General features: G+C 38.6%; 5 protein-coding genes across 8 annotated transcripts; 2 read left to right on the forward strand and 3 right to left on the reverse strand.

The window, feature by feature from the left end:
• The first annotated feature begins 37,185 nt into the window (after positions 1–37,185).
• On the forward strand, positions 37,186–152,100 carry LOC146325411 (TOX high mobility group box family member 2-like). Of its 3 annotated transcripts, none has more exons than XM_084721427.1 (9): positions 37,186–37,793; positions 82,538–82,630; positions 94,917–94,976; positions 115,412–115,672; positions 140,133–140,363; positions 143,531–143,611; positions 147,057–147,455; positions 148,217–148,356; positions 150,739–152,100. In XM_084721427.1, exons 1-9 carry the CDS (start codon positions 37,689–37,691, stop codon positions 150,776–150,778), a joined length of 1,410 nt encoding a protein of 469 aa, XP_084577553.1. In that variant the 5' UTR covers positions 37,186–37,688; the 3' UTR covers positions 150,779–152,100. The 3 variants fall into 3 exon arrangements, with proteins under 3 accessions (XP_084577553.1, XP_084577552.1, XP_084577554.1); XM_084721426.1 differs by having other exon boundaries at positions 37,187–37,793; positions 150,736–152,100; XM_084721428.1 differs by lacking the exon at positions 82,538–82,630 and having other exon boundaries at positions 37,187–37,793; positions 150,736–152,100.
• Positions 152,101–156,946: 4,846 nt separating this feature from the next.
• Positions 156,947–171,992, reverse strand: LOC146325412 (large neutral amino acids transporter small subunit 1-like). Of its 2 annotated transcripts, none has more exons than XM_084721430.1 (11): positions 171,240–171,992; positions 169,758–170,288; positions 169,530–169,655; positions 165,930–166,035; positions 165,729–165,773; positions 164,274–164,397; positions 164,025–164,128; positions 163,629–163,725; positions 162,443–162,592; positions 160,743–160,917; positions 156,947–160,491 (listed from the first exon to the last, which is right to left on the reverse strand). In XM_084721430.1, exons 1-11 carry the CDS (start codon positions 171,313–171,315, stop codon positions 160,415–160,417), a joined length of 1,611 nt encoding a protein of 536 aa, XP_084577556.1. In that variant the 5' UTR covers positions 171,316–171,992; the 3' UTR covers positions 156,947–160,414. The 2 variants fall into 2 exon arrangements, with proteins under 2 accessions (XP_084577556.1, XP_084577555.1); XM_084721429.1 differs by having other exon boundaries at positions 169,758–170,291; positions 171,240–171,988.
• Positions 171,993–183,702: 11,710 nt separating this feature from the next.
• LOC146325413 (N-terminal EF-hand calcium-binding protein 1-like) lies at positions 183,703–213,551 on the reverse strand. Its single transcript, XM_084721431.1, has 12 exons — positions 213,286–213,551; positions 205,394–205,418; positions 196,937–197,045; positions 195,320–195,345; positions 194,949–195,046; positions 190,325–190,583; positions 190,087–190,166; positions 188,151–188,204; positions 187,324–187,436; positions 187,092–187,169; positions 186,824–186,915; positions 183,703–184,959 (listed from the first exon to the last, which is right to left on the reverse strand). Exons 1-12 carry the CDS (start codon positions 213,400–213,402, stop codon positions 184,931–184,933), a joined length of 1,080 nt encoding a protein of 359 aa, XP_084577557.1. The 5' UTR covers positions 213,403–213,551; the 3' UTR covers positions 183,703–184,930.
• Positions 213,552–214,821: 1,270 nt separating this feature from the next.
• Positions 214,822–225,861, forward strand: alas2 (aminolevulinate, delta-, synthase 2). The gene is made up of 10 exons (XM_084721432.1): positions 214,822–214,982; positions 217,447–217,795; positions 217,924–218,019; positions 218,147–218,369; positions 220,285–220,469; positions 220,612–220,791; positions 221,822–221,986; positions 223,681–223,949; positions 224,969–225,131; positions 225,489–225,861. The coding sequence occupies exons 2-10, from the start codon at positions 217,468–217,470 to the stop codon at positions 225,650–225,652; spliced, it is 1,773 nt and encodes a 590-aa protein (XP_084577558.1). The 5' UTR covers positions 214,822–214,982; positions 217,447–217,467; the 3' UTR covers positions 225,653–225,861.
• A 679-nt stretch (positions 225,862–226,540) lies between these two features.
• ttc34 (tetratricopeptide repeat domain 34) lies at positions 226,541–235,274 on the reverse strand. The gene is made up of 7 exons (XM_084721434.1): positions 233,278–235,274; positions 231,685–231,907; positions 230,907–231,099; positions 230,327–230,493; positions 229,294–229,567; positions 228,894–229,108; positions 226,541–227,640 (listed from the first exon to the last, which is right to left on the reverse strand). Exons 1-7 carry the CDS (start codon positions 234,984–234,986, stop codon positions 227,095–227,097), a joined length of 3,327 nt encoding a protein of 1,108 aa, XP_084577560.1. The 5' UTR covers positions 234,987–235,274; the 3' UTR covers positions 226,541–227,094.
• Between the last annotated feature and the right edge of the window lie 1,947 nt (positions 235,275–237,221).

Raw genomic sequence — 237,221 nt, forward strand, 5'->3', positions numbered from 1 at the left:
CTGAGCTCAAACCTCTTTTAGCAGGCTTCCTTTTGTTCTACTGTACGATTGGATTGTGACGAACAATGGAAAAAGCTTAGCCTGCAATAACCGGTAAACAGAAAATTAGTGCATCATCCTTTTCCCCACAATGCACTGCCCAAATTACACTGAAAACACAAGAAAAAGCTTTATTTGAATGGCTGTTAAATAAACTTAAAAGATTTTCTGAGCTAGAATCTGCTAAAATAATGTTATATAACCAGTTTCTTGGCCAATACAAGTTTGATGCTCTCCCTTTTCTTTCTTGTAAAACATGGGCAGTTTTCACATTAAATATATAGGCTGTTTAATCGCAGCTAAATGCATTAGTCACCGTGTTGGCCCGAGGCAAGGACTGTGTTCACAGCGCATCATTTGCTGTGATATCTAAAGCTACCATATCCCTTTAAGCTAGTTTCACCAAGTGTATTTCTTGTTGCAGTTAAGTGCATATTTAACAGGCTCTCTAGTTTCTCATACATAGTTATTCATATTGAGCTCTTCAGAGATAAGCCCGTCTCAGAGCACAGTTTAAGAACTTCCACCTTCCTCCCCCTCCAAAAAGAAAAAAGAGTTAAAAAGTGGAACAAAAAGAGGAAGCTCCAACGTTGTCAACACTGTACCCGTCCTGTATCAGCATGACAATCAGGGTATATTGAGAACCTCAGTGTGACTTCAACGCACCACATGAGTCATCTGGGATTATGAGTCATATTCTACCTCAGTACAACAAGAGCCCCAGCTTTACCACACACCTACAGACAGGAAAACTTTTCACAGACTGAAGTTACCACCTCAGCATGCCTGCGACTGTCGACTATGCTAAAACTGGGACAATCGTTTCTTTTTTGTAGCACGGCCCAAATGTTCAACAGATGTGATTGGATCAAGTTTAAACTGACTTTAGAGGAGTAAACAGTCTCCACAGTGGTGAGGAAATGGTGACTGATATGAAGCCTTTGGCCTTTGAATGTTTGCATTGCTGTTAAAATGTCATGCCAAATGTTTTGTGTTTTTTCTACTGCATAGATAGATAGATAGATAGATAGATAGATAGATAGATAGATAGATAGATAGATAGATAGATAGATAGATACTTTTACACTTAGGTTTTTGTATATATTGAATAAACTTCAATGTGTTAAAGCTACAATATGTGGCATTTCTGCATTAAAATGTCTAAAAATACTAGACATATGTTACATATTTACAGATTTGTTTATTTACATTATCCTAAATGCTGTCAAATGCAGAGAAATGTATAATTTATTCAAGGTAATGGTCTGTTTACCGCTAGCTGTTGCTAGCTAGTTGCAACCCCTAGTAGCAACCAGCAACTAGAAACCCCTAGTGGCAGAATTTAAATGCATTCATGCTTTAGCAGCTTTTGTTACCTTTGGGAGGAGTCAGGCTAGCTGTTTCCCCCATTTCCAGTCTTTATGTTAACTTAGCTAATTGTTTCCTAGTGGTAGCTTCATATTTAGTGAAGACAATCTTCTCAATATTTTCTTAGACAGACAGACAGATAGATAGATAGATAGATAGATAGATAGATACATACATACATACATACATACATACATACATACATACATACATAGAGAATTAATAGCTCGGCGTTGTTCTGTTTTACTGCATACAGATTAATTAAATCTAAATTGTTGCATGCTGAATCACAAATGCACAAACACTCCAATGTAAACATACAGGAACAAAGACCCTCATCTCAGACTTAATTAAGTAAACTTCATGTGAAGTTGCAAACTCTCTTTGAAATGGATGCATCTGTGCCATTATAGGGAAATAATTGTGGCCACTTTCATCCCCCGCGCAATTAGTCTCTCTTCTGTGAAGTCGTCAGTCAGATAAAGGACGAGAGCAGACAGAACCTTTGTCACTTTAATCATTCCTCTGTTTTTTTTCTCCACACTGGAATGGAACGAGTTCCCTACAGTTGAATGTCAACAACTCAATGTGTCCTTCAGGCCTATATTTCACATCATTAGTGCTCTTCTTTGAGTTGATACTGTGACACTACCAACCTGCGCTGTATGTCTCAGGGCATTAGCAGTACTGTGTATATGTTTATGTTGCTTCCAACACAGATCTTGAGACAGCAGTTACTTTGCAACACAGAATGCATTACGACCATTGTGTAGTTTGAAAAAGTAACAGGATTAAAATCCATAGAGTTTCCTTCTGGAGTAAAACATCTGCTTACAGTCAGTAGAATCATAATTTGTGATATTATCATAGTTGTGTACAAAATGTCATTATAGTTAGTCACATAGAAAATCATACAGCTGCTCAGAAACAGTTAATACTCTACGAAGTACTTTGAAGTAATATGTTCATTCATTGATACTGTGGCTGGATACAGATACAGGCTGAATGACAAATCTAGCTGAAATGTGGTAAATTGCATAATATGCTGTGTTTAATGTCCCATGTTTTTGTTGTTTCACACACACACACACACACACGCACGCACACACACATGCACGCACACACACACACACACACACACTTGGGATTTGGTCTCATAAGTTTTCTTTTTCTTTCTTTTTTTGTAATAAGTGTGACTGACGGTCTTTCATGCATCTGTTCCACAGAGGCTTTTCTAATCTAACCTCCATATTCTCTGATGTAATATTAGTGATACAATAATAAAATATATGTTAAATAATCTCTGACAGGGGCTTTGCAGCTTTGCATAATAAGTAACTTTGCTTTTAATACTTCAAAATATTTTGCTAATACCTGTGTAACACACGCACTTCTACTTGTAAAGGAGTATCTATACATTGTCATATTCATGGTCGTAGGTTTTGTTTCAAAATTGGGGGCGACACATATTAAAAACACAGTTCGCCCTGAAATCAAAAATACATATTATTCTTTTGGCCTGTAGTGCTATTTATCCATCTAGATTTTTTTGGAGTGAGTTGCAGAGTTTTGGAGATATCAGCCGTAGAAATGTCTGCATCCTCTCGAATATAATGGAACCAGATGGCCCGCGCCTTGTACTGCTCAAATTGCCAAAAACCAGACCATGTTGTGAGCAGTCTTATGTAGGAACTACTTTTTACTGCAGTAAACCGGGTCATGATTTCTGGAAAGAGACATTGCTGTTGAGTTTTTTCAAATTTATTTTTGGGCTCTTTGAGCACCACAAACCAAATGCCATCTACAGATTGTAATTCCATTATATTTGAGAGAAGGCAGAGATCTTCATGGCTGATATGTCTAAAACTTGGCTACTCACAATAAAATTATCTAGTTTGGCAAATAGCTCTACAGACCAGAGGAATATGTATAAGTAATATGTATTTTTGATTTGGGGATGAGATTCCCTTCAAACTGGGGTTGTCCCACAGGAAATTTTTGAGTATCAAACACTTAATTTCCTGCCTTCTTGTGATTTTGTATGCACCCATATCTGCCTTTTCTGCATCAATATATAGTGGGGATGTCTATGTACATGTAAGGAAAAGAAACTTCAGATGCCAGGTGGCGATTCAAAATTAACAAAATATCATGCAGTAAGCTCCTCTGCTACTTTCATGTTTCTATTGGAGGGGACAAATGCATGTATCCTCAATATTGAGCAGGACCTGTCCCCTGCATCCACCCTGAAATCTATATCTATGGTCACAATGCTGCCTTCCCTTATTGTAAGTAAAATATCTGAATATTTCTCCAATCACTTGCTGACTTTTCGCTCTCTGTTCTGTCACCAATCGCAGATAAAAGTGACTTATTGTCTTGTTGTGGAGCAGTTAATCTGTGGTGTGCATAGTCACTCTCTCATGGCACCGCGGCGAAACCCAGTGAACCAAAGCTATAGTTTGCACACACCCCACCTCACCCCTACCCCCACCTCACAGCACCTCCCAATAAAACTGATTTGCTCTGGCATGTATTGTTTTGGAAAATAAATCAGTCGACTCTTTCCACTTCATGCACTCATGACATCATTTGTTTCCCCTCTTAACTCAATTATTGTCACTTAGTTCATCTGTACGGCAACAATGACCTGTAGCTACAGTATACAGGGCCCTTCCCTCTCTCTGAAGCATGACAGAAAGGACTAGGAAACGGTTACGCCTTGAGCCTGTAAGTTTGTCAAAGTTAAATACAAGAGAGCACATTATCCGCCTTATTTTTCTGTCACCCAATCCTCTTTTTCCCGCCTCAAAAATAAGCTTCAAGGTAATTGTGTCATTGTGTCATAAAGCACAAGAAAAAATGGTAATCCATTAAATTGTATTCCGTGTTCTCTGTTGCTTTTGTAGTGCAGAGCGACACCACAGGATTTTGGAAAGGTGAATTATGAATAATTGCCTTTGATCCAAAAAGCCTGACGAGTAATAACATTTAATGCTATAGCTGATCAATGAAACTGAGGCTCCATGTTTTTCATGTTCGATGAGACAGTTTGTCAGAAGGTGCCAGCTTGTTTATTATCATATTCACAAAGAGAAATTGTGATTTACACCAGTGATAGTGTCACAAAGTTTATCTTACAACCTCAATTCTAAAAAAGTTTGGACATTGTACAAGATCTAAATAAACGCAGAATTCAATAATGTGCAAATGGTTTTTGACCTACATTCAGTTGACTATAGTCTAAAGTCAAGATAGTTAATGTTCAAATCAATAAACTTTATTGTTGTTTTTGTTAATATACAATCATTCTGAATTTGAAGCCTGTGACATGTCCCAAAAAAGTAAGGACAGGAGCAACAAAGGACTGGGAAAGTTGTGGAATTCTCAAAAAATACCCGTTTTGAACACTGAAAAGGATGGATGGGGTGAGCTTCATCACTTTGTGAAAAACTGTGGACAAATAGTCCCAACAGTTTAAGAACAACATTTCTCAACACAAGAGTGCAAGAAATGTATAGATTTTATCATCCACAATCCATGATATCATTAAAAGATCCTGAATATTCAGAGAAATCTCCGTATGTAAGGGGCAAGGCCGAAAATCAACATGAATGCCTGTGACCTTTGACCGTTCAGGGGGCACTGCATTAAAAACTGTATTAAAAAACTTTGTACAACGGATATAAAGGATTGGAGGTCAGTAAACACAGTTTCTCGCTACATCTACAAATACAAATCTCTACCATGTAAAGAAAAAGCTATCCTGAAACGCCGCGGACTTCTCTGGGCCTGAGCTCGGGGCTAAAGAGGAAAAGGGCAATACACATTGTAACCAGCACTAACTTCAAAAGCCAGCATCTGTAATGGTATGGGAGTGTGTTAGTGCACATGGCATCATGGGTAACTGTCACATCTTTGAAGGTATCATTAATGCTGAAAGGTACATACAGGTTTTGGAGCAACATATGATGTCATCCAGACAACATCTTTTTCAGAGACGTCCCAGCTTTTTTCAGCAAGACAATGCCAGAACACATTCTGCACATGTTACAACAGTGTGGCTTCATAGTAGAAGAGTTCAGGTACTAGACTGTCCTTCCTGCAGTCCAGTCCTGAAACATGTGGGGACCATCAGATTCATTAAGTGAGTATATCTACAAAAAAAAGCAATAAAATCTATTAGTTTGAACACTGAATGTCTTGTCTTATTCAATTGAATATAAGCTGAAAATGATTTGCAAATCATTGTATTCTATCCTTATTTACATTTTACACAGCATTTTTGGAATTAGGGTTGCACTTCTCTTTAGTCTGACCTTTAACCTTTGCCGCCTGACATGTTGATCAGTGGCTAAAACAAGTTACAGCTAGTTTGGATGCAAAAAAGTCATCCTGATGAATAATTTAGCATTAAACATGAGAGGAAGCAGATGTTATTGAACACACATTCGAAAAGGTCTTTGTTGTGTCAATTAGTTGATTAAGTATCATCTACTCCCCTGTTGCTGTCGGAAACCTGATCTGTTTTTAAACGGATTCATATTACAGGGGCAGTAGTGGAGAGCAACAGAAAGGGGACATTTTCAATTACATGTCAGCATATTTGACTGACCGTCGGCCACCATTTGATCAGGCTTTTACTTTAATTGCTTGCATTTCATTAGGTACAATCATTTATGGTGGAATTTAATCAGTAGGGATTCAGCGACACAGTGTGTAGACTGCGTGCAGGCAAACAGCAGAATATGTTCAATGAAAGTAGGAGACAGTCTCATCATCAAGGTTAATTTAAACCTAAAATTAACAATATGTTTGTGTTTAATTAGGTTCATAGCACTCAATTCCAGATTTTGTACAGGCAGGTCAAAGCCATCAGCTCAGTAAGTGGACAGACAACTGTGTAATAAACACTTGTCAGCAGCAAATTACTGAATTGAAAAACAATGAAAAGTTGATCACTGGAAAAGAGCGACATGCCTCTCACCTCTAACATTTTAAAGGGTTTAAAAGACACTTGAAATCTGAGAACTGAAACCCTTTGTTTTTAAAACTATTTCCTCCCACACAAAATACTTTCTTCCTACACAAAATCTCTAGGACGCCTGCTGTAGACGTTATCATTTGCAGAAAAGAGGAAAACAACAGCGAAACACAAGACGCAAAGAAGACAGAGAGTTAGTATGTATGAGGGAAGAGAAAAAGAGTGAGATACAGAAAGATACTGAAAAAGGGATAAGACACAAGTAGTGGAAGACATATCAAGGTCTGTTACTTAGGTATCACATTGGTGAAATACTTCATTACAAGTACAAATTGTCTTTTCAAAATGTAAAGTAAAATGTACAAAAAATATCAAAAATAATGTTATCCAAAATGTCACAAGTCAGAGTGTTTCTTGTCACAGACCATCACTCTGATGAACACCAAAACACCCATTTACTTCCATTATAGATTATATTTTTACAGATTATATATTTATGGTTTAAAGGCACCGTCCTGTTTTAACATATACATATAATGATGCACTGTCATGATAACTGCAAATAATCATTCCCTCCATGTATATCCATTCAATATCTAGGTCTTTTGCATTATTTGTGATGTTTACAATTCATAAAAACTTCACTTGTATATAGAGTTTTTCCTTATGTTGTTGGTTATTGTACATATATATATATATATTATAAGGTGATGTGGAAATGGCAGAAAAATAATTTTTCCCAAGATTTATTGGTAAGGCCTATTGTGACTTGTTTTGCAATAACTTGTCATTTTTAAAAAGTGGATCCCCAGACAAAACAGTTTGGGAAACGATGCTACCACCACGCTGCTATAGCTACCTATTGTATCGAAACTACCTATTGTATACTAAAAGACAGTACCCACCCCAGTCAAGCGCTTGTTCAACCTGCTGCTGTCTTGCAAGGCATATAGAAGTATCAGCTTTCACACCACCAGACTATAGAGCAGCTTCTGACCATATCACTGTTGTGATGTAATGACAGCAAAGCTTACTTTCAAGTATAATATTGGAATCATACAACAGGTTACCGACAAAATAAAAGAAAAACCTCATAATATCATGACTAATAATAATAACTCATAATGTGGGGCAAATATGTATATATATATTTTTTTTTTGCCAGTGTTATCTCTGTTTCCCTGGTGACACATTGGGTCTGACAAATAATTGAAAACAGCCAGTCACATCAGTAGAACTCCTAATGAAACTCCCAATTTACTACTCTAGCATGCAGGTCGACCCTTAGTAACAACCTAGCAACAGAAACGATTTTTCGATTAGTCCCTGTTGAGTCAGCCAGCCAGCTTGAGCTAACGTCAATGCTTTCTAAAGATTGTGGGATTTCCCATATTGAATAAATACCACACATACTGTATAAACACAAAACTGCTTTGGTCGCTCAGTCTTGCTGTAACCAAGATGTCTACAAAAACAAATAATTTTCCACGGACAAATTTAGCTATTTACTAGCTAATTTTGTGTACACAAACTTCACCTTTATTTTAAAGCGCCTGTCCGAGCCTCACCAGGGCACAATTGACAGAGAATGCTGAACAGAGTTTCTGCGTGATTCATGCATTTCTAGTTACCAACCAAAATATTCACTTACTTCCATTATAGATTATATTTTTCCCAGATCCTAAATTTTCAGTTTAATTGCACCGTCCTGTTTAAACATATACATTTACTGTCATACATATTAATCCCACACAATGTATATATTGTATATAAACATGTACATGCATAAACTGTACATACTCATCCATTCCATGTACGGCCGTTCAATATCATCATTATCATTGTATATAATATAGATGAATATTATATATAATATATAGATGGATAGACAGAAATATATAGATACAGATAGATATAGATATGCACAGCCTTTTCACCCTGCTGCCATCTTGCAAGAGATACAGAAGTATCCCCTGCCGTACCACCAGACTACAGAGTAGCTTCTGACTGCATCACTGTCATGCTGATAATGACGGCAAGGCTCACACTCAAATGTAATATTACAATTATACAACCGGTTACCAACAAAATAAAAGAAAAAAACATATTCATATTGTGGGCAACTCACTCTGAAAAATTTTTTTTGAAAAAACTTTTTGTCAGTGTTGTCTCTGTTTCCCAGGAAACACGCGGGGTCTGACTCATAGCAAGAAACAATCAGTTACGTCAGTAACTAATGAAACCTTGTTTACTACTCCAGCACACAGGTTGGCCCTCAGTAAAAACCTTGCAACAGAGACGATTTCTATCCTCGCTGGTTCAACCATCCAACTTGAGATCATGTCAGTGCTTTCAAGAGATAAAATATAAATTGAATAAATACTGCAGATTAAAACATCAAACTGCTTCGGAAGCTCAGTTTTGCTGTAACTCACATATCTGTTGAAAACAAAAGAACTTTCATGGACAGATTTAGCTACTACCCCTGCAAACTTCACATTTATTTTTAAGCTAGCAAGTAGCGCCTGCCACAGGATGCTGAAAAGAGTTTATGTGTGATCCAAACATTGCCAATAACTCCAGGGTGTAGGTTGTTTTAAAGTCCAAAAGTTAAAATATATTGAAAAAGATTTTTAAGTTTCCCATATACAATATTAAGTGGGTATTTACCCTTTCAAAAACAACAACAACAAGCTGTGATTGCAAAACAGTTCCCTGGCTTGTCGCACACAAGGGAGGCCACACCCGTATTAAAGGAGTGGTGTAACAGCAATCTAACAAACCCATATTATACAGATTAAAGAAAATTGGTTTAATTATTCTATAAATGTTGCTTTAACTGCTGCAAGAAATAGCCTAACAGGAGGTCCTAGTCTATGTAGGTCCACTGTGGTTCCTGATTTATTTTCATGAATAAAAACATTTCAACAACATCCCCTCTCTGACCTGAGTAATATTTTTAGTGATGAGCACAGTGCACTGTCATGCTGATTTGAGCATGTTCTAAATGTCTGGCTGACCAATCAGATTGCTTGATGAGAACTTCGTGTTGTATAATTAAAAGACAATACTCACCCTGGCCACAGCCTGTTCACCATTCTCAGCATTAATTCTATGATTTATAATTTATTCACCCAATCTAGTGTATACATTTTGTATATTTGTTTTGTATATTTGTACATTTGTTTTTTTGAGTAGCAAAAGGAGAATTACAACTTCATTGCGTGATACAACTGTGTGTAAATAAATCTACCTTGTACCTTGTAAAGTGCAAGAACATCAAAATTAAACATAGAGTATGTACTCTGATACATTCCACTACTGTAAGACAGACAAGAAGCCCTGAGCCAAGCCTTATGATGAGTGCCTCGGCCCAGCGGGTCTTCATCCTCCTAAATATTTAGCGAGCACCTGATTCTCAGCTGATAGTCCAGACCTGGCCATATTAGGTCAGGAACATCACAAGACCTGATCCTCCACCACCTGCCAGAGAGGACACACATCAACAGCTCGTCTCTTTCTCGGACAGATTCTCTGGTTCACCTGCGAGGAGGAAATCATTTTGCAGTGAGACAGATTATCCCTGCAGCTGATGGAAGATATGTCACCTGTGGATTTGTAAAAATCTTTGGTTTGCTGATCAAACAAATTTTTAATCCAAAATATGAGCACAGATAATAACTGTTGAGGAGAATTTCTGTCTATCAGCAAAGCAGGAAAAAGCACTCCGACTTAATTGCTTGCACACAACAATTAATAAAGCTTGTTTTGTTTTGGAAATAACAGATAGGAAAGGCAGTGATATGACAAATGATAATTGAATTTTAAAGAGTTGGGTCACCCAAATTACATTAAACCTATTTCCTCACTTATTCCTATCTAGCCCAGCAGATATTTTTGGTTTTATTTTCCCAGGTTTTGAGATATCCCTATATAACAGTGTGCTCTGTGGATTATATGAAAGTAACTAGGACACTGTTTCTGAAAAGGCACACTGCTGTTGAATTTTTAACATGTAAAGTTTTCAGTGCCTTAGAAGTCCAGTGTGTAAGATTTATGTGGGTTTATTGGCAGAATATTGCAGAAATAGAATATAATAGTCAATAAATATGTTCATTAGTGCATAATCACCTGAAAATAAGAATTGTTGTGTATTTTGTTACCTTAAAATGAACCATTTGTATCTACAGTTTGATCTTACTATAAGTGGATCAAATACTGATCAAACATCAGTTTGATTTTAAGTGGTCTTGACCAGAAAAACCATTGCATGAAAACAAATGAATTTCAACACCTCCAAATCTCCCCTTTTTTAGTGTAAAGAAGCAAAGCCTTCTGAAAAAGCCCGTATGTCTTAAGAAAAGTAAGTACAATTTCAACAACATGATTCAGGAATAGCAGCTTATTTTACTGAAATTTGCAAAGTCATCCAGTGGGCCAGATTGGGCCCACAGGCTGTATGTTTGACACCACTGCACTAAATCCTACACACTGGACCTTTAATGCGTCGGTATTGTCCTTATGAGTATGTTGGCATGCTGATTAGCACTTAGCTCAAAAACATTACTCTTGTTTAAATATTTTGTGTTGATCTGCATAAAATCCACAACCATATTTTAGCTTCTTCATCCCAACCAGGCTGTATTTGGCTTGTTATGAGGCTTTCTCACTCTGAGACCGTACTGTGCTATTCTCACCCCATGTCATCTCAGTGCTAATCCATTCAGTTTGGGCCGAAACGCCACAAATAAACAGAAATAGAAGACAAAACTGCAGGAGACAGGCATAAACAAAACCAATTCTCTTTGACTGCCTCCTCTGACATTGTTTCTCAGTGAGAAATGGGGAAAACCATGAGGCAGTTTCATTCATCCTATATGCACAACGCCATGCGTGGGTGTTCACCTAACAGATGGACATCCTGATCTAAATTATAATCAGGTTATCCAGTGAGAAGAGGGACAGCTCATCACTGATGGGCATGTAATTTGCATAAAAGTACACACTGCTGTGAAAACCCCCATTGCCTGTGACATATGCCTTCAGTTCACTTTATCTAGAAATGCACAGGGCCCAAATCACAGGGTGACAAGACAACAGGCGTTAAAAAAACAGAGAGAAAATGATTCACGAGCATTGTCGAGAGGCAGTTCACTCTCTTGTGCCATTTGTTTTTTCATAAATACCTCAGCTCTGAGCGCTGTTAATACTTTGTGTATCAGTTTGTTCTTGTTTGCCAGACAGTGTTCAGTAGCAGCCTCTGGGGCTTGTCTACAGTCAAACAGGCTTTCTCCTCTCGTTCTCTGTTTTCTGTCAGTTTTAAGTGATAGAAGACAAGGGTGAGGGATGTCGGCAACAAGCAGCTGTACAGGAGTGTGTTGTCTGTTGATGCTGGTCTCTCCTGGCACATGCCGGAGCTGTCACTTTTCCTCTCGATCCCAAAATCTGCATCTATGTGTGAAAACACAGTGGCAGAAATGATTTTAACAATCTTTGACCACAATCTTAATACATTTAAATTTGTGAATATTATTAAGAATATGAAAGAACTGACTAAAATGATGCCAGAACTTATTAGTAACATGCATTTAATTGAAAACACAGATCAGAATTAAACTGCTAAATTAGAAAAAAGAAAAGAAAAAAAATCTTGCTGTGTTTATTTCCTCAGTTTCCTGTGCTTACTCTTTTGTATCGTAATGGCAATATTTTCACAATGTTCTCCACCATCTGTGGGAATGTGATACCTTTCTATAGCTGAGTGAAAGAGGGGTGGGGGGAGGAAGTGGTGTTCTCTAATCCCAGAATCCCTCACATCGAATCATGCAAATTTGGTGCACTTTGAAGCGAATCCAGCTCCTACCATATGCAGAGTGAAAACAACAATCTATTATGCATGCATTGCACCAAGCTTATGGTAATGTTATTTCACTGCTATTCCTATAAAGTCAAATTTGCAGATGCAGAACATATCTAAAGTTTCTTTTAAAATAATATTTGTCTCATTGTGGAGTGCGTTTGTGAATAACAAGCAAAGTGTTTGGAGGTAGCTGCTGAGATCTGTTTGTGTCTCACTATGCAAGTGATGCTTGAAAATTGGATGGGTGATATTTTCTTCTTCCAATCTGTGTTTGAGAGCTTGTATTTTTCCCATATTCACTCTGAGTATGTTCTCATGATTCAAGTTCTGCTCTTCAAAGACAACAACACAATTGAAAACTTCCTGCAATACAGTGCTGTTTGTTTTTCATGGTGTTCGTCACTCCCCAGCAGCGTGAAGGAGCTAAGCGTTCATGATGTCTTTGTCATGTTAGTCATCAGTAACAGACCATGTTATCCTGTCAGAACAACATGATGAAGTTAGAGATCTGCACGCAAGCCACAAATAAACTTTTAATGACCAGGTATGTGTTTAAGCTCTCAGGCTGCTCATCACAACAAACTGCTGGGCACTCTCACATTATATTCCACAAGCCAGAAATCTGTCAGCGTGCTTTGTTTCTCTCCGTCTACGGCTGGATTAAGAACACAACATCAATGATATTTCCATTTGTTCAATGGATAATTAGGGCCCACGACATGCCAAGAATCATTTTCCATCTTGGCTCATCCTAATTTGGGGGAGGAATCATGCAAAGTGTAATTGGCAAGACAAGATGTGACTGGTGTCTCCCAAGCGGATCCATGCTTTGTTACAACACGCAGTTCTTAATGAAGAAGCCGGCGGCTCGCTTGATTATGTTGTGTTGTTATATAAAATCATATGCATGAGCCTTCCAACACTGTGCAAGTAAACTAAATCAAAACTTAAGTTATTACCTACTATCTATCTATCTATCTATCTATCTATCTATCTATCTATCTATCTATCTATCTATCTATCTATCTATCTATCTATCTACTTATTTGCTTACTTTGCATAATCTTGAGGAATGCAGTTCTTTCGTCTTTTTCTCTCCCTCTGAGCAGCTTTGAAAGAAGAAACTTTATTGAAAGCAACATCAGCAGGTTTGAGGCTGTCTGGGTCAGTGTGGGTGGTGTTGAAGAAGGATGGCATCCCATTGAAAGGACACACACACATATGCAGACGAGCACACTTTGCGGTGTACCTGTGACAGTACTGTTATGATAGATGACAGTGTGTCAACCAGTTTCTTGTTGATTATGAAACCTATTTCACACACTGAAGCACTGTTTTCCTGCAGTGTTGCATGTGCCCAAACCTTGTACATACACAGGCTTACTTGCTAACTTTCTTTTAATCCTTGATTGTAGATTCTGAGGTGGTTACAAATGTGTGTTTGTGTTGTTGTTGTTGTTGTTGTTGTTGTTGTTGTTGTTGTTGTTGTTGTTGTTTTTAAAACACCTTATATTTCCCAAACACCCAGTTTACCCTTTTATTTTCCCTTAGAATTATTTAAGATCAAAAATATATCCTTCTTGAGGTCTGGCTGGTAGTACTGGCTTGTTCCAGCTCTTCTTTCAAGATATATGACGTCTGTGAAAAATATTCAAACCCCAGCCAAATATTTTTGTGGCTGTACCTTTCCATCAAACGGAGTTATTCTAAATATTTTGTGCAACTTTTTTTTTTTTTTTTTTTTTTTTATATATACATATTTCCTCAAAATTCAGCCTGACCTATTTTCATATATTTGGAAACTTTTATCAACGTTTGGCTGCATATCATGACTTTGTACACTGACTGAACTACCGACAGATCAGAGTGATTTCATGTTAGAGGTTTTAAGTGACTGATTATGCAGCCCTGTGGTGTATCTACATGCAGTGGCCACTTTATTAGGAACACCTGTAAAACCTAAAACTCTACCATGAGTTCTACTTTTATGAAGGTAACATTCTGCTTTTGCAACAGTCGGAAATTTCTAAATTCAACTAATTGAGCCTTCCTTTGCTCTGTGCTCCAATAACAGTTAGCAAGTTTGGTACCAGGCAGAAACTCAGTGAACTGTGTGAGAATTCATAAAAATGTGCTAGCCTCTACTCTGCTGAAAAGAAAAACAAATTTTGATTAAAAGACTTTGCAGGGGGACCTGTAAAAGTGTTATCAAAATGGTAGATAACTAGCTATCTAAACTGCATCTGCATTTAAGATTGTTTAAACCTCTTTTAGTCCATTGTGGATGTAAGATCTATGGCAAAAGGATATGAAGAAAAATCCCAGAACATCCAGTTGTTAGTGCAGAGTGGGACTGACTCCTGATTGTGAATTAATGTGCAGCAAATGTGAATTGTTTGCTGGTGGCTTTCTACAGCAGCTTTATATGTTGCTGACTTCCCACCTGACTCTAATGCCTTTAAACGTTAACAAAAACTGTTTTTGGAATTTTTTTAGACATAAGTAGTTTTTTGACAAGAGGATTGAGACATTGTGTTAGCCCACACACCGCATCACAACATGCTAGCTGGTCTGATGAACTCTGACTTTGTATTTGTGTTTAGTGGTTCAGTGTTGGTTTTGTCTTGTAGTGTGAGCAATAAAAAACACATCTAAAAATGAGACTGAAGTTATTGCAACTTTATAAAAGTAATATTAACTTCATAATTCACTTACATTTTAGACATTAAAGCCTAAAATTAAAATACTGCATTTTAGGCCTTTCTTAGACTTTTCTGATAGCTAATTTATAAAAACATTGGCTAACTGGTCAGCTAACTTGCTAGCTATTCTACATCCATTTTTAGGTAGCAAGTTAGCTAATCTAAGATGTGATTTTATGTTGTTTTTAAAGGTTGCCAAGCAGCATTTTAAAAACTATCTTCAAAATTGCGACTAAGGAAAGATCAGTTGTTGTATATATGGTCATAGTTAAAGGTGGTGTTGTACTGTGCTGCATTATATTGAGAGGTTGTTGTTTTTTGTCCTCCCTATTTACATACATTAGGGGATATTGGAAACACCTCTGAATGTGACTAAATTAATACTTCTATGACAGCGTACAAAACCCTTAACATTATAGGCAACATGAAAGACTTAATAGCTGAACTGTTGCATTGGATTGCATTAGATTGTACCTAATAAAATGGCCACACATATACAACACTGGAATATACACAAACATGCAAACAGCAGACACAGTGATACTCACAAGGCCATTATGCACACAAAGCCTCATAGCTTGAGCGTACACCTTATAAATCCACAGGATTTGGGGAATAAAACTGTTAACCCACTGTTGAGAGTGAGTGTGGCTCGGCAGGGGTGGCTGCATATCATGCAGGATGAGAGACGGGACGTGGGGTGGCTTTATCACTCAAACTGGCCTCATGGAGCCTGGTGCTCTCTGCCAGCCAGACTCCAAGTTATTCTATGCCAGTGGAGCATTGATTTTCCACACTGTTAGCTCACATGATTCCCCCTTTCCTCAGAGGAAAATTGCCGGGATGAAAAAAAAGGACTCCCTGTGATCGATTGGTCCACTGCGTTACTGAATTCAGGTTACAAGCTGAGGGAGATGAGGAGCGAGGGAGAGGGGGGGGGGGGGGGGGGGGGGGGGGGTGAGGATGAAGACAGTGCACAGCAGGGTGTTTGCATGTTAGTCTCACTGAGGTAAATATGGACCTGTAAAACTAGGGCTGAGGAGCAATAGATTGAAGCAGCAGAAGCAGCAAGACTGCAATGCACAGGTAGTTGTTTTAAACCCATTTAACATTAGACCATTCGAGAAAAAAATCCCAGTTTTGCACTTTTGTATGTAATAATCAACTTGTTGCTGAGCGTTTCGTGGTTATGTGCATCACTCAGGACCTATCGACCTCGAAAAGTCTGTTGATTGCTTGCTTTTAAATGTCACCGAGATAACACGTAATGTTCCCATAACATTCTCAGAACGTTCCCTACAAGTTCATATTTGGTAACCCTCCCACAACATTCTAAGAACACTGCTGTCAGATGTTTTTATTCAGTATAACTTTCCCAAAACCTTCTATTAGCCACATGAGGTAACGTTCTTTGGGGTAATTTAAATATCATTCCCCTGAGGCTCCTTTTAGATAACCTACCTACAACATTCTAAGAACGTAGTGCAAATGTTTCTGGCCAATGTAACATTATCAAAATTTCGAATAACCTGTTGGTGGCCTTTTAGCTAACCCTCCCACAAAAAGCTCAGAGTTGTGCACATGTTTTTGGTGGAACGTAACATCCCCCAAACATTTTAGTAACTACATGAAATAACGTTTTCGGGGGTAATTTTAACAACGTTTCTCAACATCCTGGAAAAACTCTGATTTTAAAATCTCATGAACAATAAGTATAGAATAGAATGTTCAGTCCTTTTCTGAACATTCAACTAACCTTCACAGAACTTTCTAGAGACATATCAATACGTTGTTTTCAACTAACCTTGCCAGAACATACTGCGATCATATCAATAGCGTCGTATGTCAGAAAAATGTGCCATTTTAATATTCAGTGAATTTATGCAGGAACATTCAATCACTTTCCCAGAACCAAAAACAAATGTTCCCAGAATGTTTTGGGAACCAAATTTTGCCAGTTAGGTATTAATTTTGCCAAAATGTCCTACTCTTGACTTTGTCTCATAGATTCCTGTTGGTGGGTACTCACATATAAGATGTTAAAATATCTGTGAAATATATCTGTGAATCTGTTATCAGAGCTTCTTATTATTTTTGTCCATACACTTTTCTTTATGTAACAGCATTCTATAGTCAATTTTTCACACATTAAACCCCATCAGAATGAACCAGTGATCATCCAAAAATACTGGATACGAAGCCAACAACGCCAATAAGCAGCAGAACACAATAATGTAGTTTCCTTCCTTGACGAAAAACTTGGCAGGAAGGAAAGAACACCAAGTGTACAGAGACGGTATGAAAATAGCCCATGCCATCAACAGCCAGTCACTTAGCCATTTACTATTAATAAATAATGCTCTGTCTTCCTCTCAGCCATTGCTTCTACTAGTTTTAAATGGTATACATTTTCATTAATGTCAGTGGGTTCTTCTTTATTGTGCCATCCTGCATGTTAGGTGAGCCTCTCTCTCAGCCTCTTAAGACCATTATGTTAGCAGTGATGCATATGAACTCATTTTCACATGATGGATGTGAAGGGTGGGGGAGAGGCACAATGGCCTCATACAATAGCTCATCTAAGGGTGTGAAAACAGTAGCTTCCTGTGTGTTTTACCATGAAACATTACATCATGCATATGTATATAATGTACTGCAGGTCTACATACTGTTTAGCCATGTTAGCAGTGTGGCAATGTCAGTTTGATGGTCAGCGGTCCTCCACTTTGGTCCAGACTGAAATATCTCAACAACTACTTGATGGATGGCACCGCAAATTTGTTCTTACATTCGGGATCCCCAGAGGATGAATCCAAATACCTTTGGTCGGGGATCGGTCGGGTGTATGGGCGGTTCCCTTGCAAGAAGGACAAAGCTGTCATTCATGATGTGAAACTAGAGATGAAACAGTATGATTTCACACCACCATTATAGTGACCAGAATTATTATGGTATCAGTATTATTGTGTTTTTGTTTAACTGTGATGAAAATGTTCATAAAGTAGTGATATAAACAGTCACACTATTTAAACAAGTTTTATATTGAAAATCTCTCAGTGATTTGAAATGTCCTTTGCGATGCCAGTGTTTTCACTGATTCAAAACAAGCCCACGTTGCATACTGAGCCTAGGAGACTGTTGCTAACTTTAGTTGATGTTAGACAGTACTTATTATGTGCTTTTCAAATCATGGTGATCAAACATGGGTTTAATGATACTAAAATTTGAAAATATAATCCTAATCAGCTGGAATTTTACTGTGGTTTATTGTGAAACTGGTAATTGTTTCATCCCTGTGTGAAACCCCTTTTATGTTAATTTTCAGAAAAATAAACATACATCAGTGTGAACAGGACTTCCAATAATGAGAGAAACCATATTTGGGGAAAAAAAAAGTTGACATGTACTTTGATTTTTAGTTTGAACAATGTCCCATCTGCTGAGATGGAAGGGGCCTGACTATGACCTTCACTGCCTATAATGTGTTTGGCTTCACTTTTAGGGAGCTGTCATGTTGTCCATCTTTATATACGTCAATGAAACTGTGATACAGACATTCATGTTCCTCTCTGGATGAATTGTAAAAACTTGATCCCTTTATTTAACATTTATAAGACATATCACATATTTTCATTTATTGTCACCATCAGGTTAAAATTTTAATTTTTAACTAATTTTTTTCCAGTACTTTGGTTTATGACTAAATACCTGCAAAAACAATGACATTGTCATTTGTCTCACCTGATATTTGTGTTTTGTGCTAATTAGCAAATTTTAGCATGCTAACATGCTAAACTATGGTGACTCTGATAATCATTATATCTCCTAAACATCATGCATGTTATTGTTAATGTTTTTATGTGTATTTATATTTTGTTTTTTAAAAGACAGGAGTGCAGATATCACCAACCACATCATGTGACCACTACAACACCTTCACCATGATGTAAAGGGTCTGTTACACCAGTTAATAAAAAAGAAATTCTCACTTACCTCCAGTGGGATGCAGCCATGTTCATAGTTTAGTTTGGAGGTGTTCAGCTTTCTCATAATTCTGCCCCCACATTAATACAACAGAGGTGAATGAATTTAGTTTGTGGTGCTCTCAGCTCGAAAAAACTTTCCAATACCAATGTCCCTGTTACCTCGCAGTGAACAGTTTTTCCTCTCATAAATAGTCCTTTTTGAAATTGTTGAAGTTGAGGAAAGTGATGTTTGCAAAAACAGGGACACTGAGTCAATTTTTGAAAGCTGTGAGCAACACAAGCAAAATTTCATTCACCTTCATTGTACTGAGATGGTGGAGAAAAAAAAATCTAAAAAGTGTAAAACAGAGATTTCTCACAAACTATCTTCATAGCAGGAACGGGCCTTTTTTTACTTTGTAAGTTGGGTGAACCAACTCTTTCAATGGCAACCCGATTTCAGCTCTGCAACAGTTATTTGCAACAATTATGAATGAATAGGGGCCCTGGAGGACTTTTTTCATACACTGGAGTCTTGAGTAGCCCAGCAGGTAGACATTAGCCCTGCTTCCACCAGTGAAACCCATACATAAAGTCTATGCTTTCATACAACAGAACAGAACTTAAACGTGAATGAAAGGACGGAAATGTTTCCACCACATTTTACTATAATACCATGAAACTGCTCGCTACATTTGTATTTGCCGAGATGAACCGGCTATAGTGCTGTGGTTTGGGTCAGAAGACTTCCATAAACCTTTGATGCTGTTTGATTGAATTTTCCTGTTGCCATGAATAAATCAAATCACACTATTTCTGTAAATGACGGGGTCGCCCTTCATATTTGTCTGAACAGGAAGTCAGGATGATTACAGTTGTAATATTAAATAATGCTTTTATTTAATTTATGACAGAAAATATACAATGTTGCATGGAAATCATAGGTAAAAGGCTCATTCTGTACTGTCTTACCCTTATAGACTCCAGTTATATTTATATATATTATCAAAAAAAAGAAAAAGATTTTATTTTACTATACTTAACAAGTAGCATCAATTCCATGAGCAGCAATTGTGAGAAGGATTACTGGAAGTAAACAGGAAAAAATAGTAATAAGAGGAGTGCATAGATATCGTTAGATGCTAGTGGTCTGCAGTAGTAGAGGTGATAATCCAAGTATGACTGAGATAGTTACAGATAAGGTACAAATAAACAAAAATAGTAATTAAATGGCCCATTAATAAAGCAAAATATGTAAATGACTAAATATGTAAATTAGTAAGATGATGTATACATATGAGAAAAGAGAGAGAAAAACAAAACAAAAAATAAACAAAACCAACAAAAAATGTATTTAATAAATAAATACATTTAAAAACACTGTAGGGTTGATAAGTTATCATAGCACTGTGTGTAAAATGAAATGTGGGTTTAATTAAATTTTTAGAAGTATAACTAAACCTTGATTGTTTTGATTATTTTAGTGTATGTCTTAAAAGACCTGTCAATCAACTGGAAGTGATCCCACTGGTTATTTATAGGACTATATTGTAAGTTTGTGTGTGGCCCTTTAGTTTAGATTTAGATAGCATATTGTATCTTTAAAGAAGAAAGATGTTTTTGTTTCACAGACACAGACAAACTTTAAACACAGCTTCTTAATCATGTTATTTGTAATTTGATGATGACTTCACAAGGTTAGAAAGTAAAAAATACTTAATTATTCAAGTCAAGTTGTATTATTTGTATTCAGCAACAGTAAACCAGGTTAAGAGGTTTGCTTCGTAAAAAGCTTGCTTGCATTATCTGCTATAAGTAACCTTGTTAGGAACCACAGTGTGTCTGTGTGCAAATAACCATACAAGCTCAAAATCAGCACTTATCATAACACTACTCCAATTATCCCCAGACACAACAAATGCAACATTTACATCTCATCTTGATCTAAAAGCAGTGTTTTCATATTTATCTAAACAGGGCAATTCCTGCTGTTTTTGGGGTGCCAGAATGGGTGATAAGCTTTGTCACTTTAATTACATCAGTGTAAATATTTCATATTGGCCAAATCAGATCTTGTGGCTGCAACATTCTTGTAAATGGAATTTTATCTGTAGCTCGGGACCATTAGTGGCACTGAGTTCTGAGGCAGCCTAGAGGACGGTAATTAAGTCCACTCAGCCGTGACTAAACATTTTTGACATTTTTCCTAGTCCGGAATGAACTGTCAGTGTGCAGAGAGAGTAACCATCTTGTCACTTTGTGTTTGTATAAGAATAGCAGAAAGCTGGGTGCTACGCTGCAAGTCCAGAGTTTCATATCATAAAAAAAAAGGGAATGAAATGCAGAAAAAGAGAAAATGGTGGTGGCTTAAACATGGGTTTGTCTGTCTGTCTCTGCAGAATATATGTGTGTGTGTGTGTGTGAGAGAGAGAGAGAGAAACTGAGATAGAGTGAGAGGAAGAAAGACAGACTGTAACCCATTTCTAATTCGACCTAAAATACAGTATGTGTAAAATTTTAGAAAATGTTTCAAGCTCAGTTAATGCAAAGAAAAGTAGGACACGTTTAACTTTGCTTTGCATGGTGGTTTGCTGATGGATCAAAGCTGTCAGAACAGCCCAGTTTCTCATGGGTGCTTTTGTTAGATTCTCTCTATATTTATTTGGACCTTCAACCAAAGTGTGTGTGTGTTTGTGTCTGTGTGTAAGCAGCACCTTCATTAGCACAAACTAAGGTCGATTTCAACAAAGTTACTGCATATTGTGATACATTTTGCATCTCATTCCAGCGAGGTACCAGGGTACTAATATGTTTCTCCTCTTGTGCGTGCAGATATAATGAGTTACAGTGGTATCGAAGACAAAAATTCAGAGATAACAAGGTGACTTTGAACTTGCCTCCGAAGATATTCCACTGGCATCCTTAAGAAGAAGAAAACAACCAATGCCTTAATAGCCAATACAAGCATTCCATCAACTTTGGTATGCTTGAGTAAATTGAATACCCCTGCTTTGCCTTTTGTTCTAGAAAATGCATCAAATTGATTGAAAGAAGCAATTACGGTACCAGGGAGCGGTATTGATTTTATGAAAGTGTGCAATTACTTTAATTGGGATAACCGTGTCTCGATTAGATGTTCGTAGTAGGCTATGTTAAGAAAAAAATGTCTGCATTTTACAGTTGTTTTGATTTTGAGCAAATTCCATTTCCAGTGCAGCCCAACCTTTGTACCTGATTAGCCTGTTCATTTTCCTCTGTAACCATCTTCTCTGTGGAGTCAGAAGACATCCAATCAACATGGGTTCAATGGTAATGAAAAAAAGTCAATGGCAACATTAGCAAAAATTCTTTTCAATGTCACATGTCTGAACAATTCTTCTGCACAACACTGGATTTGGTTTGTGCATCATGTACACAGTGCTGCAAAAGCCCTGTTATAAGCAAATAAGAACTGTGTTTTGTCAGTCGCACTTTATTTTACAATACACTAAGAGATAACAAAAAACTATGTTTTTATCAGACACAACTATACCTTAATTAGCAGTAAACTAATAAGAAGCGACAAGGTATACTTTGTATGAAATAGACAAACATATATGTAATATATGTTATATATTACACAGGAGTTATACTCTAAATTAGACACTACATATATAACAATACACTAATAAGACATACCAAGATGTACTTTGTATCCAATTAGAAAAAATCTACAAATATTTAATATTATATATAGTAAGCAAATTTTGGAACACATTAAAACTGAACTAAAGTGTATCACTGTGTAATATTAAAGTGTATTATCACTGTTAGACCCTCATTAGACTTTCTTAGAGGGTGACATATTACAACAGAACTGTAAAGTAAAGCGCATTATTTTGCACTGTGATACAATTTTTAGACTTTCTTAAAAGGTAATCTGGGACACTGCAAACCAAAGCGAAATCACATGTCTGCAAGAGTTTGAGGAATATTTTGTCTAGTGGTGACAGTAGGAAATAATACACTTTTGTTTACAGTACAGTTCTGTTGTAATGTGTCCCTTATTTCTCCCTAATAAAGTCCAATAAGGATCTAATACTACTGATAATTAACATCTCATATCTCTAGTTCTCCTCTAATAAGATACAAAGTAGGTCTTGTTACGTCTTATTAGTGAATCATTAGGTGTCTGATAGAAACAATCATGTTATTTCTAGTTTTTGTCTAATTTAATACAAACACAGCTTGTTAGGTCATATTAAGTACTGTAAAATAAAATGCAACCATTTTATCCCTGAATGTATTGTTTGGCAGGTACATTTGAAATGCATCTTCTGTTCCAGCAATTCTGACTTAGAACGAGTAAAAAAAAAAAAAAAAGAGGGTAAAAATGAACAGTGAAGTCAAGCCTTAAATCTGGCTGCGTACCATGTGACTTGACATGGAGCAAGCGAATGAAAAAGAGAGAAAGAGAGACAGGAGAGAGAGAGAGAGAGCAATACCCCCATAAAACCATCTCTGCTTTCAGTTCAAATAGGTCCTATCATCTCCATGACAACAGTCGTAATGGTAACATGGAAATATATTAATGTAAAACCATGGCAACGTTCTCCAATTGAATTAAGCAGCACCTGTGCACATTACAGAAGAAGATAAAAGACAAAAGGAGCCAGCTTCTGCTTGCCAAGCAGCTGTGGCTTTCAGACCTTAAAAACCCATCTACATTTCCTGAACACATTTGTTTTCCAATGTTTCTGTGCGGCAAATTACCGTAGCATTGCACGTTTTTTGAGGGCTTTTCTGTCGTATTTGTGCAAACAGATGAGAAACTGGATAATTATGTTCTTTTTTCTCCCCCGTTCTGTCGACTATAAACCCATGCAGCTCCTCTGCCAGAGTGGTGTAGCCGGATTAAGAGTATGTGTGTTTTACCATTAAATCACATAATGGTGGGGCAATCATTCTGATAGGTAAAAGGGCACAGTGTTTGTGCACAAAGAGACATGTTAGACACACAAACTCGGTACATTGTGCTCCCTTTCATTCAAAACAGAGGGTGTGTGAGAGAGTGAAAGTGGTTGTGTTCTGCCTTCTTTTCTCTGAGCTGAGCTGAAAAGAGAAAACATTATCTACATCACCATGCCATCAAATCTGATGGATTTTATCCCATCCCTCCCCCTCCTCCCGCTTTCTTCTCTCTACCCCCACACCCTGACAAATAAAGGTGCAAACCAGAACCACAAAGGGTTCTTTGGCTTGTTCTCATAGGAAAACCCTTTCTGGTTCCTGGTAGAACTAACCTTTTATAAAGGTTGTACTTGGAACCCTTCCAGAGTTATACTGAGAACCTAAAACAAATACCGAGAACTATCTGTGAAGGGCTGTACAGAGAATCTTTCCAGGATGTGATGGTTTCACTCAGAATCCTGTCTGAGGGTTCCTTCAGCACCCTCTGGGTGTTAATGAAAGTCTTCATAGAAAGGGTTTCTATGAAGAACTTTTTTATATTTCAAAGGTTTTATCTAGAATCCTCCAAGGGATTCTGCTGAGAACAGTTTTATATTCCAAGGGTTTTATCTAGGACCCACCCAGGTGGTTCTACTGTGAATCCTTTTCAATGCCAAAATTTTATCTAGAACCCATTAAGTAGAATCTACTGCGAACCATTTTTCATTCCAAAAGTTTTGTCTAGAACCCACCTAGGGATTTCTATTGTAAATCCTTTTTTATTCCAAAGGTTGTATCTAGAAGAGGGCTCTAATGAGAAGTATTTCTTATTTCAAAGTTTATTATATATTTCTGTTTATATATTTATTTTTCAAAGAACCATTTTATATGTCATAGTTTTATCTAGAACCCATCCCAGGGGGTTGGATGGAGAACCCTTTTATATGCCAAAGGTTTTATCTAGAACCCACCCAGAGAGTTCAACCCTGAACCCTTTTATCTTCCAAAGTTTTATCCAGAACCCACTTAGGGGGTTCTATCATGAACCCTTTTATATTATGGTACAAAAAATCCTGGACAAACCCCTGTCAAAAAAAAAAAAAAAAAAAAAAATTCTTTCAAAACATTTTTTTTTTTCAGATGAAAGGTTCATAATGGAACCTAAGCCCTTGAGGAGGAACCCCTTTTGGAACCCTTATTTCCAAGAGCGTAGCCTCTGTGTTCTCTGGTAATGGCAATGTAGCATTCTATCACCCTTGGAAATGTGAGTCTGTGTGTGTTTGTTTGTGCCTGTGAAAGAGGAAGAAAAGAAGGGGTGAGGGTGCTGAGGACACACAGCCTAAGTGAAATTACTCTTAAAAGGATATTGTTGTTCCCAAGGAGTGTTGAACAGCATTTTCAACCACCATATTTTATTCATGCGGGCAGTCATGTCCAACACAGAGACTCATACAGTACATCGACTTCAGCTCAACTCTGTCTGTCTGTCTCTGGGAGAAAATCCTCATCCTGTTGCAAGGTGGCATAGATAAAACTCTAATCTCCAATCTCTCAAGGGATCCGATGAGAAACTATTTTCTCCATCCTGTTTTCCATTGTGCAACAACGCCACTCCTCCCAGGTCCAAGACGTCAGCGCTAAGTGTGCTTATACATTATAGGGCACTCAGGCCTCCCAACAGGCAGCTTCTCTGCAATAGGTCAAAATTGCATAACCATCTCTTGCAAATCTTCCAGCTGTTTAATGCCAGGAACGGGTAAAGGTGGAGATTAACAAGAACTCAACACTGGGGGAAAAATATACAGGCTAGATCGGCTGTCTCTCGACATACAGCGTGCTGCACAAGAGGAGTTCAGAGCACCAAACCTTGGATTGTTCCGTACCAGTCGTTGTACAATGTCGGTGTAAAATTGCAATGTTTGTTTGTTGTATTACAAGCATGAGAATGAGCAGTTGGGTTTTCACAGGAATTTGACCATGAAACACATTTTTCCACATATCATGTAATCACCGACATTTCCCACCACATGAATCCACTTGTAGAGTGAGATTATAATACGAGTTGTCCTTTTAGAAAGCCAAGGTGAGAAGGTATTAGGAACAGAGCCTTGAATTGTGAGAACACTAAATCCATTCTGTACTCAACTGACAAAAGATTCATTTCCGTTTCTTTTACTCAAATTTCAGTGAAAAGACTGATATATTTACAGAATCCTTTTAGCTTTTCACTTCTACTGGGAGTTTGACAGATAACATACTTTTTCCCTGAGTGAGTGCTCCGAATGGCTAATCTTTCAGACTAAAGGAACACTTCACCCAAAAATTACGGATTTTCTATCAGATACTCAACATCTATACCAATAATTTAGTGGTCAGATTGTTTCTTGGAGTGGTATCTTCTCATACAATTAAGTTAGCCATTAAAAAAAACATAAATTATCCTAAAACATATGTTTCAAAAAAGCTTCTCAACCAATGTGGTAACCATAGTCTTTATCTTAACATTGCTGTCACACAGTTTTCTTTGTCTGAGAAGTTTTCACGCACATGTTGGAATAGTTTTGCTGACAGTGAAGCGGCTCTTAAATGGCTGCCATATTTAGAAGCAAAATAAAGTGCCAAGAAATACAAGAACACATTTTTTCAAATGGGATTTAAGGCTTCAAATGGCAAAAAAATGTATGTAAATTGGGGATATTTGGGTAAAACATTCTTTTTGATCCATTAATTAAGACAATTTTTGGGTGACATATAATTTTAACATACTTGATAGTGACATACTATTACTTTAATAGCCAGAAATAATATTTCTTAAGTTTTTAGGTGAATTTGCCGTGACAGTCAGAATGTTTGATTATGGATTGCTCCCTAATCCCCGCCTGTCTTAGTCACTGTTGCTATGACTGTCAGCTCTCATTTTACAGTGATGAAGGTCACATATTTACCACTCATTTTTTCAAATTTGTAGCATTTTTTTGGATGAAGGACGATGGGTCCTTGATTTTCAACGATGATTTTGCCTGCTGACATTTGTTGCCAGCAGATTTTTTTTTTATTTTTTTGTCTTTATCTAGTTAGTTTATTCACCTATTGTTAGCTCCAGTAGTTGGTTTAAAGTGAGTCTGCAGCTTTTTTAAGTTTCCAACTGGCTCATTTTAAAATGAGAACCATGGAAAATGTGTTTTAAATATACTTGTATCACTACATACATGATATCGCGCTAAAAGACAGATATCATGGGCAACGTCATCATTCTCACCAGCTAATGATCCAGGAGACATGGAAGCAAAACAACAGCATGTTCTTGCACTGCAGTGCTCGTTAACTCTAGTATTAGCAGAATGATAAGAGTCTGATGTAAACTTCCCCAAATCCCATAAAGTACAGGACATAGTCAGCTGTCATGCTTAGTTACAGTTGCTAAGCTATGATTGGACAATTGCAGTAGGCGGGGTTTAGCAAATGATCAACATTCAGCACATTTGGTAACATTTGAGTGATATACTCCTTTATCTCCCAATCAATTCTATATATTTCTATGGTTGGATTAAATAAGATTTTCAGAGTTCATCCACAGGTTTGAGGCCATATCATTTCAATGTTTCTAATAAATTTCTCATGTTTGTCTTCTTATTTCACCGCCTACAGGAGCTGGATAGAGGCCAGTGCAGGCATCATCCTTCAACCCAGATAAAGATCAAGTATGCCTCATTTAATCAGTGGATGGAACATGAGAAGCAAAAGCATTGTTTCACCACCATGCATGATAGAGATTACATAGGATCTGCATGTCCTGACATCAACAGAGAGTGAAAATGGAGAGGATTTTTACAGAAAATGATGCTCGGATCATATCTAAAGACCTGCATAAATAGAGGATTTTAGCATCAGTTTACTGCAAGGCTGTGAAGGTTAACAGCTCCTGAAAAAAGGATTATAAAAAAATAAAATGGTGACTTCTGACCAAATAAATTCCAAAATGTGCAGTCACTGGAAAATAAAATGTATTTAATGGTTGTTATCGCTGTTAGGTCACATTAAAAAGATGCCTGAATTCAAATTAGCCTCATTTTTTCTTTCCTCTTCTCTTTTTTTCCCCCACTCGGTAAAAACATCTATAATTTGAGCTACTCAAAAAGAATCCTAATTGCTCATCTGAAAGAGACCATGATTGGATGCTTGAATTTCTTTATATAGGAATGACTCACAATTCCTCCGCTTGAATGACAAACAATTTTCTCTTGCAAATGATGCCATGTGTCTCGTTGAGTGGAAATAAGAATAGGTCCTGTTTTCCGACATGTGCACAAAACATGCGCTCAGTCATATGCATGAGATAAATTGTGTCCAAAATGCAAAAAAAAGGAGAGCAAATGTCACCGAGTTGTTTTGATCATGCATACCAAACACAGGCAATCAAAACAACTCTCTGTTTTTTAGACAATGTTCAAAAGTATGAAACTTTAACTCGCTTGACATTATCACCATGTGCAAATGTTGGCCTTTTTAATGATATGAAAACACTGAGCTAAGCTCCTGCAGACTGCAATACATTCTTCCACCAAATGAGAGCTGAAATGCTATAGGCAATTAGAAGAGTCTCTAGAATTTCCTTGAAATGAAGTGCTAAATGAAACGTGGTCAGACTGACAAGTCTGCTCTCTTTCTCACTGAGCTGCTCTGTCTTGCTGCAGCTCTCCGTGCAGAGGGGAAAGGTATACACGTCTCTTTTTACCAAATCAAGAGTCAATGCATGTAAGCCCTGTGGTGATTTTCCTTAATTATGCCTCAGGGTGATTTGCAAGGTGGATGACACAATGAGGACATGATGTCAGTCAAATAATATCCCAGCGTTTTTTTTTTTTGTTTTTTTTTTTTTCTTCACTGCAAGCTCAGACTTACAGGCGTACTGTACTGTTACTGAGTTCTGTCAGGGAGTCAGCATTTTCCATGTATGGAATAAATCAAGAAAAACCGCACATGGACATAATCTTTTAGTGGTTCACATGTCAAAGGCTTAACGTCCTACAGCAGAGTATGGGAGCTGACCCCTGGGAAAACTGGGTCATGACCTCCTTGTCTGCAGAGCTGCGTTGAGGACATTATAGGATCACTACATCTATTCCAATCTGGAATCTGGAAGGAAGAAGAGACTGGTTTAAAAAAAATCATGCAGGAATTTAGTGGAATCAGTTAATCTTTTCTCATCACCTTGAAGCTACTACAAGGAACTTTTATATTTTGTTGATCCTGGAGGTGCCTGTGGACAAAATCGATTGTTTCCACCATAAAAATCCGTCCCTCCAGGAAGATGCAAAGTTTCAACAGCAGCAATTTACGTAAATTCAACCAATCCCCATGAATTCTGCACGTCCTTACAATTTTGTCTATTCACCACAAATTTGACCAATCAGCACAGCAGTCCCCCACACAAATGTCACACGTCTTAATGAAACATGTCAATGTTTTATTATATACTTAAAAAAAAAAAAACAAAGTCACGTGTATTGAAAAGAACACAAGGTTTGTCATTGTTTGATATTTATCGGTGCTCTGTGGACTTTTATATTTTATAATTTTGTGCTTGCTTTTTTTGATTGACTTTGAGCTCAAAAAAGATTTTGCTTCTTTGTGGACTTTACAAACCAAGCCTATTTTATTAGAAGTCTTTTAGGTAAGGCTACTTAACACTGCAATACTGAGTGCAGTATTATTCTCACTGAAACGAGTTGCCTTCTGCAGTTCCACTGCAAAAAAAAACAAAAAAAAAAACACCTAAAACATACATCAGCTTCATTTTAACTGTCTAACATATGACTCACTGTGACGTTGCCAGGGAAAATATAAACACAGGCTTGTTTCATCTGATATCATCTGACCTGGTGGCAGACATTAAGAACAATTAGACAACAACAGTCTACTACTAGTCTACTCCTTGTAGTAGCTTTAATGTAAATATACAAGGTTATTTGTTCAAGTTCATTAAACTCAAAACTTCTGGTATTTACTTTCATAGCTTATCAACATGGGTTCTTTAACTTGAAATAATGAGTTTAATTAATGTAATGTTTAATGAGTTCAATCAACTCATTAAATTATGTTTCTAAACAAACATGATCAGCCTATAGCAAACTTGGCAGCATGCATTGTTTGAGAGTTAAAACCTTTTTATAGTCTGAAGAAAAACAATGGTGAATATCTGCTGTGTCTTTAACACACTTTAAGATAAGTCATGGTTGCTTGTCTTCACAAAAATGAAAACACTGCTGTCATGCATACTGAGTACAACTGAATTAATATCAAGTCTATTTGACAATTTTGAATCATGACAAGTGCTGTTTTTACACCAAAATAAGTGTGTATATTCAGGTTTTTTAAACACAACCAAGCCTGCTAAAAATAAATGAGTGACCCTTTTCCCATAGCTAATATACTCGTTTGCGTTTCTGTTCTTTCTGACGTGCGCTTGAAAGCTGAGACATAACTTCTGCATGTGCTGGACAGCACACATTTCCTTCTTTTCATTTTTCAGTACTTTTGTAGCTTCTAACTGAATCTCTGTAGTTTGAAGTTTAGTTTTCCTCCTACGTCACCGTTTGCACCCCACACTTCTTGATTTTACAGCTTCATAATAAAAGCTTTTAGATAATAAAATAATGGGCAGTTGGAGACAAGTGGTGCTTTTTTGTCAAGTGCAAAAGGGGTTAAAATTACCTGAACTTGTCTTTTTAAATTCAGGCACCTTTAACTTTCTATCAACTATCTTTGACTAACTTTTTTAAGTTAGGGAAAGCAGTTACAGGTTATGTTTCACTCTGTATTACCACAATTACAAAAACACAAGCACAATAGATGGAAAATTACAGCTATCTATTCTTTTGTCCTCGAGTCAATGAATGATTCCAGGATCATTATCTTAACTGCTGTTTGTGCTCTTGGACCAGATTGTTGACACACACTGGACACACTGCTGGTTCCCATGCCCTGCTGAAACAAGCAGGGTCAGAGTGATCTGGCACAGGGGTTAAAGGTCAGCAAGCTAAATGCTCCTAAATTTCCCTCAGGTGACTGTGAAATTTAAAATTGTTGTTTTTGTCCTGAGGTGTCTCTGTGTACATGCTTGCATCCCAAAAGTACAATTTTTACTTGCTGCACCAGACACAATCATATTCATATTCTTATTTCTTAACTACATTCAAAGGGGAGCAGTGAGACAGATGCACTGATTCTCAATGAATTAAGGTTGATTCTCAGTAAATGAACAATATTTAACATTTATCTCCAGGCCCTGAGATGAATTTAGCTCCAAATGCCCTGCAGGCTTATACTGTACAGCAGCTCATTACTGCAGACAGCTGCAGGTACAACAGACAGGTATGTGTGTGTTTGGTAATAAACACAACTCACTGGGACACAGTGTTCACTGTATTTTTTTATACAACTCAACACCATGAAGTGGTGACATAAAACTAAAAAAATAAAAATCATGTTCTTTGCTCTTTGTATGCTTCTGACCAGAACAACAACCAAATATACAGTAAAATCATAGTATTTATATTTTCACATACAGTGTAACACATATTGTAACATTTTTATTAATTTAATAAATGAATGACAAACTAATCATCCTTGGTTTGTATGTTTAATTTTTGTTATTTACTGAGGGAGAGCAATGACAAACTAATGGTATCATTTGCATGTACCTCACCATGGCTGCCCTTAGGCACTGCAGTTTGCATGAGCAGATCAGACTGTGCTAAATGCTAGATAGTACAAGTACAACATGTGCTGCACTTCTATGGGTATGTCACCTCGCACATCAGGAACAAAAACTGGTTTGGAGATTTCCTGTGTGTGCAAATGGTGAGTGAGGATAAAGTAAGTAATCTGTTGTTAATTAGAGCTACTGTAAACATGTACAACTACAATTCATAGTCTAAATTATTTCTTTTAAACGTCCTCTTAATCTTGAAAAAATCTAAAATGATATATTCAGCTACCTGAAACTGGATACTATCCGACTCCTAAACACAAGTTTTCATCAGCAGTCGCTTTGCCAGTTAATGTTAGGCATCATAAAATAATATAAAATATAAAATAAAATAATATATGTACAATATTTAAGACATCCTATAATGTGGTAAAAAAGGCATATATATATGTATATATATACAGATTACATAATAAAAATAAGCATATCTGTTAATATAGGTACACAAAATGCTACTGATCAAAATTCCAGTAAAAACAGTATTATATTTTAAATAAGGTGTATGGGTGTTTACAGTTTATAGCAACCAAACTCAAACAGCAGGCCAGAAACTCATAATCTGAACACATAAATAAAGTTGTCATAACTACATCACAAGTTTGTCATCGGAAAAAAAAAACAAAAAAAAAAAACACTTTCCTTTTGAATATCTGTAACACATTTTCACCCACAAGACTTTTTGCCAAACTGAAATATTATGCAATTTCCTTCTTTTATGTCATGCCATAAAAGCGCTATGAAGCGCTATGAAGACAAACAACTGCACAGAAGCTTACAGGGCATGGACACATGTAACTTCAAGCTATGTTATACTGTAATTACTTAATGTTTTAAAACTGATTTAATGATGCATAAATCAGGTTTAATGATGTATAAAAAAAAAGGTCATCATACTTTCACAGCTGTGAAAAGTTTTGTTGCATGCATTCATCTTAAAGTGATAGGACTGTGCTTAATTGCTTAAAGTAATTAATGAAACAGATTTTAATTTGCATTTAACCTCAGATCATGGTTATCATAGTTGGTTAGAAATTACAGTGACACTTTATAATAAGGGTACATTAATTAACATTAGTTATTGCAGTAATAAACATTAACCTAATTAACAGCTAAACAATGTCTCTACTGACAAATACATGGGTAACACTTAATATTAAGGTGATTTTAATAAGTGTTAGTTAATAAGTAATAAGGCCCTCATAAGATGCTTATTAATATTAATATGTGTTAACATGGCTGTATAATTGTTAATAATAGCATAATAAACATCAGAAACTTGTTAACAGTTTATAGACTGCTCGAGAATGTTAATAAAAGCCTTATAAGTTTCTTTTAGCATTACAAACATTTATTGAGGTCGACCAGTTTACCTATTATGTCATAAAACTTTCATTAAGCTTGTGTTGTTGCTTTATTAAGATTTCTACACAATTCATTATGCATTTGTCAGCAGTTAGCTATGTACATACCGACAGTTAAACATACATTCTGGGGGCATTGGATCAAAAGTGTGACCAGTGCTTATTAAGGTAAATTAATCCTTTCTTATTCACTAATTATTACTATTTCCAGGCCCTTTTCCTTGGCTATAAATGACTAATAAATGCATTATGAAGTATTTAGAAATATTAATAGAGCAACAACAAACGTTTAGTAAATGCTTGACAATGACATAATAGGTAAGTTAGTTAAACCCAGTAAATGTGATTGTAATGCCATTATAAACTATTATACTATACTTACTATAACTCATAAGGCTTTTATTAACATTCTTAAGCAGTCTATAAACTGTCAACAATTTTCTTATAAGTGCTTAGAAACATGTTATGATCTAGCAATAAATATGTTTATTATGCTATTATTAACTTTTTATAGTCTTATTAACACATACCTAATATATGCTACATATTTCCTTAAAAATACAATAAATTAAAATTGAATGAAATGAAATTACATGAAGGCCATGGAACAACATTTGCCAAAATAAGTCATATGATGGAGGATGGACAACTAAGTTGACAATCAAAAAACAGTTTTTTCTTAATGAAATGGCTTCATCAGTCATACACTAACAATTGATAGAGTCTTAATTACCATGTAAATCCATAATAAATGTTAATAAAAGACATTTGTTACTGGTAATATTCATGTAAATACAGCCAGTTATCTTTGTGAAACATTCAGTGTAATAAAACATAAACTGTTGTATTGTAAACAATATAAAGAGCCACTATGGAAGCTTCACAGTAGTTGTCACAAGCTCAGCGCAGTTTGCTCCACGGTATGAATTAAACCTCATGTGAGTGTAAAACAAGTTTTTTATTGTAATAGCAGCTTTGCAAGTCATCATTTAATGACATCACAAACTGTTTCTGCTGTGACTTTGAGAAAGAATTGTTCAGCATTCACTTTTTTTTTTGTAAATTTAGCTATCCAAGGTCACAGAAATATCACATGCTGATTCTGTTTTGAGATGATTTGGGGTTTAAACTAGCACAAGGCTCAGCACTTCTTTTGTTCTCCCACGCTTTTACTCGAATCAGCCATCATTTCTGCGGGACGAACCGACAGCCAAATTATCTTATCTACCTTTCATCTTCCAAATTTTTTCATCTGCATCACATTTTTTATTTGAGATTAAAGTAGGGCTGTGTCTTTGTGCAGCACTAATTGCCATAGAGCTTCAGTAATTAAAGGACAATAAAGCCTTAGTAGTAATTAGTTTCTCTTGTTTGGTTGCTAGCCCATCAATTGTGCTTCAATAATACTGATCATTAGCATGCGCCTGGGCAGTGAGGGATGCTGGGAAAGGAGCCCTGCACACACAGCACTCCACATTCCATTCCCATGAAGCCATGGCACCGAGCCATGCAGTTAACCCTCTGCGTACCGGGCCGGGGGAGAGTGGCAGGGCTGTGCCTACCAGCGAAGGCCCGCACTGTAAAATAAAGGGGCTGCACTGTAACATAATAGACCTGCTGAAATAATGACCAGCTTTTTACATTTTCTGAAGGTTGGAACATGAGAGCTGCAGCAGTGGGCAGATGCTACTGTCATGGTTTGTGTGAAAACAATTGTAGCCTTCTCAACGTTACACGGTCCTTTATTCACATCCAGGTTCACCTAATGAAAGCCTGTCTGCAACACTGTAAAGGAATGATAAAGAGGATACTGTATTATCACCGTTTTAATGCTGATGCATCCTAAAAACAGATCAAAATTAGGTATCTTTAAACAGAGCAGCATTGGTGGAGGACAGAGAACATTTCTGTGCAGGCAGGCAGGGTGTATGGATTGTGCTGTAAACTGTGGCATAGTAATAACGCCAGGCAGCAGAAAATGTGCTCTGTTCTGTACTTTGCCTTGACATGATTGAAAGACAATGGTCCCATGGATAGGCCATTTCAACATCAAATGTGCATGCACATCACAGGGCAAGGGTGTGCTATCCATCACATTCAGTGAGCTGTCAGAGGCAGCTCTCACAGCCGCCGCTTCTCTCCACACACATTTGCAACTGCATGGCAATACAAGATTAAACCTCCTTGTACATATTCCACCCTGAGCAGTGAGCATGCTATATTTTTACACACTTTTGAAAGTGCTCACAGTGAGAGGTGTGCTCCTCTACATTGTTGTGTGTGAAGTTTCAATTTTTAAATGTTCTTTTAATATTCACTAATTATTATTTCCTGCATGTAAAGCATTCTACAATGCTGTGCAGCAGAGTGCAGCATACTTAATACTCTTAACTTAGGCTGTAATTTATTATTCCTACTTTTATTCTTATTTTTTTCTATTGTATATAATTCATGTATGTACTTTATGTAACTTTATTCATCCCACTACACTGTATCACCAAATCAAATTTCTCTGTGTGTTGTACATTTGGTGAAGCAATTCTGACTAAAATAAATAATAATTATTATAATAATAAAATAACAAGAAAATGTAAAGGTACACTATACAGGATTTTCTTAAAAAACTATGTATAGACTTGTTAGAGACAAACAAAAATAATCCCTGTCAATGATCACTTATGGCGCACTAGAAATGCGTGGTGGTGTCTGTATCCGCAGAGACCTTGACCTTATTCTCTTGTTATCTTGCTGTGCTTGGGACGCTTCACTAACCCAAAGACTTGTTATTTGATGACCTGGGAAATGAGACTGAACAGTCAGATATCTTTCTAGTGTGTTTACAAACAACAACTAACAAATCCTGCATATCCTACCTTCAAAATACAAGGACAACTGGAGACAAAAGCCCCTTTATTGTTGCTGAAATTACTTCAAGTTAAATTTCTAACCTAACACAGATTAAAATTTATCAAAAACTTGACTTTATAAGAATGAAGTGAGTTGTGTTCTATACTTTAACCTAAGTGTGCTTCTCTGCATTGTTGTGACTAGTTATTGTCAGAGGTTTAATTTTTACATTCTCACTGTCAGGCAAGTGTATGTCCAAACTGTTTTTCTTTTTAGAAAATGTTTAAAAAGCTGTGCTTTCAAAATAATCTAAGAATTGGTAGCTCTTTTTTTAGTTTAAATATTTGTAAAACTCACAGACAGATGTAAAGTGACCAATAGCACCGATTTAAATTATATATATATGTATATATATATATATATACATAAACCTCTAAATCATCCATTATGAGAAGTGCAGAAGTGTATCTGCAGTATCATCTGTCTGTATTTTCAGCATCAGTATTTGATGAACTGGAAAAAAAGACTCAGTAGTTAACTATCTCTCTTCAGAATCGCTTCCTGCACCTTTAAAACATTTGAAGAGTGGAAACTTTCACCAATGCCAACTAATTCTCAAACTTGTTCTTACTCAGTCCTGTTACAGTTTATTTTATGTATCTTTTGTCTTACAAAAGATAATAATCAAGCTTAAAGGTCCAGAACGGTTTTGGTTATTTCACCTGAGATGTGTTTTTATCTGCTTACACATAGCAAATGACAAATCCTGCATATTCTACCTTTAAAATGCAAGCACAGTTGGAGAAAAACAACTTTGGTGTAATAGAAATCACTTCTAATAAATATATATATATATATATATATATCTTACAAAAATACAGAATAAATTCTTTTAAAAACTTGACTTTATAAGATTCAAAGATATCAGAGTTCCTATACTTCAACCTGTTCATAGGCATTAAAGTGTGAGTACAGAGGCCTATCCAAGTGAATTTTTCTCACTGCTTCAGGCTACAGACTGTGATATGCTTTGCGTAATCAGATGATGACATTAAACACACCAGGTTCAGGTTGTATTCATGAAAATGGTAAATAAAAACACATAAAAACATGGTCGGAACTACAGAGAAGAGACTCTGTGCAACAACCTCCTCCCATCCATCCGCCTTGGCACAATAACCCAAATGGAAGCCTTTATGAAGCACTGATGGAAGCAGAGTGCGCTTTATAATGCACAGCCGTGCACACTACTACATTTCCAGCTAATCAGAAGCGCGCAGTTGCAGAAAGGAGAGCGGTTGCCAAGGCAGCCACCAATCTCCCCTCCCCCTTCTCTTCTCCCTCCGTTTCTCTTTCCCGTTTATTATCGGCAGAGGTCGCATGGCAGAGGGAAGTCCAACCACTTCTGTACTGGAACCAATGCAAGAATATGCACCTCCATAACAAAGCCTGTGTGGAGTCCTGACTGAGCGCAGAGGGAAAACAAGAGGCTGCACATTTATAAAGACGGGTTTTATTTAAAAAAAAAAATAAAAAAATAAGACAGAAGGGATCTAAGTTGGAGGTTTTGCTTTTATTTGCTCTGGAGCGGCGGGATAGTTTTGCCAACACGTGTGTATCCATGAAATTTGTACTCTGAGTGTTTCCTTTGCATCCTGGTGAGGAGGACTGCGCATCACCAGAGTTGGTGCCGAAGTTCGGCCGCGAACGGATGTGAGGAGGGAAGAGTGTACCGAGTAAAACTCCCCCACTTCTTCTTCTTGTGCGCGTCTCCCCTGCTTCGGCGTTGTGTGTTTGCTGAGACAATAGTGAGTCAAAGACGCTGAAAGTGATTTCATGCCTTCAGTCTCGCACAACCTGAGATGGACGTGAGATTTTATCCTGCGCCCCCGGCAAATGTGGGTTCATGCTCTCTACCGACTGATCCAAGTTGTCTGAGCTCGTTGGACTATTACCACTCGAACAAGGTAAATAAACTGAAATGTCTCTTGTCTCACCTGTCTCTGTACATGAGTGCAGCCTGCAACATTCACGCAATGCACAAACGCATGCTTTGGACACGGGCGCTCCAAAGATACACACTCTCCAAAAAATGTCAAGTGTCAGCAAGTAAAAAGACCTGAGCTGAGCTTTAGGAAGGACTGCTTTTAATTTAATTTACTGTTACTTTAAACCCGCAATCATTCTATTTTACAGTTAAAAGAAAGGCTGTAGTCCAACTTTTCTTTTTCCTCTCTAACCAACGCTGTTATTATGTTATTTCCCCGGTGAGATTGTGCAGTTGTGTTTTTGCACAAAGCTGGCATTAAGTGTCCCACCCGATGTGGAATACCAGGGGCTGTATAGAATCCATACTGCCCCACTCTGCTTGCTGCTCCCTGCTCCAACATTATCTTCCCTCTCAATGATTTCTTATAGCTTACACGCTTTTTTCCGCTGGGACTTCAACGATTAAATGGATGTGTGCCAGTAATGTACTGTTAATTACTTTGTAAGGAGAAACCACAGAGAGTCTGGCTGCTGCTGGTACAAGTGTCACTCTTCTTTTCTGTCTCTCTCAGCTTTGACACCCCGCGGCTTCTGGCTTGTGACCTGCACTGACTCCATTGCAAGTGCGCAGGTGGCATTTAAAACAACATTATTATGATTTTTTTTTTGTAGTTTGACATTTCCAAGAAAAAAAAAAGAAATAAAATAAACACCACCTACCCCTCCCCCATTTATAAAGAAGCGAAAGTATGGGGCAACAACAGAAATCTTTAGTGTTGGTTTGCAACAACATTTTTTCATTTTGAAAAACAATTAAATCGTGGCTTAACTTTAAATTATGTTGCACCAAACTTTTAAACTATCTTAAAATGATGAAAGATTAATTCTAAACCTCAGTTTACTTTTTCCTCTAAACATAGATTAAATTATTTATGTTACACCAAAAAAAAACAAAACAAACAAACTCTGATTTATGATCCAGTAGTAACTTTAACTTACACTTCAGCAAGTTAAATTAGAAATCGCTTGCTACCAAGCCTAACTAACTTTTTAGCTAGCTAGCAAACAATTTAGGCTAGCTAATATTTTGTTAACTTTTTTTTAGCTAGCTAGCAAACAATATAGTGTTTTGTTGTGAAAGTAGGTCCCGTCAGCACTCACATTATTTTTTTATATTCAGTTGTTTCAATTTAGGTAAGCGAGCTTCTCCATATTGATTAAACTCTGCTGTATTTTAAATTTGGATTTACTCCTAAACTTAGTTTATCTAAACTCTGAAATAGAGTACAGAAATAATCTTATAGAATAAAACAATCATTACTGGTGCAACCCAGTTTAGACGTATTAAACTGAAAGGCTGCCATAGACCGGATATAAAAATATAGTACAAATACAAAGTAAGAAAAGTACTAATGAGCACAAACACAAGATATGCCCAGTGGAAACAAGAAAAAAACTATTTTAAAGTGATTAATTAACAGCTTTCACTATAGTGCTACCAGCATCTCAGCCATCTGCAGTCACAGAATTAGACTTTGTTGTTGTCACTTACCGTGGTGGGAATGTTGCAAATCAACAGGCTCGCTCAGTGTTGACCTGCTGCTGCAGATGAAGTTTTGTAGGGCATTAAGATGAGTTTTTTTTTGCTTGCTCTCTCAGATAAAACATGGCTTTCAGGTACATGACAATGAGGGGAATGAGGGGAATGAGACACAGTTGGGGATGTTTGTCTTTCACTGTGTGGGCAATGGAAAATCTCTGTAACTGAACGGAAAATTTCAGTAATCAACTGAAAAAACATCATCTCCTGGTTAAAAAATGCTGCTATAATAATCTTTGCTCAGGTTGGTGACTTGTTTGAGTGTGAAAGACAGAAGAAAAACAATCAGGAGGTAGTTTTATTTCGCCTGATACGATCACAGCTGAAATAAGGTCTACACCTACAACTGTGGAGGGCTGCAAGTACTGATTATTTTCATTGTCGATTAATCTGTTGATCATTTTGTCAGAAATGTCCGAAAATGGTAAAAATAAAATGTTGATCACTGTTTCCCAAAGCCTAAGCCTAAGGTAACTAGGGCCTGAGTGATATGGGATTTTTGAGGCCGATACTGTTTTTAGAAGGGAAGATGTATGATATAAAGACTTTTTGAGCTGACATGAAAAAAGACATTTTCCATGTGGATTATGCACTAATTTCGAAATGATATAACTATGCAAAGGTGTTTAAAAGGCTGCTTTCTTAAACAAATAACTTTAATAAAGGATATTTAAGTTAAATATTGCTGACCATTTAAAACAAAGATAACTAAAAAATAAATGAAGAGCTAAATAAACATTAGTACTCTTCAGTATCAGTTAGTTACTGATTATCTTAAAACTGCGGGTCAGTAAGGGCAGGCTGTAAAACAAGTATAGCTTTTCTGCATTTGCACCTGCTAGGGAGACCAGAGGATTTAAGAAACCAGAAATTGCTCACACGTGAGAAGTTTGAATCAGAGGATTTAAAAAAACCCAAAAAAACAGAGTCAAAACAGTTAATCAATAATCAAAATAGTTTGGCGATTTATTTAATTGATGACAACTAATCAATTACTCGACTAATCGTTGCAGCTCTACACCTGTGACACACAAATGGGCTCATGTAACTGTCTTCTCCGCACAGGCTATCTTTTTTGTAGGTCAAACGAATTAGGATCATCCTCCATGCGGATAATCCCAAGAATATGCTGAGATCCACACACTGCATGAATCCTGGAAACAAAGCCACCAGATATTAAGTGATATAAAGTGCTTTCACAAGAGAGGAAGTGACACGGCGCAACTGCTGGTACAGAAAGTGTGGCACCCCTCAAAATTACAAATGTTTGTTTGAATTATTGAAATGTCTCTTTGCTTGAGGGAGGTTGGGATGGAGGGGTTCTTTCCACAAGGGGAGGAGGAGGAGGTATAATTTGCTATCATCACATGTGTAACACTAACTACCTTCACTAGTAATGCAAATGAGGGCCGGGAGCAGCAGGGATCGTTTGGTGTCCTGTTAACACAGCGCGCGAGGTCAAGTTCCTCTCCTCAAACGCTTGTCAAGCCGGCTGTGGCATTAAAGAGACATCTGATTTGTTATGTAGGTACTGTATCTTCGGATCAGATCTGCCTGCTGCTAATCATCTCCGACAGCCCTGGTTGGCTAATTTCAAATTCTGCCCAGGTCACTTTCCGAAGCAGCGTGGAGGCAAAAAGGCTAATCATAGCATTGAGGTCAATTGTTTTTATGGGCTTACTTTGCATATTTATGTGGGTTTTTTGGTTTGGAGCTGAATTTGTTGGTGGATTTGTTGGCTTCTACACATGAGAATACTCTTTTGGGATAATATTATTGGAAAAGAGTCAAAATAATTTGAATAAAAAGGAGCTTTTGGTAAGACGTTTGCAATTTGGCAACCATATTGAGATTTAGCACAATTATGCCTTCCTGGCTTCTCCAGCATGCCCGTTTTTTCTTTTTTTAGAAAAAAAAAAGCAATTTACAGCCTGAGAAAACATTTCTCCTTTTATCGCTGTGAAATTTACAGTGTTAATCTGAGTCACACACAAGCTTAATTGGATAAAATGAGCATGTGCTGGTATTTTCACTTTATAGTCTGTTTATTTGCAAACCTGTTTTGTGTGCTACCGGCTCACTCTGGATGCTGTGCGCACGGACACAAGCCTAGTTTGAGTAATTAGCAAGTTTATGTGACTTCCAGGGAACACGTGTGGTGCTTTCATGCTTTTTCAGCCGTTGTCACGCTGCTCATTTGGAGCTGCAGCTTGTTCTGCTGTGCATGCTTCTGGATGTATTCTTTCTTTAACCTTATTCAATGTACTGATAATTACTGTGATTGCCAACTGCTGCGTGAATCACTTCCGTTACTTAGGCAGTGGTGTCCACGATCAACAAAAATATCTTAAAAAAAATGTCAACTATTTCCCAGATTTGGCAGCTAACATCTATCATTGACCTGCGGTTAAAGGGATAATTCCATTTTTTTGAAGTGAGGTTGTATAAAATACTTCTATGTAGTCAGTGTATTATCTACAGTAGATGAGAGTCGACACGCCCCCAGTTTACAAAAGCAGAAGAAGTACCAGCATAAGAAGCTAAGCAATATACTGCTGTGGATCGGGTCAGCAACAAAGCGTATTTCAGGGGCCTTAAAAACATCAATATCAGTTAAAGCGTACTCTATATTTTCCAATCCAACCAAACTTCACTGCTGAAATCAGTAATTTTACCTTGCAGAACACAAAAGTTGCTGGTCTACTGCTGCCTTGAACTGTTAGTTACTTTGTGTTATTGTGTGACTTTGGTGATTTAAAAGGGTTACTTCAGATGTGAGATAAAATTGCTTTTTTTCACCAGTGGAGTCTGGAGGTGATATTTGGGTTATATCATGAGGTTTCCTGTTTGAAAAGGTTGTCTGATGGCAAGGTAAAGCAGTGAAAATGCAGTTGATTGTTTCCTACACCGGTACTCCTTTGAAAAACACCTCATACAACTCCACTTCAAAAAGTCAGAACTATCCCTTTAAATAACGTGAATCATTCTGCTTAGCCAAGCCAGTTTTTGCTCAGAGTATTCACTGAGAAGTTCAGTACTGTAAAGCTGAAAAGGGTGAAGAATGCAAAGAAAGAGATGCATGAAATGAGCAGAGCAGGTACTTCAAGTGCAGATTGAGATGATTCAGAGAGATCCATAAATAACCCTGAAGATGTCTACTTCAATACTTTCAATACTCACTTTATTTCACTGTGAGTGTGCGTGTCTTTTATTACTGTGGCGCTCTCCCACAGCCGAGGAGAAATTACACAGAACAATACCATTATAACAGCTTTGTGCTCTGATGGTAATATTAAACCGTGGCATGCTGCCTTGCAGGCTGCATGCTACATATTACTCACATATACTGTGCAAATACTGCACTAAATTGTATGTATCACATTTAAAGTATAAAAGATGCATTTTGTCCTTGTGCAACATGTACAACTGTAATTGCACTGTGGTGACTTGTTTGTCAGGCACTTTTAGTTTGCTCTGTGAAATGGGAACACAGTGTCTGCTCCTTTATTTGAATACCTTAATCAAACAGAGACGACTGCTGCTGCTGCTGAGGTGAGGTGAGGTGCAGCCTACAGTATGGCAATAGCATGGAGTGCAGAGCGAGTAGGTCCTGTGTTTATACATCCAGGCCCCACCCAGCTCATATATCCTCCCAACAACTGATATCTGCTCAGATAGGGCATGACTGAAGAGCTGGCTTTGTTAGTTGGTGGTCTCCTCTGCCTCAGATAAGCCTGGGGAATGATGCACTCCATTTGAATGCCTTATCTTAGTTTTATTTTTTTTTTATTACAGGCCTGCCTTGTGTATGCTGTGCAAAGGTTTGATTACTTTGCATTAACATATTCAGTCAGTTCCCATCAACTGATCGTCCTCAACCGAAACAAGCTCTTGAATAAACATGTTTATTGCTGGATTTGGCTAAATGAATTAATTAATTTTTCAGGTATTTGATATTCGCACCTGGGTGGAATCAATGTGGCTATTTAAACACAGGTGTATATAGCCTAGCACAGCAAAGGTAAGCACCCAGTTGTATGTAGCAAACATTGCTAAATAGCCAGTGTAGCTATTTACACCCGCTAGTCAGAGACAAATCATGATTTTTTCCTAAACCTAAGGCAGTTGCTATTTGTAGCTGGATTGAAATAGCCAATGTCGTCTTTTTCCCCTGGGAATGAATAACCAATGTGGCTATTTACACTCGGGTGTATATAGCTTAGCATGGCAGAGACGAGGACCCTGGTGGACATAGTCAACAATGATATTTGCACTCAGGGTGTAAATAGCTGTGTGTTGCTATTTACACTTGCAGAACATGACCTTTAGCTAAACCTAACTCAGTAGTTTTGTTGCCTAAACCTAACCGAACTGCAACTGGAAACTGAAAATAATAATAAAATTTGCAAAAAAAAAAAAATGTACATAACAAGTACCACTGATGTGTAACTGTACACACTATTGTCAAATACTAATCTCTGGGTGCAGGACTTGAACACTGTCCCTCAGGAACGCCTTGTGCTTAACCCATTCATCCACAGCAGTCTCTTATCAACAGTGAGTTGCTCTTTATGACAGAAATAAGGCGGTTGGGTATAAATAGCTAAATAGCTGCTGTGTGCCTATTTGTATCTGGGTACAAATAGACAGGCTGTATCTTTAATACCTTGAGTACTTAAACATGGTGGTCAAATTAACCAGTCCCTGTAATGCAGGCTGTAGTATTATGTTCATGTTGAGTGGTGTTGTCGCTATTAGCTAATGACAAACTCTGTGGTATGTGACAGAGAGGCAGAAAGGGAGAATCAAAGGATGAGCGAGAGTCAAATGGGTTGAAGTAATCAGTGGCCCAGTAAGGGGACAGTGTGCATGTGTGTGTGTGTGTGTGTATGTGTGTGTCTGTGTGTGCTTGTGCATGCTAACTCGGGGCCATTCAAGCGTTTTGCTGACTACGGAATCACAATCACAATTGCTTTCATAGCCCCGTGCAGAGGAAGGCCATGCATACCACAGTAAGGGCCGGTGACACACACAGCGAGCAGGGGCAAAAACAGCCACTAAATCATATTCTCCCTGCCCCAACACACGGAGGAGATTTTTAATAGGGATTCCAACCATTTGAAATCATTTCAATAAAACTGGAATTGGCTCTGACATTGGCTGAGTCACACAGGCAGCATATGGCACAGAGATTTCTTGCCTTAATTTTATATTTTTTACCTAGGTCACTCTGTGTGAAAAGTCTTTTTTTTCCAACCAGCCACAAGGTGTCTCATGTGTTATTTTATCTCTTGGTTTGGGGGATTTTTTTTAGCTTAGTTCTCATAAACGTAGACAAAAATATTGCTGAAAGGAAATGAGACACATGATGCTTTAATACGACACTGTAAATTTGTTTTAACCTGAAATAGTTTGTGTCTGGGCTGCCTTAAAATTTTAAGTTGGCTGAATTTGAAAAGACAAGTTGAGGTAATTTTGTAGAGGTTCAAAACAAATAAACTTTTCTACTTAAATAACCTCAATATTAATTCAGTTGCACTTTAGAAAACATCAGTCAATAACTACCAACTAACAACACCAGTGAGCTTAAAATATTAGGTTGAACCAACAAATTTTTAGTCACACTGATGAACACTACAGAAACACTACAATGTATTTCCTTTTACTAACTTTTAAAAAAGAAGAGGTTTAACTCTCAAACATGTTTGTTTAGAAACTTAGTTTAATAAGTTGATTATACAGTAAATTTATTTAATGCATAATTTCAAGTCAAGTTAGAAGAATTCGTGTTTATAAGTTCTGAAATGGTTTGAAAGTAAATACTAGAAACAGTATGATGAATCAACTTGAACAACTAAAAGCCGAGAAAAGATAAGTTGATTCAACTTAATTCCATTATGATTTTTTTTACAGTGCACATGTAAGATCATGAATGGCTTTTTCAGCATTTAAATACCCAATGTCTCTTTGTTTGGCCTTTAAATGTTTGTGTTTGATGTGGGTTATGAGAGTGGCAGTATGAATGTGTGTGTGTGTGGTAGTGGTGTTGGTGGGGGGCTACCCATGTGCTAATTATTGGCCCTGGCAGTGCTAAGCTACTTGGTCGTTGGTGGGTAGCAGTGCGTCCCCCTCAGCGTCTGTTACCGTAATTAAGACCAGTCGCCCCGCTGTAGTGTGCTTACATTAGTCAGCCTGGGCCTTCCCATGGGGCAGTGCGATGGCATTCTCATTCTTACTGCAGAAGAAGAAAGAAAAAGAAACAGAGCCAGCACCTGCTGCAGAGTAGACCCCTGGGTGTTTAGTTAAATGTTGATTATGTTTGTTAATGGCTGAAGACACTCAGAAGGAATGAGGCATGACAGTGTAATGAAACTGATAACGCAGTGTCTCTATCTATCTATCTATCTATCTATCTATCTATCTATCTACCTATCTATCTATCTATCTATCTATCTATCTATCTATCTATCTATCTATCTATCATATTTAAACATGCATTTGTCGTGGCTCTATTATTGTTTTTCTAGTGGTTTAAGCTCAGTTGCAATGACAGGATTACTGGAGCTTTGAGCTCCCGTCAGAGATTTTAACATGAGATCACCGAGTGACTCCAATTTTATTTTGTTTAGCAATAGAGGACAACAGGGAAACTATAATATACAATATATACTACAGATATTGTACATCTGAGCTCATACTGAGCCCAGCCAATATTTCTATGCTGAAGGTAAACAAATGTAGACAAATAGGAAGGCGAGTAAGAGTGTCAACAGTGTCTCTTTCTACAGGCCATGTATATATACACTAGAGTTGTCATGATACCAGAATTTTAAACTTAAAAAGTGAAAAAAAACATACTCTTCCTAAAGCACACAAAATAGGACTTTTTTTGTTACTTTCTTTGTAAAATAACAACCTGCATACAGTAACTGGACACTGTCTGATTTTGCTGCAAGCCAGGCAGGAAAATAAAGACTGATCTGAAATGAGGTCTTGAACAAGCACTTAGCTATTTTTTTAATAGCTTCTGTACTTTTGATACTATTTTTAAATGGACATTGTATCGAGTTAAACGTGGTATCAAAAGAGCATCTATACTTTTGACAACCTTAATATACACTTTATGTGTGTGCTGAACTGGTCAAGTCGATTAATTGATTTGTCAGTCGACAGAAACTGTTTTAGGTCATTGAAAAAGGAGAATCTTTGAGTTTTGTCTGTTGGGGAAAAAAGACATTTAAAGTCTTCTCTTTAGGCTCTGGGATATAATGTATTGCTAAAACAATTAAAAGATTAATCAGTTACCAAAATAATCAATAGTAACAACCCGTATAGATGCCTACTGCAGGCATGACATGCAGTATATATTTATGTACAGTTTACAGCAGGGCATTTCGATGTCTGGTCCTCAGTCTGCATCTGGACTGCACAGCAAGTCAATCTGGACCCAAGTATAACATTTTCTCTATTATTCAATAAATTGACGTGAAATATATGCCAAGTTCATGTGCTGACGTTGCAGCAGAGAGTTTAGCATCGGCTCCTAAATCACAGATACAGAATGTGTCTTGTGTTCTCGTCTCATTTCTCTACACATTGTGTAAATGTAGTTGTAAGAATTTGGCAGAAATATGAATTAACTGTCTGGCTGTTTCCTGCTGTTCCAATCTCAAGAGATGTGACATTAATTAATTACGACAAGAAGGAGTCTATTGCTAGGCAGAGTAGCGCAGGTCTTCGTAGAGAATAACTCACTAGGATGAAGCAAGTGTTTGCAGGCAAGCAGTCCTATTTCTCCCACAAGGATCAATGTATTTTCACGATCTTGTCTGTCTTAAAGGGACAGTTGACCCCAAAATCACTTACCTGTGGCGTTATTTATCTTTTTATGTTGTTTTGGTGTGAGTTGCTGAATTTTGGAGATATCAGCCAAAGAGATGTCTTTCCTTCTCTCCAAAGGAACTACTTAAATGTTCCTTTCTTTATCTTTGTTACTTTCTTTCTACTAGAAGAAAGTAGTTTCAGCTGATTCTACCATAGAAAGAAAGAAGTTCCTACATGAAATTACTGTCTGTGGATTAGTTTGGGTAACCAGGTCATGATATCTGGAGAGAGACACTGGTGTTGAATTATTCAGATCTATTTTTCAGTGATTTGACACAACAAGCCAAGTGCCATCTAGTTTTATTATAATCCAGGGAAGACAGATTTCTCTTCGCTGTTATCTCCAAAACTCCACTAAAACAATCTAGATAGATAAATAGCACCACAGGCCAGAGGAACACATGTATTTTTGATGTTGAGGTGAACTGTCCCTTTAAACTTGAATGTATTTTGCTGAAAAGCTGCAAGTCAGTTGATTCAATTTTATTTTCTTATCACCAATCCTTCTGGACCTCTGACCTTGAATAAAAATCACATGATAATTTTGAGAAACTCTGGTTTACAGTATATGTATCAATCCATGTGTGTATGAATACTGTATGTATGTATGCACTGTCCTCTATATGTACTGTATGTATGTATGTATGCATGGAGGAGACTGGAAGCTGGACAAACATTCCCAGTTGTCTCAGCTTCCTGAGGTATGTCCTGTGCAAACACCATGGGCCATGGTATAAGCTCCTTGCCAGGGATTTAAGGCTCTTTCCCTCCCTTGTTTTCACTGAATATCCTTTACAAATATTATCGGCCTGGTGTCAGTGCCTTATTTGTGCTGCGGCCTGAAGGGACAGTATCCATATGAAAGTTCAAGGAATGATCCAAGCCCAGAGTAAGACAGAAACAATAAGAATACAATGTGTGAGTATTTTTCATCGGACTGAGTTTAGATCGATCTCATTCTTTTGGGAGATAAATTATCAATCAGACAACTTTTTTAGGCTGCCGTTCACTCACAGATCTTTTGACTCCCAACCTGAGCGCTGGTGTCTTTCATTAGTTCACTGACATGCATTGATTTGGCCCGCGAGAGGCTTCCACTTAAGGAAGACAGGCCCTGATAAATCCATATGATCCTGAATTTGCTCTCTTTTCCTCTTTCCCCAGCTGTGACTGTCTCGCCTTGTCCCTCGTCTGTCAGGAGCATGTGTTTATTATGTGTGACATATTTAGCAGGCAGATATAATTGCCTGTGCAAGGCTGTAATCGTCTGCGTCCAATTCAGTCAGCAGAGACTGCGGGAGCCCACAGAGCCACCGAGGTAATCAAACTGTGGCTCATTCTTCCTCTTTGAGAGCTAATGATGAGCTCCATGATCGTTTACAATGGGCAGACAGAGAAGTGTGACAGAAAGTACAGTGGTAATACCATGGTTTTAGTTCTTGCAAAGCTATTATCTGTGGTTTAAGACATGGGAATCGCCAAAAACAGGCAGAAATGAAAAAGTTGCTCTAGAGTAAAGAATAGAGATAGATGCTGTTAAAGAAAAAAGAGAGGTTGAGAGGTTAGAGGAGACTTGTGGGTTGAGAAATGGGAGGGAAAGCGAAAGAAAGAGGCCCTCTCTTTGTGTTGTCGACCTATTTAGTCTCAAGCTGGCCATGAGCCACGCTGATGAGTGATGTCGCTAAGAAAAACAAACAGAGGAAAAGTTGGATTTTGGAAATTATGATATACGGTCAGTGGGTGTTATGCTATCGAGGACTCCGTCTTTCTGTTAACTAGGCCCCGACAACCTCGCAGCAGCTCACTAGGGTTGTTAACACACAGGAAAGGGAAACTTGAGCAGATCTTTTTATAGAATTGTTAATAACACAGTAGACAGTAGTGAAAAACCATAGCCTAAAGCAGCACTTACTGGCACAACCCACGTGAACCAAGAGTAAGTATATGTGTATGTGTGTGCATATGTGCGTGTGTATGCATGCTTTTGTGTGTGTTGCTGGTACCTCAGCAATGGTGGAAGATGTATTCAGATCTTTTACTTGAGTAAAAGTAACACATGGCAGAAATACTCTGTTACATTAAACATTTTAGCAAAAAGTACAGCAGTATTAGCAATAAAGTGTACTTAAAGGCATAGTGTGGATTTTGTGAGGTACTATGATAATAATATGAGGTATCAATAGTGAGTGTTTTACCTACAGTAGATGGCGGTTGACACTCCACCAGTTTGGAGAAGCAACAGGAGCTAAGCACTGTGGACAGGGTCAGCAGCAAAACCTATTTTATCCACCTAAAAAAATCAGTATCAGTCTACATGCATGCTGTATTTGGAATATTTTCACCTCTTTTTCTTGCCATCAGACAGCCTTTTCTGACAGGAAACCACTGTTTTACATGACAAGTATCACTCCTTACAAACAAACCAAACCTCTTTTAAAAAATAAGTAACCTTATCTTGCAGAACATTACTGTTTTTGCCAAAACAGTATGGTTTCTTTGGAGAGAGAGAAAATGACCCAGAATGAAAAGTTGTTTTGTCACTGTGTGAGCCATACTGATCAAAATGTTTAGATGTTTTGTCACTGTGAGGGTAAACCCTGCTAATATTTATGTTTTCTATTTTTTATCTCTGTTCTTTTTTGTTCATACTAGCTGCTAACCGTACTATTCAACAATTTAGGTTTTATCTAGCTGAATGCTGTTGTGTATCACAATGAATGTTTTAGATTCAAATTTCCATTTGTAGTACGCAGAAAAAAGATACACACATTTCAGCCTATCCTCAAACACATTTGTACAGTAAATTTATTTGTGTAAAAATGTGGTACATGCAGTGGTGAATACAGCAGTGGGTTAACTGTAGTTCACCCACCGTTTTCCTCCTCATTGATTGATACAGCTGATATGAAAATAAATGAGTAAACTCTCAGCCTCATTTCAAATAGGTGATAAGTTGAGTTTACTTGACTACTTCCTCCACTGCACCCCTGCTTACATGTACTATAAACAGAAAATTCACCTTTGATCTTCCATGTAAAAAATTGAACACAAAAACCAATCAGCGGACATCACAAACAGCTCATGCCAGATTGACAGATTTTGATAATTGAATGGACCATTATGTATGTGAGTGCTCAAACACTGATAGAATATTTAAAACTTGTGAAGATTTTCACAGAGAATCATCAGTTTATTAAATATAATGCATTTTTACATAAGAAACCAGTGGTTTCAAATCTCTGGCTTCTGAATTCCACCAAAGAGTGATTTCCCCTTTGATAGGCTCTAATATAAACTCTCAAATATAAAACAACTAGAAAAAAAAATTTGTCTATTAAAGCGTTTTTGCCTCTTGCTCCATTGATCCCATTAACCATCTTAGGTCAGATTCTGAGGTTCAAAGCAGCAACAGGTACAGTCAGTCCAGCGAGTCAGCAAAGGCATCAGGAATGTCATAACCTCGAACAAATGTTTGCGGCAGCAGGGCAGGGAAAGGGAGCGAAACTGAGAGATGGTCATGTTTTATTAAGCCTGATAATGCAGCCTAATCTGTGGCTCGGGTTACACAGTGCTTTGTGGGTAATTAGAGATCATGTCGTATGCCTGGCCTGCTGAAAAATTGCACTCCGCCCTAATCCCCTCCTATCCGCCTTTCACCCGCCACCTCCCTTCTTCTCTCTCTTCATTCTCTCTCTCTCTCTCACAAAAAAAAATGCTTCATGCTTCCAAATGAGCTGGCTTCCTGACAGGAAAATGCACAAATAAACAAACATGGCAACCATACTTCAGGTAGCAAGCCATCAAAATGTCCATACCTTGCTGTAAGACACTTGGAACTGTGCTTATGTGCTCAGAATTCAATAAGAGGAAGCCAACAGTGGAGCACTTTGTGGTTTGTTTTGTGGAACTTGTTAGATGAATGACTAATGCCTCCTGGCAAGTGCCCCAGGTTTACTATTACCAAAACAATGGCACTTGATACAGAGCACCGTAGCCTTGGTTTTCACACAGACGGGAGCTCAGGCTGCTGTTTTCTTTTGAACCCTAAATGCTGACTGCCCATTCATGCAACATCCCCCGAACACACAGACGCACACAAAGGAAATTCTCAACTGACACGGTGACTTGTTGAAAAAAAAAACAACGGCTTCTTTCATCGCTCATTGTCCGCAATTTTTCCATTGTTAAAAAATGAGAAATGTTTCCCTCCTTCTCCGTATCTTGATTGGGCTATCACCACGTGTAAAACATGTTTACATACAGGCAGTTATATAATTACTGGCTTTACTGGGATTATGACAGCAACTCCATTAAACTGCCTGCATATCAGGTGGAAAATAAATGATGCAATCTGTTACAGTTTTAGAGCAAAAAGCATCAGCTGCCTCCCACCACAAGCCCAAGAAACTGTATTGGTGCAAAGCCTGGATGAAAAGCAGGTTTAAACTGTAACTCACACAGCTGAATGCATGCAGTGTTTCCCCTAAATTTTTTGTCACGCTTGGTGGTTTGAGCTAAAAATCCCCTTTACATGAAGGAAGCCATGAAAGCAATAATAAAACCAACCATATAGAAACAGTTTATCTTCTCTGCATCTCAGTGCCAACTCATAAACACCCTACAGTATGCTCTATATGAATCATTGAAGGAAAATTATCAGTAAAATGTTTTGAATTTTATCTCTGTGAGTGTAGTATAGTCAGATACCAGCCACAAATAATAAACTGTTTGTGTGATGTGTGGTTATCCACTCTCACTCTGAACTCATTAACCTCCAGAGGCCTTGTGAATGATTATTTATTCAGACACAGAGGAGACAAAGGCACAGCATTTCATACCTATATCAGTTCATATTGCTGCCATGTAGGAAACCAGCTTTCAAACAGCTCATATACCGTCAGGCATCGCATTTGCATAAAAATGTATCAAAATGCAAAAGTGAGCTATATGCAAAGCATTCAAGTAGCATGGTGATTATTGGCAGAACTAGAAGGCTTTTAAGAGTTGAGGTAGCTAATAGCTGCCAGTGGCTCTTTATCTCAATCTGCATGTAGGTGTGTCTTTTTTTTTTTTGTGGGTATGAGTAGCTTAGAGACCAGAAACACAAAATAAAGCAGGAAAACAACAGTGGAGATGTTAAACAGAAGATAAATTGGACTCCAGACTCGTGAGGCCAGACGTTACCTCATACCAGTTTGAAATTTTGTCATCTTTTTCCTGTTTCTGACAGTTTGATTGGCTCCACTGGTTGTCAATCATTACAACACACACAAAATACTCATTTTTTTATTTGTCATCAAATTTAACAGAGTTTTAAACCCCATGCAACAGAGTCAGCTGTTACAAGTTGAATTCGTTCTCACACTGGCTGTAGAATGCACACACATTTCTGGTGTTGTTCCTGCTGCTGTTGCAATGATCCACATATCACTGACAGTAACCCAAGAAAATTAAGTTTAATAATGAAGTTTTCAGGTTGTCCGTCCACACGTCCATCCAATTCTGGTGAACATGATATTTCAAGAACGCCCTGACAGAATGTTTTTATATTTGGCACAGATGTTCGCTTGTACTCAAAGATGAATTGATCAGATTTTGGTGGTCAAACGTAAAAGTCACTGTGATTTCAAGTGTGTCCCTTTCTTTTGAACACGATATCTTTGGAATGCATGAAGGGAATATGAAATTATTATATGAAATGATTAGGTTTTAGTGGTCAAAGGTCAAGGTAAAGTGACTTCACACAGTGCATTTTTGGTCATAACTTGAGAATTCATGCATTAATTATGCTAAAATTTGACACAAATATTTAATAGGATAAAAAGATGAGGTGGTGATATTTTATATCCAACAGATCAACTTTGACATCATAATTTTCAGCAACTGTACACCTCTGTAAAAAAAAAAAAAAGTGAAAACTGCATGTTTCTCTCTGGAAAATATTCACTGGAATCATTCATGTCAATATAGTGATAATGTCCATTATGCCTAAAAATATACTTAATACCTTTAATTAAATTCCTTCAAAATCATACATTATATGAGTCTGGACCGACATAGATGTAAACTGCAACTTGGTAGAGGTAAACAATTGTGAGGCGTAGTATGATGATTGATGTTGAAGCCTAGACATTGTTTTAGACCAATAGGTGTGATGATTGAATGGAGATAAAAAAAAGGCCAAGTTGGGCAACTTGGCCTTTTTCACTATTATCTCACAATTGAACAAGTTTCAAACTAATTTTGAACCCTGCAGGAACATTTACACACACACGCTGGGTCATATATGCTCACTTTTACACCTCTGAATCCCCCATCATCCAGCCACACACGCACACACACACGTACACACAAACACACACACACTTGCCATACAGCTTCAGGGCATTTCATTTCCTCTCCTCCTATGACAACATCACAATATAATGGGACATGGTGTCACGTGACACGAGCAAGTACATGGAGCGATCAAATCGCTCTGTGTCTCTCTCTAGCTTGAAGGGCAGAACGGTCAGTCGTTACATAAACTAGAGTTGGTTCAATTACTGAAAAATGTGCTTTGTGTCCTTGTCATAAGTGGAGTGATGAAGTAGATAAAAAAGAAGTTAGTTATCCATGTTCCTTCAGGATTTTGATGAAATACCTTTATTCCTGTGCTCACTCTGTCCATGGAGCCAAACTGTAGAGAGGCTAAGATAATTCGTTCAGGTCTGACTGCTAAATCAAAATTGCACTACTTAAAAAGTTTACATTATTTAATGTGTAGTTGTACGTGGTATTTATCAGTAATCAGTGCGTTACCTTCAGTAGATGCTGGTCAGCATGCGCCTTGTTAACAGAAGTAGAGAGGGGCACCAGCATGGAAGCTAATCAGTAACGTGCTGTGGATAGAGTCATTAGCAAAAGGTATTTTAGCCATCAGTTTAAGTGTACTTTATATTTATAATATTTTCACTGTTTTACTTTGCTGTCAGACCGCCTTTTCCGGTGGGAAACTGTGGCTCTCCAAACCAACAAAACTCTGTGGGTGAAATCATTAATTTTACCTCACAGATCACCGCAGTTGCTGGTCTACTTCTGCCTCAGTCTGTTAGTTGATATGTGTTACTGTGTGACTTTATTGTTTTAAAAGGGTTCAGGTTCAGTGTCACAGAAAGAAAGAAATAGATCGAGGCAGCTCCAGACCTGCAACTGATGTGTTCTGCAAGGTAAATTGCTGATTTCACCTATAGAGTTTGGTTGGTTTGGAGAGAGCGATATATGGCTTATATAATGGCAATTTCCCATTGGAAAAAGCTTTCTGACAGCAAAGTAGAGCACTGAAAATATTATAAATATGGCATACACCCTAACAGGTATTGATTTCTTTAGGTTAACCTTTTTTAAGTGACTAAAAGATGTTTTGTTGCTGACCCTTAGTTAGCTTTCTTGCTGATACCTGTCTCACCGAACTGGGGATGTGTCAACTGACATCTACCACAGCAAATACAACGACTATCAATAAGTACTTCATACAACCCCAGATTAAATAATCGTAAGTATCCCTTTAATATTTTATATAAAAAAAATACCCCTATGTTATTGTAAATGACAACATGGGGCTGCACTACAGAAGAGCGTCCCATCCTGACCAGTAGAGATGCCATAAATTTGGAGCATTTGAACAGATGAAATTCTTATCAGCTGTGTGCACCACTCCATTGGTAGGAAGTCACAAACTAGAACTTAAGAATGTGGTTCCAAACAGTCTCCCAATCAAGGAAACGAGTGCACTTTCCAAAGAAACCTGAACTCACCACCATCTGACCTTTAACCTCTCTCATCCCGTTTGGTATCCTTTGGTGGGAATGACCAGCAGGGTTGCACAAATATTTTGTGCAAGTTTATGATTTCTCACGAATGACGTTAACATTTATCACAGCCACTTATTAAATACAAGACAAAACAAGCGACGGTTCCATTACCACATACACCTCTTTTCAGCTGACACTTTATTAAACCATTTCTGCCTTTGTGACAACTTTTTTCCTGGTGTACGTTGCTTCTATTTTCAGCAGTTAAATCTTCATCTGTTGAACTTTGTTGTGACCGACCCTTACTCCAGGTATTCACTGTCTGCTCCTGCACAGCACCATCGCACAGATTTTAGATGAGCCTGTAATTAAGTCATCTCGGGGCCTTGAGCTGAGACCAATTTGCCACTAATTGTCCCGAGTTTTAATTTCTAATGGAATAAGGGCCAGAGGGAATGCCGCCTAATGAGATGCAGTTACTAGTTAGTGTGTGTGTGTGTGTGTGTGCGTGAGTGTGTGTGTGTGTGCTTGCACACTCTTTTATCTGTTTACTGTAACTGCTATTGCCCTGGTGAATAGAGAAACAAGAGTGAGTAAAGCAAGATGTTCCATTTTGATTCCGTTACCTTGTTTCTGTTTATTCTACAAAGCACTCAGGATGTCTCTGTCTTTTCCAAACTGTAAATTTACACATAATAAATGGTAAATGTACCTTGAAACAAGTAACGTAATTGATTGTACATTGACGGCAGAGTTAGAGAACGCCTTTTAGCCATACCTACTCCCTTTTATACAAACCGAGGAGCGCCCACTCTTAATAACTGTGTGACAGTGGAGACCCTTCCAAAAGTGAGAGGTGCTTTTGCCCTTGGCACTCGCGTTATTGCTCAGAAAGCGTGGCTGTAGACTGGAACTGGAAAGGTTGTTTACATAGCCTTGGGAGTGTTTGTGTCATGATTTAGATTCCAGGCATTTCAACATCCAAATAAATCAGTTTAGACTTCTGAGGACAAATAAACCTCCAAAAGAAGAAATGGGCCAGCTGTGTTTAAAGTCTGTAAGGTAGTCTTATCTCTGAAGCTTGAGCAATTTTGCTTTCAATTACTACAGACAAAGGAAGTGGGAGTCAAAGTTCACAGAGCATATGTGGTTTAGTGTATTGGCAGGAGGGATGTTTACCTTTACAGTAAAAAGTTGCTTTTGTCATGGTTGTATTTATTGCATTTCAAGTATTATTTCAATCTATTAGGTCTCGGGTTGTCACAATACCAGAATTTTTAACTTTGATACAATACTAGTAACACATACAAAATAAAAATTATGCTTGATACCTCTTTTGGTACGACAGCAAAATAAAAAAAAGTCCAAGGCACCCAAAAAAGTTTTTTTTTTCTTTTAAATAACTGTCTGATTTAGTCACGCTTCAAGCAGGAAAATAAAGACTAAACTGTCTAAAAGTCTTGTCTTTTTTATAGCTTGGTGCTTTCAATAATATCACATTTTAGTACTGCATTGTTTGTACATGTGGTATTAGAACAGTATTGAAGTAGGGGAGACTGGGCATATTAGTAACACTTTTTTTCAAACTTACAGGGATATAGGGCGCCCATAATTGTCAACTACAAAGACCAAAGATTCACTAGGATGTCCACTACACAATTACAGATTTCATGAGTTAATGTCATACACAAATAATTCTGTTGTTACAAACAATCCCACTACTGGGAGGAAATGTAACACTAGCTGGGGATAAAGGTAACAATGAGAGACAATTTGAAATAAGATCCACTCTACAACGGTTCAGTCATCCTCCAAATTATGGCAAACGTAGATAGCTGTGCCTAGGGGTGCAGACAGTCTTTGTGGGCACAGAACTGACAAGGCACACACTTGACCCACACTTCTCATTGTTTTGAGTTCGCAAAGTGTGAAATTCTCATGATTTTAATTAACTGTTTAATTAACTGTCTTAACATGTGGGTTTGAATATAGCATGAATGCAAAACATCAAATTACCAGATATTACTAGAGAAACTGATACTTTATGAAGAACAATACAATGAACACTAGGCAAAAAATAATCTTGATTAAAAAATGATGTGCTTTCTTATCTGAACATAATTTTTTTAGTTCGGACTGTTGCTCACAGAGACATGCTACTTCTGCTCAAAAAGAAAGTTGGGAGTGTTACAGTATCGATGGCATCACTTCAGTACAGCTACAACTAACCCAGTGATACAACACTCCCAGGTCTCCCCTATCGATACTTATGATAACCTTAATTTGTTCTGACACACACATTCACACGCACAGCAGTCAGCTTGAGATGTTACACAAGCACCAAAAAGATAAAATAAAAAAAAATAAAACTACATGAGCACCCCAGAAGACACATGACCACATGAATCTTTCAAACACTTCGGTGACTTCATTGTAATTTTTCTACCTTATCGCTTTCGAGTGGAGTTTGCTTTTGCAACTGACTCAAGGCCCTTCCTCTTATTGTTTCAATATGTCAGAGCATTGTTTGAATGAGGTCACCCATTACCGATATGGCCCGCGGCCAGCTTGACTTCAGCTGATTTAATTGAATCTACGACATGAGTCAAATTCAAACAAGCAGAGACTGCTTTGCCATGACAGCCTCATTACTCCACATTAAGAACTCATTTCAAAATGCATTGTGACTTTGGGCTTGACAAATGGTGAAAAGGGATGAAATCAAATAAGTGAGTATATTTTGGAAGACGACTCTTGAAATGCTCTGGCTCTGAAAATGCTCCAGCACTGTACATATATTACATAGGAAAGCCAAAAAATAGTGTTTCTGCTGTTTTGTATAAGTTAATGTGAATGCCTTCTGGGTTAAAGTGTTCCCATGTTTGCCATCTGCAGTAATGGAATGACATTCAATGCCATTTTCCCTCTTAAATGGAATTTTTGTCAAAGTGTTATGAATTCAACCTGCCCTGTCACTCAAGCTGCAGACAGTGCTGAGAGAGGAGAAAATATGCGAATGAAACCTTTCACTGCAGATTTTACTGTTAGCTGTGAGCAGACCAAATAATGACGCCTTTATCGCGTCGATGGCACAACAAACAAAGAAGGCTTTCTTGTGACATACCACAAGATGTGATATCGGCCAGTATAATGACATACATTACGAATATAACACATGCACAATATTCACAGCATCTCAGCAGTGTGTGCAAGCTGCATTTCAGCATTTCATCAGCTCGAACCTCGACTAAATTTCTCAATTAAGCACGCATTCTTTGAGAGCCATTGGCAGCTCGGCCAGAGCTTGCAGGAAAAAAAAAAAAAGCGTAGAGCAGGCTCGACGTGCCAGGGCCTCCCCCCACAATAGGGAAGGAAATGTTGAGACTGCAAGGGCTGTGGAGTGGAGATATGGCAGTGTTTGCTTAGGGCTAGGTATCGGGCACAAAAACAAACATGGCTGCCCTTAATGAGCCTGTTTGCCTGCCAAAGGTAAAGACAGCTGTTGTCTCTCGCCACAATGGAACAGGCCTCTGTGCCACGGAGCACAGAGGAGCGCTCTGCGTCCCCATAGTAACGCTCACCTTATGTGTACTCAAGAGGGAACTTATTAAGTCCTCTTTACAGATAAATAGTGAGTAAAATGTAAATTGTGAAGCCATACAGCACTTTCATAAGGTCCGCCTGTGAAATGAAAAGGTTTATTAAATCTTGTCTTTAGAGTGCTAAAACTGAAATTGGCTTGTGGGAGTGTGAAACGGCTGCACACTGAGGATAGACATCTGACTTACTCATAACATTAGCGAGTGAGAGTTGAGAAACTGCGGCTTTCTCTCTTTGATAAAGCAGAACACATGTTATTGAACTGTTTGAGGGGCTGTACTTACATTGCTTTCTCTGCATCTGTCTTTTGTGGCTGCTGAAAATCTCTCTAAAATCTCTTCTGGTAAAAAAAAAAAAAAAGTGGCTTCTCAAAAGGACACTAATGCACGGAGATATAGGCAAAGTAGGGGGTACTGAAACCTGGAAAAGCACTTTTCTCCTGTATGAGAAAATTAATACATTCTAGCTGTAGCTGTCCAACTGAATCAACACTGACAGCTTGCTGCACTCCATGGCTAATTTTAGAGTTAAGAATATGACTGAGATGTGTTGTGGCAATTTTGTAATCCTGCTTTGACAAAAATCCCTGAGAGTAATGTCACACTTTAAATGCTCAGAGTGTGGTATATAAGACAAAGGTTAGTCTGTTATATGCACAATGATGGGAAGCTGTTCTTGGCTCGGTCCTCCCCCCTCTAGTCGAGGTTGTGTCTGTCAGTTAGCGTCTTGCAAGACACAGCTCTCATAAGCCAAAGGTCAGGATCTTTTGATGACATCCAAGTGGGCAACAAAGCCCTAGTTTAGGAAATCAGGGCCTCATTACAGAAACTAGTTAAGTCTGAAATCCTATCTTGCGTCAGTTTAGGATGACATTTAGGATTTTTTGCATTTTTACAGGAATTGTTACCTAACTGCACATAGGAAAAAAAATAATATCTTAGAGGAGAGGAATTAACTTTATTATAATTATTGTTATGATTTTACTAAGGAATATAGCCATTACAGAATCGTCCTAACTCCTACTGCAACTTTCCCAAGGGACTAGGAACCTTTGAATGAACTAAATTCAGTTCCAGGGACATTATTTCACCTCCCACTAGGTCCCTGCTCAGGGACAGTACCTTTCAAAGGTATGGGAACTTTGGGGGTGAAGCTTGCAGCACTGAATATTTTTAATTTTGCCAATATATGACATCATTGTTGTGTTAGTTGTGCACAAAAATATGGTGTAAAAACAGCTATCGGACTAATTTCCCCAGTGTTTGTGGGCCTTTAGACAGCAGTGGAAACAGAGACAACAAGCTGAAGGAAGCTTTTTATTCCTTGAAAACTAGTTCCTGGGACTAAAAGTTCACATTGACACATGGTCAAGACAATTAATTTTTAATTTGATTGACGGGCTGTGTTCATTCAAACCTTTTTCCTGTGCACTTCCCTTTTAGGAACTTCCCAAAAATGTGGGTTTTCCCCGCCTCCACTAACACAATCAATGCATCTGACTGATAGCTAAAATCGAAGCTAAAATTGAAGCTAAAACTGAAGCTTAAAACTGAATGGATGCCTTTTCTTGTCCATTTTAGCAAGCTAGCTAGCCAGTGACATGTGAAAGGAAACTGCTGTTGTTAAGGATACAGGCCTGACAGGACGAATGGCGATTGAAGAATCAAGCTTACAGATCTAGGAAGTATTTCTCAAGTTAAGATAAGATACATATAGATATTTCCTATCTTAGGAATTTAAGTTAAGGACGGACAGGCAGGATTTTTTTCTGTAATGAGGCCTCAGGTCAAGACTCATCCAGTCAAAGGTTACATTGCACAGGATTCAGCATGATCAAACAGAAGGGAAATAATCATGATCACATGTGCATGATCCAATGTACAGATGACTGCACAAGCATTTTGTTGAAGAGGAGAGCAGCCAGTAAGAAACTGTAAACATTAAAGGTCCAACCGTCAATTGCATCAGGCTGGCTTTTGTTGAAACAAAGCCCTCCCAGCCCCCACTGCTTTCCTGGCATTGTTTACAGAACATTTTGAGCTATTGAATGGGTGACATTTTTTTCCATTATTATACTGGCTTCTGACAAAAGGACTGACAATGTCACAGATAAACAGAAATGTTTTATATTGTATGGATGGATGAGTATGCTGTGTAACTTCTTTTTTTAGTCAGACAAGCCAATTTTAATTGCGTATAAAATAGAGCACAGAGCAGAGACAATAACAGAAATATTTCTTGGATATGAAAAGAAAAATTAATATAAACTAGTACTGTTTACAGTTACAGTTATTGATAGGAAGAATTGTGATATTCAAAAAACAAAGCAAACATGAACAAAGGCAAATAATAGTAAAGAATGATAATGAAACATAAAGAGTCTTTGTGTGATTATGTTTAAGAACATTTTTACTCCATGAAAGAAAAGATGTCTATTATTTTTGAAATTTGTCACCCAATTCTGAGTATTAAAAGCATGATTAAACAATTTAAGATTATACTAAGATTGCTTTGACTTTATTGCTTCAGTGTTTGATTGGTCTTGGCTTAACTACTTAAGGTTGAGTTAACCTTCATATTGCAACACAGAAAGACTTGAAATATTCTTAAATTAGATGTTTAATGTTCCACAGAAGTAATGCAAGTCTTAGATTATGTTTGAACAAGATTATGGGAATCTTATTCATGCAAAAAATTTTCAAAGCAAGTGGTTTTTTATCTTTTTCCCACACTTCTTCACAAGTGCATTTTCTGTTTGACTGTTTCAAAGAAGTCCTACATAACTGCACCACTGCCGTGTTGTTACTGACTTGAAAATGTCCCTGACCACACGTTTGACACCTCAGTTCTTGCATGGTGACTAGTGATGTGACTTGTTGGCATTTTCTGTCCTACATCTTTGCATTAACACACACACATTGCATGTGACTGCTCTTCTTTGGTATAGTAATGCTGCTGAGGCAACACAATTGGGGGCTCAGTTGGTGTTTGCTGCTGTGTGAAGAAGCATTACGATGTAGAGAATGTTTTTACTGTCTTTTGCAAAGTATGACCCACATGGTAATAGAACTAATTATATCATGAGAGTAGATACATGGTCCAGGAATAGATATGCAAAGTGGATTTTTATTGGCAGCGACATTTCTCGCAGGCGGAAATGATGTTTGGTTGATTTACACCTCATTGGGTGGAGCTACAGAACCACTCACATCTGTAGTGACGAATGACTAAGTTGATTAACAGACAATGTGCAATCAGCCTTTATTACAGTAAACTTTCCAGATTAGCTGTTAGCTTAGCTTACCGCCCAAATATAGTTACGTTGAACCAGCAAACACCATAAGATAGTTTGTAAACCAGCCTGCTGAGCTTCTAAAACCATAAATGTAATATTGATTACAGTAAGTCTTTTTTTTAATGGTAAAGTTAATAAATATAACTGCAGCACTTTTGTTTTCAATTTTTCATGAGTTGAAGTTGAATATCTGAGACACTGTGCATTCTGTGCACACAAAATGTTTATTTCACTCACAATTTGTTCATGACTTACAATCCATATTTTTGAGCACTTCTCCTATGCCAAGATAATCCATCCAGCTGACAGGTGTGGCTGATTATGCAGCATGATTATTGCACAGGTGTGCTTTGGACTGATCACAATAAAAGGCCAAACCAAGCCACGGATACAATTTTTTTACCATGAGAGAAAAGTCATGACTTTGCCTCTGTTTGGCGGTTTGTTAGATGGAACCACCATTGAAACTGTTAGGAAAAGGGTGGGTGCTTTCAAATGACACTTGGCAGGTGATTGGATGACCTGTCTGTTGCATCTAAAACAGGCTAACTTCAGCCAATCAGATCAGTTCACTGAACTGAAGCCAAAGCCACCTGGAAGGAGAACAAAAACATCTTTACTGTTGATAGAAGCCTTGAGTGCCATTCTTCGCTCTTCTTTCAATGACGAAGTACTCTCCAGTTCTGATATAAATGATGCAATCAAAGTATCTACGCTAACATCTTCAAGAGCTGCCTTTGTTTGTTCAAAAAGGGTTTTGCCATTGATGTTTCTCCCTGTTAGCACACCTAAAACCATGCCCCTAGCTGCCAGTAGTCCCTCCAAAGATGCTGCTTGGCTCGCACCACCTCTGGTGCGGATACAAATGTATACAAATACAACTTGGAGCCTGGCAAGATGGATTCTTGCGTGATCTCATGGTCTCACAAATCCGCCTGCCCCTCAAGGTTAATTCTTACCCTAATCCTAACCAATCACTCCTCATGCCTAAACCTAACCAACCCAACCAATAAAGGGCCTGAGATAAAACTGAGTGTCCTTTTACTGTGACCAGTCCGAGTCACACCTGGGCAATAATCCTGCTGTTTAATCAGCATCTCTATATGCAACACCTGTCAGGTGGGTGGATTATCCTGGCAAAGGAGAAGTGCTCACTAATTAACAAATTTGTGAACAGAATTTGAGAGAAATATGTGTACAGAAAAGGTCTTAGATCATTTACTTAAGCTCAAGAATTGGTATCACATCAAAGTATGTAATAGAGCCCTCGGTCCACTGTGAAAGTGTTACATTTTGCCTCGCTTAGATGTGAAAAGTACGCACATTATCATTCAAGTTAGCAATGATTCATATCCAAGGTCCAGTTACATTTCTGGGTTCAAGTAACCCTGGTCTCCCTTATGAAAGTCCTGTGTTTTACCCCCAGCCTCCCCCCTCCACAAACTTTTTCAGTCTTTTTACTAATGTACTGACGTACGTACATGTACTTTTTACACCAAGCTTGGCAAAACGTGACGATGGCGAGGTATCTTCCAGTGGATCGGTGGGTCTGTTACACACTTTGCCGTGAGATTGGACCAACTATGCTGTTGAGTTTTGTGAGTTACATACAGTGGCTTAAAAAGTTGCTTGATTGCATCCATTCATTGAGGTTTCATTAGGTAGGATACTACTGTCATGCTCTGGCTCAATGAAATGTCATACAACAATAGCTAATGTGTGATCCATTGTGACAAATGGCCTCTTTTTTTTGCAGTTTTAGTTATTTTTGTAGCTCTGTTGTTGGTTAAAATGATATTATTTTCACTTTCAATATCACCATCTCTCTGCCAGAGACACTTGACTTGCTCTGTGTCTCCCCGGCTCTAATCTGTTAGCACTTCCCCTATTTATTTGCTGCAGTGTCTTTCAATTAAACAGCAGGGCCAGTTTCTTCAGAGATTTCGTTTTCGAGTGACTCCCCAGAGAGGGAGCAGAGGAAATGGCTGAACACATCAGACACATTTGTCTTCTCTGCTTAGTTACCTTGCAGGGGGAAGATGGTGATACCCACTTCCTCCGTCTAATGTGTTTGCTTTTACACCCTATGCCAAGTGTCAACATGCGGCTTCTTGACAGTCATTTTTCATTTGGAGCAAATAACCGGGTTGAATAAACCAGCGAATGGCACTGCTTTTGCATTTTCCCCCTCTTTTATCAGTCGATTGTTGTTTTTAAGGTGGCAAACTTGTAACACGTTTAAGGTTAAAAGTGCACTAGTCAGAGATTATTACTTAATAGCCTTGGCTGGTTGTTGATTGAGAATAAAAAGCCAATTATCATAATAGGATATGGGACATAATGACAGAATTAAATGAGTGTGACAGACACACAATAGGCCTGCTCTGTCATCGCCTTAGCCCAGCTCGCTTATTAGAATTAATCTGGCCTGATTAAAAATGCAAATGGCTCAAAGTCATTGACGGAGTTTACATGTTTTTATAACATTTAACTGATTTAATTACATGGAAAATGAAATGGTGGGATGTGCGATTGAATTTTTTTTTCCCATCGTCACCCTCCCGCCGGTTGCCACAGAGAGATGAATATTCTCTCGTGCCAGGAAGAGAAGGTAATGAGATTAGTGTTCTTCCTCTCACTGTTTCTCTCTCCATCTCTGCCTTTCAGAAGCTGATGGTTTGGTTCATCGAACCAAGAAGAGCTGTTTTATTGTTATCACTGAAAACATTTTATCTTGCTCTCTGAAGCACCTACTGTATTGTGTGGGCTGAGAGCTTCACAAAATTTAAAGAGTTTCCTCCTACAATGTATCATTTTAGAGGACCACTATATGATTTATTATAGCTGAGGGGAAAAAACAGATTCTGAGTCTTCCTGGTGTTGTTTTTCACACTCAAACAGCCGCGTAGAGGAAGGATCAGAGGTTTTAACACAGACGAGTTTAATTGTTTATGTGTACATGTTAACATGCTTTGACATTTTTCACTTTATCCGCATCAATGTGTTACTGCCTTAGCAGATTTTTTTCACATTAAGATGAAAAGAAAGCATTTTTTACAATCATCATCACAATTGTTTGCAGAAACAAAACAGAAAATGTTGCTGTGCGTTTCATGTGTGCAATATACCAATATCATATTATGTCGATATTGTGATATGAGACTAGATATCATATTCAGTTTTGGATATGTGTTGTCTTTTCCTGGTTTTAAATGCTGCATAACAGTAAAGTGATGTTATTGTTTGAACTTACCAGACCGTTTTATTTGCCTCTACCCACATATCCATTACTCATGATTATTTATCAAAGATTTTGGTAACACTGTATTTAAACTGTCATAACCATGTCACGGCATCTGTATTGAACATGGAGGAGTCTGACTGTTGCTATTGAGAATCATTAGTTCAGTTATGTCATCTTAATGCAAAGTTGACATTGTTTGAGATGTCTTTGTTACAACTTAACATTAAACAAGACAAAAATGTTATTAATGTTGTTATGACAACTTGACATTAACCAGGCTTTGTTAGGATGAGACATTAACCAAGACACCATAACCTGTCATTGTCCTTGTTGTTACAACTTGACATTAAGTTAAACCATCGTATGTTGTCAGTTTTGACACTAGTCATGAGACCATTATATATGTGTCATGAATATTTTCCTTGACCTTAAGATGTCATTAAGTTTTATTACGCTGTCAAATGCTTTTGTCACAGTATCATGACTAATTGCCTCGAACTAAAGGAAAGTGGTGCCATTTGGACTTGTCATAAAGATGTCACTAAATGTTATAAGGAGGCGACACAGCTTACAGAGTTACCTGTGGTTAGCTACTTTGCTTGTTATGAAAGTAGGCTAACCGCTGTTTGCTGTTATCTGTTATCTGTAGCTGGTGTTAGCTAATTAGCAAAGTTAATAAATTAGCTAACTCACCTAAGAACAAACTGCATCCACAAGACAGACGTTAATATTAATTAATCTTAGTCTTAATTAATGTTAAGTTGTCATGACAGACATTTTTGTTTTGGTCAATTTCAATTTGTCATAACAAAGACATCTAAAATCATATCAACTTTGCACTAAAGATGACATAATTGCCTGAATGACACTATGGTCATAAACATTTCAAGAATTATTCATGTTCATGACAGGTGTTATGAAATGTTTATAACAGTGTAATGACAGTCACACCCTTGCACACCCTTCAAATAAAGTGTTACTGAAATTTCATTGTGTCAGCATTCTGAGAAAGCAACAGTAGTCATGCCTACAATATTTTCACCATGTCGATGTAAAGATCTATGGTCAAAAATACCGTGTTGTTTAATTTTGTCTGTATCACCCAGCCCGACTATGCATAAAGTTTAAGATTAAACTTACAAATGTCCTTAGATCAGTCATCTCTAGACAGTACGTAGCACACAGTGACCTGTTTGAGTGAGACCAGCCAGTTCCTGTTTTCAGCCTTCATGCCAGTAAAGGTTTCAGCCTATATTCAAACTGTGTGCACCTTGTACTGTGAGCTTGTTAAAAGTGCAGATTGATAGTTTTGCTTACTTGAAACATGCTTGGTGTTTTCGCACCTTTCAGCCATGGTCGTAAAAACCTGCTTGCATGCGGTGGACATCCTGTGGGAGGAAATTGATTTTGCTGTTTTTTTTGTTCTAGACCGACAAGCGACATACATTGTTTTTATTTATACATATATATATTTCTTTACATTTCAGCCTTATTATTTTATTGGTGTATTAATAGCTTTTACGGCTGTTATGACTTTTCCGTTTTATTTGAGACAGCGTGATGTTTTTTCCCCCAATCATTAAAAGTCTGCAGTGTGCATTTGGAAGTGACAGAAAGTTTTCAGATTTGATTCATGGGAATGGGCTAGATGTTCTGTTTTGATCTTGATGTGTTGTGTCTGTGTCTCCCGCCCACCTCGCCCTACATCATCAGCAGCAATGCAGTTATTCAACATGTAATACAGAGATGTCAAACTACAAAGAGGTTCGAGACTGTGAACATGCTGTAGGAAAAAAAAAAAAGCTTTTTATTTAAACACCATTTATTTTGCAGCAGGAGAAAGACATACAGAGCTAAAACTTTGTGTTGACAGGACAGGATCAATTCCAACTGCGTGTCCGTACATCAGCTCAATGTGTTGAAATGGAAAGTATGCTATCGATCTGTGTGCATTAGTGCTCTACAGTAACATAGGCAATGAGTGGCAGAACAAAAGAGGCACTGTGCGTCACGCTAGAGGAGAGGTGCAGCACAAAGAGGACAGTTAACTTCATGCAGTCTATTGGCATTTCATTGTTTATCATTTCAAGTCCAAACGTATATTTGTCTTTCATAAAAGAATTTTAGCCTCTCACATACATCTGGAACTGATTTTGGATTGCTTGAAATACATATGCTGTTCTGCCCTGCAGAGATAAAGGTTATTAAAGTATATTGTAGTAAAGTGCTGCAAAAAAATGATACGGCTTGACATTAAAAAGCTGAGAAAGCCACCAAAGCCTGCTGTAATAGAGGTCAGGCAACACAGTTACATCCTAGAAATCAAGTTTCTTATTTATATTATTATATATTTATTATATATTTATATCTTCACGAGCCGCCCTCACTCACAACTGCATCGTCTTATGAGGCTGGAAAAGCATACATCCTGCGCTGATATTTCTCCTCTTCTCATACTTTTCCCTCTAGGGACAAAACACAATTACTCTATTGTGCCACACAGTACAGTATATCACATTCTGCACATTTCAGCCGGAGAAAAGACGCAGTGTTGTGTCAGGGGCATATGGCATCATGATAAATATGCTTTAGAGGAGGAGGGTAAGGGTTGGAGGAGGGAGGGTCACTGTCAGGGCACAAATTGAATGAACTTTAGCGTGGTGATTGGATTAGCCTATTGTAAACAAAGGGTTATTTCTGTAAATATCCTAATCCCAGGGGCTGGGATTAAAGGCAAACAAACAGTAGACAGCAAACCAAGAAATGTTTCCAATATTTAGGCTTAATATTTCCACTATAGTGTGTTAAAGGGATAGTCCAGATTATATGAAGTAGGGCTATATGAGGTACTTATCCATAGTCAGTTTGTTATCTACAGTAGATGGCAGACAGCATGCCCCCAGTTTGCGGGCAGAGAGAAGTACCTGCATGGAAGCGAAGCAATGAGCTGCTGTGGGCAGGGTCAGCAGCATAACATATTTTAGGCACATAAAACTAGCAGAGATGGGACTGATCTGATTCAATATTGGTATCTGATATTGCTGTAAGTCATTCATCACAACGTCACTATTCCGTGTTCCAGTGAAAGTTCCACAATGCCATGTGTTATTTATTTCTACATACTAGGAGCATGGATCAAGAGCATTGTTCTTATCAAATTTACTCTACAACTGTGTAATATAGAAGAGAAACACCTTCTGAGTTGCAGAGTGGATATACAGCTGGAGTGAAGAAATGTGCTTGACACCTCACTCATGGTGTAACAATAAACCAGCTCCAACAACAAATACACATAACACGCTAAACACTAACAAAAAGTAACATTTGCATTTTGGAACATAAAATCACAAACCTAAACTCTCAGCAATGCATCGGGGACAATTATGCAAATGAGGTATCTCAGCACTATTTCAGCACATCTTCCACCCACAATTGTACAGCGCCTCACAATGGCTGAAGGACGCCATTACTCAAGTTACATTACACAACTATAAAAGCTTTCCAGATCATGAAACCTATGACTGAATGTACATTAGCATCAACTGACACAGAAAATCCTCATTAGTTTTAAGGAATGCTCCAGTGGCGGCTGGTCAATAGAGGACGCTAGGGCGCCGCCCCACCTCTCCCCACATCTTAAAACGTCAGTAAAGAAGACTTAATTACTTTAAAATGTATATTGTATATTTCTTTAAATGAGCAGCAACAATAATGTGTAGTTAGTGAGTAAAATGTATAATCTGCACTAAAATGTGCTGTTAAAAAGGTTTTCCGATGTCCAAAGTTACGGATAGGTCACATGTTTCCGGCTTGGGGCGTAATTTTTTCACCCATTTACTTTCGCTATATGTTGTACATGTGTAGTTTGATCCTCTCAATAGAAGAGATAGGAGCTTGGTAGGGCGCACAGAACCTGTGACCTCAGAATTCATCTGAATGCAGCTGGTTTACACATCGTCAACCTCTGGGTGGCAGCAGAGAGCGAGAGGCTCGAAAACACCACAGAGTGAGATGTGTTGATAGTTGGAGGAGTTTAGTGCGTCAGCTGCTAGAATGGAGTCATAAAATCTGCGAAGTCACCATAAACAATGTGTTTTGAGAGAAGAACGTTTGAAGAGAGGCTTAGAATTAAAGAACCTGGACCTGATCAACCGACACCATAAAGTAACAACAATCAGAGGAAGATGATAAGGAGAACATAGTGACAGTGGAACTCAGCCTCACTCTGGGACCAGGTGATCTTCATAGAGGTGAGCTGAACTATTCATATCATTTAGTTCAGTAAAAACACTAATACCACACTGTGAAAATACTCCACCACAAGTAAAAGCCCTGCAGTCAAAACCCTACTTGAGTGAAAGTATGTAAACATTATCAGCTGTTATCAGTATGAAAAGTAAAATTAACCACTGTGCAGTAAAATGCTACCTGTCAGTGACCAGTAACTGTACCTGTCAGGTAAATGTAGTGGAGTAAAAAAGTTAAGTAGAACTTTAAATTAATATAATGTGGATGTAATTTGAAAGTACCTGAGTAAATGTACTTAGTTATAATTATTAACTTATTAATTATTATAAAGGATTTCCACAAATTGAAGTACCTTAACTTACCTTAACTAAGTAAGTTCCATTAAGTCTTAAAATATGTTAATTTAGTTCTGCAAATACAAATAAAGGCTCTTTTTCGTACATTAAAATACACTGGTGCAATATGCCTTTTCCGATATAATATTATATATTTCTCTCTCTCTTTCTGTCGCTTAACTAGACTCCTTTTGCAAAAACAGAACATGGGAGTTGCTGCTCTACTGTTGCCTTGATATGTTTATTTTTATTCATGTTATTGTGTGACTTCGGTGATCCAAATTGACCTTTTAAAACACAGAAGTCAAACAGTAAGACAAACAAACTTCCCAGTCGAGGCAGGAATAGACCAGCAAGTCCTATGCTGTGCAAGGTAGAATTACTGCTTTCGCCAATGAAGTCTGGTTGGTTTGGAGCGGCCGATGTTAGTCTTATATAACAGCAGTTTCCCATTGGAAAACTATAACATACAGTTAAACTGATATTAATTATTTTAGATGGACAGTTTTTTTTAGGTGGTGGAATATGTTTTGCAGCGGACACTGTCCACAGCACAACTGTCCACATTGCTTAGCGTCCTCCACCGTGTATCTAACATTCTAGATAGAAGAAATTATGTTTTAATTCATGAACTGTAAAATGCTCCCTTACCCTGGATATGAAGACAAAGATCTGTGACCACATCTAAGAGAGAGACAGTTAGACAGACAGTGTCAGGGCCTTTTCAGTAACTGCACCGTTCAACCGTACCTTCACATTATGACAGGAAACGTGGTGGTGACAAGGAAAACCCTGAGATGCCACACGGAGGGGTAAAAATAGGCCTCTTGGCACGAGAGTCAGCAAAAGAGGGGGAGGTGAAGAATCAGAAAGAGGGGAAAATTGGTATACAGTGACTTCTTATAGGGACTTTTTTTTCTTCTGCAGGCCCGAGATGAGAAACTTCAGCCTTTAATGTTGGCAGCTTGTTAGATGTCTCATTTTCAGTTATTCGTTTTTTCTTGGTGAGAGAGACAACAGAGGAACACTGAACACCTCTGAGTTTACAGTCTGCACCTCCTACACCTTCACAGTTAGAAAAGCTGCCCACTTTAACCCATTACCGCCTCACGTGTGTTACAAATCTCACTTCTTTACAGTGTCAGTAAAATTTCTTGTAAATACTGATCCAGAAAAAAAACACATTTGTTGTTGGTGTCAAGGGGCATCACAGCTTCTCTGACTCAGGTCCAGTACGGGTTATTCAACACTGTAGGCAGGGTGGATACCAGATGTTATTTGATGTTACTTGGTCATGTTTTTTGAATGTAAAGATGCTTTAAAGGACCAGTGTGTAGGATTTAGTGGCACCTAGTGGTGAACTTGCAGATTACAAACACCTTACATCTCCCTCACCTTCCAAGTGTGTAGAAGAATTCTGCTAATAAAAAAATAGATCAATGGTATAAGAACAGAAAAACAAATCTACAGTTACAGAAATAAGGACTGTTCTTTTATGACTTTCTTCTATTTTTTGTTTGTTTCAATCATAAAATAAGGGATTCACATTTGTTATAAGTTTGTCTTAAAACAATAGCCACGTGCATATACTAATGTTAAAACTGGTTGTCTTCATTGTAATTAGAGCTGCAACTAACAATTATTTTCATTATCAGTTAATTTATTAATTTTCATGATGAATCAATTAATTGGTTAGTCCATAAAATGTCAAAAGAATAGAAAAATGCTCATCACCTTTTCCCAGAGCCCAAAGTGACATCTTCAGATTGCTTCTTTTGTCTAACCAACAGTCCAAAACCAAAAACTCTTCATTCACTATCAGAAATGACAAAGAAAAGCAGCAAATCCTCACATTTAAGAATCAGAAACCAGCAAATCCTTGACATTTTTGCTACAAAAATGACTCAAGCAATTAATGGATAACCAAATAGCTTTTAAGGTAATTTTAAGGTAACAAAAACACAACAGTTCTTATGTTTAGATGATTATACATTAATGAAAACATATGATTATATTTGATTCCAGGCATAATGTGCCCATAGATCCCAGTAAATGTTAAACACTGGACCTTTTAAGAATAGGCTCACAGTCTTTCAGTCTGTGCTAAAACAAGAGCCATGTCCCAATATGATCATTAAAATTGGTTGTGTTTTCTATCATTACTCCCCCTTTTCATGGTGATCCATTCCTAATCTGCTTCCAGTGTAACTGATGGGGGACAGACTCCTCAGTCCTCGTTCTGTGCAAAAATGTTGATCTGAAGTGACTATGAGTGTCTTTTTGTTATTGTCCTTCCACTGCAGCTCAACGGGGAAACACGGTCCAACGAAACACAAAGAAGGAATTTTGTACTAAAAAGGCTGTACCTGGAAGATAACCACTTGATTTGACTAACTCAGACTGCTGGAGCCTTGTGTTAGCTTCAGATAAACTTTGTGAGGGGAGTTTTTAATGGCTGGAATTCATAGACAAATGAAGCTTGTGACAGGCAGACACAACTTTATATTAAGGGCTTACCAACCAAAAAGTTTGACCCTGTTTTTGTGTGGAAAGAGACAACCCAGTATGTACCTGTCTAGTTCAAATATTCAGATAACCCATTTTCAGACAGTTTTGTTTCATATAGGCAAAAGTTCAGAGACAAAGTATTTGAAAAGTAGGACAAAAGAAGTTCATAGCGTGTACTGGCAGGCAGTCATGAAATAAGCAACAAAAATCTTTGCGGACCCTCAACATCCCCTTTTTTTCTGTGAATACAAACCTCTACCATCAGGAAGAAAACTCTGTGTGCCAAAGTGCAAATCAAACAGCTTGAAGCTATCGTCTGTTCGAGCCTCCATCAAGCTGCTGAACTCTAATGCTAAATCTTAGTGCAATAGAGCAATGTTCAATAAACACACAAGCACTTTAGCACTTAGCACTTTGGCACTTAAAATCTTGCAGTTTCTTTTTTAAGCCACAGTGTTGTAAATGTCAAATGTATAGTCAAATGCCTCTTTTATCTTTTAAGATGTTTTCTTGTTTAGCAACTGTCTAGCATTGTATCAAATGCTGGTCATGTTTTTGTGATATTTTCATGCCTCTGCATTGGTGACAGCTGTGGCCAGGGGCTTTATGTTTTTGGGTTTTCTATCCAGCCGTCTGTGCGTCCGTCTGTCTGTGTGTCTGTCTGTCCCATCCTTGTGAACACGATATCTCAAGAGCACCTTAAAATAATTTCTTAAAACCTGGCACAAATGTCCACTTGGACTCAAGGATTTTGGTGGTCAAAGGTCAAAGTCACTGTGACCTCACATCTTCCATCACCGTGAAGGTAATATCTCGGGAATGCCTTTAGGGAATTTCCTCAGGTTTGGTACAAAGGTCCACTTGGACTCAAGGATGGATTTGGGGGGTAGAAGGTCAAAGTTACTATGACTTCACAAACACATTTTTGTCCATAACTAAAGAATGCACATGCCATTTATGACAAAATTTCATACAAATATCTAATAGGATAAAATGAAGTGGTGATGACAAAAGTCACAGATCATCTTCACTATAGTCTCAAACTGAAAGCAGCATGTTTCTTACTGGAAATTATTTGCTAGAATCATACATGTCAATATATTGAAATATAACTTACATTCGTCAGAAATACAGTTAACACCTTTTATTAAATTCCCCCCAAAGTCACAGGTCAGTATGGTGATACCTTCCATATTGAATAACTTAAAAGTCTACATACATTATATGAGTCCAGACAGACATGGATGTAAACTTAGCTGGTTGACAGACGCGTGCAATTGGGAGGCAGTATTTTTTGCCAAATACATATTTTCCCTTGGGGACAGTACAGTTCACTCTGCTCTACTCTGTTCTATCATACACCACGTTTATGTCTGAAAGGTGTGTAAGTGATGGTCAAGCATTTTCTTACCAGACCACCATGTCTCAGCTAACGGTCGAGCTGCACCACCCAGCCAGAGTCCGTTCTTGGCCCTTGAGGAATTGAAAAACGACGTGTCCTCAGGCCTGCCCCTCCTCTGCATATCTGCTCATTCATCTGGGCCGCTCATTAAAGGGTAATTACCTGTAATTAGTGAATCATGTCGCTTTAATGAAGATGTTGAAAGCTGCTGGAGCCAGAAGGGCTGGCCTTAATTCTGACTGATGTTCAAGATTAGTGGCAGACAGGAATTCAATAAAGGCGGACATATTAATGAAATATTAACATTTTTCTCTCCGGTGCTATAGACAGCTTGTATTGTGTTTATATTTCACATTCATTTACAATTCCAGCGGCATCAACACCTGGCTCTGGAGGCCAAGTACATGTTACTGTATCAGAACGGGCTAATAGGCACGATGATGATGAAGCTGTATGTGTCTGAATACGGCTGTGTGTGTGCAGTGCTTGTGCTAGCGAGTGTAATGCTCGCTGTAATGTGTGCTGTGCTGAGTGTGTGTGTGTGTGAGTGTGTGTGTGTGTTCCCTGGCGGCGTGGTGAGTGTTTAATCTGGCCCGGTGGCGTGCCGTTGGCCCGGCTAATCACAGTGTGTCTGTAGGAGTGCGCTGAGCCAGGGGAGCACGCCGTCGCTAACAGCGCCTGACAGACTCATTAGAGAGACCTGGCACTGAGCTAGCAAGGCACACACACACACACACACACACACAGACAAAGATACACACTCAAACACTTTCAAACACACGCAGTGGGAAAGGCACTCAGGCTCAACTGCACAGACATTTGGATAAATTCACACACTTAAACACTTCTTTTTTTGACATTTTTACACAGACACACACACATGCACAGAGACACACACTCATTCATATAATCATCCATAGACAAGCGTGTGCTGTGTGTCTCTCTCTTGCACACACACATACACAGACACACACAGGCTCAGTGCTCCACGTGTGAGAACAAGGCAGGCGGTGACCCCTCACAGTCGCAGCCCAAACACAGACAAGAGCCGAGAGAGCATCTGCGAAAAGAGGATGGAGAGAGGGGGGGGAGGAATGGAGGGTGGGAAAAAATGAGAGGACGAAGAGGAGGAGGAGGAGGAGTGGAGTGGAGAGAAGGGAAGCATCTGATGCAGCGATGCTTTCTCCCATTCAAATGGTGTGTTTAGACAGGCAAATGGCATTTTCAAAGGCTAATTATCTGCAGTCAGGAGATCACCTGCACCCTGTCGAGAGCCTTAAGAGTATGAAAAATGGTATGTTAGCGATTGAATGTAGGCTGTATTTACAGGTACTTTAAATGTAAGGAGGGTTAGAAGTCCTTCTTTGGGCAAAACTTTCTTCTTTCATTCTTAAAGTGGTGAATTTAAGTAAAAAACTATTAATTTTACAGGATTAGGTGGAATGACATTTAGCAAAGTTCGACAAACTACTTTGACAAATTACTTAAGTCTTGCTTGCCTTGCTCTCACAGCGAGGTTAATTGCAGCTCAGCTGCAGCAGAGCCAAGTGGAAACATTAGGTTCGGCTGAATAACAGGTGAATGCAAAGCAGGTCAATACGTAGTCAAGTGTGGGCCTGCCAGCTGTTCATTCCCTCTGCTCTGTGCCACCACAGCACAATGGTGACACACACACACACACACACACACACACACACACACACACACACACACACACACACACAAACACAGACACACGTGTTCATGCTTTGCACAGAAGAAACAACGGGGACACAGTTAAACATGTTAACAAAGCAAGCAGAAATATGTCATTTTTTATGCACTTCTCTCATTTAAATTCAGTTCAACAAAGCATATACACAAACAGAGCAAAGTAAACAATTCAATGATGTATTAGTGATCTAGAGTACATTAACACTTGGAGGATAAGACTTGAGTTGTTCTTTGTATTTCTTATTTTCAACAAACCCCATGGAAAGATCAAAACCAACAATTTATTTCTCTGACTAACAAGTATTGTCTGCAGCCAAATCCTGATATAGGTTAATCATGTGTGGCTCAGCCCTCCACTGACATCTAAAATACTAAAAACACATGATTAATATACACTTAATGCTGTAATTATGCATTCAAATATGTATTCATCTGCAGCTCAAAATAACTCCCCACAATGCATTTCGCTCCTAAGAAATGGTAAACCTGACTAAATTGATTTTTTGGCCACTTTGGGTAGTGCAACAGCTTGTAAACCCAACATTGGCAAACTTTCTAGCAAATAGTTGCCTGTTTGCAATTCCAGCAGATATGGAGCTGCATTAACATTCATTTGGAGTCATGATTCTATCCACTTGGCAAATCCAAGAATCACTCTCCTTCTAGTTCTGTGTTGCTTTTCACCAACTCCTGAAGGAAACATGTTTTTTTTTTTACCTGTGAAATGTTCCGCTATGTTCAGTAGGTAGTCTTTCTGTTTGGCCCTGGTCTGGGTTTATCAGAGAATTTTCTTGGTGACAGCAGCTGCATGCTTTGGCTGAAAATGATGCCGATGATAGCAGAGAGTGAACAAAAACAGTAAAGCTGCAGATTGTAAAATCAAACCAATGAGCTGAAAGATGGCAAGGATGTATAGATGACTGTGAGTTTGTCCAATGAGCGACCGTTTTCAAAGTACACTAATTCTGTTGATCCATTGTTCATTTAAAATATTAGAGCTTTTTTTTTCTTTTAAAACTTTTCCCCCAACTTATACTGATACTGAACCCCAATTTGCCCGGAATGGCGGTCCCATTGGTGCGTGAATATGTGTGTGTGAAAGGGTGAATGTGACATGTAGTTGTAAAAACATCTGAACAATTAGGAAAAACATGTAATTGTGATTATTTTGATATCACAATTGTGGTATGATTTGCAGTATTAGAGAGAGCAAAAATGTGTTCATTATCATTATTCTGATTTTCACTGAAAGTGATTATGGTCTGAGGATCTGCACCAAATGAAGATGTTTTCTTAAGTGTGTAGAATGATATGTAGGCCAGGACATCTCTGTAGCTCGACAATATTTAACGTGCCTCCTACAATTTTGAAAATTGCAGTAGGTCATATTGCAATTTTGCCATAGTTAGTTGTAAAATGCTTTATGTTGGCGATAGACTGGAAAGGCAATATATAAAGTGTAGCCCACCTACCAAATGTATATTTGTGACCAGTTTTTAACAATTGGCATTTTCCATTGGGACAAAAGGTGCTGCTGAGTGCCTCAGACAAGTGAGGGAATTTGGAAAATATTGAGAGACAGACAAACACGTTGTTAGTTTTGGACTTTTCATTGGATTGTTGTCTGTAACTAAAATATCAAGTAACACCTGCGTTATACTTTTAACACTTGAAAATGCTAAAAACACTTACAGAAATGAAGAAGAAACAAAAAGACCTCACACAAAAAATATGCCTTGACAAGAAGTTAAATTGTGTATTCTCCTGCCAGTTATGCCAGGTGTCTCTCATGCTCTCTGTACTTCTTCTTCTCACTTTCTCAGCTGCTCTTATCCTTCACTTTCAAACACTCACCTCCTTGTCTGGATTTTTAATCTATCCCGGTAGCTGTAACTGGAACAAGTTTCGCTGACAACCTTGTTTCACCTAAAAGCCAAATCAAACTGCCTTTAATTTTCTCTCCCACTGTACCATGTAACAGGCCAAATCCCCTCTCTCTTTCGTTTCTCTCTTTCTCTCTCTTCAGAGTACAATAGCTGTTTTGCTTTCTGCTCTCCCCCATTCTCCCTCTCTCACTCCTCTCCAGCACAAGGCTATGACATTGAGGGAATGTGATGTGATGTATTGTAGTGAATAATGTATTCTGCGAGGATTGTACAGAGCGCGTAGAGCAGATGGCAGCAGGTTGATCTCGGTGTGTGTGTGTGTGTGTGTGTGTGTGTTTAATGATGACAGTGTGTATATGTGTGACGTGTGTATGTGTATGAGCGTGTGTCTCTGTGTGTGTGTGTGTGTGCTCACCCAGAATGGGGGAGGGGACGGAGGAGAAGAAGGGAGGAGGGAGGGAGAGTGGGGGTTGGTTGGTGTGTATGTGTGTGTATGTGAGCCTCCTTTGTGAGATAAAACATGCAAATGGTGGATTATTTTAATGCATTTTTTTTTCTAGAGCCCCGAGCCTTAATCCCTAAAGCAGTTGAAATGAAAATAGTATATGTTTTCTTTCAAACTCTCCCTCCCTCTCTGTTTTTTTATTCCCTGATAGGAATTTACAACTACCAGCTGTCTAGGAACGGGATCCTTTGCACTTAAATTTCTCTCTGGTGTAGTTACAGCCAAAGACTGATGATTATATCCGGATAGCATGGAATTGACTAAAGCTTGTCAGGCCCTGAACTGCTCTGTTACACAGTGGAGGGATCATGGTTGTGAAATCGTCCTGATTGAATGGTGATAACAATGTCGATCATAAAAATAGAGCTGAACGCTCGGTTTGTTACTTTGAGTGGACTGCAGATATAAAATATGCGCATTTATAAACACTTGCACATGCTCAAGCACACTGGATATAAAAAACAAAAAGAGGCACAGTATTGCAGGACCACAGTTCTTCTAAAGCTTTGGGAAACACTTATATGTAGCTTATTTATAGTTTATAATATGTCCAACGGGGTGTAAGAATGAGACTTCATGGCAGTGCTGTAATCTATTTTCAGACATTTGATTCTTCCACTCAAATGTAATGATGTAAACTGAGACATGAAGAAGTAAGCATATCTTTCCTTTGCTCAGATGGCACAAAAAGTAGTGCTATGATGTTGTATGCTACAGGGATGATAAAAATAAATGCAGATCCCAGTGCTTATGTTTTTTTACTCAGATTTTGTACATGGTATGTTCTTTACACTATGGCAGTTTTCCTAAACTTATATTTAAAAAAAAAATGTAATATATTGCATTGCTTACAGTATCACAATATATTGAATCGTAACTCATGTATCCACAGCCCAGTCAATCTCATGTTGAGACCAGTGCATGGATCGATTAATACATCTATAGATCAGTGTTGTCACACTTGACAAGTCATGGACATAGCCTCTGACTGGTCGACAAGTTAGGAACACAGCCTCTGATTGGTTGACAGACTCAAACCTAATTATTTTGCCAGTCCAAGTAAACCACCATCCCATGGGAATATGTTGCTTTTTCACCACGGCTACTAATGTCTGAACAGTACTGTAGGTGAATCATCATCATCTCATCATCATGAATATGATATATTCCATAGGAAATGTCCAAAAAAAAAAAAAAGAAAAACACATGTTGATTTGTGAAAGTGTTGTTGCAGGTGATATTTCTCATCTGAAATATCTGAAACGTGCATGTACCTTTATGTCTGTCTGGGTTTTTGGTTTCACTTTCAGTAGTGATAAATATGAGCATAATAAGGCAATATGGCTAAGGCACAGTTAGTAGAGTAAAGCACACAGGCACATGGTGTAGATACACAGTATGAAGTTGCCCCCTATAGACGAAGCCAACAGATGGTAGAATCTATTTACATTCACTTAGGTGATGAGTTTATATGCTTAAGGTTATTCTACACAGTTTCCTGCAAGCAGTTGAGACTTTGTTTTGAAGGAGACTGTGGGGCTGCAACAAATGATTATTTCCATTTTCATTTAGTTGTTCGGTCCATAAAACCGCAGAAAATGGTGAAAAATGTTGATCACTGTACTAAGGTGATGTCCTCAAATGTCCAATCCAAACAGGTTCAGGATACTTTCATAAAGGAGTAAAGAAAGAAACCAGCGAACATTTACATTTGAGAAGCAGAAATCTGACAATTTTGACATTTTTTTCTAAACAACAAAGACTCAAAACAGTTCATTTATAATCAAAACAGTTGGCTATCGATTACTATAATAATTGACAACTAATTCCTTAATTGACTAACTGTTGCAGCTCTAGTTTGATGATTTCAAACTTCAAAGATAAGACAACGTAGCTCCCCGGCTGTTCAACTGAGACAAATTTTGAAAGAATAGTGACGCCTCTACTACTTTCATTACTTTTTGACTTGGTACCATGCTCTTTCTGCTCATTTCCATCCTGTTCCTACCTGTTGGTTGCCTGTCTTGGGAGCTGCTGGTATGATGCTCTCAGGCTCCCTCAGGCTCTCGAAGGCTCATCAGCCATGTGTGGCAACGGCAAGATATTTCTATGTGGCATGTTTGGCTGCAAAGTGCAAAGTCTGGTGGATGCCTGGCAACTGGCCTGCAGTGCTGTTATGTTACAGAGGCTAGACAACACAACAACAACAAACATCCTTTTATTGTGTCCTCCCACACCACAGATGCAAAAATAGAGGAAAAGTTAAGGTCCTTGTCATTGTTTTTCTATGAAAATATTTGTATTAATTAATCATTACAGGAGTTGTTGTGCTTGTGAGGTTTTTCTTGAAAGATGACGGCTGAATCAGAGCATATGAAACAGCAGGGAGTTAAGGCTTGCACATCCTTGTCTCTTTCATATTAGGGACAGGGAGCATAATTGAGTAAATGTATTTAAGTATTTGAGCGAGCTGATTCAGCCTCTCTGGGATGGTTGATATTGTACTTAGGAAGAATATTGCCCGAGGCAATTCATTAGTGGTAAATAATTGAGAAGCCCAGATAGTGCTAAGGTGAAATGCCTGTTATTATTTTATGGAGTTTGTGTTCTTAGGGCTCTTCAGTTTAAGAATATTAAAAATGCACAAGCCTTTCCACAAATTACTCACTGGAAAGATTCACAATGGGCACTAATGACTAACCATCCATCTCCCATTGTTTCCAAGCTCTGTAAAAGTGTTTCGCGGCACCATTGTTGATTCTATTTCTGCTTTTGGTAATGTTCTTTTATTCTATGATGGATGTTATTTTACACTCATGCTTTTTACATTTTTTACTCGTTTTATTTGAAGTGATTAGGGCAGATCAGCTATTACAGTAGGATGCCTTGACATTTTATTTAAAAAAAAAAGAAATGTCTCGAACGCCACTGTTGAAAGCTTGTAGCTCAAATGGTAGCGTCCAGCCTCTTAAGATGGGGTGTGGAGGGTGTAATGGAGCTGTCAACCAGGCATGCAGCAGGCCAGTATGGACCTATATGAATAGCAGAGGCTTATGTTATACATAGATCAAACACCAACAGTCTTGTAATGTCTCATTGGCAAACTAATAAATCTGCCTCATGTCAGCGTCGAGCGCACCTGCATCTGTTTATTTAACCTCAGGCAGGCTCATGCAAATTTCTTTTTTTTTGTTTTTTACATTAATTTGCATTCAACTAAATTTTTATCTGCTGAAAGGTTTTCTAAAACCTCCCTTTGAACCCCACTGTTTTCTCTGTCTTTTATTTGTGTCTGTGCATGCTTCAAGTCTTATCTATTAAAAACTGTCACTTTTACATGTTGGTTTTCCGGTGATGCAAGTTAAAGCCCTCTGAGGTTTTACTTAAGATCTATGCAATACATCTTCACCTCTACGCCCACTCACCGCCATGTGACAACCAAGAAATGGGGGCTCATCTGAAGGTCTGATCAGTTATTCACAGCACTGCATGCACTACAATAGTATGGCAGAGCTGAGCCCGTGGTCTGTGGTCTGGAACTGTTTGTCCTTAACAAGTTAACCGTTGTGTTTGTGTTTGTGAAGTGTTTGTCAGATGTTGACACTTGTGGTTGGACTGTCTTTTTAGCCTTTAGTTGTAACAGCTTGACTAACAGTGAAAGGTGACAATGTTAGCTGGTCCATATGACTGTCCATATGAGTCCATTTGCCTTTTAGAAAAAAACGGTTTAGTTTAGAGTGAAATGTTGAGGCAAAACCTCGTGAAAAATAAAACACTTGAACATAAAGGTTGTAGAGGTTGCTTGCCTTGTCAGAAGCATGGTATTAAGCATGGTGCATCAGTCATCAGTGCCACCAGCAAGTCAAATGTTCCACTTCTCCGAAACTTGATGACAAGATACTGCTAAACCCAGTGAGGGCGTGTAAAATATCCTAAAACTTATAGTCTGCAGGGGATGAGCCCTTTTCATTTAGGTAACAACGTGATGCCACCCTCAAATTATACTGCATGTTGAAACATTTTTCAACCATTCAAAATGTTTTCCACTGTGTAATGAGCATTTCAGCGCTGTTGGTCCACTAGTGCGGCTGAAGCTCACTCTGTTATGTGGTTTTGATTACACGAGCTGATGTTTGCAGGTCTTATTTATAATGTAGGTTATATTAGATTACTCTCACAGTTGTTCATAACCCAGCGGTTGCTGTAAGCTGTGTTTAATGTACATGGAGACGGTGTAAATCCACTCGTTGCTCCATGATACTCCTTCAGTCTCCATATCCTTGGCTCAGAGCCAGTGTTCAGCCCCACTGTCTTGCAGGGGGTTTGTGTATATGCTTGTCAGTGTGTATAAGAGAGCAGGGAGGTGGGCATAGGGAGGAGGCGTGTTCGGGGTGGAGGGGATGTCAGCTCATTAACCTCCATTCTTCCCCTAGCATGGTGCTGCGTAGAGTCACTGTGTAAGTCTCATGTCATTACTCCTCCCCCTGCACGCGTGTGCTGGTCATAAGGGGAAGAGCAGAGCAACCAGAGAAAGGGAGGAGGAGGGAAAGGTTCAGGAGGGAGGAGGGGAGGCCCTTGACATGTTCCTTTACAAATGCCCTGCTTGTATCGCGCAAAAAACTAAAGCCCCGCCATCTCGTTTCCTTCCCCACTTTTGTCTTCTCTGTCTCTTCTCTTTCTCTCCCTGCTGTCTCTCTCTCTAACCACAGGCCCGGTACAGTGTGGGTGAACGAGGGGTTAGGCTCCACACTGCCCCCCCTCCAGGCATCAATCCAGCTAGGAAAAGACTGCCCACTGCTGTGGTGAGATACAGTAGCCAAGCCTCCAATTTCTGAAAACTCATCTGTTTGTAGCCGGATTATTTAGAAAGGTGTACCACAAGGTACTAACCTGGGCCCAATGGTATTTTGGAGGCTCCAAACTGAGAATACCTAGACTTGCAATTAGAGATGCAATGATTAATCGATTAATTAATTAGTTGTCAATTATTAAATTAGTTGACAACAATTTTGATAATTGATTAAATGTCTTAAATTATTTTATAAGACAAAATTTCCAAATTCTCTGACTTAAAGCTTCTGAAATGTGATTTTTTTCTGTGTCTTAGTCATCTGTGACAGTAAAATAAATATCTTTAAATATATAAATTAATAAGACGTTTGAGGACATCACTTTGAGATTTGGAGAACAGTGGTCATAATTTTTCACTATTTTCATAGTATGGACAAAACAACCAATCGATTAATCGAGAAAATGATCAACAGATTAATCCATAATGAAAATAACTGTGACGTGCAGTCCCAGTTGTATTGAAATTGCTCTTCAAGGAGAGACATATTTGCTTAAACTCATGAAAATCCTCACAAGACCACACACATGCACATGCTGCCCATGCTTTAAACGTACATATGTGAATGCATACAAGGAACTCATTATTTTATATTCTCAACCACACGCCACAAATATTGCATGTATTTGCATTTAAAAACAGGCATCTTCACTGGAATTCACAGATGATGTCAGGAGTTGTGTTGCTTAATTGCTACAACATATGTGTGAAAACATGCAAAGGTGCAAAATACGCCTCTGTAGCTGTTATGGTTGGGTCACACTATGTGGGCATCCGTAGAAACAAATTAAGTGTGCACTTTTGACACCTTCACATTTAATCTTTAACCACTTTTTCTTGTATTTAATATTGAATAAATGACTATAATACAGAATTATGCTACAGATAGTATAGTGCCCAAAACAACACATAGATACTTCTTCAGGCAGCCCGCTATCAGAATAAGATGTTGCAATGTTACTTCCTGTGACATTCATATCTTTTGTTATAACTGCCCTGATCTATTGGGCTGTCTGATATTATTGGTGATAATGTAGCATTAATGTAGCTGTTTAGTAAAACTGTAAAGCAGTTTTCTGTAAATATCTGTGTGTGTATTACTAATCCTATAATTACTTGCTGTTTGAAAATGAACGCAGCACAATATGATAAGCACGCTGTTAAAATAAACTTTTTAAATTTGTTTTAACTGAGAAGTAAAAAAAAATGAATGTGAAAATGAATGTGAAAAGCAAACATGACTTATCTTAAAATGACTCACAGCAAGTTTTCATCATATATGTTGCTTAACTAGGAGAGTTTTAACTTTCAAACAGTGCATGCTGGGCCTCTGCTAATATGCTATTTATATATCTTTAGAAATTTCATTTAATGTGTTGGTTGAAATCAGTACATTCAGTCAACTCATCAAATAAATACTAAAAATTTCAAGTTTAATGAACTCGGATAAATAAAACTTGTATATGTACATTATTTAATGAGAAAAGATTAGTTGATTCCACTAAATTCTGGTGTGATTTTTTTTTTACAGTGCATTCACAGTAATTCAACAATTACAACACTTCTCTTCCACCTTTTATAACTGTATGTTCTGTCTTGCATGTTTAAGTCCACGCAGTACTGAAGCACATAGGAGACTGAATTTAACACACAACCAGAAGCTTTTGTGTGTCTCCCAACAAAGATGACTGCACCTATAGAAATAGGTTGATGTATTTCCTCTGTTCGTAATGATTTATTTTAGTCCCTGCCAGAACAGTCAGACTTCAGACTTGCTCTTTCATACTTTACTCTGTGCAGAGGCAAGAGAGCAGTAGATTGCAATAAGATAACCAATTATATGCTAGAGGAAACCAGAGTTTTTTTTCCTGCAGCAGTTATCTGATGCTGCGGTGCACAGAGGCAAAGGGCTTGGGTAATGTGACATTCACTCTGCCCTTTATCTTCTCTCATTGCTGTTTACCCCAGTCAGTTAAAAGTGGCTAGTGCTCTGCATCCTCTCCTGCTGCCAGAGAAACCTCACTGACTCACACAGACGTGCTCTTACTGTACGGACACACACATATCGTACACACAAACGTGCATACACTGACACACACACACACACACACGTGTTCTCACCCCAGACCAAACAGTATGAGTGTCAGGTAGACTAGTGGGATAACCACTTTCCTCCATGTTGTTAAGTATAGCACGACTGCACCTGCTGGGCCTAGCTGCTAATTGCATGCATACTGTGCTCGATGCTTAGAAGGTGTTTCCCAGCACTGGTTAGCAAGCAGGCTGTAGAAGGCCACCGCGGCAGGATGAGGGAGGCCATGTGGGTGGCACTTTGGTCTGACATAATTTTTTTTTCTGTTATGCTGTTGTACATTCACTCTCACGTGGCGCACTCCATGTTTGTGACCTCTTTTGCACTCTGCTTTAGAAACTGCACAGACAGAGATTGTACCGATGATATGTTGACATACTGTACCTGTTTGAAAGACAGAGCAGCTTTGTTTCATCCAGCGAGTCAAATAGGAGGAGTTTTTTTGCTCTAAAGCTGCACGTGGATAGAGTTTATACAAAAGTACATTTGACTAAAAAAACAACAAAACCACTGACATTATCACCTTTTAAGTTCATTTGGCAGACTTGGTGCAATCAGTGGTGCTGATGTGATTGGTTGATCTCACACAATAAACAAGATTTCACTGTGGATTCATTGAAATGGCAAAATTGTCATACATTCGTCCTTTTTTGGAATGGCTGATTGTATATTGTACATTTATCAAGGTTATGGTATTAACACCATAATTGACTTACATCTTGCAACACTGGCAAACACTTGCAAATTTAAATCCAGCAAAGACCAACATTAGCGTTCATTTGGAGTTTTGGCCGTCTGATAAATGTTAAATCTCATAGTCACTCTCCTTTTAGTTCTGTTTTGGTCTCAAACACCTGCTGAGGGAAATATCTGAGTCCTTAGCAGCTAAATGCTCAACAGTGTCCACCAGCTATAGTCCCTAACTTTTTCTGTCAGCTTTTGTGCTGAGAGTAGTAGTTACAGGCCAAAAATCCAAACAATGAGCCGAAAGACACTGAAACACTCCTGAAAAGTGAGGGAACTGCAGAGCAAGGCAGTTCAACACTGAAAGCAATCCCTTTTACATACAAGAAGTCATGTGACTGATAAAAAAATATTGATCACAGCCACTGTCCTATTTTATATATTTATTATATTGCATCCTTCTGGCTCTCACCCATAAAAGTTAAATGATATCTTTTCTTTGGTATGATATCTTTTGCTATGGTACAATCAGATGTGGAAGGTTGATTAAATGAAGCAGCTGTGTTGTCTTTACTGACACCATGTTACATGACTCTGTGTAGCTCCTGAGTTGTAATTTTGTTACTTCTATATGCTATCACCAATATAAACACAATATCAGAATTTGAAGACTATTATTACTGTTTTGTTTTTCGGTTTGCCTTGAGTGCCTGCATTTGGAACAGAAATCATAGTATTATTAGAAAAGATTGCTTTATGGAGTTGTTTTGGTGATAAATAAGTTAGAAAAGAGAAAGAGGCAGGAAAATAAAAACAGAAAATCTGATTTCCTAAAACATTCTTGAAGCTATAGACCTGTGATTGCTGTTAAAACAGTATGAGTTATCATGCATCACAATCACAGTTTAGATTTCTATCCTGTTGTGAACTCACCAACTCACAGTGAACTCAGAGTTCACAGTGGAAACAAAACCTTATTTAGCACCACCCCACCTGGCCTCCCTCCACACACACACACACACACACACACACTGCATTTCTCCTCAATCTCCCCTCCCATCTCTGCTGTTGACTGTTGCTGGTTCTGTTTTGTGGTTGCTCCACTGCAACAGAAAGTGGATGAATGAGAGCGTCAGTCTGCCTTTTTATTTTTACACATCACAAAGTATAGGTGGAGCCGGAAGCGGTTGGAACCTGTATTATGTTTTTTTTTTTTTTTTTCCAAGCCGTTTGTGATGGGAAGGGCACTGTGTGTGCGTGTATTGTTTCACTGTGGAATGCTTTAGACCTAATCATAACAAACAGAGCTGATGCTCATTAGATGTGAGCTGATGGATCACACCATCACAGCTGACAATAAAACAAAATATTTCTTTAACAGAATCAGCTGTAGAGGTAATGCAGGTAGTGTTTTAGACACTTTCTCCTTTGAGGAACCGATTCATGCTCACAATTCCTGTGACAAAATACTTTCTAGGATGGCAGGAGACCAACAAATTCCACACAGAATTCCATCAAAATCCCTCTGAGAGATACTGCGCATTTCTCATCGATATCTGATCATGCCGTCTATGTGCTCCACTGACCAGAGCACAGTGTGTCCAGATAAACATAGCCTGTGTTTTGCATATGAAAATGAACCATGCAACCGATAAAGGTGAGGATACAGAAGATGCTGGGCGTTGGTGGATGTGACCCCAGTGCTGCAGCTGTAGTGTGTGTGTGTGTGTGTATGTGTGTGTGTGTGTGTGTGTGTGTGTGTGTGTGTGTGTGTGTTTATAGTGTGTGTGCAGGATCAAACTCTCACACCCAGGAAGAGGCCCTGTTTCCCTTATCTAACGACAACAGAGCATGTGTCGCCATGGCCACAGGCTGCGCTTTTTATGGGCTTTGTGTGAGTGTGTGCGTGTGTGTGTGTGTGTTTGTGTATATGTGTGCATGTGAGTGTGTGTGTGTGTGTGTGTGTGTGCCATGTTCATTGTTTGCCCATGTTCATTGTTTGCTTGGGGCGTGGTGCAACACCAGAATTGTTACTATAGTCTCTTCTCTTCTCTCTCCTCCTCCCATGCAACTCTGAAATCTGCCTACTGCAATGTTTCTTTCTTTCTTTTTCTTTCTTTCTCTCTTTCTTTCCTTTCTTTCTGTCAGACTTTTTGACCCAGTAGTGGGTCACTGTTACACTCAGAATAGCATTAATTTACCATTTGTCACATCTACTTTGATTACTAACTTTACACTACACAGCAGTATTTTAAACATTTAGAAAATAGTTAGTAGCAACATGTGAAAGGCTGAGAAATATGTAGAAGTGAATTGTGGAGTTAGACTGTTAAATTGTTGTTCAATATTTCTGTGATCAGAATTGTTTATGTAGACCTGTAATGTGGCTTGGTGACACAACAAAGCCGCAGACCCCTAACACTATATAAGCCCTAGTCGATAGTCCAGACAATAGTCCTACCAAGCACAAGACAAGAGTTGCACCATACAATATAAAGTTTGCATACTTTATTGTTAAAAGAACAAATCTGTAATATACTGTAGTGAATCATAAAATAACCATGATATGTTTTCAGAGATAAAGGAAACTTCTCTGACAGCAGTGCTACAGCTGCAGTGTACTCCTTTGAAATTTCTTTTTCATATATTTGTGTTATTTTTTCATGCTAAGTAGAGTTAAAATTAGTGCCAAATAAGTTAGTGTTGTAAGAAATCGTTAATAATCTTTTGGAAGGACTAGATGTTTGGTTAAATTGAGCGATATGTCAATGGAGTATGGCAGGCAGTCGCCGAACTCTAGAGTGTGTATTTCCAGAACAGTGGGCTTTTGTTTTCAGGCTTAGCCTTACTCAACAGACAGTTGACAGTAAAAAAAACAGCTGATTGTTTGCAATTGTCGGATTACAATGTTGCGCTGGTCTTCAGCTTCTGCAGCCAGCCAGAGCTTCCTTGAGTATGGGGAGGAGGGGGGTGGGGGAAAACATCTTGCTTTAATCACAGATATATTAAATAGGATTTTAACCTAATTAATATATTGTTTATGGCTCCAACTCGCTATTTGGACTGCAGTACTCAGTACACAATTGTTACATATTGCTCCTTTAAGTCCTCAAAATGAAATTGTACCTCAATTGCACCTCTATCGTCAGGCAGACTCTTTAATTCATCCTCAGCATTTCACCATGATATATAGTTTTGTATTTATGATTTTATAATTTTAATTGATTATGCATTCACCCGTTTTCCGCATATTTTTGTATGTTTTTGTAAAAACAAAAAAGAAAACAAAAGAAGTAGGCTACATACTAAAGGAACCATTGCACATGCAAAAAATTAAATTTAAAGTCCTGCCTCCCTCTCAGATAGCCCATCATACTTGAGGATAATGTGGTGACACTTGCAATAGCCAATCAGATTTCAGCAGTACCGAGCCCCCCCCCCCCCCCCCCCCCCCCAGGCCCCCCTTCTATATGTTCCTGCTTTCTTTCTTTTTTCTTTCTTTCTTCCCTTCTCTCTCTCTCTTTCTGTTGCTCTCTGTCTCTTAACCTCTTTGTCTTTCACTCTTTCAGTCTTCTTCTGTTTGTTATGTGTGTGTGTGTGTGTGTGTGTGTTTGCCTGTCTGTCTGTCTGTCTGTCTCCTCGTCTCGCCTGGCTTTGAACCAGCAGTGACAAGTTGGGCAACATCAGAATTCAGTGGCACATTGTCTCCTGCAGGTTGAGGTTTGTTAGGTCTCTCCTACAGCTTAATTGAACAGAGGACGGGAGAGAGAGAGATGTAAAAAGAGAAATAAAGAGAAGAGGGGGAAGATGAGGAAGAAGGGTGCTCAAACAGGCATACATATTGCATGAGTCCCCCCCCACCACCACCACCACCTCCACCACCACACCCCTTTCTTCACAGAATGGCTGTGTACTGTTCTGGGCTTATTAATTCCGCTCGGTGAGAGAATTATTTTTAGAGACTTGGTGTACTGGCAAAGGCTTTTAAAGTCACAAGTATTACACACTCTGCTTATAGATTCCCTTTTATAAATTGAAAAGTTCTGAAAGTTTGTTGTGGTTCTTCAGTGTGATACTGTATGTATTTTTTTTGTGTTACACTTGTACAGATGTTGCAGTAGTCTGCTTGAATGTTGATTTGGTTGGCTTTTACTCTCGCCTAAATCTTGTCATTGCACCATACACCAGGAATCTTCAGTGTTTTTCAGGCCATGGTTACTGCTTTCACAAATATTTTCGGGTCTTCTCTCATTTACTGTTGCCCAGAGCTGCCACGTCAGCAGCAGTTGTAGCATGTTTAATGTAAGGTAGCCTCACCCTCTGGACTTTTGCCAGGTTTTTTTTTTTTTTTTTTTGAAGTGAAGGGTATTTCAGAGCCTCCAGCTTGTGAAGTTACAAAACGATCCAAAATGGACCCCCAAATTCCACCATATTGACCCGCAATGTTTCTGTAGTAGACACAAACCAAACAGTGGCTCTAGATAGGGCCTTTTGTGTTTTTTTTGCGTATTATCACATACACACCGATCTTTTAAGTAAAAGTCGTACATCACAATGTGAAAATACTCTAAAAAACTGTCTTGAGAATGGCTCCTCTCAGGATGTCTATAATTTATATTAATGCATGAACACATAAGCGGCATTTAATTTTAATGATTTAGTTGCAACTTATTTTAAATGACAGCACTTTAAAAACTATTGAGTGGTTTAATCTATAACAATGCATCATATTTATATAAGCTGAGCCTATGTTTTGTATGTAAAATCTTCATCTGCAGTAAAGCGATCAGTAACTATGAGAAGAAGATGGAAATACTCCCAAAGTGTGTCAAACTTTTTCATAAGCACAGTACTTGAGTGTAGTTTACTTTCTACCACTCGTAAAACCCTTGGAGACAATCTTGTGATAACGTGTCATAAATAATAATTCATAAATAAATCATGTTATATAAATAAACCTGACTGTAATTTAGTTACTGATGTTTGTATATACATAAGTATGTACTGTCATAATATGTATATACAGCTTACGTTGCTATTTGTGTACTTCAAGTCATTAGATCCAGCTGTGTAATTGAAGGAAATATATTTTCATTTTGCCTCCTGGATAATTGGTTTCCTAGCTTTCAGAATTTTTCAAAAGTTTTTTTTTTCATCATCACGATGTCATTTTTCACTCTAATGATTGGACAGTGGTGGCATTACACAGGCACATAAGCAGTTCATCTCCGCCCCACTCCCCACCCCCCCTAAACAGATGTTGCCTAGAAGGCTTTATGAGGAGCTTATATGAATTGTCCATCAATCAAAAACAATCTTCAGCAGAGTCTGTAATTTTGCCTCCAATCCCGCCATCAAATGTCTCACCGGTGCACTCTAAGATGAAAAGATCCAGGCATTGTATTGCACCATTAGCACTGTGTAAATATTACATGTTTTCCCTGGATATGCTAGTTAGCATTACTTCCACCTTGTGGCTTCATTATTTTTGAAACGCTCAGCTTTGTCGATGATTGCGAGGCATGACCTAGTTCTGGGACTCACTCTGCGTGTGTCTCTCTCTGTCTCACTGTCTTTACTTTCTCACTTTTCTTCCTCATTTACTCATTCTCTATGTCTTTTTCATCCTATCTCTACCTCTCCACCTCATTTTCTCTTCTCACACTGAATCTGTACCTCTTTCTTTGTCATTTATTCATTGTCTTTCTCCATTTACTGCCTCAGCATCGCCTTCATCCTTTTTAGCCTGTCTCTTTTTCTGCCTCTCTGTTACTCTCATCCTCCTTCTCTCTCATGTATGCATTCTTTATTTCTCAATTTGTCTCCCTTCCACAACCTATTATTATTTTTCTCTCCTCTCCACCCCTCCCTGCCTCTCTATCCCTCTTCTCCATGTTTTTATTCCTCTCTCTCAGCACCACGTGTGTCACGGAGGGAAACATCGCGAGCAGTGGTCCCTGCTGAACAATTACCATGCAAAGCAATCCAAATAGAGATGTTTGCCGAAAACAACATGTGTGTAATTACTGCTTAATGAGGCCCTTGTCTCAGGCAGAATGCCCAATTAGACTGCCGATGAGAAAGCGATGCCAAGGCCCACTGAAGGAAGAGAGGGAAGAGAAGGGGGGAAGGAGGGAGATGGAGAAGTGGAGGGAGGTTGTAACACGGAGAGAGGTGGGGACGATGAGAACATGGGAGAGGGAACAGAGGAGAGAGAAAGCAGCAAGGAGGGAAAATAGAAAAGAGGAAGAGGCTGTGGAACATAAAGAGAAGGATGGAGAGAGTGAGAGGAAAGAGTAAGAGGGAACAACAGAAAGAGAGGACGATTTCTGCAGTAAATGTGGAGTAATGGCAGAGCTGATAGCATTGAGCCGAGGATAAATTGGCATTTTAAGTGGGAGAGCGAGGCAGTGCAAAGGAGAGCTATGGAGAGAAGAGCAGAGGAAACAGCTTTACATTGCAATATATGGGCAGCCATGTTGAAGCACAAAATGGCTGACCTTTCTGAGCTGTATTTGGCCTTTTTGGTGAATATTATAATGCAAATGTAATTGGTGGAAATGAGCACTATCTGACTGGTATCTCTTTATTCGAAGAGGTGTGCATAAGATTGTCGTTACACTAGGGGTGAGAATTTCTTGGTTCCCCACAATTCAATTCTGATTCGGAGAGCTACAGTGCGAACATAAAGCAATTACTGATGCATCTTGATACATCAAAATTTTAAGCTTTTGAGGCCAAGAGGTCCCAATCAGATCGTATGCATTTGCAGTCTCTCACGTTCAGCCGTCCTCACCGAAACTCAAGAAGAAGCCAAGTTTAGAATGTAAACATGACGCACATGTTTATGTCCATTATGACTGACCGGTGAGAATTACGTTTTAAATTTCAGATTAACGTTTCTGCATCAATTAAAATTCTTTAACGAGAGAATTATGAAGCATCTAAGAATCCATTGTTTACCCCACCCCTGCATTAGACTGTCATATCCATGTCATGGCACCTTACATGCTGTCTTTCAGGAAACAGCAGACAGTGGTTAGCCCATTTTAGCAACAGGTGAACAAGCTAACCACTGTCTGTCCATCAGCTAACCCTGTAAGTTAAATCACCTTGGCGCTGTACTCTGTCGTCAAACTGACCTTATAACATTTAATGACATCTTTATGACAAGTACAAATGGTACCACTTTAGTTGAAGTCCAGGGAAATATTCATGATGCTGTTACAAAAGCATTTGACCGTGTACTAAAAATTAATAACATCTTTATGACAAGTCCAAAATGTGCCACTTTGCTTGAGGTCAAGGAAAATATTTGTGACACACTTATAATACTCTAATGACAGCCAACGTCAAAGCCAACCACATTTGATGTTTAATGTCATGTTAAAACATAAGCTAATCCGTTTCTTTAAGTCTGATAATGTCAAGGTGTCATAACAAAAACATCTCAAACAATGTCAACTTACTACATTAAAATGACATAATTGACCCTACGACAACAGTCATAAACATTCATAAAGACATTCACATGTTCATGGCTTACCTCTGACATTATTACTTCATTCAGAGGTTAAATAAACAGTTAAAAGTCAAATAATTTAGCTAAAATACAAGATCAGACTGTTTTTGTGGTTAAAGATGGTGGTATTCAGTGACTGTGTTCTCTTTTCACCCCAGAGAATCTTATCCCAAAGAAGCTCTCCAAATGGCTTTACGTCACCAGTGATATCAAAGTGGATTTCAATGGAATGAAATTGCTCAGTTAGGCGAGGACAAGAGGCTTTCATGTGAGGAGCAAAGAGTTTATTGCAGATATGTCATCAAGGTCAACATCACTTTGGCCTTCTCAGCAAGCAACAGTCACTTCTCGCTGTCAGGTGATCGACGCCGTCATGCTTCATTAAGCCAATTATTATCAGTGTTGAACAATTAGTCAGCAGCATTCAGTTTCGCTTGGAACAAACGTGCAGTTTTTACAGCGGGTGTGGGGTTTTCGGATTAATCATGTGAGGTGTGAATGAGGCTTATATGCAAGTGCTTGTCTCGGTTTCGTTTGTGCGTCTGTGGTTGAATGTAAATGTAATCATTAGAATAACCGAGTGAATCCTCACAAGGGCTTCCATGATATGCATCGTTAACCAACCATTGCCCTGAGGCAGCCGCTCATTCCCCGGGCCTTTCTCCTGCAATAATGTACAGTAATTTCTCTTTCTCACCACTCACACGCTTGTTTAGCTGCTTCGACTTTTTCTCCGTCTACCAGTGTAGATATTAGATTTCACCCCGAGGAATTCTGCCCATTTCCGTCCATTAGTCCACCTAGTTGGGCGTTGTTTTTGAGCAGGTATATCTTATGATCCATTTGTGTTCGCTCATATCCAGCGCGTGTTTATCTGTGGTTGCTTTCTCCGTAGGCACAAAGCAGACCACCCCAAATGAAAAGGGCCCCCTGTATCTTCACATCTCAGGAATTTGACATGGAATGCTGTCTAGTTTGATCATGTTGTCTCTGCTGTCTGTTCGCGAGTCGTCTGTGCATTGATTTCACAAAGGATGACCTCCATCAGCAAACAAAAAAGGAGGCTCTATTTGACACACTGGGTTTCTGTGTGTTATTATCCAGTCCAGTCAAGGTTTTTCTTCCATTTGCTGCAAGTGTGCTATGACAAAGCTTTCTGCCTTTGGAATCCAAGGGCGTTTCACAATACAGCTCTTCTTAACATGGTAGCAGTTTCTCAGTCACCTTGACACTGCACAGGTTCAGTTACTGAGCCGTTTGTGGGGCAGAATCTCATTTTCTCTGCAGCTAAAAACAGAATCTGTGTTGTTTTCTTCTTCATTTGTAGCCCACTCAAAGCTGATCTCAGTGGGGAATTCTTCAGGGATTTAGCTTACCAACACACTACACATCAGAGCAAGCATGTTGCATGTAGCGCTCATGGTGACCTGGTGTTTTCTTCCAGCACCCTCATGGGTCAAGGGGTCACTGGTTGAGTCCTAACCCCCCATGTCAAACGGTGTTTTGGCACCTGCAGCAAGTGATCTTTCCGTGCCTGATTAACTCAATCCTGAAGACACGGCATGCCCTTACACATACACACACACACACTGGATCCTCAAAGACAGGCACACACACACCCTTTACTACTGTATCCACTCACAGATTCATTCACACTCATTCTCTTTTCTCTCATACGCACAGCAGAGCCCACAGGGAAAAGCCCATCTCTCGTCACTGTGCTCATGTAGCCTAATTACTGGCCCGCTGACGAACAGTAATTACCCACGCTGCCATGCCACCACGAGGTTTAACCAAAGTGACAAAGTCATTAGTCTCACACTTCAGGCCACCCGTAAAGAGCTTTTCCTCTTCGCACCTCCTCCCCGGCCCCCAATTTTTTTTTCACAGCTCCTCTTGCACACTATGTTTATTATTTCTCCTCTCTGTTTCTGTCCACAGTTTGATGGTGACAACATGTACATGAATGACAATAACCAAGAGTTTCGGTCTCCAAACCAGGTAAGACAGCCCAGGTCTTTTCCTATGAGCCCCACAGTCTTGTGTAAATAAATATCTGGGAAGCCGGGGTGTTATTAGCTTCAGTAGCTTCAGGTGTCAGGGTTTAACGAGAAGAATTTATAGGATTATATGTTTTGGTAAATGTAGAAATGTGCTCATTAAATAAAGGTGTGGTTGGTTGTAAATAAGACTGCACCAGATACAACTGGAAAATAGTTACATTTTACAGGTTAATGTGAGTGGAAATCACAAGTCACAGTGGTGTGTGGTCAGCCTGTCAGTATTAACTGCTGTGGGTAACACATATCAGATTGCATCTTCACATTGGCCACTGTGGTAAACTGAAATCAGTGCAAAAAAACATAGCTAGCTTCATGCTAAAAGACAAGACTAGTATTAATAAAATGTTTTATCATTGGAAAAGTTAAGTTGTTTTCCCCTATGTTGGGAAATGTGAGGAGCTACAAGAGAAACTATCCTACTGTATAACCACTGGGTGATTGTGATGAACTAATCTCTCCTTTCTGCATACCTTTATTTATTTATTTATTTTATTGATCTTATAATCACTACAAATGACTCAGTCAGAGGTCTTTAAAATCTCAGAACTGAGAGGAAAAAATCCCATAATTCAAAATGTGTTCTCATTACATTATCTATCACGACTCACACTGCTAAGGCCGTTTTTGTTTCTGTCTAGCCCTACATGGGTTAGACATGCTGGACTGACAGAAAAATATTTTTAGCCACTGTCAGTCTAATCAGGCCACAACTTTTGTCCAGACTGAAATATCTCAACACCTACCAGATGCAGATTAATAAAAAACTGTGCAGACAGTAATGTCCCCCAGAGGAAGAAGCCTACAGACTTTTGTGGTCCCCTTACTTTTCTTGAAGTGCCACTAGCAGGTTGACTTTTTTGGTTTTAGTGTCATCATCATCAAAATTTCAGTTCACCCAATACATTGATTTATGCTCAGATACCTGCCAAATTAAAAGCATACCCATCAGCCTCAGGTATAACTTGTTTTCAGTCATTAGCAAATGTTACCATGCCAACATGTCTAATGTAAAGGTTTTCCACATTGCACTTAGCCCAAAGGGCAAATGAAGCTGTTAGCCCCAGGCTAAGAAACCTCTCACACTGGCATACCCCAGAGTGGGCTATGTCCATCTTTAGCTGAGGACTTGCAGGTCTTGCTCCAGAGCAGGGTTAAAAGAGGGTTTAAAGGTGCTAGTGGGAAACGGGGCTAAAAGCTGTTAAAGAGTAGTCATGCATCATTTTGGACTGTAAACACTGTCACATGTTCAACAGACATTTAACCCAAAGCTAGTAGAAGTGCGGTACGAATTGTATATTCCTGGGCTTAAGTTAACCCTGGGTTAACAATGTGTGTGTGAAAAGGTGCTAAGTTATCCCAACGTCAACTCCACGGATACCCCTAGAAAGACCAATGTGAAAAGGTGTATTACACCTGCTAAACACCAGTCTGATTACATTGTCATTGAGAGCATGTTAGCATGCTGATGTTACCATTTAACTATGTCCGTGTGCTACAGCCTCACAGTGTGGTCACAGTCGTGTCTTTTAATCTACAGTATCTCTTTCACAAATCCACAGATTTGGTATGTTACAGTTCGTTTTTTGAGCTACCTTTTGCCCAATAGAATCTAATCTGTGACCAGAGTGGATCTCGGCTGCATTACAGTTTTGTAGTCAGACTCACTCAGTGACAGCAGCAACTGTAATGTGGTCTTCTGGTCGGCAGTTTTATAAGTTATCTGAAAAGTAGACCTGTGTAAAAAATGGAAAGTTTGTCAGATAATTTGATCTCTCGAGTTTTCAAGTCAAAGTCTGGAAAATAAAGCAGGTTGTAGAGATGATGCAGAAGTGTTGTCCTTTGGACAATCTCATGCTCTTTATAACAGCAATTGATAATTTGCCGTGTCACACCAGCTGATTTAAATATTAGATCAGTGATCACGTTGTGTAGCCTCAAAACCATAATCAGAGCATCACTCTGAAAAAGGCACTCATGACTTTGAGCCTCTCTTGCTAAGTAGTAAAAAACATTTAATACCTCATAAGCTTAAGTATCCCTGTAACATGTGCCGTTTGGTAGATGATTTTATCCAAAGCACATTAACCTAACATGTATCCTTAACATCAGCGGGATTAAAGCGTCACCCTGATGGTGTTAGTACAATGTCAACACACTGAGCTAAACAGGTCACTCACAGATAAACCAGCACTTATGTGTCACCACTCCAGCCTCATAGAAGCACTGGTCCCAGTCTGGAATGGCACAGTCCCAGTCACACTGTCAGTGAGTTAGACAGGCGCAGCGCTGAGTGCGCCCAGCTGGTGGATGGGAACACATGGCCGGACATATGGCAGAATTTGGATCTCCAGGATTTGTTGATCCAGCGGCGATGCCTTCATGTTCTGACAAAACACGACGAGGTGGAGGCTCCTCGTCAATTAGCGCCTCGCCAAATACTGTCAGAGAGTCACGAGACAAGGCCATAAGGCTGAGTACGCCAGGACACACACACACACACACACACACACACACACACACATACTGTAATAGGAAGTGACACATTCTCTGACACAAAGTTATTCATAAGTCATAAGCACATGTGCAAGTAGACGTCTTCAATTTCAGTTTGTTTCACTCACTAACACACACACACACACACACACACACACACACACACTTCATACTTATATACTTGTGAGGACCCACAGTAATATAATGCATTTCTTTGTCCGTACTCCTAAAGGCTCATTTATGCTGCACATTAGATATTTATGTGGATGGAGCCCTCAGTCCATATTCATTTTGTTTGCATGACCACCTGAATGGTCTCTGCACTCTCACAGGTGCTAGCTAGAGCTGTAAAGAGTTGTTCAGACTTTCCTCACAGGAGAACCCTTTTTGGTTCCTGCTAGAACCTTTTATAAAGGCTCCACTCGGAACCCTTTCAGAGAATTCTACCTTGAACCCAACATGTTATGTTCCAAGGGTTTTATCTAGAATCCATCGAGGGGCTTCTACCAAGAACCCCTTTATATTATGGTATAAAGAACCCTTGATGTGCGCTTGACAAAAGAGCCCTTCAAGGATTTCAACAATTCTTGAAGAATTCTTTTTTCCAAAAAGGGTTCTGTGCACAAAAATACTTACTAATAGAACCCTTAGTCTTACACAGAACCGCTAACCCAAAAAAAGGGTTATTCAGAAGCAAATGGCTCTGGGTAGAACCTCAGCCCTTTTGGAACCCTTGTTTCTAAGAGTGTGGCCATGCGTTTTGTTTTGGTTTTATTTATTGAGACTTTCAGTCAGCTGTCTTTGAAATGTTTGCCACCACTTCAATACGATGAGGATGGATGAAATTTAATATGTGGTCCCCCAAACAAAAAAAAAAATGTGTGCCAGCCACTTCCTTTTAAACAACTGTCTGGTGAGTCATGATAATCTGCAGACTTGTTTTTACTGGAGCAACCTTCCACCAAAGAGGTTTTTTAGCAATTTGTGTGAACTGAACCTTTAAACTAAACCTAATTATAACATAACACTAAAACCACGTCTTAACGCTCACACAACCCTTTGATGGACCGGAGACAAAGCCAAAAATGTCCTCACTTGGCAAAAATGTGCTTACTCTCAGAGTGTAAAACTTATATTGGTCCTTGAAAACACTGACAAACAAGAACATATGTACACGCACATAAACACACACATGTATGCTTATAAACCCACACACACACACACACACACACATATACTCTCGTAAAGCTTCACACGCATATATATACATACCGTCATCCTATATCCATAAGGTTGTCTTCCCTTTGATGTTGGGATTGAGTGACTATAATGAGGGGTCGAGGGGAGCTTTAGCAGCTTATTGTCTACTTATAACACACACATCAAAACGATGAGGTCCATCGTTGTTAGCCACGTTTCCTGATCTGCCCTAATTATGTCACTTTGCTCGCATACACGGGTGTGAGCTAATTGGGATAAATGTCCAGCTTTGTAGTTTCTCTGCCGCAGCGGTCATGTGTCAATCATCGACAGCTACTCCAGGTTTGCAGTGTTGTGTCAACAAATACCTTCTTAGTGGATAAGGCAATTTGGGCTTTTCAAAACATGTCAGCTGCAGCAGATGATCTGTCAGTGCCGTCAAATAGAAGCTTACACACCAGTTTTGAATAGCCCACCGAAGACAGAGTTCACGGTTTGGCTTCTGATTTTTTTAATACAGCAGATTTAATGTGAAATTTAGAAGAGGGATGATGTGTGCCTTTGCTCTTATAGTTAGTGTATTATCTCCAGTAGATGCTGGGTGGCACCAGAAACAGAGAGCAGTGCCAGTATGGAAGCTAGTCAAGCTGAGCCATTTACTGCTGAGGACAACATCTGCAACAAAACATATTTTAGCCACAGAAAAAAGCCCCACCTAAAAAAAAATCAATATCAGTTTAAAATATTTTTGAAATATACAAACACAGGCGAAATCATCAATTTTACCACAGAGAACGCTGGTGAATCTGAACTGTCCTTTTTAAGTCACACAATAACACATAAAAACTAACCTATCGAGGCAGCGGTTCAGAGGGAGCAATATTTAGATTACAGCAGTTTCCCCTTAGAAAAGGCTGTCTGACAGAGAGGTAAAATGGTGAAAATATTCGAAACATAGCGTCAAACTTAAACTGATGTTGAGTTTTTTTAGGTGGATAAAGTAGGTTTTGCTGCTGATCTTGTCCACAGCAATACATTGCTTAGTTTCTGTGCTGGTACTCCTCTCTGCTTCTCCAAACAGTAGTTAATGCATTGACTATCAATAAGCCCTTCATAAAACTTTTTTTTTAATGAAAATAATCATTATTATTGCCCTGGTGTTCAAAGAAAAATTTTCCCATAAATTATCAGAGCATGACAATTAATTATGTTCTGGTGATCTTGTGCAGAAGTTTACATGGACTTCCTTGTAATTTAGTATGTCTTCTAGAGTTGTGATTTTTACCAGAAATAATATTTTTTACCAGATTTGAACAGCTCTTAGGTATAGGCCATGTATTTGCAGCAGTTATCCTGCTAAAGGGTCTGATGAGGTTATCCCATAAATCTTCAAAGCCACCAAATCCGAGGAATATATGCGTTTTCTTTATACGTCATACAGAATTCATCACTCTGGCTGCTTGCTGTGCATGTGAGCCAAACATCTCTTAATTTATGCTTAATTGTATGCATTAGCGGTGCAATGCTTTGTTACATGCAGCTCGCTTTTGAAGTTAAATCAGACAAATTAGAGGTTCAAATACGCAATCATTTTCTGCATCAATTTGAAATGGTGATTACTGTCTAATGAATATGCTGAACACATGTCTACATTTTGGTGTAGATATATGTCATTTTTGAATGTGTTCCTCATTTTTAAGATTTAAGTATTCCCCCATCTGTGTTTGTAAAAAGAACAAGATGGAAAAGAGTAGTACTTTACTGTTTCTCTTCTGTTTATTCCATGTGAGCAGCGCTGCAGTAAGACTTTTATTCTTTGGTTCTTTGAGGAAAATGCTCAGAGCTCACTGTACTTTCAAATAAATTGTGAAAGAAGGATCCTGTATGCTTTAATGCAAGTTTGAACACCGCGTTGAGATGCCCACCCGAGCCTTTACATGATGTGTGCCTGTGAAAAAGGTGCATGTAGCCAGAACAGAGCCTCCTTTGTTTGCATGTCTCGGGGTCTTCCACAGCGTACGCACTGAGGTAGCAGTTTGACACAGCCAGGAGATTGCATTACACATAACATCTCTGAGCTTTTTAAAAGAGAAAACCGCTAATCAGAAACAGCTTTAAAGGGGCCGTTTACTGTATGCTTGGACACAATCTGTCCATTCAAACAAGATGTTTTCAAGGCTTTGAATGCTGTATGGTTTCTGTAGCAGATATGCATACGAGCTGCACATATGGAGCTCCCAGACGTTTTGATGATATTGATGTTTTCCAGTCGGTTCTGGATCTGTTGAGGTTTCAGCCTATATGTGCAGGAGTGTGGGTGTGTTATTTTGTTGATCAGCATTGTTTATATCAGCCCACACACACACACACACACACACACACACACACACACACACACACACACACACACACACACACACAGACACTGTGGGGATAGTTTGTTAAATGAAATATTATTAAACATCTCAATTACGATCTAAGAAATAGATTTGCTATCTATAGAACGATAAAGGATTTTTCAGCTTGTCCTCATACGAGAACACTTTTTAGTCCCAGGTAGAACCTTTTATAAAGATTCCACTGAGAACACTTTTAGAGAGTTCTAGTTGGAACCCTGCATAAAGCGTTATAGCTAGAACCACCGGTGAAAGGTTTCACCCAGAACCCAGAAATCTTTATGTTGTAATGGTTCAACCCAGAACCCTAGGGGTTTTATCCAGAACCTTCCACCCAAAAGGATATATCTAGAACAAATTCTGTGTGTTCAACTGAGAACCTTTTATATTCCAAGCGTTTTATCTAGAACCCAAGCAGGTGGTTCTACAGAGAACCTTATATGTACTCCATCTCTATCTAGAACACACTTTGGGGGTTCTACTGAGAACCTTTTATCTTTCAAGATTTTTACCATAAACCCACTCATGAGGTTCTACCAAGAACCTTTTAGTACAAAGAACTGTGGTACAAAGAACCCTGGACAAAAGAGATTTTCAAGAATCTCAACAATCCTTGACAAATCCTTTCTTCAAAAGTGGGTTCTCCACAAACAAATGGTTCTGAGTAGAACCCCAGATTTTCAGGGAGAACCCTTTTGGAATCGTTGCTTTTTGAGAGTCTGTCCTGATTGACTGAAGATGTTCTTGTGAGCCACACAGTTTTTAATCAGTCATAGAGCCCCATTCCAGAGGCCTGAAACACTGCCCACATCTCGTATTTTGTCAGTGATTCAGATACATGTAGGTCTCGTGTGTGCTCATTGACTGCTGATTAAATCAGAATATTTCTTCCAAAAATGGGGGTGGGGAACGACTCTAGCAACTGCAGCATCTTTGTCAACTGAAAATGACATAGACAGGCTCACTTGAGCACGATTTCAGACTGAATAATGCAGAGAAAATGGCAATTCAGTGTGATTATCAGGCTATCATGCACATGCATGCCAAATTTGCTGACTGCAGTGTATATTTTTGCAGCACTACAATAGCTGCATGAGAATGATCACAGCCAAACCAAAATGGTTGCCTCCAACCACACCCACACATATTCTAATTTTGTATAAAGGACAATTAGTGTTCTTCATTTGGATTCCTATCAGGCCTGATCTGTGTGAGTGATTGTGCAGACGTGTACCTCCATGTGTATTTTTGTGTGTTTTGGCTGACTTCTCCTCACCCTATAATCAGCATCATGTGCCTGCATGTTCATGCGTATATATGTATATGTGCATGCTATAGATTAGGGAAAATTAGAGACCAAAAAGAAATAGCTGGTTAGGGAGGAAGCTTGAAAGAGAAAACAAGCCGGTAGCAGGAAGAGTGTGTCTCTTCCTCTCTTGTGTCGTACTTGTTGCATTGTGTTCCTGTGCAGCAGAGGAAGCTCAGGGGCCACTGGTCTTTGGAGAAGCAGCAAGTTTCAGCCTGTTTGTGCCTCTGTGTTTTCTGTTTCCAGGTGTCTTGCTGAGCTATGTGTCTCTATCGATTTGGCCGGCTGCAAGAGAACAGTGGCTGATGGTGGAGATTAGAATAGAAACCTCACTTGTTGGATACAGGCTCTTTCTGTCTCTTTCTCCTCGTCTTTCTATGTCTGTCTGTTTATTTTGGTGTTTTTCTTAACCCTCACACTCTCTCATTCTCTGTCTTTCTCCTTCTTGCTCTGGTTGTTCACCCACGTTCACCCACCCAGCTCCTTTCTCCTGAAAATGTATGGTTCTCTCATACCTCAGCTAAACTTCATACACACATACATCCCTTCACACTCTCAATTCACTTCAGCTCAGCTCAGTGAAGCCTTACCAGAGACCGTGTATTTAATTAGAGCTTTACTGGCATTATGTTTTCATCAAAAAAGATGTTGGCAAAGCATGTGCACATACATACAAAGTGATTAGACACAGCTCATCAATTTGTTCATTAGTTGTTCTAATGCAACTTACACCTAGTAAACTGTGTTGTTTTTATTTTTCAGTAAAGCTCATTTTTGTTCTAGTTAAGCAGTTTCAAGTCTGAGCCCTGTTATACAATGTTGTCTATTCATTGCAGCTGTTGTACTGCTAGTAGCCACATTCACACCAGGATTGATGCTGATCAATAAATGTAACATTTGTTTTTGAAACCTAAAAACATGTGGTTGAAGTTTATATTTTCATTTTGATCCTAGAAAAGACCATGTGACTTATCGGACTTGTGTATAAAAACACAAGTAGCCAGATAGTCATCTTAGTGTGTATTTACATACATACATTTAATTTGAACTCATGTTTATACGATTTGAAATGGCAATTTAGGTTGATCTTGCTTGAAACTGACTTATCTAAATACACTGATTAAATTACAAAAGACGAATAATATGAAATTAATTTATGCTTATCAATGAGGTGAGTAATACTGAAAGGTATAATTTGAGATTTGGGAAGAGTGAGATGAAAATATTAATCCTACTGTGTATATGTTAAATGTGAATCTGGGACCAACAGTCTAGTAGCTTAGATTAGCATACAGACTGGAAACACAGGGGAACAAGTAGCTCTGGCCTAAGATTAAAAAATAAATCAACAATTCTTAAGTTCACTAATGAATCTTGTTTGTTAAAGCTAATCAGTGTTCAACTCCACACCAGCACAATTCTTTTATTACTTTATTGCGATGACTAAGAGTCCATTATCACAGACAATTTTTTCTTACGAGTATATTGCAAAGTTTTAGCTTTTTTTGTATAAATGAAATTGATAGATAAAAAGAAAGAACACCACAAAGATTGATACCACTCTTGTGTCTGACAGCTGGAGCCAGCAGCTGGTTATCAGCTTAGCATAAAGACGGGGGACGCAGCCTAGATCCTAAGGTTAAAAAATCTTTTTACCAAGAACTCTAAAGCTCACTAATTAACACTTTATATTAATGACAGTTAACCAGTTGCTGGCTGTAGCTTCATATTTAGAATACATAAATGAAATTGGTATTTTCTCTTTGAATATGATTGTTCCAAAGATTTGTCTGTTTAAAATGAGAAAAAGAAAGAGTAACTATGTTACAAGCAGTTGAAATGATAATGTTTTGTTAATTATGCATTAATAGAAATCCAGATGTTGTTTGGCCTGATGTGACACCTCACTCCGTCTTTCCCTCTCTCCCCCTCCCTCCCTCTCTGAGGCAGAGACACCTCAGTACACCCTGGCACCGCACACCCAATGTGGGCGATGCTGATGTGAAAAGGCACCGTTACTTAACAGTGACTCACAGTGCACCATTATACCCCCACCACCACCACAACTGCAACACTCTCCTCACTTCACAACACTCCCCCTCCCCACCAGACACACACACACACACACACACACACCCCTTCACTTCAGTGATGGTGTTTCTCTTTCTATTCTCTCCTTGCATCCTTTCCCTGCAAGAAAAAGTTAGGGGGACATTTGAGACAAAAGGATGAAAAAATTGAAAATTGAGGGTCTGACGCCAACACACATCTCACTTCCTCTTTGAGGCTGCGCGGAGCCGCTGGCAAGGTCGCGAGAATGAAGTAGAGATACATATTGTACGGTATTTAAATTTCAAGAGAGCGTACGATTTCAGGATTCAGACTGAAAACAGTTTTTTAGCTCTAAACCAGCACTGGGGCATCAATATCTGAAAACAATGCTGGAGGAACATCAGAGGAGCATCAGCACAACATCCACACCCATGCTGGGGGGGGGGGGATTGTAAGTTACAGTTGTAACCAGGAATCAGTCGTTCTTTATGTAGGTCAGTCCATGTCAGCCAATAAGTCCAATTACCATCAGCCTCTGAAAGAGAACAAGCTATGACCTCTGCTCTGCTTTCATGGGTCTGAAATGGATGGAGTGGATGTAGTCTTTGGCAGAGTGCAGATTTTATTTATTGAGAATAGGGAGATATTAGTGAGTCTAGAGTAAACAGCAGGTTGAAAAAGAGGGAAACGTCAAAGACAGGAATCCATGGTGATTCGAGAAGTCGACGTTTCCCTTGTTCGAAGAATATCAAAAGTCTCAAAATCAAAATCTTTTCATGACGTCTGTTGATATCGGAGGCTTTAAAGAACATCAAAACGACCCACTGTCCCACTCTTTTTTGGCATACTCCCTCGGTCCCTCCTCAAAATACATAGCCCGCAGAAAAAGCAGAAACGCAGCACTCCCCCCCCACCAAAAAAAAAACAGCAACTTATCAGCAGCCAGAGTGCACTCAATGATTCATACACTCTTTTAAGAGAACTTGAAACCTTGGCTCTATTTCGGTCCCGGCCTCTCTCTCTGTATATGCTGCACGACGGAGCAGAGGGATTTAGTGGGACTAAGTAGTTTGATATTTCTATTGGTTTTCTGCGTGTATTTTCACCCTCTCTTTTCCCTCTCTCTCAGTGATCTTTCTCATCATATGGAGACCAAGGTCATGGCTGATTGAAATATAATAGAAGTGTAGACATCTGGCCTAATACTGTGGGAAGTTAAATCTATTTTAATGGCCCCTGCCGCAGTGGATTCTCTCTGATGCACTCTTGCGCTTCACTGACAGTAAATCACAATGTTCTCTTATTACCCTGACTGGAATGAGGGCATAGAGAAAGAACAATGAGGGATCCACATCATTTGTTTTCACCCCTCCCTTGCTTTTTCCTCTCCTCTCCGCTCCTCCTCTCCTCCCCTCTCCACTCCGTTTGCGACTCATAAAGCAAGGGGCTTAAAGAGAGTGACATCATGAAAATAAAAATAAAGGGGATTATGGGCGAGCTATTGTGCCATATGTGATTACTGGGGCTTCCATGTTCCCTTGGGGGGGATGAGTGACTACGAGACAACATATTTTATTTATTTATACGATTCTCTCTAATGAATAAGAATAGGAAATGTGGCTGAGACCACAGTATTGCCCCCCTGACACAAAAAAACGCAAAAGAAAACACAGCCCTTGGTCCAAACATTGGAGGAAAAATATGTAAGGCCCTAGTGTTCAAAGATGAGTACTGCAGTCCAAATAGTGAATTGGAGCCATAAACAGTATATTAAATTGGTTGAATCCCTGTTTAATATACGATCCATGGCTGAAGCAAATCATTTTCCCCTGCCTCCTCCTCTCTACACTCGAAGCTAAGGCAGGTTGCCTGAAGGCTACAGGGGAAAAGCACAGCGCAAGACGAGCACAACATTATATTTTGACACTGACAAGTGATGATGAGTCCTACATTGTAAATTAATCAGCTGTTTTTAACTGCCAGTTGTCTGTCAATGTAAAGCTAAGCCTGTTATGCTGAAAACAAAACCCCACTGCTCAGAAAATATACACTCTGGAGTTGGTGTTCAGTGACTACCTGCCTTTCTGCCAACCAGACCCCATTAACATTTTGTTTAATGTAACGTTATACACCTACTCCTTTTTAAAAGATTGTTTGTGATTTTTTATGAGTCTTAAACAGATATCTTCTCATTCAGTGAACATTCAGCATTAGTTTTAACTCTTAGTAAGTGTGACTGGGGCAAACAAAAATGGTTACTCCTGCCCAGAATGGAAATGGAAAGAATTTTCTATTACTGCAAAGATCAGACATGTGATTTGGTTTTTTTTTTTGTTTGTTTGTTTTTTGTTTGTTTGTTTTGTTTTGTTTTGAATGAACTGACATAAATGTGTGGCCCCTTTTCACACCTTTTCAAAATGCTTCCTTTTGCAGCTATGTTTTTTAGAGTTCAGGTACAATCCAGCACAGGTCCAGCCACATCTGCAATGGAGAGTCAGGTCCTTTTTACCCACCTAAATGAGATCCATTTTGATGTGACATTTGAGAGAATTACCAGTGCATGGGGGAGCAGGGAAGAGGTTAGCTCCCTCCTTTGCCATTGGTTGAAGCGTACCACAGCCCACCTTTAGTGACGGACGGTACGAATGACCCTGAGCTACTATCGGTCATGGTGAAAACCCTCCTACCCAGCCCCTCCTTGCACACTTCACTTATCCCAGTTCTGTCTTGCTGTCAGTCAGCCCAGTGGGTCTGCTATTCCATTCTCCTTCTATTGTACCGCTGCTCCTCTTGATACATCACCCAAATGGAGTTCCTCGTCGTCTCAGAGTCAGGTCAGATAGCCTTTGTGGACCCGGCAGACCACTGCAGTAATGGTCACCTGGCGCAGTACACACCTCAGCAGCATTCAACACCGGCTGATGATGAGTTTGATTTCTGCCCTTTCTCTTCGCTCTGCAAGGTTGATCTTTGAAGGTGAATTTTGAAATTCCCCATAAGATGTTTTAAAGATTTACTGTTGCCATCCGTCTATCTGGAATACACAGAGTGGACGTGAAGACCTTTATGTATGCATGGCCAGCTGTTGTTTGTCGCCCAAACCATGCTGCTCTGTCATTTTTTTCACAAAGTAGCATATGGCTGGATGACTTTCCATAGGACACTGTACACTCATTCAAAGTTATGTGGTTTTATGACGCAAAAGAGTTCACTGTAAAAATGAACAATTTGTTTTAACAGAAATCTGTAACATATTTACTGTAATAAATCATAAAATGACCGTGATGTGTCATTGGAGATCAAGAAAACATGTTATGCTGAAATACTCATTCCTCTGACCACGATGATACAGCTGCAGTGTGCATCTTTGAAATTTCTATTCCAGGCTAGAATAACTTTAATGCCGAACGTTCACCAAATTAGTCAGTGTCTGCTTATGAGTTGTTAAAAAATCTTTTAAAAAATTATCTTGTAGAAGGAGTAGATAAAATAGATTAAATAGGATTTCAGCCTATTTAATAAACCATCTATTGCTCCAACTCGCTGTTTTGACTGCAGTACTCATTTTTGCGCACGCAAGTGGACTAAAATTTGAAAAGACAAGCTGAGGAAAAAATTTGAAGAAACATACTTACATACATAAATAAACGTGATATTCTCATTTTTAAGAGTCAGTTCTGTATTGCATATGACAATTTTAAATTTATAAAATGCTAAGAGTAAGGCGAGAGTTTTCATTATATATGTTTTCTTCAAACTATAAAAAAAGAACTGTGATTTTAACTTTAAAGGAAAATGCTGGGAAGTTTGCTAATATGGTGATCATGTTTCTTTAGAAACTCAATTTAATGAGTGGATTGAACTGTGTAGAATTCATTCATTCAACTCATTATTTCAAGAAGAATTTGTGTTTATGAGTTCTGAAATTAATGAATAAAACTTCACTAAATTCCTCACTGATTTCTTACATTGTTGAGTGTTTTTGTTTTCTCTTTTAGTTATTTCCAAAACCTGTTTCATATCAGAGGAAGCATATTGAGTGTGTCAGTCACTGAAGCTGCAATAACAAAGTCCATCAAAGACAGACAGCTCTTGTCTTTGGACAATTTGCCCCCCATCAGCCATGACAGGCTCTCTGTTGTAACTGTGCACCGTTTTCATTCTCCTCCCTTTGACGAACACATCATTGTTCCCAGATGAGCTGTCTTCCACTAAACACCTCATAGGCCACGAATGACTCCATCACCAAGCTAATGACTTTGTCTCATCTTCCCAGCCATTTGTGTCAAGAAAAATTTTAGCTCCGCTGATTAATTTGTTTCCACTTAAGATAACTTAATAAAAGATAACTTGACAAGGTGGAGATATGTTCGGTTGCAGAGAATTTTCAACCTGCAAGTTTACATGTAAAAGGAGAAGGTTCAGCCGTTTCTGTAGCTTTGCCTGCCAAACTACTGCTGCAGCGTGCAGACCTATCCTAGACTTACAAGTCAGTCTATAAACACTTTGCTCTGTAGAGAATGAGGACAGTCGCACAGCTTTTGTTGCTAAAATTGGGTGGAAACAATTAAAGAGTTAAAAAAAATAACTGCATTGCAGAACCAATTCAAAGTCTTCAGGGCCTACCACGCAGAAGTTGTGTGTCTACTACTGAAGAGAAATGGGGAGAGTGTAGTTCCTGGGTAAGGCATGTGCTTGAAAAAATGTAAGGGCCCAAGGTTTGTTAGCAGCTAAACTTTCACTAAAATTGTGAATTTACCATCCTCTGAGCATTTAAATATGTCTATGCTGAGTCCACAGACGAAGCAGAGGACAGTTTTTAAACCAGGAAAAGGTTTACATGCAAGGGAGAGGACTAGAAACAACATCTTTGTGTACCTGACTTTCTTAACAATACATTCATAACATATTTTGCACAATAAAGCATGAATGATCATGTAGTTGCCAATAGTGTTTTTACACCAAAATTAGCATGTATATGCAAGTAAACTGGCTAAAACTAAACAACTGACTCCTTTGTCACTGCCAGTATACGAGTTTGTCTTTCTGTATTTGTCATGTTCAACATCACAAACATCAAAAACTAAGACTCAACTCATGTCTGTGCAGGAGACTAAAGTTTTGTGATCAGTACTTTTGTAGCTTCTACCTGAATCTATTTACTTTTCATATTCCAGCTTCAGCTCCGTAAGAGTCAAGTGACTGCTAATGAAAACTCAACATTTCCTGATTTTGCTGCTTCATAATAAAAGCTTTTAAATAACAAAATAATGGATTTATTGAATGTTTATTCAGCGTTTTACAGCCGCTTGACTCAAAGTGCATCATGAGTTACATACACCTTCACGAGAGTAGAATGTTTGTAATTGAGATGGAAATCCCTGCCACACTGGGCTGATGTGCAGAGTCAAAAAGAGTCAACCCACACCAGCACGTGTATGGAAAAGAGGGAAAAGAGTCAAAGAAGTTAATGACAGAGGCAACAAGCCTTCACTGCCAACATTTATGACTGACTGGAAGTGTGTGGTGGTGGCTGCCTCTGCAGAGACCCCGCCCTCTTCCTGTATTTCCTCATTTTTCTCATGATTTTGTTGTGCTAAGTACACTTTACCAACCCAAAACGTTGATATTTTATGTTCTGGCAAATCATATGGATTCTGCTTTTAATAAACGGGCATTGATCAAGTAATTTCAGATCAGAAAAGGTGTAAAACAAGTCTATGAATGTGACAAAGAATTGGTGACAACAGATTTTGATAACTACAAAAAAAGAATACAAACACAATGTAGTACTGCTTTCTTTTTAACCTTTAAACATGGTTTGCATTGAGTAGTTCGCATTTATCCTGTGAAATATTAGAACAACAGTTACTTTCCAGTTATTTCCAGTGCTATCTACCTTTCAGAGCAAGAAGAAACCTTTATTTCCCTCTCATCTCTATGTAGCATTAATTAAGCTTTGCAGTTAATTATGTAGGACTCAGTGTCATTAGTTCCACTGAGCCTGTCACACCTCAATGGTTTATTCATTCAAAAGTGCAAATGTAAATAATTGTATCTTAGGTTCAAAGCAAACAAGAAGTATAGTTAAAAGCATGCTTCAAATTCTCATTGAAAACCAGTTTTTAATGTATGTTTTTGTTTTAAGTGATCTTGCAGTCGAACATCAGAAGTCATACACACTCTTCCATAGATAAAAAATCAACACTGTTCCCACAGGGAGAATCATCTTCCTGTTTTTCTTTCAAGGAAGCAGGGTCTGCTTTATGTATGATAATAGTCAATATGCCTTGCAGCAATATCTCACATCTATAAACTATGTTAAAGCAATATGGTGTTTTGATGTCAAATCACAACTGATATACAAAAGAAGCTTGGTGCTATCGAATACAGAACTGATGTGTAGATTCTTCAAAGATCCAAAGTAGCGTCCTTGTCTAGAAAAATGACAGATTTGCTTAAATTTCACCTCTGGAGGGAGGCAGGATGGGTGAAGGTTAGTGAGAGAAGGCTGAATCAACATTTGGCGTTTCTTTCTGACCCCTCTCTCTTTTATCCACTCTCCTCCATGTCCTGAAAGACAGTATATTTATGAATTATTTATCTATGTTTGAAAATATTAAACTTGTGATGTCCTTGTCCCGTGTCTTATCTTCAAGGGCATCATAAGAAGCTGTAAAGAAAAAAAATCACCAAAGGGATGGAAGGCACGGTCGTAAAGTAGCCTCTGACAGCATTTAAATCTTGGTATTGAACATACCTCAACATGTTAAATTACTCATTCTTACTGAACAAGCCTCTCTTTCTCTTTTATTCCCTCTTAACATTGATCAGAAAAGGTTGTACCCCAGCACAAACTATGGCTTATGACCCTTTATAACCACCGGTGCCTATCCTGCTGCGTACATGTATATCTCTGTGTATTCTCTGTCTATTGCTGAATTTTAAGAGTTTTGCAAAGTTCTGCAAAGATAAACCTTGCAAAAGATATATCTTCTCAAAAACAATTTCATCATTATTTTTTGTTCTAATGTTTAAAGTCAACATATGTTAAAGTTTTCCTGACAAGGACCCGTAGTTTTTGTGTGAATTACAGCATTGATTTCCTCATTCTTTGCCCATGATGGTCTCCTAACCATAACATAGCATTTTCTTGGCCTACAACTAACCAAACTTTAACCATAGCGCTCGAAGATGAGAAAACAGTCATTTAATCATTTTTGTGGTGTGTTGGGTCAGAGAATGCTCATGTGTTGTTTTGAAAGGCAACGGCAAACCGGCATTTTTTCATTTTTATCTGAACTTCACAAGAAAATAAACATAATTTTGTGTAGTTGAAATGTTTTTCTTGTCGGCTGTCATATTTTTATGTCATCTTGCAAACCCTCAATTTCTTTTTTACACAGGGCCACAACTTACAATACTTTTCATTATCAATTAATATGCTGATTATTTTTCTCATGAATTGATTAATGTCATTGTTAAAGTCATTATCCCAGTTTTCCAGTGTGCAAGGTGACATCTTCAATTATTTTTTGTTCACAAACATAGAGACACTTTATTATTATGCACTAGTATCACACACATTCAAAGCTAGCCTGTGTGGAACAGACCAATTGCCCAGGCCTTAGCCTGTATTGCTTCTTGCAGATTCCTGAGAACTGCTCATCCAAACTCAACGCTGCGCCTGCCTGGAACCTGAGCAGAACACCTGCCATGATATAGTTGCACTCACTAGCAAAATATATGTGTCATTTGGATGCAAAAGCTCATGAAAAACAAAGCAAACTTATTGGATGGTGATGACCAGAACACAATTAGAAATTCAACTTAATAGCAAACATATAATAAGAGATGATCATCTGGCTGCTGTCACTGCTAAGAACGTGATCTTTGGGACCAGGCTATTTCTGGAAACAAAAGCATTCGTCATAAAAGGAACATCTCTGATTCTTGAAGCTTTTCTCTTAGCCAAACATAATGGCAAACTTTTGCAGACCTTGATACAATATCACATCTCCTGTCTTTCCAGTCTCTCTTTCTTAATCTGTTCTTGAATGTACTGTATTTAGTGACAGAGAGCGATCTGTAACCAGCATGCCATTCAGCAGTGTAGTAGTTAAAAGGGATCCCCTCTTAATATACTATTGTAAGGCACTACTAATGAACTTATAAGAACTTGCACCTGCAGTCACCTCCTGGTTTGTCTGTGGTTTGTTTAATGTATGAATACTTAGACAGATGCCATGTTTCATAAAGCCAGGAATAGATGCACAAACCAGTCAGATTTGTTTTTATGTTTTATTGAATTAAACCTAGTGCTTACAGTATGCTTGTTAACAATAATAACAAATGACAACAATAATAAACGTCAGACAAACGAAGAGACAGACATTTGTAAAACCTTTATCGTGGGAAAAGGAATTGTCAGTGATAATATTTCTGAGCAAGCACCGAGCAAGGAGACTGAGTGTTATGGGAAGAGAAAATAGCACATCACCCCCTGATAGTAAACATACTCCCTTTTATTATTATTATTTTCTCCCTAATGATAGTGCACATTATGAGACTTTTATCCTATCTTCAAGCACCAGTTCTGTTAGTCGGGACATTGTAGCGGCTCCTCGTCGTTTCTTGCCATTTGTTTGCTAAAATTATTTGTTTGCAAGATGAATTGCTGCACTGGCAGGCGAGATGACAGCCTACACGAAGATGATATTGAATTGATTTCTGAAATGTTGCAGAACGGACTAGTTGATGTGTACCACGAGACATGAATAATAAAAATTCTATTAAAAAGCTCTTGAATGGCTGACACTGGAATATTATTTGTGATGATTAATTTTCTTCAGTCATTATAAAGGGGAGTTGGCATCAGATTGCCTCTGACAAAATTGCTTTTCATTCCCTTGTGAATACCCCCAGTATGCTTTTTGAGAGCACAAAACCATATTTCTCAGCGCAATATTATGTCAAGATAGGCCCTGGAAAAGACAACCACAGGCTCTGCTCATGTATCACCTTATTAGTGCCATAAAATCTGTGCTGCTTTACCTGCTGCGGGTCATTTGGACACAGTGGATACATTTCATGATGAGGAATGTGAGGTTTGTTTAGTCCAGTTTCTTATTTATTTCTAAAACACATGATTGGCATTATAATTATAAGATTATAAAATGCCCATTAAGTGAGTGTCAGTGGTGTTTTTCCACTTAATGAATTTGATTAACTGTATTTTAAAGGCGCGCAGGCTGACAGTATGTCTTTTAAGCTGTCAAGATTTCTGAAGCAAATTACTCTGTACAGCAGCTGTTGTTGTTGTCTATCTCTAATTAATTTGCTGTGTATGTTTGTGTTGAATTAATTCTTTACACTTTTGTGAGCGCAACAATTTGCATTTCTAATTATTTTTGTTTTCAGCAAAAAGCAGCCTGAATTAACTGCTGTCTGCTGCAAACACAAATCTGAACAACAAAAAAAAAAAATCAACAGGTGCATTTAAAAGCCAATTATGAAGCTTTTTAATTACTCAGGATCAACATTTGTTAGCTGTTTCTCTCAGCGACTTGTATTGAACTTCAGTTTGTCATTTAAGTGTTGTGTAGCAGCAAGACTGTGTGATGGGCACATCTTTCTCAGAGATTCATGTGTGAAAACCAGCTCCTTATTTTCACTTTATTCACTTTATAACTAAATGTGATACTGTTTTGAGACACAAGTGCAATGTTTTTATATTGTTGTGTTGTGTTCTGATTCTAAGTTACATATTTAAGTGTCTCCCTTTGACCTTTAACCCCTTTGACCCCTGGCATTTTGATATACATTGAGGACATAGTATCCACGTGCAGCCCTGAAATTGTATCAAAACTTAGTAATGATAATAATTGTGAACTTAATTTTTATGCAGAAAGTTTACAAAACCCTGTACATTAATTCATACATGATAAAAACAGTGCTGGACAGAAGTATGTGTCAAAAAAGGAAAAATAGTCTGCACACTAGATAATGCTCCCGTGAACATTTATTCCTATACCAGCATGTAGTATAGGAATATCATCAGCTGACATGAAGAATAAGAGCTTGTGCACAAAATGTCACATTGTGGTGTAGGAATTAATGTTCATGGTAGCATTATCTGGTGTGCAGACCCCGTTTTTCCTTTTTTTTTAAAACTTGATTTGTATAGCACCTTGAATGCAGCCCAAAGAGTTTTACAACAAAGAAATCACATTTACTAAAGTGCTTTATACAAAAAGGACATAGAATGAACATGAAAACTGGGAAATAATGCCATAATTAATGGAAAATAAGATGGGAAATAAAACTCACTTGATAATAACAGTAAGAAATAAGATAAAAATGAGAATAGCATTGCATCAAAACAGACATAGACTTAACATAAAAACAGGGCTAGAATTAATGTAAAATAGGATGTATTATAAAACCCAGCTGATAATACTGGTAAAAAGAAAAATAAACATAAGAATTAAAAAAAACAATAGATAGAATTCATAATAATAAAATAGTTAAAATAGGTTATATAGAATGCATTAAATCAAGAAAAAAGCATTTTAATAGAAGTGCAGCAGTGTGTAATTGTGAAGCAAACTGTAAAAAAGAGTTTCAGGGCTGGACAAAGACTGTCACTGCTAGTTGAAGATCCAGCATGTAAGATTTAGAGGGATTTGTTGGCAGAATATAGCAGAAAGGTTCTCCAACATGCTTGAAAGAGATGTGTGAGAGGGAGGAGTTTGCAGATTTGTGCTTTCTTTAAAAATATTTAGCAAATTGGCCTCCTTGATATCTAAAGGTATTGAGGCATAATTCAGGGTTGCATTCCCAATTTTCTTTTGGCTGTTTCTGGTAAATGAGTAAAGGTTGCACCCTTTCTAAAAAACGTTTTCTTTCTTTTTTCTGCATTTCCAGAGCTATTCCAGTCAGGGCAGAGGCAGCAGCGGAGGAGGAGGAGGAGCAGGGGATGAGGACTACGAGATCCCCCCCATCACACCCCCGAACCACGCCGACCCTTCCCTGCTGCACCTCATGGAGCATGAGTCAGGTTACCCCTTCCACTCCCTGCCTCACAACGGCCTGCTCAACACCTACTCCTACCCCGAGCTGCCTGCCCTCATGATGTCCAACATGCTGGGTCAGGACACCCACCTCCTCTCGGGGCCTATGCACTCAGTGAGTACTACCTTTTTTTTTTTTTATCAGTCCCTTTTTAGCTGCGGCCCTCTGTGATAGTGCAAGTCAAGCGCTGTGGTAGGCTATTAGTCTTTGCGGTTGGAAGGCTGGAAGTCAGCGCAGAGAACAATTTCTCTGAAGGTTTCACATGTTAGTGTCACAGAGAGTTCAGTCTTTTGGAAATGTTTCCAAAAATTGATCTTATGATACTCTGTCGAAGCCATAAACTCATATGAAAAGCAATGAAACAGCAAAATGACTAATTCTTCAACGTGCCACACTCAATAGTCTCAGATCTTTTTTTTATTGTAGCAAAGTGTTCGTCTATTAGAGTGATAATTAGCCCGGTTAGAGGCCAAGGAAGCTGAGACAGTGAAGTCTGAGCGAGGCCAGGGTCTATACATGCAACATTTATAGATACAGAGAGCTGCCGCCTCCTTAACACCCAGACCTTTGCAGCAGAGCTCCTTTAATATCTATTCAGCTGCACAACTCAAAGATTTCATTGCCTCAAAGTGAGCTAAGAAAGGGAGCAAGAAACTCGGCGCTGCACATTTTCATTCGTTATGATCGGCAAAAAAAGGAACAGGGAGGGATTGGAAGGGGGGTTCGAAGAGAAAATCTTGACGAGGAGGGGTGGGGGTATTCCTTGTCAGCTACTTTTTATTTTCAAAAGGATGTTGAGGACCCCTGCCCCCCCCTCCCCAACCTACAGTAAAGGGACTTTTTCTTGTGTTAAACATGCTTCACACTGAACATGTAAACACCCCTGGCGAACACATTCAAATGCTTTAATCATAGGATCGAACCAGATGAATTATAGATGGCCTGCGCGGTGAATTATTCAACGTTATATACTTTCATCTGACATAAATATTACTTTTTTCTCTCTCTGCCCTCCATCATGAATATTTATGCTTTAATGTGAGCATCCGTGGCATTTATCCTCCGTTAATCAGGTCTTATGTGATTTTCAGAATCAAACTGCATAAGTTGCAGGCTCCTTTTTTTTTTTTTTTTTTCCGTGGGTGGTAGCTAAGGCCTCCATTAAAGCCAGTCTTCAGGATTAGGTCACAATCTATTGGCTACTGTGCTGAATGTGCTTGGTGTAGGAGAAAGATGCTGTTGACTGGAGCATTTACAGTCAATCTGCTTTTCAGTCCAGATAGCTGGAAACCTGTACAATAATTTGGATGGGTTGATTTTAGTAGAAGACTAGGTCACACTTTATTCTACAGTGGACTAATAAGACATAGTAAACCATAACCATACAGATAGTGTTAAACCATTTATTAAACCCTATCATGGTGATCTAAACAGACAGATCCATTTTACTCCTCATGCTTAATATAAAATGAAACATGAGCTCAGTGCTCTCAGACGTATATATCCTCTGCTTTGTGGAAACTAATTGTTGCTGGTTTCATATTGCTAACCCATTCTTCAACACTTAAACACTGACCAGCCAACAGCAACCTCAAAGGGTTAAATCTCTGACTGACTCAAAGTTCAATTTCATATTTGAATGATGGCAATTTAAAGGGTCACATTTGTGCTGTATGCAGTTTTCCGGGGCTATTCAATAAATATGTTTTATTTATTATTTTCTCATGGCCCTAGCTTGATGAGCAGGAACAGCTACATGTAGCAGTTTATTTACTGTATTTCATTTACTACTTTTATAAGCAGTGTATATATATATATATATATATATATATATATATATATATATATATAAACATATATACAATACTGCCAAAATAAAACTTGTGATGTGCATTGTTCTTGGAAATAGGACTCATGATATAGAATCTCAAGAAGGGTATGATTCAGTCAACTTTTTCTTGCGGTCTAGTGTTACAAAAGTGTTATAAAAGTGTTAAAAAGTCTCAATAAATGGTAATATTGAATCACAATACAGTATATATCGAATCAGCACCCAAGTATCGTAATAGTATCCAATCGGGAGTGTGTCGTCCCAGCCATAATATCTGCAACCTCCCCATTTAAGAACAATACATGAACTAGATCTACCAAGTAAAGGCCAAAATTATAGAGGTAGAGGAGCACTTTGTCTATGGGTTGAGAGTGTGAAATAATACTCTTAAGTTAAACATAGTGCGACTGAAGACTACATATAAATTGTGTCTCTGGATGCATGTATGCAGTATTAAGTTTACACTCATGTGATCTCTGTGCAGGAGTATACAGTATGCAACAAAGAAGCCCCTTTTGGCCAATAGTACTTCAGAAGGAAACAGAGAGGGAGTGCCTGCTTCTTACACAGCTTTTGTTTCACCTTTGCAATTATTTATTCTCAAATAGCCCTTCAGGGTAATGTTCCATTTTCTTATTTCACACCCCCTTTTCTCATAAATGAACCGTCATTGCAATAAATCACCGCACAAACAGAGACTTGCACACACTGTGAAAGGTCCAGAGATTTATGTAACACATTCATGTTTCCCACTTCCACATTTTAGTACTACTCTAGCAGAGCCTGGCTAATAATAGCCGCTATTAATATTTCTTGTTGCCTAGCAACCCCAGCAAGTAATAGCTTACTCTGGAAAAATAGATGACCGATAAGGAAGAAGAAGGAGGAGGGGGGGTTGGGTGGTGGGGTTGGAGTGGGGGGGGGGGGGGGATTCAATTCATTTATTATCTCCTGGGACAAGAGGAGCTTATTTCTGAGGCTGCGGAATAGGAAAGTAGGCTGTATATTGAGAAATATTTTAAAGCAATTGGAGATGACGTTATTTTCATTTTGGTTCCATTAGGGGTGTTTCATTTGATGCTTCCCCAACAAAGTCAATTAACCTTAATTTCATACTGATAAAGGTATAATAAGCAAGATTGGATTTACAGTATGTCTGCTGAATGCTTAAAGAATAATAAGGCTGGATGGAAATAGGCTCTCGGTGTAAGCGGGGTCGGAAATGAAGAGACAAGCCTTTACCTTTGTTGTGTTGTATTAACAAAAAGCCTCACAGACAAAAATTGGAGGAGATGGCCGGAAAAGCAAAACGCTAATCATTCGACAGTCTTTTCTTTCACCACCGCTGAAGAAGCAAATAAAAAGTCAACAGCGTTACCTTAAGGATACACTTCTCTTCAATAAAAAGCTATCCTTCAGTGCACACATAAACCTCCTACAAGTACAAGCTCAGCTGGAGCAACAGATACGCTTCATCTCGAGGGATGTTGTTGCTGGTTTTTGTACAACATTTAGCCTAAGGCTAAAGCTCTGTAAACTTCTCCCTGCTTTGGGATTCTCTTTTTCAGCGCACATCGATCCTACAGCAAACACAGTTAAATCATTACAGGATTGAGAGCAGTGGATTGGCCGTCATCATCATCATGCTGCATATAGGCACAATTTTGCATCGGTTCTTCCTGGAAGCTTTAAAGACTGTAATTTCTGTTCATTTAGAGTTGACTATATAATAATCTTAATATTTTTGGCCCACAGAACAGCATATGTCTCTGCAAGAGCCCTGTTTTTTTTTCAAGATAAATTTATTCTGTCTGACAGCCTCCTCTTTTCCATCTAATTATGACTCCACAAGCAGCAGATAAAAGTGTAGTAGATGGATAAAACAGGTGTCAAACAAATGTATTGAGTCTTAGGCAAATTTCAGAGCTTTAATGTATACTGAGGTTTGGCTTTTCTATTTATTTTCAGCTGGTAGATTTTAGCACTTTGTTCAGATGTAGGGCTTGATCCTGTCTGCTGCAGTCGCATGTTGTTCATAATAGTCTTAACTGCCAGTTTTGAACCATTTTTCACTTGAAATTGCACCATTTACAAGGACTCCAGCAAGCAGAAGGATCAACATCGGTGTTATAAAAGACAGAGCTGTCAATCAGAGATGCTCTTACATTCTGTTAACTCCTCCCTGCGACACTGACCTCCTCTGTCAGCTCCTTTAAATCGAGGTAGAAAGGGCCGAGTCTTGGATGACTGGATACTGCGAAATGTAACATGCCTTCGTGTGAACGCTCGTTGCTGAGGGAGAATCCCTGTCTCACCCTTAGCTGTCAGCATTTCTGCCACCCAGGCGCTCAGGGGAAGAGGTGGCACCCAGGGGTCTCGTGTTCAACAAGCCCCCTGATCGTTCAGGTCTGGCTGAGGCTGCAGCGGCGGGGGGAAGATACAAGCGAGATGTAACCCTTTGAAAAAATAACGGCGGGGAGACACTCACCAGCAGACGGTAATGAGGGGTCGTGGAGGAGTTTGCAGAACGGCCCCAACACGGAGCCTTGAGGGGCGCCAGCACGTTTAAATATTGAAACAGAGCACCAGCCCCTGTCTCATTACCGGTGTAATGAGGCTGGTTAGGGAGGAGGGAAGCCCCTGCTGCCAAAAAAGCAGCTGCCAGTTTTGCAAGTTTATGTCACACATTCAGTCAGATGACTCCTGATGGGAACTTTGTTCAGTTTTGTTAAACACGCAGTGCCACATTCATATTTTTGGCAGCATGTGTGATGTGTGACAGGCCACCAGCAGTCGATTTTTTTCAACGTTTTGCTGTGTTGAGACAGTGACAAGTTATTTTGACAAGTTATTGTTGATATCATGGATAATTTGTCAGTTGAAGATACTGCTGTGGTTATTTATTTTTAAGGCTGCCTTAAGAGATTTTTTGATTGAATGACTGTTGTTGCGGTTTTAGGGGGGTCTTTTCAGCCACTTGAGGGCAGAAGAATGCCCTGCCCTGATATAATACCACCTTATAAAGTCATTATCACCTGCTGATCAGCAAACAGTTACCAGGGTACACATCAGGCAATATTGAACCAACTTAAGCATTAATTTGGTCATGTTAGCGGCCACCTGATGGTTAATATGTTTAAGATTCAGTAGTGCACAATGTGGTAAAAAAAAATCAGATTGTGAATATTTTGACGGATATTGTAATTGTGGTATGATTCAATATTAGTGGGAATTATAGTTTTTGCATCAAAGGTTTCATTTTAATTGAAAGGAAAATGTTTTCTGACATCTGGAGAACAAGAGCTGAAGGTCAGGGCCTCTCTGCGGCACTTCATTATAATGCTGTTTTGCCACACATTTTAAATTGCAGCTTCCACGATTTGGCTATTGCATTTGGCCATATTTGATCATATTTTTTGATTAATTGAAAAGTCTGATAAGACTGTATATAAGCCTATGAGAAAATTACCCTACTTCTCAGTTGATTTAGTACCACAGAAAACCTTTTCCTAATGAGTTTACAGTTTCAAGTCTAGGTGTTTGCTCTAATATGCTTTAAGGTGTGGCTACATTCCACGATGTGATCTTGGGTTCTCTGTCAAATCCAGTCAGGAAATCATGATGGCAACGACCACAGTGCCAAACTCAAAGCTTCAATATAACAAACAGTAGTCCACAAACCAGTGGGTGGGTTTACACTTGCATAAACCCAAAACAATCAGCTGAAAAAGACAGAAAAGCTGCAGAGTTAGGGATAATTCACTGTGAGCAACGCCTCGTACATTATAATGACAGAGAGATGAGCACATTGGTACATACATAAGTATGCAAAAGTACAGTGTACTGTGTATCATGCTCAGGTATGGTACAGTACACGTGTTTACTGTGTGTATGTGTGTTCCTTTATTTCTGGGATCAGTCTCTGTCAGAGTCACTGATTGCTACAAGGTTATGTGAGCTTGACTTAATTTGAGTTCATTTAATCAGTGAAAGGAAATTTATTTTGCATCACTTGGCATTTAGGACACAGACAGCACAAAGGGGGGAAAGGCCATAACTATTTCAATGCAGCGACATACAGTAAAAACTATACTGACAGTGGCGGTTATTGACAGCACATGGATAGATAAATAAAGGCACGATCAAACCATTAACCGAACGTGTCGTGAAACATCTTCCGACAAATATGACAATAGACAGAAAGCAAAAGGGTGAATGTAAAGAAAGTGTTGTATACAGAACACCATGTATGTTTGAAACTAGAAGATCACCTTTTTCATTTTCCAGGCCCCGTCCACTGCCAACAATCTAACAAGAAGAACTGCCTTAAAATAAACTTTAATCTAAAAAAAAAAAAAAAAAAACAGTGTAACTTGACTTCACATGCTCAGTTCAGCTGGATTACTTGTGTTTTTTTTAAATTGAAACAGCAATCTTTTTTTTTTACACTGTAGGCTTTAGACATATCTCATATGACCTGCTTGCTCTGCTGCCTTTCACTGGGATAGATATGACATCTCGGTGACGTTCCCAGATAAATCACTTTTTGTAACAGTAGAAATGTTTTCTGTTGTGGCTTTTCATTTCAAAAAAAGACAGATGCCCTTCAGTGCTGCACTCCACAACAGGGGTGAACAATGTGTCTTGTAGTTGTCAAGAGAAATGACAGCGAGATAATTGGGAGGGCACTCCCGTTTCGTTTAAACCGAGACAAATAGGCTTCCAAAGACATTGTGCTTTTTAAAAAGTAAAGCTTTGTTTTGTGCAGGTTATCATGCCGGGTTCGGCGTGAAGTAATGAAGAGGAGTATTAACGGATTGAGCATTAAAAACAAATGCTCATTCATTGCAGGTCATGAATATTCATGGAGCTAATTCAAATAACCTTAGGCGACTGTTACGACTAATGAATATTTAAAACAGCTTGGTCACAGAGATTTGAACACTTCATTACAGCTGACTTTCTGGGATCATCATGAACAAGGGTAAACAATTAGGAATGGCAAAAACAGATTTCAGTGGTGATCAAAACACATCTGGAAAACAATATCTCATGTTGTCACATTAGTTACGGGCCATTGGCACTGCAGAGGAGAACGTGATGACAAGCGAGAGGACAGCAAGGTGAAGGCAATGATCATAACTATTAGTTGATTAATCAATTAGTCAATGAACAGAAAATATTCTCTGGTTCCAGTTTCAGAATTGAAAGGCTTTGGTGCTTTTCTCTGTTTTAGATTATTGTAGAATGAATACCTTTTAGAGCTGCTGTCAGGACAAAAGAAGCAATTTAAAGGGATAGTTTGTATGATTTCAAGTGGGGTTGTATGAGGTGCACATTCATAGTCAGTGTATTACCTACAGCAGGTCGGCACGCCCTCCGTTTGGAAAAGCGGCAGGAGTCCCAATGGTCAAAGCTAAGCAATGTACTCCTGTAGACAATGTCAGCAGTCAAATGTATTTTAGCCACTTAAAAAGGTCCATATAAAAAAATCTGTATCAGTTTAAGCATACACTACATTTAGAATATATTTTGACTTTTCCAATCTAAATGTTGCTTTCTGCAAACCAACCAAACTTCATAGGCAAAAACAGTAATTTAACCTTGCAGAACACAGGATGGAAGATGGATACTTTTGGATAAGAACCTCATGCAACCTGACTTTAAATAACCTATGTCTAAATAAAATATATATAATCTATAAACTATCCCTTTGAAGATGTAACTTTACAACAAAGTGATGGCCATTTGTTACTATTTTCTGACTTTTTGTAGAGCAGAGTATTATTTGATTAGTTGAAAAAATAATCCATGGTTTCACCAATAAAGAAAATGATCTTAAATTGCAGCCCTAAACAAATTTCTCAAAAAGAAAAAAAAAGCCATTTGTCTGATTCTTGTGACCAGAAGTTGTATGAGCTCCCTCATGCAGGGATAGTTGTAGAACAAGAAATGAAAAGCAGCCTCAGCACAGCCGCTAAAAGAGTGGGACTCACCCTCAGAGGCACCCGGGGGTGACTAGACATGTTTACATTTAACACGCTGGTTTTTGAAAAAGCCCCGGCACCCTCACTCGAGCAGGAGAATCCCGTACTGCCCACTTAAAAGGGGGGCCTCGGCTGCTTCCTTTGAGGGATCAGCATGGTGACTCGTCCTCCTCGCCACCACCGCAACGCTAATTAGGCCCACCACAAAGCCAGCCTGTGGGGATAATGTCCCATTATTAGAGTCATTTGTTTCAATTAACCGCTCTGTGATTCTACAATAGCACAGCGCAGCCCAGTGCAAAGAAGCCATTACTCTCGCCCAAGGAACCACTGAGGTTTGGGACGAGAGTGTTTGTAAGAGGGTTTATGGATACCTGGTCCTGCCAGCGGTGGTGCTGCCAGGCTCCACGCACTGCCCCGTCACTGAGGAGCTGTTTCAGTGCTGAAGGAGAGTGAAAAACCATGTATTTTCTAGCAGCTTTTAAAGACTGGCTTTTTTGTTTTTGAAATTCTGGCTTTTTTTTTTTTTGAACTGATTAAAGATTAGTACAAGGCAACTTGAGACCCAAAAGAGAATTTAGGTGTCCCCCTGGGTCCCAAACTTCCAAAAGTATGTTTACTTCCCCCATAACATCTACCACTGTACATTTATAAACTGATAAAGAACACAACAAACCATGAATTTTAAACAAATATGAAATATATTATTAACTAAATAATTTCTAAGTGTATATTAACTTAGACAAATGATTCAATATTCATTTAAAACTAGCTTGATCATAATTTCTTTTTGTGCTTTTAATGGGCTAACTTAGACATTATTAAGGATACATCAACAAATTATATACTAACAATATCCTCATCATTTGTCATCATCTGATTAACTAATGTGGCATAAAAAGATACTGATGCAATATACTTACAACAGATTTGTGAGATATACAATCTTCAAGTGATCAGTAATATATTAACTTATTACTTATTAATCATTTAATCAATACTCTATTTATTTATTATTTAGTTTGTTTATGATCATTTCATGATTTACCAAAAGTTCATAGATTAGTTATAACTCAGTTTTGTAAGTGATTAATTTATTGTAAACATAAGGCTTATAAATGACTGAACATTTTTGTGAAGTGGTATTGTTTGTGTGAATGCAGTATTAATATACTTGTACTAATATATTATGGTCCATATTCTCCATCATGCCTGGACTGATCTGGACTGGTCTGTTAAGTTTGCTGTTTTATTTTCCAAAAGACAAATGTTGTTTTTTGTTAGCATTTGTAAGATGCTCTGTTCAGAACACTGTGATTTATTTTGTCAAATTGTCATTAGTGTGCTGACTCCTGCATTTCTTGACCCCAGCTGTATGACATTACTTAGAGCAACTCTCTGTGTGTCAATACATTTGACTCTGCCAACTCCGCGACCCGTTGTGAGTCTAAGTTTTGGAAACAGTGGTGCAACTGATTGTTGACTTTAACGTGGATCACTGAGAACTAAAGGCTGTTTTTGTTCCCTCTTACATGAGAGAATTGTGGTTGACTGAATTACTGTTCTGCTGCTGTATATTTATGGTGCTCTTGTCTTTTTTAGAATACCATCAGGTTACTCTCTGAGTTTTGTGTACGGCTCCTTTTGTTCTCTTCAGCCCATGCATTACATTCGTACCTCTAAAATTATTGTCCTAAATTTGGGTCATTTTATACCCATCTGCTTTCATCACATTAGTGCCCTGGTTCCCAACATGGGGTTCCCAACTCCCACTAGGGGTTGCTAAAGATTCACTGGGAGGGTCGCTTGACTTTCAGGGGTGGAAGAAAGCTTTGTAAAAAAAAAAAAAAAAAAATTATATAGTAAGCTTATAGCTCAACATTTTGTTCATTCTTGTATAGAAAACTAAATGAAAATGTGATTTTAAATTTGACATTATTATTATTAAGATATAAACTTTAAAAAAATAAAAGGATTAGGGCACAATGTAGACATGAATTGAAATTGGCAAAGTGCCAGGAAGAAGAAAACACTGAATCTGCCAAAAAAAAAAAAGAGAAATCTATTAAATATATAGTATTCAATATCTCCACATTAAAAAGTTTGCTTATGTTATATATTTTTTAAGTGGTGTACTTTGATTATCCCAAATGTTTCCAACAATGCTCAAACACATAGAAATACACAATTAATTCACAGTAATGGTGCATTTCCTATTAGCCATTGTAGTAAGCAGCTAGTTGATATAACTACCAGGAAAACACGGGATATGTTCGATACATCAGAAAGTGAGGAAGGAAGTCAACGAACATGACTAAATATAACATGAATAAAAGTTTATTACCTCTATTACCTCATCCATCATCATAATTTCTGCCTGAATCACAATGAAGAAACAACTTCCATGATCCATGATACTTTGCACCGTCATCAAACTGTGTCTTTTGTTATTATTTTAATGTGACGTTAGAGAAGTTATATATTGTACATTTCAGTGTGTGTAATTGTTTTGTTGTTGTTGTTTTTGGAAAAATACAAAACACAGATGGATCATTGTAGAAAAAGGTCCTAAAAATATAATGAAAACTCATCTCCAATTCAAATAATCCACTCAAAATTCATCCAAATCGCTTATTGCGTTCACTATTTGGGTTAATCATAGAGTTTATCAGTTGCTCTTTACTGTTATTGTTATACAGCAGATATAATACAGAATATCCTTCAAATTCGTGACGTACTCAGGGGTTTACTCAATGATAGGAAGGCGTTCCTAAAGGAAAAATGTTGGGATCTACCACATTTGCAGAAAAAGAAACCAGATTTGCTTTGACAGCACTTCACCCCCCTCCCCTCTGTGGAACTTGGGAAATGACAATTAGTCTTGTGCCTTTATGGCCACCAACAAGCGACCCTTCATAATAGCTGTTTGTACTGTTTGTGTACACTTGCATAGTGCCTTCTGTTGGTCACAGCTGGAGGCTGAAAGAGCCTACTGGTTGCAGGTTGCATAAGGCCTGATTATGAGAGATTATGACTGTGATTTGTTGCCTGATGTAAGAGGAATAATGTCAAAAAATGTGTTTGTGTGAACGTCTTTGATGTCACTTTTTCCTGATCATTTGCAAGTTGTTTTCAGCAGCTACGAGCGTCACTGTAAACCACCTCAATGTTTTTGGACACATAACAGCAGTGGTACAAAGATGCTTATCAACTTCAAATGCTCCAGAATACAATATTTCAGAGCACTTTTAGGTCCTTTCAACACCAGATAATGGAAACTTCGATTGTTACCAAGAGGTTGCTGCCCTGTGATGCCTCTGTTGCCAGGCTCTCTCATTGGCTTTCTCCCCCCGCTGCGCAGATGTTTACAAAGAGACATCACCAGCTCACATTAAAGGGTTCAAGTTGTCCCCTCGGGCTGTTGCTATGGAAATAACCCTGCTATGGTCGCTCATTCATGTTTGATTAATTGTTTTTTCCTTTCTATGCTGTTGCCTCTACAAAGACCTCATCATGGGAACATTTCATCTTGAAAACAAACAATAGGAAAAAGATGAATATGTCCAAATCTGTTTTATTCTCTCCTTCTGCTTTGTGGACATTCTGTGGATGTTCTGTGCTGATAAAAGTCTTAGAAATTGTATTAGTGGAGTATTAATGTTGATAAAAAAAACCCTGCCTGTGAAGCCTTACAATCATAAAGACTGTTTTTTATTTCGTTTTCCCAGACTCACCTGGACTGAAGATAAGCATTTTGCCTGTTTCCCCCCTCCTAAATTGCACTGTGCTGTGCTGAGCTACAGCAACCCACTGGGGCCAATTAGGATGCCAGCAGAGCCAGGAAGTGCATAGCAGATGCTTTTGCCACTATTTATTAAAATCCAATCTGCGGGGGCCCCTCCAACAGCTCGTTAAACTACCGTTAATCTAATTAGCTCTCACTTGCCACTGTTTTCACCACATTACCAAATACAAGGGCCTCGACTTTGCAATTTAGGCTGATTAAGTAGGTCCAGCGCTGTTAGGCAGAGCTTGTAGGGAGGAGCTCCTCAGAGCTGTCAGTCATTTTCCACAGTCAGATAAATCATGCAGCAGCTTAGCTCAGCAATGGCTTTGGGCTCCAGTTTGAATTAAAATATCTGCAATGGGAATATTGGTTGAAATCAAATCCACATTGCCTGCTCAGTAGTGCAGGCCGGCATGTCTGAAAACACTAATGAAATACTCCACATCATAAAGACCTTGTATATTTGTAATGGCATGGTATCAGAACTGGATACAAATTCCATAATGGGCTCTTTATGGATCAAGTTCATGTGATTCCCACTGATGTCCTTTCATGTATTTCAGATCACTGCCATGATTCTGCACTTCCGGTTGGTTTATTGTTTTGGCTGGGCTGTATTTTTTTTTTTTTTTATTTGATGAGTGCTGCTGCTCTCTGGACAAGTGCCTGGTTCTACTCAGAGCTCTGTGCGGCGGCTTTGACATGCAGTCCTGCTCATTGCTTACAGATGGGCAGTCTGACATGGAGCTGTAATCGCTTCCAGATGAAGGGGGGCACAGTATATATTTTAAGACATATTTTAATCCATCAAGCTTTCATGCCTTCATGGTGAAGTAGATGATGTGAATTCATAAAGACAAGACTGACACAGGAGTGACTGCAGAATAATTGACAGGTCATATCAGATATAAAGAGTTTATAGACCCTTTTGGTGCAGACGTCATGATTACATCACATTGTTAGCTGGAGGCAAAACAAAGGAAAAACTGGAGGCAAACGCAGAATAGTAGGACGCATAACCAAGAGAAAATGTCATCTTGCTGTGTTGTTGGGTGCCAGAATCAAAGGAGTAATGGCTCAAAATTGAAGTTTTTATCTCATACCAGCTGCCACTGCCAGAAAATTAATACAACTGTGGTTAAACACGATAAGATGATGTGTGGGAGCTATGACAACGAAAAAACAAAATGTCAAGAAAGGAAATATTCTCACACTTACTTTCCTCATTAAGCAGAAAAATACAACTGATCATTCAAGTTTCTCTCTTTTACCAAACTAAGACAAGCTTTAATTAGCTTGTTAACTCTGTAAAACACAACATTTAAATTTGACAGACAGAAACAAAATAAAACTCACCAAAATCACCTTGGATAGTCTTTACACTTTTATAACAATCACCAGCTCTGGTTTGATGGAAATAAATTAATTAATTCAAATAAAAAAAATAATTCACTGTGTTAGACTGCAGGCTGTCTTCCTCTCACTCGTCCTCCAGCTCAGTGGGTGTGTACTGTGCCACTGAGTGTGTCATGGAGCAGCGCCTCTCTCTCACACATCAGATTGTTGTCTTGTCAGGAAACAAGACAACAAAACTCGCTCGCTAGTGTTAAGTAATTTGTTTAGGTTTAATTGTTTTTTCTCCACCGAAGCTCCATCCTCAAAAAACATCATAATTGTAATTATGATCATATTTATTCACAATTTTTCATCACACAATTCTTTATTGTTGAACAACAGAGTTATAATCTTATATAAATTCCATAATCAAAATGATTGGTATGATAGTAGGTTAATGTTTGTCTATGATTATTTGAAACTGGGTGTATAATAAGTATAAGTATAATATTACTATTTCAAGAAAAGGACAAAAACTGCAAAGAAATTCCTACAATTTTTTTTTATTGCAACTGATACAAAGTAGTATGCAGTTTTCATTGTTTATACCTTTTCTTCCCTCTCTAACAGTTGGAGATTATAAAATGTGATGATAGATACCTTTTTTTTTTCTCCGGAGGGTAAAGTCAAGTTCTGCCCTATTCTGCCTCTGATTGGCTTACCCTAATATTCTTATTCTCATCCTAACCCTAACCAATCACTCATAATGGCTAAACCTAACCAACCCAAACCACAAAGGCAATGAGTACTAGCCAATCAGAGGCAGAGTAAGCCAGGTCATGACTTTGCCCTCCTGGAAAAAATTATATCTGTAGCCCTATGTGACAGCCATACTTCAGTGCCTAGTAACTGCTTTTTCCAGTATAAAATCAGAGGAGTTGTGCTCTGTAACACAGATCCTTACAACTCTGTGAACAAAATTTGAGAGAAATAAGCCTTTTGTGTGCACAGAAGAAATCTTAGATGTTTTACTTCGACTCGTGAAAAATGGGAGCGGGAACAAAACTTTGTTTTTGTTGAGTGTATTTTAACAAGCATCTTGTATTTTGGGTTCCATTCATGGCATCAGGCAGTCTCAGTTTAGAGGAGGTTGAATCATTCAGATCTCAAACAGCTTTGTTTACATTCTCATCTTGCCTGCCAGCATTTTTTAAGGCCACAATCTTGACAGCATTACACACAGAGGCACTTTGAAATGTTAGGTGAAACTGATATCTAAATAACAACTAAATGCGTGTAATAAAAACCAAAATGTAAGCCCACATGATCCCCCTACTCCTAATTATATAAACTTAGCAAAGACTTACTTGCTGTCTCTAAAATCCCACTCCGGTATTTATTTATTCTCCTCTGTTCCAAAATCATCTGATCATACAGTCAGGTAGAGATGACTGACATTATACCCATAATTCATTTTAAAAACATGATACTGTGAGGAAAAACATTAGATAGTGTTTATCATTTATCATATGTTTCTGTGTTTCTGGATGGATGATTCAGTTGACAAACATGCTGTTACATTTTTAAACCAGCTGACTTTGTAGCCACTCATGAAGGACGTGAGCCACAATAACTTTTTGTTATGATTATTTTTGTTGCACCACACAACTATCAGGAACCCGCTTTCTCCTCAAGGCTGCGAGTTACAGCTGGTGGTGAAAATTGCAGAAAAATTATACATGGCATGTTGGAATTACATTATTCTCACCGCTGCTTCTCTAACCATGGCCATTTATCTATCTATAAACCCACAAAGGCTTAGAGTCTGTAACAGCTGCACTAAGCTGCGCTCCTCTCCAGCATGCTGGTGTGGAGAGGTCCGTGCTTGTACTGTTGAAGACGTCTACTCCATTGTGCCACACTGTCTTTAAAATATACTAAAATAAAAAATATCTTAGAATATAGTCGTTTGAGGTCTTGATTTTTTCACGACAAGTTGTTCAACGAGATCCATTTATATTCAGACTAATGTTGATGCGATGTTAAAGTAGCTATAATCAATATTTATATATTAACAATGGATCACATGAGCAAGACGTGAGTTCGAATCCCCCAGCTGGTTGGGGCAGGGCCTTTCTATGCGGAGTTTGCATGTTCTCCCTGTGTCTGCGTGGGTTCTCTCTGGGTTCTCCGGCTTCCTCCCATGGTCCAAAGACATGCATGCTAGGTTAATTGATGACTCTAAATTGCCCGTAGGTATGAATGTGAGTGTGAGTGGTTGTTTGTCTCTATGTGTCAGCCCTGCGATGAACTGGCGACTTGTCCAGGGTGAACCCCGCCTCTCAATGTCAGCTGGGATAGGCTCCGGCAGCCCACGACCCTTTGGGAATAAGCGGTTAAAGAAAATGGATGGATGGATCACATGACTGCTTGTATGTGCAGGTGGTGGCTCAAAGTGACAAACTCAGTCAAGTGTTATCATCAGACTGTAGTTCCCGTTGGCGCTAAGGTGCTTGATACCATCTTTCAGTCATTATTTTGACTTTCTGGTCTGTGACTTTCCTGTTTTGGGTCACGCTCACCACTTTGACTAAAAGTTTCTAAAACCCCGCTGCACACTACCTGCTCAGCAACAAACAGCTACATAGACAGAGTTAGCAGTTAGCTGGTGGAGACCAAAGCAGAGCTAAAAAGAGCATGAATATTTGTCAGAGACAGGTAAAATAAAATCAGTTTTCACAGGTTTAAGTAGTAAACAATGAAATTCATGCTTGCTCAATTTAGTACACTTAAAGGGACATTTCACCCCAAAATAATTCTTTTTCCTCTAGTCTGAAGTGTTATTTATTCATTTAGATTGTTTTGGTGTGAGTTGCTGAGTTTTGGAGTTATCAGTATTGTGTGTTACTTTAGGTGCTCAAAGCACCAAATACATAATACATTTGAAAAACTCAACAGCAATGTCTCTTTCTAGAAATCGTGACCCAGTTACTCAAGATAATTCACAGACCAGTTTGGTGTAGAAACTGTTTTCTTTGTACCGTCCTTTTTAATTTGAACCAAAACAATCTGATGGATAAACTGCACTACAGGTTGGAAAAACATGTATTATTGATTTTGGGGTGAACTTGCCCATTAAAGGTTTTGCTGATACAGCTCTATTTGGTTTGGCCTGATCTTGTAGATTATGAAGGTTAATGTTATTTAATATTGCAAACTTTAGCAATTCTTTAAAATATGAGCGGGTTGGCGCAGATAGTTAGGATTGGCTCAGGACATCTGTCAGTTACACAACATCTATCTAAAATGAGGAAGATTCTTCCTTACTGTACTCTACTGTGTTTAATAGCCTCAGCCTGCTATTGTTGCCTTAATGACCGCTGCTCTACAGTCCAACCATTTTTATTTAAAATACACTGCATGCCATAAGTGGTCATCTCCACACTTTGTTTTAGCGATGTGTCACTACTGGAGAACAGTCTGGCTGAACTTATTATCATACTGTAATAAAGTTAAAAAAACACTCTGGCTTATTTGTATTTCATAAACCAGTCTCAATAGCCTTGGACAGCACAAAGCCCAGGATAGAGTAATGGCGCCCCTGGAAAATAGCGAAGGGGGTTAGCTTGTTTTGGTGAAATATTTGCACAGGCGGAGTCAATAAAATAAATAAATCCCCCCAAAAAGGATAACATTGTATCGCTTGGTTACATTGTATCGTAATTTGCCATTTAGCTAGCTTGGAGGTTGTTTTTCATTTGAAAATGGTTACACGCAGATAGCAAAAGGACAGGAGAATGCTAACTCTTGTCTCATAAAAGCATAACGTTACTTGAATAAGTCCATTCTTAAGACAACATTCAGGTCAGGCAGTTCAGTACTGAGAATAACAATGTTAAATGTGGTCTTGTTATTGAAAGATTGTCTAGCCAGAACTACTTACACTGGCTTTTTTCCAAGTCGGTCCTTGATCAAACAGTATTTCACTAAGAATCTTTGATTGCTGTTCTTGAACCGCTATTCAAAGAGGCTCTTCTCTATCACCGTCAGCTGCTGAGTAGCACTTGTATGTGTCTCATTCTTTAGGTCAGTGCACATTCACACAGTATTTCCCTGCAAAAACTAGCACATAAAAATGTTATTTTTTTATCGCGTATTCTATGTTGATTCTTGCACACAGACTCTGTATAACACACTGCAAGCCACTGCTGTGTGTCTTTTCACTTTTTTTTTTACAGTTATTTGGCTTGAAATCCATGAAAGTGAGGATTTGATTTAGTTCTCTGCTCAGTATCTGCATCATGTTTTGGTGTAATGACCATCACTGTAAAGAGAAAGTGTATCTGTGCATCACGTCTTGAGTACTTCCTGTTTGTTTTTATGGCCTTTTGAAATCGATACACCATGCAGCACTCTGCACTCTGCTGCTCAGTGCATATGATGATGATGGTGATGATGATGATGCATATATTCGGAGGAGGCTGTGATTGGACAAACATGGTTATACTATCCCATACTATTACCTGGTTTTATTGTCTAATTTCCATGTCTCTTAAACTCTGTCAGTCTGTGTGTCTGCGCCTGTCCTTCTTTTTGTTATCAAACCTCTTCTCTCTACATCTCTCCTCCACCTCCCCTCCTCCTCCTCGTCCTTTTATCTGCTTTCTCTACATCAACTCTTTTCCTTTGCATCTCTCCACTCTTCTCTCACTTCCTCATTCTCTCTCCTTCTTCTCTATCTCTCTCTCCGTCTCTGCTGTTTTGATAGTGACGCAGTTATCAGGCTGTCAATTCTAATCTTGTCTTGCCAGTGCAGTGCTGTCCATTCAGAATTACAGCTACCCCCTCCTCCCCATCTCCCTCTCCCCAACCCCACCCCCCACCCCCCCACCCCCTCTCAGACAACAGAAATGCTGATGGGATGAGCAAACTGAGGCTGACACTGTAGTTCAATCTTTTGCTTGTTAACTATAAAACTGAGTACAAAATATATTTAGACTTTACTGGTCTGTACAAGACATGGTGGTCTCACCTAGCAACAGCCATGTGCTGTTTTTGGCCATCTCTACATTGTGGTCTTTAAAACATAGCTGAAGTGAAAGTGCTTTTCTTTTATCGTCAGTGTTGATTTGCCCTGTAAGTCCCCTTCGTGGAGAAAAAGCTCTATCCAAAAACTAATATTATTTATATATATTTTATATCATCTGGTCTCATGGCTAAGTCAGAGTGTTGGACCTCGGTATTTTCTCTGTACAGACCAAAATGTGAACGTAGCATTTATCAAAAACTGTCATGTGCTGGCATCAAATATTTGCTCAGATTTACAATCTTATTTAGTTTATCTGTGACTAGATTAGGAAGTTGCCAGTTTAAATCAAAATGTTGCCTGTTTTAGAAAATATTTTATGTAGGCAAAGTTCTTCTAAGTCTGCCTGTGTTTAGACAACATGTAACACTTGGATGCTTTGCTATGTTTGTTAAAGGATATATATGTTCCAAAGTAATGTTCTGAAAAACTAAAAGAGAGCATTCAGTAGAATGCAGATCCCTGCCAAGCAACAGATGGTGAAGCACCTACTGCAATGTCACCAGAACTGCCAGATGCAACCAGCAGAGAGTTCCATCAGCACCAGCATGACCTTCACATGCTGTCCCGAGCTGAAACAAGACTTCAAACAGAAGCAGTCGTTGATCATTTGAGGCCCCTAGCGGCCGGTTAAGAAAAGTGAGAAGTCAGCAGTCAGTGGTTGTGTAAAACAGAAAAAATAGAATTACTGCCTCACAGTTGTGTGAGTTTACATCCATGTCTGTCCAGACTCATAATGTATGCAGTGAAGACTTTGATGGTATTTAATATGGAACATTTTATTGACCTGCAACTTTAAACAAATTTAATAGAAGATATTAGGTATGTTTTGGCAAAATGGAAATTCTTACTACACATTTCTTATTCGTGTGAATAATTTTCAGTGAGCAGCATGCTGTCTTCACTTAGAGACTATTGTTTACAGAGGAAGACAGAGGACTGATAGAGAGCTGAACATTATGATGTCACAGTGAAGTAGACCTTTGACCTTTTGGATATAAAATGTCATCACTTTTAGTTATGGCCAAAAATGTTTTCAAAAATGTGTCTTTGACCACCAAAATCTAAGCAGTTTATCTTTGGTCATTTGTATAAAGTTTGAAGAAATTCCCTCAAGGTATCCTTGAGATATAACACCTCTGGCTACAGCTGTTGCCATTGGTGATGAAAGTAAAACATTGTACTGACACTAGTTATGGTATCGCTACAGTATTTATATTGGTAGAAGTACATGCTCTCTAAATAGTCTTCACTGAAAAAAATCACTTTTTTTTGTCTGTTTTGTTTGCTCATTGTGTCACTCTCTACACGTGGAATATTTTTATTTAATAATATTTTAGTTTTTCATCTGAGAAGACCCCCTCTGTTTTTGTCAGTGTGCAGGCAATTTTGGATGGGAATGTTAGGATTAGCCTGTTCTTGCATCTTCATTGCCAGTTTTAGCCAAGTGGTTTGACTTGTAAGCTAAAGTTAAAGTAAAGCGGGAGCAGAAAAAAACGTTAAATGACCTAAAGCAGACCTCATGTATGAACATGTATGCTGCAGTTATCTTACTGTTGTGACCATACAACATCTGCCTCACCCTGCCAACAAACCTGACACTCAGTATTGAAATAGTGAATATTTATTAGGAAATGGAGCCTGTTCCATAGAAAGCTGGAAGCTAAAGAGATATTTAATATTCTTCATACTTCATACTGTGAACTTATGCACATTTCCTGGTCAATATTTTGCACATTCCTGGGCGGATTGTACATATTTACTGCTTTTAGAAAATGTTCTTCATGTGTATTTCATTTTCAGTTTTCTATTTATGCTTTTTCTTGTGCACCAATATGCCGAATTCCTTGTATGTGGAAGAAATAAATGCAGATTATGGGAGAGACAAATTTATGATTTTGGGCTAACTAATTGCTCTCCGTATTGTGATCCAGTCTGTTGTTCAGAAGGTTTACATGTATGTTTCCTATTACTGTGATATCTGGCTAAACATGGACAAAATTGCATCGTGTCACTTCACAATATCTCTAGCAGAGCTACAGTGTTGTAGGACAGGAGATAAATGTCCAACAGTCTAAAGTACAAATGGTAAACGTCAGGATCGGGTGTCAGCGCATGAGAATCAAAGAGCTACTTTACAGACTCACCATTTTTGCATCAACAGTCACACGGGGGAGAAATCCATCGTAGAAGAGGAGCAGATACCAATCTCTCCACTGACAGTATCAGAAAATAGACCAGAATGCAGTGCAGCCACAAGATGTGGCGTTATGAATAAGGGATGTGATTCACTCTTTTTCTCAACTGACAACAACAGCTGTCATAATTATTACTGTTCTCTGCACCTGAGCGAGGAAAATAAGCTTGATATTGTGCAGTGGATACATGGTGGATATTTGTTTGTCCGCCATCAATAATTTGTAAAGCCAACAAGTAAAAACGCTCAGATAAATGTGTTAATGAGTAAGAGAAAAAGTAAGAAACAAAAGTGACATCTGGTTCCAATATTTGAGTCATTTTATCCACATGAAATTACTCAAATATAATAACGGATATCAGGTATCTGATTTGAATTTCATCCTGGTCATGTAAACTCCCTGGAGGCATTGCAAAAATCCCCTCCTGCAAACGAACAAAATGTCAATCTTGAGAAATTTGGAATCATCAAGATTTATAAGCCTTATTTCAACAATCTTAAAAATCAGGCAGCTGTAAATCACAATATGACCTGATAGCTACTAAAAAAGACTTGATATAACCAATAGAATGTCAGAAAGCATCTCAAAATAAGATTATTTGTCTTTTTGGTGCGACGAATGTTAAAATTGTTTGACTTTCTTCCTGCAGACATATAAATTTGCAGTGAAGACTGTGCTTGTCTGCTTCTTGAAACCACACGGTGGTGGTTTCCTCTAAATAGATGTTCGGGATATGAGTGTTGCACCCAGGAAATTCACTTTTCACTCTTGCTTTTTGTCAGCTGTAACCCAAAAATAGATTGAATGTGCCTAAAACAAGTTTAATATTCTAATACAAATGTTTCTTGGTAAGATGTAGTCATCCTAAAATACATAATTACTGCTTTTTTTAAATTGGCCTTTTTGCAGTGAAGTTCATACTCACTCTGGGACTTTTTGTGGTGATGTTCTAGGAAATGTAGGAGGATGTTGATTAGACAGGTTGAGGGAAAATAAAAGTAAATTAAAGGTCCAGTACCTAAGATTCATGGGAATCTATTGGCAGAAAGTGACAAAATGAAGTATAATCAATTAATTTAATCAATTCCAATCAATTAATCAGAGTGTGCTTGGAATATTCCTAATCATGTTTTCATTATAATCAGTGAAAAATAAATGTCTTTTAGTTAGCTGACAATGCGCTTTTTTGCGAGTTTTTGCAGCCACCTCCTACACACTTGGAAGGGGAGGGTGAGACAAGGTGTTTCCAATCTGGAATCTCACCGCTAGATGGCACTAAATCCTTTAAAGTAGATTTAATATCAGGCAGCTATTAAACATGATTTGACCTGAAACTACTTAAAAAACTTAAGAAATTCAAGAGAAAGGATCTCTAAATAGGGTTATTTGTTATTTTAGTGTGGTAAATGTTACTATTTGTTTGTTCCCTTATATTTGCAGTGCTTGTCTGCTTGACGCATTTGAGTAGTTTTCTGTAAATAGTGCTACAGCCAGACAATTAATTTCTCAGTCTTGTTTTCTCTCAGCTCTAGCCCAAAAATAAATTAGACTTCTATATAATCTATATACATTATTTTAATTGCCCTTTTAGCAGTGAAGTTCACACCCACTCTTGGGGGTTTTTTTCTGAAGGTATTCTGGGAAATGTAGGAAGATGCTGATCAGACAGCTTGAGGGAAAATGAAAGCAAATGAAAAAATCCCAGATTGATTATTTATCTAACATTTACTAAAGGATATAAAGGGATATACTCACACTGTCACACTGTAGCGAGTGGGTTTTGGTTTATTGTACTCTTTTCAGAGGCATGTTGATCTATCTTCTTTCATTTTTCATCTGTATTCTTTCACTGATGTTTCATCTTCCTCTGTCAGGCTCCTATAAGTTCACAAACATGAGTCTCGTACAATAAAAGGAGGAAAATAAATAGAGAAATGAAAGAATATGCCCCTTGTTCTCCTGGTTGATTGCATGTAGCTGCAAGCTGTTGAGTGTCATCACTCTCTCCTCTCTGTGAATACATGTGAATTTTCCTGGAGATTATTTAGCCTTCTCTTTTTTTCTATTTTGTCATTCCATTAGCTCTACCTTCAGTTTATTCTATTTTCACTTCAAAGGCTCGGGTGGAACAGATGTCGTTTCAAATGCCTGTCTTCTGCCTCATTGCCTAAAAGTGAGGGATGATTATTTTTTAATGAAACCAGGCGTACTCGCACAAAAAAAATTACCTGTAAGCTGTGAAATAGACAAGCAATACTTTCACATCAGCCTGAATGAGAACATCCATTCATTTCCGCACACCACAAAAGCCATTTTGAAGTTTTTCTTTAGCTGCCAAATGTGCTCCTGGACCTTGAATTTTGATTAGTTAATTTCATGCTGGGTGGAATACAGTGTGCTGTTTGGCTGCGAATGCTTTGCTGAAACAATGCGATTTTCAAAGGCAGTCATTTCCTGTTTTCCAATTGACAGTTAAAGGGGAAAACACGGCTGTTGCTTAATCCCGTGATAAGTATGCATTAGATGGATGTGAACGTCTTTAAATGTCCTCAAGTTGCTGTTTGATACTCGTGCGGGGACAAATCTTTTTCATGGTTTGTTCTCCTCACACCCCTGCTGAGTTTTAACACTGAAACCCAGGATCAGTGGATCATGAAAGAGAACATTCAAAGCTGTTTAAAAATTCTAAAATGCAACCTGATGAAATAGGAACTTGGCCTTGGAGATGGGCTCTCTTTGCCAAAAACTTCACTCAAAGCCCCTAACAACATTTGAGTAACTCTCCATAACCCCTCAACCATAAACAGTGCACATAAATATCTTTCATTTGACATAATACCAATGTATATCATTATATATTCAGGATGTCATTATATCTTCTATTATATGGATGGAAATTGGATTGTTTTTTTCCCGCTTTTATAGCAACCAAGAAATCAGGTTAACTGATGTTCCACCGATACTAATGGCAACATCAAGCCATCACTTCTTCCTCAGCTGCACCTCTTCTCTCTCTTTCTCCTTATCTCTCCCTTTCCTCTCCCTCTTTCCTCCCCGTGCTTGATGTGTTCTCTCCTCAGCAAAGAAGGCAATTTCCATATAGAATCACAACCAGGATCAGGTGACCTGGATTTGACTCCCCGTCAAAGCCCTGCATGGAAAATGAAAATGTATTCATGTGTATTGGATCGAGTGCATCTCACAGATGTGAGCAAGGTTTTTTTTGCCTGCTGAAAATGTAGTGAGATTGCAGTGTATTATTGTTGACAAACCAGCTGGGTACATGGTATGAAAAATATAGATTTAATCCGTTTTTTTATGGTTGCCTCAGAAAGTGGAATTGAATTCTTTGTGATTTACATGAAAGGGATAAAATAAATATTGAAAGAAAACCAGAAAATGTGGGGGCCAACAGTATTTAAGACAAATATCGCTCTCTTCAACCAACCAAACTCCACTGATGAAATCAGTCATTTTATTTATTTGTTGTTTTTGTTATTGTGTGACTTCTGTGTTTTAAAGGGTTTGCTCTGGTTCATACAATAACAAAACCTAACTAATAGATTGAGGCAGTGGTATTTTTGTCAAAGGAGTCTGGTTGCTTTGGAAGAGTGATATTTGGCTTTAATAACAGCAGTTTCCCTTTGAAATGGAAAAATGGAAATGGAAATGAAAATATTCTAAATAGTACTTTAAATACTCCTTTTTATGGTCTCCTCAGACAGCGGAATTGAATTCTTTGTGATCTGCATGAAAGGGACAAAATCAAGATTGAAAGAAAACCAGAAAATATCCGTGAATCCAGTGATTTAACACAAATAAAATCATGCCAATGTGAAACCAAGTGGAACTGCTACCGGTGAGATTTTAATCAGCCCAGGACTCTCTCCCATGTTTGGCCAATTTCTCCAGAACCACACCTCCCACAGACCCCCTTCCTACACCCCAGAGGCTAACCTGTCTCACTGACGTCCTGTTAGTCTTCATTCAGCCATGTCCTTAAATTGATCTGTTTTCTGTTCTCAGAATGAGCTGCTGCTCCACTTCGCAGAACTCTCCTGTTTTCACCCACTATCCAGCGTTTATTTAATGTTCTATTTGGCTATTTTATTTATGCTGAGTGCCATGTGTTCAGTGGTTAATGTTGATGATTTAACCTTGAAAAAAATATCTAGAGTGTCTTATCCAGCTGATGCATCATGCCCATAAATACATTGCATACTGAAAGACTCCTCATGCTTCTTTCTATAGTAGCTGCAGCTACAAGTTTTATTTTCATCAACTGATTTATGACCAGCAATGTCTTTGTCTCATTTCTTCTTGTGTCTCCATCCCTCTTTCTGCCTCCAGATAAACAGTGAGAAGCGGGCCTCAGCAGAAATGATGAAGCCCAAACCCAAACCTCAAAAGAAGAAGAAGAAGAAGGACCCCAACGAGCCACAGAAACCCGTGTCGGCCTATGCGCTCTTCTTCAGAGACACCCAGGCGGCCATTAAGGGCCAGAACCCCAACGCCACCTTTGGGGACGTGTCTAAGATTGTGGCCTCCATGTGGGACAGCCTAGGAGAGGAACAGAAGCAGGTACAGAGTACAAGGGTCTGGGATATCTAAAGCAATAATGTGTGAATAGATAGGTAAAGATTACAAAATTGATGATAAGAAGTAACTGTTTTTAAGGAAGCCAAGCAATGCACTGTTGTGGCTTATATAATGCTGGTTTCCTATCAGAAAAGGCTGTCTGATGGCCAAGTTAAGCAGTAAAAATATTCTAAACAGTGTATACTTAGATTTTTTTCAGTTGGACCTTTTTAAGTGACTAATTTTTTTTTATAAAAAGTGTTACTGCTGACCCCGTCCAGAGCAGCATATTGACTAGCCTCTTTGCTGTTATTCCTGTCTGCTTCTTAAAACTAGGGGCGTGCCAACCGCCGTCTACTATAGATAATACACTGACTATGGATAAGTATCTCATACAACCACACTTCAAAAACTCCAAACTATCCCTTTATTGCACTATGAACACACGTTTTTGACCAAAAATAGAGCAAATGTGCACAAATACAGTTCTATATGTCATTTTTTAGATATATTTCATGTTCTGTTGACACAAAAAGGAACAGGTGTGTACGTGCACATACACAGGCACAAACACACAGTATGTGTTCACGTTCTGGTCCAGCCAGTAGATGGCATATATGCTGCAGCAGCCCGGCGAGCAGCCTCTCCCTGGCATTATGTGCTGTGTAATTACCAGAACATTGCTGTGAGATACAGCTCACCTTAATGAGCTACTTCTTCTCTTTCTAAAGATAATCCATCCGTTTATCCCCACTCCCCTGACTCTCATAAAAATGATTTTCTTTCTAAATTTAATTCGAGCAAAGGGAAGGAGGGGAGGGTTGGCGGAGTATTCTGTGCAACAGCAGCCCGTAAAACACTCTGAGACTAACAAAGTTGGACACTTTACAGGCAAGAAATGGTCAATATGGGAAAAATATAAACGCACCTGTAGAGATGTCAGGAGTCGAGGACTGATATGTTATGCAGTGTAAATGCTTTCATGCCGGTGTGCTAGTGCAGCTCTGCAAAAGCAAACAATCAGATATGAATACACAAAAGAACACACAAAACCTCAACTGTCACAATGCAAACGGTGTCTTCTGAGTTTTTCTTGGCAGTGCTGTGTCCGTCAAAACCAAAAAGGGTTTACCAAAAATACAGTTGAAAAAGTGAAAATCATCTTTTTTGCCAAAACATAACTCCTACAAAGCTCCAGGCTCAGGTATGGTGCACACTTCCTGTGTCCCTCCAGCCTCCATAGCTGATGCCTCCACACCATGCATCTTCATTGGCCCTCTGACAAGCTGGGATGTGTGAAGTTCTCATTTCCACTCTCTTTATTTATATCTCTCGCCTGCTATTTTGATCCTGCCTAGAATACAGAATTAGTGCCCCCCCCCCCCCCCCCCCCCCCAACTATCGTCTCGTCCTTGGATTTAGCTGAAGGGCATCTCAGCTATCCAGGAAGAGTAGCCTCTATTGTTTTTGTTGCTGTTTAACGTCATCTCCAGCTCAGCAGTAATAGGTAGGAAATGCTAATGATAACAGAGTTATAGGAGGTCATGATGTTTTGCCTCGTGGGTATTCAACTCCAGGAAAAACCACAGTTGTTAGTTTCTTTTGCTATTTGCAATTCTCATGGGATGAGGATGGTTTGCTTTTAGGAAAGGATACTGTGGGAACACAATGTTATATTGTATAGTGTGTATTTGAAAGCAGTATATTTTATAAAACATTTACCTGATTCACCTCGAAAGACCATCAAGGCGTCCTCATTACAGTGGTGTCGAGATGTGAAATAGTATGTGCAAACAAAAAAGCTGGCAATAAAAACAACTATATACAGGATAATAAAGTAAATACAGTGAAGTGTAAATTAGAATAAATTAAATAAATAAAACAGATAAAATTAAATTGTAATCAAAAGCACTTACAGTCAGTTAAAACATAATCTGAGAAAAGGCCTTTGAACAGCCACAGTGGTAGAGGGTTCAAGTTTAAGGCCTTTTTCCAGATTATTCCAAGTATAACATGCGCTGTAAGAGAGAGGTTCAGTTCTGACTAATGGAATGTGGAGGAACAACGTAATCTGTCCAGAGTTAAAAGGGAATTTTCCAAACTGATCAGGAGTATCAATTCGGTGGTAATTTACAATTTGGTATGATATTTTCTGATTTAAATTTTTAATTTGCCAGTTTTACATGATCTCATTCAGGAAAATTTCTTGCATGTTTTCAAATGTATTTTTTGTCTCCAAAACTCTGCAACTCACACCAAAACTATCTAGACAGATAAATAGCACATGTAAGAGGGAAAATATGTATTTTTGATTTTGAACTGTCCCTTTAAGTTTCACAGATAGGCTGCAGAAGCAGGCCGTTCTGCATTACATCAGTACAGTACTTCTCTCTCCTTTTTGTTTTGCATAATAGACATGATTTTGTCTATAGCTCTTATAGCTGATAGCCCTATTTTCAGACACTCAGCATCCTACACAGACAGAACCTGCATGTGAAAACACATGTATACGCGCTCATAAACCCACATTCTTTATGCAAACACATATGAGTTCAATCAAACGAGGCAGCAGCAGTTAGTTGTATGACAACAGAGGTTTGTACATCGCTGTAACAATATGGAAGACAGTCTCAGACACAACTCATACGCAGGCAGAGATCGTCTCCTAATGTGCCAAATGACAACAACCATTCTGGTGTATCACTAATGTCACTATGCTGATAGGAGTGTTATTGTGGAGCTAAAAGCAGAGAGAAAGAGAGGAGTTCCAGTTCATTTCTCTAGGTGGATTGGAATGGAAATGATGTGTTGCTACAATAGAGGGAGACACATTGAGATGAGGGAGTTTTAGTGCTGTGATGAGGAAATAGAAGTGTTCTGTACCATTGGCTCTGATGGAAAGGGAAACATTAAGGGTGTGTGTGTGTGTGTGTGTGTGTGTGTGTGTGTGTGTGTGTGTGTGTGTGTGTGTGTGTGTGTGTGTGTGTGTGTGTGTCTGGGTGTGCATGATGTGTTTAAGAAAGTGTTAGATAAAAAGCATGTGTGCTGAGAGACAGACGTGTGTGTGTGTGTGTGTCTGTGTCTGTGTGTATGTGCACATTTATGAGCATGTCAACCTCTCCTTTCACCCGAAGCCTCTTGTTTTGATTTTTTTTTTCTTTCCTTCACAGGGGTACAAGAGGAAAACCGAGGCAGCTAAGAAAGAGTACCTGAAAGCCTTGGCCGCGTACCGAGCCAGTCTGGTTTCCAAGGTAACGCTTATGACACACAGGGCCCTGGCTAAGACTGATGATGGATTGGATAGAAAACCCTTGCTAATGGGCTGGGCGGGGCTTCCTCAGGATGAGGTGGTGGTAGTGGTGGTGGTGGTGGTGATAGTGGGTGGGGGCATCTGATGCAAAAAGAGCAGGCCATATTTGGAACAATACCTGATTTCCATTGGGTGCAGATGTTGGGGGTTGGGGAATGTAGTTGGTATGGTGATATAGTTGGGGGGAGGGGTCAGCCAATCGGAGCGCACAAGCATATGGCCATAACATCTATTAGAGATGGAGGATAGAAGATGATTGCTCTCTCATGTGCTGTGCATGATCTCAGGTTGGAGTCTGTTTTGTATGTGTCCAGAGATGGATACAAATATATCAAAACTATCTTCTTACAAATTATGAATACCAGCTCATCATTTCAATAAAATGCATAATACTGTTATGGACAATGTATATAATTAAAATAAAGAAAGTAAATTGTAATCCTACACTCTAAGTTTATTGGCTGGTTATAACTGTCAGTTGTCTGTCAATGAAAAGCTAAACTTGTTATCCTGAAAACAAAAGCTACCTGCTCTGAAAATACACACTCTGGAGTTGGAATTCAATCACTGCCTGCCTTACTCTGTTAACATATTTGACAAGTGCTGTACAAACTCCTTGATTTTTGATGATTTCTTATGACTCATACACAGACACTAACTTACGGTTCAGTTAATTAACTTTAACTCTAATTTACATGAAAAAACAAAAAGCTATTCCAGCCCAGAATGGAAATTTCAAAGGAGTTATTTGATAAATGTATTACACATTTCTCCTTTAATTGAAATACTGCCCATCTCTGTATGTATTTTGAAAAACACAAACCCCATTTTTATCCTACAGCAGCAGACACCTGTGTCACACATTAGATCATCGATTTACTCCATCTCATCATCTACAACAGGAAGTACATCCAAATCAACGTGATTTCCTGTTGTGTCCACCCCTGACACCTTTCTGCTAATTCAGATCCATGACACCCCTCCTGCCCAGTGAATGATGGCGTCTTGTACACACCAGTATAGTAGCACGTCTGGGAATAAAGAAAGGCAAGGAGGAGGGCTGTGGATTGCATTGTTTAGTGCCGTCTTGTATTAACAACACACAATGTAGTGTGGGGAAGATTCCTTTTGTCATTCCATTTGTTCTGCAGGCAAACAGCCTCATTTCTCTGCCTGGGCTCCTGCATATATGTGTGCGCATGACTGTGAATGTGTGTGTGTGTCTGTGTGTGTGTGTGTGTGTGTGTGTGTGCGCGCGAGTGTGTGTCCCTCTCCTTTTCCCATCTATCTGTCAAGGTGTCTATTGATCATTACCTCGGCCCCAGCTCTATTCATACAAATGGGCTCCATTACCTTCTAATCAACACTGATGGCTGGAGATGAGCAATCTGACAGCTCATCATACGGGCCTGCAGAGGGTGGGGCGGGAGGAGAGGTGGAGGTGGGGTGTTTTGTGGGTGCTGCACACCTGCGCAGAGTGATACTGTCCAAAATGAGAAAAGGTGAAGTTTGGGTGATTTCTGGTGGAGTTAGTTTGGTGTTTTCCTTTTAAAACACTACAGCCATTTTCAACCCCGACCCTGTTTTCCCATCTGTCAGCCTGTCTACATGTGTGTGAAGTGGTGCAAAAATAAATAGTGAAAGCTGTCAGGCCAAGGATGGACTGAAAATTAAATGTATACAGTCTCATTTCACAGTGACCATCAATGCACTGAAAAAGATTTGCTGTTCAGAGCTTTGAGTGTCAACTGTCCTGTTAAAACTGTATTGGACAGCTGCACCAGGCAAGCAAGAAACAAAACAGCTCAGGAGTGAAACAGCTGACAAGAATCTGGACAGAATCGACAAGTACTGAGGAGGCAGAGGGAAAATGATTAAAGGGAGACTCAAATATTTGCTAATTATGACCATTCGTCATGATAACAGTTTACTCATCATCATCAGTTGCAGAGATTTGGCCAGTAGCAGTGCAAGCTTTCTAAAAAAAATAATCTTAGAGGAATAGTTAAATATTTTGTGCATTTAATTTGAAGCTGAAGCCAAGAGACAGTTAGCTTAGCTTAACATAAAAATTGCGTTAAATGCATGCAAGCTTGTGTGTGCCGTGGTTAGTTTTGTTTCCATTGTCAATTCCGCACTTAGCCTCAGGGAGGATTATGTCAGCGCCAGTTTGCAGGTGTGGTTGGCCCACAGATTGACCATGGACCATGCAGGGCTAACCAGTGCTAACCGTAGCCTGAGGTGCAGACAAGGGTCAGCTTACCTGACTTTGGGCAGGGAGACAGGTGCAGGTAATTTAAGTAGAGATGTCACTACCAGCAGCTCATTTCTCATCCACCTGGTTTTATCATTGTCTGGGCAGAAAATAATATCCAACAACAAATCCACAGCATCTGCCGAAATGGGAACATGATGAAATATATTGTAGGAGAACTGGAAGTGTTGTGGATCCAACACACAACGGTCTGGCTCTGGGAAAGACTGGAAGAATGTCAGCAAAAAAGGGTGCAGTTTGCTTTCAATCACCCAGTTTCTGCAGTAGGTCTTTGGTGACTGGCTGGCATGCAGCCTTTATATCACATGATAGCTCAACTTTAGCTTCGTCTTGCCTCCTTCATGAACCAAGATGAGTGAGAAGAAGAACAGAAAAATCTAATTGATCCCCAGGGGTAAAGTCAGTTACATTACAGTTGCAGTAATTCAACAGAAATATATATAAGCATAGAGAAATTACAAGAAAATATAAAATATAAATGACAAGCATCTAACTTTAGCTTCCACTTCCCTCCTCCCATTCTCATGATAGGTGACATTTACACCAAGATGTTATGGGCATGTTCTTAGGACAAAACTGTGGGGCTGTCCGCGCAACAGTGGAAACACAACTGGTTTTTGTTGTTGCAGCTTGTAGCCCAAGGCCATTCACACCCATTACCTTCAGGATAGCCCTAGCTTTCAGTGGTGCTATAGTGGAAAAGCAGTTAATAAGGGAATAAGTATATTTCCCAACCTATTTCTTTAAAACCTTGTCTTTAAGTCCAACAAAAAGTAACAGGAGAAAATAGTACCCTGAAAATCACTGCTTCTGCATAACACTCCGCATCCTTTTTTAAACTTGGCCGACTTACGTGCTGTATGGGAAGACCCAGGTTGTCAAATTACGGAGTTTCCGTTTAAGTTACAGGTCAGAGCTGAGGTTTTAACTGTAATGGATACTGCTATTAAAAAACGAGAAAGGAGCTGTGCTGTGATCAGGGTTTGATGAATGATGATTGATGTGTGATGTGCTGACGTTTTCAGGTTACAGGTTACATGTCATTAACTGAAAGTTATTAAAATCTTAATGTATCTTTTCTTATTAAAATACTGTTTTTATTCTCCCACAGACTTACAATGACCCTGAACCAAAAAGTGCCCAGCAGACCAGCCAGCCCTCCCACCTGCTGCCCCCAAAGCAGCCCTTGTACAGCGTGCCCCCACAGCCCTCCTCACCCTACCTGGGCCCACCGGGCTCCTTCCCCCTGTCGGACCTCCAGAGCTATGCCGGGCCGCCCCGTCACACCCTGGCCCCGACCCTCAGCCAATCCCAGATGCTGCCGCCCAGCATGAGTGCCTCTCCCCCAGCTCCTTTCCAGATCAGCCCACCTCTGCACCCCCACGCCCAGCTCTCCCTGCATCAGAGCTCCCTGCTCAACCAGCCAATCCGCATGCAGCAGTCGCAGCCAATCATCTCACACCAAATGGGGCTCCAGGCGCCTCTGCACTCCCCTCCTCTCAGCCAACAGGTTGGTCTGGCCATTATTAAAAATCTGTGGCACATGAATATGATGACATACATCTGAAAGCTCCTCATATAATCACCTGAATGCAATGATGATTTATTTACAGGTCAGTACTGACGCATATTCATTATATTTATTACACTTAAAAGCATTGTTGTTTAAAATTAATCACCATAATGTTGAAAGATGAAGTCTATAAAATTAGTGTATTAAGATGGAAGAATATTGTAGAGAGTAAGAACAAAGGTTGGTTGAAATGTGCAGTATAAATAAATGTCATATTGATACCAGAGTAAACCAATATATCGCACTGTTGAATTATCATTGCACAAAACTACTGTACCGTTAGGTCAGCATTATATAGTTGAAGCTATAAATTATAAATAAATAATAGTTAGCTGCTGAAAGGAGTGAAATAAGTCTATGAACAAAGCACATTCTGCAAAAATTTCTTCAAAATCTTATTTTTTCATCCGTTTAGTAGCAAACTTGCCCTTTTCCTCTGAGTCCATATCTTCTCCAGTCCAGCAGGAGGTCATGTCAGTAAAATAACTGTGATTTGAGACTCTCTTTTAACCAAGCAATGAGAGTAAATTGAGACGGAGAAAGTGCTGCTCTAGTTTCCCACGTATGAAGCTCAAGAGCGACTAATAAAGACCACTGACAACAACTGGCCTCATACAGTATTATGGCTCAGCAAACCCTAATGGCCGGCCATCTCAAAGCTTTTCCTCTCTCCTGTCCTCTCTTCTTCCAATCTGCAGGGATTCTCCCACATCCAGGCTGATTACCAGAACAGTGTTGGGGGCTCACAGTCTCCAGGGGCCCCGAACCCAGTGCACGGCCAGAACCCTGACTGGGACAGCGAGTACTGCAACAGGGACTGCGGACCCAACCACTGCGGGTGAGCTCATCACATCACTATCCATATTATGTTATCATTAGTGGTGGGCATAGGTACCAAAATAACCCAGAACCATCTGGATCTGGGGTTCAAATAGCCAATGTGGCTAATTAAACCTCCAAGGCAAAGAAAAATCATGCTCTTTTCCGAAACATAACCAAGTAGTTTTGTTGCCTAAACCAAACCAAATCTGCCAGTGAAAACTGAAAATAATAATAAGAAAAAAATAAAAATAATAAGTCAACTTAGACTAAAACTACACTTTACACTGCCTTCTAGGTTTACAGTGGTCTTGACTGTTCTGACCCAGGTTTAAAGAGACACTCCATAAAAAGAAATGCATAAAATCTGGACAGATTATTTCAGGAATTCTTCCACTGACAAGATGAGTATTGGATGAAGTGAAAAATGTATCCAGTGAAGTACTCTATTGATCTGTTGATATAGTCCTAGTATTGTAATTTAGTGTATTTTTTACTACGATACCCAGGTCTAGATATGGTCATGGTGAAAGTTGTGTCAAGGACATTACAAACAAGAAGAGATCACATTGAGTTAGCCACAAAAAAACAGTCCAAAATAAAAATGCCTCTGTAAATCCAATCTGGGACACACGATTGTTAAGAATAGCAAGTAGTCGTCTGACAGTTACTCATTTTCCAAATGAGTTGCGCTGAACCACTTCACTTTCACACTCTGAGACTCAGACAGTATTAATCATAAACTGCGATTTCCCTGCTAAAGCAAAGCATCTCCTTGAAATTGAAATGAGTAATGCAGCAGTAGAACAATGCTATTACCCAGCTCGGAAAAAGTGTGACATCCAATTAAGTTTCCCTGTGTTTTGCTCGGCACACATTGCCTTATTGAATCAAGCTATTCAAGCAGGTACAAGAGGAATGTTGTTTTGTCTCACACCTGAAACTTGGTGTTGCTATTCCGAGAGGCGGCAGAGCTGGAAGTCAGTATCTCCTGTATTTAGAGCTGATTCATCTGTATGTCAAATGGGATCACGCCTGGGTCAAATCATGTTTGATGCTCTTTGAAGCATATTGAGTCTATGCTTAAAACCCTCTCCCTCAGTGTCAGATCATTGTAGTTTCCAGTTTTGGAGGGTACTGAATTATTTTCAGTATGTCAGTAAAGATAACTGCAGAACAGACTTTGTATTTGACATTTCAAGTAGCAAGTGATCTGCAAATTCTGACTTTTTATTTCTTCTTTATACTGACAACAGACATCAGTCTGTTGTTTGCTGATGTTTGTCTTGGAGCTGCTTTCTTTGCTAGGTTTTCCATCAAAAAGATTTTTTTAAAAGACCAGTGTGTTGGATTTTGTAGCATCTAGTGTAGCGCCTAGAGATTGCAGATGCTTCGTCTCACTCTCCCCTTCCAAGCCTGCAGGAGAATTTATTATGGCTGCAAAGGCCACATCAAGAACCAACAAGTGTTTGGTTTGTCCTTTCTGGGCTATTGTAGAGACATGGCAGCCTCCATGGAAGCAACGAAAACACAATGACTGGGTGGCAAGAACAGAGATTAATTTTTAAACCCAATTAAAGGGGTTTAAAACTTTAAAGCTCAAGATTAAGAAAGCTCAAATTTAAACCTGAGTTTAGTTTTACATTTAACCTAGATTATTTTTCCACCTTATTTTGCTGTTGCCTATTTTTAAGTCCTCTATTATTTGGCCATATCATTCCAATAATTTGGTCAACAAGAAATTAGAGCTTCTCTGCTGAGTCATCATGAGTATGCTAGCTAGGCTAACTAACTGTGTAGCTAGCAGTAACAGTAACATTTAATTCACTTTTGGTTAGCTAGTGAACCATGTAGGCTGACATTTTGTTGAGTTTTTGGCTAGCTAGTAAACAATGTAGGCTAATGTTTTGTCGACTTTTTAGCTAGCTAGTAAACAATATAGCCTAATGTTTTGCTAACTTTTTAGCCAGGTAGGAAAGCGTTTGTTAAGGAATATGGTCAAAAGTTAGTTGCTTTTGTACTTCTTTTATAGGCTACTTGCTAGGTCCAGACAGCAACACATTTATTTTTTATATATGGGTTTATTTTAATTTAGGTAAGCAAGCGCTTCCATAACTCTATTTAATTTGGGTTTACATTAGTAAACCTGGATTTACTGAAAAGAGATTAGTTTCTAATTGTGCAACAGAGCTCTGCTTAATTTTGAATCCAGATTAACTCATTTTAAATCTAGTTTTGCCAGACTCTGATTTTATTCTATTCTGCCAATAGATCCCCTTAATCTTACTCGCTGGACCTTTAATCTTTTTCAAAATACATAGGATTAGCAAAAATACATGTAGTCAGAGCATCATTGTGTGTGTCCAGATATACATTAATACATTTTCTTTTTCCTCAGCAGTGGCATGGGAGCTCGGGACAAGCCTCTCTACCTCACTTGAAGTTGAAAGACCTCCAAATGTCAGACTCCAGGGAGCTTTCCAACATAACGTCATCGATGTATCAGCTTCTACACCATTTTGTTTTTCTTTTTTTGTGACGGATTTCGAAAATCCCAAAGACTGCTACAGTAACTTCACCTATTTGCCAAGCACTTAGATCGGCCAGAAGCCTGAGGCACTTCTCTTGCTTTTTTTTTTCTCCTTATGAGCGAACTTTCCTTTTTTTTAGTGGGGGCAGTGAGCTTTAAGCTCATGCCAAGATACTGGAAATGAAGACCAAAAAAAATGTCTTCTTATTTTGTTTTGAATTTTTTAAAGATGCTTTCTCTCCTCTTCACTCCATTACTCTGTGTTTGCCATGGACTGCCCTCATCGGGGAGATGAAATGCTCTAAGCATACTCAAAGCATAGGGGTCTTGAGTAGAAAAGCTAATGCAGGAAACTAGAATATAGTCACCTCAGCAGGGGTGGATGTACTTCAGGACCAACTGAAACACCCCAGCTGAGTGAAAGCAAAGCGAAATTTTAATGACAATAGTCACAAACACATAAGACATTTGTAAATCATCCTTGCCCCATAGTAAAGGACTCCCTCATTTCCTTTCTTTCTCACAGAGTGATTGTAAATATCACCAAAATGGATCCCTCTTATGTGTGTATTTAGCTGCAGTCCCTTGCTTTCTTTTTATTTTTTTAAACATTTTTCTGTTTGGTTATGTGATTTTCGTGCAGGCGGATTCAGTGAGGGAATACACACACTAAAAAGTTGTGTTGAAACTGTGTTCACAGGTCTTGTTTCTCTCCAAACCTGACAGAGAAAAAAGACTGAAAAAGTGCTCCATTTCCTCCTTAAACTGGCGGAGCTCTGATAGAGAGTGTCGCTCTCTTCACTTCATGGCCTCAGGACGTTACAGAACTGTTAGAGGTCAAAGGTTGATACCTCTCCTTTTAGCCCCTCCTCCTCTGGGTCAATAAGGACCGCCCCCTGCACCTGTAACCCCACCCACCTCCCCTCCTTTAGTCCTGACACCACTTGTACAGGTGAATTAAAAAAAAGTTGCTAAATGTGAAATGTTACTAAAGAAAAAAAAACATAACAGTGGGTTTTAAAGTTTTTGACTAGTTTTATTAGGTGTTTTAGAATTGTGTTGAACTCATCTTTATCATTTTTTGTGAAGAAAAAAATTCTGAAGATATTTTTGTTGTTTTTTTTTTTCACTGTAGCAGGATTTGCGTTTCGGAGGAAAAGTCATGGGGGTAGATATTTTAATTTTGTGTATAAAACCTGCCAAATGTACTTCTTTAATTTGTAAAGCCAGTGATGAGAGAACCCATTTTGTTTTGTTGAATATCATATGTTTTACAATATGGTCATTCTATTTAATTTGGTTGCAGGTTTCACATCTATTTATGAATGATATGAAGTAACATTTTGGCTTATTTTCATCAGGGTGCATTATTATTATTATTATTATTATTATTATTATTATTATTAATATTATTATTATTAATATTATTATTGATCAAACACCATGATTATTAGAATAATAAATATTTTTTCAGAAATTGTTGTTGGTGCGACACCAGCATTAGATTCATTTTGTGTCACAAATACTTCTTTTGTTTTCTTTTGTCTGTAATAAAATGTTTAAAGTGGAGAAATGGACGTGCATGTCTCGACTTATTTAGATCATTTTGGTTTGGTGTGATTTATATCAGTGATGCTCAACCTTTTAGCCTGGGAGAGGCTCCAATCTAAAATATGTCCCTCGTTTCCTATCATGTTGTGTGTTCATTTTGCTACTTTATGTTCCAAAATGCAAATATTAGTTTTTGTTAGTGTTTGTGTTTGTTCAGAACTGTTGGTTTATGTTGAAAATTGAAATTTTTGTGCTGCTTTATAGTTTTAACTACTATTGAGGTGGCTGTTATATCTGTATTTTGGTCCCTCTGTTGACTGAATATAAGGGGCTGATGTCACTGAGAGCTGCTTCCCGGCACTCATTTTGTGTTGCTTGCCATTATTCTTACCTTTTTAATTCTCCAATCTGGCAACCCCCAGAAATGATCTTGCAACCCCCTTAGAGGTTCCGGCCCTCAGGTTGAGAACCCCTGCTTTATAGGTTTGCACCTAAATCTAAAAACATTATTCAGGAAAGCACATATAATGCAATGTAAACAGATATTTCTTCTATCTGAACATGCTTATTATCATTCAGGACAAAAAATATTTCCAACATGTAAAGCAACAACATTCAGAGCACTACTTTTTACTTATGTCTAAGTGCATGTATCATTATAATATATTTGATAGTATAATATGTAATAATATTCTAGTACTGTTAACTGGAGTAAGCTTAATATATTAATAATAATAAATGCAGAATCATTGCAATCTAAGGTCATTACTCTCAACTGAATGATGATTTATCTCTTTACTGCAAAGACTTTTTATTTCTAATTTAAAACAGAATTTTTATATATATAAAAAACATTAAAACATGACCCCAGTTAAAGGATGGTGGGGTTCAATTCATAAAACTCAGTTTAGTTCAAATTAAAATTAGAAAAAGAGATGCAATAAGAGGCTGCTTCATAATTAATTATGTCAATTTTAAATCTACTTGATGCTTTGAGAGCAAAACAATTGTATTGCAGTGGTTAGAAAATAAAACATTTGCCTGATTTTGGATGAATTCCAGTATAAACCACACCCACCTCTGGTCTTCTGTCTGAGTACAGATACAGAGAAAGATTATGTTGTTGGCTGAACAGATACTGATAATGACATTTCTGTGCACCTCTAGTTTGCTGTGCTTTACATTACCGAGTCTCAACACATTCATCAGTAATTAGATGAGTAGCAGCAGATAAACATAACTTTGCACTCCTGTGCATGTGTCTGAGGTTAATTAGATGAATTATCTTTGATGCTGCAGAGAAGTTAATGTGGCTGCTGTCACATGCCTCATTAGGTGAGGAGTTTAGGCTTTCCAGCATACCTTCATTTGATGAACTTTAACCTTTTCACAATTTTTTTCTTTCTTTTTTCCAGACGTGATCAATATAACATGTCAAGCATCACATTTCTGCCCACTGGTCATGTTTTTTGGTAAAGGTGTGATGATGAAACTCAGAGTTGATGCAGCAGTACGCGGTTTTTCAGAGAACTACCTGAGAGGGGGAAAAAAAGAAGACTGCCTTTTACTTATGAATTTCACAGTTGGATTAAAGGTAGAATAGAAATGGAATCTATCATCCCTCCCCTCCTCCCTGTCTCCCCCTCCTCTCCCTCTCTCTCTCCGTGATGATGATGATGACGCAGTGCCCCCTACAGCTGATTCATAAAACTAACCACATTGTGTTTCAGTTTCTGTTCCAGTTCATTACAATTACATTCAATGACTTAAATTAGACTGATGGTGAAGTTTAACACTGATGTGTTTTAATGACAGCAAAGGACATCAAAGGCCCCTGCCTCGCCATAATTACCTTCATGGAGGTGCCCTTGAACAAAGCTGTTGTTATCCCACATTTGTGGTTTTATTGGGCAGTTTTCAGATGTGAATTTATAAGCTACTAACAATTATTGTCATCATCAACCAATCTGCTGATCGTTTTCACAATTAATCGTTTAATGCTCTTCACAATTTCACAGAACCCAAAGTGACGTCTTTAAACTGCTTCTTTTGTCCACTCAACAATGCAAAACCCAAATACTGTTCATTTACCATCACGAACGACTAAGAAAGGCTGCAGATCAAATGTTGGCTATTTTGCTTGAAACATGATTAAAACAATTAATTGATTGTAAACATAGTTGGCAACCAATTTTGTTTCAATCAACTAATTGATTAATCAACCAGTCTCTGCAGCTCTAGTGTGAATGTGAACAGGAGTTACAAAGGTCATCGCTCTAACCAGGAGTACCCTTGAAAATTAATTAAAAAGTTTAATAAAATGAACACTCGAGATGTTACATTTTTGAGCAGGTAAGAGCGGAATTTCTATTAAATGCCAGCAAATGAGGAGATGACTTTAAATACAGATAAATTCTGTCACTGCTGATCACTGAAAGCAATAATGTGTTAGATGGAACCTTGCTTCTGGTTTACCTTCTCCTATTGATGTTCCTCTATCGCCATCTGCTGGTGACATCTAGTGCTGCTAAATCTAGAACAGTTTAACCTCACTCAAACATTGTTTATGATTCAGAAATACTAAATAATAGATACACAAAGAGCAAAGAACACCCTGATCTGTAGGAACTAACTATGTTTATTCTAATCATAAGGCTGCTCAACACATTTTTGGACTGTCCAAAACTATTAGAATACTGGACAAATATACAAAAGATTTTTTTTTTAAATGTTTAGATATAGAACTGCCCTAAAAATCATCTGATTACATATTGTGGATGTTATCAGAAGATATTAATGTGAAGTCTGTGACAGTGTAACAACTTCTGTTTTTTTCCCTCCTAATGTAAATGCAAAGAATGCGTGTTATTTTTTCATCTTGTGAATTTATCCATCCAGGTTCATCCCTACTTAAGAGGACTGCATATGGACACTGAGAGGATGCTGAAAGTCATGGACCGCCCCTAAAGACATGCCCGTGTTGTGTCTTTGAGCATGTGACTGTACAGTATGACTGCACAGCTTAAAAGGAAATAAGAAGATCCAAAATAAAAAAAGGCTGCTCAACAATGAAAAAAATTAATTTAGTCTAACCAAAGCCACCAAACAAAAAAATCTCCCCATGAGGTAAGATTTTAAAATGTTGTTTATATACATTTTAGTCAGTTTGTTTTGGCTTTATTCTTTTATTTTCAGAATGTTGTTGACAGAAGTCAATGCTCAGGGGACAGGTGGATTAATTTCCCTCCACAGGCAGAATTGTTCTTGTTTTATGAAAAATAGGTCTCAAAAGACTCAACGCAAACAACTGAATCATGTGTAAAGATTGATGTTGATGATGATTTTTGTTGCAAAGTTAAATCAGTCTCACCTCAGTAAGTTATATAACTGTGTGCACATATAGGAGTTTTGCTTGGGGGTAATTTCACAATGCAGAAGGTTTGACAGAAAACTGTGAAAATGATGAATGATAATTATTTAAATCTCAAAAAAGGCATGTTGCATGGTAAGGATTGCTAATAATAAACAAAACGTCCACATGTTTTAATGTTCTCTAACTAACTCATAAAATGGTAATTCACATTTTTTTTTAGCAGTATTCTTCTATGATTCTTTATGCTGACACGATGTACTATGCATTGATTTTTTACAATGTGTTTTTATGGACAATCAAGTTTTATGATTCATTCACAAAGCAGGAGTCAGATGGTTCAGTTAAAACTAAAAAATATTGAGGTTTTGTTTATTAGCAATCCTGAACATGTTTCACAGTTTTCTGTCAAGCTTTTGGTTTCGTGAAATAACTCTCAGCAAAACTATATCTGCATGGAGTTTCAATTATATATAACTTTACCTTTTTAGATCTGTTTTTTTGTGTATACTTTCTTCAATAATAATAGAAGTCCTTCAGTCCTTATAATATTAGATTAAACTCCACAGGAGCTGGCCTTCACTGAGCTGTATGTGAGTACAAATTAAATGAACCAGTCAGGTCCCTGTCTGATGCCCTCTGTTTTTTTGCAGAAATACTCTGTACGTCACTTGTGCAATATTGCCTCCTTTGCTGTCAAATCTCCCATCACTAATATTGTCTCCAGCAGCAGCTGTGATACTGGTTTCATCAGTAGCCATCAGACCTTCTAATTTCCTCCTCTGACGGATATGAACCCTCCTGACAGCACGGGCATCGGCAGCATCATTGTCTGACAGCCAACAAACAAGACAAGGCAAACAAGGAGGGACAGAGCATTTCATACAGACCACTAACCAAACACTTGATGGCTGAGACGATAACGCCGTCGGACGACATTTTGAGAAAAAAAAAAAACGTGCCCGTGAAACATCCTCATTTGGATAGAAGCTATCTTGTGTTTTGGGATTTGTTGTTGTATTTGGTTCTGTTATCTGCAGAGAGGCTGAGGCTGCCTTTTGTTAACTGATGTTAGTATATTAGGATGCTGCACTGAGGAATCTGATTTTGACCCCACTTCTTTTGTTGCCTTTGCATGACACAAACAACCAGGCAAACTTTGAACAAAAATATTTTATTGTTACATGTACCTGCCATGGTCACTGACATACAACAGTTACAAGAACTGACAGAGGTACTCTCCATTTTTAAGATCAAAAATATGCTATAAGAGGTTCTTTTTTTTCTCCATAACACTCCATGAGGCGAATGCCATGAAAGGTATTGTCAGTTCACACATATACAGTAAGACTTTCCACACAGCATGTTGTGTGAAACAGAAAATATATGACGGGTCTGCAGAAACCATTTCTATTCATAGTCACAATCTGATATGCTGTGTGTTTTGTGCCCCCTGTATTGAATTAGTTTTATTAAATGCATGTACAGAATTCTTTCTTCAGGCTTTGTGCATGTTACTGACCAATCCTAACCCTTTCTGGTCAGTGCTCCATAAACAGTTGAGCAAACTTGGTACCTTGATTAAATTTCCAATTTTCCTGTAAAAGTGACATATAGGGTCACATCTTAAGTTAGCAAGAGGTACCAAGCTAGCTCAACTGTCATTGGAGCACAGAGCAAAAAGGGGCGGGACTTAGGAAGGACTTAGAGGGCGATGTCACCATTGGGTGTTCATTAAGGTTGTGCTTCTCTCTCCTTTTATATATAAATTGATTTCTATGGTGATATTTCTACACTTTGATTGATCATTGTCCAGTGTGTTGTGATGTATTGGTCCAGTTTTCATTAAAAATAAGATGCTGTTTTAAGAGCGCTTGTACATTTCATCTCGAATTTCTTTGTTGTATAGCACTTTGAGTTTCATTTCTTGTATGAAAGGTGCTGTACAAATAAGGGTTATTATTATTATTAAAAAGATTTTCAAATAAATAAACAAGTTGGAAATCTTTTTCTTCAGTCTTTTGCTCACTTTGCTGTCTGCCATTGTAAGAAATTCTGCTTTAGCTCCATTTTATGTCAGAGAAGTGGCACTCATCTTTTTGTTTTGTGTCTTCAACCAATATATATTATTATTATCCAATTTCAATATATGGGTTTTGAATTTCAGTGACCTGCAGAACCTGGACTGTCAGTGCAATGAATACAGGCTGACAATCCAATATCCAGTGATTGATGTTTACGAGGATTCTCTCTCTGTTCTGTGAGACATCCAGAAACCTTTTCCAACCCACACAACCTCCACCTTTCTTCATCTTCCTTGGAGACTTTTACCCTCCGGGGTCTGGAGTAGACTGTGAAAGTGCTTGCAGTAACTTTGGGGAAAACCTTAGATATTTCATTTTAACCTAAGATTTTAAAGGTACATTTCCTATGAAAAAGAAATAAAAGCAAAGCTGATGTCACTAAACTTGTAACATTCATTCTGGTCTTATAGTGACAATAAAACAAAACAGCACTGACATGTCTGGCACAGATCATAGATACACGCAATACAAAACACTAACACTACAGTGGAGTTTACTAAATACAACCAGGATGACATCAATACAGGTCTTCAGCCTCTTGTAATAATGCCTCACAAACAGGTGCTGGTATCCACTGTCATTACATCATCGTCACATATGAAGCGCCGACTCCAACATGATGTGAGAATAAAATGATACAAGAAACGGACCTGATTCACAGCGACACATCTTGAGGAAACATCACATTATACACTGTTTTTTTCTCACTTCAGTTTGTGCTTTAAGATAGTGCTGCAGACTTGTTTTACAAATGAATACAAAAAAAAAAAAAATACAAAAATTGAAATCAACTGTCACTAAACATAAATATTAGTAGCGTATGAGTGTAATGTATTCAGTGTTATACTAGTTAACCTTTTCCTCTTCCAACCCTGACTTTATTTATACACTGTACACTGTCAGTGACTGTTTCCTATGTGAGGTATTTATTTTTTTACCTCTTGTTAGTCCATACATCTCTAAGTGTAGCTTTCAAGGTTTATAAAACTGTAAACTAATAATAAACTAATAAACTATGCCTACTGTAGTTTAGTTGTTAGAGTTTATTAAAATGTTAAGAAAGTAAAAAATATTTTTCTTGTCTCGCTAAGCCACTCACTTGTACACTTGAGGCGAGCAATAAACTCTTGTGTTTCAGGCCACTAGAGTCCATCATATGCAGCTTCTGATGGTGTGTTTGCAGTATACAATTAACACTTTCTATGAAGACCGCACACATATATATAGTATGTTATAGGGGCATTCATAGTAAAATGCAACACATTCATAAGGCTTTATGACTACCCTCATAGACACATATTATTATTTCTGATACACTATATCAACAATCATAAAACACTGTAGCTGTGACTTATAATGAATTATAACTTCAAGCGTTGTATGAATGCTCTTGACTACTGATGGGGTTTATAATAAATTATGACTACCTGTGCTCACCTGTACACATGTCAACATTAAGGTGTAGTAAGGACTCATAGTATGCTATAATAGTCCATGCAGGATCAAAAATTATCATTGTATGTATGAAGTAAAGTGAAGTACACACTGATGCATTGATGATAATGCATGCTTCATTATAACATTTCATTGTTCTTGTTTTTTTATTTTTCTTTATTTAATTTAACAGATTGAATGTAAACATGAACATTTGAACAAAAAACGTGTTAATATTAAAATAAATAAACAAAATAAAATATAGATATAAATAAAAAAATAATAGTAAGCATTTCACTGTTGCTGATAAGTGAAACGTAAAGCACTTTTATGCATTTAAAAGAATATATGTTGGATCCTACGTAATTAGGATATGTAAGATCTCAAAATTAAGAGAAAAAACAGCTCATCCCAAACTGTAAATAAAGTTTGAAAAAATATATTTTTTCTTACTGTGAGTAATATAATAGGTTTTATACCTTAAGGTTCCATTTCTAACGCAGAAAAAATTTAATTGTAATTCTCTGTATTTTGGCTAGAATCCTTACTAGAACTGACTGTGTATAGTTTGGTATAGGTAGTCATAATGTATTATAAGCTCTATTAATCAACCTCTAGTTTGAAAGAAGTTAAGAACATCCATAAGACACCTGAACTTAAAATGTTATGTCCATGAGTGTAGTCATAAATATATTATAGATGCATTACCTTTACAGTTACACTGCATGTCTCTCCATTAACTAAAAAAACATGCAACATATCAGCATGTTCTTGCATTAAAGGAGATATATTTGCCAAACAGATCTAGAATTAAAGTCGTGGAAAATGTTTGAATGTTATAACCAAGATAAGACTTTTTCAAATTTGAAACATCTTGTAGAGTTAATAAAATATGCCCTTATATTTTTCCCATGTAAACCCTCCTTTACCGAGATTGCCAGGCCGCCCTTGTCCAGTAAACACCGTTTCACAGTTACCTGCCTGGTTTTAAATAAAAAAAAAAAAAAAACTACTGTAGCCAAATCACAGGTGAATGAATGTAAACATGTCGAGAATGTTTAGACGATAATATTGACTCAGTTTCTCATGTTGTTCAGTGTTTCCAGCATTATTCAGCCGCCTCATGTTGCTCCCTCTCCTCAGGAACAGACATGAAGATCTTCTGACAGAACATGGTGAAGATTTCTGAGGAGAAACAACTCGTCATGTTAGCCGTGTTTGTTTTCTTTTACTGGGTCACTACAGGTCAAATGTTGTCAGATTTTTATTAAACATGGGATCGACACCTTGGCTCGATTCCTTCACACTGACTACATAAACACACTCCAGCAGATATTCTCACATGAATCTCATAACAAACTGTAATGAAAGCTATTCCGGCCTCGCTTGAGAAAACAGAAAAAGACGCTTTAAAAAAACAAAAGTGTTTCACTCACCCAGCATCTTCTTGACCACATGGGGTTTCTTCCACTTGTAGCCCAGTAGGTACGCCGGGATGCCTGTGAGAATAATGCTGCTGCCTACCAGGCACTCAAACGGAGCAGCCCAGAATGACACGATGATCATGAAGACGCAACCCAAAACAAAAGTCACAGGGATGAGCAGAGGAATCTGCAGACAGAAAATACAACAGATGAAGGTGTTTGTTCCTAGAAAAGATGAGAGTAGATAAAATAATACTGGCCAAAATGACTGTAATTTTTCAGGACTGAAATATCTTGATAGTAGTTGGAAAATGTAAAAAAAAAAAAAAACATCACATTTTGACATCATGAACCCATAATAATGCAGCTTCAACTAATGGTGTGATATTAATGTTGATAATGATACAATAAGCTGTTGAAATTATTTGCTTTATTGAGTTATTTGTGTATCACCTCAGAAGGTAAAACCATTGATTGAAAGCAACTAAGTATATTTACTCAAGTCCTGTACCTAAGTATCATTTTGAGGTGTTTACATTGACTTCTACCACTTTTAATTCATTTTTATTTTATTTTTACGTGAAGTATATTTACAGCTTATATAATGAAAAAATGAAACACGTACAATTAGTGATGGGAATCAAGAACTGGTACTAAACTGGTACTGGCCCCTCACTGGCTAGTACCAAAATATCAATAAGCACCTGGACAAAGATCAAACCTGTGGGCTCACTTCTTATTTTATTTCTTTGATTCTGATTTTATCATGTTAGTTGTCTTGTTCTATAGTTGATCTTGTCTTCCATTACTGTATTTTTTATTTTATTTTATTTATTTATTTATTTTTTTTTTTTTTTTTGCCTTTTTGTATTATTGCCTTTTTTGCATTACACCTTGTATCATGTATACCTGTGTTGATGCAGATCCTAGTCCATGTGCTTTGACTGGAGAGCACTTTGGCTCAGCTCCTGCTCTTATTAAATGTGCTATATAAATGAACTGACTTGACTTTTCCTTTGTAATATTGCTACTTTTACTTCAGTCAAATATCTGAATACATCTTCCACTTCTAGTTAAAACAGTTACGTTCTCGATGAAGTAAAAGACACATTATTGTGAAACCTTCTGTGAGATATTTACATTATTGATTATTACAAGTACATGGCTGTGTTTTCGAAATTTAGTATCTCAGCCAGTGGAGCGTCACAAGCTGATAAAACAAAACACACTGATGCCCTGTCACAGGCTCTGAATTTAGATCTAAGAAACAGCCGAGCTGTCTTGTTTCATGAATGGTTTACTTGTTAGAGGTTCATTTCATGAAACAAATGGGCTGAGTGCACTTGGGCTCAAAGGAAAGATGAAAGACTCTGGTCAACCAGCGTAATATTCCCATGATGAAACAGAGACAGAACAGAACAGCCACTCCCTCCTGTCCTGAAAACACAGTGTGCTTCCATTTCCATCTAATAACAAGAGCAGTGATACAATGGAGCCTTCATAAAGAAAATAAATGATAAAACAGAAAGTGGTGGATGCTCTATGAAACCAGAAGACATGTTGATGTTTTGGCCAGACAGAGAGACTGGCCGAGGTTAAGGTAGAACAAAGGTCTTGCATCACTTGTATACCTTTCATTGAGACTCAGATCCTCTCCAGAGTAACAAGCATTTACCAGCAGTAATACAAGCTTTGAGACATGGGGACTCTACCTTAATGGGTCGTCTGAGGTCGGGCTTGGTAAAGCGCAGCCAGAGCATACCAGCAATGGCCATACCAACACAAAGCCAGGTGAAGAAGCTAAAGAGATTGATGACAGAGAAGATGTCCTGAGAGATGGCGTACATCATGGACAGCAGACACTGATATAAGGGAAAAACAAGACATAATTGTGATAATCTTGTATACATTGCATATAAACACACATACATTGTACCCTCCAAATTCTTTTAAACATGATTTAATGCACCAGTGTGTAGGATTCAGTGGCATCTAACAGTGACTTTGCACTGTGCCAACACCCTGCCTCACCCTCCCATTCAAGGCAAGTAGGAGAACCTACAGTGGCTGCAAAACTCATGAGCACCCTCTGTAGGTAAAAGTGGCTCATTCTAAGGTAACAAAAACACATCAAGTCTTATTTTCAGGTGATTGTACACAAATACTTTTGAAAATTATAGTCCAGTTCTGCCATATTCTGCCAATAGATCCCCATAAATCTTACACACCAGACCCTTAAAAGTGATTTTTGTGCCATACTCAGTGCTAATATGAAAATTCAGAGAGTTGTAACTAGTTTTAGAGACCTTACCTTCAAATAAACATTACATCTATAATAAATAATTCATTATGTCCTATAGTACAAAAGCACAAAATCCTGTCTCATAAAAATAACTCTACAAATACTTGCAACTTGCTTCCATTTTCAGCTCTCAGAACAGATTTATGGCCTGTACTCTTTCAGCTAATAACCATAGGAAAAACAAAATCAGCACGTCATCAGTACTGACTGATACAAGCTTTAAAAACTAAATATCGTATTAAACATTTCTGAAACATTAGTAGTTCTGCTGTGTCCATTTTTTAAAGAGTCTGAAGCAGATACTAACAAATTTGCTATTGCATTTAGTGCATATATCAGCATCAGCAAAATGAGTTCAGCTCAAACCATATTCAACCAGTCAAACCTGTTGACGCTGTGGCAACTCTTAAGTTGCAGACTGATGTCAATAAAGATCATAAACGACTTATTACAGCTTTATGTACTCTGGCTTTATTTGATGTCACCTTACTGGTCGTTGGCTTAATATCTGACACCAAGAATTTCTGACGGTGATCATTTATAAAAGCAGGAAAGTAAGTGTCAGATCATAGCTGATAGTAGCTGTGGAGTCTTACTGTGAAAATGAGGGATGGCACCGGTGTGAAGAGGTCTGTGTGGACCAACCCCAGAGCAGCAGGGAGCTGACCCTCTCGAGCTCCAGCATAGAACAACCTGAAAGACAGAAAGCCCTGTAGTCAGTATTTTGTGATTAACTACTTGTCCATTTGTGAGTGCTGACCTTGTAAAATCCAGTATCTGACTGAAATTTAATCTTCAAAGGAATATTACGCTCAAAATTGGTCTGAACAGTCCTACATTTTGGAAATCTTTTAAACATCCACCAAGTAAGCAAGGCTCAGCTTATTTCACACCCCAAACTTATTGTATAAACTTTAAAACACAAATAAATGGTTGTATTTTAGAAGAAAAACCATGTCAATATTACATTATATTCTCTATATGACACACACCGTGCTGAGGTGAAGAGGGATCCGTTGACAGCCCCAAAGCAGGACAGTCCAACAAAGACAGGAATCAGCCAGGACATCACACCGAGATGATACTCCCCAAAACTCTGCCAAACAGCATCATATACATATGTGAAGGAAGCTTTAGTGAAAACTCATCCTGCCACCACACCCAAGTTAAAGATGCAACCGATGGCTGTGAGTATGTAAGTCGAAGCTGTGATAAGTTTATGACAGACGCGTGATGCTCACCACGGCAACTGCCTCAGACTCAACCATGACTTGAGGCGAGATGGTGGTGAAGTAGGCCAGGTTGGTCAGGACGTACACCACCGTCACTATAGGCATGGATATGATGATGGACAACGGCAGGTTCCTGTGATGGGGGAGAGATCAAAGGTCATTTGGAAAAGAACACCCAACATACTTTCGAGTAATATCTGATTGTTTCCATTGCTTCCATTAAAGATATCTATTGAAGCCAAGAACAGCTGTGCTTTCAATTTTTTTTAATGCTGCTGTCTCAACAAAACAAGTTTTCTTACCACGAAATAATCAGATAATCCACATGTTACCGTGACAAAATAAAATGTTGTTTCCTCTTGCTTAAAATGTCCAGGATCAGGAGTAACATGCCTGCAGGCATAGATATCGTCTTAACAACTGTAACACCTAATTGAGTCTGAAATGTCAGATCATGGAGTGCCCGTTATTGATCGATGCATCAGACTGCACTTCAGAAATTGCATCCTTCTGTTCAAGATACCATTCAGATCAGTCAGTTCAGTTATGAATCCTCCCTGACAGTCGTGACAGTGAACTTCAAATCAAGTGTGATTAAAAGGACCAGACACTCATTTCTGAGTTCTCCATAATTATCCCCAGAAAACTAAGTCTTTTCTCATAATAAAGAGATAAATTAATCCCTTATCACAAGAAAACACGCTTTTTTATATCAAGATAATAATTATTATAGTTAATAATTTAACTCATGATCTAATAATGGAGAGCACAGCCGTTCTCGACTTCCTTAGACATCAGTGATTAAATCTGTGTTCAGTTTCACACAATCCGATCCCAATCCAATTTGTTAACTGACAAATTAGACTTTAACATTTCATATCTGATTAGTTGCATTCAATGAGTCATGCAAGATTATATAGTATAATATTTAAAGGCATAGGCATCACATGCTTCTCTGAGCATCCTAATATTTCAGGTGTCATACAAAGGGTGGACAAAACAACTGCAACAGCTGAATATTTAATCCAATCCAATCCAAAGCAATACATACATATTTCAAAATTATGAGTTAGTATCTTCAAATAATGACTTGGTATCTCAAAACAATGGCAAGCCTTTTCAAAATAAGACTTAGTATCTCAAAATGACTTAATATCTCAAAATAATGACTTAGTATCTCAAAGTAATTCTTATTATTTTGAGAAATTTTCTAATTAAAATGACTTAAATTACCTTTTTTTCCCCATCACATTGACAGAAATGTGAAAAGCTGATTCAACTCTACAGCAGTTTTTGAACCTGCTATTTTATTGGACTGCATTAAATTATTAGGGTTTCATGTCACTGTGTACACTGAATTTCCATGTATGAACTGATAATAAACAACCTCAGTCATGGATGACGGTAGTCATGCTGTCTGTCTGTGTACAATCCTAAACACAACCTTTGCCACATTTAAGTCACCTCTCTGGATTGATCATCTCCTCCGTCACATAATTCAGGTAATTCCTAGAAGAAAATATAGAATACAGCACAATTTTAGGGATTTGATAAAGACTGGAATTACTGTATATTGTAATGCAAAAGAAAAGAAATAGCAGATACGAATTAATCATTTCTATTTCTGGTCTGTAATTACATTAAAATAGGTCATGAATGCCTCACCAGCCTCCAAACGCAAAGAGACCACTGTACAGAGCCAAGACAATGTTGTCCACTCCCAATTTGCTGCCTTCAAATGACTTTTCTGGTGTCAGGTATGGTACATCACCTGCACACACACAGAAAGAAGTTAAAAGTAAATGACAAAATATTCGTCTCCAAACGCTTACAGCTTTAATTCATGAAATAATTGTGTGGTTTCAGATATTTAATGTATTCTCATCCGGTGCTGCTGCCACTTTTTATTTCTTGCATGAAGTTCAGTCTGTTGCTGTCTGCCCTTTGACAGGCTTGACATTTTCTAGCTGGTTGTGAAACCATCTGAGCACTTTGCCTCCAGGTTTGAGCATCTGCTTTGATGTACTGAAATATAATCGGGTTCTGCCCAGCTGACATTTAAAAACAAGCAGAAAGATCTCTTGATAAGTAAACCTCAATCCACTCATTTATCCACTCAGATAGCAAATCCAGTGTATCATCAGCAGGAGCAACCGTCAACTTGGCTGAGTGTGTGTACACTCTTAGACATAAGGGTTCCGAAGGGTTACTCCTGAAGGGCTGAGGTTCTACCTAGAACAATTTGCTTCTGAAGAAGCCTTGTTTGAAGAAAGGGTTTGTCATGGGTTCTTTGCTGGACTAAGGGTTCCAAGAACTCACAGAACCACTGAACAACGTGAACTTGAACTTAAAAATCTTTCATCAAGGGTTCTTTGTACAATAATATTAAAAGGTTCTTGCTAGAGTCCTCTGAATGGGTTCTAGTTGAATCCCATGAATTATAAAATGGTTCTTGGTGGAACACCCTGGGTGGGGGAAGACTTTCCACAGATGTTCTAGGTATGACCATTTATGTTAGGTTCTTGGTAGGTCTCCCTGGCTGCATTCTATGAAACCCTTGGTATACAAAAAGGTTCTTGGTAGAATCCTCTGGGTGATTTCTGTTTGAAAACCACAGAATATAAAATGGTTCTTGGTAGAACCCCGTGAGTGGGTTGTAGATAAGACCCTTGGAATTTAAAAAGTTTATCGGTTGAACCCCCTGGGTGGGAGGGAGACCTTTCACAGATGTTCTAGGTATGACTGTTTATGTTGGGTTCTAGTTAGAACTCTCTGAAATTATTACAAGCGGAACCTTTATAAAAGCTGCTCTTCAGAAAAACATTTTTTTTATTATTATCTTTTTCCTTGGGTTTTACCAGGAACCAAAAAGAGTTTTCCAAAGGAGACAAGCCAAATAATGCTTTATGGTTCTAGTTAGCACATTTATTTCTATGAGTGTGTGTGTGTGTGTGTGTGTGTGTGTGTGTGTGTGTGTGTGTGTGTGTGTGTGCATATGTGTGCTTGGTTCAAAAGTGTGTGCCTGAAATCTTGGTTCCTCTACCTGTCTCTTTCAGATGGTAATGACTCTGAGTCCTATTACACACACATTATTTTCTCACTCTGTCCTTCTCTCTCCACGCTCTCAGTGACAACAGCCGGCAAGCTTCGCTGCCTAGTTTCCATGGTAACGCAGTGTAGAGCACAATGGTGGTGGGTGTGGCGTTGTGAAAAAAAAGGGGGGGGGGGGGGGGGGAGCAGATGCAGCATGGAGCAAAGGATGGCCACTTCCCGCGCTGTTTAATTTTGAATGGTGGAGTTGATTCAGTGGTGAAAAGCATATATATGTCTTGTTATTCAGATCATGTTTAGTTTATCCTTTAGACCTCCATCTCACTAAGCAAAATCTATTTTTTATATTAAATTATTTTTCTTTTTGTTATTTTTATTTATTACTGTCTTATTGATTTTTATTCTATTTTTCTTGTATAGGTATTTTTGTTGGTGCATAACGAAAATATGCTATGAAATATGCTGCTTTTATCTAAGTTCATATCTTTAAAAAATGTAGTTGGTGCAGTACATGTGAATCAATTTTCCTAAAAATGTCCTCTTATAGGACTATTATGACTGTTACTATATCAGTTCTATGATGATGTGTTAGATACATGCTGTGCAGATGAGTAATGTATGTATAAACTAATTATGCTCAGCAGTGTTCAGCTTCATACACCCACACGGACACACATGCACATGGCTGCACACTTGCTCTGACTCAATCACATGGCCACAGACAGACAAGCCTTGTGTTCAGACTCAGCAACTGTGCTAACAAACTGAAAGGAGGGCAGTCTGCTTGGTTGGGCTCATTAGTGTTGGTCAACAATTTGTTGATCATTAGAGACAAAACAAATGAACCTCAGTCAGAAGTACTGACACATAAAAACCGAACAATAAAGGAGAAAACTGTGCTATGATGAAACCTATAAACAGTGATAGCGTTTGTTTTAGTGAACGCAGCATTAGTGCAATAAACAACATTGAAAACAAGCTGTGCTGGTTTAACACACTGTACACAGCTGCATGCTGGGAAATGCAAACTTATCATAGGCAGAAAAAAGGCAGCAACACAAAACACTCCACATCGCATTCTAAAGTAGTAGTAACAGTGGTTTAAGTAGATTTTTAATACTGTTAAAGGATTATATTTAAATAATTAACAGGATTGGTAGTAGGAGTAATGTGGTTGAAGATAATCCTACTATGTTTGTTCATAATGGCACTTCCCTCATTAAACACACACACACACACACACACAAACATGCACACACAAACACACAAAACAAGAACCAGTCTTTCACACAAAAGTGGTGACGGAGCACCTTGTTTAACATATGTATTGTTTTCCCTGTCCATATTTTGGTATGTGTATTTTATTGTATTTCCTAATCTGTAGTCTATTGATATTGAAAGCAATGTATTGTAATTATCTAAATAAGTAAATAATTAAAAGCCCTTTGGACAAGAGTTGAAAATTAGCAATAGCTATTGACTCTGTACAGAACATCAGTTTCATGCTCTGTATTGGAACTATGTTAAATTGCATCATCCTTACCAAATAAAAGTCACGTAAAAAATTGAAAACATGTTTCAACCATAACCCGTCCGCATCAGCTTCTCTAATTCCAAGTTTGTCCACACAATTTATCACCAAGTTCATGATCAATATGTTAGTAGAAAATAATACCAGATAGAGAAATAGACTGAACTGCACAACCCAGCTGGTAGTCGTGCAACTGAGTCATAACGTTAGTGTTGTTATCACTGCTTTTGGCCTCCCTGTGTTTTGTAGAGCTGTGGCCACACAACGCTACACTGCACAGTTTTATGTCGGCTGCATTTACACATGCACGAGTATCCTGTTTTCGAGTCTTATCCTGTTTCTGATCATCTGGTTAGTCATGTCCCTGTATACATGAGTTTAACGTTATCCAGGTTTCTGATCATCTGCCTGCAGGTGTGTCACTCTGTTCTGTACCAACAAAGAGAGTTCAGAAACCAGGATAAGGTCTGTACATGCAACAGTATCCTGGTTTCTATCGGAGTACTAAAGGTAGCATATCCAGGTTCCTGAAACTAGGATATGATGTTTACACACACGACAAATAAATCAATCATAACCAGGATAATAGTGCACATGTAAATACAAGCACAGATCCTTGAAAGAGCAACTCTGAACTTTTTAGTGACTTTTTGTCTGTCTGTCTATGAGTTTGCAGGACTAACCTGTGCCAATCTGGATGAATCCAAAGAGGATGATGATGAACAGGGCCAGCAATTTGGAGGCTGTGAACAAGTCCTGCACCTTGGTGGCCGCTCTCACACTGATACAGTTTACAAATGTCAGGGAGGCTGCAGGAGACACAAAAAAGAGTCAAATAGGGATTTTTAATTATATGTCATCTGTAAATAAAGTGAATATATTGATAACTCCAGCCAGAAACCCCCACTCACTCAGACACAGGCAGGCGATGAGCTTGGCAGCACTGTCAGGCACAGTACAGTTGGGGTAGAGAGGTTTCAGCAGGTAGGTAGCAAACACCAGCGACACCACATACTGCGATGACGGTCGGATGATGAGCATCTCCACCCACAGCTTTAGAAAGGCTGCCAGTTCTCCGTACACCTCGAGGATGTAGGTGTAGTCTCCCCCTGACTTAGTGATGGTTGTTCCCAGCTCAGCATAGCACAGGGCACCCATGGTGGAGACCACTCCGCAGACAGACCAGATGACCAGGGAGAGCCCAGCCGAACCGGTCTCTTTGACCACACCCGTCGGAGTGACGAAGATTCCCGAGCCGATGATGGTGCCTATGATCATCCCCACGCCGTTGAAGAGGGTGATGCTGCGTTTGAGGACTATCTTCTCACCTTTGGTGGGGGAACCAGCTGTAGGGGTCGTGGCAGTGGGAGCAGGGACCATGGGGGAGGATGGAGATGATGGCTGTTCTACAGTCAGACCATCTTGGTTTGGGTCAGCTTCTGCTGCTGGAACAGAGAGGACAGCAGACAACCATTAGTGTTCACAAAAAAAATAAAAAATCATTAAAGCACTTTGTTTAAGGGGACAGTCCACCCCAAAAATTAAAAATATATGTTTCTCCTCTGATGTGTAGTGCTGTTTTTCAATCTAAAAAGTTTTGGTGTAAGTTGTTGAGTTTTTGAGATATCAGCCATAGAGATGTCTGCCAGTATGATGGAACTGCACTCTGAGAAACAAGGTTCCAAAAGGGTTCTTCTTGAGGGTCTGAGTTTCTACCCAGACACATTTACCTCTGAGAACCCTTTTGGGAGAGAGACACTGCTGTTGAGTTTTGCAAATGTATTTTTTGGCACTTTGAGCACCACAAACTGCCTTGTAGTTCCATTATACAGGAGAGTAGACAGACATCTCTACAACTGACATCTCCAAAACTCAGTAACTCACACCAAAACAAAAATCCAGATGGATAAATAGCACTACAGGTAAAAGGGAAAATATGTACTTTTGATTTTGGAGTGACTTGTCCCTTTATCAGAATGTTATACCAAATCCATATGACTACACACATGTGAAACCAAGAACAAAATAAACACTTGTAATGTCAGTCCACGTGTCAGCATAGGTAGTGACATGAACTAACAGGTTAAACAGGCTCATCAGGATCATTTTGAAGGCTCTTTCTGAAAAATGATACCTTATCTCCTGGATTTACTACCTCAGGTGATTGTGTTTATACCTCAGTAGAGGTCTCTTGAGATCTATTTTGTGTCACATTTTCTCACCTGTCACCTTGGTCACCTGTCACACACCCAAAACACCATGCTGCACTTCCGCCGGCACATCTATCTGAATATACCTTTACATGAGGCAATGTTGCATCAGAACGCATGGCGGCATAATGCAGCCCTGTACCATGTGGTATCTACATGAGTGTGAGCATGCACTGTACCTACCCTCCATCTTCTCCTGGCTCGCCGCCTTGGCAACGCTCTCCCTGCTGCTCCGTGATTTCAGCTCCGGCTCAGCCATCTTCCCTCTTAATCTGGGTCCCCTTGTCTTGTCTTTTTCCTCCTCTTGCCCCCCTTTTCCTTCCTCCCTTTATGTCCCCTTCTTCCTCCTCCTTGCCTGTATTTCCTCTCACACACACACAACCCACCCCCCCTCGGCACACTGTCTCTCCCTGATTCGTCCTCTCTCACACACATGCACACACACTCTCCTGCCTTCGTCACTCAGGCTGGAATTCATCTGACCCTGATCCTCTCTCTGTCTCTCCCTCCCTCCCTCCTCCCTCCCTCCGTCTCTCCAGGATACAGCAGGGAGGAGCTGAACCTTTGTGATGCTGCTGCTACTGCTGCTGCCTGAGCCTACGCCCACTCCAAATGAATGATGGGATAGCTCAGGAGTGGGGGATGTAGGTTACTGGCAGGCACCATTTGGAGGGGGCCACCATGTGACGCTGTAATCTTTCTGTGTGCTAATCCAGTAGTATACAGTATGTCCATGTGTGTCTGTGTGTGTCCTCTCATGTCAGTGTATTAACAGGGATGTTGTGAATCTAGTGCTCCCTCTAGTGGTGTCATCATGGAGAAACAAGTGTCTTTGTTCTCCCTCTGTCATGCAGAAAGGTGACACCACACAGAAAATGGAGACCCAGTGGCCTTATTCAGAGCAGGCAATGCAGAATAATAATGAGGGGGGAGATAATATTTCAATTGCACTTTATTTTACAGTAGACTTAAAAGTCATAACAAGACATTCTTTGCATCAAATTAGACTAGAAATAATGTTTTTTATTAGACAGTATTAGATCCTTTATTAGACCCTTATTAGGCTTTAATAAATGGACACATTACAACAGAACTTCGTTGTAAACTAAAGTGAAATCACATGTCTGCTACTTGAAACAAACCTTCTTTGGCTGTTTCCATACAATTGGCAGAATAGCCAAGACTAATGCTGAGTTCTTTGATTAAATCACTTAATCTGTCTGCCATATTACAATAAATCACCCATAGGCAAAATATCTAACAAAGTAAAATGAGGGTACAATAAAGGTTATAATGCTGTATAGTAAATAACATATTATTTCTGATATTAAGTACAGCTTGTTATGTCTTATTAATGTACCATAGGTGTATAGTGTCTAATCAGGGTGTAACTACTGTCTAATAAAGAACAGATTTTAAGGTTTCATCTAATTTTATAGCATCTCACATGTTTGACTTATGGGAATATCAAACAATATAGCCTGATGTTTTAATTTTTCCTTTATTGCCTTACTTTCATATTTCCTCCTTATGTCACTATTGTTGTGTTGTTCTTAACTTTATTCTCTTTACATATTTTAGTTGTGCGTGTGTGTTAGTATCATTGGTTTAGTATTTTTATGTGCACTTACATATATCTTACATTTCAATCTATTTTGAATTCAAGAGTTTGCTCTTATATTGGCATGTAATTCACCTTCACAATCATCTCTTATATTTGGAGTTTTACTGTGTGCGGGTTTGTCCTTTACTTAAACATCACCTGCTTTATATGATCTTATTTCTTTATCCACTTTTTACTGATTTATATATGAACTTAACTTCTTTTACTCTGCACTTGCACATCCATCTATTTAAGGGTTCAGTGCAATGTGCTCCAATGTTCCTAAACTCTGTATGTTATACAGTGGGGGTGTATATGTATCTCTAATTTAAATTTTTGTTCTGTAAATCCTTAATCCGGAAAACATTTTGTGCTTAAGCTTGAAAAGTACTTAATCATTATTATCATTGTTGTTGTTGTTTCCCTAAATTTTATATAACAATCAAACTACGTCATATGGAAAACACAAAAGAGATTGTGATATTAATTATGAAAACTTTTCAGGTTTTATGTGCAAATTATGTCCTATAGGCTGTTGTCAAGTTGATTTGCTTAAACCTATGTCAGTCACTTGGCTTGGTTGCACATCAAATTTAAACACCACTAGATGGCAACCTAAATATGTTTCAAGCTGCCTCACAGTTTCAGGGACTTGAGGTCAACTCATGTGATAGAAGAGATGCAATGCACAAGAGGGAGGTGACATGCATAAAAAAAAACATTCTCACATCAAGCTCCAATAAAATAAGTTTGTTTTCTAGCCTGAAAATAACAACCAAATGGACATCAGCAAACTCAAGTCCTACCCTTTTAGTCTGACTTGTAACTGAACTTCATTTAATTATTTATGGTTGGTTACTGGTTGGTATATCATTTTATGTATTTATTAATAGTATTATATAAATAGTATTTATCAGTATGTATCCGCTTTTTTAGTATTTTATTATTTTATCTTTCTGCTAAGAGCAGATTCACTTTTTATATCCTGTTTGGGGTTTTTATTGATTGATTTATTTCTTTTACTTCATTAAACTTTTATTTCTAGTTTGAGTTTTTATCCTGTAAGGTGTTCCCTCTCTCATGATAACGTTTCCTCAGTTCCTGTTTCTGATGATTGCTGTTCTTATTTTACTGTTTTCTTAATTACAGCGTCTGGTGCTTTGGTTGTTTACGGGTGGTATCGGGGTATTATATGAAGAACTTTGTGTTACATTTTGTTTGTGTAAAAAGTGCCATAATAAAATCTGACTGTCTGATTAATAATCATGTATTCTGGAGTCCCCCAGTGAACCGGCACTGTAGGCACAGTAACCACTGTTTCGAGCTTTCACGGTCGTGATAACAAGGGAAACCCAGAACCGCGAAAGATCTCGCGAGATTGACCACCATGATTTTTCCCCATCTCTAATCAAGTGTTTTCTGTTCATACAACTAACCAGATTTTCATGACAGCGCTGTCAAATTATAAAGCATAATTAGTTTGTTGGGTCGGGTGCACACATAAGACACAATGCGTACAAATATCGCGAGAATTTCACAAATAAAGTGTCCCCTTCTAGGCTAGTATAGCCTCAACTCTAAACGAAGAGCTAGCGAGCTAGCTTAGCAAAATAGTAGCAATTCTATGCAATCAAAGAATAGTATGTTCTGTGTAATGTAAAATGTGCATTCCGAGAATGAGCCCCGTTCTGTTTGGCGCTGGTAACTGCGTACTTGCATTACTATCAACGCTGACAAAGTCGACATGCAATCACCAAGCTCTGTTCAACGAACGTCTCAGCTTCACAGCGGTGCGGTGCAAGTCGACGCTGGATTTACCCAGGGCACTTTCTGCCTCGTGTCCGGGGACTTTCCCCTGGGCGGGGGAGAGAGAAACTGAGTCCTCAGCATGTAGCCCAGAGTGCAAGCCTTCCGAATGCCCGGATGTTTCAAGGAGGAAACGGAATATATATAGGAGAAGGTACAGCAATCGTTTTCAATCATGGTGTTCTTTTAAAAAACACTTGGAAATTGGAACTCATTCTACAGTATAGCATTAATGTGTAATGTGCCAGCGACAGTTTGGTGTTACAGAGATCACTATTGTTTGCTAAGTTGGTAGTTCTTAACCTAAAGCGTCCACAGCCGCGAAGGATTATGGGAATTTTCAAGCAGCCAACAAGTCCAATAACAGACTTCTGTCCTGCTCCGTACAATAATGATACGGCGCTGACTATATCTATCCAGATATCTCCTAGAGATTAGATTGGAACCTGCCCATCATACTACTAAATGTGTCTGAATGCATAGTTTACATTAACGTTTGTAATACAGAAGTAAGGGAAACTATAACTGGCAAATCAAGCACTTTCATGTCAAATTCTCCAGTTATTGTTGTCAGGTACGCTATATATCATATTAAAACCTCTCACTGGGATTTCTCTTGCAAATGATTGTATATGATTTAAAACTCCAGTGAAAGGAAACGTGTAGTGCCCCCATACAATCTTTCTCAATTCAGGAATTAATTTACATTTGCAATTTTTTATTGGGAGGAAATAACTGTTGCATTTTCTCTTCTCCAAGATCATCTTTTGCCAGTAGCTGAATTATATCTTAATGTGATGCATGGTGTCTCCATACAAACCAAGGTGTTTTTTTAAAAGATTGCACAAACAAGTTGTCATTAAAAGCAAAAATACTTTTGTTTCATCTTTTAGCGCTGTGATATTTGGCTCATCTGAAAGACATCAGTGAAAACAGCTCTCTTTCCCAGCATGCTGCGCTTCCCAGTATGTCATCACAGTGTCCATTCCACTGTTTATGAACGATGATTTAAACTGAAAAAGAAAAGCAAGAAATTCTATCAGAAATTCTCACAGTGAAGTCACGCTCTCTGCCATACAATAAACGCAATAAATGTTTTGCAAGGGGAAGGTCTGAGTCACTATACAGATTTTTTTTTGCAGGATATAGCAGCTGATGCTGGTGGTGAGAGAGAGAACATAAATAATGAGCTGATATGAACAGTTCTCTCAGAGGCAGGCAGGTGGTGCAAAATCTCACTGCTTCTGATTAATGTCATGTTTACTGACTTTAGTGTCATTTGTGGCTGGTAAATGAGTGTAATGTATGAGGTAGCGGACACCTGCAGGACCCAACTGAACCTACTCTCCTCCTCACTTTTATCCCTGTTATTACTCTGGGACATAATCATTTATATCTTATGATATTCTACATTTAATGTCACTCACAATAAATAATACACACAGCAAACTGTGAGAGTGAAATCAACAACACTATATGGGCCTACAGAAATCCACACCTGTTATTGTCAACAGTGGCACAAAGTTGAAATATAAGCAATGATTCCTAAATAAAATAAAACTTTTCACATACAGCTTGTATATTTATCTTTTAATTTGAATTCACCTGTACACAAACTATTTGTGGAACTGGTATTCAAATATATTACTCATGTGAAAGTATATCAGTGTGAAAAATACTGTATTACAATTAAAGGTAATTGGTTCAGAGTAAAATTACAGAAGTATCAACAAAATGCACTTAGCAGTCCAAAATAAAAGTATTTATCATGCACAATAATCCCTTTATGTGTGTTATCATATATACCGTATGTCTTACTATAGTTAATACCAATCATTTTTAGAACCAGCATGCAACCAGCTTATTACTGCTGTAGTTGGGTCAATTGGAGTCAATTTGAACTACTTTATATACTGTGAACAGTTCTGTCTATAACAATACATTAAATTTGATCATTTATTTTGTATACAATCTCTTAATCTGCACAAACAGGTACACAAACTGCAGCTAAATATAATCAAGTAAAAAGAGCAATATTTCCCTTTCTAATCTTGTAGAGTAGGAAATGGAAATGCTACAGGCATCAAGAAAAGCTCTTTACAATTAAAATGTATTAGCTTTTATTATTATTAGTAGTAGTAGCACTTCATAATTGTAGGGTAAATGTATAGTAACGTTCCACTGCCAGAAACCTTATATTTGCATATCACAACACATTGAGAACCCTGCTGGTTAATATTTTTGTTTCATTTTTTATTTTTTAATAATAATATATTTCTCTCGTTAATTGTGATGATTCTTTACCCAAAGAGAGGCTTTTCTTAATTCGTCATATAGCTACGTCTGTGCGGTGACAGAAAAATAAAGGTGAAGTAATTTGTGGTATTGCTGAAGTTATCAGGCAATCATTGCTAATAATAAATTGCTTGCATGATTGGACTGATAAGAAAATTATGTTGCATCAGTATGAGGGAACATTAATTGCTGCTTGTGCCGACAGTGACAACAGAGGATGATGGAGAGACAGGTCATGCTGCAGCCCACACAGAAGTGAGGAGAGTGAGCAGTTCAGGCAGCACTGTAACAGTCAGCATCTTACAGCAAGGCTTATAGGATCGACCTGCAGGATTTTACATGTCTTCTGCATTTAAGGTGAGGCAGTTTGTGCTAATCTCCTGCAGGAGATGAGGATGTGTTAAAAGCAGACAGGTATTACTAAAGCATTTTAGACACAGAGTTAAAAAAAATAGATGTAAAAACACTGGTGGTTACTAGAGGTGAAGGAAGAATTCAAATCTTGGTTCAAGTTGAAGTTGCAATTCCACAAAACAGTGAGAAAAACAGGAAAAAGTACTTAATTTCTGTTCATTACTGAATTCAAGTTATCCGCGGTAAATATACCCAAGTATTTTCATGTTAAAAGACAACAACAAGTGTTTATTATTATTTATTATTATGTTTATAATTATTTGTGAGCGAACAGTATTTAAATGTTGTAACTGGGCCTGGTGAAGCTGACCATGATTACCCTGATCATTCATATGTAATTATACTGGTGGGCTTTTTAACTCTAAACTACAACAGTCTGTCATAATCATTAATGTATTAGTATATCACCATATTTTATTCTAATTTTGTGAATTTTGTGCTTTCAGATCAGATGAGATAAAATAAGATTATTTGCTCTTTACACAATGTAAAATGCATTGTCACAGAGCTAAAACAACACTTCTTTAATATTGTGGGTGCTAAAAACCTCATTTGTTTTCCTCACAACAGCAAGTTAGAAGGTTGCTGTTTGGCTGAGATGACCCTTGAGTTTTCAAAGACCTGCAAAAACAAGGCTATCAGAGTGCCACTACAAAATGCATGACATAAATTTGACATTTTTGACCATTTTCCCCCGATTAGAATATGTCAGACACCCTAAAGTGAATCTCATCCCATCATCTATCCTCAGTTATAATCTATCACATCTTCCATTTCTCATATACTTTGTTATTACCTGTCTCCCTGTGTATCTGAATTTCTCATTTATGTTGTTCTCCATTTTTTTTCTTGGTTTGCTTTCATTTATTTTTGGCCTTTCTATTTTTACTGCTCTTCATTGTTCTCTTGCTGCTTTTTTCCCTTGCGGCTTTCTTCTCACTTACAGTCAGTTCATATCTGTAATCTTATTTCACAGGCTGCTTCAATCTCCTCTGTTTTCACCTCTTAATCCTATCATCTTCTTTTCTTAATCTGTTTTTTTACTTGGGAAATTCTCTCACACTCCATTCTCTCCACCCATTTTTCTCTCTGTTTCTTGTTTTCTGATCCGTCTGCCTCCACTCTTCCAGCCCACACTCTTCCACTGTAGATATCTTGTTCTATTGCTGTTATCTGTTTATAAATGAGGAGAGGCAGTGATAAATTCATGATGAATGTTTTGTCACTGAGAAAACCTGAAATGAAGCAGAATGACAAAGCAAAAAAAAAAAAAAAAAAAAAAAAAAAAAAAAAAAAATATATATATATATATATATATATATATATATATATATATATATATACATATATATATATATATTTCAGCAGAATATGGAAACTGACAAACAGAAACTGTGAGGCATGAACTTCAAAGGAAATGGGTCGATGGATGCTGCTCAAATCAAAGACGGATAGAACCAAAGAAGGACTCTCAAAACTAATGGCTAAAGAAAAATCTAAGGCTGCAAAACAAAATCCTCACTAATTTACCTAATAGGGCAAAAACAGAAAGACAATGGAGGCAGCTTCATACCGTCGTGCAAGAAAAGACAGAATCAGTTATTTGATTTATTCGATTGCTCACGCCAAGGTGGAGTGTCCATGTACTTTTGGCCGCATAATATGGATAGATAAATACTGCAGTTTTTCCCCACTGATTTGAGCCTTTTAAATAAATTCTAAAAATCTCATTTTGTGCTGCCATCTTACCCCACAGTCTGTTTACTCTCTTAATACTCTGTATGTGGAAATTACAATAAACAACTTGAACTTGAACTGTGCAGTATTCTTACATTTCATGGGTTTCCATCTCCTCATTTTCCTGTTTTTTTCCTCTCCCCAAGTCTTTTTGTCTTGTATTTCATGGTGCCAATTTACTGTCTCTCCACTCTTCAAAGAATATCCTCCCCCGGCGTTTTCATCACCCACTGACATTCCTCTCCCTTTCATATTTCTTTTCATCAGGCCTCCTTCACCAGGACCTCCTGCATTTGTCCCTGATAACTGCTCTGCCTGTACAAGATGATGATGTTGCAAATTGGGTTCATTTTACCTCCCTCATGCCCTTTTCTTCTCCATTGCTTCCATATCTCTGTCTACTGATTTCTACCTCTGCTTTTCATGGAATTGTCTTGTCTGTGTGTCTCTCTGTCTGTGATCCTCCTGTGGGACCGTCACTGTTGTGCTTTTACCTGTTCATCCTCTTGAACCTCTCCATCGCTCTGTGGTTGGTAAAGTGTTTTTTTTTTTGTTTTTTTTTGTCTTGCCAGACTATTCAGATAGTAACACGTAATTACCAAACTGTGATCTGCTCTTCCTTGTCAGTAACATAAAGGGACAATTCACCACTTTTTAAAATCAGTGTTGATGTAAACAGTCACTTGAAGCAATAAATTCCTCAATTCATGCTATACTGACAGCTTAGTTCTCCTTCTTGTGCTTGCAGTGCCTACATGCACCAGTATGCATTGTGTACAGCCTTATGATACTCCCACACACATTACTGTGTATCATCACCCTAGCCTATAGCTGTTATTTTATTGACCAAAACATAGTATTAGATGACAAAAATACTCATCTGGCACACTCCTCGCTACCCAGAGGTAAAAGCCTAGAAATCCAAGCTAAAACAGCCTGTAGTTCTTCCTTAACACCAACTAGATCACTGACAGCACTGGAGACAGAAAAGCAACAGATTTTGTAGCATTAAAAGTCAGTTTTCTCTGTCAATATAACAATGACTGCAGAATTTATGCTTCAGTTGACTCTTCCTAAGTCCTGCCCATTTTTTCTCTTTGCTCCAGTAACAGTTTAACCAGCTAAGTAAGCTACATCACTTGTTAAGGAAAGGAAAAGAAAAATCCCAGAAGAGTGAAGTCATATCCTGCCCTACTCTAAATCAAGTGGGAGTTAAGTTTAGGCATGAGGAGTTAGATTGAATATGGTTAGGGTAAGAATATCAGGGTAAATCAATCAGAGATGAAGTAGCTGCTGTTACCATCCTGGGGAAAAAATATTGTATACAGAAAAGAGGGCAGGAGAAAGCTGGCTGAGTTTCTGCTGGGTACCAAGCTTGCTCAACTGTTATTGGAGCACAGAGCAAAAAGGGGTGGGACTTACGAAGGGTCAGTTGACTACAACACTAATTAGACATTCGCATTAAAAAGTGGTGAATTTTCCAAGGTTGTGGCAGGACTTCTTTAATTTAGGGGGCCCAAGTGGGGCACTGACTTATGCAGGTGTGGCATGAGATATGCACACACTTAATTTAATGTAGAATGTAGAATGCACTTCAACTTAATTTTCTTCTCTGCACTGAAACCACTGAAATGCTGAATGTCATAACTTGTGTCTAACTCAGATCTCGAGAAGCTCCACACTTATTCTGTGTGTGAGCTGTTGCACTCCTCCACTTATGTTTGTATCATCTGCCGTTGATGCAGCAGCAGCGTATGTGTGGCCAATGAATGAAAGTAGGCAGCAGAGCCCATCTGATAAGACAGATCAAACGCCTTCTAATTCCAGAAATATATTTTGTGCCTTGGGCTGTCAGTAATCCCTTCTTGATCAACTGTCACTAAGCTGGCCTGGAAAATGCTAGAAGACATGTAACTGTACCCGTCGCTGCATTTTCTGAATCCTCTACTCCCACATCCTCCTCCTCCTCCTCCTCTGTCCATCCTCCTGTTACCGTATAGCTCACAAATCTGGCTACTGGTGTGTGTCTGTGTTTGTGTGTTGCATTCAGGGAAATCAGAGCTCAGACTTTCTGCTTGAGTTTGCTTCTCTTCAGCATCAATGTGCCCTGACAGTTGACCCTGTTTTTCCTCTGCCAATGTCTCCCTGTCTCTTCACACACCATTTCTTCTTCTCTCGCTTCCTTTTCTCATTTTTTGTTCTACATCACCCTGCTCTCTAGACCAATTAATTCCCCCTCAATGAGTCTCCAACTACTGTAACCATTTATTCTTAATTATACACAAGAAAAAACACATGCACATAAGCTCGTAATTGATCAAATAGCTGTGTAGTGACATTCAAGTGTATTAAGTTTCAGTCATGGACAGAAACAGTCTGCTGATGGGTGCTAAACATCAAATGGCATCCGTTGACTGACAATTAATCCACACCACATATAGCCAGTCTGGGAAGTTGCACAAAAAGACATAATGGCATCAATTTATTGTATATGATCCTTGGAGGATTTAAAGTTCACGTAAAGCAATAAAAAAATATGTGTTCTGAGTTTGTCATACCAAAGAAACATTTTATTAACTACCTAGCCAAATTTGAATGATTAAAAAAATAAAATTAGGTCTCATAATAATGAAAAAATGAGCTGTTTCCTCTGCTCTGGAACACTGAGGGCACGTCCGCTCTGCTGTCTCTGTGTCAAACACCACTACAACCTGAAAACGACCTGAAACGTGGACGCTCTGTCTGGCAGCTTTATTGGACACGTCCAGACATGTTTGAGCCACCAGAGCCAGAAGACGGTGACAGGATGTGAGCTGAAGTGAACTGCTGGAACGATTTGGACCGAGAGTCACTTAAGTTACGTTTGTAGCTGACCTTCAGGGAGGGTGAGTGGAGGGGCAGGCAGTGTCATCTGTGAGCTGGTTTGTGGGGCTTATATAGTGTTTGGGGACCATGGTCCTGGCATGTCGCTGAGCCATATTATAGGTCCATTTAAAAAATCCTAATCCTAACCTCACAATTCAGAACCACACAGTTCTCAGTCTTTTCAGCAACTATTTTCTAACATGTATAATGTGTTTAGAAGAAAACCTGGATTCCCTTTACACAGATATGTAAATAAACCATGACTTGATGCTTGTACATACACATGGAACATATATATAAGATGTTTTTCAGCCCACATATAGCTGGCAGTGGTTTTGGCCCAGACATCCCTGCAGAAGCCCCGTTGTTACTGAGGAGAAAATAGCAGCAGGGAAGGATTAGGATGTGAGATCTGAAGCAGCAGAAGAATTTCTCTCCATGAGAAGCTGCAGCTGTGAAAGGCCTCCTGCATTCACCGTCTTCACTTCCATCAGAGAAAAACATTTCCGTTTACTGCTTTTATACGAAGTTCTTCTTAGTAATGCTTTCACCTGCTGTAAAGTGTGGTGACAAGTTACACTGGCCCATTTTCACTGTCTGAATATCCATTTCTAACAAGTGTAAGCACACAACAATACAGTGTTAAATCCTCCTATGCGAGATATATTGTACATAGATTATGTATTCGGAGGCACAAAGTACTAAAATTCCACAACTTAAACTGCTTATTTTTAACAGTTAATGCACTCTGGGATAAAGACGCTGTGAAGTCAAATATAACCTGATTTGTATGTATTATTAAGACTGAAAATATAGAGTGAATGTGAGCTGTCAGCTGCACAGGTAGGAACTTTGGACTAAAACTCTTTGGGTTTGAGCTGTTTCAGGTTGTGTTTGAGGAGAAAAAATTGACTAAAAGAGCACGCTGGCTTTGAAGAGTGAAAACCAGCCAACTGCTGCAGATTCAACACAAGGTGGGCTTGAAATTGCTCCACTGTTTTTTGAGACGTTCCTCAAAGGTTCCAGCTGCTGATATTATGGGTTTATTTTCATGAAGGATTTTAGTCTTATTCAGTCAAGGAGAAGGAAAGGCCAGTAAACACACGGCGGCTTCTGATTACAGTGGTCTATTTCATCCTTAACAATAGGGATACGAGTATTTCAGTTTAAATAAAAACTCCATCTAAATGAGATTCCAGTAATCAAAATCATTTTTTTTTCCTCCACCTCAGCCTACTTGCAGAGTCTGGAATGTGTCCAAGAAAGAAAAAAACCCCAAAATTTCATTACTTACCACACAGACTATCCTTTTAAAGAAGAATTTGAAAATGCAAATTGTCGAGGCGTAAAGGCAAAGATCTGTTGAGCTTTACAAATCAAGACTTGATAGTCTGACAATGGAAGAGCTGTCAGTGTTTAACAAAAATGTTTAAATCGATAAATCAAATCGAATTGTGACATTAGAATCAAAAGTCAGTCAAAGAACCATGACAACCCTACTACCTAAGGGTGGTTATCAAGAACCAGAACTAAACTGGTACCAGTTCCTGACTGGTCTGTACTGAAATATTGATACCTTCTGGACAAAAGATACTCCCATAAGTATTTATGTTTATGTCAGTTGACAGGGCAAAATGTTCAAAAGTGTCTAACTTTACTAAATTTGATGAGAGAGGAAACTCAGGAAACAGTTTTACTTGCTATTTCTGCAAAAAAGTTATATTAAAATAACTGCTGAATCTTTTCACATCTTTTCATGTCTATATTTTTTTTTGCACCATAGTCTGGTGAGTAGTGTTAATAAAATCCTAATGATACCCTATCCCTAAACTTACCATAAATTTAGTAATGATTATGTATGATTTTCCTGTCAGATAATTCACAAACATTGTACTTATCTTAAGCAGGGGGACAATTAATGCATCATTTCATGTCATCAACAAGTCATGAACTTTATTTCATGCCAGAAAACAAACATAGCATCCACATAACAACTGTATATTCTTCATAAAAGTAATGATAAACACTCCAAAGAAAGACTGAACACATTCATTCCTCCTCAGAGCAACCAGAGCTCAATATACTATCATACTGTACATTTACCAATGATCTACAACAATTACTTACACCTTACAGCTCTCATTAACTACTGTACACAATCTTAATAGACTTCCTTTCTAATGGCATTTATTACACTGAACAGTTTGTTTAATTTCTGTACTCAAAATATAAACTTCTATTTGTGTGTGCTGTACTGTCAAACTCCTCTGATTACACACCATAAATGTAAAAGAATGGCTTTTGAGTTTTATTTCTAGTGTAACAGTACAGGCAATCTGCAGAATTATTTGGTTAATTGTTATTGTCCGCTAGTGTCTCGCTACACACGCCAGCGCAGCTCTTAGCTTGTTATGACGTCAGTTAATTCTACATGTTCAATAGACAGTCTACAATAAATATCCATTCTTTACAATTAGGTCCATGTTTCATATTTTTTCTAAAGTGCAGGAGTGACACACGGATGATAAAAGTTTAGAGTCGGACTATAACCTTTCGTTAACTATGTTCTAGCTAATGGCTGTCTAACCCATCAACGAAAAAATGCTTGGCCGCAAAGCTTTGAAGGAGACAACAAAGCACAATACCACAGAGAGGACACGGGGAAATGCAGGTTAACCCTACCACTACTTCTGTTTTCGTCTGTACTGAAGAATGAGTGGCGGGTAGTGATGGATGGATAGACCAGTTGTCATTCATGTGTTTCTATTTTTGTGGCATCACTGACATTAAATCTAGTCTAAGATGTAGTTTTGACTGAAATAAACTAGCACTGAGAAATAAGAAACCATGCAAATCTGTTTTCTAGTAAATCCAAAGCAAGAAATGTGCTGCTGTTGGCACAGATCCTGATCACACAATAAAATATTGCATTACCTCGAGTCTTCCTCTCCAAGGTTTTAATTTGTGTCGCTGTTGACTGATTATTCCAAGCAGTCTTCTTTTTTATTACCTCAGAGAAAAGCTTTGCAAAAACAATCCTGGTCATGCCATGAGGAAAAGGTGGATATCAAAGAACAAAAAAGGTCAAACGATTATACAATCGCCTCTTCCTCCTGCTTGTATTGTGTTGAAAAGCAGCAGCAGCTTTGCTCTGTCAGTTGTTGTTCATAATCCACCAAGAAGCTGTCGAATGAAACAATAATTAAGAAAAAATGTTGAAGCTCTTTGTTTCGACCAAACAAATGAGCAATGACAACAGGAAGAGAAGCTAAATATAAACATGTATTTCTCTTTTTTTTCTTGGCAACATAAAGATAAAAATTCATTATCTAATACAGCATTTCTTACATATCAAGCATTAACTGAGTTTTTGGTCACAGTGGAAACAAGCTGTAAACAAAACAATGACATATCATCATCGTAAGCACTGATTTGTATTCATGTTTCTGAGCACCTGATAAAGGTTCATTATTCATTGTATTATGAGCTCTAGTTTGGTCTCCACCAACCTCTTGAGGAAAATATCTCATTCTTTATCAGCTAAATGCTGCACCATGTTCACCAGCTAGTCACTAACTTTGTCACACAGAGGATATATCAGAGCTTTTTAGCTGCTTCTGTAAGCACAGAGGAACGTGGCGTGAGTGAACTAAAACAGTAAACTTGTGTTCCAGCACGGTTGCATAAAACCACTTTGGCTAAGATTTCCCTTAAATTTTCATCGGCCTTAGACAAATATTATTTGCATAAACTCACCATAATGATTTCATAAGGATTTTGTAAGGGAAAACCTTTTGATTTTGAAGTTTTTGACCCCGGCTACTTAAGCAGTTCCTTGTACGTAAAAGATCCTTACTAACCATTTTCATCAGAAAATGACCCATACCAGCCTCCTTAAAGTGAAATAGTTTGTGGAACATAAGACAATTGCTGAATTTCATGAAGACTGAAAAGGAGGAGGAGATACCAAGATGCATTTTTTCAGGATAGAGAAAACCAATAGACACTATGAGTGATGTGGAACTTGTTAGAGAGTATAGATTTGACCATCAGTTCACATGAGCAACTTTGAAGCTAGCTAGCCAAGCATCTCGAAAACTGTCTCATATATTAACATTAGCGATATCATTTTTTTGTTGACTCCTGTCGATGTTGATGGCTGATTTCTTGCTGTCACGGTAATATTTTCAGATTTCTTCTTTACTTCATCTTGTAAGATTTCTCACATTGGTTTGATCAGTTAGTTTACTTATTGTCACGTCTTCTCCTTGTCTGTCCAGTTTGTCTTACTTTGTCTTTTTGTGTTTTCTTTGTTGTCCATTTTGGAGAAGCTAGCTAACACTGACAGGATGATGATGTGAGTGAAGTGTAACCATAGTAACTGAAATGCACATGTGCAAATAACATGAAAGCCTTAATTTAACCACTTAGGCAAGGAGACAACCTAAGAGCCTTTATGTAATGCTGCTAAATGAACTCATGGGCTTAGGGAAATATTTTTCTTAAGGGACAAACTTAAGTTCAAAAGTTAAGGTGGTTTATGCAACCAGGCACATAAAACCACAGCAATGAGCTGAGAGAATCTAAAAAACTCCATTAGAGCTGATGCCAACTGCTGAGTAAAATGATTATTATCTGTGGGTTTGTTGATATGAGCAACTCCTTTCATACACACATATGAACTTGGTACATTGTTTATGTAAAAATGTAGCTTATTGCAGCTTTAATATTAAAGGGTACTGGTAAAGCACCTGAAATCTACTGTTTCCCACAAGTCATTCTCCCAGAAAGACTAAGCTCTTAGGTTCAGTTCATCTATAATCCTTAGTATCTTGAACTGCTGAAAATTTGTGAGGTAGATACAATAATATCTTCCCACAAGGCCATGCTATTTTTGATTTCATTCTCACAGTTCTACTAAGAATAGTTAGCATTAATTTCTTAAAACTTTCTACTAAAAATCAAAATGGATTCATGTGAGATTTGGTGCACGAGAACAGCAGCTTTCAGTAAGCCATAGATGAATGTTTAAAGGTCTGGGTCCTACCTGGGAGAAGCATGGTGGAGACCATCTCTGGCTCTTCCAGTGAGTCGATAATGCAGCGCTGGAAGGTCTTACTGATGGACGACTGCAGGTAGCTGAGAGAGAAGAGGGATGAAAAGGATGATGAGGCTGCCATTTGCTTCTCAGCAAGGCAATAACGCTTCAAAGAGAGGCTGTGAGCCTGTGGTGTGCTGTGCAAATTTCACTGCGGCAGTTGAAATTCTCAACATGTTTTCTTGCCTAATAAGCCGCGAAGCCCTTCTGAGCCTACCTCATCCAGGAGAGACGGTCCTGCCAAAATTCGTACATGATGAAGCATGATCTGTCTGGCAGGTTCTGGACTGACACGCTAAAAAAAGAGAGAGAGAGACGGAGTGAGAAAAAGGGGGCAGCGGGGGTTACATCATATGTTTGGGAAAATGAAAGCACTGGGAAGTGGCTGCATCAAATCACAGAGAGATCCAGAGGTAAACAAAGGCACAGAGGCAGATAAACGAGCGTACTGCAGGTTGTTTAGCTGGCTGCAGGTGGCATCTGTGTAGATTTTAAGAGCTTGCTGAAACTGCTCCACATCCCTCTCCTTCACTGACATTTGTCTTTGGACCAGAAGTATGTTCTGGAAAGGGAAAAAAGAATATAATCCAGTGTCATAATCACATCTTCAAATAACGTCAACAAACAAGGCTCATTTTGGATTTTTAGTGCATTTGATTTTCAGGGGCCATATTACAAAAGCCTCTTATTTCATCCTGTCTTATCTCAGGTTAGGAAACCATAAATAGTCAATCCAACATTGCTTATGATCTTTTATGTCTGTTTCCAACCAACACTACTTCTCTCATCTTGGCAAGTTAAACAACTTCGCAAACATTTATTTTTTTAAATGTACTGAAACATACATTCAAACATACAGAAAATGGAGCAGAAATCACGACGAGCTCTTAACTTAAAAGTAAAAGTTAGCTTTAATGGTTATCCTTAAGTTCAGAGATTAATAAGAATTTAAGATCTTGGGAAGTTAGGATGCTATCTTCAGCTACGGTATGAAGACTGACTTAGGTACTGTTTATCTGTGACAGCTTTTCCCTAAGTCAGTTCCTAACCATAATTACCATGGTTACTACACAGTTAAGGTAGGACATCTGTATAATCGACTTAGTTATTTTGTTTCTGTAGTATGGCCCCCAATATTCAAAAATGGCAATCAAGCAATCAAATACATCAAAAAACATATGGAAAACCTCAACAATTGAAAGATAAATTTTATCTAATATAATCTAACACAATTTTACACACTACTGTGGCTAAATTTAGCACACGCTGGACTCACCGATTTATATGTCCCTGCCAATGTGTCCTCTTTGAGAGGTTCAAGGTGTGGACTCTGGAAATGGAGGACATAAATATTTCACTCAGCCACGAGCAGAACAAGAACTAGCGGCAGAACTGGTTCAACCGAATCCAGCAATAGTGTGGCCTCCAGTTGCAGTCTGTCACAAAGCATTGGCTTTCACAAGTCATAGATTGCCATATATTCATATTCACCCACCAACAACCTCACTGCAGCCCCGAGAATGGTTGTTGTACTACATTCTGGTCTGCAATGCCAAGATAAAAATTGTAATTATTAGTGTATTAGCAGGCTGGCTTATTATCCTTGCAGCGCTGATATCTAACCTTGGGAAAGGCCTCATCTATAATTATAATAACTGCAAAATTAAAAATTTAAAAAATCCCACAGCGGCACTGAGAAGCTATTTGTTATCTTCTTCACACCTTCAGGCAAAACATTAGTGGCTTTTTGTAAATTGGAAAAAAATCAAAGCATCTGTTATCCCAGAGCACCAATATCAGCCTTGTATCTGTACTGTATCTGCACCAGTGCCTCCATATCTGTGTGAAGTTTTCTAACAACCTCTGTGTGTCATCATCTCAAAAAGCTTTTTCTCAGAGTCCAGTCTGAGTGAAGCAGATGATTCCTTATGCATGATATTCAGTGTGTGTATGTGTGGTTCAATGCATCTTGTACCACTGGCCGCTACACCCACATGCACCCTGTATAAATCATCCTCTGTGACAACATGTTGGATCTCAAACCGCAGGGCAAACTCTGTACATATCTGCAAACGCACAACAGGGCTCATACGGTCCACTTGACATTTCTGTCTGTAACAGCTGAGCCTCTGTAGTTAAACCTGATCCTCACAAAGAAGAGAGTGATTCTCCCTTATGAGACAAACCTTGAGGCAGCAAATGTTACTGTACCATGGTTGGTAAGGTTGCAAGTGTGACTATAGCCTTGGGGTGTGCAGCAGAAATGACTAAGAGCATGACCATTAACTGTGCAAATGAAACTGAAACTGTAAAGTGTTTGTGTAAACCTCAGCAGTATAGGGTTGACATGGTCCTGTAGAAACATGAAACCCATTCCCATCCCAGGTTAAATACTAATGTCTTTGTCAGTCTGAGTATCTGTGTCATCTCATTTACACCCGGCATTAAAATGGGATCTGTATCTGAATACGACATTTGGATAATAAAGAATCCGATCGTGCCTTTGTGTTTACACATGGTATTTTTAATGTTCTCATGACCCTCACTGAGATCAGATCTCAATGATTGTAACTTACTTGAAAGTTACAGCTGAGCTACCAAACCACCATTATCTATAAGGCTGCAGTGAAGATCTTTGGAAATAAAAATAGTATCTATTATGTCATGTCATTCGGTCAATTAAATAATTTTTAAAAGTTGACATTGTTTGAGATGTCTTTGTTATCACAATTTGACATTAATCAAGAGAAAATAGCCTTAAATAAAAGTTTAAGGACCAGCGTGTAGGATTTAGTGGTGTCTAGCAGTGAGCATGCAGATTGCAAACAACGTGATTTCACCCTCCCCTTCCAAGCATGTGTGAGAATCTACAGTGGCCGCAAAACTCCTGCAAAACATGAGAGACCCTAAAGCCAGTGACTGGTTTGTCTATTCTGGGCTACCACAGAAACATGGTGGAAGAGTACATGTGGCCTCTGTAGATTCTAAGGTAAAGAAAAACCCAACAATTCTTCTTTTAAGGTGATTCATTAAACACTAATGAAATGACCATAAATCTTACACACTGGACCTTTAAACAAACTATTTAATATTATGTGTTAACATTACATCAAACTGTCGTATGTTGTTGGTTTGGACATTGCTCTCATGAGAACTATAACTGTGTCACCAGAGAGTCATGAAAAATGATCAAAAACTGATTTCATACAAACCTCACACTCCAGTTTGTCTATGAGCTGCTCCAGTTGGTTTATCTGGGAGCCCCAGTGGTTGTCTGGTTCCACACTGACCCCTGACCCCAGAAATACAACATCAGCACAACACAGCACGGGACATCTGACCAAATATTTAAGTGATGCATGTTTTGTTTTGTCAATATTCACTTTTACATTTCCAGCATTTTGTCAAATGTTTGCTCTGGTTAGATTTGCCTCCAGTATCACAGCATACCTGTGGTGAGCATGCCAGAGTAGGGGTCGGTGGGGGAGAGACACATGTTCTTCTGGATGCGTCTGCCGGGGCGTTTGGCCACCCTCTGGATGGGCAGGTCCTCGGGCTTCTTCACTATCCTCCTCCCTGTGCAGCCCTGGTCATGAACAGCCTCCATCGCGCAGTCCAGTGAGGACTGAAGGGACTGCAGCTGGGTGGACGTCTCCCTCAGCAGGAAGCGCGTCACAAACTGACCCAGCACTGATGAGCCCTGATACTCCTGAGTGGAAGATAAGGGGTCAAAATGAAGGGAAAGAATCAGCCATGATTTGGGGAAAACATACGAAACTAGAACAGTGTGCTCAGTAGAAGGCGGATCTTCACCAGACAACAGATGGTGAAGCACCTACTGCAATTTCACCACAACTGCCAGATGCAACCAGCAGAGATTTGCAAAGTTCTGAGTAAAGTTTTTTGTACAGAATAGTGCAAGTTTTCACATCTAGATGTATGCAAAGTTTTGTTTTTATTTAGTATAGTCTCAGCTTTCTTTAAGATGCATAGAATAGTATAATGGTGTTGTAAATGAGTATCCTGGGTTCACCTAACTATAAATTTAACAAGGAAACAATTAAGTCCAACATTTTTCAATTTAAACCTTGTTATTTATTTATTACATTTCATTACTTATTTAGAACATTACAAGCAACCAGGAGGCTTTACATACAGAAAAGATAAGGATAGAATACTACATTTAGATGGAAATAGAAATAGAGATAGAAATTCACAAAAGCTGAAAATGGAAATAATTTACACTTTGTCAGAACCAGCAAAGAGTCATAAATGTTAGGCTGATGGGTCTGGTGGTATTTGAGTGAATGTAAAGCAGACAAGGTGATAATGGTCTGTTCCATGAACTGTATAGTGATCTTATGATAATGTGTGGATGTCTAGAGCAGAGACCTCTCTGAGAAGTTTAAGTGCAGTGGCTGCAGTTTTTTTGTGCCAGCTAAGTTTTCGTGGAGAATGAACCCCGTCACCCTGCACCAGCACCCTGTGGTGCAACGAAATAGAGTTCAGAAAGAAATGACAGGAAGACATTTGAAAAATGACCACCAAGCTTGTTTTCTATGTGCTCTGTTTTCTCAGCAGCAGAGATGCTGCACTACATGAGTAATGAACCTCTGTGCTTCTCTCAATTTCTTCTCCCTTTCTGTTTTTTCAACATAAGAGAACTGAACCACCATGGAGAACGCTTTCTTTTTATCTCGGGGTACCACAACAACACAGAGAGAATACATTTCAGTCTGTTGATCAGTCTGTTGTATCTGACATATAAAACTACCTTACTGATGTTTCAGACATCCGTCACTTTTTATATCATTAAGACACTTTATTTTGCTGTTTTGGTTTTGTAGGAAAAACTCCACTTAAAAAGCAGGTGTTTTATGGTACGGCCATATTTTTTTTACAGTAAAGACTGTAGTGTTACACAGACACATGTACTGACTGGTCACTTTCACAGTGCTGTGCTTGTTTTCACCCAAAGGTGGCTGCTCTTATCCATATATATTTCTATTTTAATCAGTACTCTTCCGTCTTTTATTACTTAATGGACTGTTATTCTGTAAGTGTTTTTACAAGATTGTACTTGTATAACTTGGGAATCTTACCATAGTTTCTTTGTTGTTGTTTTTTTGTTTGTTTGTTTTTTTAAATCATAAATAAGGCTCAGGAAGGCTAAAAAAGCACGTGCTCCTCAGGGCAAAGAAAGCTTTTCTTACTGACTAATAGGAACATGAAAAATGCATGAGCTGTAGGAAGGCATGGGTGATATAGAGCCGGGTAAAGTACAAGAGAAAGAGAGAGAAAAAAAAAAAAGCCAGACGGGGAGACAATGTCAAGGAAGATGGATGTACATCGAAAGGAGATAAAACAGAGAGAATGAGAAGAGTGCGCCTGAGCAAATAATAGACTCGGATTAAAAAGAGGGAAAGAAAGTGAAAGAGAAGGAGATTAGAGCAGCTGATAAATGACTGTGTGTTTGTGGTGCAGTTATGTGGAGGACATGTGACGTCAGACGAGTTGGACAGCTGGAGGGGGTTTGTCAGCCTTCGTTACTGTCATCTACGCTCTACTATCACCCTCTGCTCTCTCCGTTAATATCATCAGGGACACCCACTTCCTGCACTGCAGCGCAGCTACGTCACTGTACCACACAAAAACAAAAAAGAGCTCATTTTTAACTCTGCATCTACATCCGATTATCTGTCTATTCAACTGATTCCGTCCCCCAGCTGAACAGAAATAAATATTCACCAGTTGGCTGGAGGGTTGGGGAAGATCAATGAAGAGTGAGCTGAGATATTGATTATGTCTTCATGAAAGTTCTCTGATCTTGATCGGTTTTAAGCTTGAGCCCAAAACAACGTGATTACAGCCCTGCGTGTCAAGGGCGGACGCTTTAATCTCCTCTACAGCTCAGGGAAGCTACAGTACATGGTTCTGCTCGACCGGGCTTCATTACAGGATTTCATAACGCTCTAATTAGCATGTTTCACAATCCAAAGCTGATGATTTGATGAAATACTGTGTCTCATTATCTGGAAATACATGTAAGAGAAAGTTTCACGCTTTTGAACTGAACAGCATTGATCTCTTTTTAAGCTTTAAAGCCTATTTTAGTTTAGTTTTTTAATTAAGATGGAATATATGCATGGAGGACCAAAAGTTTCACAGAAATAGTAACTTGGCATTTAATTAATTAATAACCAATTACACTATAAAATAGGCACTAATCTTTTTTTTTTTCAAATTAATCTATAAATAAATAATCTGTTACAAAATAATTCATGATTTCACATTTGAATTGACAACAAAAAGAGGAATTATAAAAGAATTTACAGATGAAATATTAATTACATATGAGTTATAGCACAGAAGGGTATCCAAACTTAGTGAAGACATGTTTTAACACTGGTTACTGGATTTTTGGTTTTAAATAAAAAATCTTGCTCACATGTGTTTACATGTCTGGTTGTTTGTGGACAGATTTTCTCAATGTGATACTGTAGAGTCACACCCATGCAGGATGGAGTCACAAAACTTTACAGGTGTGTAGTTGAGATCAAAATGAAGGCGGGTTCTAAGATGGGTCTGGCTCGACCTATGACTACTGAGTGCTCATGGGTCAAAGCGTCAAGATGTTGATGGTCATCATGGCTGGTGGGATTCCCTCGCAAGATGGCCTCTGGTTTTTATCCCACTGTCTTTTGTGATTCCTCAACTTTTCTTCTATCGCTACCATGAAATTTAGACTTGTGTGTTGAGCAAAACATCCATGACATTTGGTTCAGAGGCTGCTCTCAGGAGTCATAACTTGGGTGATCCATTGCCTTTTCCTCTAATCACCAAGTCAAAATATTTGTCAGTCCAATTCTTTGGTTTTGAGCAAATAGCATCAAAACTAACAATGTTACTGCACTTTGTTTATTTGTCGTAATTGTCAAACCTAACATGCTAAACCCAGATGATGACCATGGTACGCATGTTATCTACTAAACATTAGCATGTTAGCATTATCATTGTGAGCATGTCAGCATGCTAACGTTAGCATTAAGCTCAAATCAGGATAGCCTGACAGAGCTACTAGCATGTCCGTAGACTCTATCTAGTTTTGATGGTGGGTCAGAGAAATCAGGTAATATAAAGATATCACCTTAAGCTCTAAGAAAATGTACAAATGTACATACAGTACGTCAAGAAGATGACGGACCAACAGATTACCTCCATAGCACGTCTCTGTAAGGCCTGCACCATATTGTGAAATAAGTCCAAATATATTGTGATTCAGTGTGGGGTGGCTGTGGCTCAGGAGGTAAAGTGGGTCATCTCATGGTTGGCAATTTGATTCCCACCTCCCCCTGTCCACATGTGGAGGTGACACTGTACAAGACACTGAACCCTGGGTTTCTCCCCGGGGACATACCTAATTGCTGGCCCAGACCTGGATAAATGGGGAGAGTTGCACCAGGTAGAGCATCTAATATAAAAAGCCAGTGCCAATGTGGATCATAAGTAAATGAGCGTCCAGTGCTGTGGGGGGGGTTTAACAGATTATCCACTGTGGTGAAACCCAATTAGGCAGCAGCTGAAACAAAAAGACTGTAGTTCATATGTTTCTCATTTACAGTTACATAAATTGCTTTACTTCCTCTTTACTTGCTGTCCAGCTGATTCACAAACACCAACACATGCCATGTTTCTCACACAAACAAGCTGACAACTGTCTTGTTAAAGGAGGCCATTTTTAAAAGCAAGGCTCGTTTTGTAAGGTTCTATGGGCTCGTGTTTGAAAATGTATTGTCAGTGAGGAGAAGCAGAGCAGCTATAGCAGGCAGAGTCAGTCATGCTGGGTAGTTTTCTTTTCTTCCGTACCGCTGCCACAGCACGGTGATCTCAAAGACCTCAGAAAGGGTTTCAAACTGACAGCTGAGGCACAAACAAAAAAGCCTGTCTGAATGCTTGGAGGCACGAATGATGCCTACAGATGTCCTGAAAGACGTCGAGATGGATAAAAGACTGCTGGTGTCATGTTACATTTAAAGTTTAACACGGTGCAAAGACGAAAGCCTTCGTCGCTCACCTCTTTAGTTTTATCCATGGCCTTCAGAATGGCCACGTTCAGCTTCTCCAGAGCAGACAGCACGTTGACGTATTCTCCCAGATGTGGAGTGAAGTATGCTGGAGGAAAAGAGGATTTGTTAAGCACTTTCTACACGCTTTGATCACTGATCAATGGTGTTTTCCACAAGATGAACATAAATCAATAATGACACTGATGGCATTAATTACAGTTTAGGCAATTTGACCACTGATTGCTGAGTTACTGTGACTGAGGCATGCTTGTGTTTGAACTATGGTCAACAACAAACTAAAACAACTGGATGATATTATGTACTGTATATAAACTTCTGAGAATGATTTTATAAGCCGGCAAAATAAAGCAAGAATTACCTGAGAGTTTGTCTATGTCCAGGTTGCTGAGAGGCAATGGGAAGAAAACAAAAAGAGACGTGTTTATTAAAGAGATGTAATTGGGAAGCATGAAATATTTTTGTCAATGCACTATAAACAGTGATGTCTTTTTAAATAACAATTAAATGATTAACATTTCCATCAGCCTCATCTGTACTTTCTGTTCAGTGCTAATTAGTCAATATTTTCATGCAAACATAATAAACTAAGATGGTAAACACTGCACCTGGAAACATTATACCTGCTTAACAGCACCATGTTCGTGTGGTTAACTTGTGATAGAAGAAGTGTGTTAGCAGTATTTAACCTTGGTTGGTGTTGGAATCTAAGTCGCTTTTGAATGTTATGCAGCAACCTCTACTGTTTGTGTCGGCCTGTTTGGTCAAAGCTAAAGGACAAACACATCCTCCGTTGGCCTCGGTCTCTCTGGGAGACAGCTTTATCAGGACAGCGGCACAGTCGGCCCAGGAACAGAGAGGATGCAGAGATAATTGAAATATGCTTTTAGGATTTGTAACTGACCCCAAACATGATCCGGTCATATTATTTAGCCTAAAGGAGGTAAATTTCTTCACAGTTAGTGCTGTTGTTGTGAGCATGTTAGTATTTAGATCAAAGCACAGCCTCAACCACTGGCAGAGCTGTGGACACAAGGAAAGCATTTAGCTTTTTTCTTGGTGAAAAATGCGAAGGTCGTATCTGGACTACTGTAGAAACATGGCAGTGCAACATGGTGACTACAGTGCAAGAGGACCCTCTGCAGATATATATGCAAACAAAACACAACAATTCTTATTTTCAGGTGATTATATACTAATGAAAACATACTTATTAATAGTATGTTCAATATAGATCCCTGTTGATCTCACTCACTGGACCTTAGAAGATGGAGAATAGGATTTGATATTGTTACCTTTAACATTTAGTTTTAATTTTAATCCATTTGATAAATCAGTGCACAGCTAGAGTATGAAATTATTTATGTATTGTAAGCTTTGCTTGTTCTCTCCCTTTTTTTTTTTACATGTATTTACATATATATTTGAAGTTGACTCAAATTAAGTTGAGCTGCATATTTAAGGCTGCAGCTAAAGCTGTATCACCTGAGAGGTCGCCTTTCACTGGGATTGGTTGGTACTTCAATGATGCCAACTGCACTCACAATAACTTTTGTTTCATCAGTGATGTACCCACAGCACAGATACACCAAAGAATCCCTCTTGAGTATTTTTCTTGCTATATTACTGCCCAAAGTTTTTTATTCCAATGAGTGTTTTTCAAGTTTCAGAATTAGAATCAGAATCTGCTTTTTGTGTGTAAGTATGTGCACACATACAACGCATCTGACTCAGTCTAATTGTAAGCCGTTCGCACAATCAAATGTTTGCATACTTCACAATCTCATTTGTGCTCATCACTGTGCAAACAGAGCGCTGCAAACTCTGTCACAGCAGGATTAAGGCTCTCTATGGAATATTGACATCATCTTCACTGAAGTGAGGTGTTGACATCTCACTGCCAGGCAGCAGCAGGAGAGCAGGAGGAGCTACAGATGGCAGCGGACTTGGAGGACGTCCAAAAGGAAGATGAGCTTACTCTGTCTTCTGCCTGTCGATGGAGTAATACAGCTCCTGCATCTGCTCATCAGTGAGGATACCATCAGTGAAGTACGACTGGAACTCCTCCAAGGAAAGCTTCCCATCGTCTGAAAGGAGACAAACCCATGAAAAATGAAATCTCACTGAGGCCTGAGAGGTTTTATCACCTTAATGAAGAGGTGGTCCATTATTCATTATAATGAAATGAGGCTACTTTGGCTTCACTAAATTAATTCCAGTGATAAGCTCAGAGGTGCTGCTGCAAATGAAAATACTTAACATCAATCGGCCCCAAAATCTCATCATTATTAAGCTTTAAAACTCCTGTCAAGGACAAAACATTAGGCAAAAACTACACTTAGAGGACTTTCCCATAAAGCTGATTTCAACTTTGTAGTAATTTCTCCATTACCCCAGCAGATATTTATTTATCAGTGATGTGATACAGCTCATCCCATCTCTGCTCTTAGAAGTAATAATGATCTAAATGAGTGACACATTTCTTGTATCACTGCTTTTATTTCCTCACAGCTGAAACCTGTTACTGCAAAATAATTTAGCCACTGTTTCAATTTCTGCGACAAATCTTTCCTCGATTTTGTCACAGTCACATAAACACAGTATTCACATCAACAAATCTCATAGCAGTGTGTAGTTAACAGCAGCTCAGAGGATAAAAACAAGGACACAAGCCTCAGCTGAACGTAAGCATGGTCTGCAGGGTGCTGAGGAAAGGGTTAGTTTGAGTAGTCAGAGCAGAGCTCAATAGCGGACAAACTTCAGACAGTAATGAGATATCACCTCCATCTCGCCAGCTTTGCTCTGTAAGCACTGAAGCCTTTTGAGACCCGTCTCTGAGAACCCCGCCAGGCAGCAGAGCCCAGACTGACAGGCCCGAGCCAACAGTAAATCACATCATCTGTTAGTTTCTAAGAACTATTTTGACTTCTCGCCAGTTTACAAGGCGGATGGCTCTGGACATCATGTGTTTGTAGCAAAGGCTTGTTAGCAAAATGACAAATTTCCAAAAGAAGATGCTGTTTCTTTATCACTAATCATGACATCATACAAGTAAAGGGATAGTTTGGGTATTTTGGACAGTAGATTGTGGTTGGCACACCCCGTTTGGACAAGCAGCAGGAATACGAGTGTAGGACGCTAAGCAATGTACTACTACGGACGAGGTCGGAAGCAAAATGTATTTTAGCCACCTAAAAAATCTATATCAGTTTAAGCGCATGCTATATTTAGAATATTTTTATCATTTTACCTTGCTGTCATAAAGCCTTTTCTGACCTCGTGAACAGCAGAAGGCTCAGAAACAGCTGCATTTCTTGAGGAAATTTAAGACGGCAATATGCCCGTGCTATGTTCTTGTCAACTTCTACAGAAGAGCAACTACAAGCATCCTGACTGGAAACATCACTGGCATGGGATGTGCCTAGGACATAAAAACCTTGTAGAACACGGGAGTTGCTGATACACTGCTCAGTGTGTTAGTTTGTTATTGTGTCACTTCAGTGAACTAACCCTTTCAAACACAACAACACAAACAAATTAACAGATTGAGACAGAAGTAGGCCAGCATCTCAAGGAAAAATGATTAATGCCTAAAAAGAAAAATCACAGGTTCAAATCACAGATTTTTCCAACAGAGTCTGGTGGCTTTGGAGAGAGTGATATTTGTCTTATGTAACAGTGGTTTCCCATCAGAAACGGCTGTCTGACAGTAAGGTAAAGGGGTGAAATATTCTAAATATAGCATACACTTAATTTGACATTGACTTTTTTTAGGTGGGCCTTTTTTAGGTAGCTAAAATACATTTTGCTGCTGACCCTGTCCACAGCAGTACAGACTTAGCTTCTCACACCAGCGCTCCTGCTGCTTCTCCAAAGCGGAGGCGTGCCGACTGCCATGTACTGCGGGTAATACACTGACTATGGATAAGTGCCCACAGCCCCACTTCAAATAATCTGAACTAGCCCTTTAATCTGTGTGTTTACTGAACAATTGTTGTGCTCTGGCGATGTTAAACCTCAGCTGAGAGATAAAGCTATGTGAGAAGGCAGAATAATAACAATTTTCTCAAATTTCCCTGTAAAAATCTTCTCTCCACATGATGTAGGAGTAAACACAGTCTGTTGCACCTCTAAGTCACACTCCAGCCTTCTTCATCAGAGCTGCTTTGGTGTAGATTCACACCCAATTAGACATCTGAGTACAAGTTACTGTGCAGCTCAGACGGCATAAATATGCAAGTGTTAACTGTTTCTCAGGGAGCCACAGTAGAATAGTTGAATTTCTGAGCTTCAGGCTACAGACAGTTTGACATTTGTTTCTGTACTCTGACTCTTGTGGCCTTAAAAATAGACTGTTGTCTCCTCAAAGCAAAGACTGAAGTAGACCTTAACCATAACTAAACCACAGGGAAAACAGATTAGAAAATGCTGATGTGGGTCCTTTTACAATTGTTTTGTCTTTTATGATAAAGGATTTGTTGGATAAGTCCAATATTACAATAATTCTGATTTTGATTTTGATCAGTTACATTTATCAAGCATATCTCAAGCATATTTGTTGCTTCCAGGTTCTCAAAATGTGATGCTTTGCAGCCTTTTTCTATTTTAATTTGATTAAAAAACAGCTGCAAACAGGTTTCACCTATATGTGAATATGGAGATTTAGCAGCAGCTGATCCAGAGGCTTCATGACTAACAAGTGCCAATACGACACCTCTGCAGGGAAATTAAAGTGTTGTTCAGGTGGATGATAAATCAGTACGTCACCACAGAAGCGAGGCAGCTTTACTGGCTTTAATTGTCTCGCTTCACACTGAACAAAACTGCAACTGCAAAATTTCTCCCTGCACTGAAGCTCATATCTTTCCAGGAATGCTTTTTTCTGGAGGGAATCCTAAAGCTAAAAGTCTGCTAACATCGAAGCAGCACCAATAATTCATGGAGCCCACCAGTGCAATTCAGGATAATATGAGAGGTAAGAATAGACTGAAGAGCAGACACTAACAATAAATAACTCTACTTAAAGAGGAACATGATGAACCATGTCGTACAGAAGAGCATCTGTATATAGCCCACATGTTTCAGGTGTCAGAACTTTGTTTTAACTAATTAGTGGAGGAACTTTGTTGCTGAAACAGGCAATGGGTAAATGACAGCTGAATATCTGGTTATACTCTCCTTCATCCAGAGCTGCAGCACTTCATCCTGTGGGGATTCTGCTGTCGTCTACAGTCTTCCCTGCTACAGCACTGAATACAGCATTCATTAAAAACCGCAAGTGAGCAAGTATGTGAGGCAGAAACCTCACAGTGATTCTTATTACCTCTGTCAAGGACATTATGCTTTCAGTTTGGTTTGTTTGTCTGTTAGCCAACAAGTTTACATAAAAAATACCCACCCGATTTCCATGAAACTTGGTGGAAGGGTATAGCAAAGGCCAAGGAAGAACCCATTAAATTTTGGAGCATATCCGAATAACGGAAAAAAATATTTTTCACTTTTGTTAACATTGGGAGATCAGGAGGTCAGTTTTAACACCAGTCTATGGCAAAATGAGCTGAATTTGTCACCCAAATCCATCGTAATTAAAGTGAATGATATCCTCAGTTGAAATATAAACAATAGATGCCAAGCACGACGTGGTAGGTCATTTGTCCATGGTGTCTGCAGTTGGGAGTGTATTCACTGCACATGGTCTGTGTGTCTCCATGTGCGCCTCTTATTTTGGTTCATGGATGTGCAGTCATTAATGTTACACAGTGTTACAGTGTTACATTTGCACAGCAGTGTGTTTCAAGGATGAACCATGAGCTACTTTTGCTAAAAAGAAAGCTTGAAAAGAGATGAGCCATGGTAGCCGGACTACTCGTTCATAAAAATGCAGAATATGGAGTTATAACTGACCAGTCTGGTGAGTGCAAAGGTCTTTATGGTTATATTGTAGTAGCCTGGTGTTGTTTTCAGGTGATTTAATGAAGGTTAAAACAGTGAACGACTATGCATAACAGCAGTGCACGCTCATGTGGCACTTCAGAGGCTGTAGGTTTATTAATATAACGCTCTATTCACTCTAAGAGTCTTTACAACTTTTTTTTCCAGCTGCGTTCCAGTATAATCCATTCATCAGGGACCGCACTTAGACCATTACACCTACACTGTTTTTCATTGCTGCTGCCCACCCACACTGTGGATACTAGCGCACCCCTACTAATTTCAGATGCGCCCCCAGTTAGTTTGTTCTTGAACCAGGCCAGCATCTAACAAAACATAATAGCCACTGTAGAAACAAATGCAGTGTAAAAAAAAAAAATAAGCGGTGTCTAAATGATCCTTACCATTTTTCCAAGTTGGTATAAGCTAAATAAGCCTATTTAAAGGGGGCTAGCATAACACATGCAAGGTCAGTGGAGTAAATCGTATGGTATTGTACAGGGACAATAAAATATATACATTGTATTATACAGTGACAATAGGGTCTATCATATCGTATATGCATATCGGATATATATATATATATATATATATATATATTGGATCATATTATACAGGGACAATACAGTGTATTGTATCATTTTGTACAGGGGCAATAGAGATATTATATCGTATTGTACGGGGACAATAAAGTGTATTGTATCGTATCGTAGAGGGACAACAAAGTATATCATATTGTATTGTACAAGGACAATAGAATATAACGTAATACTATAGTATAAGTAATAATAAGTATATTGTATCATATCGTATCATACCATATTGTATTCTTTCATAGTGACTGTATCGTAAGACTGCACTTTTGGCCACTCTCAGAGTGCCCCTCTAGGTATCTGAGTGTCATAAGTGGAAAAACCTTAACACCATCACACACCTCACATTTTGATGTTTTCATTCATTCATGTTATAAAACTGGCACAGTATGTGAAAGTAATCAGTGGCCTTGAAAATCATTTTCATCAATTTTTGTGGCTCAGATGATGATACTTTGGTCTGTTTGTGATGAAAGTCTCCTGAAGGCAAATCTGTGACTTTTTTGACTTTTACATGCAGTTCATTTATTCTAAAGGAGAAAATGTAATCCATGATTTATTGAGTTCTAATATCACTGATCACACTTTCATCTCATTACAGTGTAAATCCTCGAGTACATCTCTGAGTCAGTGCAACTGTGTTAGAAACTAATCTCAGCACAAGGCTGCAGAGTAAAAGCTTTCAGTACTCTATATTCATGCACATATACAGTTGTTTTTTCTTTTAAAATTTTAATTCCTCATTACAATAGTGTGGAGGAACAGAGTTTAGTAGGTTGGTAGCCAGCCCTCATTATGTGGTAAATCCGCAGAGCTCGAGGCGTATCATGGCAGCCCACTCAGTGCTGATTGGTAGGAGGCGCTTTCCTCTCGGGTGCACGACTCAGAGAGTTTCTGAAGAAAAGAACCAAAGCAGAGCTTGAGCTGCAAATTGAAGATAACTACCACAAACATGAGGCAGAGTTCTCCTCTCTGGATTTATCTTCCTTCTTTCTACAAAGAGGGGAAAAATAAAAGCTTTGTGTGAGTGCTGGAGTGCTGCGGGTGGAGCACAAGCAGCAGACTTTAGGCTTCACAGAAATATAATATAAATTCTTTGCCTTCTTGAGACGGAGTCAACACCTTTTCTATTAAAAAGTCACACCCCTGTTGTGTTTTCAGCCACTAATTCACAAAGTAGTCACTCGAGACGAGACGCTGCTGAAGAAATAAAAAATCCACCCACCATTTTTGTCTCCTACAGTCTTAGAAATAATAAGCTGCTAACTTTCAACTTTGTGGTTCTGGTTAGAACCCTTTCAGAGGGCTCTACCTCGACGCCAATATAAAGGGTTATACCTCGAACCATCTGTGAAAGGTTCCACCCAGAACTACCTGTAAGAGGTCCAACAGAGAACCCTCATGTAAGGTAATGGTTCCACCCAGAACTCTCTGTGAGGATGCTGACTAGAACATTTCCACCAAGAAGCCTTTTATATTCCAAGGGTTTCATCTAGAACCTATCCACACGGTTCTACCAAGAACCCTTTTATATTCCAAAGTTTCATTTAGAACCCACACAGGAGGTTCTACCAAGAAACCTTTTGTAATTCAAGGTATTCATCTAGAACCCACAGAGGGGATCTAAAAATACCCTTATTAAGGTTTTCACCAGTAATGCTCATGTTTTCTAAGGGTTCTACAAAGATTGTGAGTGGGTTCTAGGAAACTGTATTCTTCAGATGAGGCAAAAACACAAAAAACACAAGTAACAGATACTTTTAAAAATAACATTTGAAACATGGACAAACATTTGAATATTTGTGTTAGGATATATTTAACACCCTTGGCTTCAACAAGCCTTGAAGAACACTTTCTTCCAAAAAGGGTTCTTAACGGAACCCTTGTTTTACATAGAACCACTGACAAACCAAAGAACCAAAGAACAAAGAACCATTTTGAAACCCTTATTTATTATGAGCCTACAGTTTCTTCACAACAGCAACAGAGAAAAATCATCTTTGAAGGCCTCTTTCATAATTCACACATTTTTTTTCTTGTATCTTAAAATCTTCGCACGAGCTGCAGGGCACCCCAGACAACCTCTGCTCAGGGCAGCACGTGTTCATCATTAATCCCGCTCTTACGTAACACATTCAGCGTCCTCCTGAGAAAAACTGATCAGAGTTTGTAGATTCTCCACATGCATTAATCATCTGGCCCCTTTCTCATTCCATTAAAGGGAGACGCAGAACATTACTAAAAAATTTAAGAGCAAAAACATTTCCCTGTTTGTCAGCACTGTTTTTCAAGCATAGCTCCGTGTTTTCCCAGGAGATATTTAGGGGGAGGGTTTCCTTTGAAGTAAAGAGGGGATTTAAATGTAACACTGTAACACATTAGTCAAATGTAACAGTGGCATATTTGCAGAGGGAGTAGTCTACATTAAATCCACATTAGGGGCGAGTCTCCAGCGGATTTGTAACATATTTCTAGGTAAACAGCACAGACCTCATTTACTGTACTATATATATCATATTACTTAAACTACAAAACAGTGTATACATATGCTGTAATCTCACTGAGAATATGGGGGAGACCAGAGGCAATTCTAAGGAGGCACACTTAATTCATCCAATCAGAAACAAGATAGAGTTATGACAATCACTCTACACATGCTCAGTAGGATTCTCTCTCTGCCCGTGAAACAGGAGCAGGATCATTTCACCTTGGCAGAAGTTTTCAGCAAAAAAATGATTTTGAGGAATTAAAATGACCTTTTGGGTATACAATATTTTTCTTCTGCTGTCTGAAGTTTAGATAACTGCAAATTTGAACAAACTATGCTAACACAGGCGTTGCCAGCTAGCATATGAGATTTTATCATGGCTGAAAGATCAGTTGTAACACTATATTACAACTGCACACATGCCACATGGACCAATGTGAGAACCTTGCTTTTCTCTGATGACCACTATTCTGTTACAAAATGAACATATGTCACTAAATCTGAAGCTACTACAAGGAGTTTTTAATCGCTTATTTATTACTGATGCCTTTATATGACCTACACAAGCAAACAAGACCATCCATAAGAAGACTGGCTATTTCTACAAAGGTATCCTTAATGTCTTCCACGTTTGCATTTTCCCAGGCAAAGTTATGTTAGCCAGGTGAAATTTAAATTTTTTATGTTATATTTTGTGGTCATGGAGGCAGAAACACTACCGCTTTTGTCCACAAGGGACTCTAAAATCAACATATTAACATATGAAAGTTCCTTGTAATAGCTCTAAATGTAAATTTACTTTTAACCAAACTCAAATAAGAGTCTTCTGCAAAAAACAGAAAAATATGCTTTGAGTGCACACAATCCCTGATTTCTTGCATTAAATTTAATATTATTTTTTTGCCCTGACTAGTTAAAATATATCAATAGTATTTTTAATTAGTGCACATATATGTTTCTTATATCAAAAGATGACTACCGTTTTTCAAGTAGTCTAGATAGAGATAGATATAAAGCAAAATGTAAAAAATGTTACAATTGCCCCTGATCTCCCCTTCAGTATGAATGGTATCACTGAGATGAGCACTGCATGGCAAGCAGCTGCATCAGAGGAGTTCATCCTATCAAATACAATCACGGTGCAAAACCTAAAAGATGCAGCTGCACCTGAACTTGGTTATTTATATCCTCTACCGATCGATCTCTCAAGGCCGGCACTAAAACAGAAAGATACGTTTCACCAGGGTCACAGAAATCCCCTTAGAGCCAAAAGAGGCCAGCTGTCTGAACAGAGCCATCAAAGCTGAGCCCTTTTTGTCACTGGTGCGTCTCATTTTTGTGTGCATCAACTCCTCCAAAGACATTTTTAATTGAGTTTTAATTAGCCGTATCGTTCAATTAGCTGCATGTTGTGCATACTCACCATTTTTGTCTGCCCGGCGGAATATCTGAAATGAAAGGAGAAGACTGTGTTTAAGTTTTTTAGATTTAGGTACAGTCAGAAAAGACAAAAGGAAAAAAATACATCAACTTAATACTGGTACAGAAACACAAAAAAAATATGCTTGCTTCAAAGTACAGCATTATTGAAAGGCAAGCTTGGTAAAAGTTCTCTAAATATACTAAATGCAGTTCAGAAATTGACACATTTGGAGAGAAGTCAAAGATGAGGTGGTAACTTTGACTGGATATGACTATCACCTCTTCAGTGTACTTTGGCTGCTAAAGCGGATGATGCAAGGAACAACCACAATACTAAAACGACTGGAAAAAAGAAGAAGAAGAAGCCATACTTCATTTATCTGTGGGGGAAATTACATATTTTCACACTGTTGTTATTTCACAGGCCAAAATGCACACATGTACAAACAGGACCTATAGATGTGCATTAATGGAGAGATGCCAGAGCGAGGGGGCTGCACACATACAATACATACATATACAAACATATAGTCAGGCGCCCCGAGCGCTCTTATGTGTAGCAAGGAAGACTCTTCTTAAATTCTGGATTTCTGTGCTCATCCGTGCACCAAGCATTTGCTATAACGAGGTACAGAGAGGACTCCCTCTGGAAAAGCTGACCCACACCCTTCATGACAATCTTGAGGGATTTATTACGGTATGGCAACCAGGCACAGATATGGAGTAACCCTCTGGACTGGACTTTGTTCTACCTAATTAACAACAGTGAAACAGACAGGAGCATACCCTAGTAATTTGAATGTAATCAAGTCAGCCTGGTAGAGTGTGTGTGTGTGTGTGTGTGTGCTTTATTTTGTTGTTGTTTTGTTTGTTTTTTGTTTTGTTTTTTTGTTAAAATCTATGAAAAAAAATCTATTTTGGTTGCACAAAACACTCTGAAGTCTTCTCCTTAAGGTTTCTCTCAAATGGTCACCTAAATATTTAAGGTTTTCTTCTTATCTTGGTCTTATACTTACGAAAACCCTTAAAGCTACTTACTGTACTTTACTTATGTTAAAGCACAGTAGATTATGGTCTAAATGAGAAGGCTAGTTATTTCATGAAGCCTGTTTCATGTTAGCCAGCTAGGCTATAATGTTACATAAAGCTACTGTCACAGCCTTGTTTATATCTTTAGCTTAAATACTTTAATGTGTAATAAAAAACAATGATAAATAAATAACTGTTTAGAACAATTATGACTGATTTCTTTAACCATCAGCAATAGAGGCTAACAGTTTAACCTTAACAGCCACTTCAAGTCAGCTGTAAGATAACTTTAAGCTGCTTTTACCAGTTTTCTTGGATTTCTTTATTGTAATTAGTGATCTCATTTTTAGCCAGAACAGAGCAGATGTCATATTTTCTTAGACTGCATGAATGGAGATAACAGGTATCGCAAGCACCAGTGGAAGCAAACAAACAGTCTCCATGGAAACAGTAGATTATTACTGTTATAAAATTTCTTTCAATGCAGTAAATGCCTTGAGGTTTTTACTTGAGTAAGTACCTCAGTCGAGGAGAAATAAAGCCTTTAGTGTCATACTTGAGGAGAAAACATAAGAGGTTTTGTGCAAGAACCTCAACAAAAAAAAGGGAAAAAAATGCATCAACAATATTTGAAGTTTTGAGCAATAAAGAGGAAGAACAGCATCTTTGTGCAATTTATTTTAACAATCTAATAAAAAGGCAACACAAAGATTTGTGCTTGTTGGAGAAGCGGTGAAGCAAGCCATTTGGAAAGTCTCCACAAATGTGAGTCAATCCATCTGTATAAGACCTGCTTTTTTGGCATATTCCTCTTTGCTCAGACACATAAGAATCTTAAAGAGGAGCTGTAATTTTCACATTTCAATAACAAAAGAGACTCGGGACACATCAGGAAATGAAACGCTGACATTTATATGCACCCGTGAGGAGCTCTGGAATGATAGCTTTTATGATTTTTTTTTTTTCCTCAGGGCATCATGCTGCTTTAAGATATTTCCCCAGTTTTGTGCAAAACCTGCAAGCAGGAAGCAGTGGCCCTTTATGTTCATTAATTTATGCTGTAACATCTTCATTAATGTCTTCAACCTCCTCTTCGTGCAGCAGTGAAGCTGCGAGAAGTCAGATCTGTTTGTGGAGCGTGAGGTGTTGTTTGTGAGATCACAGTGGCACCTTTTTTTCTGCTCAGCTCAATCATCCCGTGTGGACGTATGGAGTCCGAGAGGCGGGTTGATTAACTGTATCATCAGAGTGGAGCGGTGCACTCACATCCAGCTGTCACCTTTCAAGCACATCAGAGTGTGAAGGCCTGGACACGCTCTGCTCACGACCCATTTTTATCAACATCACTCCTCCATTCACGACACAGCAACCGAGCCTCACAGAGATCAATACAGGGAAAAATGGTACTGAACAGAAGTTAAAAAGACTGCACTGAATATCTCACGAACCAATTCAGAGAGCACTTAACACGCTCTTCCAGTGTGCAAAAATCAAAAACAAATCACGAACGCTTAACGTTCTCGCTATCACTGCACAATAATGTAAGGACAGTCTGCAGTGTCTGATGTCAGAACAATAATGTAACCCTGACAGAAATGAATGCAGACGTGATGTTCGCTGTGATTGATCACACAACTCAATCTAGAATCAAGTGAATGAAAACCAGAGGCTGTCAGAAGCCAAGATTTAAACCAGAGCCAGACCAAGTCTAGATTGCTAAGTACCAATATCGATCATTTGTTTAAAAAAAACATTTGTTTTTTTAAGATAAACCCAGAACAAAAAAATCCCCTATATGTGTTTCTTTAAGAGATGCGGACCAACATGCGTACTGAGTGGGACACGTAACAGTTAAAAACATAAGACTAAAAGAAATATCAACAGTAAAATATGTACAAGTACATAACAAGTACGCACCGACTTTGAATGGTGCGTTCAGACAAACAATGCTTCATATTCTACCTTTACAATGTAAATTAAATTGTAAATTAAACTTAGACTAAAAGTAGTAAATCAGATAATGGTGGTTATCAGATAAGTCAAAAATACATTTAAAACACACTAATCAAAAATGACATGTCTGACAAACTTTTAATGCCTTTTGTTATTTTGGTGTTTAATAAAACAGTCTGTCACCAATGATTTAATTAGTTAATATCAATGTGTACTATATGCAAGATAATATCAACACATCACTGGCATTGGCTGATAAGGGCTTTAAATTGAAATATCTGTATGGGCCTGAAATTAACATTTCTGGTGATATGATGACACGTGTGTGGAGGTGTTCTGGATTGACCAAAACGGAGAGCAAAGTGCTATTTCCAATGATTGCGTCAGTCATGCAAAGAGGAGATAAGTCACAATCCTTCAACACTACAAAATGAATCGGACATCTTAAAGGACCAGTGCCAAGGATTTAGTGGCATCTAGTTAGCTTGCAGATTGCAAACACCAGGTCTCACCCTTCCCTTTTAAACATGAAGGACGACCTACAGTGGACACCAAACGTAAGTCTATATCTGGGGCTAGTGTTTGGTTTGTCCGTTCTGGGCTACCATAGAAACATGGCAGTGCAACATGGCGGCCTTCATGAAAGAGGACCTGTGCCGTCTGTAGATATTAAACGGCTCATTCTAAGGTAACAAAGACATAACTATTCTTACTATGTAACTAATAAAAACATACTTGTAAATATTATAGTCCATTACTGACATATTCTGCCAATAAATGCAGGTAAATCTCACATACTGGACCTTTATGAGTGGTCATTCTGATCATTTCAATGAATTTGTGAGGAGACACAGGCAGGAGCAGAAAAACAAACTGTCAGCAGTAGTTTTCTTATTTTGCCCTGTGAATGTGTACATTTTGAAAAACATTGTATTTTCTGTGCATCTGCATCTGCCAGTGGGGCCATAACAATAAGATTACTGTACTTCTACTAAAGGAGAGAATTGATTTTCTCTCCAATAGGTGGAAAAAATATGTGCATATATTGATATCTGCATCAGCGATTGGCCAAAATGAAATGGAAAATATCCTAATGCCTAATGGATATCAGAAAAAAGTCCAATACCATGCATCTCTGATTTGTACTCTTCAAGCCAGGAACAGGAAGGCTTTTGAAGCCTTTATTTCTGTCAACAGACTGACCTCCAACCAAAACACCTTTTCGAAATATAATTCAGCACTGCAGTGTTGTCTTACTTCTTGGCCGACCTTCAATGTGAATATCTGCGATGAGCTAAAATATCGACATCAGCTGATGTATCAGTCACACAGACGAAAGGTAAGTTGTCATGTCAAGCATAAAGGATTTGTAGTGAATGGACTACACCACGCAAAACAACTGGTACAGCCCTTTAATCATCTCTGATGATATGAAACCTGGAGGCTGTGCCATCACTGTCAAATCTCCCTAAAGTACAATAAGAAGTGCTGATGTAAGCATCCTGTCCTAAGCCATGTCAGAGTAAACCAACAGGGAGCTGCTCCATAAAATCCGGGAAACAAATTGAGAGCAATAAACATCAGCTCTGGAGAAACTGGAGATTTACTGGCCTTTGTTCTTCCTTTGTGCTATGAAGTGGGAGGTTGGTGGAGTCGATGTTATGCTGTCAACCCACAAAGCGAATGAAGATCCTCTAAAAGCAGTATTACTGTAGCTACACGGATGCTGCTCTGCTGTAATTTCTCTCTCAGTCAGTCCCCGGGGCATGTTAATATGTCCCACTGAGTCCTCCTGAACACGAGGAGCAGGATCGACTGATGCCTTCTGAACATCTACAGCAGCCTGACATCAGCCTCTAAAGCAAATTATGATCTCAAAAAGAGCTGCAAAACACTTCTCGGTGATGTAAAAGCTAACAGCCTTCACACCTTTTAAATCAAACAATGAGCCCTTCAACCTGTCTAATTATATAAATAGACTAACAGCCTTTTTTAGAGGGACGCAGACAGAAAACCACAAAGCTTCCTAAGTGAGGTATAATGAGTCTGTGTAGAGCAGATGTTCTCAGGTTTGTCTCAGCCAAGGACTCCTTACAAGATGTTGATTTTTCATGACATTTGAGTATCAAGATATGATGTTTCATGATACTGTATCGATTTTCAAAAACATCGTATCGTATCGTCATGATGTTGATTTGATTTGATTTGTTGCAGTGGTTCATTTTGTGTTGTGTTCAAATCCCCGACTGCTACACAGCAGTGTTGTGTGTTCATTACGCTATTAAACATTTCCTAAACCTATTTCCATAACCTCTGTGTTGTGACACATATCATATCGTCAGATTCTTGCCAATGCATAGCTCCACAGAAGACCCCATTATGTATGTCCTGTGTATTAGAGAGAACCGGTCTCCACATACAATGGGTGACAATTGTTACATTTCTCTTCATTTCATAAATCAGAATTTTGTGGTGGTAATGCAGCAAAAAATGTAGCCACGTGCCAAGAAAGGCAGTCCATACTAGGGCAAAGTCCTTGCAGGAGCATAGTTGTGACATAATTTCTGCAACATGTGATGTTGTGGCAGCCTACAACATGGAAACTACAGTGTCCTCAACGGAATATTATTTTAAATGTCACCTGTGTGTTGATTCAACATTTCCACTACTATTTAGAGATGTTGTGACAACATCAATTTATATCGCCCAGATGTTGCATGAAACATACCTACTAAGACAGGGTTGTTGCAGTCACATTGTTGCAATGTAATGTTTTAAGTTTAATGTTGCAGGAACATTGCTACATCACAAATGAATGAACCTCACAATCTAAATGTTGCAGCTATATACTGTGTATTTAGGGATACCTAGTAAATTCTCACAGTTGCAGCAACATCATTATGTAAAGTACAGGAAACATCACGTAGAGGACGTAGAACAGATGTTGCAAACTGATCACCAAGCATTATAACATTTCAACAATGTAGCAGCAATATAACTAATGGTAACACTGTATCTGTAATGTTGTGGTTTTGTGTCATTTCAGTGTCACAAATGAAACATCACAATGACATGATTGCAGAGACATACTGCATCTGTAGGTGTGCAGAAGGAGACTGCAAAAATGTTCATATTATTTGTTGAACTACTTTTTTATATATATAGATTATGATTTAAATGAATCAATCTGAAAACTTTTCATGGACCCCCAGGCAGAGTGCTATGAACCCCTGGGGTCCCCAGACCTCTATTTGAGAACCACTGGTGTAGAAGAAGAAAAGCAAAAAAATGAGGTTCAGTTTTCTGTAAAATGCTGCATATATGAGTGTGAGTACCAGCATGAATTAGTTGTTATGCAATTAGAGGAAGAAAACAGGAAGAAATCAGTGTAGTTTGTTCGATAAGTTGCCTTCCAGTGATCACGTTCTGTATTTATGAAGCTATTAAAGAATAAATGACCAAGCATTAGCCACTGTTCTGTGAAAAAAAAAAAGCCAGTTTGGAGGCTGTACAAGATTGAGCTGCATGGAGAAAATGGATGCTAACTGCATTTAAAACAAATGTGTGCTTGCTGCAGTCTAATGTTCCCCTCACTGGCCAATAATCTGCCTCGAGGAAACTGGAGAATCTTTATCTACAGCCAGCTGTCAGGAAGTCTATGGCTGGGAAATGATGCTGCTTGTATTAGCTGGTGGCAAAAAGGCAAAAGGGCCATAAAGGCTCCAAGCATAAAGCAGCAGTTTTAAAATCTACTGCATGTGTATAGCATTGACGTCTTTTATGTGGAAGGATCACCTGCAATGTTTTTCACACTGTAGTAAAAAGAGGAAGAAGTAGGCAACTGAGGAGGAAAATATATCTGTGCCTATAAATCCAACCCTCTGCCTTGTGCATATACATCCATATAATTGCTATATTACATCTATTTCTGCACAATAATTTTATTTATATTACTGCAACTATTCTTGTGCAATAATACACACATTCTCATGCAAACTGCATTGTATTTATTTATTTATTTATTTATTTATCTTTAGTATTCAAGATACCAGTTTTATTCTAGTATTCTACTTGCTTGTTTTTCTACTTAGTCTACTTATTATTCAAGTTTTTTACCCACACTACTTAGCTGTGGATGTTTGTTTACTGTGGTTGTTATCCCTGTATATTTTTGATATATTTGTATATTTTTTTTATTGTATATGTGCCTTGATCAGGAGTAGCAGTCCTAATTTTGTTGCACTCTGTACAACGGCAGTCAAGGTTTTCTATTCTATTATATCTATTCTACTCTGTTCTATTCTTAAATCATTCACAATTTAAAATCTTCCTATTTTTATGCTTCTGTTTGGAGCTGTGTGCAGGGAAGACTGCTCATTAAAAATGTACATCATATCATGTTTTATACAGACACCATGCATGTTTCATCTTAATGTACAATCAATGTCATGACCCTCATTATCATAGGAAAAAACGGGAAACAGCCTCATTACAAATAACTGCACTGTAATGCTCTGCAGGTTAAAAAGGTCAGATGAATCACAGTATGACTGTGTTGTGACATCTCCTTTGTTATTCACGCACTAATGGACACGAGCTCACCTTTCTTACATAATAGAGCATCAAGCACATGTGAATGGGAAGCTGACAAGTATTCAATCAATGTGAGCCATTCATAAAGAGCAGAATGAAGGACAGTGGTAGTCATATCGTGTCTTTGCACTGGAAGACCACCCTCAAAGAGGTGGATGTGAGAAAAGCATGTAGAAATATGGATACAATCATGCATATAATTAACCAAAAATATGTACAAAAAAAAGATGAATTAATGAGAAATGACAGTAGGGTGAATTTAAAGCTAGATCACCACAGTTAATGGTCATAAGAGAAAAAAAAAAACAGTGTACTTACATCCTGGACGAGAGAGATGCCTTGATTTTGGTTGTGGTCAAGCTCCTGCTGCTTTCTGAAGTGTTCGTGCTTCGCAGACTGAAGACACATGGTTATCATCTCTGTACACGCCAGCATCTTCGCCGCTTTCGATGCGATTTCTTGCAGAAAATACAAAGATCCCGTGCCTGTGTGTAGTTTGTTCTGGGGAGCGGTTGTCCTTGTCAGGGTGGATACGGGATGATGATGATGATGATGATGATGTCGAGGATGGAGGTGGACTCTTGTCAGCCTGCTGCCCACCGCCTGCACGTCGACGACAGCAGGAGAAAACTCCGCCTCTACACGAGCAGCAGCAGCGATTCATAAAAGCCTGAGGAGGAATGCACCATCTGCTGGAGAAAAGACACTCTGTTAGATAAACAGTTAATTACAGGCTGGCTGACAGGCAGGGAGTTTAACAGTGGACAGGCTGAACAAAGAGAAGATAAACAGGAGACAGAGATATTTTAGTACTTGCACTATAGTCTGTATAGATTCAATATTCCAATTATAACCCCATATCAACTGAAAGGAACAGTTCACCCCAAAATCAAAAATACATATTTTTCCTCTGGCCTGTAGAGCTATTTAGATGATAATGGGAGTAGATTACACTCAGTTTGCCGCCCCCCACCCAACACCCCACCCAAAAAAAAAAAAAAAAATGGAGGAACTATTTTCTTTCTACTACAAAGAAAGTAGTTCCTACGTGAAACTGCTCACAAGGTCTGAGGATTATCTGTAGTAACCAGGTCATGATTCCTCAAATGGACAGTAAACTATCTCTTTAAAAGTGAGGTCATGTGTTTCTGTAGTTTATTCATTGGCATATTATATCTATTGTATCCTGAAATCAAACCTCTATTTGTGACATTTATAATATAGGTATTAGGGACTTAACGTCTATATATGACACAAGTGTAATCATTCTAAGTTTAATAATCATTAAACATAAACTATTTTATTATAGTAGTGATCTTTATCATATACTGTAGATATTTATAACAAAGGTATCATTATCACTGTAATATTCATATTATTTTCCAAATATGGACTTGGCATGTCTAAGTTGTCACAGGGCTGGTAACACTTTAACCCCCCAATAAGCAGTAAATAAAAACTCAGTAAAATAAAAATAAAAAATGTTGTTTATATTTTGCTTCTAAATTCTAGATAAATTACCACTTTTACTACCTATATACCACTTTAATATTTATAGAGTATTACAAATATTAGTTTTCTGTGCCATTATTGTCTCGCGGTATTTTAATCTTCTAATATCACAATAACTAAGAATGATGAGAATTATTAATATATACATTATGTTTTGACAGCAAAGTGAAACCATTAAATCATTTAACATGAAACTTCAGTGGAGCCCTATCAGCATCTTTTTCACCTCCCATGTACACATACACTCTCTCTCTCTCTCTCTCTCTCTCACACACACACACACACACACACGCACACACGCACACACGCACACACACACACACACACACACACACACTTCACTGGGTGGCCCCCCCAAAAGCTGAGACTCATATGACCTCTGTGAGGGGTGGGAGCTGAGCTGATTGCATAATACTCCTCAACATCTGACCAATAACTGTTGACACTTTCTGACACTCTGTCTATTTGCTGTTCTGAAGTTCGTCCTCAGTGCAGGTCAACAGGTGAGCTACCTGACAGTTTTAACTTTTATCATTATTATTAGATGTAGTCGCAGCTATTCAGTTGGTGGACAAAAAAGTTACTTTTGCACTCTGATTGTAGTAGTAGTAGTACTATTGTTGTTGTTTATCTTGTCAGCATTAATATTATTATTTGATTTTTAGTAGTAATAATGGTGGTAATCATTATATAACTATTATTCACAGCATTTTTATTGTTATATACACTGATATAAAATAATATTTATTGTTAGAAGCTACACATGTAGTAAGAGAGATAGAATAAAAATGTTATATTGATTTAGGCTTTATTTTATCATTCATGTGGTGGAGAACAGACAATATGAATGAATATTTATTTATGCATACATAGTTTTATCCCTGAATTTTATCTGGTATTTGTTGACGGTCAATGAGAAGAAACATGAGTCTCTAGCTAACTAAAGGATATGTGTTTTTTTTCTTTTGATCAAGAGTTAAATGTATTTAACTACAATAAAAACTTTACTAAGACAAAATAAAGTTTTGACCTACTTGTATTGTTTAAAAGACCCTGTTGTTTGACGGGCCAACACAAAGATAACATCTGACCACAAGAGAAAGCCGCAGATCCCAAGAATTGCCTTATCTGCTGACCACAGGAGATTGTTGTGAGGGAAAATATACAGCCGGTCTCTGTTTGTAAACTAAACTACACAGAGGTGCTCATCTGCTGATTCAAATTTGGATCAGTTATTGTTTTGTCATCATTTGGTGGAATATTCAGTGTCAGAGTCTTATATACAACATCTATTTTTTTTTCCCTCTAAGTCTGAAACTTTTAACAGCAGGGAAATAATTATTACTTTGTGGTTAGTTATTCTGACTCCTTTGTTTTTTTCTTCTGATTATCCTCTGAAATAATAATTATTTATCAAAAGAATTAGCTTCCCTGCTGTGTTTTATAGAGGATTATTTGATAGATTCTGCAGTAATCAGCTGATGACGTCTGTCAGGGCACTCGAGCGCCTGCAGGGTGATGATAAGAAGCAGCAACCTGCCGCACCCAAGAGGAGGCACCGACTGCTCTCTGGAGTGAAACTCAACCACTACACACACATCTAGACCCTCTGAACATGTTTAACTTTATGAACTATAATGGGATTTTAGTTTCGTGAAACTCCGTGACAACTTCAGTCATCCTCATTTTACATTCAGTCACCTGAAATGGATGATATTCTGTTTTTTTTCAGGATTTTTTTTTCAGGTTTTCAGGAAAGTAACAATTCACCTTAAACATCCTGACTGGAATGAAGTTCATAATCTTCACGTAATGCACATGATGAGTGAGGCTTGGATGTTTTATAGAAAAAAAATATTTCCTACACTATAAATGTCAATTTGCTCACTCATCTTAAAAGTTTATTGTAAACAAATTACACACAAAAATTTTGATGTGCAAAGTAAATAATTTTTGAGTCGGTGCAACTTGAAAATGAAAGTTAAGTGAACTGAACTGTAGGTTGAATTAGTTTTAGGTCTTTTTTGAGTTTTATAAAAAAAATAAAAAAAAAAACTGAGTTGAGTTGACTGAACTTGAAAACTAATTACAAACAACTTTGATTTTCTTTTAGTTTTTTTTTCTCACTTTGAATACATATTTTTATAACCTTCAAGTATGAAGTGCTGTTTTTATTTCAGCTCAAAGTCAAAACTTGACACACATGTAACTCCCACACAATGCATGCTGGGAAGTCTGGGAAGTAATTAGGCTATATGGGACTTACACATTTTATTAAAATGAACTCAAAAATCAAAACTTCTTGACTTAAAATAAAAAAACTGTCAGTGCCACACTGTAAAAAAAATCTTCACAAAATTTTTGAGTTTTAAGTCAATCTCAAACTCTTATGTTTTGAAATAAACCAAGTTTTGCCAACCTATAATCTTTTGTTGAGATACTTTACTTTTCTTCTTTAAAAAACTTGAATCTTTGAGTCAAAGTGAGCTGTGAATCTGATTTGTCATTATTTGGGCACATAATAACCATTATTTACTTTAGTATTTGCTCAGTTTTTGATATACATTTTTTTGTCTCTAAAACTCAAAGATGTAGGTTTTTTAAGATAAAAAGTAAATAATTCCAACAAAGATTATAGGTTTATTGGGTTAACAGATATTTTTATATATATAAGATTATAAGAGAAACTTTTTTTTTAATTTCATTTAATTTGGTGCAAACAATTGTCTTGAAGTTCTGAGTTTTCACAACTACTTTTTATAGTGTACAAGGGATGAGTGTTTGTGTTAAGTAAACAAAGTTTTAATGTCATTTTGAGATTTGTTCGGACACTACACTTTATTTTGTGTTATGGATGAACTGGGGTTTATGGTGTAGTTCATCTGTGAAGGCTTTCTGAACAATTTAAACTAATTTCTCTTACATCATCTGACTGGAATAAAACTCCTGTCTTCTCTCTTAACTCAGACTAAGAACAGCAGCAGTACGATGGCTGCCTTCCTTCATCACTGCCCGTTCCTCAAGTCTGTCCCTAAGACAGCTTTGAGGAGAACAGGGGCCACCCTGATGTCTCTGGCCGACAGATGCCCCATCATCGTTCGCCAGATCAGTGCGAGTGCTCCGGCCTCTCTGGACGCCAAGCTGAACATTTCACCCATCAAACTGAAGACTAACCAACTTCCCATGGTGGAGCAAAGGAAATTTGCTCAAACGGCTGCTCAGGTGGCCGTGTCTGTGTCAAAGACCTGCCCTTTTGTCTCCTCTCAGATTGGGATGGTCAGAGCCAGCCCTGAAGTACAGGAGGACGTCAAAGAAGGTAAGGAGGGATGAACCAGCTGCAGTGATGCTGCAGTGACACCAGATTAACTTCAATAGAAGCAAAACGTCAAGGAGAGGACAAAAATAGACATATCACACTGACAGATGTGCACTCCTCCTTCACAGGTCTGATGACTTCTCTGCTGAAGGGTTTAAAGGATTCAATCCTCCCAACAGCACCTCAGACCGACACTGTCACCCACCTCCTCAAAGACAGCATGAGTAGGTTTTAAAAGGAGCAGAAAGCAACTAATACTACATCTTTAATATGATGCAGTCTAGTATACACGTGTCTGTATTCTTTATTTATCAGTTCAATACTTTAAAGTCTAAACTTTCACTCCTGCAGTTGGCCCCAGCTTCGACTACGACAACTTCTTCATGGAGAAGATTGCTGAAAAAAAGAAGGACCACACGTACAGAGTCTTCAAGACCGTGAACAGGAGCGCTGAGGTCTTCCCTTTTGCCGAGGATTACTCCATCTCTGGGCGGGAGGGCTCCCAGGTGTCCGTCTGGTGCAGCAATGATTATCTGGGGATGAGTCGGCACCCGCGGGTCCTCGGTGCCATCAGGTAAAATGATAATGTCTGTAAGGCTTCTGAAGCAGGTCCACAGTAAGTTTCAAGCCAGTTGAGCAGAGTTTAAGTTAAATCTCAGTTCTCAAAGTTGTTAGAAACAAGATATCGATACTAATACCAGTCACTAATAGACTGTTGACCCCAGTGCTTCCCTCAAACCTACCAAAGAAGAGAAAACTTACCTAAATCAAACAAAAGACAAATAGCTGAACGACCCACGTTCTCCAGCCCAAACTAAAACAACAAAACCCAGCAATCTAAAACATGTCAGGGCAAAACCTTCTTGAGGGAAAAAGAAACTTCTCAGCACCTACCCTCCTCCTCCCTGAGTGGTAATTGCACTCAGGTGCTGCAGAAGGCAGTCAGAGAGAAGGTAGACCTGACACAGACAGGGGACAGAGAGAACAGGACTAAGCTAACCCAGCAGTGCTAAAAAACAGAGGAAGCAGGAGGACACTGAAGGACAATACCGACCTCAGCCACAGCCTGCTCAACCTCTGGCTGTCTGGCAAGAGATACAGAAGTATCCTGCAAGACTTAGCAACAGATTCTTCCCTCAGGCTGTGAAACTCCTCAATTCATCCTCCACACTCCACCATAAATAAAATTTATTCTTATGTTTTATTTATTTAAGGATTAAAAAGGAGGAACAAGGGATTTGGAGGGCCCCGTGTTTGTGTTTGCCTTCAGCCACAGAATGATTAAATCTGCCCCTCATTACACAGGAAAGTTTTGAGTGATTTGGTGATCAGGTGCCTGACACTGTATTTTCCTGTCAGAGCTGTGTCAATAATATATTTTTTACACACTGGAGACAAAGTCTTTGTATTGTGTGGGCCTAATAATGAATTTGTCAAGGTGTATTGGGTTCAACAACCTGTCTGTCACTGTCTGATTGATTTTTGTATTCCTGCAAAATTATACCTGCTGTCAAGTCAATTTAAAGTCAAGTTAATCAAGTCCTGATTTTTGTAACTTTAACTTTATCTCACAGCTCTGTCAAAAAGCAAACCTGAGGCAGAATCCAACAATTCCACCATTTATATTTTCATGGGTCACTTACGGCTCAGTTTGATCTTAAATAAAACCATTGCATAATATCCTATATATAAAAATGCCTCCAAGTTTTCCCTTTTTGTGAGTGTAAAGAAGTGTGTTCTGAAAACATTCAGTTAATGAACCCTCAATTTTACAAAACAGATGATGAACAGCCTGCTTTTCAACAATATGTCCCAGTTTTTCCACAGTCAGTCTATCACAGGATCACAGGAAGGTTAGCCTATAAAAGTGTGTTTTAAGTAGAGACTTAAATGAGGAAACACACGTAGACATCCTGATGTCCACTCAAAGGTTGTTCCAGAGTCAGAGGGCCCTGATGGCAAATGCTTTGTCACCCTTGGTTTTTAGTTTAGATTTGGGAACCATTAAGAGATCAACATGAGAGGATCCCAGGGCCAATGATGGCACACTGGGGGGTCAGAAATGCAGCTTGGAGCTTTAAAAATGATGAGTAAAATTTTAAAACCAACTCTAAAATTTATAGGCAAGCAGTGCATAGATGACAAGATGGGTGTAATGTGCTCCTGTTTCCTGGTACCTATTAAAGTCCTCCTGGCGGCTGCATTTTGGACCTGTAGTTGGGAGATTCTTTACTGAAAAAGGAGAAAAGAGATTTGAAATGATCTAGCAGTGAAGAAATAGAAGCATGAGAGACTGTGCCAACATTTCTGATGGATAGAAATGGCATAATTTAATTTTTTTCTTGAACTGAATGAAGCATGAATGTATGACAGATTTAATATGGCTGTTCAAAGTACGATTGCTGACACAGCTAAGACAGAGCTGGGTAATGACCTTTCATGGCATGGATTACATGATAATTTAAACTTTTTGTTCTGTTTGTTCTCAGCGATGCCCTCGATAAACACGGCGCAGGAGCAGGTGGGACCAGGAACATCTCAGGCACTAGTAACTTCCACGTGTCTCTGGAGAAGGAGCTGGCCCAGCTGCACCAGAAGGACGCAGCTCTGGTCTTCTCCTCCTGCTTCGTGGCAAACGACTCCACCCTCTTCACTTTGGCTAAGATGCTTCCAGGTAAACACCCCCTCATATTAATAGAGCTATGTGATAACCCTCTGGATGCTTGGTGATTATACCACATTGAAGAAAATGTGATTAGTATCTCAGGGTTGATGCTGTTTAGAGGGTTTCATGGTGCGTTTACTGTCGCCTACAGGGTGCGAGATCTACTCTGATGCAGGGAACCACGCATCGATGATTCAAGGCATCAGGAACAGTGGAGCCAAGCGCTTCATCTTCCGCCACAATGACAGCCGACACCTGGAGGAGCTGCTGCAACGCTCTGACCCCAAGACACCCAAAATAGTGGCATTTGAGACCGTGCACTCAATGGACGGTGAGTACAATGAGATGTTAATTTGCAGTAATAAAGGAGATTATTATGGTGAAGGGTAACTCTCCTTTAACCTTGACCTAAATACAGGTGTATATATCAAAAGATATGTAGAACAAGATTAGATGGAATCCTTGATATTTAGTTACTCAGACTGATCTGAGTAATACTGTGTGTGTGCAGTAGTTTGAAAAAGAAGTGATAAAAATCTATAAACATATGTCTTTTTAAGGATGGAATTATCTTAGTTTACTACACACAGGTGGCTGTGTGGTTAAGAAATCTCCAGCACATATTTATAATTTTAATAATTAAATGCTTCAAACCAAAATAGGAATCTAAAATTGACATGTGAGCCACAGAAATCTCAAGAATTCCAACTGTTTTCTGATAAAGCAAGTACAGCTAAGTACGGTTATAGCTAACTATACAGAAATAGCCAATGTTCTTGTGGGTGGTCTCATTTGCTTATGTAGGTCATGCATCATTAATGAGACTTAACAACAGTTAAATACTCAATTTAACACTTGTAGTAGATTTAGGTCCATCAGTCATCATCAGCACAGTTCATAATTGATAGCCAATAAAGAGAAATGCAGATTCCGACCATTTATATTTCTATAATCTACAATTATCCTCTCTGCATTATCTGTCATTTATCACTGTCTCACAGGGGAGGAAGTAGTTTTCTCCTTCAGCTCTATTTCTCTGTGTGATATTACACCGCTGACAGCTCTATAAAACACCAGCTGGAGTAGACAGAATGGATGACTGTGATCATATCCAGGGAGATTTTTCTTTTAAACCACCTACACCAGAAGGTTGTTTTGATGTATTATGTTCTACGGTTTATAGATGTAGTAGATTTACAAATAGTATAAATAACTCTACACATGCAGTTTAAACATATAACACATACAGTGTATAGATCTTACATACTGATGACATTTGCAGCAAAGATTATTTCCTGTTGTTCACCTTCCGTATATTGCACTGCTCTAATTATAACATCTTATTCTCTGTGGGCTTTCAGGTGGCATATGTCCTCTGGAAGAGCTGTGTGACATATCTCACCGTTATGGAGCTCTGACATTTGTTGATGAGGTTCACGCTGTGGGCCTTTATGGAGCTCATGGAGCTGGAGTGGGAGAGAGGGACAACGTTATGCACAAGATTGACATTGTTTCTGGGACCTTAGGTGAGTGTAGAATAAATTCCCCTCTTGTCTCGGTATAATTTGCTATGAAAGATGACACTAAAAGGGGCAAGGCAAACGGCTTCAAACTGCCATAGATTAATTGCCTCTCTTCTTGGCAAAGCTCCCATTTACAGCCACTTGCACTAACAGACACTGTTATACTGCCAACACGCCAGCAATAGCTCTCAACCAGCATGATACTGCTGCGGTGGTGGTTAACTGAGGGCAGGAGAGGAGTGAGCTCTCATCGGAGGAAGCAGAAGTTTTATCAGCTGGGTGCCAGCTCTACTCCCTCTCTGGTCACGCTGATAACAGCATCGTCATCATGGAGTCCGTGCTGTGTGTAGCTTCATGCAGGGTTTTATGGGTAGAAATCATTGTCAAGCATACGTCAAGTGTAAACTAATCCTAGATTACGACACTTGACTTTATAAAGCTGTTGCCAAGGCAAGGCAGTCTGCAAAAAATAAAGAAACAAACTCGGACTGAAATGACAAATTAATACTAATATATAAACACACAAAGCACAGTACATGATTAAAGTTACTTACAATCTGATTATGTAATCCTGATTGCATGTAATCTATTACTACACAGCCCATGATGTGGTATCAAAAAAAGTTTGTCTCAGCTCAGCTATCTCAACAACCACAGCATCACATGACATACGCTACAATTTGAATTTGAATTAATCAAACAATTAAACATTTTATTTTTTAGAAGACTATTAATCATTTTATCTCATTTCAAATAGGAAAATATCCTAATTTCATCTATTTATAAGACACTAAGATGGCAGAATATGTCATTTATTATTATTGTGAGAAATTATTTATCAGTTTCTTTATTTTAGTAAAAGTAGCAATACCATTATGTAAAAATTTACAATGACAATCATTCAAAATTACAACAATCTACATATATATCAAAGGTTTAAGTATTCATTATGCATAATGGCTGTTTTACAACTGTGTGCTGATTGTATTATGGCAATTTTTCATACTGTTGGGTTATAATTAATAAAAATTAATATTTTATGTGCTCATGAAATATTTTTTATATATAAAATACTTAGCTTATAGGTAACTTTAGCAGTTTAATAAACAATACTGGAAAGTAATGTATTCAAGTAGTGTACAAAATAAATAATTTTTTTTATACAAAAATAAATACATTTAGTTACAAGTTACTTTACACATTCAAATTATTAACAGAAAATATTTTCAACAAATAAGGTATTATATTATTATATATTAAGCTACATGGAAGTAATACTTATGTTTATCTATCAGTAAGTCAATAATATAATATACATTATTATGAAATGGGCCATTCTGCATAATGAGTACTTATACTTTTGGTACTTTAAGTATATTTTGATGCTAATAGCTTTTGTACTTCTACAATGTGCTTGAGTAAAGTTTTGAATGCAGAACTTTTACTTAATAGAGTATTTCTACACTAAGGTATTACTACTTTTGCTTGAGTAAATTATGTGAGTACTTTTTCCACCACTCCAAATTAATGGATGAATTTGTTGCCTCTAAAATGTTATTTAAAAAAAAAAATACAGTTCCATAAGGTAGATGTACTCAAGGTAAGTATGTTACTTTTGTACTTGAGTAAATGTACTTGTCATCACTGATTAGTCTCCTCACCTCACATGTCCTCTCTGTTATCTGTCGCCGCTCCAGGCAAAGCTTTTGGCTGTGTTGGAGGCTACATCGCCAGCAGCGCCGCCCTGGTGGACACAGTGCGCTCCTTCGCAGCCGGCTTCATCTTCACCACTGCTCTGCCTCCGATGGTCCTGTCTGGAGCCCTGGAGTCTGTCCGGGTCCTGAAGAGCCCCGAGGGCCAGGCGCTCCGCCGGGCCCATCAGAGGAACGTAAAGCACATGAGACAGCTGCTTATGGACAAGGGCCTGCCTGTGGTCAACTGTCCCAGCCACATCATCCCTATACAGGTAGGAAAGTGTAGCGGTGCTGCTGTCTCCACCACAATATCTCTACTCACCAACTCATCATCTGAATATAGAAATAATCATAAAAATAATAATAAAACTGTGCTTTCACTGCTTTCGCTAGATTTTTTGAGTTTTGAATCAAACTCAAACTCTTAAGTTAAGTTTAGTTAAGTTTTAAAATAAATTAAACAAAACCTTTGCCAACCTATAATCTTTTGTTGAGGTAACTTACTTTTCTCCTTTAGATAAACTTGAATCTGAGTTTTAGAAACCACCCAAAATTGTATACAGCAATCTGTTAACATTATTTGTCATTATTTGGGTGCTTGAAAATTAAATGGTTGCAGTTGAATAGAAATTATTAACCATTATTCATTTTCACTTCAATGAGTTCACTCAACAATCAAAAAACTACTACAGCAACAACAACAAAAACAAAATTCACCTGTTTTCACAGATCATAAAAAAGTAATTTAGAAAAATGATTGCTGTGAAAAATACATTTCAGCTGGCAAAACTTTTCTTCCCCACACCTGTTTCACAGATGAAAATAAATCAAGGAAATCAGAAAGATTATCCTGACAGCACCTCCTTTTTTAACCTTTCCTTAAGCCACAAACTCAGGAGAGAAAACAGTTTAGATCAGACTTAGAGAATGGCTCACCAGATTTTGTTTTTCTCACCCGCCTCTCAGGGCTTCTTTAACATATAAATCTTTTTGTGTATTTTGTGATTCCTTTTTAAAATTCAACTATGAATACCTCATAATTTTATGCATAATTCAAATTCTAATTTAATTAACTGATTTGAAACTACTTTTTTAAATATCACCAGTATCATTTTTAACATCACTAAAATAAACAGAACAACTCTAAAATAATTCCAGTAGCATATATCTTTACTCCAGAGATCAAGTGAACACCAGTAACGCCGCTGATTCCTCCTTGTACGACCTGATTGTGTTGAATAGCAGCATCCACTGAATGGCTGATACAAACACTTCACAATCCATTATCTAGGTGGGCAACGCTGAGCTTAACACCAAGGTGTGTGACATCCTGCTGGAGAGACACAACATCTACGTCCAGGCCATCAACTACCCCACAGTGCCTCGTGGTGAGGAGCTGCTGCGTCTGGCTCCTTCTCCTCATCACAACCCCGCCATGATGGAGTACTTTGTGGGTGAGTGTGGGGACCCTTCTTGAAATTAGGTCAGAGTTGTTGCAGAGATCGTCCAATCAACTTAAGTGGGGACAACGGCTGGTACAAGTGATTTATGTTTGTCCTTAGTGAGGCTCTTTGCTTTATAACCATATGAGTATCTTAGCTCCCACCTGTCACCATACAGTAGACTGCACTGCAGTAAAAATGACAGTAATCTGCAGAGAGCTTTAAATTGTTGTCCCTTAGTTTAAAATTCCATCATGGTGTCTGCTTGATAAAAAATTACCATAGATGACATTTTTTGACAGAGAAATAAATAAGAATAAATATTGGCATTTAATCGTTCAATCTTATACATTTCTGTTTCATTGACAGATAAACTGGTGGAGGTGTGGCAGGAGGCAGGACTTCTGCTCAGCAGCCAGGTCACGGCATCCTGCAACTTCTGTGACCGTCGGCTGCACTTTGACCTCATGAGTGAGTGGGAGAAATCCTACTTTGGCAACATGGAACCACAATACATCACTGTGTCTGCATAATACCAAAGTTACACATACAGTATATGTACGAATTTAATGCTATATTCAACATGTTTAAATTATAATGTCCAACTTCAGATCCACTGAGAAGTATATTAAACTACTCCAATATTTATTTCTGTTTTCCCTGCATTTATGCTTACTAAAATGTGTTTGCTGTTATGAATATGATTAAATAAAGTTATGCGTCCTCCATTTTTAAAGCATAAGACCTGCACACTGGGCACTTTCTTAAATCTCTTATCTAGGTGTGATGGTTTGAATTAAACTATGCTATTTAATTTCATGTTGCGTGATATCTTTCATACCATATAATCATCATTACCATCATGTTTCGTGTCAGTTTACACAATAATTTAATTACTGATCTTTTGTCATTAAATGTATAAACTACCCAAGTTAATTGGTTCAGAAATAAGGGATACTACAGCATTAAATAAAATTGCGGTGTTGAAAATGTCAACCTTCACATAATCTTGCTTCAATACACTGCTTTGCTGTAATTATAAAGATACTGAATATGATTAACAAAAACTGGTGTAATCCTACAAAGTTAAATAGAAATTGAAATCCTTCTCAGTTAGATCATTCCTCCACAATACAACATTTTAAAGGGATCATTCAGGTTATCTGAAGTGGGGTTCTATGACATACTCATCAGTACATTTATCACCTACAATACATGGCGGCTGGTACGCCCCCACTTTGAAGAAGCAGAGAGGGACACCAGCACAGAAGCTAAGTAATATACTGCTGTGGATGAGGTCAGCAAGTGTACACTATATTTAGAATATTTTCACTGTTTTACCTTGCCGTCAGCTCTTTTTGACAGGAAACTGCTGTCGCTCTCTTCAAGCCAAACAAACTCCACAGGCAAAATCAGGATTTTACCTTGCAGAACATGGGAGCTGCTGGTCTACCACTTCCTCAGTTTCTTAGGTAATTTGTGTTATTCTGTGACTTCAATGAATCCTAACCGTTTAAAACACATAATAACAAAAATAAAGTAGCAGATCGAGGCAGTAGTAGACCAGCAACTCCTGTGTTCTGTGAGATAAAATTGCTGATTTTGCCTATGGGATTTGGTTGGTATGGAGAGAATGATATATGGCTTATATAATGGCAGTTTCCCATCAGAAAAGGCTGTCTGATGGCAAAGTTAACCAGTGAAAATATTATAAATATAGCAAAAACTTAATGTAATATTACTTTTTTAGGTAGGCCTTGTTTTTACATGGCTAAAATACATTTTGTTGCTGCCCCTATCCACAGCTGTTCATTACTTAGCTTTGAACACAATTTAAAGTAGGTAATATACTGACTATCAGTGAGTATCTCAAACAAGCCCACTTCAAATAATCAGAACTATCCCTTTAAGGTACAGGCACTGACATAGCTACATTATGAAACCTCAGCTGGAGCTCTAGCACCAACTCTGAGCACTAGTTGACATTGCAGGGGCTGGCCACTTCTCGTTTGACCCTCGCCCTCAGTCTGCGGAGCTCTGCATTCTCATCGTCCACAACGAGGCCACATTCAATCAACGTCCAAGCTTTAGTGAGCTGCTGTTCTCCGTAGTGCTGCAGCGCCCCCCGCAGGAAGCACTCAGCTAGACGCAGCCTCCCCAGACCAGCCTCCATACACTGGAGGGCCCGGTTCCTGTGGAGCTCCAAGGCCCGAGTGAAGTCCTCCAGAGCGGCTCCTTCTCTGGAACAGAGCACCAGGCTGCGGCCTCGCCGACACAGGTCCTCCACGTAGACCTGAGGGTCATCTGAGCAGCTGGAGTCTGACCCACCATGTCTCTCAATAACTCTGTCCAGGTCAGCTGTGGCCCGCTCGTGTAAGCCCAGCTGAGCGAGGCAGGCAGCCCGCTGGCGGAGATACTGGAGTCTGTGATTGCCCACTGCCTGTACTGCCACAGTCAGGAGTGAGACGGCCTGATCCCACTGTCCTCCTGAGGACACACTGCTGGCCTCCTGTGCTGCTGCCTGTTAAAACACAGATGATGAGATATTACTATGTTCATATGTTCATTCATAAATGCATATTGCTTTTTATTCACAATCCTTTAGCTTGATTTGTGAAAGATGCTGTTGCACTGTCTTGTATGTATTACAAAATTGTTTAGTGTTTTCTAAGGATACATATCAGCTATAATAATATCGGATTTGACAGATTTGTCAAAGAATTTAATTTAAAATGGCTTAATCCTTACTCCTGCTGTTATGGTCCATCTGCTCCAGGTGAAGTGAAATATCCTTTGGCTTCATAAAAGCCAAATTTGTGAATGTATTCAATGTACTTTACTAAAAAAAAAAAAAAAAAATCAACATTTGAAGAGTCAGAACCGTTCTTTGTTGTAATTGTAATACTGATGTCACTTAGATTTGGTTCAGTCAGAGCTGGAATATTAAATCATCATTCTTTGGTCACTACATCTGAGTCTTTCTTATCTTCAAGTGTGTATATAAATTAAAAGATATATGAATTCTTTTTAAAATACAAAAATTTGAACTTATTGGTCTGTATTGACCATGAGAAGTAGGTAATTATCTGTTATCAGTATCAGCTGAAAAAGAAATCCACATCATCCATCCCTATTGTTCTCTACCATCATACATAATTCCTATATTTCCATCTTTTCTGACCTTACTGTCCATTTCAAGTATATGAAATATCCATTGTGATATAACCTCCTAAATTGACAGACATGCTATCTTCAATTTTGTTGTGTCTATTTTTGTTCTTTGTTCTATTTTAGTCAGTACTGTGTTAAAAAGTGAAGTGAATAAGAATGATACCATGTAAAAACATCAGACAGAAGAGATTAAATCTAAATTGCATGCAGGCGAAATAAGAAATGATCGTGAGGAAAGATACCAGTGGCTTTACAGAATCCTAGAGGAGCTAAGGAGACGATGCAATGATTCAATTCCGGTAGGTAAGTAAGTAAGTAAGTAAGTAGGTAAGTAAGTACATGTGTAAACAACACCAGAGTTACAAAGTGGTGTAAAATGCAAACATGGTAGAACTTTTTTTTTTTTTTTTTTTTTTTATGGCAACACTTGAGTATATCTCTCTGTATTTGTTGCGGGGACATTTGAGTCCCATCATGGAAATGTCTGCAATAAATGATAAAACTATTTTGCTGATGATGGTAGAATGAAAAATGCAGGCACAGCCAGGACAAACAATTTTCTTCGCTGTATACTGAATCAAGGATTCCTGCACGTAGGCTTACCTGTGCCACGCGTTTTTGCTGATTGAATGGGATCAGGGCCAGCAAGAACTCCAGACTGGATGAATCTTTCTCGGTCAGTTTGCTGAGCCTGCGAGCCGCGCTGCGGTAGTTCTGCTGCCAGGCCTCCACCACACCCAGCCGTGCCTGGGCCACAGCATCTCTTGGCTCCTGACCAAACACCTGGCACAGATGAGCAGCTGCTGCCTTCACTTCACCTGAAGCAGATGGACCGTAACAGCAGGAGTAAGGATTACTGTAAACAAGAGGCCCCGTTCAATTCTTGCATTTATCAAAGAGGAAAGACCACACAGCCCAAACTATAATCTCCCAACCAGACCAGTAACACCAAGGATCCCACTGAGAACTCCAGCAGCAACATTTGGCAAAGTTCCCATTTCACCTTTGGCTAAGAGTGTGTCCACATAGAGGAGATGCCATCTGGGGTCTCTGCAGTCTGTCCTCATCAGAGCTCCACCAATTATAAAAGCCTCTCTGAGCTGCTCCTCATGGCGGGGGACAGTGTCAGCGGCCAGGATGCCTGACAGTTTGGTTCGGCAGAACTGATGCAGCCAATCACAGACCAGCTTCCTCGCCTTGTCCTTGAGTGACAGGATGTCTTTAGTGACGATGTCACTGTTAATCTGAAGTGCTGCCAGGATATCTTGAGTGCATTCCTGAGGACAAAAAATAGTTTGAACATCACATTTAAAGTGAACATACACAGAAGAGTCAGTACTACAAAGTGGCTAAAACTAGAAATACCTACAGTTGATGATGGGATTCACATTATTTATGATATATTTAGGATGGAAGGAAGCACTTTTTCTTTTGGACCACAAGTTTTTGAAAGGATGGGAAACTTGGATTGTGTACATTACATCTGTACAACCATAATTTGTTTAGTGCAAATTCCTGTAATTTGTTTTATCCTTTATTTTTTCTTACCTTCTTTTTTGTCAAGAGGACACATCCCAACATCTGAGTTCTGTTTAGTTTGGTTTTCTATTTTGACACATTCTATTTTAACATATGTATTTTTATGCACTGTGTTGGTAATATACTAGTTATTACACTAGTTTTCAAAAGAGATCACACAGACAGATACAGCAGTAGTACAGTAGTTTTTTCCCCATTTTTTCTACTTTCCCAGAGAACCCACAGTCATCCAGGAATTGAGCAGATTCTAGGGTTATTTTTTGACAGATTTGAGGTGTTCTCAATCTGCAAGTTCGCTGATGTAACTAAATTCTACACAGTGGCCCGTTAAATAATCATCTTAATTTTAAAAATAACAATTTCATACAATTTCCTTCACAGGAATGAATGAAATGCTAAAATATAAGTTCACTATATATTTTTATAGTTTTCTTACACCCCTTAAAACCAAGACGGCCTTGGAACCCCCTGCAAACAGTGGCTTAAAGTATGAATACCTGTTGCTGGTTGAGCATGAGATAGGTGAAGCCTCGTCCACAGAGGGCCTGAACGTGTTTTGGGTGCTCCTTCAGAATGGCACTGAAATCAAAGATGGCTGTCTTTCGTTGGCCCAGGAGGGCATAACACCTCGCTCTCTCTAGCAGAGAGTCTGCTGCCTCACCACCTTGAAAAACACAATTATTTGATTGGTTTCACAATATTCACAGCATTATCATTTTCCACTTTATTGGCTTAACAAGCATTGGTCCAAACAGTTAAATAGCATGTATGATTTGTATGATTTGTGTTGAAATGGCTTCATATTCACAGGTTTGTGCTCAGGCTGGCTGTCCTGTAGTTAAATAATACAGAGCCAATCTGCCTGCTTTGTGTTCAGTGTTTCAAAAGACAAAACTCTGCTGAACTGAAGCCAATCAAACACAGAGAAACAAAGCTCCTGTTGTGTGTCAACCCTCCATCTATCCCTCTAATTGTTTCCACTATCTACATCAAAGAATTACCCACTATTAACTAAGTCAACAATCAGAGTCAGATCGGTGACAAACATCAATATTTCATCAATCAGACTCTAATCACCAGAGGCCATGATAGCGATGGAGAGATATGCCACAGCCTCCCTGACAGCGCTCTCCTCTCGTGTGGCCTCCAGGATGCGTCTTGCAGCAGCGTGACAGTGTGCCTGCAGCAACCCCCGATCCTTCTGCTGCGCCACTGCCAACAGGGGGCGCAAGCAGCTTGTATCGCCACACTGAATGAGCTTCTTCAGCAGCTGTGGGTAAAATGGACAGATATAAAATCTTTATTTCTATGTGTTTGATATCTAAATCAAAGGAAATTCACAGGCACAGCGCTGTAGGGTATCTGTAACTAACATAGACATAGAAAATTCAAATTCATTAATGAAGAGTGAGACTGCATAATGCCACTGATTTCATGTCTGCTGGTCAGCACTATGTGTCTGTAGTTGGTGTGATAAGACAAGTATTGATTAGCTTAACTGATTTGCTAATGTAAAGTTTGACAAGGTACTTCATCTCATATACAGATAAAGAAATCTAATTAGAGGGAGTGTAAATGACTCCTTGTGGTTCCTTATTTATTAAATGTAGGCACTCTTAAGTTGTGTCCAGAGCACAATCTGGGTGAATGAGAGTAGCATTCTCACCCTATCTCTATTGAGAAATCTACTGTTTTTTTTCAACTCTCCCTAGACTGTTTTCAATCATGGTCAATGATTGAAATACTGTATGTTCACATGGCATGAATCATAAACCCAGTTTTAAGAATAAATAATAATGAAATTATAGTATTCCTAATTAGGAACATTTGGACCCACTACCCCAAACCTGCAAACCTGATTGGTGTCATAAAGAAATCCTCTGTGCAGCTGCAGCAAGGCGAGGCGAGCCAGGATGGGTGCCCGAGGACTGCTGGGCCCAACGGAAAGTAGTAACCGGTAAGCCTCCTCCACCCGACCGAGCCGGTACAAGGCATCCGCTGCCAAGATCTGAGACCCATCAGCGCCGGGCTGGAGCTCCATCAGCAGCACAGCCAAGGACTGGACACCAGCAGGAGTCCTAATATAGAGAGCCGAGAAAAGTGCAACCAGCAAGAAAATGCATTTAACTAAGAAAACATAAATGTGGACATTGATTAGAACAGAGCTCATAAATTGAAATTTGTAGTTGTATTGAGGTGAACTTAAGGGTGCTATAAGACATTGTGACAAAAAACACACCACAGAATACATTAAAGAAAAATGGGAGAGAGAAGGTAATCCTCTAATATCAAATGAGAACTGGCTGAATGTGTGTAAATTCCAGTGGAAATGCATCAACTCTCACATGTGGTGAGAGTTTGAGTGGAAATTTTTTATTTGTTTCTTTATTACGTTGAAGGAGAAAGCACATTTTGCTGGAGGGGAGGACAAATGTTAGAGGCAGGGAGCCAATCACTGACATATATTTTGGGAATGCCCTGTTGTAAGACTTTTCTTGGCACGGTTTCACAAAGCACTAAAAGCATACTTGACAACGACGTGCCCTTGCAATTTTCTTCTGAATTTTTAGGAAATGTTGAGATTCTATTTTGATGAACACAGGATGTGGTATTTAGGTATCTGCTTGTGATAAAGCTCTCATGAGGAAGTGGTTACTTCCTGAACCCCTCTACACTTAACAAGTGGAAAGATATGGTAAATGAAATTATTACTTTTTCACTAGGTCTTTAAAAAATGTGTTCATTTAAAGTTTGCCAAATATATATGCAAACTAAGTTTCAAAATAATTAAATAATAATAATTATATAATATATACATATAGATAGATAGATAGATAGATAGATAGATAGATAGATAGATAGATAGATAGATATCATAATGTAATAATAATAATAATAATAATAATAATAATAATTAAATGAGCAGCTTTCTCTGCTCTAAAACACTGGGGGAGTGTCCACTGTGTGTGTCTCAGTGTCAAACACCCCTACAACCTGAAACATGAACACTCCATCTAGCAGCTTTACTGGACTTGTACAGACATGTTTGAGCCACCAGAACCAGAGGACAATGACCTACCAACTATTTCCTTTGCACAGACTTAAATTCTAGACCAAGTGGGTCAAACATGTAAAGACCTTACCGACAGATTTTTTGTGGAGATCTTGAATGACTGACCCTGCAATACTGATTTATTCTAACAAACCAAATTTACTTTTTTTCCTTTCTAATCTCCCCTACACACTTGTCATTGCTCTTGTGTGCAGACTTTACCTCTTTCAAAATGTACATTTAGTTCTTTCATTTTATAAAAATCTGTGGACAGCAAAAGAAATAAAATTATCCCAGTCCAGCCATATGTATTGCAGTATTAACTGCTGTCCTAAAATAAGAATTTCCAGATTCCATTTTCTATTGTGTAAACTGTGTGTGAGACAAACTTCATACCCTGATCTGTGGTCATCTCTTTTTGACGGGGCCTGTGGCTGATCCCCTTCCTGGGGCTGTTGGGAGTCTCCACTGGAACAGGACTTGGACTCGTGCTCTCCGGTCCCCTCCAGCATGACTCGTCCCTGCTCCAGTAAAACAGTAAACAGCAGCCCACGGTAGTTCCACGGCACCAAGCAGCGGACGGTGAGCGCTGTCTCTTGAGGCTGCAGCCTGCTGGCTGTCACATAGTCCAGAGCTGTGAGGTAGTTTAAGCCACCCATCATGCGCAGGAGCCCCCTGCCACACAACGCCCGCACACAGCTGGATGGGTGGGGGGCACTGTGTTCAATCACAGCCTGGAAGTCTTCTGACGCCCCCTTGTGGTCATCAGAGAGAAGTCGGGCATATCCACGTAGAACCTGCACAGTGTTTTGATAGCTCTGTTGACCCTGGGCTGCAGCGAGCTGGCTGCAGATAGAGAGGGCCTCTTTGTGTTCCCCTCTGAGGAGAAGACAGTCGGCCAGTCGTACCCGCAGCTCTCTGCCTCCGCCGCCAGGCTCTAAATGGCACAGAGTCCGTAACTGAGTGATGACAGGGTCCAAGAGTTCAACTCCTTCGGTGGAGCGCAGGTCTGGACGGGTGAGGACACTCTCTCTGTAACCAGAAAGGCCCCTCTCTGCCTGCTGACGGAGATGGTTTCGAGCAGCCATTCCTGTGCCGTAATCTGTAAATAGCTTCTGGAAATAAATTCGGGCGGTGGCAGGATGGATCTCAAACGCATCCCCCAGATCTCTACACGCCTCTGCAGTCCGTCCACCTGCTGAGAAGCAGGCCGCTGCCCGACTGGTTAGGAGTCCAGCTCTCCTCTCAGGAGTATCTTGGAATGACTTGTCTTTAGTACTCTCTGATGTTTTCTGGCCATGATGCAGGAGAGTGGTGTAGATGTCTGTGCTATCCCCAAATCTGCCTGTCAAAAACAAATATGCTGCTTGAAGTTCCTGAACCTCTCTATTACCAGGTGAGACAGCCAACAAAAACTCAATAATTGTGGAAGCAGCATCTTCATCTAGCTTTTCGATCTCTTTTGTTGTCACTGGACACTTGCTATCAAACATTAGAGAGGGATGTATTTGAAGTACTTGGTCTGTAAAGGCCCTCACTATTTTGGGTAGGTGCTGAGCTTGTCTGCTTGTAACCAGTGTGACGATTTCTTGTTTGTTGCTCTGGTAAGCTTTGAGGTAAAGCTTAAGCCCTTTGGTACTGTGAGGCTCTGAGAACAAGCAGGCCAGGGCACGAGTGATCACCAACACCATGCCAGTTCCACCTTGAGGACGAGGGTTTCGCTTCTCATCCAGCAGAGCAGTGCAGCGAGCGAAAATCTCCTCGCAGCCATGCCCGCCACTCTGAAGAAGGGACTCCATTTTGAAAATGGTGGCCGACAGATTGTTGGGGCAGAGTGTGGACAGAAATACGGCTGCAAGACCTTTATTAAGCCCTTCAGCAGGTTGGCTGTCACCATGACTGTCGAGCCAAGCTTCTAGAGTAGAGATCACTCCACCCAGGCCTGACTTCAGTTTCCGCATGTGGGACACAGTGGAGGCGGCGTGAGTCCTGAAGGAAGACATGTAGAGAGTGGTAGCCCTCACCAGCTCTCCAGCCTCAAGGAACTTGTCTCCTTCCTCACACAGCTCTGAAACAGTGATGCCAGGTCGAACCACAGCAGTCATGATCAAGCTGCAAGCTGTTTCTTTCGCTTTACCTGGTCACAGTGATGTCACCTTGTGGTTAAAAATAGGAAATGGGGAAAACATTCTTTTAGCTTTCCAAATCATTAGGTTAAATTTCAGAGTCGTCAATCCTCAGTAACATTATATCAAAATGTCTCACAGTAGGCATTTCTCACAACTGTCTGATTTATTATGGTTGGAAAAGCACAGGTGTTACTGATAACATTAAAGGTTCAGTGTGTTATTTGCAAAATATGTCACAAATGTAACACAATATTAAAAAATATGTTTTCACACATATATATGTGTGTGTGTGTGAGTGTGTGTGTGTCACCCTCCCTTCAAGCTCACCCATATATGCCACTAAAGACTACAGTGTTTCTCAAACTGTGGGGTGAGCCCCCCTGGTGGGGCACAGAGCCACTGCAGGGGTATTGATGTGGATCACCAACAAAAAATATGTAGTGAAACAAAGTTGAATGAATATAATCTATATAGGGAAATTAAAAAAAAAAAAAGAAAGAAAGAAAAAGAAAAAGAAAAAGAAAAAAGGGTTTGGTGATGTTATTGTGCCGGCCTTTATTTCATTATAATTCGATTTAAATCTTTTTTTTTTTTTTTTTTTTACCAGTAGCTTCCTCTATCATTGTTCACAATTGCTAGAAATTGTGGGGTGGGGGGCACTACCTTTTTTCTGCTTCTGAGTGGGGGCATTACAGAAAAAGTTGATGATTCACTGTCCTACACATACACTGGTCCTTTATTGATAGCTTTTCTATTCCAGTATGCAAGTCAGTCATGACAGTGAGTCGGTATGCACTATATCAGGAACCTGAAACCAAAGCAGCTAAAAGGAACACAGCCATAATTGTCTTTTTATCTGTTTCAATATTATTTTTACTGCTGATATTTGGCCCATTGTAGAACTCGTGTTCTGTTTTTTTCTTTTGTACTATGAAATAATTATACAACTCTCTACTTAATACTTAATTATTTTCAGTCAAACATGTTTGAAAGTCTGTATGGCTTTGCACCAGCTTTAAAACACTGGAACTGTGTATTAATCACTTATAATGCAATAATGTATTGATTCTGAAATGGGCCATTCTGTGTAATGAATACTTTTACTTTTAATATTTTACGTATGATGCAAGTAGGCTACTTTTGTACTTTTACTTTGAATGCATGACTTTTACTTGTAGCAGTATTTTTCCACTGTAGTAAAGCTACTTTTACTTTAGTAAAGGATCTAAATACTTCATTCACCACGATACATTTGCTGACATTTCAGTTTCATTCATTTCACAATCATCGACACTGGAAGCTTAATATTGGTGACATTTTGAGAATCTATTTAAACCAGCGAAATTGGGAATACCAAGCCAAATTTAAGGAGCACTAGGCCTACAATGACACTGACAATATAAGTTAAAAACGGTCGACTGCTGTCAGAATTAGTTAAGTTGCGTCAAATGCCTAATTTTAATATTATTATGTTTGTGCATAATACTGAAAACTTCTCCGTCCCCGTGTGCACAAGATTTCTTGCTTTTTCTGATGGCTCATGGTTCACCTACCTGCTCTTTTGTTACCAACAGCACCAAAACATGAACAAAACCGAACGAAATCCATGGCTTTTTAAGTGAGGAAACAACTCACCGATACGGTCGGTGTCAGTTCATTTTCTGTAACCGGACGTCTCGGGAACAGAAAACCTGGCCCCCATTTTTTGTAATTCAATCGCTCTCGGCTCAGAGTTGCCGGGGCAACACGGTGTGTCCGCTCAAACAACAAAAGATAAGTTTTTTAAAAGTCTGTAACAGGTGGAAAGAGATAGAGGCAGCAACAAGATAAAAACAAACCGACCGCAGACGGTGAACTCCTGTCTGTCTCCGCTGTTGCCGGGACAGTCCTGAGCTGTTGTTCTCGTGAGCACGGGTCCGGTTGCCAATGGAAACCACTAACGCTCGTAGGAGGACCACAACACCGCAGAATGTGTCATGTCTAAAAGGGAACCTTTAATTTGCAAAACACTGGTGAGATTGTAGGCGTCGTTTTGTCACTGTGCCCCGTGTACAAACTAATTCTGTTTATAACGTGACAACGCTGTGGTTGAAATATGTTCTGGGACAGAAAACACTCGCTCGGGACTTAGGAGAGAGCATAGCTTGAGTTAAATGAATCACTCTCGCGAGATTTTTTGGTACATATGGGGTTCCCTCATAGCCGGGCAGA

The sequence above is a fragment of the Lutjanus erythropterus genome, chromosome 6, assembly GCF_056507025.1.
Source record: "Lutjanus erythropterus isolate fLutEry1 chromosome 6, fLutEry1.hap2, whole genome shotgun sequence".
Taxonomy (NCBI): domain Eukaryota; kingdom Metazoa; phylum Chordata; class Actinopteri; order Lutjaniformes; family Lutjanidae; genus Lutjanus; species Lutjanus erythropterus.

What these genes read in the sequence shown, in the direction of transcription:
- LOC146325413 (XM_084721431.1), bottom strand. Translation starts at nt 213,402, where the DNA reads ATGCTGGCGTGTACAGAGATGATAACCATGTGTCTTCAGTCTGCGAAG. An exon ending in CTCTGGCATGCTCACCACAG is followed by an intron (nt 190,167 to 190,324) that starts GTATGCTGTGAT and finishes TTCTGGGGTCAG; the next exon opens with GGGTCAGTGTGGAACCAGAC. An exon ending in GACCGTCTCTCCTGGATGAG is followed by an intron (nt 186,916 to 187,091) that starts GTAGGCTCAGAA and finishes CTTCTCTCTCAG; the next exon opens with CTACCTGCAGTCGTCCATCA.
- alas2 (XM_084721432.1), top strand. Translation starts at nt 217,468, where the DNA reads ATGGCTGCCTTCCTTCATCACTGCCCGTTCCTCAAGTCTGTCCCTAAG. An exon ending in CGGGTCCTCGGTGCCATCAG is followed by an intron (nt 218,370 to 220,284) that starts GTAAAATGATAA and finishes GTTTGTTCTCAG; the next exon opens with CGATGCCCTCGATAAACACG. An exon ending in CATGATGGAGTACTTTGTGG is followed by an intron (nt 225,132 to 225,488) that starts GTGAGTGTGGGG and finishes TTTCATTGACAG; the next exon opens with ATAAACTGGTGGAGGTGTGG.
- LOC146325412 (XM_084721429.1), bottom strand. Translation starts at nt 171,315, where the DNA reads ATGGCTGAGCCGGAGCTGAAATCACGGAGCAGCAGGGAGAGCGTTGCC. An exon ending in GAGCCAGGAGAAGATGGAGG is followed by an intron (nt 170,292 to 171,239) that starts GTAGGTACAGTG and finishes TCTCTGTTCCAG; the next exon opens with CAGCAGAAGCTGACCCAAAC. An exon ending in ACCTCAGACGACCCATTAAG is followed by an intron (nt 160,918 to 162,442) that starts GTAGAGTCCCCA and finishes TTCTGTCTGCAG; the next exon opens with ATTCCTCTGCTCATCCCTGT.
- ttc34 (XM_084721434.1), bottom strand. Translation starts at nt 234,986, where the DNA reads ATGACTGCTGTGGTTCGACCTGGCATCACTGTTTCAGAGCTGTGTGAG. An exon ending in GGACACACTCTTAGCCAAAG is followed by an intron (nt 229,109 to 229,293) that starts GTGAAATGGGAA and finishes CATCTGCTTCAG; the next exon opens with GTGAAGTGAAGGCAGCAGCT. An exon ending in AGCAAAAACGCGTGGCACAG is followed by an intron (nt 227,641 to 228,893) that starts GTAAGCCTACGT and finishes GTGTTTTAACAG; the next exon opens with GCAGCAGCACAGGAGGCCAG.
- LOC146325411 (XM_084721426.1), top strand. Translation starts at nt 37,689, where the DNA reads ATGGACGTGAGATTTTATCCTGCGCCCCCGGCAAATGTGGGTTCATGC. An exon ending in CCCCTCCTCTCAGCCAACAG is followed by an intron (nt 147,456 to 148,216) that starts GTTGGTCTGGCC and finishes TCCAATCTGCAG; the next exon opens with GGATTCTCCCACATCCAGGC. An exon ending in TGCGGACCCAACCACTGCGG is followed by an intron (nt 148,357 to 150,735) that starts GTGAGCTCATCA and finishes CTTTTTCCTCAG; the next exon opens with CAGTGGCATGGGAGCTCGGG.